Source organism: Natrix helvetica, assembly GCF_964273705.1.
Source record: "Natrix helvetica genome assembly, chromosome: 1".
Lineage (NCBI taxonomy): Eukaryota > Metazoa > Chordata > Lepidosauria > Squamata > Natricidae > Natrix > Natrix helvetica.
Window position 1 is genome coordinate 303,744,520 of NC_138548.1, and position 243,793 is coordinate 303,988,312.

Below are 243,793 nucleotides of genomic sequence, written 5' to 3' on the forward strand. Positions count from 1 at the left end.
CGAGCGCAGGAGAACACCTGATTTGGTAGTAAAGAAATTGGCAACCCACCTCTGATCGGGACCTCAAAAACTTACCTTTCTCAGAATTAGAACTGTGGGCCCTTAGTCTACAAATAAAATAAGATTTTTAACATTCATTTCACAGCAGCATAAAAACTTGATCTACTTTATGTTGAGATTAGGTTGGCTAGCTAGGTTTTTCAAGAAAAGCTCATAATTAATTGTCAAGTTTGTTATTGTTCCCTAAGCGAATTTCTTGCATTCCCTCTCAGCAGGCAAATAGGATTTTCAGGCAAATGCATTCCATATTACAGACAGCAAGTGAAGGAACTTGTAGTGTGGTAGCAAGACCTGCAGTGACTATATTGACTGTTTATTCACTCATAAATTTACAAAAGGATAAAGAAAAAAGGATAAAGCAGTATTAAAATATTTCTTTTCAATACCATCATTAGTGGGTTTTAGTTCAAAAGCTGGGCTTCTGAGCAACTACATTTTCTTCCAATAAATACAGCTCGGACCAAATGTCTGTATTTAAATATTCTTTAACTCTACACTCCTTTCCATCCTAACTACTCTTCTATTCACATGAATGTTGCAATTTAAAACCAGTTTTGGTTTATATATTAGCCAAACTGTAACACTTTCATGTTATCCATAAATCTCTCATGGAGGTGGATTTAAAAATGTATGACCGTGGGTGCAAAATGCCTTGATAACTGCAGCAAATATTGTGAAATATGCAGAACTATATTGAACTTCAGTAAATGATCTGACATAAATTAAAAATGCCCACAATGCTCCTAACCCTCCAAATTACATTTTTATATAACTACATAGTATCATGTACAGCTAATCTTTGAGTCACCTACAACTCTGTGACTCCAATAATTCATTTATACTCAGAATTGCAACAGAATGGAAGATCATAACTGCTCATCAAAGATGTGAATTTCAATGTAGGTTTCCTCCTTATTGACCCACCTACATGGTCATATCAATCAAGTTATATTGCAACATTGCGGATGGCCCAACGCTGCAAACATTTCTTTTTGAGCCTGCTAAAAAGTCACCTGGGCCTTTTTGTTCCCTCTGAGCTCTTTGTTCCCTCCACAGAAGAACACAGGAGTTTAACTGCTGCCCATCTTTGTCCTGAGTTCCCTGGCTTGCAATACAAATCAGTGGAACTGTCAAGTGTCCAGCAGTGCCCAGCTGTCTCCATAGAAACCAGCAGGAGGTCTGGCCTTCTGCTACTTCAATGCTTCCATTTTGTTGCCAAGGCAAAAGACTGGTGTGGCACATACATTTTGCTCTCCTTTTTCTTTAAATATGGCATAGATAAAACTTCAGCCAAGTGCATTTGCAGCTTCAAAGCAATTACATTTATTGAGTGGCTTTAAAATGCTTAAACCTCCTTTCAGCTAAAATCTTGAGAGTGGTTACAGAATAATCACCATTATTTTTCACAGCAGTTCTCGGTTATTATAAGTAGTCAAAACCTGGGGGGAAATGTCAAAATTAGGTTTTACAGGTCAGAAATTCCAAATGGAAACTGTTTTGTCACACAATAGCTTTCAACAGGACTCCACTGACTTTTGTGCAAAAAGAAAAAAAGGCTAACTGTTCAAAATCTTTGGCCATATTTTCCTCTCCTCGTAGTCTGCCATTTGCAAGCTAATCATACTAATGTCATCAAAGTCTTTCAAAGCTGGCTGAACTCCCCAATCAGATCAGCAGCTGTCATTTCTATTTGTTCAAATGTCAAGCATTAGTTTAGTAGCTCCATAGAGGGAGGCTGATTTTTCAAAGATGTTGGAACACCATGTTCTTCTTGTCCGGAAATTAGTTCCTCCGTTTGCTGTCGCCGATTTTGCTAAGCCAGCCAGCTCCATTAACCTTTGCTGTTTAGCTCTACCCTAGAGAAGCATAACCTTTTTTTTCCATACCCAACAATCACAGTTAGTTTTGGGATACCATGCTGGGAGTCAAATTACAACAAGGAGGTAGACTTAGAAAAAATAATAAGTAGAACCATACCAAAAACTAAATTTGTAAATGCAGTCAGAATGCTACATACTTTATATGTTTAAAACTTTCCCCCTTATATTAGAAATACACTTTTTCTAGCAACTTTTGATGGCTCTGCAGGATTTGTATCTGAGCCATATAATCCTAAAGCAAAAGGAGTCCTCTACTCCAGCCTAAGGATTGTATTAAATGACACACTGAACCACCAGCTGATCAGTCTTACCATAATTGCACTGCATAGACCAATTCTATGCATTTAAGGTGTCTTATGTAATCAGAAAATTGAGAAAACTATGGTTAAGTAAGCTAGTGGGTATCTCTTGCCAAGCAAGCAGGAAGTAAAACTACAGGCAAATGCCAAATTTAAACTGAATGCTTTGACAAAGAGATAAGACTTCATGTAAATTTTGTCTTTTTCTTGTTCTCTCATTTGTGTATACACTACTTATCATTGTCTGCTTTTGATTAGAACAGTAAGAAAAAATAAGATAGAATCAAAAACTTTTTTACTCAATCGATAATGAACCATACAGATGTCCTCTAGGTATAAAGAATATATATACAATTGTTTGATCGTATATGTTTAGGAACAGGTGCAATAAAAATACAGGAGTACCTATTTGGTGACTGAACAATCTGGACAGATATACCTAGATAAATATAGTCCTATCCTTAAGAAAGCTCTACATAACAAGAGCTATCTCTACCTGGACAAAGGTCAAAAACAAATTAAATTCCTATCTATGAATGCAGATAAAGTTCCTGTCCCATAATCTGCCTTTTAACTAACCAGAGCACCTCTTATTTTGATTAACAATCCATTAGTTTTTCTTCATCTAGCCTATTACTGATATCACACAGTTTTGGAATTTGAAAATTGATGAAAAATGCTCACTAACATAAAAATAAATCCTGATCATTTATAGCCATTTCCTTTACTCTTTGTTGCAAACTATACTCTACCAATATTCTTATTTATTGTTGACCTTGCTGCATCCTTATTTCTTTCAGCAATTATTTTTGAAGAAGCAAATTTCAGGTAAGAAAACACTCTGAATTTACTCATGTGTCACAGGGAGCAAATGCTGAGGAAAAACTTGATATATTTTTTTACCATTCCACTTTGAATGCTGTATTGCTACAAAAACAATCCATTTAGCAACAGTGAACACCCAGCACCGTAGGAGAAGGATTGGGAGTGGGGGAGAACATAATCACTGTCTTCCAATGCTTGATGTGGTGTCACAGAGAAGAGGGGCTTGACTTATTCACTAGGGTATCAGAGGCCAGGACAAGAAGTAATGGATGGAATCTTGTTAAAGAGAGATCCCGCCTAGGACAAATTTTCTGACAATGAGAACAATTAATCAATAGCTTGACACACTACCACCACTACCTGGAGTTATGAGTGCTCCATCACTGGAAATTTTCAAATATTGACTGGACACCCATTTGACCAGGATGGTATAAGGTCACTTGCTCGACCAGAAGATTGGACTATAAGATGTCCAAGGTCCCTTCCAACCTATGATTCTATGTTCTATGAAGAAGTTGTAGGGTAGACAAACAAAGCAAAGCATAAAGAAAGGAACAATCAAATAGATATCAGCGTACATGCTCCATTTCTGTTAAAAACACAGTGAATGAGGCATAGATGTGCAAACATACTGGATTAGTCGGAACTGACTGCTCAGAGATTAAAGTAAAATACGCTTGGTATATTTCAACAGACAACATAAATTTTGGCTTAGCAATACAGCTATTCTGGCTGGCTTCCATATGCAAGTCCGCTGGCAAATACAGGGAGCTTATCATATTAGAGAGAGCAGCAAGAACAAAGACTTGTACGCAATAACACCAACCCCAAATTTTCCCTCAATCGACAGGCAAAATATAGAAGGCACATTTTGTACAGAAAAAGAGAAAAGGAACAGCACAAAAATTTCTTTATGTAACTACTTTGGTTACATAAAGGTGTCAAGTCATCCAGAGGATCCTCAAAGCAAGGATTTGTTCTGGATTCCCTAACATAAACGACTTGGAAACATTTCTATAAAAGGTGACCTCCAAGGATTGCAGTCAAAGTGACAAGACTGGTTGGAATCAGTGATCAGGTAAATTGAACATGGGATCACAACTTTTAACCAGTATGCCTCAGATAATAGTATACTGGATCCTTTTCAGTAAGGTTTCAGACCTGGATATGGGACTCAAGCAGCATTAATCATATTTTTGGATAACGTCTGGGGTGAGCAGGATAGGGCTAGTGCATCCTTCCTTGTTCTTCTTGATCTCTCAGTGATGCTATCTACCATTGGGTCTTTCTGGAACAGCTGCTGAAGGTTGGAGGTGTGTGACAATGAATTATGCTGGTTTTTCTCCTTGTTTCAGGTTCAGTTCCAATCCATATAGAGATGCTCAGCAACTGCATTGGTTGCTAATATGCTTCTAGTTTCAGTTCAAGCAATGGTAATTACATATAAATCTTTTATGGTATGGGGCAGTGGTGGGTTCCTACCGGTTCGCACCGGATCGCGCGAACCGGTTGAAGACCGAACCCGGAAGTAACCGGACCCGGAAGTAACCGGGAACCGGCACCGGTCCTGTCACTTTATCCCCCTTGCCATCCCAACGGAGCTCGCTCGCTCCCCCGCCCGTCCGCACTAAGCTAGCTAGCCCAGCTAGCCGCTCGTTGATTGGCTGGAGTTCAGCCAATCAGTGAGCGGGCTGGAGGCGACCCGTTTAAAAGCGGGTTGTCCTCCATTTCAAAACTCCCTTCTCTTCGCTGGGAGCTTGCTGCTTCCTTCAGGTAAGCAACTAAGCGCGAGGGGGGGCGGGAGGCTAGCTTCGGCGAGGAAAGGCCTCTAGGCCTTCCCTCGCTGAAGCGGCGGGCTAGCGTGGGCCGTGCGGGCGGTGGGCAGCTAGCTTCACCCAGGAAAGGCCTCTGGGCCTTTCCGGGACGAAGCGCCGGGGTCGCGTGGAACGCGCGGCCGCCGGGAAGCTAGCTTCGCCCGGGAAAGGCCTCTGGGCCTTTCCGGGACGAAGCGCCGGCGTCGCATGGAACGCGCGGCCGCCGGGAAGCTAGCTTCGCCCGGGAAAGGCAGCTGGGCCTTTCCGGGACGAAGCGCCGGCGTCGCGTGGAACGCGCGCCCGCCGGGAAGCTAGCTTCGCCCGGGAAAGGCCGCTGGGCCTTTCCGGGACGAAGCGCCGGCGTCGCGTGGAACGCGCGCCCGCCGGGAAGCTAGCTTCGCCCGGGAAAGGCCGCTGGGCCTTTCCGGGACGAAGCGCCGGCGTCGCATGGAACGCGCGGCCGCCAGGAAGCTAGCTTCGCTGAGGAAAGGCTCTTGGGCCTTTCCGCGATGAAGCACCGGGCTGGCGTGGGCGGCAAGCCTCTGCGAGGCTAGGCCAAAAGCCCCCCACCCTCCCCTCTCCAGCCTCGCCTGGCTGGCTAAGCCCTAAGCAGTCTTAAACAGTCTTACCTGTCCTCCTGCCTCTCTGCCTGTCTGCTGCCTGTTGCAGCATCGGAGAGCTGCTGATTCTGCCTGCTGGTAAGTAACCTGGTTTTTTTTCTTTTACTTTTTTAATGTATTTTAAAATAATATTTTATTTATTGTGCATAGAATTTTTTTAAATAATTTTACTTAAAAGTATTGAGTATAGAATATTTTAAAATGGTTTACTTCAATTTATTGTGTATGGATTCTTTTTTTAAATTGTCTCAGACTATTTTAAAAAAGATTCTATCCAAAATAAATTAAAATAAACCATTTTAAAATATTCTATACTCAATACTTTAAAATGTATTGTGTATAGAATTGTTTTAAATTGTTTTATTGTAATTTATTGTGTATTGAATGTTTTTAATGCTTTCATTTTAAATTATTGTGTGTGGAATAGTTTGAAATGGTTACAGTATAAATTATTGCTGGTGGAATAATGGTTACAGTTGGTACAATATCTTAAAATAGTTATAGTATAAATTATTGCTGGTGGAATACTTAACAATGGTTTTTAAGGATTTTTATTTATTTATAGAATATCTTTTTTAAATTATTGTTTGGGAATTTTTATGTTTTAATTGTTTATAAAATATATTTACTACAAGAAATGTTATTCCTTTTTGCAAATGTTTTCTTTGTGGTGCAATATGTTGCTTAAAAGTGTTCAGACCAGGTTTATATATCTCAAAGTGGGTGCTTTTCTATGGGCAGGCCAGGTTTGCCACATTTAATGTGTTTCACCCTGGTTGTTTAGGTAATTCTGAGGTGGTTGCTGGTTCTGTGAGCTTCCTGGCACTGTCCTTTATAATTTCCCACAATGCCTTGATGGTTTTTATTCCAGTGGCTTTGTCTTTCCTGTCCTTAGGGTTAGGGGGGAAAAACACTGGTTTCATTTGCAGTCTTGGGGGGGGGGGGGACAAAAAGGAGAAAGAGGGAGGAGGTGGGGGAAAGTGGGATCCTTGCTGCTTTCTGAGCTTGGTGGTTTTTTTACAGACATTTCACTACCAAACTAGGTAACATCATCAGTGCTAGATGGGGTTGTGGGGAAAGGAGGAGGAGGAGAAGTCGAAGGACAAAAAGGAAAAAGATAAGGAAGGAGAGGACTGTGGGGTCCTTTGGTGTTCTCTGAACTTGGTGGTTTTTAATTATTTTTAGGGAATTTTTATTTATTTATTGTTTATAGAAAGTTTATTACAAGAAATGTTATTCCTTCTTGCAAATGTTTTATTTGTGATGCAATATGTTGCTTTTAAGTGTACAGGTTGGTGTATGGTATGTGTCTCAAGGTGGCTTCTTTTCTATGGGCAGGCCAGGTTGGTGCAAGGCAGCTTTGCCAGATTTTGTGTGTTTCTGTGTGATACCTGGTTGTTTATGTAATTGTGATGTGGTTGCTGGTTCTGTGAGCTTCCAGGCACTGTCCTTTATAATTTCCCACAATGCCTTGATGGTTTTGATTCCAGTGGCTTTGTCTTTCCTGTTCTTAGGGTTAGGGAAAAAAACTGGTTTCATCTGCAGTCTTTTGGGGGGAAATTGTTTGTGTGTGTGTGTGTGTGTTTTCCTGGCACTGTCATAGTTTGTGTTTGTGGGTATGTAATGTCCCGCAGTTATCTACACATTAATAATGATCAAGTGCTAATAATATTTCCTTATACATTTTAGTGACCTTTCCTTTCATAATTGGTGTTTTCTTTCATACTTTTAGATTTCTAATTGCTGTTTCTGTTAGTTAGCAATTGATAAAACAAATTCCACGTGAAAAGTATTCAAAGCCTTCTTGGTTTTAATTGTCAATTTATTCATTCTTGCACATTCTAATATTTATTCATTTTCATATCTTTGTTTTTTCCACTGTTGTGCAAACACAATTCCAACAGCTGTTAACATGTGTAAAATTAAATATGTATTTATTCCCTTTGAAATACAAGTAGTAAGTAGTAAGCTACTTACCTTCTGTAAGTAGCTCTTTTATTGTTTTGTGTACTTATTTTAATCTTATTTAAGTAGTAAGTGCACAAAATAATAAATTTCCTTTTTTATATTTTCTTTTTGTAGATCATTCATTGGAGCAAAAAATTCAGTGACATTGTCTTGGCCACTCCCATCCGGTCACATGACTGCCAAGCCACTCCCACCCGGTCACATGGCCGGCAAGCCACTCCCACCCGGTCACATGGCTGGCAAGCCACTCCCACCAGGTCACATGGCTGGCAAGCCACTCCCACAAAGGAAGCCACACCCACAGAGTAGGTTCCAAAAAATTTTGAAACCCACCACTGGTATGGGGCCAGATTATTTGAGGGATTGCCTCTCTCCTGCTACATCTACCTGTCCCATCAGAGTCTGCTCTGTTAAGGAGTATCATCTTATGAAGTCCAGAAAGAGCTTCTTTTCTGTCTGAATAGACTGTAACTTTGCCACTGATAGTTTAATGGTTTTTAACTTGATTTTAAATATGGTTTTATGACCTGCGGTGGTGCAGTTGTTAGAGTGCAGTATTGCAGGCTACTTCTGCTAACTGCTGGCTGCCTGCAATTTGGCAGATCGAATCTCACCAGGCTCAAGGTTGACTCAGCCTTCCATCCATCTGAGGTGGGTAAAATGAGGACCCAAATTGTTGGGGGCAATATGCTGACTTTGTAAACCGCTTAGCTTTAAAGCAGGGTAAAGGAGTAAATACGTCTAAGTGCTATTGCTATTACTTAATTAACTTTTTCTTAGTTATCAGACTACTGAGGTTTGCAGATAAAAAAACTTTAAAATCCATTCAAAAGAAAGTTTAAAAGTCAGAGTTAAAAAGATAAAGGGAACATCCTTAATCCACCAACCATTCCCAGTGGAGGAATATCTGATTCCAATTGACAGAGCCAGGTCTTAACACCCTTCTGCAAGGCCATGTTTTTAAACTGCTATGAGCCCTAAGAGACACATCTATGAGATGGGCAGCTATATAAATTAAATACAGAAATAAAATACTTTTAAGTGTAGATAAATTTGCAAAGTTATCTTACCCATTTTTGTGCATGCTGTCAAGGAATACACCATCCAGTTATCCAACATTTCTAACTGTTTAGAGCAGTGCTTTTTGTGAACAAGCCTTAATATCCTGAATTCTACAAGGATTTAATAGGAAGTTTCATATTTATGGTTCAGAAGGAAGATTTAAAAAGGAAGAAATACATTTTAAACTCACTAAATAATGACATCATTGAATGCTTTAGGATATATCAGTGATGGCGAACCTATGGCACGCGTGCCACAGGTGGCACGCGGAGCCATTTGTCAGGGCACGCGAGGCGCTGCCCTGTCAGCTGAATTCACTTTTTTAAAAACCATTTTTCGCCCTCCCCAGGCTCCATAGGAGCCTGGGGAGGGCGAAAAGAGCCTCCCCCGCCCCCCCCGGAGGCCCTCCGGAGGCTTCAGGGACCGTCCAGAGGCTTCCCTGAAGCCTTCGGAACGCTTAAAACGACCCTCCGAGTAAACTGGAAGTGACTTCCGGTTTGTTTGGAGGGTCGTTTTAAGCGTTCCGAAGGCTTCAGGGACCATGTGGAGGCTTCCCTGATGCCTTCGGAGCGCTTAAAACAACCCTCCGAGCAAACTGGAAGTCACTTCCGGTTTGCTCGGAGGGTGGTTTTAAGCGTTCCGAAGGCTTCAGGGAAGCCTCCGGACAGTCCCTGAAGCCTCCGGGGGGCAGGGGAGGCTCTTTTCGCCCTCCCCAGGCTCCTATAAAGCCTCTGGAGCCTGGGGAGGGCGAAAAAAGCATGTAAAAATGGGGGGGCGTGTTGTGCACGCATGCGCATTGGGGGGGTTGCGCATTGCATTATGGGTGCGGCACGCCCGCACACGACCCCCCTGCGCTCCCCCCCCCCTTGTGGCACGCGAACCAAAAAAGGTTCGCCATCGCTGGGATATATGTTGTTTGGCAAGCAGCTTTGTTTTATTTTTTTAAATTAGGACATCTTTCTTTGACAGATGAAAACAGCATCAAGAAATTTTGGCTCCAAGAAGCTTAATGTTTCTTTTCCCAATCTTCATTTTTCTAAACAGGCCTGTTCAGTCCAGTTGCTAGGAAACATATTTGCTTCACATGATCTCTGTTCTTCACAGACTTCAAGGGAAAAATTTTGCTGACAAGAATACAGCATTTTTTCTTACTACCCTGTATCTTTCAGAACACATTAAACCTTACATTTTCTTGCTTAACCAAGGCATGCTTCTGGGCTGGGCTCTGAGAAAGACCATTTTGAAAAAGAAGTCATTGAATAAGACAGCATTGATCTGAATATTTAAAGAGCAAGTGTGCTTCTGTGCTTTCCATTGCTCAATTGAGATAAAGTGTTATATATGGCAGCAAGGGAATTCATTTTCTTCTCAGCTTTTGCTATTTGAAATCCATATTTGTCAAATTAAAAAATAGCGATATTAGCACTAGCACCAGCGCTTAGACTTATATACCGCTTCACAGTGCTTTACAGCCCTCTCTAAGTGGTTTACAGAGTCAGCCTATTTCCCCCAACAATCTGGGTCCTCATTTTACCCACCTCGGAAGGATGGAAGGCTGAGTCAACCTTGAGCCTGTTGAGATTCCATCTGCCAAACTGCTGGCAGTCGGTGATCAGCAGAAGTAGCCTGTAGTACTGCACTCTAACCACTGTGCCACCACGGTTCTTTATTACTCCAAAAGACCTTTTATTTCTCTGCCATCTTAAGAAAGGGTATATGTCAGGAATACCTCAGCAATTATTGTTCCTAGCAAATTGAAAACCATTCGGGCTTTTTCAGTCTTTTTCTCCTTTAGAGAGGGTATATTCAGAAGGTGAAGGTGGCAGATCTCCTATATGGAATCCTGTGAAAGAAAAAAGGCAAACGTATGGTACAATCTGATCTGGAAAATCCTCATAACCTAATTTGATCTCTGTCAAATACTAAGTGTTTCTTATACCCTAGGAGAGCACTGGTTGGAAAGCCTACCAACCTTTTATTGTTTGTCACATCTCAGATTATGGCAGGGAGGATTGAGGGGGAAGAGGGAAAGACTATTTTATTTCTTCACTTCTACCATGCGACATAGTACAAATCTGATGTTAAAATCTGATTCTGGGAATAAAGAAGAGCTGTTTGATACTTTGATTCTTCCCCATTCTGCTGAACTCATTCAACCAACTCATCTAACCATTGTTTCAACATGCTTGTAAGTTGAACAGCTGGTCATTTGTTTGTTTTTTTCAGTAGGAAACAAATATACTGAAACAGTGTTAAGGATGAACACTGTCTGGTTACTCAAATTTGTATGCCTCTTATTCCCAAGATTGTGATATCCCTGTAGTCAGGTGAAGGGAATGGTTACTCAAATTTGTATGCCTCTTATTCCCAAGATTGTGATATCCCTGTAGTCAGGTGAAGGGAATGGTTACTCAAATTTGTATGCCTCTTATTCCCAAGATTGTGATATCCCTGTAGTCAGGTGAAGGGAATGGTGACTGACTCAGGGGAACCACTGAGGGATATAAAGATGAAGAGACATGGGTGAAGTAAAAATGCCTCTCAGTTTGGGAGGGAAATCAAACTTCTATGCTTTATGGGGTAGTCATTTAGTGCAATGCAGCCTCCTTACTGATAAAATTAGGGGAATTAAGTCAATCTTTTTTCCTACTCATTTTCAAGGGATCTAGCTAGCATTCCCATGTATAATATTGTTGAATTTTTGTTCTCCCTGTATTTAATTTTTTGTACTTCTTCCACTTTCTTTCCTCACCCACAAAAGTATTCATTAAGAAGGGCAAAACAGAGCAGAACGTCCGTTCAAAGCCTAGTGATAGTGCTAGGATCTGTCAGTTTAAAAGCATTAAGGGAAAAAAATATAGTATGTGCCAGATTTTATATGTCTGTGTGTTTTATACTGAATCTCTAAACTTTAAGAGTTTCAAACTCTTGACAGTCAAGAATTTCTGACTATCAAAAAAGGGTTGTTTTACTGTTTCGCCTGTCCATGTTTTGGTCATAATTCATTTTAATTGCAAAAAGAGAAGAACAAGCCAAATGCTGTATATATTCAAGCCAATATTATTATAATAATCTGAATGGTACAGATGCCAAGGACATTCAGCTTAAATGAAACTAGAATTTACTGAATGCTTTAAAGGTATAATTTAACATGGCAAAACATTGTTTGCAGGTCACATGTGAGCATCAAACCAAGATTATTACAATGCAGAATGTTGAAAAATAATTTCATTTCATTTCTAATTATAGAGAAATCTATCAGAGGTATACATAATAAAAGAACATTAACCCATGTTGTAAACTAATGTGTTTTAGTCTTTCTACAAAAATAAACACAAGTGACCATTTTCTGGGAAACATACATATTTTATTCCTTTATTCCTTCACTGGATTTTTACTTGATCCAACAAGACTTTCTGTAATTTAGCAAATACTTTGAAATATCCATGATATAATAATAGTTCAAAAATAAAAAGTATAATAGCATTCATTAAAGCAGTCATAACACATAAAAAAACTGAACTAAGGGATAAACTGAAGATAATACCTCATAATGCATAGGTTCTTCAAAATAAGTCAATTTCATCAGTTTCTGAAAAGCAAATAAATGGGAATTGATCAAACCTCTGAGAGAAGGATATTCTGCTTCCACAAGTATAGATGTAGAAGTATAGCCTCCATCCATTTTTCTCCCAGGACATATACATCAAGCAAATCAAAAAATAGTTGAAGAAGTTCTGGAACAGTCAGAGTTTCAAACTGCATAGGATTCTAAGGATCAAAATTAATTGCACTCCATTAATTCTCACCATACCTGTAGCATCAGCCTTAACTTTTATCCCTCATGGGAAATAAGAGTATTCAGCCATGGAGAGTTTTACTCACAGCACATTACGCCGCCCTGAGTCCTTTTGGAGAAGGGCGGCATATAAATCCAAATAAACCTAAACCTAAACCTAAACCACAGCTTCACAATATTGTCTATTATGTTTTAATTTTAAAAGCCTTCATATCTCTCAGCAGCAAAGTACAGCCTGCCCCCATGATGGCAAACCTATGGCATGCATGCCACAGGTGGTACACCGAACCATTTCTTAGGGCACATGAGAAATTGCCCTGTCAGCTCCAGTGTGCATGCTGACCAACTGATTTGACCTTCATTTTCAGCTGTTTTTTGCCCTCTGGAGGCTTCCCTGAAGGCGAAAAACAGCCGAACACGCAAACTGGAACTCAGAAAATGGGCCATTTCCAGCCTCCGGAGGGTCCCCAGGGGTGCAGGAGAGGCCATTTTTGCCCTTCCCAGGCTCCAAGAAAGCCATGAGCTCATGTGCAGGGCACCGGGGGGGGGGGTAATGCATGAGTGCACAGGGGTCATGGCACAGAGGGTATGGGGTGGGCATGCAAGTGCAAGTGATAGCATGCACGCTCGTGCTTTTGGCACCTGAGGTGAAAAAGGTTTTCCATCACTGGCCTACCCAAACTGCCCAAGACCTCAGTCCATGATAATGTCAGTGTTCAGTTGCATGCAAAAACTGTACGCTCAATTGTATGATGAATGAATTTTTAAAAATATATCTCTTTTAAAGACACCAAAAGTAAGATTAGATCCCCAATTAAATTAGGAAAGTCTTTTTACATTTAAGTTTCTTTAAATCATCTAAAATAAAATTGAAATTCAGTTGGACTCTGATGGATTTTATAGTAGTATATAAAAGCACCTTGTTATTCAGTGTTAATTTCCTTTAGACCATGGGTGTCAAACCCGCGGTGTCACGTTGCCTCTGCATGATGTTTCGTGATATTTTTTTCCCTTCACAGAGCTGGGGTAGGCATGACCTTCCCTAGACACATCCAGCCTGCGGGCCACCAGTTTGACACCCCTGCTTTAGACTGTGGTCCCAAGTGTTGGAAATTTTCCAGTTTAGTTTGCACCTAATATACTCATCCTTCCTATATTAATATGAACATCCTGGGAATATTTATTATCAAGCCAAAATAGATAGCATCTATGTTAAACATTGGGGAAAAAGTATGTATTAACACGTAGCATCCTAATGTAAAGGAATGTGATTTTGTTTGCTATAAGTTTTACTAGATATTTTCCTCTAATTATTGCATGTGTCTTGCGGTTCACAGTTTAAGAGATGCATTCATGGAAATGGTTTGGGAGAGGAAAAGAAAGCAAGATGTCTGCACAAAATATGATCAAATCCAGCCTAGATAATTTGATGGAAATTCTGCTGCCAGATGTCATTGAAGCCACAGCAGCAGGTATCTCAGCAAAGCTGTTATGCTTCTCTGATTTCTTTTAATTCTGCAAGATGTCAGAAGAATTACTATTCTCTCATGGGTTTAACTCATTTGATTCCTAGACAGGAAGGAAAATATGCCTACACAGTATTCCAGCTGCCTAAAATGAAGCCTCCCATATAATGGGTGCTAAATGCTCTTGTGCATTCAACAGGGTTTTTTTTCTAATTATATGAAGTTCTCTTAGGCTGACTGGTTGTGTTGCAGTGGCACATAACGAATAGGAAGCAAGCAATTTTGCAGCCTTTTTAGATCTCATTAAGAGCACTGGGTTGTCTGTACTAAGAAATGGTAATAAAAAGAAAAAGCATTGGTGCCTGTAAAACAAATGGGTCATTGTGCTCTCCTATCTACTAAAAGTGTTTATGGGCTTATAGAACATTGCAATACTGTAGAACATTTCTCAGCAGGTTCTGAATAAAACCAATTAGGAGGGAACTGATTGGTCTACTGGTGTTGCATTGCTTGTTTGTCCATTGACACAAACTGATCTGTTGGTGGACTAAAAAAGAGATTGTCCTTTGCAAGAGAAGCAGCCCCAGAAGCTGTTCTCTCTTTCTAGTAGAAAAGACCTATCTGTGGAAAGAGTCATGACCATTTATTATTTAGTGTACACCTAAAATCTGGGCTGCAAATATCTCAACTACCATACCATTAGATGAGAGGAAAACTTTTTTTTTTCAAAAATCTTTTTGCTGCTCCCTTGGAAAGAAAGGCCAAGTATTAATCTCTTTGTCATGATGTCTACTTTTTATCTTATTTTAATATTATGTAACAATAGAGAGATAAGTGGATTAGGAAATTGCAAACATTTTTTGGGTAGTGCAAAATTGAATTTTTTTTAAAAAAACTGAGAAATCATGCATAACAGATACAGCAACCTCTAAAGGTTTAATATTTCCCAGGGATATGTTGGTTTTGGCAAAGAATCCTGATAAGATTCTTTCCCCACATATCATTTAGCTCCTGAATTTTTCATTCAGAATCTACTGAAAAGCTTTATTTTTCCAATTTTCTCTAGATTGACCTTAAGAGTCACTTCGACTGTTTACAGTAATTGTAAATACATAAATATAACCCCCCAAAATTTAGTAACAAATATTAATATTGTTAGAGAACAAATAAAAGAGTGCTTAAAGATTATAAAAATAGCATTAAAATGTTACATATTGATACAAAAAAATATTTTTGCAATAACATTTTGATTTTGTCATTAATGTAGTAATGTACTTATTTCTTTAAAAAAATAGTCTTTTTCATGCTGCTGAGAGAACACTGTAATAATATAATTTATACTGCAATGTGAAAATGATTTGCCTCAGTTTTTCTGATCAGATCAGTTCACTATCCACCTTGCTCTCTGAAACACAAATCATATACCAGAGAAGGTAATTAAAATAACAGATATGTTAAAACAAACAGATATGTTTGTTTTCTTTGGCAAACAAAGGAATTCAGCTGGAAAACATTAGTTTGAAGATTTGAATGTTTTAGGCTCTGGTTTTGTAGTTTCACAGGTTATCCTGCTTTGTACATAAAGGTCTGGGATTGTTTTCCTGACATCTGTAAAGAGTCCTGTGAAGGAAAAACATTTTACCTAAAATTATGGGAATCTACTATTAACCAGGATAGGCAGGTAATGATGAGGTAGATAGACCAGTGTTGGGAGTATACTCCTAGTGTTGGGTAGGCAACATATATCTATATACAATAACAAATGGTCGTTGTTGCTTTAAATGGGTGAATGTACTTACCAGCTGTAATTAACTCTACAATAAGAGGGAGTCGGGAAAGCTCACTCTCTCTCTCTCTGCTTGTCCTATGCTTGATAACTACTTGCTCGCTTGATGACTGGAACGTGAACTGCGACTCAACGTTCTTTCTCTCTAGCTGTACATTCTGCTGCGCTATTTTCTGCCCCCCAACGGAGATACCCCAAACAACCAGAATTCTGACTGACTGACTAGAGCTATATATTTAATTATAGTTGGTAAATACTGGTTGATAAAGAAAAGTCTAATAATTAAACCAAAATTCATATGGTTAATATTTTTTGGTCCCTCAAGCTCTAGTTAGTATTTGCGTAATACGTTATAGGCCACACTTCTGACTAGCTGGAGAATTCTGGCAAGGGGGTGGGGTTGAAGTCATGTTTGAAAACTGACAAAGTTGAGAAACACTGGACTAGACTGAGATGTCAAAAAATGCCCCAGGAAGTGATGTCAAACTACTTCTGTACTGCTGCTAAGGTACAAAAGATACAAGAATCCATGTTATTCCCACTTTGATACAATACAATACAATACAATACAATACAATACAATACAATAGTAGAGTTGGAAGGGACCTTGGAGGTTTTCTAGTCCAACCCCCTGCTTAGGCAGGAAACCCTATTTCACCTCAGACAAATGGCTATCCAACATTTTCTTAAAGACCTCCAGTGTTGGGGCATTCACAACTTCTGGAGGCAACTTCTGTTCCACTGATTAATTGTTCTAACTGTCAGGAAGTTTCTCCTCAGTTCTAAGTTGCTTCTCTCCTTGATTAGTTTCCACCCATTGCTTCTTGTCCTGCCTTCAGGGGCTTTGGAGAATAGCTTGACTCCCTCTTCTTTGGGGCAGCCCCTGAGATATCGGAACACTGCTATCATGTCTCCCCTAGTCCTTCTTTCTCTTAAGCTAAACATACCCAGTTCCTGCAACCGTTCTTCATATGTTTTAGTCTCCAGTCCCCTAATCATCTTTGTTGCTCTTCTCTGCACTCTTTCTAGAGTCTCCACATCTTTTTTATATCATGGCGACCAGAACTGAATGCAGTATTCCAAGTGTGGCCTTACCAAGGCATTATAAAGTGGTATTAACACTTCACGTGATCTTGATTCTATCCCTCTGTTGATGCAGCCTAGGACTGCGTTGGCTTTTTTGGCAGCTGCTGCACACTGCTGGCTCATATTTAAATGGTTGTCCACTAGGATGGATGATGATGTATTTACCTTCTTATCTGCATAAATACAGTACATACAAAATAATTTTGCAGTATGTGGGATTAATAATTTACAGGAGGCTATTCCTATATGAAGAAAAACCTTGATAAGTGCTACTTGGGTTCTGGCTATTGAAAATGGTTGATTGGCAGTTCTTGCTTAGTAGCAGTGAACCTTATGATTTTTTCTTGAGGGAGTATCCTATTGTCTATTTAAGTTACAGTAAAGAGATGTAAGAGAGATAGTCCCTCATTTGGTAAGGACAGACTAGATCAGAGAGAGAGTCAGTCTTTCCTCTTTAGGAGGGAAGTGTCTGTCCCACTAGCTCAAATATGATAATGTGTTCCAAAGACTCAATCCCGGCATATTTCAAGGAAAACTCTCTTCTTTGGGAGACTGCGAATAATAGAAATGACATCATTACAATGAATACATTGAACAATAGCTGTAAATGAAACACATCAACACAAATCAAACAATGTAATCTGTACAAAAACGAACCAAATATCAAAAAGTCTTTTTTTTTTAAAAAAAAAAAAGGTAGCTTTAATGAATCCATCTGTATCTAAACAGTAAGTGATTAGCACAGCCTTTCAATATACAGAGGCACATCAAAATGAAAACCAAAATATCACATTCATTCTCATGCAGCACTACTAGCAATCAATGTGCTTGCCTAATATGAATCTTTGGTTTTGATACAGAAAATAATTGAAAAAGACAGGTGGACAAATTGATTGTAAATTCAATTTCCTTTCATTTTCAAAAGAAAGTGAACAATGTGACATACTTTTGCATGAAGAAAAATGGTAAATGTTTGGAATTTAATTGAAATGTATGGTATCAATATGCATCAGTTATTGGAGAGATGATTTTAAAATGCCAGAATACCTGCATCTCTGGATAGGGATATAAATTAACTGTATATATTACAGATCCTAGGGATAGCAATGTAAGATTGTTGTTTCCATGAGATGTGGTGGAATGAATGCCAGGTAACAGTTGGGCTACAATCAGAACCACCTCTTTGAAATATCAAGGGACTTCAGGGTATCTCAACGTTTTTAATCCATCATACAAAACTATGAGGTTCTTTGTTAAAATGCCTCTATAATAGTATTTCTTGTGGGGTTATCAAATGATAGAGGTCCAATTCAACCGAAGCAATTATATGAGGATTTGATTGGTATTTCAGAGACAACACTCCAATAGTGAAGGGGGTCCCAAGGAAACCTAAACTTTACTTAATAAAAAATAATTTTAGTAAATATAATTAGCTTTACTATAATGATTCCCTGTGTAATCAACTTAGAATATTGAGACATGTATTAAGAAGTAAGACTCGGGTAAATATGTATAGGATTACAACCAGGGTGTCTGCAGGATATGGTCAATACATCTACCACAATATTCAGAGTTCTGCCCATTGTCAAATAAAAACAGGTAGAGCTTTGATCATACCATTACAGCTGCCACATTTCTTTTAACTGTTCCCTGCAGCTATCCAACTGCAACCTTACATGACCTGTGGTTAGAATGCAGAATTGCAGGCTAACTCTCCCTACAGCTGGGAGTTCAATCCTGACCAGCTCAAAGTTGACTCAGCCTTCAATCCTTCAGAGATGGTAAAATAAGGACCAAATTGTTGGGGGCAATATGCTGACATTTGTAAACCACTCAGAGAGCACTGAAAAGCATTATGAATGGTATATAAATCTAAGAGCTATTTCTATTGCTTACAAGTCTTTTCAACTTAGTAAAATTTTCCCCTGAAGTTCTCATTGGATTATTATGCATGTCCATTGTCTTGAACATGAGCCATTTTTATGAACATAGGGTAGGGAGTAAGAAACACATCTTTTCTACAACTGATTTGATTACTTCTGCCTTTGTGGAGGATCACCAAGCACTACCCATAATAAAAGATATCTATTATCACAAAGGGATAAACAGTCCAACCTATCAAAAACAGCACCACAAAAATCAGATTAGGAACACAAGTTGAAATAGGGAAGAAAATGATAAGTGAGCATCTGTCTATCCTAGACGAGTTCAAATCACCAGGACCGGATGGATTACACCCGAGGGTTCTGAAGGTACTGGCAGACGAGATCTCAGAACCACTGAACTATATCTTTCAGAGATCCTAGAGCACCGGGGAACTACTAGAGAACTGGAAAAGAGCTGATGTGGTTCCCATCTTCAAAAAAGGGAAAAAAACAGATCCAGGAAACTACAGACCTATCAGTCTGACCTCAATATCAAGAAAGATTCTGGAAAAGATAATCAAGCAACAAATTAGCAAACACCTAGAAGCAAACAAAGTAATAGCCAAAAGCCAACATGGGTTTGTCAAAAACAGATCATGCCAGACTAATCTTATTGCATTCTTTGACAAAGTGACAAAATTAGTGGACCAGAGGAATGTCGTCGATATAGTTTACTTGGACTTCAGTAAGGCATTTGTTAAGGTAGACCATAACCTACTACTAGATAAAGTAGAAGAATGTGGGTTAGACAGCATCACCACCAGATGGATTCGTAACTGGCTGACCAACCGCACTCAACGTGTAGTCCTCAATGGAACTGCATCTACATGGAGGGAGGTATGCAGTGGAGTACCACAAGGCTCTGTTTTGGGCCCAGTACTCTTCAACATCTTCATCAATGATTTGGATGAGGGAATAAATGGGGAACATATCAAATTTGCAGATGACACCAAGCTGGCAGGAATATCCAACACTCCAGAAGATAAGCTTAAGATACAGAAAGATCTTGACAAACTTGAACATTGGGCACTATCTAACAATATGAAATTCAATGGTGAAAAGAGTAAGGTTCTACATTTAGGCAACAAAAACGAAATGCACAGGTACAGTATAGGTGGTACCTTGCTCAACAGTAGTAATTGTGAAAGGGATCTTGGAGTCCTAGTGGACAACCATTTAAATATGAGCCAGCAGTGTGCAGCAGCAGCTGCCAGTTCTAGGCTGCATCAACAGAGGGATAGAATCAAGATCACGTGAAGTGTTAATACCACTTTATAATGCCTTGGTAAGGCCACACTTGGAATACTGCATTCAGTTCTGGTCGCCACGATGTAAAAAAGATGTGGAGACTCTAGAAAGAGTGCAGAGAAGAGCAACAAAGATGATTAGGGGACTGGAGACTAAAACATATGAAGAACGGTTGCAGGAACTAGGTATGTCTAGCTTAAGAGAAAGAAGGACTAGGGGAGACATGATGGCATTGTTCCAATATCTCAGGGGTTGCCACAAAGAAGAGGGAGTCAAGCTATTCTCCAAGGCACCTGAGGACAGAACAAGAAGCAATGGGTGGAAACTAATCAAGGAGAGAAGCAACTTAGAACTGAGGAGAAACTTCCTGACAGTTAGAACAATTAATCAGTGGAACAGCTTGCCTTCACAAGTTGTGAATGCCCCAACACTGGAAGTCTTTAAGAAGATGTTGGATAGACATTTGTCTGAAACGGTATAGGGTTTCCTGCCTAGGCAGGGGGTTGGACTAGAAGACCTCCAAGGTCCCTTCCAACTCTGCTATTGTATTGTATTATTGTATTGTATTGTATTGTATTGTATCATAGAAAGCAATTAAGGCACCAGTCTAGGAAACAAACAACCATGAGTTCAAGGCCAAAGTCTTATGGGTGACTCTGAGCTAATCACTTTTTCTCAGCGCTAGGAAAACAGCAATAGCAAGTCATTTCTGAAATATTGCCAAGAAAACTGCAGTGCTAGTCTAGGCCAGTGTTGGTGAACCTTTTCAGCACAGAGTGCCGAAAAGGGACCGTACGCGCATGTGCAGGGAAGCACCAGAAACCAGAAGAGCAGTTCCCCAGTGTGCATGTGCATGCCAGGAAGGTGAGCTTGCAGTTTTTGGCTCACATGTGCACCAGCCAGCTGGTCTTCGCACGTCCATGCGCATGCCAGAAACTGCAAGCTCAGCTTCCTGGCACACACATGCACCAGGGATCTGCCCTTCCAGTTTTCAGCACTCCTGCACACCCGAAGACCAGGTGGCGCACATAGCACAGTGGTTTTCTCTGAAAGAGGCATTAAATTCTCAATAGAAAAAACCAACTTTGATTACAAATAGTTACCCATTCACTCTTACTTTATATTTTGGGGTTCGATCTCATTTATATTTAGTGTATGACCCAACCACTTCAATATATATTTTTCATATCAACCACTCACTTATGTATTTAGACTACATTCACTCATCTTGTCTCTGCTTCTTGTTTTGGGAGACATACTATACCTCATTCTCCTGCATTAAGCACTGCAGGTAATTCTCACCTTATGACCACAATTGAGCCCAAAATTTCTGTTGCTAAATGAAACATTTGTTAAGTGAGTTTTGCCTCATTTTATGACTTTTCGTGCCACAATTGTTAAGTGAATCACTGCAGTTGTTAAGTTAGTAGCATGGTTGCTAAGTGAATCTGGCTTCCCCACTCATTTTGCTTGTCAGAATGTTGCAAACGGTGATCACATGACCCCGGGACACTGCAAGCATCATAAGTCTGAGTCAGTTGCCAAGCATCTGAATTTTGATCACCATGACCATGGGCATGCTGCAATAGTCATAAGTGTGAACAACAGTCATAAGTCAATTTTTTCAGTGCTGTTGTATCTCTGAAAGGTCACTGAACTGTTGTAAGTCTAGGACTACCTGTATTTTATGCCTCTCCTGATATACTCTTCTGATATTTCTCAAAGTGGGCAGAATCATACTCTTCTACCCAGCTAAACATTCATTCTTTGAGAAAGCCACGTACTGTCCACTATATTTCTACCAACACTTGCATATTTTAAAAAGTTCTTAAATTTATCTTATTTGTTCTAGGATTCAGTGGGGATTTTTGCCATTTATGTATAATTTGCAATAATTAAATAGATTTAGAACACAAATGCCTGTGTCTTTAGTTTTCAGATTCATATTCCTCATGTATCACAGTTTATCTAACTTACTCAAGCCAAACATAAATGGAGATCGAAAGAGTGCCTGTTCCAGGAAGATAAATGATGTTTGAGTCTCCATGGGGGGGGGGACCCATTATTCATCCAAGATATCAAAAATGGAGGTAAAAATCAACTTTTTCAAATTCCATCTGCATCTCTCAGCTATGCATGCGTTCTCTTTAGATAGCCTGTCTCCCTTCCCACCTTTTCATATGACATCCAACCATTCACCTTCACTGCTGATTGGCCAGGAAGAATATGATGTGACCAATATCCTTGATGCAAACATTCATCATGGGCAACTGCAAGAATTCATAAACAAAGACTATAGAAATGAATCCTGTGGGTTCAATATTTCTATCTCCAATACCTTGACAATTGCACATCACTAACATCTGGTATTCTTAAAAACACAAAGCTAGAAGACACTCCAACACTAATCTTTTGTTTTTTTTACAGAAAGTTGTACAATGACATTATGTAAAATGTTAGTTGTCAAGTAAGACCATTTCTGAAGTACATTGCCCAGGACTATTGCTTTGAACTCTTTCAGGAAGAGGATAAAGATTATTATAAAGCTCTGAAACCATCTAAATAAGGTATGCAAGAATTCACTTTTTTCTAGTTACCACTTGCCTATGCAGAGTAATCTTGCAGGTGGAAGAGAGGAAACAAAGACAATTGCAGCCTCTGCTCCCTTTTTCATATTGTCACATTTTGAAAAGGAAAGCATGCTGTTCCCTCCAAAATATATGTTTTCCTTCACCTATTAATCTGGAGACCAAAATGGAGTGAGCAATCAGCTGTAGATTCAACAAACTGTATTACCCTAAATGAGCTCCATTGTATTCCAGTCTTGTATCTATCTTGATTGCTTAGATGGAGTTGTGCAGATGAATTCATTTAACCTTTTGCTTGGATTAACTGTTTGCCTGCCAAAGGTAGATCTTACCTGCTTCCTAATTTTAATATGGCCTTCAATGAACAAATGAAGGCACATCCCCTGATTGATCAGTATGGCTTCTTCTGGTGAATGGCCACTGACAAATAAGTTATCTTAGCAGTTTCAGATTTTTCCCCGCAGAAGAAGTACAGGGGTGTGGGTTTGTAGAAATGCAACCTTCCATCAAATGTCCCAGTCTGATCAGCACAAATTACCTAAACTTAACATGGTGGCTCAGACTTTCGAAGCCAATTTATATCCAGGAGAGCAAGACAAGCTCATGATTCAGGCCACAGTATGGGACTGAGATGGCATTCATTTAACTCTTGGATGATTTCTGGTGCGAATGGGAGGGGGTGGCATATTCATCATTGCACTTCCTGACCCTTCAGTGGCATTTGATGCTATCAATCATAATATCCTTCTGGATCAGCTTTGGTGGCTGGGCTGGGCAATACTTCATTTTGTTATCCTAGGTTTCCCAATTCTTATTACAGAACTAGAGAAAGAAACTGTATTGGCTTTAGAATAGTATAACAGAGTTGGAAGGGACCTTGGAGGTATTCTAGTCCAACCCCCTGCTTAGACAGGAAACCCTACACCACTTCATACAAATGGTTATCCAACATCTTCTTAAAAACGTCCAGTATTGGAGCATTCAAGTTGGAGGCAAGTTGTTCCACTGATTAATTGTTCTGACTGTCAGGAAATTTCTCCTTAGTTCTAGCTTGCTTCCCTCCTTGATTAGTTTCCACCCATTATTTCTTGTTTTACCCTCAGGAGATTGGAGAATAGCTTGACTCCCTCTTCTTTGTGGCGGCCCCTGAGATATTGGAACACTGCTATTATGTCATGGCTAGTCTTTCTTTTCATCAAACTAGACATACCTAGTTCCTGCAACAGTTCTTCCTATGTTTTAGCCTCCAGTTCCCTAATCATCTGTTTACAATGTCAAGACCTTCCATCTGAGTAATATAAAGGTAGTGCATTAGTATATATTTATATCCCCCTTTAGTATTTTTACAAGTAACTCAAGACTGTGAACAATTGCACCATGCCTTCCTCCTCCTACTTTCCTCACAATAACAACCCTGTGAGGTGAGTTAGATTGAGACAGAGTGACTGGCTAAAGGTGACCCAGATAGCTTTCATGGCTAAGGAAGGACTAGAACTCAAAATCTCCAGCTTTCTAGGCTGGTGTTTTAACCAATAGACCAAATGTCTAGAGTAGTGGTCCCCAACCTTTTGGGCACCAGGGACTGGTTTGTGGAGAAAAGTTTTTCTGTGGACTCGAGGGAGTGTGGTTTTTTGTGCTACTTGCATCCCGTGGATGGGCTTCACTTGTTTCTATGGCCCAGCTGCTGGAACACTATGGACCAGTGTTGGTCCACAAACTGAGGTTGGGGATCCCTGGTCTACAGTATATAACGCAAGTGTGGACCATTCAGTTTACTTTCATGTGTGATTGGATGGTTTGTTTTGATTTTAAAGGAAACAGCCAACATTTGGCGGGGGAGGGGGGAAGGGACATTTTCATGCAAACATGTTTCTTACCTATCACAGTTTATGTGAATGAAACAGTTTTTACTGGCTTGATGAAAATTCAGATGCAGGAAACTCAGCAGTTATTGATAAATTCTCTTCTTCATTTGGCTTACACATAGAAGCCAGTACCCTATTTAGTGCTTTTTTTATGTTTCTTCTTTGCCTTCCTCTTTTTCACAAGAAGAGGCAATGTTCAATAAAACTCTGGGGTTATTCTGTGATATTTTGCTTTAGTAGTTCCCCAACATGTTTATTTTGTTAAATCATATTACTGACATTTGATACTGAAAAAGCAGGAAGCAGAACTTCCATATAACCAATCTTGGCAGAAAAATCAGCTGTTCATCAGCAGGAGGAAAAGAATTACCAGCTGTTCAGCATGCCATCTTGGGTGAATTTCCACTGAGACTGAGAATCATTTTCCTAAAACTTAATGGTTATTTAGAGGGTACCTAGAAAGTTAATCTCTTATCTCAGTCTTCCAAACCAAGTGCTTTCCAGATGCATTGGGACTACATTTTCTTAAAAGCCTAAAACGAAAGACTATTGTGTTTTTCAGTTTTGGAAGTTTTAATTAATTGTTTTAATTAAGTTCTAACTATCTGGATGATATAAGATCTGAGAAGACATACTGTAACGCAAATCCATTTGTGATGTTATCCCAACCTTTGATGAAACAGTACATTTGAACCTCATTTATCTTGGCTTTAAAATAGTAAGCTTTTCAAAACACTGGGGACTGCAGGCAAATGCATATTTGTTATTTGTTCAATATGTTGGGAGCCAGCTTCTGATACGATTTGGCATATTTTACTTTGTGCGACTTCTATATGCAAATACCTGCAAATGCATATTTGTTATTTGTTCAATATGTTGGGAGCCAGCTTCTGATACGATTTGGCATATTTTATTTTGTGCAACTTCTATATGCAAATACCTGCAAAGCTGCCCATGAAAGAAAGCATTTTGCGAAAGAAAGCATTTTATAAAATTCAAATTGACAATTCAATCAATTTGCTAAATAAATCCACTATTTTGTTCCCTACTATATTCAAGTGTTTTCATTTTGTTGTTGTGCACTGAAGACCAAATGTCTATTGCTTCTACTAACAAACATAAGTGGAACTATTTATCCTGTTAGACTGGTGTAGGCTTTTAGGGCTGTCAGAAAATGCAAGCTCTAGTAGTGAAAGTCAACGAGCATGGTGAAAAATGGGACTAAGATTTTACATAACGAAGACCAAACTAATGACAATGTATAACAACCAGTCCTAGAATTGATAGAAAAATTGACAATTGAAAATATAGATAATGTTTGCCTCTTAGAATTAACTATCAATAGTAAAGGAACAAGCAATCAAGAAATACACCAGAAATTGGTACTCATTATATAGCCATGAAGCAAGGGTGGGTTGCTGCCGGTGTTACTGTGGTTTGCTGTGTGTGCGTGCCGCACATTGCTTGCGTATGTGGTGTTACCTATAAATTGTTCTGCGCATGCACAGAACATTATAAAATGACTAAACAACCTGCTGGCAAAGGCATGGGTGACCAGAGAACTGATTCGGGGATATAGCGAGCTTGTCACAATTTCCACTACAGTTTGTAAAGGCATGCTAGTAAGTTGATTTGGTATACGGCTGTGATGGTGAACATTTGGCATGGGTGCCACAGGTGGCACGCAGAGCCCTCTCTGTGGGCACGCAAGCCATCACCCTAGCTCAGCTCCACTATGCATGCCCACATGCCTCCCACCGGCCAGCTGATTTTCACATCTCTGCTGCGCATGCGCGGGGGCAGAGTTCATGTGGGAGATGGGTGTGCATGTGCAGGGGGAGCAGGTGGGATACAGCGCCCTCCAGCCCATTTTATGGTCCCAGGAGGTTGCAGGGAGGCCTACTAGGCCCAAAACAGGGGACAGGGGTGTCACATGCATGTGTGCAGGGTGAGGGGCACATGGGGGTTGTCGTATACGCATTGCATTATGTATGTGGGCATGCATGCATGCACGCTTTCAGCACACAACAACAAAAAGGTTAGCCATCACTGGTGCAAGTGTCTCAAATTCTGTTACCTTTCTCAAAGCCTATCCTTATTTTTTAAGATTGCTTTTTATTTTTCCAGTTATTTGCAGATACATAAACCATGGTAAGTTCTTTCCTTCAATTGGACAGCTCTCTGTGTGCCTTTAATTTAATGTGTTTTCTGAAACTCAATGTTTCATATCAATATATGTAATAAATGTTTTTAACATTTTAGATTTGAATATGCTGGCTGGGGAGTTCTAGGAGTTGAAGTTCACATACTGTATCTTTAAGTTGCCAAGGTTGAGAAGCTTTTGTGTGCTGGGAGCTATCCAAGGTCCTGGAACATTCTTCCTCCTCATTACCTGACTTTAAAGCATCAAATCAATCATTCTACATGGTCAGCCCAAGAAACAACACAGGTCCATTCTTGTATGCTATTATTGCTTATCTGCTTCAGGATCATACCTATCTGTTTTCCCAAGATGTTAGTTTAGCTGCCACCATAAGCACGACACAAAAAGTATTGATCTGTTGCCTATTTAAATAATATTCTTTCACTTGGCTAAAAATATTAATACAAGCTAGTGCTAACTTTTTACAAAGATCATTTGCCCAAAGCAACTCCCCTTATAAGTATTCCAAAATGCTAACTGGTACATATTATGGAATGCAGCTTTTCATATTGCAACTGTGAATCACCATGACTGAAGGTGTGAATGCTCCTTTTCTACATAAAAAAATAGTAATGACCTAGTGTGCTAGTTACCTGTGTAATGAGCATTTTTGGCTACCTTCCATTATGTGAGCCTTCAACTACAATCAGGTGTAACATAGATTTAACTTTGATTAATTTAAATCTGACTAGAAATTAAGATGACAGGTTTTAAAATATTTTGAATTATAACATTTCCCTGAAAAATGTGACAAAATATGAGGCAAGCATCATGAATTGCTGATAAAATAAAGTTGCATTATAGTCAGTTTTTGTTAACTATGGTTATGATCATTAAGATGTAATGTTTAATTCCAGGGAACATGAATATCGTTTATTAGCACTAAATAATTGGACAAAAATGGAAACTTACTGTATCTGAAAATAGTTCATTAATAGTTTAGTTTAATCTGAATGCTGTTGTTGATTGATTGAACCTGAAACTAATAAATGTACTGTGCAATGTGAAAAAGGCTCCTGTACTGTTAAGATCTATGGATTCCATGAAGCAATTGTTGTTATTAGTTGTGAAGTCATGTCCGACCCATCGCAACTGCATGGACAACATTTCTCCAGGCTATCCTATCCTCTATCATCCTCTGGAGTCCATTTAAGCTCATGCCTACTGCTTCAGTGATTCATCCAGTCACTTCATTCACTGTTGTCCCCTTCTTCTTTTGCCCTCAGTCTTCCCTAGCATTAGGCTCTTCTCCAATGAGTCCTTCCTTCTCATTAGGTGGTCAAAGTATTTGAGTTTTATCTTCAGGATCTGGCCATCTAAAGATCAGTCAGGGTTGATCTCCTCTAGAACTGACTAGTTTGATCACCAGTTCAAGGGACTTGCAGGAGTCTTCTCCAGCACCATAGTTCAAAGGCCTCAATTCTTTGGCGTGTAGCTTTTCTTATAGTCCAACTTTCACATCCATACATTGCACCTGGAAAAACCATACCCTTGACTATACACACTTGTGTTGGTAGGGCAATGTCTCTGCTTTTTAGTATGCTGTCTAGATTTGCCATAGCTTTCCTCCCCAGGACCAAGCGTCTTTTAATTTCTTGTCTGTAGTTCCAATCTGTGGTGACGTTGGAGCCCAGGAAAATAAAATCTGTCACTACCTTCATTTCTTCCCCATCTATTTGCCAGGAATTGAGAGGGCTGGATGCCATGATCTTAGTTTTCTTAATGTTGAGTTTCAAGCCAACTTTTGCCCTCTCTTCCTTAACCCGCATGAAAAGGCTCTTTAGTTCCTCTTCACTTTCTGCCATTAGAGAAGCAATACAATAGGTAAAATACAGTATTTCCCCTTTTACGTACCTTCCATTAGGTGCATCAAACAGATGCCTATTGGCTAATAAATATTTTTTTCAAATGACTTCTAATCCAAAACCTTATCTAAATTAGAATTTATTCAGACTGCAATTGAGAATAAAGAATAATGAATAATCCTTACAAATGAATATAACAAAGAAAAACAATGCAATAAATATGAAGAAAAGCCATACCTCAGCATATACTTGCAAATTGCCTGTCAACACTGATGAAGAAAAAAATACTATTGGTACACCAGGAATAGACCCGTAAACAAAAGAACAGTGATACCAAATGGCAGTTGGTAGAAAATTAGAAATGTCAAACTTCAATGTGTTTTTTAATTTTCATTAAGAAGAAACACAAAAAATGCTTCAGACCAAACATCTCTAGCAACAAGATGGGATGTTATGAAAGCTGTTATAAGAAACAAATACATAAACCAAATGAGCATCATTTTTTTTTAAAAAACCAGACTATCTAGATGACAACTGCATTACATATAGTGACTAAGAATGCATGAGCAAACTATAATAGTAAATGATCAGTCAATACACATAGGCAATTGGGGATATAAAGCAAAATTGTGTTACACACAACAGAAAGTGAAAAAAATCAACACAACTCTTATTTTTCTAAAATAAAAATGCTATGAATTTGATAACAAACATTCAAACCTGTGTGCAAATTTGCTTTAAAAAGTAAAAAAAAAAGTGCAATAAAAATACTGCACACCAATGCTAAATATATTAATAAAAATTGCTGCTTTTTAATTTAAAAAAAACCCTATGTACTCTATAACCAAACAACATAAACAAATTAGCAGATATTTAGATAAGTTAAATTTGCCCATATTATCCATGTAGAACATCATGATTCTTTTTTTTTTCAGAATCAGAAGAAACCAAGCCCCTGCAATAACTCACTCAGCTTATTAGCCTTTTTAAACTATAGGCTGGATTTGCATGTTAAGTTAAATCTTGGTTTATCTTCCTAACAGAAACTCATGATGGTTTGCACATAATAGGGTGCAGAACATGGTTAGATTTAAATGTTTACGTATAAATCATATTATGTCAATAAACAAATAAATCACTTTTGGATAAATATGGTGTAGGGAGTCTGAATATAAGCTATGACGTTATACCTTAGCTAGCTGACTACAGTTTCTTGATAAGGTTATCAAGAAAAGGCTTTTTCCACTTCTTATACTCTTACTGCTTTAGTAATACTTAGAAATAGAGAAGAAAAATGTCTTCTTCTTGTTCAATGATTTTATTATTCCAAAGAGGAAGCACTCTTTAAGACACTCAGTGATTCTGTCATTTTTACCTTTTGACGTAACTATCCTGGAATTCTAGATTAAATTAGAGCCACAGTGGCATAGTGCTTAGAGTGCAGTACTGCAGGCTACTTCTGCTGATCACCAGCTGCCAGCAGTTTGGGAGATCGAATCTCACCAGGCTCAACATTGACTTGGCCTTCCATCCTTCTGAGGTGGGTAAAATGAGAACCCAGATTGCTGGGGGAAATATGCTGACTCTGTAAACCTCTTAGGGAGGGCTGGTAAAGCACTGTGAAGCAGTATATAAATCTAAGTGCTATTGCTATTGCTAAATCTCTAGCTGTGTCTCCATGCTGGCTTTGCCAAGACTCCTGCATTACTTTGCACATGCACTCAGCTAAATTTCCTTTAATCTTCTCTACTGCCTTTTACTAGATCTCTGTTTTCCATTAATATTCTGTAAGGTCTCACAAATAAAGTAAATCAAATAAAGAAATGATAAATAGCTTTGGTTTGACAGAAGAGAAAAAACTAATAGTGTTTCTCAACTAGATTCCATAAACTGGGTAGAAAATTGTAATAAATAAGCAAGAGCCGTTCTTCAAAAGTTGATGCTTCTCAACCATTCTTTGACCTTGAATCTCTCTGGGAATGTTGGCCACATCTTGCTCGCCTCTTGTTTCTTGCAATAAAATACGATGCCAAAGTGTTTAGAAGTAACAAAATCATACAGAATTCAAGGAGCAATTAGATACATCTGTTGAGAGCTTTCCATTCCTTTGTGAGTGTTAAATAGGAAAACTCCAGTTGCTATTTGCTAGGCTACAGCTCTTGTTCCATTTTTAATGTTGCCAAGTGAACTCTCAAAAATTAGACATTATTGTAGAAAGTGGTACTTAATGAGTGAATGTCATTTAGAATATTCAGTGCTCTGTTACTACTACCCAGTTTTAAGCCCTAAATATTCCACTAATAGATTCCAGAAATATGAAGGATTGGTTGCAAAGAAAATAGGTCTATGTTACAGCTGTTTTTGCAGCTGTCATAAGCCTCATATACCCAAGCCATGGCAGTGATTGATAGCAAAATAATGCTGCCAATACATTTTTATGTCAGACTAATGCCTACTGCATATTAGTTGTTTTTGGAACAATTGTTCAATGAATTGCCCTTCAGCAAAATTCCTATGGACTAATATATTGGACCATGGATGCATGTTCCGGGGAATGCTCATATTCTATGAGAAAAATGTTGTTGAAACATTTCCCTATTTTAAAATAAACCAACAGCAATATGTCAATATTTTTGAAATATCTAATCAAAATTGACATTTATTTATTTATTTTTACATTTCTACACTGCCTCTCTCACCTAAATGATTCTGGGGGCTTACAATAAACCATTAAAAAGTGGTATAAATGCATAAATGAAAACAAAGATAAAATGGAGTTAAGATCAGAGGTGGTATTCAGCAGGTTCTGACCAATTACTGGAAATTTTGAGTAGGTTGGAGAATCAGTAAATACCACCTCTGACTGGCCACGCCCCCATCTATTCTCGGCCTCCTGAATCCCAGATGATCAAGAGGGAATGGAGATTTTGCAGTAACCTTCCCCTGGAGTGGGGAGGGAATTGAGATTTTACAGTATCCTTCTCCTGCCATGCTCACCAAGCCATGCCACGCCAACCAAAGCATACCACGCCAAGAAAACCATGCCATGCCCAGCAAGCCATGCCTGCAGAACCAGTAGTAAAAAATTTTGAATCCCACCACTGGTTAAGATCAAACTTAACATTAATTAATACAGATTTTAAAAGGCGTAGGGAACACCCTCAGGATATCAACCACTCTTAGAGTTGCACATCACCCTTTGAACCTCATACTAATTAGCAGAGCCAAGTCTTAACACTCTTTCAGAAAGTCAGAAGAGTGGTTGGGGACCTGCCTCACTTCTGGGGATAAGAATGTTCCAAACAGCTGGGCAACACCAGAGAAGCTCTCCTCCTGCATCCCACCAGCTGAAATTCCTCAACTGATGAGATTCACAACATACCCTGGTGGTGCAGTGGTTAAAGTGCAGTATTGCAGGCAAACTCTGCCCATAGCCTGAGGTTCAATTCTGATGGGACTAACTCAGCCTTCCATCCTTCAGAGGTTGATACAATGAGGACCCAGATTGTTCGGCTCAATATATAAAACATTGTAAACCACCCAGAGAATGCTGTAAAGCACTATGGGACAGTAAGATAAAGGTAAAGGTTCCCCTCACACATAAGCGCTACTCATTCCCAACTCTAGGGGGTGGTGGTCATCTCTGTTTTAAAGCCGAAGAGCCAGCGCTGTCTGAAGATGTCTCTGTGGTCATGTGGCCGGCATGACTAAACCCCAAAGGCACACTGAAAGCTGTTACCTTCCCACCAAAGGTGGTCCCTATTTTTCTACTTGCATTTTTACATGCTTTCAAACTGCTAGGTTGACAGAAGCTTGGACAAGTAACGGGAGCTCACTCCATTATGTGGCACTAGGGGTTCGAACTGCCAGATTGACCACCTTTCTGATTTGCAAGCTCAGCATCTTAGCCACTGAGTCACCACATCCCTGTATGGGGCAGTATATAACCCTAAATGTTATTGCTGTTGCAATACCATTCCTGCCTGACAGGATGGAACAGGACAATGATACATTGTCCAATTTCCAATGTTAATTGATAATGATACAGTTCCTCCAGTAAGCTGGTTGCATGCCATGAAGGACCTTAAAAGTGATAACCAGCACCATGCAGTGCAGCTCATGTAGCAGAGGTATTACATGCACAACTTGAAAGATTCCCAAAACTGGTCATGCCACCACAATCTTCACCATTTTTAACTTCCAGATACTTTACATGGGTAACCCCATTGCAGTATTCCATATGCGAAATAACCAGGGTGTGAGTAACTGAAAAAAGGGCTTCTCGATCCAAGAGCACAACATGAACTTGAGTAAAGACCCTCCTAGTCATGACTGGAATGACTCCAGAGTACCCACCAAATTAAATACCTGGTCTGTCTGAGAGAGTGCCACCCCATCCAAGATACAGAAGACCCTCCTATCTATAGCCACTCTGTCTTACCAGGGTTTAGTTGAAGCCTACATTTCTCCAGCCAGACACTGTAAAAGTATATCCACAGCATCACTTACTTCATATATACCTGTGTATCATCAGTATCCTGGCAATGGGTAATCTCACCCAGAGGCTTAATGTAGATACTGAAAAGGAACACAAAAACACCAAGACATGCAGCACCCCACAAAAAAGCATCATGGGCTGGATCTCTCTCTCCCTATTAACCAGGTGGGTTGGTCCCGGTTTGGCCCAGATCGGCCAAACCAGTAGTAGCAGTCTCAGGAGGCTCCACTTATCCATATGCACAGAAGCATCGTGTGTGTGTGAGAGAGAGAGAGAGAGAGCAAACCAGTATTAAAAAATTTGGAAACCCACCATTGCTATCAACACTGATTAGGACTAGTTCAAGAGGAAGGATGATAATTTCCAAATAGGGTCTGTTTTTATATTTTACAGTATATGTTCATTATGGTTCTTAGACAAACAACTATACTGTGTCTACATTTCTGTTGACACAGCAGCTTAATGCTGCTTATTAATTATGTAATAAAATAATGTTTATTTTCATGCTGGCAGGACTAGTCCATTTCATACAGCTACTGTATATTAACCGGTTTATAGACTACGAAGCATAAGGTTAGCACGGATAATGTTGGCATTCTTGAATGACAGAGGTTTTAATAACTCTAATGTTAAAACACATAATTATTCATCCATGCTGCAACTATGCAAATAAATTGATTCTGAAATAAATGATGTCAACAGCACTTAATGGCTGCTGCTATTATTTCTTTCTTCTCAGAATAGAGACTGGAAATGTTGCAATAAAACCTGAAGACTTTAATCATAAACAGCTTCAGTGAGAAGAAAAACACAAAACAATAAAGTAGAAATAAGATGTAATAGCATTTTAGTTCTTTGGTCTTTGGTTCCCTGTTTACTTAGTGAAGAAAATTCTGCCATTATTGCTAATTTCATTAGTGTGGATACCTTAAGATGCTACCAGCATCTCAAATCATGTGCTTGGGATAGTAGTTTTGATTATGAATTGTTATTATTAAATTTTAATTCTATCTATTTATATAATTCAAGGCAGTGCATATTTTCCCCACAACAACATTGCTCTGAGGTGAGTTGGGCTAAGAGATTTCATGCCTAAGACATTCCAGAATTCATATAGTTTCTAGACCAGAAACCTAGCCACTACAAAATATTGGTTATTAATTAGTAAATGAACTAAAATAAATCTGCACAATTTGCCATCTAATAAGTAGGAAATTATATATGAAACATCTTTGTGGCAGTGAAAGCTAATATTCTTTTGGCTTCATTCATTTTCTTATTGTCCTTAATATGACCAGCCATAAACCTTCCCTTTATTTGTCTTGTGTTAATGGAATGTTATACCTTTGTGATGATTCTGCCAACAGAGGATCAGGAGTAGGCCTGAGCAGTCAACAATAATTATGTCCTTATGGCTGATCAACCTCTTAGGTCAAACTTTCCTTTAAATGCTATGTGGAAATCCAGTCATCAGAGGAACAAAGCATGTCTCCCCCCAATAAGGATATGATCAGTAATTATTCTTCCTTGACATAACAAGTCCATCTCTCTACAATAGCAAATGGATCGTTTTTAATTTTTTTGAGTCTGTCTGCATCACAAATCAGCACACATTAGGCAATTTTCTGCATTATTAGTAGGCTTCTCTGTCTCTTTTCCTCAGCCTTGCTAATACTGTCTTAAAAGAGGTCAGAGGGAAAAATTCAAAAATGGTGGTGTAACCCTCAAAAATATTGAGTGAAAATTGACAGGGTCACTATCCTCAAGAGACTCTGTGCTGTTTTCAGCCTATTTTTCTGAAAAAAATAAAGCAAACACAAGTTTCATTTGTTGCCATATTAGAGCTTCTAGATAAATTGTGTCTCAAGTCATGTCCTGAATATCAATGTGGCTGGTATTGAATTAGTTTGCTATTGCATACTGAATCACAAACTGTAAGTCTCAAAACTCAGTTCCTACTGAGATGAGGATAGGTTGTACAGATCTGCTCAAGGGACATGATGGAAGCAAGAAAAAGACTGGAAGAGTAATCTCACCTCAAATGGTAAGTGTGTCCAATGGAGAAAGTTAAATGAGTCCTGCCATATTTCTTTCTTTCTTTTATTTACTTATTTGTCAAAAAGTACAAGGAAACAAGTATCAGTATAGACATAGACATGGACAGATGAAAAAATGGCACAAATAAATGGATATAAATAAGCAAAACATAGCCATAAACACATAAAAAGAGTACATATAAATGGGGACAGTAGGACAGGGACGGTAGGCATGCTGGTGCGTTTATGCACACCCTCTACTAATTTTGTGTCACATGAATAGATGTTGATCAAATTCCTATTCAGATTCCTATTAGTATGGGACCAACATTTCTTTCATATCACAACCTGCAGGACAGAGGAGGTCGGGGGAAGAGGAATCACTCAATTTTTAATAGAATAGAATTATAGGGCTCCCTGGTAGTTTCAGAAGATGAAGTAAGTGCTAAAATTACAGTATGAATTCTATCAGATCAAGTAACAATCTGTGTGACTCAAAACTTGTTTTTTTTCTAAGCAACTGTGACGCAAATAGTAAATTACAGGAGAAAGAAACAGTACCTTTGTATGACGAGATTTTTTAAAGGTGTTTTTAAAAACAAACGAAAACAACTGGGTATATCATTTTGCATCCACAGCTGAATTGAAGGACAGTTATTTCTGTCTGAGATTCACTTCAGTATGACGTTTTTATTGTATTCTTATTTTATTTAAATTTTATTGTATCGTGTTATTTAATTATAAGAAAATTTTGTTCTCCTTCCTGCTGGAAATAGAAACTTTGAATTGTTTTCAGAAAAATCTCTGCAAAACAAACATCTTCCGCATTGGAGGTTGGAGACTGGGCGAAGATTGCCCAGGAAGGTTGGTCCAGCCTCTTCATTTGTCTCTATTTGGAACAATGGCCATGTCTTCCCTTTTATTTAGTTTTCCAGCTGACTCAGCTCTGTATTTCTTATTGTTCCACACATCCATGCTGTGTATAATTGTCCAACATTCTTCCCCTACTACACATATAAACACAATGCCAGCACTGGTCATTTATTTTCTGATTTGATTCTTTCTCACCCAGCATAAAGAATGTCCAATAGAAACCACTCTGCCTGTGTTTGAAATACTGCTTCTGAAACAGCATTGTTCAAGCAAGGCTGAGTATATAACATAATTAAAAAGGAAAAGCTATCAGCTCAGATCAGATCAGCATTCAGAGGATTTATAGCTGAGCCTGACTTGAAGAATGAACCAAGAATTAAGACAGGGTAGAACCAAAGCTTTCTAGTTTGGTCCTGAAAGCATACTATATCTAAGTGACTTAATATCTATTACCTACAGCGTATGCAGACAGTGCTTGCTGTATACCTATTTTTGATGAGCAATTATATTTGGACATCATATGATAATTGCAAATATAAGATTGGGAATGCTCTGGAAGGAAGACCCAAAGGTACTTTTCAGGAGGCAACTGGACTTTCTTGGTTGTTGTTTTTCTTGGAAGACGTTTCACTTCTGACCCAAGAAGCTTCTCCATCTTTGACAGGATAGCCCACTAACCTGTCAGAGCTGAAAAAGCTTCTTGGATGAGAAGCGAAACATCTTCAAAGAAAAAACAAGAAAGTCCAGTTGCTTCCTGAAAAAGCACCTTTGGGGTAACCAAGACCTGAATGACTGAAAATCTTTACCAACTTCTGGAAGGAAGAACTGCTCCAAATCTCTACTCCTAGAGAGTGGCATTACTAGGGACTACCTCGACAGAATCCATTGCTACTCTCTGTTTTGGAGCAGTATTGTCCCTAAGATCAGACTGGCCTCAGCCTAATGAAGATTTAGAAAAGCCACAAAAGTCTTTGAAGGCTGATATTTCTTGCCACTTACATTACTTGAAATTATGTTAGAACAGAACAGAAGAAAACAGAATAACAGAGTTCTTCTAGTCCAACCCCCTGCTCAGGCTGGAATCCCTATATAGTTTTAGACAAATGGTTGTCCAATCTCTTCTTTAAAATTTCCATTGTTGGAGCATTCACACAACTTTGGGAGGAAAGTTGTTATACTAGTTGATAGTTCTCACCGTTAGGAAAAATTTTTCTTATTTCTATGTTGCTCCTCTCCTTGATTAGTTTCCATCCATTGCTTCTTGTCCTGCCTTCAGGTGCTTTGGAGAATAGCTTGACTCCCTCTTCTTGTTGTGTTTATTGTTGTGATCTTGGAAGCCTAAGCTGCTCAGAGATGAATATTACCGAAGGGACATACAATCCTAAATAATATCAGGATAATGAAGCTTTGTGATTATTTGCTGTATCACAAATAAATGATGGAGCAAAAAGGCACAAAAATAATCAGATCCAAAAGAACTTCACTGAGATAAAGACATTGCTATTTACTCAAGATTCTTGTAAATGTTAAACACATAAAAAATAATTGAGACCAACCATTTGAAGATGTTTTGCCAAGAGCAGTAATAGAATTGTTCAAAAGAAGTATTCAATAAATTGAAACGTTGATTCAGTTTCGTTGGTATCTTTAGTGATTCACATATTAAAAGGAATTGATGAAACCTGGCAAATTATTGAGGGTGACTGAATTGGAAAAGATGAGCATGGTTTTAAAATTGGAGAGAGAAATATCAATAACCTGTACTATGTTGATGACATGACTCTAATAGCTGAAAATGCAGATGATCTGCAGGCTCTAGTAATCAAGTCAAGGGGCATAATGGGGGAAAAAAGATCAAATATAAAGAAGACCAAAATAATGACAATGTGTTTGGCTGTCAATCTTAGAAGTAACAGTGGAGATTTTTGAAGTGATAGATAGCTTCTGCCTTTTAGGCTCAATCATCAACAATAAAGAACAAGCAACAGTATGCCACAGACTGGCACAAAGTAGGAGACCAATGAATGCATTCAAAAAGATCTTCAAAAGATGGTATCTCTATACCTACAAAGATCAGAATACCGCAAGCTATGATATTCCCTGTGATCCATGGAATAAAAAGTTGGTCTTTGAAGAAACTGGATAGAAAAGATATTTGCACTTTTGAACTGTGTTCAGATTCATTATGCAAAGAGCTAACTCCCTTAAGAAGTCTATAATGCTAGGGAAAGTGGAAGAAAAGAAAGACAGAGAATGGCCAGCCATAAAGTGCAATGTCCTCTTGGCAAACTTGAAAAGCCAGGCTTGAGATAGATTGTCCAAGGTTGTTGAAAGTTGAAATCAATATGATGAAACATAATGAGGAGCCATCATAAAACTTAGTTGTAGAATCTGACTTATTTCGCATGCAGCAGTGAGCCCCAGAATTGGAAAATGAATATAAATTGGCGGTGAAAGCATAATTGTTCTTCTTTTTACTCTAAAGCTCTGTCAATCACTTTCTAAAAGAATAAAAAGAAATGAGCAAGAATTTTGATTATTTTCCATCAATAAGTTTTCTAAGCCACAATATTCTTTTTTAATAATGGAAATGAAAATAGCCAAGGTCAAATTAAATTTAAATGAATCTATCCAGGAAAGGATGTTGAAAAGCTTTGAATCATACCTATTATAAAATTACAAGTGGATGATATTTATCAGCTAAATGACAGGGGACAGAAAAATTCCACTGTATGCCGGGGAGCTATTAAACTTGTGTGAATATTTATTTTGTGAATAATCTTAGAAGAAATATAAAAATACAATCTTGGGAAAATTCAGTTTCTTCCTATAAAAGGCAGAAGATAAGTTAAGATTTATCCTACAAATATGAAAGTAAGTGAATTTAATAAAATCAATGAATAATTAGCCCGCAAAGAAAGGGATCTGATCACATGATCATGGCTGCCATCTTGAATTCTTTGACACAGACACACCGATTGCTATCCCTGCTTATAAGTATCTATCATAGCAATCTGAGAATAGGCTGAAAAATAAAAACTTATAGCTCAAGTTCTTTGCTGCTCAGAGGGCAACGCTTTTGAAACAAAAAAATAAAACAAACATTACAAATGAAGGCAAATATACATATCCCAGAATATCATTAAGATCCAATCCCAGGGATTAAGATCCCAGGATAATGATAAAATCCAATCTGGGTTGGTCACTGGGACTAGAGGTTTACTCGTTTACAGTAAACCTCTGGTCCCAGTGACCAATCCAGATTGGAACTTGCAAAATTCTTGGAGATTAGATATGAAATACTAATTGTTAAAAAATAAACACTTTTTATAGTATTAGTTGATCTCTCCAGTTATTAGGTCCATCAGGCGCCTGGGCGGAACTATCTAATTGGTTCCGCCTCCCTGCGGCAAGGGGTAGAAGTATGGAAGTCAAACCTAAGGAGGAAATTATCAGACCATGACAAGGGTTGAATAGAAATATCCCCTAAATCTAGATCATTCATCCACTGCCCAGAGACAAAAATCAGGTCGAGCGTGTGTCCCCCATTATGGGTGGGGTCTTGAATTAACTGAGTTAGGTCCATAGCTGTCATGTAAGCCATGAACTCCCGAGCTGACTCGGATGTCTCGCCAATGGAAGGCAGATTGAAATCCCCCAGGACCATGAGCCTGGGGAAATCAACTGCCAATCCGGCTAATACATCCAGCAGCTCCGGCAGGGCCGATGAAACATAGCAGGGAGACAGGTATGTAACAAAAAGGCCCACCTGAGCTCCAAGGCCCCACTTCACACAGAGGGACTCACACCCGCCTATCTGAGGCACAGTGACCTCCTGAGGTCTGAGACTTTTCCTGATAACCACTGCCACCACCACCCTGCCCCTGCCCTGGGCTCTCAGCTGGTGAAACGCCTGGAAGCCTGGTGGGCATAATTCAATGAGGGGTACACCCCTCTCATGGCCCAACCAGGTATCCGTAATGTATGGAGGTCATTACGGAATAATGAATACCACCATGATATAAATATTTACCCCAGGTTTAAAATATGCACATAGACCAAATTATTTGTTTACTATAGATGTATCTGCTTATGGTGAAATGGGGCAGTGGGATGTTGTTTAAAAAGATTGCTAAAGCTAGAGAAAATGATCAACATTTTAAATAGAATCATATTGTGTAGGCTTTGGGGATTTTTTTTTTGCCAGATGAATACTGAATATCTAATATTCCCTCATAAATGGGAATATTATGTAAAACTCAATAAATACTTTTGCTTTCTCTCAAGTTTGTTTCAATGGAATGAACAAAGATGTAATTCAGTATGCCCCTTACAATTTATTCCCTTCCCTCTCTAGATTTGCATTTGGGAAAGATGAATCTACATTATAGCCACCATCATATGAAGTAATCTTGAGGTAGGTGTTTGACACCTGATTGCAGCCTAATTTTGTGGGATTTTGTAAACCTCGTGTGCTATTTACTGATTAGATAACATAAAGGAACACTGTGATTTGCAGAGTATGCCTCTTCATTAAATTAGGTCATCATTAAAAATCCGAATATATTGTGATTCACATTTTTAAAAAAACATTTTGGGTTACAGCAAATGCTTCTCAGTTAAATAGAGAAGGAAGGATTTTTCAAAACTGATTGCAACATGTTAACAATTCTGAACTCAGCAAAATATGGCCAGCTTCTTTAAGGTATATGAATGTAAATCACTTTGCAGTACCAATGACCTTTAGTACTTACTACGAATTTTAAACTCAAAAACAATTCTCTATCATGGATAAATCAGCAAAAAAGCATAGTACAGTTATTTTTAGTACAATCAGTGAAACATCAAAATGCTTAGAGGCAAGGTCATATCTCTTCAAAGAGCATAATTTGTATTCAATTAAACAATGTGGTCTTTATTCCCTGAGTAAAGAGTGCCATCACATGGCAAGTCTTTAAAGCAACCGAAATGGATGAATAGCACAAAATGGATTAATAGACCTTAATTTTTGCTTTGCTTGTATAAAAATGTTAAGAAGATTAATCTTCTCCAGCATCCTCTGCTGAAAACTTAGAATTGCTTATATTAGCACAATATTTTCCTGAAGATTTACCACACATCAGAGTTAAATGAGCAAGAAGAATGGAAAATGCAAGAAAAAAACCTGCTTTAAAAACGTCTGAATTTAAATGCAAAGCTGTTACATTTATATCTACATAACAGAACAGAATAGCAGAGTTGGAAGGGACCTTGGAGGTCTTCTAGCCTAGGCAGGAAATCCTGCATTACTTCAGACAAATGGTTATCCAATCTCATCGTAAAAACTTCCAGTGTTGACCCTTATATGACTTGTGGACTTCAACATGAGCATGACTGGCTCAGGAATTCTGGGGATTGAAGTCCACAAGTCATAAAAAGGGCATTGTTCGCCATCCCTGATTTACAGTCTGAGCAGTGACCTCATTCGACCTAAACTTGTAGGCCAGTTCCCTTGTGCTTTTCATAATCACCATCCTAGAGAACACAGAAAGGAGAAATGGAAAGAATATATGTGCAACTTTTCTATGGGTAACAGCAAGGATATCAAAAATATAGGGACGCAAAACCTCAGTGCAATAGCTAAAAGGCAAATAGAGAATGTTTCATCCTCTTCTGATAGTGGGGAAATTTAAGAATATTTTCTTGGAAGCTCTAACAGCTATAGAAATAAATGCTGTACTTGCTGAAAATGTTAATTGATGCAGGATGAACTGACACAGAAATAATACATTTCCCTGGAGGATTCCTAAAATAATTTGGAATAATACAAAGGCAAACAATATGCTTCACAAGCAACTCTTTATTACCACTTTGGCTCTCCCCTCCCAAACACATCTAGAAATACTGCTGAAATTTGATATGCCAAACTGGCAATTTTTAGTGATTCAATGTTTGGTCTTCTATTCTAGATCTGAATTCAGCAGGAGGCATTTTCAAGAGAATATGCTTCCATTTGCTGAAAAAAACATTATTAGGTAGTGTTATGGAAAATTGGGTTAACTCAGAGAACTTATAAATTATAATACTTATTTCCTACTGTCTCATCAGATAGATATGGGACATGCCTTCCAGATCTACAGCATAGCAATAAAAGCATCCTGCCAACTAGGGTGTGTGGTTTTGTGCACTACACTAGATCCTGTGCATGCACAAATGACTCTTTACTGACTTGCACAGCCCGGTTCCTAACAGTCCAAGGACGGTACTGGTCCACAACCTGGGGGTTAGGAACCCCTGTTCCAATATATTTATAATTAATTATTAGCAAAGTCTTCCATGGCAATCATTTTATGGGAGGGACTATAATGTTCACAAAATTCAAAAACTCCCTCTGACAATAAAATATTGGTGGCTCCTTTTCTCACCAGATGTCTATTATTTATTTGCTGATGTGTAAATCAAAAACAGGTGTTCTATCTGGGGAAAAAAGCATTTGATATAAATGCTTTCATTTGATGCTTTCATTTAATATAAAACTTAAGCTTAATGATACCTCAATGAGCACATAAATTAGACTTTTGTATTTTTTTAAAAAATAATGATCCTTTCATTTCTTTTTCAATTTACAAGCATACATGATTTGTCACAGTTTCAAGTTCATTTATATAGAAAGTCGTTGCTTTCTTCGATGGGCCTCCATTTGATCCTTATCAAATTATATGGGGAACTGACAACATGAGATAATCACTTTGTATTCTTTTCCAGAAATGTCAGCTAAAATGTGTCCCTTGAAAATTCAACATTGTGGTTTACTTCATTCAAACAACATAGAGTTTTGGGTTTAGTCCGTAGCTGACATTGGCTGATCTTAAAAAAGCTATCAGGTCAGACCTGGTTTGAACTTGGAAACGAGTCAATTAGAGAATTCAGAATTTGTAGGCTAAATTGGAAAGTTGAGAGAGAAAAAAACACACACAGAAGTTGGTAATGGCAAATCATTTTTGTATTGTTTGTCAAGAAAATGATAGGGTCCTGTTCATGTAGTCATCAGGACCAAGAATCTAGGGCAGCATGGAGGAAAGGGAAAAATCTACAAGATGGCAGGCACGGTATCATTATCTAAACATCACCTTTTTTAGTATCTACAGAAATATTGCACACATATACAAAATGAGCATGTCTTGGCTTGTGATGCCAAATAGCATCTTGCAGGTGCTATCATTTGATAGAATAACTTTATTGCCACTTTTAATGTACACTAATCAGCAAACATTAAAATGCAATTTCATTGCAAAGGGTCACCACCTCCAATATACACTACATAAACATGACAAAATCAATAAATATACAATTATGCATATACCATATCAGTGGTGGTATTTAGCTGGTTTGGACCTGTTCAGTGGAATGGTAGTGGCGACCTGTAGGTGAGCCTACCCCCGCCCACCCATCATGGATCTAGTCACGTTTTCTAAGCTGCGTGCATGTGTGCAAGCCATGTGTGTGAGCAAAGTACTTGCGCAAAAGGCCATGCACATACATGGAAGGTGCACGCTCACAGTTTTGGTGCATGGCCATCCAGTGTTAAAATTATGTGAAACCTACCTCTGAACTACATGTATTATATAACACATAGAAACAACACAGTCTAGTCTGGATGTATACTTGTACATGGAGAGAAAAATGAATCTTGCGAGTTTACCAGATGGATGGCATAAGGAACAAAGCTGGCAGAAATACTTTGAATCCTCCTTCCAGAGGGGAGCAACAGAAACAGACCATAAAGTGGGTGTGTAGGGTCTCTGACAGTGCTTTGAGCTCTAGTACTTATAAGTATCCTGAATGACAGGAAATGAGCTTCCTATAATCTTCTCAGTTGTCCTTAACACTCTCTGTATGGACTTCCTTTCTGAGGCACTGCTATCACCAAATCAAACAGTGACACAGTTTGTTAAAACACTCTCAATGTTGCCTCTGTAAAAAGTTATCAGGACAGAAGAAGAAAGATATACACTAGTCTGCACATTTCACTAAGGATGACATGTGGAGAAGCCAGTTCAGATTGTCAGTTATCTGTACCCCCCAGATACTTAAGACTGTTGACTACCTCTATAGCTGCATCCTTGATACTGAGTGGAGTATAACCATGCCAGCTCTTTCTAAAATCTACAATGATCTCCTTTGATTTATTAACATTTAGAGCCAGATTACGTTTATTGCACCTGTCCAACAGAGCCTTTACCACTTCCCCATAAGCATCAATTCAATTCAAAGTAATGATTACATTTCCTTTTGTCTGACAAACAGTCTTGGGTATTCATTTTCACAAAGACACAATCACCACTGTACTTATAGAAGATAATATCTATAGCTCATGGTTGAAGTGTGGAGTCGTTGGTGCACTCTGATCTTGGTGTACAGTTACTGTACAGGCCAACAACTTCACATTTACATCAATATCCATAGGCAAGAGTTGATTTGTGAGTGCATTTCTGCCTAAGTGTGCTCAAGAAATGTTGGGATTACATTTTAAAAAGCTAACAACTAATATTGAGAAGCATACAATCTGGAACATAATCCAGTCATTTGCATTTAAATGAATATCTTTGCTTTCCCCAATGTGATGCTCCCAAATGTTTTGGATTCCAAATCTCATTATTCTGAAAACTACTAATGCTGGCTACAGCCGTTGGGAACTGTAGCTCAAAAAAATTGAAAGAAGCTCTAAATCAACACATATTATGATGGTGTTGCATATTATGGCATATTTTAATAATCTGGGCTACCACATGATGTCACTGTTGCTTTACAGCTGTTCACCTGATAAACAATTCATTTTGAAACTGTTAATGCCATAATCATTCCAAGTTGTAAACAAGAAAGGTTCTTAATGTGGTATAGGAAGTTATCACCCAGCCCTCTCCCAGAAAAATGAAATATCCTAGGAAATATTGAAAAGGCAGAATATTTATCTGGATGTGAAAAGAAACATGTTTCAAAAAGACAAGGTATCTCTCCCTGCAGCTTCCTGCCCACACCTTAATGAGCCATTAAAGCCTGAGCCAGTCCCTTTACATAATAAAAGAGTTCTCCCCTTCAGCTCCAGGGGGATGGAATAAAGGCATGATAATATAAGCCTTTACTCAACTGACCACATGGCATCTGAACTCAACCAAACCTGGATTCAAAACTCAGCCTAGAGGGTTATAAAAAGCCCTGCAAGCCCTTCTTCGCCCCTTCCCTTTCCTTCTCTTCTTCTCCACCAACATTGAAGCATGTGATCACCTTTTCTGTTCAGGACTCAAGCCATGTGGTCCTGTCCACCATTAAAACCATCTTTCCAAGCAGCCTCCATGTCTCCAGTGTCTTTTTCCCCACTTGCTTTTTGGCGAAGGTTGTAGAGAGTGTGGTGGCACAACAGTTCCCACGCCACTTGGAGGAAATTGATTATCTGGACCCGCGCCAGTCCGGTTTCTGGCCCGGCCATAGCACGGAGACGGCTCTGGTTGCGTTGGTAGATGATCTCTGGAGGGCCAGAGATGGGGGTTGCTCCTCCATCTTGGTCCTATTAGACCTCTCGGCGGCTTTTGATACCATCGACCATGGTATCCTATTGCATTAACTGGAGGGGCTGGGGGTGAGGGGCACGGTTTTGCAGTGGTTCTCCTCCTACCTCTCTGGCCGAGCGCAATTTGTGTTAGCAGGGGGGCAGAGGTCGACCCTGAGGCCGCTCACTTGTGGGGTGCCGCAGGGGTCGGTCCTCTCGCCTCTCCTGTTCAACACATACATGAAGCCGCTGGGCAAGATCATTCGTGGGTTTGGGGTAGATTACCATCTGTACGCGGATGACACCCAGCTGTACATCCCTACCCCGAACCACCCCAACGATGCCGTCGAAGTGATGTCCCGGTGTCTGGAAGCCGTACGGATCTGGATGGGAAGTAACAGACTCAAGCTCAACCCGTCCAAGACGGAGAGGCTGTGGCTACCGGCACCCTGGTTCAACCAGTTGACTCCATCACTGGCCATTGGGGGCGAACATCTGGCCCCCGTGGATCGGGTACACAATCTAGGCATCCTCTTAGATGCCCGGCTGTCAATGGATGACCATGTGACAGCCGTGGCAAGGGGGGCGTTTCACCAGGTTCGCCTGGTGCGCCAGTTGCGTCCCCTATTGGACCGGAACGCCCTCCGCACAGTCACCCATGCGCTTGTGATGTCCCGGCTGGACTACTGTAACGCTCTCTACATGGGGCTCCCCTTGAGATGCACCCGAAGGCTGCAGTTGGTTCAGAATGCAGCCGCGCGGGCAGTTTCGGGAGTCACTAGGTACTCCCACGTAACACCTCTCCTGCGCGGGCTGCACTGGCTACCTGTGGCTTTTCGGGTGCGTTTCAAGGTGTTGATTATCATCTTTAAAGCGCTCCATGGCACAGGACCTAGATATCTGCGGGATCGTATCCTGCCCCATACATCCCTTCGGCCGATCCGCTCACACAGAGAGGCACTCTTCCGGGTGCCGTCCACGAGGCTATGCCAGCGGGCGACGCCCAGGGGAAGGGCCTTCTCTGTGATGGGCCCGACCCTCTGGAATGACCTTCCCCCTGATATTAGAACAACTACAGATCTCCGCTCCTTCCGTAAGAAGCTTAAAACCCACCTGTTCAATTTGGCAGGCCTGGCCTAATCCCAGCTTACCCACCTCAAGTCTGCATTTTTAAATCTTATGGGTTGGTTTTAGGCCGAGTTTTAACTTTTATCAATTTGTACAGGGTTTCAATGGTTTAATTAGATTTTAAGGGTATTTATTCTATGTATATGGTTTTTATGTGCCTGTACACCGCCCCGAGTCCCTTCGGGGAGAGGGGGCGGTCTAGAAATTAAATAAAATTGAAAATTGAAACTTGGAGCCGAACCCAGAAGGACATTTCTTCCGACAGCGGGAATCCATGAGGGGGGGGGAATTATCCTGTATCATAGCAGAATGACTAATAATAGAAAATTGTGAGACATTAATTAATAATAAATAAATATATTTTGCAGAGCAACCCTCCTTTCTTCAGATTCTATTAAACTCCAAAAAATATTTTTATTTGATTAACTAAAACAGGATAATCTACTCTTCACTATTGTCTGTGTCAAAGTAGTGATATAATTTCTTATTTATATTCACATGTCCCTCCGTGTGAATATCCCCTTGTCATGGAAGAGAGGTTTGTGTGTTCTCTTAAGGTTGAGAGCTGTGCTGCAAGTATACCACCAGAAAGGTCACCCAAGGCAGACAGGTCTCAACTGAGAAGCCAGGCTAAGAGTATCTACAAACCCATTAACTATGATGTGACAACAGAAAAACAACCTGTACTGAATGAGTCATTACTGGGTTAACAAACACCATGGCAGCTGCTGTCCTTAGACAGCTATTGAAAAGTGAGTTACAGGGTTGGAGGAAGACCTAGCAACCAACTCCGCAAAAAAATAAGGTGCCCAACAATAGGACAACAGGAATCCCAGTTTCTGAGGCATCCAGTAATGTAAGCAAATGTCTGGGTTGTTCAGAAATACATCGGATAGCTACATGAAATGCCAGAGGAATGGGTTAGGGTAAATTAGATATTATCAGATGAGAGATGATTAGATTGGAAATTGATCTTCTTTGTGTCAGTGAGGTACACTGGTTGGACAATGGCTATTTCCAGACTGAGGATTTCACTGTCTATTATTCAGGACATGATACCAGGAAAACAAATGGAGTGACATTTATTATAAGCAAGAAAATTGCCAGAATAGTGGAAAACTTTCTTAACTGTTAATACCTGAATTATGACCATCAGAATTCATGCCAAGCCCCTCAACATCACAGTTATCCAAGTCTACACCCCAATGTCTGCTACAACAGAGCCTGAAATAGAGGGCTTCAATGCTATGGCCCAAGAAACTCTGAAACACGAGCCCGAAAAAGAGATTGTTTACATTCTGAGTGACTTCAATGCAAAAGTTGGCAACGAAGTCGAGACAGGCATCACTGGTAATTTTGGACTAGGTGACAGCAATGATGCAGGTGAGCGTTTGGTATGAATTTGCCAAGAAAACCAAATTAGGATCATGAACACATAGTTCAAACAGCACAAACACCCCTTATACACTTGAATATCACCAAATGGACTTTGTGGTAATCAGGCTTGGCCAAGCTGTAGAAGTTAAGGATTTAAGTGGTTGTGGAATAAGCAGTAATACCCATTATCATGAATAGGCAAGTGATGTACAGTAAGATAGATTAAAAGGTGGGAGTGAAATGCAGACTAACCCAAGCAATTAGTTGAATGAAATTTACAAATGCCATGATTGAGTAAGGTGGACTCAATGCTGCTTTGTGGTCAAGTGGATTTGTTTGTTTGCTTGTCTGCTTTTCTACAATAGTAGAGTTGGAAGGGACCTTGGAGGTCTTCTAGTCCAACCCCCTGCCTAGGCAGGAAACCCTATACTGTTTCAGACAAATAGCTATCCAACATCTTCTTAAAGACTTCCAGTGTTGGGGCATTCACAACTTCTGGAGGCAAGCTGTTCCACTGATTAATTGTTCTCACTGTCAGGAAATTTCTCCTCAGTTCTAAGTTGCTTCTCTCCTTGATTAGTTTCCACCCATTGCTTCTTGTTCTACCCTCAGGTGCTTTGGAGAATAGTTTGACTCCCTCTTCTTTGTGGCAACCTCTGAGATATTGGAATAATGCTATCATGTCTCCCCTAGTCCTTCTTTCTCTTAAGCTAAACATACCCAGTTCCTGCAACCGTTCTTCATATGTTTTAGTCTCCAGTCCCCTAATCATCTTTGTTGCTCTTCTCTGCACTCTTTCTAGAGTCTCCACATCTTTTTTACATCGTGGCGACCAGAACTGAATGCAGTATTCCAAGTGTGGCCTTACCAAGGCATTATAAAGTGGTATTAACACTTCACGTGATCTTGATTCTATCCCTCTGTTGATGCAGCCTAGAACTGTGTTGGCTTTTTTGGCAGCTGCTGCACACTGCTGGCTCATATTTAAATGGTTGTCCACTAGGACTCCAAGATCCCTTTCACAGTTACTACTACTGAGTAAGGTATCACCTATACTGTACCTGTGCATTCCGTTTTTGTTGCCTAAATGTAGAACCTTACTCTTTTCACCATTGAATTTCATTTTATTAGATAGTGCCCAATGTTCAAGTTTGTCAAGATCCTTCTGTATCTTAAGCCTATCTTCTGGAGTGTTGGCTATTCCTGCCAGCTTGGTATCATCTGCAAATTTGATGAGTTCCCCATTTATTCCCTCATCCAAATCATTGATGAAGATGTTGAAGAGTACTGGGCCTAAAACAGAGCCTTGGGGTACTCCACTGCATACTTCCCTCCATGTAGATGCAGTTCCATTGAGAACTACACGTTGAGTGCGGTTGGTCAGCCAGTTACCAATCCATCTGGTGGTGATGCTGTCTAACCCACATTCTTCTACTTTATCTAGTAGTAGGTTATGGTCTACCTTATCAAAAGCCTTACTGAAGTCCAAGTAAACTATATCAACGGCATTCCTCTGGTCCACTAATTTTGTCACATTATCAAAGAATGCAATAAGATTAGTCTGGCATGATCTGTTTTTGACAAATCCATGTTGGCTTTTGGCTATTACTTTGTTTGCTTCTAGGTGTTCGCAAATTCGTTGCTTGATTATTTTTTCCAGAATCTTTCCTGGTATTGAGGTTAGGCTGATAGGTCTGTAGTTTCTGGGCTTATAGCTCCTTGCAGTCAGAACTGATTCTGAGTGTCATATAATAGGGCTACTATTAATACTAGACCATTTATTCCTAATTTCAAAATATGCATAAATATTATAAACTGCCATAATCAGCACAGCAATATAAGATAATCTAATAGTAATATATAATAATAGTAATTGTCTTCATACAGTGGCATTGCTTTATATGGAAATGTGTATATGGAAAACATATTTTGTTCACAACAAAACAAAACCCTTTAAACAGACAGTAAATGTAGTTCTTATACATGATACTATTTGTGCTTGTATTTTATTCTCCACAATAGGGTCTAACGTTTTAAAAAAACAACAACAATAAAGCAGCACTAAATTCTTTCCACTGCAAACCTAGCCATATTACTAGGAAGTAGATCCATTGGCTTTACAGAATTTTACATCCAAGTGTAAATGGGATCACAACATATTTTCAAATATTCCTCTGAGAAATTGGGTGAGAAAAAATAACTGAGTTTGTAATGGAGGTTATCGTCTCTTACTAAGTAACCAGGAAAAGGTGAGGGAACACTTCTTTGTGTCAAGATAATGGGCTACATAGAAATTGTTGTGATTCAGCACACATTTTGTTTCATCTCTGAAGTAACTGTTAGAACTGTAAATTCTCATTCTGCCATGAAAAGCCATGGGAAAATCAGAGCAGTTCATTTGTCACAGATTGATTGCTTACTAGACCAGATTTCTTTTTTCTTTTTTTTAGAGAGACATGAAATTTTTAGGGTTCTTAGTTTGAGCACTACATAACAAAGAACTGATAAAAAAATATTTCTGTTTAAATGTGTGTTGAATTTCTGAGAGATAACACAAGGTATCTCTTAGTACTTTCTTGGCACTGTAAAATGTTCAGCTCTATCCAGTTGCTCCGACTCTACCCGAATTAAGGGATTACAGGGTTATAAAAGGGAAGTTTTCTTAGCTCTGTTAAAGTTCATAGAAAATCTATAAAGCAAAAATAATCTGTTAGTTTAATTTTTTTCAATGAACTATGACAGGGGTATGAAACTCAAGGCCTGGGGGCTGGATCCGACCCACAGGGTGCTTAGATCTGGCCCGCAGGACTGCCCTGAAAACAGCAAATGACCAGCCTGCAGTGCTTCTGCCAGAGAAAATGGGCTGGTGAGTTCCATTTTCAGCTGCAATGGCCTCCTGCAACCGTCTGCCAGCAAAAATGGAGCTTGGAAGGGCTGCCCTTCCGATCTCTGTTTTCGCTGGCAGAGGGTAGCAGGAAGCTGTTGCACCACAGGCACGCCCGACACAAGTGATGTTGAACTGGCCATGCCCACGCTAGCCAAGCCCACTCTGTCCCCCTTAGGTCAAAAACAACCCTGATGAGTCCCTCAATGAAATTGAGTTTAACATCCCTGAACTATGACATTAACTTGATTACATTTAGATAAATTACTACAAATATTCAGCAGTATATTTTTAAGTTCCTTTAGATATAGACTTCTGTTCTGAGTCCCCTCCGTCCGGCAATGAACGCCAACACAGCTTGGCTGTTTGCCACTTTTTAATCACAAAGATTACAACTCTGTTGGCTGCAAGCCCAGGCAAGAATTACATACAAGAATAGTTGGCAGCAACCCAAATCAAACAGAATAGACCAGACAGAAGATCCTCAATACTGTTATGAGTGGTTGATTCCTGCAAAACCTTCCTCCCCAAAGTCCCGTCTTATATATGCTCTTGAGAGAGGCTACGCCCCAACCACCTGAGCTTCATTATCTTTTATGAGCTTGTTTCCGGAGCAGCTGTTGCCTTCGTTTCTCCGCCGTCTCTGCCGGGCGTCAGAGACAAACTCCCTCTGATCTTTCCCACTGCTCCATGCCTCAGGCGCCTCCTGGTGGCCAACCAGCCTCTCCGGTCCCTGCTCTGCATCTGAACCCTGCCCAGGGTCCTCCACCTCCTCCATAAATGACTCCCAGGGTTCATCGCTATCTGAGTCGCTCAGCAGCCACAAAGGATCCTGCTGGGTCACAACAGACTTTTATGAGCTTTTGCCCACTGACTGAGTTAAAATGCTATTGACTAATCCTTACTAATTATTGACTCATTCAATAGTAGTGTAAGTGTGTGAGATCCATTACATTTCACCACCCTCTATGTAGGTGATATAGATATGGATCTATATCTATCCTTGAGTTACTACCCATTACTGGGTCACCTGACTTTGCTTTCAACATAGAGGGTGATGAAATGTAATGGATCTCACACACTTACACTATTATTCAATGTTATAGGCTAAGGATGAAAATTCATCAGTAATACCAGTACAATTAAGAATAACATAAGCTGGCTCAGTCATGGACTGGAGATGAAATAAAGGCAGCATCATAAAGGCCCAATGCAAGGTGCCGAGGTATATTTGTGGGGAGAGAGTCTGTATTTAAGAAAGTAATTGATATGTTAGACCATAGCACCATGCTATTCTGCAGTAAACAAGCATTAAAATGCAGATTTCTCAGAATTTTAAATGGAATAAAGAGAAGCCAGAAATAACATGATTTTCTTTCAGGACTCGAAGGCTAACTAATTTGAAAAATTATGTAATATAATTGCAGTTCACAATCTCCTTAGATTAAGTCTAAATTAATTTCACTCTGTTCCTCTAAGGAAATCAACCATACACTGTAATAAATGGCCTGCAGAGCATCTCTCTATGTACCCAAGCCCCAAACTGTTGCAGAGTAAGTGTGGGGGAAATTCACGCAAATTGCCCTATTTATGTGATTGCATTTTACAAGCATTTAGTGATTAGACAAAATGGATACCAAACATATTAATGAGACAATGAATTTTGCCACCTCAGAACTTCCCTCTTAAAATACTCTAATATATTTTAGTAGTAAAAAGTATTGAAGCAAAGCTCAAATCCTGTATGTGTCATGTAAATAGAATATATAAGAGGTTTTTTTTAAAAAAGGAGAAACCCCATTAAATTCACTCCATATTGAAATAGTCTGGAAGCCCAATGTTCTTCTCCTTGTCCCAAACTAAAGCCCTCACGTATACAATAAGAATCCAAGAGATTGGCCAGTTTGTTGGTCACAGATTGGTTGCTAGCTAGGTTAAATTACATCGTATTTTATATATACAACTGAAGGTGACAAACATACCTAATACTCGGAGACGACTTCCGGTCCCCGAGGGCGATGGACGTGCGCGTCCACTGCTCGCTCTTTCGGTAGGCTCCCCTTAAGTTTGGGGGGAGCACAGGGTGCCTTGGAGGGGCGCCCTGACTTAGGGGCGGCTTGCTGGGATCCCCTGGAACGGCAGCAGCCGCAGGAGGGTCTCCAGCTTTGCCCCAGGAGCCAGGAAGCGTGGGGGGTGCGCAGCGGCGCTGCATGCTGCCGCGCATCTTCGCCGAGCGGACCCTGGAAGGAAATGATTAATTAGAAGGATACATCTGAAGTGTGGTGAGGTGGGAAGTCTCCCCAAGTCTTTTACTGTTTTATTCAATTAATGAACTGCAGTTTTCTTAGAACTTTGTTTCAACCTCTGGAAGAGTTAAGATTGGAGGGGGGGAATTTCCACCCCCCTCGGAAAAGCGGCACTTGCAAAATCTCTCCCTCTCATAGGAGAGAGAGAGAGTTTAAAAACTTACTTTCACTTCCTCTAAACAATGGAAGAATAAAATTTTGACCACAATTGCGAGTGAAAGGATGGTTGAACTGACTCTTCCTTAAACTATTTATGGGAACTTTGGACTTGTTGTTTCCTGACCACCTGTAAAGGCTGAGCCAAGATGGCCAACTTCCTCCTTCTTCTTTGTCTTTATGAATGAGATTCCTCCCTTGGAAGATTTTATGGCTCTGAACTAGTCTCCACCCCAGAGATCTCCAGGAGCCTCTCTAAATACGCTTTTCCCTTGGATTTGGAATATTTTGATTCACCTATTTGATCTGGTGCTGTATTAGAAGATTTATTCTCTCTTGGATTTGCCTGCCTTGTGATGTCTACCGGCTGTGCTTCCCCACAGGCGCCATTTCTTTGCACAGATTAATAACTATCTCTGAGCTTCATGATAGGTCCAAAAAAATTACTGCCTGGCAAGGCCTCATCGGCTCCTATATCTTCTACGTCTAGTCCGATTACTCAGCAGTCCCAACTGGGGTCATTTCTACAACCTAAAGCCCCTGAAGAGAGTACAAAGGACTTATCTATTCACCAGATGCTTCAATCTATCTTAAAGGGACAGGACGAAATGAAAAAACAACTGCAGGACTTAAATGAACAGCTCAGAGAAACACAACAACAAGCCACACGAAATGAACAGAGAATAGGTGTACTGGAGGAGGGTGCGGTTGGGATGAGGGACGAGGTTAAGACAATCCAAAAGGGGAATGTAGAATTTGAAAATCACATGATAAAAATGGAATTTGAAAGGATGTCTTTTTTCCTTAGGTTCCAAAACTTGCCAGAAGTTGAGAACAAAGATCTTAAGGAAATTATGACCACAATACTAGCAGAATACATTAATAGAGATAAACAACAGCTCTAGTGGGATATTGACTTGATTTATAGGATTAATTCAGCATATGCAAGAACACACAATGTTCCAAGGGAAGTTCATGTTAAATTTCTTAGAATGACTACAAGAGATGAGGTTCTAGGAGCTCAAAGGGGAGGACCACTAAAATATAAAGATAAAGAAATAACCATTCTTAAACAGATTCCAAAGAAAGTAAGAGATAAGAGGAAGAAATATTACTCTTTAGCAAAAAAAAAAATATAATAAAGGGGTCTGGTTCAGGTGGTTATTACCAGAAGGCATGTTGATTTTCTGGGAGGGCAGCAGAATTAGAATTAACACAGTTGTGGAGGCGGAGGCTTTCACTAAAAAACATAATGCTCTCCTAAATGAAATGGGGGATGGTACACAAGAGATGAGGGAGGGAGGGGCTGAGGTTCTGCCAGTTGACGGAGGGGAGGATGCAACAACTAGAAGACTCAGGTCACAAAAGTGATTTGAAACATTATTGCAATTGTTGTTATAATGTACCTTTACGGAAGTGATACAAAAAAAATGATTGAAATATATTGATGACTTAGTGTTAAACTTAAAACTGCTAATATCTATTCAAATGTTGGTGTTTTTCTATTCTTGTCTGTAAAAGTTGTGAGACTTGGGGGGACTGCTCTCCCCCACATGATGTAGCTGTCAAAAAAATTTATACCCCTTTTAACCCTTTTTCCCTGAAAACAAATTGTAAAAACCAATAAAACTTGTTTTTAAAAAAACAAAAAACATACCTAATACTCCATCCTGTGAATGAACTGGACTGAGAGACAGTGAGTCGCTCAAAGTCTCTCAGATAGTTTTTCATGACTAAAACAGTAGTACAGCATTCCCAGTCTTCTTATTTCTAGTCAGAAAATAACCACTACACAAAACTATATCTCTTTTATTATGTTATATTTAGAGAGACTCGGATTTTTCAGAGTTGTTAAAATTTGAGCTCTCTGTAACAAAGAATTGAAAGAAAATATTTCAACCTTGACTTGTGTTGAATTTCTGAGAAACAATGCAGGATACGTCTTAGTATCCTCTTGGCATTGTAAAAGAAAAAGAAATCTGCTTGCTGTTAACAATCAACAAAACATCTGGAAAACCCCAGTGTTGATCATTCCTTCTTGTACAGTTGGATCAAGTTAGAAATATATCTCTAAATAAAGGTAGAACAGTAGCTGGCTTTATTTATTTATTTTTTTTCTGTTCATTTTGAAACTTCACTCACAAACAACAGTATACCCAGTTCTACATTTCTTGACAAAATTGCCACTTTGTGGCAATAATATAAATATAGCTTCCTGAGAATTTTTTTTTTTGCTCCAATCAGCTATTTTACTCAGAAGAAACAAGCCTCAAGGGTCCTTCTTATAAGCAGCTGCTGTTTCTGATAACTCTTTGCAAATATATCCAGAAAAGAGTTTAATTGGTATTACTGTTTCACATCTCAAAGACAGTTTGGTAATGGTAAATTTTCCATTTCCTTGGTCTAAGGTTTTTTTAACATGGTTCAAAAGCTGTATAAAAGAAATACTTATTTATTAGTAAAATCAATATTTTTATAAGAAATACTTATAAAAGAAATACCACTATACAAGTCATGTTTTTTTGATGAATCTCAATTTCATCTTTTTGAGATTATCCTGAATTTATTAGTACATGATAGTAACATATGTGTTTATGTTGGCTACATTATGAGAAATAAAAATTGGAATATTTGCTGAGCCCAGAAGTCCCAAACATCTGTATTCTGTATTCAGATTAGTGCAAGCACGTTCACTACTCACATACCTTGATGTTTATTGAACATCTGCAATAATCAAAAGAATTAACTAGAAGAGTGGGTCAAAAAGATAAGTAAAAGCAGAAGAAATAGGAACAGGCAACAATATCTATTTCTATGAAAAGGCATTGAACCACTGGAATCAATATTGTGATTAATTAGCATGGTCAATCCCAAAGGGAGCACTTCTGATTATTTTGGTTTTAACTCTTTAATGTAGGAGAATAGAGACAGAAAGTAGGATAGCAAATCTTCTATTTTTCATAATGAAAGAAACAATTCAGCAGATGAAGTATCCAGCAAGATTGTTGAAATACAAGATATGCACAGTCAGGGACATCTGACGAAGTAGATTAAAATGGGCAAGAAGGCATCTTGTAGATTTTGTTCACTGCGACACTAGTGGAAAAACAAAAGTTCCACTGTCCTTTTGCCAAGAAAGCAGGAAAAAGAGAACATCTAGCAATGAATTTTAAAGATCTAGTTAGCATCTACATTGTTGCTGCATTATCCCGATCGGCTTTTGATTCAAACATAATATTACTAGACTTCTTATAATTCTGTAACATAATCCCTCTCTTATTAGCCTCATTTAAATATCCAGGTCCTTTTCAGTTGTGTTATTTGTCTTAGATTAAATGTTTCACACTTCTCCTGACTTGATTTCTATCATATGCAGCTTATTATGACAGGATAAAAATATGTACATTTAATTTGGGCATAGATATTGCAGCATAATTTCAGCATCAATTGTGCTCCTAACATCTGTATCCATTTTATATCTCTTGGGAAGATGGATAATAAAAACACATTAGATTTAACTAATAAGAATGAGTGATATTTTTTTAAAATGGCTTTTTAAAATGTCCTTAACTGAGTGGTACTCCTGGTGATGGCCTGGATTAGCTTCTGAAGTTTTTGGCAAGATTCTTAAGGTTGAGAGAGAATGATTGGCCCAAAGTCGGCCAGCTGACTGTGTACCTAATGCAGGTCTAGAACTCACCAAATTTCTAGCTATGTGTTTTAACCATTATACCAAATTGGCTCTCCTATCTAGTCTAGAAAAGAGAAGGACCAAGAAGGACATGATAACGTTGTTCCAATATTTGAGGATTTGTCTCAGAGAGGACAGAGTCAATGTATTTCCCAAAGCACATGAAGACCAGACAAGGAATAATGGATGGAAACTGAACAAGGAGAGATTCAACCTGGAAATAAGGATAAATTTTCTGACAGTGAGAGGAATCAACCAATGGAACAGCTTGCCTTCAGAAGTCGTGGGAGCTTCATCACTGGAAGCTTTCAAGAAGAGACTGGACTGCTATCTGTCAGAAATGATGTAGGGTTTCCTGCTTCGGTGGGGGATTGTACTAGATGACCTACAAGGTCCCTTCCAACTCTGTTAATCTGTTAATCTTTTAATTAACTGCATTTAATTTATTCACTTATCTGCTTTATTCATCTATCAATTGAAATCTAAATTTTCTATTATTTTTCATTTCTCCCTGTACTATCAGAATGTGGTCCACAGTGTTCCATTTGAAAGCTAAGTTGAACTGGATCTTATTTTAACTTTTAAGAGAGCCAATGACATAGAGAAGATCCGCCTATTCCATAGACATTATGTCCTCGTGTTCTCCTTTGTCTCTCTAGTGATAATGTATTCAACTATTGTGGAGAAGACAGATGTCTTGACCAAGTACTGCACCTATGAAAAAAATCCATAAATCCCCATTTTGACCTATATACTCGTGAAAAAATAAAATCAAGATTAACATTATTGATACATCTGAGAATGTTTGTGATGTTTGAACCAAAAGCATTACTATCAACTGTAGATTAACAGCCTTATAGATTGTATTGTAGATATATCATGGTTTGTCTGTAATGAAACTTGTGATTTCCGTGGAAAAGCAGTGTTTAATACCAAATTTGTTAGATGTATTCATTTTTCTGTTCTTTGTCCTAATGATGCAGCTTTTATTTTAAGATTCAAAAATTCCTAAGAGTTGGAATTAGCACTAGTGAAATCAAAATCAGTTTTCAGAAGACTAAAGCAATAGTTTTGCCAAAAAAAATCAAAGGAAGCTGAGTTGTATAACAGAACTGCAGGAGACTGAACAAATAGGTTTTAAAGGTCTTTGGGGTAATATTTCAGAATTTGGGGGTCATGAATGCATTTGTGAACTTTGTGGTACTACAGGCTCAAAGAAAATTTTCAGTAGTTTAAAAATTCTTCTGCACAAAATGTCCAGAATATAATCCAGAAACTCTGAAACTATTTGGTGTCAGAGATTTAGTTCAGTTTGGTTTAGTTTACTTTATTGTCATTGTACCTCGTACAACAAAATTAAATGCCATCTTCAGTGTACATTATAGCTATAAAAATAAAACACAAACACACATCCTTCACATTCTATACTTTTGAATTGAAAACCCCTGATATTGCATTAATATTATACTATACAGTAGAATTCAATATGATTACTGCCCCGGGATAGAAGCTGTTTTTCAGCCTATTTGTCCTTGTTTTTATTATCCTGTACTGTCTGCCAGATGGTAAAAGTTCAAAGAAAGGGTGCCCAGGATGAGATGGATCTTTAAGAATATTTTGAACGTTTTGAACTTTCTTAAGGCAGCGGGAGCTATAAAGCTCTTCCAGAGAGGGCAACCAATGTTCCTCTAGGCAATGATGTTAACCCTCTGGAGCACTGCTCTATCTGCCACTGTGCAACTGGAAAATCATACACAGTTGTAGTAAGTTAAAATATTATCTATGTGCAGCGGTAGAAGGTCACCAGCAGTTTTTCATTCAGTTGTTGTTTCCCGAGAAGTCTCAGGTAGTATAATCTCTGCTGGACCCTTTTGACCAGTGCTGCAATGTGAGTGCCCCAGGTCAGGTCCTCTTTTATGCTAACACCCAGAAACTTAAAACTGGCCACTTGGTCCACTTGGTCTCCATTGATATGCAAGAGCTGGATGTCTGCTCTGTTCCTTCTATAGCCCACTATAAGCTCCTTGGTCTTATTAATGTTAAGGACCAAACTATTCTCTCCACACCATTAGAGCAACTGGTCCACCTCATCTTGATAGGCAAATTCATCCCTACCCCCAGAGATGAGTCCCACCACTGTTGTATCATCTGCAAATTTAGTAATAGTATGAGTGGAATGCAGTCATGCACATAAAGAGTATAGAGTAAGGGACTCAACATGAAACCCTATGGTGTACCAGTTTTAAGAGCAAGGGCTGAAGAGATATGATTAGCTCTGAGAGCAGCCAGACAGGAAACACATCATCCAAAGGCAGATTGAATAATAAAGTCCAGGATCCAGAAGTTTAGACACTGGTCTATGTGGAAGTAGTGTTAAATGCAGAGCTAAAATCTACAAAAAGCATCCTTCACATAGCCTTCTCCCACTGTTCCAAATGAATCAGAGCAGTGTGAAGAGTGATGGCTATAGAATCCTCTGTAGATCTAGTCCTTCTGTATGCAAACTGGTGTTTATCAAATGTATATGGAAGACCAGAAACTAATTCCTCAAGGCACTTCATGCCAGCAAACTAATTCCTCAAGGCACTTCATGATGATAGGAGTGAGTGCCACTGGTCTTTAATCATTGAGGTTATTGATAGGGAACCTCTTTGGCAGTGGAACAATGGTGGAAGCCTTCAAACATTATGGAATAGTGCTGGGATAAAGACTGATTGAGGGTCCTGGTAAAGACTCCAGCCAACTGACCAGCACAGTCTTTAAGCACTCAGCCAGAGATACCATCAGGACCGGCAGCTCCATTTAGCTCCATTGTTCTGTAATTTGTAGAGAACCTCAAAAATGGCCCTTGATCCAACTGCAGTGAAATGCAAATAAGGTCAATAAGAGATTTTAGCCCATAAATATATATCCAGTGCAGCCCTGAGATTAGAGATTGCTAATCTGAAGGCTAAATTAAGAACATGGTTGTTAATATTTAACTATTAAATGCCATTATTTTCCCCACCCTTTAATAACTCTTTTACTGTCTGACTACTTTATGATCTCAAGCACTTGGGAGAAAATTCTTATTATTTGTCCTGTTTGTAGTTTTTGGTATGTTTAATCATTTACTCAACTAATAACATAATCAGAGAAAGATGTTTAGATAGTGAAGACGTCGGGGAAAATAAAACTAGTTTGATCCCAAGAATATGTTAGAGAACCAAATAGATGGCTGCTAGCTATGTTTCAAAATCTTCACAGCCAAGTTTGCTATAAATGCTCAGTAGTTTTGTTTAAGAAACATAATAACGTTCCTAAGGCTTACTGAACCTTCTCTGGAACTCCAGCATTTTCCGTGTAATGTTGCATCATTTCTTTTATAATAATAAGAGAAACAGCTTTGTTCCTCTTTTGTTATTACAGGAAACAGATCAATCTGACTACTATTAATTTTATTTTATGAGATTAAAAGTTTATTGCACATCATGTTGCAAACTTTGCATAGTTGTTCTGAATATCCATAGACAACTAAGCTCAGTTTCTTTGAGTAAAATGTTCAGATGGACCTTTAGACCGTTTTGTAAGGTTCCAAGAATTTAAATGCTACATTAGCCACAAACATAATAGAACTCAGAACAAAGAATAATAGGATTGGAAGGGATTTTGGAGATGTATGTGCATGTGTTGGTATATATGTATTAAGGTGACCAACCGTCCTCCTTTAGGGAGGACAGTCCTTCTTTTGTAAGTTTTTTCCTCCCTCGAAAAGTATCCTCCTACATGTCCTCCTTTTCGATATTTGAAGGCTAATCTGTTGCGCGTTATGTGACGTATTTGTATTTGACATGACAATTCGTCAAGGCTCGGTATAGTGCAGTATAAGATGCGATTATGAGACGCATGCACTCCGCATGGGAGACCTTGAGAGAGAGCGTCGCGTGCAAGTGGCTTTGTTTACTTCTTACCGAAACACAGCATGGCACATACACACGCAGTAGACTGAGATTGAATGTTGATACTCTAGCTGCAGCACTTGCCGTAAAATTCAATATGAAGGATATTTCTTGTTCAGATATTTCCAATATATTGTTAGAAGATGATGCATTGACAAAAATATTAATTCAATGGAAAAGTACTCATTTAAATAATAATTAACAGACATGTAAGCATAATTACAATATAAAATGTTACAAATGTTTTTATTATGCATATATCATATTTTAGTGTATTATTGTTGCAATGAATAAAATATTTCTTTTATTTACGATATTTTTTCCCTATTTATTTGTCCTCCTTTTCATTGTAAATAAGTTGGTCACCTTATATGTATATGTGTATGTGTGTGTATAAGTGTATGTATGTATGTATGTATGTATGTATGTGTATGTATGAATGAATGAATGTATGTGTATATAAATAGACAGACAGACAGACACAGATAGACACAGACACAGACAAAGACAAAGACACAGACACAGACACACACTCATGTATGTATGTATGTATGTATGTATGTGTGTGTGTTACAACCCCTGGTATGCCTAAATATGGGAGGAAGGTCACTACTCCCTCTTTCTGTCCTTCAGCTTATCACAGAAGACCATGCAGGCAGAAAACCATATTTTTATTTTTAATGTTGCCTTTTTATATTTGTGTTGTGTTTCAAATACAATACAAATATAAAAAGGCAACATTAAAAATAAAAATATGGTTTTCTGCCTGCCTGGTCTTCTGTGATAAGCCGAAGGACAGAAAGAGGGAGTAGTGACCTTCCTCCCATATTTAGGCATACCAGGGGTTGTAACACAAATACATACCTATTTCCCTGGCTCAACTGATAAGGAGGCGATCCTATGGCTTAATGGCTAAGACTCCTGCCTATGATATAAACAGCCCAGGTTCAAATCCCAGTAAGGGTATGGCTAGCTGATGAGAGCTTATTAGCTCAAAATAGATCTATACTAGTCTCCCTTTATTTATTTATCAGTACAAATACAACACAAATATAAAAAGGCAACATTAAAAATAAAAATATGGTTTTCTGCCTGCATGGTCTTCTGTGATAAGCCGAAGGACAGAAAGAGGGAGTAGTGACCTTCCTCCCATATTTAGGCATACCAGGGGTTGTAACCACAAATACATACCTATTTCCCTGGCTCAACTGATAAGGAGGTGATCCTGTGGCTTAGTGGCTAAGACTCCTGCCTAAGATATGGCTAGCTGATTATATATATATAATGCATGATCTGAGCTGCCGTTTTTCTATAAATATAGGGCGGGGTGTGTGGAATGTTGGCTTTGTTGCTTTAAACAGATTGGTTGGCTGTGTTGTTACATTTTGATTGGTTGATGGAATTGATGTTTGGTGAGGGTGATTGGTGATGGTGTCCTGTGTTGTTCTGGGTCCTGTGTCGGTTTTTGTGGCTGGGACTCGTTTGTTGACTAGGGCTAGTTTCCAGATGTCTGGTAGGTGGGAGGTATCATCATGTTTATTCATGTTGTAGGGTTGTTTCTCTACTTCGATGGCTTCCATAATTATTCTCTTGTTGAAGTGTTCAGTTTTAGAGAGTAATTTGGTTCCTTCAAAATCAATTTCATGTCCTGTTGCTTTAAGGTGCTGGAAAAGGGAGGAAGTTTTTTCTTCTTTTCTGACTGCGTTCTTGTGTTCTGGGATGCATGCATTTATTATCCTATTAGTTTGTCCAATGTATGTGGCTGGGCAGATTTTGCATGGTATTTCATAGACTCCTTGGTTTGCTAGATGGATCTTGTCTTTGAGGTTTCTTAAGATGTTGGCTATTTTTTGATCAGTGCCGAAGACTGTCTTGATATTGTGTTTGTGGAAAATTTTGCTGATTTTATCTGTAGTGCCTTTGATGTAAGGGAGGAGGGCGATGCCGATGTCCTGTTCTGTGTCTCGGTTCTTGGGGGGTGTCTCCTTTTGGATTAGGTTAGTAATTGTGTTTCTTTGGAATCCATTGGAGATTAATACGTTTGTGAGGGTGTGTAATTCAGTTTTCAGGTGGTCATTGTCAGCTAGGCATTTTGTTCTTGAGATAAGGGTCTTGGCTACGGAGTTGATCTGTGCAGGGTGGTGATGGGATTGTGCGTTTAAGTAGTGGTTGGTGTATGTTTTTTTCTGGTAAATGGCGTGTCCTAGGAGCCATTGGGTTTTTTGTAGATTAGGACGTCCAGAAAGGGAAGTTGATTGTTCACTTCTATTTTCATAGAAAACTGTATTTACTATGGCTAATTAAATGCCCAATCCCATCGCCACCCTGCACAGATCAACTCCATAGTCAAGACCCTTATACAATGTTAATCAATTTGGCCATTGCACGCATGATAGGCCCATCCAGCCACCTCCCACCTGTAATTAGCTTTGTTGTTTCTACATAAGGTATGTTAATTCATGCTCCTATTCCTTTCTCCTTTATTTAACATAACTTAGGCTGTTCCTCCCCAGGAAATAACGTTGAGCTGTCCGATGTTGATTTAACAGCATTCTCTCTGGCTTCCTCCCACACCTCTTCCCTCTTCTTCTGTCTCGCAGGCACATCTGATATATTAACCAGCTTGTTGTTTTCAATGTGATCTTGTAATTGGCCCAGCTCCTTCCTCATTGTTCATATCTATTATAGCTTGAGGTAATTCTGCCGGACTCCTCGGCATTCAACCTGGGCTGGCTATGTCTTCGTAGTGCATATCTGCATGTCCAAAGGGGTGTGTGTGCTGTCGATCTCCACTCCCAGATAGAGGTTGGTCTCTGCTTATCCTGCTGGATCTTTCCTGGTGCCTCAATGCCTGATTAGCGGGTAGCAGGTCGATGTGTCTATTGATGGAGTTATTGTCAGAAAACCAGGCTTCTTTCAGTAGGCATCCCCTTTTGTTACATAGTGAGCAACAACTTCTGCCTCTTGAAAGTTGAATGTATGATTGTGCTCTTTCATGTGTGTCCAGGTATGAGAGCGCTGTTCTTTGTGGCAGACATCCAGTTCATGTTCATGCATTCTAGAATGCAGCCGCTTAGCTGTTTCACACCTACATATGTACTTGCACAATTGTTGCAATTAATGCGGTAAACCACTGAGGATGCCTCTTTTTTGGGTAATGCTTCTTTTGGGCACATTACTCTCATTCTCAGTGTTTGATCTGGTTTATGCGCCACCTTGACCCCGTGCGTTGAGAGGATGCATGCAGCAGTTTCGTATATCCCTCGTATATATGGGAGCTCCTTCCACATGGATGTTCCATTTTCTCCCTCAATGGGCTGTCGGGCCCTTGGTGTGATACACCATCAGATAAAGTCTATGGAATAGCCATTGAGCATGCAGATCTAATAAAGATGTGCCCGCTCCTTTGCTTTGGCTGTCCATGTGCTGCAGTGGATGTCTATCCTATTGAACAATGCCTGGATGCAGCTAACTGTATGTGCAGTGGGGTGATTGTTCTTGTTATGTAAAATGTGTTCGTGATTTTTCAGTACACACCTGTGTCAAGGTTCCCATCAGAATTGCGGCTGACTAGCACATCTAGGAAGGCCAGCTTCTTATTGGCCTCCTCCTCCATCTTAAATTGAATATCTGGATATATGGCATTGAGGATTCCCATGAATCTGGTCTTGTCTTGTTTTTTGATAATGGCAAACGTGTCATTGAAATAACATGCCCAAAACCTGGGCTTATAGATTTTCATTGCCTCATATTCCAACCTCTGGAGGACCGCTTCCGTGATCACTCCCGAGATTGGGAATCCCATAGGTGTACCCTTTATCTGTTCATATCTTTGGCCATCAAATATAAAATAGGTTTGTGTGTGTGTGTGTGTGTGTGTGTGTGTGTGTATTGCTCCTGGAAGCACCAAGCCGGAAGCACCAGCCTGAAGATGATGAATGAGACTTCATCAAAATGTCGTGAAGATACTTCCAATTCTACGCGGGAGAAAACCCAAACAACCAAAGACGTGTATGTATGTATGTATGTATGTATGTATGTATGTATGTATGTATATATGTATTTGTGTTACAACCCCTGATATGCCTAAATATGGGAGGAAGGTCACTACTCCCTCTTTCTGTCCTTCGGCTTATAAGCCGAAGGACAGAAAGAGGGAGTAGTGACCTTCCTCCCATATTTAGGCATACCAGGGGTTGTAACACAAATACATACCTATTTCCCTGGCTCAATTGATAAGGAAGTGAGCCCGTGGCTTAGTGGCTAAAACTTCTGCCTAAGATATATACAGCCCGGATTCAAATCCCAGTAAGGGTATGGCTAGCTGATGAGAGCTAATTAGCTCGAAATAGATCTATACTAGTCTCCCTTTATTTATTTATCAGTACAAATACAACACACACACACACACACACACACACATGTGTGTGTGTGTGTATACATACATACATACATACATACATACATACATACATACATACAGTGGGGCAAAAAAGTATTTAGTCAACCACCAATTGTGCAAGTTCTCCCACTTAAAAAGATGAGAGAGGCCTGTAATTGGCATCATAGGTAGACCTCAACTGTGAGAGACAAAATGTAAAAAAAAAAGACCAAACAATCACATTGGCTGATTTGGAAATAATTTATTTGCTGGGTGGATTTTGTCCAGAACCAAACGCCTAGCCGACAAAACTGAATTACACAAACTCACAAATGTATTAATCTCCAATGGATTCCAAAGAAAAACAATCACCAACCTAATCCAAAAGGAGACTCCCCCAAAAAACCAAGATATAGAACAGGACCATAGAATAGAATAGAATAGAATATTTATTTCTAAGCCGCGCCCTCTCCCGAAGGACTCGGGGCGGCGTACAATAAAACAAATAAAATACAAAGTACAATACAATACAATACAAATCTGGACAGGACATACATATAACAAGGACGTATATAAAACGTATACAAAACGTATACAAGGAGGAGGTAGGCTAATAGCTAAAAAACAATTAAACAATTAACAATTAAAACAATTAAAAAGTCACAATATTTAAAAACCCCGATAAATAAATTCTATTGAATTACATTAATAAAAAAACCCGTCAGGAGCGATATAGTTGGATCATGGTTGAGCCAGGCCAGCTACTTGGAATAGGTGGGTCTTGAGCTTAACTCTGAAGGAACGGAGGTCGGACGTCGTCCTAATATCCGGAGGGAGGTCATTCCACAGGGCTGGGCCCGCCACAGAGAAGGCTCTACTCCTAGGCGCTGCCCCTCGACACTGTCTGGTGGACGGCACCTGGAGGAGTCCCTCTCTGTGCGAGCGAATTGGTCGCAGGGATGTATGGGGCAGAATACGATCCCGCAAGTAACTAGGTCCTGAGCCATGGAGCGCTTTAAAGATCGTAATCAAGACCTTGAAACGCACCCGATAGACCACAGGAAGCCAGTGCAGCTCGCGCAGGAGAGGTGTCACATGGGAGTACTTCGTACTCCCCATAATCACCCGCGCGGCCGCATTCTGGACCATTCTGGCATCGCCCTCCTCCCTTACATCAAAGGCACCACAGATAAAATCAGCAAAATTCTCCACAAGCACAATATCAGGACAGCCTTCACCACTGATCAAAAAATAGCCAACATCTTAAGAAACCCCAAAGACAAAATCCAGCTAGAAAACCAAGGAGTCTACGAAATACCATGCAAAATCTGCCCAGCAATATACATAGGACAAACAAACAGGAGAATAAATGCACGCATCACAGAACACAAAAACGCAGTAAGAAAAAAAGAAAAAACTTCTTCCCTTTTCCAGCACCTTAAAGCTACAGGACATGAAATCAACTTTGAAGGAGCCAGGTTAATCTCCAAAACAGAACACCTCCACAAGAGAATAATCATGGAAGCCATCGAAATAGAGAAACACCCCCACAGCATGAACAAACGTGATGATACCTCCCGCCTACCAAACATCTGGAAACCAGCCCTAGCCAACAAACGAACACCACCCACCACCCAAGCCGTTATAGTACAAAACAACAATGCACACGCAGCCTGCACCAATCAGCACCAATCTACCAATCATGATACAACCACACAACCAATCATTACACTTACTGAAACAAAGCCAGCACCCCATCCCCTCCCACCAAGACTTACAGAAAGACGGCAGCTCCGTTCCCATTTTAAGCCCACATTTTGAGCCCACGCTTGAAGATGGCAGGTGCGATCCTGCTGAAACGTTGCAAAGACAATCTCAACTTTACACGGGAAAAGACCCGAATACAACAAAACCAGCATACCTACACCCGTGAAAATCTACGAAAACATATATATATATGTGTGTGTGTGTGTGTGTGTGTGTGTGTGTGTGTGTGCGTGTGTTGTATTTGTGCTGATAAATAAATAAAGGGAGACTAGTATGGATCCATTTCAAGCTATTTAGCTCTCATCAGCTAGCCATACCCTTACTGGGATTCGAACCAGGGCTGTATTGCATATTAGACCGATGTAATTGCCACTAAGCCACAGGCTCTCCTCCTTTATCAGCTAAGCCAGGGAAATAGGTATGTATTTGTGGGTATGGCTAGCTGATGAGAGCTAAATAGCTTGAAATGGATCCATACTAGTCTCCCTTTATTTATTTATCAGCACAAATACAACACAAATATAAAAAGGCAACATTAAAAATAAAAACATGGGTTTCTGCCTGGATGGTTTTCTGTGATGAGATGAATGACAGAAAGAGGGAGTAGTGAGCTCCCTCGCATATTTGGGCATACCAGGGGTTGTAACACAAACACATACATATGTATGTATGTATGTATGTATGTACGTACATACGTACATACATACATACATACATACATACATACATATGTATTTGTGTTACAACCCCTGGTATAAAATAAAGTCTCCCTTTATTTATTTATCAGCACAAAAACAATATACAATATATATACATACATACACATACACATACACACACACAAACATATAGATAGATAGATAGATAGATAGATAGATAGATAGATAGATAGATAGATAGATAGATAGATAGATAGATAGATAGATAGATATAGATATAGATATGATTGAAATAAACATATTTTTTCTTTTCAGCATTAGATTTGTCAGGATAAAGGATTAATTAGTTGCAAACCTCAGTGGATGCATTTATTTAACACTCTTTTTATAATCATACAAAGCTCTCTTTTATTATATTCAGTTGATTATTCTCATATTATATAATATCTTGCATTATACTATTACAACTGAGAGGCCACATTACCCTGAAAAAAATAGCATCTGGTAATTATTAGAGAAATCTATTGTAAGAGTGAATACTTTGGTGGTCAAATTAATGGATTCTTTTTTTTTTTTTTTTTATAAATGTTTATTTATTTTTCTTTAAAAAGACAAGACAACACATAAGGTACAAGAGCAGGGAAGTAAAAAAAAACACATTTTCATCAAGCATGTCGTTTGGTTACAAGTTTTTGTGCGATGGTTTTTACAATTAAGAATGCGTTCACTAATTATCCATTAAATATAGTTAAATATTTCCTTGAGCATTGCATGTTCAAGTTACCATAGTATTCTTTCTTTTATGACAACCCTTATTTCTTTATCTCTACAATTATGTACTAGGTAGCAATAGGTCTTTATAAAATTGTATCACCATTCTCTCAAAGATAAAAGTGGAGATTAAGTCAAAGAAAAAAAGAAACTCATTACTTCATATAAGACATTTCTATTTTCCATTAATCTTAAAGTTTCCAATCATCCTCAACTCCAAATTTAATTTCCCATTATTATTTATCAATCCATGTAGTCATTAAATATTTTAATCTATATTCACATCCATTGTTCATTACATCATCATTATTCCATTTTATATTATAAAATAGTCACCAGCCATAATCATACCTAACAATTTAAATCATCTCACTCTTATATATTAAATACATTATTATTCTTATCTCGTATAAGTAAATGGTCTATTTCATAATAAAGGCTTAATATGTATAGAAAGAGAAAAAAAAAAGAGAGAAAAAAGAGAGAGATTTTTTCAAAACATTAAGTATAACTTTCTATTATTATTACATATAAGATAGGGTAAAGAAAAAGAAAAGATTCACTTCCAAGTTTTTTTATCCAACCATTGATAAAACAAGTCCCATACTTTATAAAATTGCTCATCCTCTAATTCTCTAATTTCAAATGTAAGTTTACTCATTTCTGCACAGTTCATTATCTTCCGAACAATTTCCTCCTCTGTTGGTACTTTCTCATTTTTCCAGTATTTAGCAAATACAATTCTAGCAGCTGTTAAGACATTTATGATCAAATATTTCAAGTCTTTATTGTATGTTTCTGGTATTATTCCCAATAAGAAAAGTTCTGGTTTCAAGTCTATATGTTTATGTATCATTTTCTCCAGCCACATGTGTATTTTAGTCCAGTATCTCTTAGCTTCAGGACAAGTCCACCACATGTGGTAATATGTGCCCGGTGTATGTTGACATTTCCAGCATTTTTCAGACTTATTCTTCGACATTCTTGCTATTCTCGATGGGGATAAATGCCACCTATAAAACATCTTATACAAATTTTCTTTATATGCAGTTGACATTGTCATTTTATAATTTTGAGTCCACAATTTTTGCCATTTTTCTAAATTAATCCCATGTCCAAAGTTTTTTCCCCAGGCTAACATAGTTCCTTTCACTTGTTCTTCATATAGTTTCACCTCTAATAAATAATCATAAAATTTTTTAATTAATTTTTCATCGTTACCTGTTAAAATTTTATCTAATTCAGTCAGTTTATCATAAAAACCCTCATTTTTTCGATCTTCATTGTATCTAGAATGTATTTGCACATATGAGTACCAATTGAGTTCAATACCTTCTTGTTTCAATTCTTGTATAGATTTAAGTTCACCCTCTGCATTCAATAATTCAGCATATCTAACTGCTTCTTCCCTTTTAAATATTATTGGATATGAAAAGGCTTCAATAGTTGATATCCAGACTGGAATTTTCAAGTAGTGCGACCTCTTAACCTTCTGCCAGTTTAATAACAGAGCCTCTCTTATAGAATGGTCTCTAAAGTAACCATGTTTTTTAGTTCCTTTATACCATAAGTATGCATGCCATCCCAACAGCAAGTCATGACCTTCTAGATTCAAAAGCCTATCATTTCTTAGCATTATCCATTCCTTGATCCACATCAGACTAGCTGCCTGATAGTATAACTCCCAATCAGGTAAACCCCACCCTCCCCTTGATTTGGAATCTTGTAACAATTTACATTTTATTCTTGCTTTTTTCCCTTGCCATATAAATTTCAACACTATTTTATTTAATTCTTCAAAATATCCTTTCCCCAACTTAATTGGAATAGTCTGGAACAGGTATAACAGTCTAGGTAAGATATTCATTTTAATTGTTGCGATTCTACCAATCATTGATAATTGAAGATTCTTCCATTTCGCCAAGTCTGTTACAATTTGTTGCTTCAATTTAATATAATTATCTTCTTTGAGAGTGCTGCACTTGGCTGTTAGGTGAATCCCCAAATATTTAACTTTATTTGTGATTTGCATTTCCAAATTTTCCGCCAATTCTTCTTTTTGTTTTCGGGATATATTTTTTGTTAAAATCTTTGTTTTGTCTTTGTTTATTTTTAAACCTGCAACTTTTCCATACGCCTCGATTTCTCCTATCAGTTTAGGTGCAGATTGAAATGGCTCCTCAAGAATGAAGACTAAGTCGTCAGCAAATGCTTGCAACTTGTATTCTTCCTTTTTAATGGTCATTCCCTTTATTTCTTCCTCTTCTCTAATCTTTCTATTTAGTACTTCTAATGTTAAAACAAAAAGCAGTGGTGATGGATTCTTAACAGTATTATCATGAATTGCTCATATGAGTACAAATTATCTTGGGGAAAGAAGAGGAACACATGCAGGCATGAGATGAATGCTGTTCATATATGTATGTAGCCTGTTAAATCCCTCTGAAATTTATGGGACAAGATACAGTTGCTTTAATCAGCGCTGGCCCAGAGGTGGGTGGATTGGTCATTTGCCCAATACACCCATGGAGAGGCAGATGCTGTTTAACAGAATTCTCAGTTTGTATTTATATGACTTGGAAAACAAGAATCAAGCAAATACAGGGAGACGGCTGAACAGAATTTAAGACAATGGAAGTAAATGGAGGTGCTGGCTGTATGAGCTTTATTGTTTGATTTCTGTGTATCCTCCTACTTTCAATTAAAAGAAATTCAAATATTATGACCATTTTAGAGTATTGTTGCACTTTACATCAATGTTTGGATCGCAATCAATGCCTTGGAATACAATTCAAAACTATTTTTAATTGATTGTTTATGTGCCATCAAGACTTTATTGACTCTTAGCAACCACATGCATTTTTGTCCATGGAGAATCATGTGGTTTTTATTTTATTTTATTAATGACTTGGGAGAAGGAGTTGAAGAGACAATCAAGAAGACATAAAACTAGGAAAGAGGTACTTATATATAAAAGAGAAAATATTAAAAACAATATCCACACATTGAACTGTGGACATCAGTGGCTTAGAAAATAGAATAGAATAGAACAGAACAGAATAGAATAAAATTCTTTATTGGCCAAGGCACCTCAGCATCTTTGCAACTGAGTTCATTGATCTTGTTGCTGGTTGTTCTCTTCTTCCATTTCCCCCCAGCTTTAGAGCCTTCTCCAGAGATCTGGGTATTTATATAGTGTATCTGAAATGGGACACATTATGTAATGTGTCCAATTCAAACCTGGTCATTTGTGCCTCAAGCAAGAAGTCTTAGTTAACATAAACTCCTAGGAAGGTGACCTTTTTCCCCACAGAGTAGATTCTTCGTGATAACATTTAACATGCCAGCTGGTCCCTCCATCATTATTTAGTTCTTCCTGACCTTTCTTGGAAGGTAGAGCTTAATGCAGATCTGGGTATTTTAGGGCTCTTTGGCTGTTTTGCCTGCTTGAGGTCAATTGGGAATTAAAAATCAAATGCAAATAAGTGTGCTGCAGCGGGTAGGGGAAAACACAAAGTCACATCCAGCTCTGTGCAATTGCCACATTGTGCTTTGGATGGCTGGCCGCCACAAGAGGGCAAGGAGAGAAAATGCTTTTTTGCACTTGCGCAGAGCTCGCCCCTTACATGGAGTAGTCTGAAAAGTTGAGGTGATGGAGTTTGGGGAAATAAAATCAAATTACATTGACCCTCCACAAAACTTTCAGTTTCTCATGTGACTCCGTGGGAAAATTAATTATCTACCCCTGGCTTAATGGATCCATTTGAGACATAAAACCTCCATTGTTCGCTACTCGCGCAGACACTGCTATGTTTTTAGCTAATTTAGTTTTAGAAAGTAGCCCTATTACATTAATCAATATCTAATGGATATTAGTTTGCAATAAGATAACCTTTATTGTCATTTTTTTACCGGCACACATTAAAAATGAAATTATGTGGCTGCTCTCAAAATAAAGTATATATCTACCCATACACGTACATAATGGCAGGCCAAAGATCCAAAAGGAATATGGCTGTTATTTGGAAACCTGACACATAATACACATACAGTATACACGTGCTATATATATACATTTATATACCTACACCCAGATAGATAGATAGATAGATAGATAGATAGATAGAGAGAGAGAGAGAGAGAGAGAGAGAGAGAGAGAGAGAGAGAGAGAGAGAGAGAGATGAGAGAGAGAGAGAGAGAAATAGAGAGATAGAGATAGAGATATTTCCACCCCTAGGTCATTTTTAATTGTCAATTTTAGTTTTTAAACTATTAATGTCATTGGGGTTTTAACCTTTTTCAGTATTGTAATTATTTATTTATTTTTTACCTCCTCTGTATGACACTGTGCTGACTGTTGCTTGTGTACGTCGCCCCGAGTCCCTGTGGGGAGAGGGGGCGACTAATAAGTTAAATAAATAAATAAATAAATAAATAAATAAATAAATAAATAAATAAATAAATAAATAAATAAATAAATAAATAAATAAATAAATAAATAAATAAATAGAGAAAGAGATAGAGATAGAGATAGATAGAGATAGAGATAGAGATAGAGATAGATAGAGATAGAGATAGAGATAGAGATAGGAAGGGAGGGAGGGAGAGAGAGAGGGAGGGAGGGGAGAGAAATATAGATATCAATCATTGTCCATTTTGAATACATAGCAGAAAGAGGAAACTTAGGAGTTCACATGGTTGATATTGTATGGAAAAAAGCTGTGGCTGAATCTAGGTGTTCTGCTTGAGATACCGCAAAACCTCCTCCCAGAAAGTAACAAGGGAAACAGGTCATGAAGAGGATGGGTAGTATTCCAGATAATACTATGGAGCCTGCTTAAGCGTTGCTTATGTGCTATGGCCTGGATAGAAGAAAGTGAATAACAATAATCTTTTCTGCTATCCTCATCACTCTCTGCACCGTCTTCCTGTCAAAAGCAGTAAAACGTTAGCAGCCAACTTCTTTTTCGGTTCTGCACATGCACAGAACAAATTTTATTGGATTGTACATGCGCGTGCAGCATGCATCGAGCACCCTTGGGGCACACATCAAGTGCGTCCACGAGTGAACCGGCAGTAGTGGCTGCTGAAACACACCCCTGCTGCACACTCAGAACTTGATGTTGCTAACCACCTCCACAGGTGAATCATTAATACACAGAGGTGTGTGATTATAACTGTGTTTTCTGAAATACACAATGATCTTTTTTAGTTTTTCCTACATTTAAGACGAGGCTGTTTTTATTATACAAGTTTACCAAACCCTCTACCTCCTTATGGTAAGCATCCTTGTTGTCCCTCTGAATAAGGCCCACAACTGTTGTATCATCTGCATACTTCACAATATAGTTGCACAACAGGGTCAACAGTGGTCTAAGGACCCGGCCCTGAGAAGAACATGTGTTCAAGAAAATGGTGTTAGAAATATTAATCCCAACTCTCACATACTGGAGCCTTTCAACACTGAAATGTCTTTTAGCCAGTCATTTTGCATCAGTAGTTTTGATTTAGTAAACAGAATGAAATTTAAGAATGTACTTAAAACATACTTTGCACTGTCTTTTATCTTTACTAATCATTTGGTAGCATTTTTGTCTGAACATACATTCATTGGAGGCCTCTCTCTCTCTCCCTCTCTCTCTCTCTCTCTCTCTCTCTCACACACACACACACACACACACACACACACAAACACATGTGCGCGCGCACACACACACACACACCTATTTTTCAGCTCTGCATATACTGGAACTGATTGTGAACCTTGATTGAATGGTAAAACAGCAATTTCTGTCTTCAAATTGCCACCTCTCCACCCCTCGTTTGCATGATTATGCAAGTGCAAGATTCCTAAGTAATCATAAATGTTTATGGAATATCTTCCACGCTGAAAAAGACTACACATGTTGGAAGGACTCTTTCTCACAATAAACAAATAGAGATTAGTGGCCAGAATGGAAGATAAAAGTAAAACATAGATGGCCGTTGAAAATTGGCAGCATTTAGCCAATCCTGACCAATTTTTTAAAAACTGGACCTGCTTGGTGCTTGAACGGGAGAAAACTTAGAAATCGCAGGACTAGAGGCTAGATTGGAAAGTTGGAAAAAAATTCCCCAAACACAATGGTAATGACTTTTAATTCTGCAAAATAAATTACAGGCACATATTTACCTAGCCATTCAAAGCAGAATTTGGTTCAAAGGAGTCTTTATTTAAAATATAAATTACTGTAAAGAGATCATGTCAGAGCAATATCAAACCCAAGCTGGGGACAATCTGGGAGTAATCTTGTTAAAGGGGCCCGAAGTATAAGGCAAATCCTCTGCTAATACGTGAACGGCTGCGAGGGAGACTAAGCCAGGCAAATCTGAGCATGAACCTGGAGAAGTGGAGCTGAATTCAGAGATCCAGCACTTGACCTTTCTTCTTCTTGTGCCATATCCGTCATTGGACGTTGGCAATCATGTTGGCGGTCATCCACAGCTGCATGAAAAGGTGCTGCTGAGTTTTGTCCAAATGAGTCCCTTAGATTTTGAAGTCATGATGTTCTTCTTCTGCCTGGACCTCGTTTGCCTTCAATCTTTCCCTGGAGGATTAAGTGAAGTATGCCGTATTTTTTCCAAGTGTCGCATCACATGTCCGAAATATTCTAACTTTCACTTTTTTATGGTTTTGATGATTTCCCTTGGCTTTCCCAGGCAGTTTATCACTTCCTCATTTGTGATTTTGTCAACCCAGATTATACATAACAGGCACCTATAAATCCACATTTTAAATGTATTTCTTCTCTTCAAGTGACTTTCTGTCAGAGACCAACTCTCCACTCCCTAGAGCAGGATAGAAAAGACGTAACATCTGACAAGCCTGATTTTCAATCTTAGGCTTATGTAGTGACTTGATCCTGGGCTCATTTGAAAGAGCCTCTCTGCCAGGCAGGCTGTTTTGTTGTGGAGTTGAAAGGAACTTGGTTCTTAATTTAGGATCAAAGGGAAGTGATCATACATAGCATGATCAAGTGTACATGAATCAATTAAATTTTCTTTAAAAATCCATCATGCAGCATGTACAGTAGATTCTCATATGCCATCCTCATGGGAATAAAAATGCCTCTATAATTTGAAATATGGAAGGAGTTACCAAAACCATGGACAGCATGACATTTTTGTGTTATGTGTGCTGAAAAGTATATTCATTTTGTTTTGATCTTTATTCTAACTCTACTGGATGCTACTGACTCCCAGTTATTAGCAAAGTTGTTATACTTCCTTTAAATGTGGTTTCTTTTGTTCCGTCTGTTTTTTTTCCTTCAGCATTTTACCCTCTCATTTTAAAGTTTAATCACAAAATGAGTTTTCCAGGGGGATGAGAGCCCACAGGATGTTCAGAGACACTTAGCATGAAGATCAGCATTTGAGTCCGGCAAGAGGGAACAAGAAGTTCAATTGCAATGGAGAAAAACAAGTACTTAGGCTTGTTAATCGTTTGGGCAAAATCATTATTCGTGACAAACATATTCGGAAAGAGGATAACCTCTTGGCTGCATAATTAGCATTGATAATGATCTTCATTGATCTCTCCCATTTCTGAAATAAGTAGAGCTGCCTCCTCATCTTATTACATTGCTGCTTGATGAAATAGTAGAGAATGGATATAGTTCAACATTTACAAAAGAAATGCTGGAACACAACAATATTTCTTTCTCCTTTTTTCTTATTGCTAGATATTCTTTATTCTTTATTCATAATTCTTAGGAGAACTGCCTCTCAACAGGATTGACCTGCATTGCATTCTTATTGTTAAAAAATGTCAGCTATAACCCCTTTCGGGAGAAGGGGCGGTCTATAAATACGAATAATAAATAAAATAATAAATAAACCCCGAATGCAAGAAAAAAGAAATTGCTTAAATCAAAATGGAGAATAGGATTGAAATGAATGACGGCCAAGAGATGGAATGCAGATAGAAAGTATAGACAGTATTTGAATAGCTTTCAAAATTGTATTTTTCCCAGAAGTACTTTATTTGGATAACCATAAAATTTAAGGATTACAGATATGAGGTATATGCTGTATAAATATTATTGTTAATATTTCCTAAATCATCAAAGGTTAATTATTGATTAGCATTATCCAGTTATCAATTATTGTTTAAATCTCATTTATTATTAAATTTATATTTTGTTTTTATTTTGCCCTGAGATGTTAATTGAACCTAAAATCTAAGGGACTCATTTGGACAAAACTCAGCAGCACCTTTTCATGCAGCTGTGGATGACCGCCAACTGGCCATCACACCAGTTTAAAGATCTCTAATATAATTCTGCACTTTACTTTTAGTAATATTCCAATTGAATCTGCATGCCTTGTACATTTTCTAGCCAGAGAACGTTCAGTTTTCCGCAAACCAGTATATTTTAACTCAAATAAATTAGAAATTAGACTGTGTGAAATTAGACTTTAAGTGTAGCTCAGGCAACAGGATTCCATGAGCAGCAGTTCATCTTAAATTATGGCCAACAGTTTCTGTTTATATATTCTAAATCCTGGAATACTATATAACCAACACATTTCACTGGGATATATCAATCTCTCTGCCTTACAATTTCATTGTGTGTATGTTTGTGTGTGTGTATTTGTGTATCTATATATAGATATATATGACATATATTGTATATGTGTATGTATGTATATGTATAAATGAATGGATGGATGGATGGATGGATGGATGGATGGATGGATGGATGGATGAATGAATGAATGAATGAATGAATGAATGAATGAATGAATGAATGAATGAATGAATGAATGGGTAAATATGCTGTGAAGCATCAGCCTTAAACATAACTTGTATTTCTAATAATGCCCTTGAGAAAGGATGTTCTGGGAAAATAAAATGAAGAAATGCAGTGGGGAGCTTTTTTTATCTTCTAATATATTAATAATTGATTATTATCAAAGGCCTCCATGGCAATCATTTTACAGGAATTCACAACTCCCATAATATTCACAACATTCAAAATGTGCCCCTGACATCAAAAACTTGGGTCACTTTTTCAACAGATGCCTATTTTTTATTTGCTGACATGTAAATCCAGATCTTTCAGTACTCTATTTGAAAAAAAGCATTTAATATAAAACTTAAGTTTAATGAAACAATTATCATATAAATTAAATGTTTTTATTTTTAAAAAGTTATGATCCTTTCATTTCCTTTTCAATTTGCAAGCACACATGATTTTCCAGTTTCAAGTAACCCATTTTCATAGAAAGTCATCACTTTCTTTGATGGTTTTCCATTTGATCCTTATCAAATTATATGGGGAACTGAAATGTTTCTACTGATAGTTAATCCTAGAGGAGGGAGAGGAATGAAGGCATGAGATCATTCAAAGTGTAGCCACACAATAAATTCAGCAATTACTTTCCCCAAATATTGTCAACAATCTATTCAGATAATCTCTTTTAATTCTTCTAGGCAGGCTTTGTCTTGGAAAAGATACTCAAATTAAATAAATACGTGGAGATTGGAAATAGTTGCTGATTCACCATAAAAAGATTATACATGTTTGATTTAAAGAAAACTATAAAATGATGCATTCCCTGTACTTGTTTTACACATTTTTTCCTTGCAGAAAATTATGATTGATCCAGCAGAAATACTGATATTCATAAATAAAGGAGAACATGGTTAATCTCCTTCGAGATATAGATGAAACATGTGTTTCGTTTGATTTCCCTACATTCGTAAATATCTACAGATTTTGTTTAAAATGTAATACCATGAAAATATTTTACTGGGAAGTAGGACTATTTTCAGTGTGTCCTAACCAATATAAAATCTAGAAAAGGATCCAGAAAATAACATAGTACTATCTGGAAAATGAAGGGAAGTCTATATAGAAAATTTATAATAAAAGAAGTAATGCTTCCCTCCCCCCTTATGGCTATCCAGTTCTTTTAACTTTTGTCTGAAAAGATATTTTGAATTGAATTTGGATTTTGAGAAGACTTATTATTGGATACATAATTCCTGTGGCAGAATAGGGAGAGATCTCTATTTTTCTTTTAATATGTACTTGAAAAAGCAACTCCGTTTGCGATTGTTCGTGCTAATTATCTACAATATTATTTCTTTAAGTATGGTTCTGAGTTCATAATATTCTCTGCCTCTTATCTCTTCTTTCCTTCCCTTACTTGTCTTTTGTCCCATTTTGCTGATTAACTGTTTTTCATCTTTTCCTGATGTTTATCAAAAGACCAATCACTTTTGCTCAGATATGGATATTTGGATTGACTGGGATTGTGTTGGATTCCAAGTTAAAAATAGAATTACCCACATAAATTTCTAATGTTCATAAACCCTGGTTGACTAGCAGTACAGTATTTACAAAAATGTTCCAATATACTTTAAAATTATTCCTAAAATCAAATAATTAAAGTCTCTGCAAGACAAAGATAGTTTTACAGATTTTAATTAAATGATGTGATTATGTGTCATCAAGATGATGTCAGTTCCCAACAGTGGTGGGAGAATTTCTCCAGGATGATCAGCCTGATCCTTGTGTCAGACCTGTAGTTATATTCTTTTTAGGATCTTTGGCCTGCCACACTTTCTTATAATTTTCTATGCTGTTTCAATAGTGTAGTAGTTGGGAGGGAGGAATTGAAAGGAGTAGGATTGTAGAATGGATTGTTGACATTCTTTTGTAGAAGCCAAGGTCATCTTTTGTCTTCGCATCTCGACACCTGGCCGGAAGAAGATCGGTGTACATGCCAGCGTGGAAGATGATGATTGGAACATGTGATGGATTTGTGGGTGTGGGGAGAGATCATGAACTTTCAACTGGGTGAACTTACAGGATGTAATTCAGAGTTGAAATTTTCCATAGCCGTGCTAAATTGCCTGCGGAATAAATTGGACCTTAAAGGATGTTTTGCCTTGGACAATGATTTATTTCTGCATGGTATTTAGAACCCTAACACCTTGAGATCTTCCAAGAATGACTCAATTGCTGCTGTAATCACATCCACCCACCTGGTTGTTCTTTTCTTCCCACCCATATTTCCCAAAATTTAACAAGTTGACAATGGGGACCAAATGCATCTTCCATTGCTTAGTGAAACAGAGATGGCCTCTTAGGAAAAAATAAATAAACCAATCTGTGATAGTTGACTTATCATTTAGCTGGGTACCCATTCTTTCCTAAAGGCCAACATGCCAAGTACCCTTACTTCCTTTTCCAGCCTTGAGGTCATGATTTGGCTTAAATAAGGATTGATATGCAATTTATAATTGATATGTAATCCTTTGAAAATACTGAAAGTCGATTATTTGACTCACCAAAGTGCTTTACCCTTCTATATTGGTGAAAAACAGTAGGGAGCCTATGAAAATAAAAAGTCATGGACGTGAATCCAAATGGCTAAATTAAATCAATAATTCAGCAATAACTGCAGCCACAACACCTTATTCTTTGTGTAAACTAAAAAAAAAAATTACTGGAAAGGGATGTCTGACTGTCCTCAGGCAACGTGTGTCTTCTTGTAAGGAAAGAGCTGGCATACTTCCAAGAACGATTTTTTTGACAGTGGAAAAATTATAAACTTGGAATAGAGGAAAGCTATGCGTTTAGGGATGACCACCCTCTGACAGCCTATTAGAGATTGTTGCTGTATCTGAAAGCATATTCCATTTGAAGGGTTTTGCCTTCATCCAACTTAATGAAGAAGGAGGAAGATTAGGGGACAGTATAAATTACTTATCCATATTTACCGTGCAGGAGACAAATCACATTTCCATAGCCTTCCTATAAAGTTGAGAGGTATTATTCAATAATTATAATGAAATCAAAAAAAGATTGTTCTTGTGACTCTGAATTAATTTACATAGTCTGGGCTATAGTCCAGTAGCATTTTACGATGATATTTTGTAATGTTAAAGATGTAATTTGATTTTTTTTCTTCTATTATCAGGATAATTTGAAATCATTATATGATGCCTAGTGAATCTGCTTTATAAAACCAGTTAAATACAAGAAGTGAATACCTGTATTAAATGCAGTGTTGCCTAACCACCATAAGTCAGCAAGAATAGTGCATCTGCCTTTTTATTTTTGCCATTGTTATATGACTTTTAGAGCTGATGAAAATTGAGCAAGCGCTATACAAAAGTGTTCGCTGAAATATCCCTCTTTGAAAATGTATTCATTAAAACAAATAATTAGGTTCTAAGCTCATCGGTTTTAATTATGCTCTCATGGTGTTCTGTTTTACAGTGTAATTAATATACTGCATGTATCTAGAGTGAATTGAAGAAAGCATTTATATGTTGGTGGAGCTTTAGTTACCTGGATAGCAGAAAGTAAGAGCTAGAGTTCCAAAAGTGGTTTTCAAGAAGCAATTGGTTTTTCTTGTTTTTCTTTGAAGACATTTTGCCTCTCATCTAAGAAGCTTATTCAACCTAAGCTATTTTGGATGAAATAAAAAAAAGAAGTAGAATTAAAGAAATTTCTAGAAAAGATAAGTATTTCTCAACAGATTAACCTTTTACAATGAAGATTATCTGTTAACAATAAAGGAAATGGAAATAAAAATGAATAATGCAAAGCAAAAAAACTTTTGAGTTTACAAAATAAACCAGGAAAGTGGATAGCTATGAATTACAAAAAGAAAAGAAGATTTTATTTTTTATTTTTAGCAGAGTTGGAAGGGACCTTGGAGGTCTTCTAGTGCAACCCCCTGCCTAGGCAGGAAACCCTATACCATTTCAGACAAATGGTTATCCAACATCTTCTTAAAGACTTCCAGTGTTGGGACATTCACAACTTCTGGAGGCAAGCTGTTCCACTGATTAATTGTTCTAACTGTTAGGAAATTTCTCCTCAGTTCTAAGTTGTTTCCACCCATTGCTTCTTGTTCTACCCTCAGGTGCCTTGGAGAATAGTTTGACTCCCTCTTCTTTGTGGCAACCCCTGAGATATTGGAACACTGCTATCATGTCTCCCCTAGTCCTTCTTTCTATTAAACTAGACATACCCAGTTCCTGCAACCGTACCTCATATGTTTTAGTCTCCAGTCCCCTAATCATATTTGTTGCTCTTCTCTGCACTCTTTCTAGAATCTCCACATCTTTTTTACATGGTGGCGACCAAAACTGAATGCAGTATTCCAAGTGTGGCCTTACCAAGACATTATAAAGTGGTATTAACACTTCACGTGATCTTGATTCTATCCCTCTGCTTATGTAGCCTAGAACTGTGTTGGCTTTTTTGGCAGCTGCTGCACACTGCTGGCTCATATTTAAATGGTTGTCCACTAGGATTGCAAGATCCCTTTGACAGTTACTACTGTTGAGCAAGGTACCACCTATTCTGTACCTGTGCATGATTTTGAAATTATACATGTGGTGGGCAGAAATGCCTTGAGGGTTCCTGGCACTATGTTTCAAGTAAATCTCAAGACATCAATTTCACTTAAATTTGTTCTATGAAACACTAAGCAAACTAAATGATCTATGACAAGATCCAAAGTCCCCAGTGGCTTGAGAAATCTGAGGACTGCAATTGCAATTTATCTGGAGAAAATCAAATAGGAGAAAGCTAATCTAGAAAAATCCATCCCATTCTTGGTTCTTTCAAAATATTAGCTTTCAAAATCACCCTTATTTCCTTATGTTCTTTTCCTATTACTTGCATGTCAGTCCCATTAGAGCCCTTAATTTAACTATGTACTATTTGCATTCTCGAACTCTTATTAAACAAGATGAAATGAAATTGCGGTTGTTTTCATTTTTGCGTATCTTGAAATGCAGAAAATACATATGGTGAGAGGGTGTGTGTGAAATCTTCTAAACAATACATATGGGAAGAGAGAAGTTCCAAAATTGAGAGTGAAGAAGAGAGAGAAGAAATGTTTGGTTTGGACCAAAAAGTAAGGTAAGAGAAGTGTTTCTGTCAATGAAGAAACACACTGTTGACAAACTCTAAAGCTCATATAAAAGAAGTCCAAAACATTAGTATGGGAATATCCTTTAGGACCTCCTCTTGACTTAATCTCACAACACTGAAATTACAGACTGATTTTGGAGTTGAGTCAGTGACAACTGCTCTTCAGTACTATCCAACAAATAACATGATGGAAACTGAAGACAGCAAGTCTATAAAGCTTTCCTAAAAGCTTGTAACCATCCAGGCATGTCAGATCCCAGTTGGATTTGGGGTGTGATATAGATATTGGCTTATTGCCTAGTAGCTGTGGAACTGGCTCTCTCTAGTGCTTTCTGCCTGACCCATAAGATGTGGGAGAATTGGCTTGCTCAAGATCCCATCTGGAAAATAGTACTATTTTACAGGAACTTGGGGTGGATCTACTCTGCTGCTACAACTGCCAACCAGAACAGCATTCTCCAGAAAGTCTGCATGGCCCTAACTCTGATGTGCTTTCAGGAAAAAAATGAAGAAAGAAAGAAAGAAAGAAAGAAAGAAAGAAAGAAAGAAAGAAAGAAAGAAGAAAAAATTAAAAATTTTCTGCGCATGGGCAGAACTCAAAACCAAGATGGTGGCAGCGGCGGTGACAGGGGAACTGGTTCAGGGGCACGGCAGGCCTGAGTTGCTGCCGGTTCCAGCACCCCAGGCCACTATACCACTACCAGTTCGGCCGAACTGGTAGGAGCCACCTCTGGGCTAAAGGATAGGTTGATTTGAGTTCTGATGTTAATTTTATATTGTTTTGTAAGAGATCATGTGGTTTTCCGATATGTCAATAATGCTATTGTTTGTTATTATTGTCTCCTTTTTAAAATTCTAATAATGTATATGTTATAAACTTCCTAGCTATAATTAAAGCAATCTTGATGTTTGGTAAAACAAATAAATAATCCATTCCAAAGAAATGGAGCCACTGCAAAAAAGGTCCCATTAAGGGTCAATTTAACAATTTAAGATAGTTGTGTATGAAGAACTTTTGTAGATAAATCTTTGGATAATTTAAAAACAAACTAAGACTTTAAAATCTAAAAATGTTTTCCTTAAAATCCATCAATGAACAATTTACTTTCTGTAGTATAGGTGTTATATCATCTGACTATCGCACTCCGCCATATTCAGATAGTGTGAACTGAAGCAAATCCAGGTTTGGGGTAAGGAAATAAAATGAAACACCCAATGCTTTAAAAAAAGGATGTTTATGCATAGAGATTGATATAAAAATAATTGGCAATTCCAGAAGATCTGCCTAGTTTTGCCTGTCTTTGGCGAAATTAATATTAAAGTTGTTGTGCAACATCATATTTCCTGATGCCTTTTTACAGTATTTATATTTCTAATTCCTTTTGTGCTGGGAGGCCATTCAATTATAGTTATTCCACTGTAATTTTTACTCTTCCTATTTCTTAAATGAGTACTTAGTCTGACACCAGATGTGCTTAATCTTATAACTGTAAATTTGATGAAGTCAGGAAACACAAAGTAAAGCTAAGAAGAGAAGAGTAACTTCATAAATATTATATGCCAGATGGAAGTACGGTTTCACTCCTGCTTTGTAAAAGCGGATGCAGTTAGCTAAACTACTTGGAAAATACATGCTGTTCAAAACAAATATATTTAGGATCTATTAACCCGCATTAGAAATAAATAAATAAAACAAAAGTATTATTGGGAACCTGCAGGTAAATTTATGGTAATAAAAGGTGTGGGAGAATTTTCAGATATAGCATTCACTCCGGTAGCCCTTAATGTTGAATGTTGAAGCCCTTGAATCCCATAGAAGTGATTGCGAACAACAGTTTTTCTTGTTTAAACCTGCTACTGACAAAAATATTCCAGTCCCTACATATAAAGCAAATGATGATGCCTCTGAAAGAGTTTTCTGAGGATCTTTTTCAAATGCATATATTTATAAAAAGTCAATCATCTTTTCTATGGAAACTTATTCAATGATGACAATGATATATTTATTTTGTAAACAGCCCATAGTTTAGAAATACAGCAAATAGCCTTCAAAACAGAACTTCACCCTCCACATTGGCTAGGTAGCACACTTCTGTAGCACTAAGACCACTGTTCCCTCTAAGATGCGCGGCTGCGCGGCCGCGCAGGTGGCAAGAAAACACCACGCAGCAGTTTCCAACTGCCGCGCGGTGATTTCTACTGTCACAGGCGCCGGAGGCTGGGGAGGTCCTTTGCAGATGGCTAGAACTGGCCGCCCGCAAAGGACCTCCCCAGACTTGTTTTGGTGAGCGCGGGGTGACTGACGCTAGTTCACCAAAGCAAGCCCGAGGAGGTCCTTTGTGGGCGGCAAATCCTAGCTGCTTGCGCCTGGTGCTGTGGCTAAAGTAAAGCCCCAAAGCCCCTGCCGCTACCGGAATATCTGCTGCCGCCTCCTCCTCCTCTAACAGCACCACCACATTTGCTGCCCGATGCTGCGGCAGAGGTGAAGCTGCCAAAGCTCCCGCCGGCGCCCCCACCCATGGCAGCGGCGCCTCCCCCTCTGTTTGGAGCACCTTAGCTGAGCCCCGCATTATCCCTGCTGGCCCCTCCTCCTCTGCTGTGCTTTTGAGGAGCCATGAGGCCGCGGGAGCCAGTAGGAAGGCGGCGGAGGGGGCGGGAGCAGGGGAAAAAGGCCTCATGGCTTCTCAAAAGCATGGCGGTGGAGGAGAAGGCAGCAGGGGTAACGCGGTGCCCAGCTCAGGTGCTCCTCCGAGTGGAGGGGGACGCGCCCCCGCCGCTGCCACGGGCGGGGGCGCCAGCGGGAGCTTTGGCAGCTTCACTCCAAATGTGGTGGTGCTGTTGGAGGAGGAGGAGGAGGAGACAGCTGTTATTCTGGTGGCGGCAAGGGCTCATCGGCATCTTCAGCAGCAGCCCTGCCCCCTGTGAAAAAAACCAACGATGGAGCAGATCCACGCAGATGACGTCGCTGCAACATGACTGGAGGAAGAATTCTGGGAATTGAAGTCCACAAGTCTTCAAGCTGTCAGGTTTGAAGATCCTGTGTTTTTTTCTAAAGGGTTAGGGGTGCAAGGGTCTTGCAACTTGACAGCTTTAAGACTTGCATGCTTCAATGCCAGAGTTCCTGAGCCAACATGACTGGAGGAGGAATTCTGGGAGTTGAAGTCCACAAGTCTTAAAGCTGTCAAGTTTGAAGACCCCTTGGGTTTTTTTTCCCTAAAGGGTTAGGGATGCAAGGATCTTGTAACTTGACAGCTTCAAGACTTGCGTGCTTCAAATGCCAGAGTTTCTGATCCAACATTTTGGTTGCTAAGCAGGAAGCGTTGTTAAGTGATACTATATAACACTTTTAATTAAGCGGGTACCTTGAATAAACATAACTTTGAGTTTCAAATAATACTGATTTTGTTGTTGTCTTAGGTGACACCTGTGAAAAAAATTCAGGTGCTGCTCAGGCATAAAAATGTGCCGCTCAAACACTATACTTTTCTGCTCACACTGAAAAAAAATTAGAGGGAACATTGACTAAGACCCTCAAGAGCACCTAGGAGTTTCAAAAAAAATTTACTACCGGTTCTGTGGTCGTGACTTGGTGGGCATGTCAGGGGAAGGATACTGTAAAATCTCCATTCCTCCCTACTCCAGGAGAATGTTACTGCAAAATCCCCATTCCATTCTGATCAGCTGGGACTCGGGAAGCAGCAAATAGATGGGGGCAGGGCCAGTCAGAGGTGATATTTACCGGTTCTCCGGACTACTCAACATTTACTCTACTGGTTCTCCAGAACTAGTCAGAACCTGCTGAATACCACCTCTGGTTTAAAGAAGTTGAGAAACACTGCTCCTTATAATATGTCTTCAATAGGTTTACATAAACTTAACAGTATGTAAATCACCCAATGCCTACTAACAGAGAGATTCATTCCATTTGCATCCATTCTGAGTCACACAAAATTATTTGTTCAGATATTATTTAATAGAACATGTTATGTATGCAACAAAAATATGCATTAATGAGTGGAAAGAACAATGTTTACTAATATATAAGATTCATGATATTGTATCATACTCTAATTCCTAATATTATAAGTTTCTTTTAAGCCTTTATTTCTTCCAAATATGCTTCCCTATTCAGCTTTCACTGCCTTAATTTTTTTATTATTATTTTTTTGCAGGGGCAAAATACAATCAAGTAAAATTTCAGAAAAATCACCACATTTACATACCCTCTTAAAGGTATGTTCTTAAATCTGTTTAATACTGTGCTTCAGTTAAAGCAGAGCAGATATTTTTCACTTCTAATTTTCCACATGCTGCATTGGATGTAGAAGCTAAAATATTCAATCTAAAATAAAAAGAAAAGCATCCCCAGAGATCAGAATTGCCTGAAATTCTGCTAATATTTTTTCTGTGCATATAAATTACCTTTATAGGTTTAGGTATTGTGAGATCAATTTTCAATCTCTTAAAGGAAAAAAAAAAAAGAAAATCAGGGGTGAATTTGAGATTATGCCCACTAACAAGGAACAAGACAAAAGCTTAGTCAGCAATCCTGTTTGCATGAGCTACAGCAGCACCCAGAGCCACTAAATTTTGAATTCCCTAAATAGCTTTAATTTAGCAAGCATTTTCAATTTGTCAACTTCCCTATTCTTGCATCTGTTCCTTGAGATTCGACTTCTGCTTAATTCAGCTACAGAAGCTGTTCTTTATACTTGTGCTTCTTTGCGCCATATCATTGGTTTTTGGTAAGCTGAAAACAATTTATTTCTACTGCTCGGTCAGATTAACTCTTTCAGGGTTTGCCTGACCAATACAAGCATCCCAGGTCCCTTCAATTAAACAATGTGATCCATCAGGATCTTTCTTTGTCCCAGTATCTGCCCTTTGGAATGAGGTGCCACTGATCTCTGTAGCTCCCACTCTATTGGCATTTTGGAACACCTTGTCTCCCAAGCCTTGGGTAAGGTTGGGGCCCATCAGATATGTTTGAAGATGTGAGTGCTGCTCATCAGACTGGCCATCTGTTTTAGATCTTTTTTTCCTTTTCTTCTTCCTTTGTTATTATAATGTACTCTTTGTATCATGCACATAGTTTAGTTTTATTACACAATACACTGCCTCAAGTCAGGTTCGAGTGGGTGATGTCTAAATTAAATAACTTAAATTAAATTTAGAACTATGTAAACATTTTTACTGTAAAGTAAATTAACATATTCACAATTTGGATGAGAAGAAATAACTAAATAATTTCACCATCCTGACTCAGTGAACCATATCTGATATGTTTTCCAATTCATATCCAGCTTTTCTTCAAAAGTTGTTTTTAACTTTTACAAGGAGAGAAAATTGGTTATTCATTTGACATGATTTTAAGAGAGAAACTTGGGTATGGGTATTCTTAAATCCAACATTAAAGAATGATCATTTGGTGCAATTGTTTGTTATTGTGTTTTATTTTATTTCTGGGATAATAAATTTGTTTAGGGACAGGTTGCAAACATAAATTCAGGGGTATTTGTTTCATTTACTTATTTAGGATTGTAGTGTAACATCCTGATTCTTTTATACATGGAAACTTACCACATATAATGGCTTTCCCCTATATTTCATTTCAATTTTATTAGACTTAAATAGAATATAGGAAGCAACAGGAAGCAAAGGGTAGGGGGGAAATGCAGGAAGTTAGGCTGTATGTTTCACCATACAGAATACCACAAAGCAAGGAATGAACACATACACACCCACACCCACAAATGTATACCCACACATTTATGTCTCTCATTCTTTTAGATTTGGGACAGTGTTTTGTTAGAGCTATTGCCATTTATTTTGGTTGTTAGGCCATTCTCCTTTTGTTACAGTGGCAGAAAAACTAGAAACAATTGCTTATTTTCCACTACACAGAGAGATTGCTTTCTGTCTGGTTTTGTTTTCATTCTCAAACGGCATATCCTTCAGAGGATTGATGAACCCAGTCAAATGTTGTATAATCTTTCACACAATAGCCTTGTAATCCATTTGTCAGCATCTAGGCAAATCTGGACATCTCCCCGTTCCTTAATTTGTTGTTGTTGTACATAATTTTCCTCTCCTCATGCTGTTTGTTCCAGATGCCCTGCTGGCTTCTGAAATTGATTCAAAGCTGCAAAATATAAGGGAAGAGGCTCATCATGAAAGTAGCTTCATTTCGGACGGAAGCAGATTTTCCATTTTGCTCAGTTCAGACAAATCCCCTGAGACATCTCTGTTCATTTTGGACTCTCTACAGCAGATTTCTTCCTTTTTCTTCAAGTGAAGAAGATGAGAAGCTTTTTAGCTTTTATCTGGAAATAAAAAAGAAGAAACAAAAATATTTCCCTTATAGATCTGTGGAAGAAGAACAGTAGTAATGAATAGCAAGTTTGGCTGGTGCTAAAGAGGAAACAATAGTTGTCTCCTTCCTTTTAAATTCCTCAAAGTTCAGGAATAAGGCCTGACTTTTAACTATCTTTGTATTTCTAAAAAAAAAATTCTACACTGAGATTGTAAGTTTATTAAGTTAAGTGTACTAAAGACCTGTTTTGTCCCAGTAATGTTTTGGAAGTTAAGCTTAAGATCTGTGGATAAAAGACCTTGAAGGAACTGAGAAAAAGAAAAATGTACCAGAAAGGTTGAATGTCTTGAATCATCTAACCTCAGTTACTCTGTCTGTCTGTCTGTCTGTCTGTCTGTCTGTCTATCTATCTATCTATCTATCTATCTATCTATCTATCTATCTATCTATCTATCTATTCATAGATTTTCACAGGTGTAGGAATGCTGGTCTTGTTGTATTTGGGTCTTTTCCCGTGTAAGATTGAGATTGTCCTGGCAACGTTTCGGCAAGGTCCCACTTGCTATCTTCAGGCTGGTGTTTTCAGCTTCATGCTTGTGGGAGTAAGGCGTGGTCAGAGCTGTCGTCTTTCTATAAATCTTGGTGGGGGCGTGTGGAGTGCTGGCTTTGTTGCTGTAAGTGGGTTGATTGGCTGAATCCAAACACAAACCCAACTCTGGCTTAGATATGTTGATGACATTTTCGTGATTTGGCCACATGAGAAAGAAAAATTGGACAACTTCCTCACACATCTCAACAGCCTACACCTCAAAATACAATTCACTATGGAAATAGAAGCAAACAACCAACTTCCCTTTCTGGATGTCCTAATCTACAAAAAAATCAATGGCTCCCTAGGACACATCATCTACCAGAAAAAAACACACACCAACTGCTACTTAAACACACAATCCCATCACCACCCTGCACAGATCAACTCTGTAGCCAAGACCTTCATCTCCAGAACTAAACGCCTAGCTGACAAAGACCACCTGAAAACTGAATTACACACTCTCACAAATGTATTAATCTCCAACAGATTCCAAAGAAAAACAATTACCAACCTAATCCAAAGAAAACTCCACCCAAGAACCAAGACACAGAACAGGACAACGGCATCGCCCTCCTCCCTTACATCAAAGGCATGACAGATAAAATCAGCAAAATTCTCCACAAGCACAATATCACGACAGCCTTCAGCACTGACCAAAAAATAGCCAACATCTTAAGAAACCCCAAAGACAAAATCCAGCTAGAAAACCAAGGAGTCTACAAAATACCATGCAAAATCTGTCCTGCCACATACATTGGACAAACTAATAGGAGAATAAATGCACGCATCGCAAAACACAAGAACGCAGTCAGAAAAGAAGAAAAAACTTCATCCCTTTTCCAGCACTTTAAAGCAACAGGACATGAAATTGATTTTGAAGGAACCAAATTAATCTCCAAACAGAACACTTCAACAAGAGAATAATTATGGAAGCCATTGAAATAGAGAAACATCCCCACAACATGAATAAACATGACGATACCTCCTGCATACCAGACATCTGGAAACTAGCCCTAATCAACAAACGAACCCCACCCGCCACCCAGGTCATTACAACACAAAAGAACAACGGACACACAGCCAGCACCTCAGCCACACAGGATGATACAAAACACCCACCAATCTACAAACATCAACTCCATCTACCAATCAGGATGCAACTACACAGCCAATCAACCCACTTACAGCAACAAAGCCAGCACTCCACACACACACACCAAGATTTATAGAAAGACGACAGCTCCGACCACGCCTTACTCACACAAGCACGAAGCCAAAAACACCAGCCTAAAGATGGCGAGTGGGACCTCGCCGAAACATTGCCAAGACAATCTCAATCTTACAAGAGAAAAGACCCAAATACAACAAGACCAGCATAGATAGATAGATAGATAGATAGATAGATAGATAGATAGATAGATAGATAGATAGATAGATATAGATATAGATATAGATATAGATATAGATATAGATATAGATATAGATATAGATATAGATATAGATATAGATATAGATATAGATATAGATATAGATATAGATATAGATATATAGTATTTGTGCTGATAAATAAATAAAGGGAGACTAGTATAGATCTATTTCAACCTATTTAGGTCTCATAAGCTAGCCATACCTTTACTGGGACTCGAACCAGGGCTGTATTGCATATTAGGCCGATGTAATTGCCACTAAGCCACAGGCTCTCTTCCTTATCAGCTAGGCCAGGGAAATAGATATGTATTTGTGTTACAATCCCTGGTATGCGTAAATATGAGAAGGAGCTCACTACTCCCCCTTTCTGTATGAAAAGCGTGTTGTCCAAGTACAATTAGATTTGAATGACAGAGACAATAAGCGTAATATAGATAGATAGATAGATAGATAGATAGATAGATAGATAGATAGATAGATAGATAGATAGATAGATAGACAGACAGACAGACAGACAGACAGACAGACAGACAGACAATAAGCACATAGCAATGGTAGCATTGTCTTATACAGACTAAAAATCTTTCATTATATAATTAATCATTCTCTCAATCTTTTTAATTTCTAACCTCTGTTTCTAATAGTTAGTCATTTATAAAACAAATCCCATGTTAAAAAGCATTGTGTTTCTTCCTCCTGCTTTATTTTTAATGTTAATCTATCCATACTGCACATTCTAATATTTTTAATAACATTTTCATTTGAAGGTATCTTTAATTATTTTTGTACTTCTAATACACTAAATAAACAAAGTGTGTATGTATGTGTGTGTATGTATGTGATAGGTACTCTGAAACATGTTCAACATTTAATTAATTTATATCATTGTACCAGAATGTCATAATATATCAGTGTAGTATATGTGCAATCAATAATTGCAATTATTGTATTGTAATTCATAAATTGTAATTTTGTCAATACATCAAAGTGCTGTCCAAGGTTTTTTCTGATAAGGCACCCATTTTCCAATAACCACTCAGACCACCACAGCCAGTTTTTGCCTTGATTTTTTAAGATCATTTTTCGGATCTTAATACTTTCTGATCTTCACCAATTCTTTGTATTTTATTTTACTTTCCCTTCGCATTGCCACATCAATTATTCCCACTTTCTCCTTCAACCACAGTTAAATATGACATGTGCCAATACTTTATCAATTTATATTTTGAATAATATTTTATCCTTCATTTTCAATCCTTTTTAAACTATATTTAGCAGAATAACAGATTTGGAATGGACCTTGAAGGTCTTCCCGTCAAACCTCCTAGTCCAGTGATGGCAAACCTATGGTATGAGTTCACCTTTTTAAAAGCTATTTTTTGCCTTCCCCAGGCTCCAGAGGCTTTATAGGAGCCTGGGGAGGGCAAAAAGAGCCTCCCCACCCCCCCTCGGAGGCTTCAGGAACCGTCCGGAGGCTTCGCTGACCCCTTCAGAGTGCTTAAAACCGCCCTCCGAGCAAACCGGAAGTGACTTCCGGGTTGCTCGGAGGGTCGTTTTAAGCGCTCCGAAGGCTTCAGGGACCGTCCGGAGGCTTCCCTGACGCCTTCGGAGCGCTTAAAACGACCGTCCAAGCAACCCGGAAGTCACTCTGGTTTGCTCGGAGGGTGGTTTTAAGCATTCCGAAGGCATCAGGGAAGCCTCCGGACGGTCCCTGAAGCCTCCGGAGGGCCTTGGGGGGGCGGGGGGACTCTTTTCGCCCTTCCCAGGCTCCTATAAAGCCTCTGAAGCCTGGGGAGGGTGAAAAAAGCATGTAAAAATGGGGGTGTGCATGCGTTGTGCACGCATGCGCATTGGGGATCGCGCGTTGCATTATGGGTGCGGCACGCCTGTACATGACCCCCCCGCTCCCCCCGCACTTGTGGCACGCGAGCCAAAAAAGGTTCGCCATCGCTGTCCTAGTCAGATAGGAAACTATATACCATTTTAGACAAATGGTTGTCCAATCTCTTCTTTAAAAATCCAGTGTTAGAACACCCACCCTTCTGAAGGCAAGTGATTCCACTGATTAACTGTTCTAACTGTCATGGTTGTCTCCCATCCATTCTTCTTGTCCTGCCTTCAGGTATTTGGAGAATAGGTTGACTGCCTCTTCTTTGTGGCAGCCCCTTAGATATTGGAACACTGCTATTATGTTACCCCTAGTCTTTCTTTTCCTTAAACTAGAGATATCCAATTCCTGCAACTGTTCTTCATATGTTTTAGACTCCAGTCCATAATCATTTTTGTTGGTCTCCTCTTCTCTTTCTAGAGTCTCAACATCTTTTTTATATCATGGTGACCACAACTGGATGCAGCATTCCAAGTTTTATATATTCCCACAACTTTTTTATACTGGCAAATGATAATTTCTACAGACATTCCAGTGAAGCCTTTTCATGACTGTATTATGTCATTGTATTATACCGGTATAATACATGCAAACTTCTTGCATGAGCTTAGTATATGCTTTATAGTTTCTTCTGCTTTTTTTCACAATCTGCCGTTTAAATTATGTGATTGTTTTTCAATTCAAGAAATTGACTGTGTATTGCTTTTCCAGTTTCTGTTCATGTTTTCATTACCCTGTTTCTCCCAAAATAAGACCTCCCCAGATAGTAAGCCCAATCAGACTTTTGAGCACATGCATTAAAATAAGCCCTACCCTGAAAATAAGCCCTCCCTGAAAATATTGCAACATAGCAGCAGCCATGAGGTGACCACACTCGTCGCCTCCTGCACCTCAAAAATAATAAGACCTCCCAGAAAATAAGGCCAAGTGCTTATTTCAGGGGTCAAAAGAAAATAAGACCCTGACTTATTTTCGGGGAAATACGGTATTTTATTTTGATAGTCATGTTTTGTTTCCTGTGCATTCAATAAGTTCCAGTTTGTAACTTGCATTCATGACATTCATTCTTGACTATTTTTTTACATAATACATGCTTTCTTCTTTGACAGTTTGTTTGACTTGAAGTAAACCTCTATCTCCATTTTTGCTGGGCAGATACGTATAATCTATCTATATCACTACAGGAATTTAATGTATCATGAATAGTCGTGAGTTTTCTTGCCTTTTGGTCCAAACTGTCGAGATCAGTTTATGTCCAGTTAATAGTTCCAGCAGTGTATCATATAACAGTTATGGGTATTATTGGCTTTGATGGCGTTTCTATTAATTTTTTTCTTTAACAGTTTTTTCACTCTTTGCATGTATTTTTTACTAATTACATTTTTAACATATCCATGCTTAATGTTATTCAATTGTAAAATGCCCAGATACTTCTAGGCTTCATCCAGATGGTTCCTGATGGTTTGGCCATTTGGTATTTCATTTCCTTTAGTCTTCATAACTTTACTGAGTTTTATTGCTACTTTAACACATTTCTCCAGGTACCACTCTTTATGGTAAAATCCTTACAGTATTTGTCAATGACTGGATTTCAATTTCTGATATTTCATAGTTTTAGATCACCCATATGTGGTATTTTATTTACATTTTTTGCTGTTTGATAGCAAAGATTTGTTTTCTTCAAAATTACTGAAAGTGGGATCATACCGATGACAAATAATAAAAGTAAGAGTGAGTCATCCTGGGTAAGATGGTCCTCCTAATATTGACACACCCATATTTTTCATTTCCAATTCTGTTTTCCACTGCTTATTTGGTTTTTTCTTCTATAAACTTTCTAATGTTTTTGCAGACATCAGTTGATTCCAAACATTTGATGACCCAACTATGAATAAAACACCCTTTTATAAATCAATACTCTATGTAAATTAGTTTTTCAGCTTTGAAATTTTCCAAAACCATTTTATCAATCAGAAACAATTTCTGGGTGGGTTGCTGCCAGCATTACTGTTGGTTCAGTGCACGTGCAATTTTGCTCGTGCCTGATGTGTGCTCCATGCACATCCACAGTTGCCCATTAATAGGCCTGTGCATGCGAAGAACATTAGAAAATGGGGGGAAAAAATGTGGCGCCAACTGGGGAACCGGTTCGGAGACATGGCAGGCCTGAGTAACTGCCGGTTCTGGCAATCTAGGCCATTAAACCACTACCGGTTCAACCGAACCAGTCCGAACCGGTAGGAACCCACCTCTGATTTGTTCCTCCGCTTTTCCTTTTATATACAATACAATACAATACAATAGTAGAGTTGGAAGGGACCTTGGAGGTCTTCTAGTCCAACCCCCTGCCTAGGCAGGAAACCCTATACCGTTTCAGACAGATGGCTATCCAACATCTTCTTAAAGACTTCCAGTGTTGGGGCATTCACAACTTCTGGACGCAAGCTGTTCCACTGATTAATTGTTCTAACTGTCAGGAAGTTTCTCCTCAGTTCTAAGTTGCTTCTCTCCTTGATTAGTTTCCACCCATTGCTTCTTGTTCTACCCTCGGGTGCCTTGGAGTATAGTTTGACTCTCTCTTCTTTGTGGCAACCCCTGAGATATTGGAACACTGCTATCATGTCTCCCCTAGTCCTTCTTTCTCTTAAACTAAACATACCCAGTTCCTGCAACCATTCTTCAATAAATCATTTGGATCAGCTTTATAAATAAATACCCTTAATCAGTGACGTGCGATGAGGTTTATGGCTGGTGAGGCTGGTGACGTCATCAGGAAGGCGGGGAATGGGACCACGTGTGCAGGAGGCTGAGGCTGCTTCAGCCTCCCTCCTGCACATGTGGTTCCATTCTCTGCCAAGGATTTCCTGGGTCCCCATCCTAACCGAAGATTAATCAAATCTGACCCCCCTTTAGTTTTCTTGGAATCAGCCATGGCCTTCTAAGTGCTATGTTCAATATCGCATCACAAAATAATAATTGTAAAAAACATACATCTGCTTTTCTCTCTGTCACTTTCAGCAGCGCAATTCTTAACAAGGCGCCAGCCATGACTCGGTTTCCAGGGTCCTTTCTCGAGCGAGCTGGCAGGGAAATGGTAGCCGCCAGTCCGAAAAGTCCATCGCACTTTCCACTTTTGCGAGCAGCTTCCCATAAACCCGCCATTGCTCAGTGCGAGGAAGGGAGCCGCTCGCGCATGAGCATTCGCCCTGGAACCATGAGCTCCAGCGTCAGAACCCGACAGAAGGCGGGGAATGGGACCACATGTGCAGGAGGGAGGCTGAGGCTAGAGGAGCCTCCTGCACCTCCCTCCTGCACACATGGTCCCATTCCCCGAGGCTCCTCAGCACCTTTTCCCTTTTTTTTCTTTTCATGATGAGAGCGGTGAGGATCTGCTTCCCCTGCCTCCCCTGACCGCACGTCCCTGCCCTTAATCCTGCAAAGATTTATATATGGTTATTTTCTTTCAAACAGACATTTACAATGCAATACAATGCAATACAATAGTAGAGTTGGAAGGGACCTTGGAGGTCTTCTAGTCCAACCCGCTGCCTAGAAATATCATTTCTGTTCTACTGAAATAATGTTATTTTCTTCCAAATTATTTGGGATGTTGTCTGCTATTATGCCTATGAGTAATTTAAACATTTTGGGAAGCATGCTATCTGTCTATAGTTTCCTGGCATTGTCTCTTTTTGATGCCTTTTTAAATTATAGATTTTTGCCAGTTATTCACCAAACACTGCTGTCTTCCATATGCAACATTAAGTTATTTAGGTATTTAATGTAAACTAGTCATATATTTGAACCAAAAGTCATGCAATTGATCTTTTCCAGGTGATGTTCAGTGCTTAATTCTTTTCACTCAATTTTTAATCCTTTGTGCTGTTCTTCCATTTGGTTTTTACTAAATTCATCCTCACATTATCTTCTCCATTCAGAATTTTTATTTTAATCTTTTTGAGTTTCCCATAAATCTTTCCAAAACCAGATAGTTTTATTTTTGGTTTTCCATTCTTGGAATTTCTATTGTGATTTATACTTTGGTAGAATGACTCTGGTCTGACTGATGCAGCTAATTTTGCTTAAATTAGATGATTCATGCTTCATGGCATTCAATTTTCCCAGTTATTGTTGCTATGATTTCCAAAGCTTCTGCATTATTTCTGGTCCTGAGCCAATATTTTTTTTATGAGGCTTGTCTTAGTCCTTACTTTCTTCCATTTTTGTTCCTAAATGTTTTTTTTTTAAATTATTTGCATTTTATCTTTATTTATCTTGGCCTCCAGATTGATCTTCCAGTGGCTGGTTTTCTACTTTCAACACTCAGTTCTTCTGCAATCACTACTGCTGTAATGTAGGCAAGTTTATTAGTCTGTTCAATAAAGGTTATTTCAATCCTTGCAAGCATCTTATTCACATACTTATAGGTGACAGGTGTATGTTTTTGTATGCTATTTTCAGTGCTGGAAGTCTTTGTCCTTCTATGGATAACTGTATTAAATTGAAAAAGTGGCATATAAATTTATTTGATTATTACAGGTAGTCCTCAACTTATGATCACAATGGAGTCCAAAATGTATGTTGTTAAGTGAGACATTTGTTAAGTGAGTTGCCCCCATTTTACAACCTTTCTTGGCAGAGTTTTTAAGTGAATCGCTGCAGTTGATAAGTTACTAACCCAATTGTTACGTGAATCTGGCTACCCCATTGACTTTCTTTGTCAGAAGGTCACAAAAAATGGCCACATGAGCCTGGGACACTGCAACCATTATAAATATGAACCAGTTACCAAGCATCTGAGTTTTGATCACATGATTGTGGAGATGCTGTAAAGGTTGTAACTTTGAAAAATTGTCATAAGTCTATTTTTGCAGCAACATTGTAACTTTGAAAGGTGACTAAATGAACTGTTGTAAGTCTAGGACTACCTGTATTATGGTTGATTACAGTGTTAGCCAGATTTTTAGACTGAAGTTGGCACCTTTGTCTACTTATTGATCCTTTCCGAAGGACCAGGTATAAGCAGATATAATGTTTAACAATATTAAAAGCATTGTTGCAGAATGTAAGCTGTTCCAAGTAAAGCTGCCTTTTGCAATTGACTGATGATACAATACAATACAATACAATACAATAGTAGAGTTGGAAGGGACCTTGGAGGTCTTCTAGTCCAACCCCCTGCCTAGGCAGGAAACCCTATACCGTTTCAGACAAATAGCTATCCAACATCTTCTTAAAGACTTCCAGTGTTGGGGCATTCACAACTTCTGGAGGCAAGCTGTTCAACTGATTAATTGTTCTCACTGTCAGGAAATTTCTCCTCAGTTCTAAGTTGCTTCTCTCCTTGATTAGTTTCCACCCATTGCTTCTTGTTCTACCCTCAGGTGCTTTGGAGAATAGTTTGACTCCCTCTTCTTTGTGGCAACCTCTGAGATATTGGAATAATGCTATCATGTCTCCCCTAGTCCTTCTTTCTCTTAAGCTAAACATACCCAGTTCCTGCAACCGTTCTTCATATGTTTTAGTCTCCAGTCCCCTAATCATCTTTGTTGCTCTTCTCTGCACTCTTTCTAGAGTCTCCACATCTTTTTTACATCGTGGCGACCAGAACTGAATGCAGTATTCCAAGTGTGGCCTTACCAAGGCATTATAAAGTGGTATTAACACTTCACGTGATCTTGATTCTATCCCTCTGTTGATGCAGCCTAGAACTGTGTTGGCTTTTTTGGCAGCTGCTGCACACTGCTGGCTCATATTTAAATGGTTGTCCACTAGGACTCCAAGATCCCTTTCACAGTTACTACTACTGAGTAAGGTATCACCTATACTGTACCTGTGCATTCCGTTTTTGTTGCCTAAATGTAGAACCTTACTCTTTTCACCATTGAATTTCATTTTATTAGATAGTGCCCAATGTTCAAGTTTTGAGTTTTGATGTTCAAGTGGTGCTCCAGTTGTTTTGAGATTTCATCCAAGGTGCCTATTATTATTTGTATTCTCTTTACTTTACTTTCTTTTGCAACAGTCATTCTACTTCTATTTGCATTTATTTCCTTATTTTCTGTGATTGTTTCTCTTCTCTTCTGCTGTCTCCAGGTATCACAATATCTGCTGTCCAGACTTTTTCTTTGTTTCTTATCAACGGTTGCTGGGGAATTTATTCAAGATGGAAAATGAACACCGGGAGGTCATATTTATTGAATAAGGTCTATTCCTCAAAACAACTTGACATATTTTATAATGAGGCATCCGCGCCCCATATTCCTTTTTCATCTTTTGATGCATCTGTTTCTGTTTTGTCTCAATAATACATAGAGTGTACATAGAAATGAAGCAATCAATATTAATGAAGCTGATGAAGTTATTTTAGTTTCCTAATCTTTAAATTAAAAACATTTTTATTGGGTGGTAAATGAATAGCTAGAGATGACAAATCTTGCTAATAATAGTAAGCTTAAATCTTACAAGAATGATGAATGTTATACATGTTTTGCTTTTACTAACATTTGTTACTGGAGAAAAATGATCTCTCTGTCTTATTAGTCTGAACAAGATCTGTCTTCTTGTAATATGAGGCCAAGAAAGCCAACACATTATTTGGAACCAAATCATATTGACTTAGTAAGAAATCTAGGGATGGTTTCATTCAAAGAAGAGAGGAAATAAAAACCAAAAACTGAATCTTGTTAAATATATGAAATATGTGTTCTTTTCAAAATTCTTCTTACTTATCAAGTTGTATCCAGAATTATCCATTGCAAAAAGCTGTAGCTACTGATGGCCATATACTGTGTAAATGTTCTTATGACCAATGTCATTATACGTATGTGGGGATGTCATACCAATTAATTTATTACAATAGGAGATCAGGGCATCACAACATTTGAGAAGCCCTTCCTTATGGTATAATTAATTTAGGAATTGATTTACATAAATGATAGAGAAAAAATTCATCAAACAGCCAATTTCTTATATAAGAGCTTCTATTAGTTATTCTTCAGCTTATCCTTAAACTCAAAATATAGCAGGGCAGCAGCCAAATTTTCTTCGGAAATTCTATATTACTTGCCCATCATAATACAGTGTATATTATAAATAAACTTATGGATGGAAAAAAAGCAAAAGATAGAGTAGCATTCATTATAACTTTATGTGAAAATTGTCATATGTGAACCGAATCAAAATGTTGAAGGGATGTAAGTTGTTTATTCGAAAGAGGAAGAGCTGTACTTAAAGACACATTGAAACAATAAATTTTACTGTACACCTATTGCCAATGGTTTCACAGTTAGGAGAGAATACATTGTCCCAAAGGTGCTTTTTTCAAGAAACAACTGGACTTTCTTGTTTTTCTTTGAAGATGTTTCACTTTTCATCTAAGAAGCTTATTCAGCTCTAATAATAATAATAATAATTTATTAGATTTCTAGACCGCCCCCTCTCCCCGGAGGGACTCGGGGCGGTGTACAGGAATAAATTTTAAAACCATACAAACAATCGTATACACAGCTAAAAATCAGATTAAACAACCCCTGTACGAATTTATAAAAATTAAAAACAGACCATAAAACCAATCATAAAAATTTAGAAATAAAACTGAGGTGGGAAAGGTGGAATTAGGCCAAGCCGGCTAGCTGGAACAGGTGGGTTTTAAGTTTCTGACGGAAGGAGCGGAGATCCGTAGTCATTCTAATGTCGGGGGGAGGTCATTCCAGAGGGTCGGGCCCATCACAGAGAAGGCCCTTCCCCTAGGCGTCGCCCGCTGGCACAGCCTAGTGGACAGCACCCGGAGGAGTCCCTCTCTGTGTGAGCGAATCGGCCGAAGGGATGTATGGAGCAGGATACGATCCTGCAAATAACTAGGTCCTGTGCCATAGAGCACCTTAAATATGATGGTCAACACCTTGAAACGCACCCGAAAAGCCACAGGCAGCCAGTGTAGCCCAGGCAGGAGAGGTGTTATGTGGGAGTAACTAAAGACTCCCAAGACTGCCCGCGTGGCCGCATTCTGAACCAGCTGCAGCCTTCGGGTGCATCTCAAGGGGAGCCCCATGTAGAGAGCGTTGCAGTAGTCTAGCCTGGACGTCACAAGCGCATGAGTGACTGTGCGAAGGGCGCTCCGGTCCAATAGGGGACGCAATTGGCGCACCAGGCGGACCTGGTGGAACCCCCCCTGGCCATGGCTGTCACATGGTCATCCATGGACAGCCGGGTATCCAGAAGGACGCCCAAATTGCGTACCTGATCCACGGGGGCCAGACGTTCACCCCCAATGGCCAGTGATGGAGTGACAAAGCTCAGGAGGATCTTCAGCCAACACAACATACATGCACACTTCAAACCCAAGAACACACTAAGGCAGATGTTCATCCACTCCAACTAGACACAAACTGAGCAATGTGGTTTATGCAGTACAAAGCAACCACTTCATAAACACATGGCACAACATAGGAGAACAAACTCATCTGGCCAAGATTCAGCAGTCCATCTGTATTTAAAAGACAAAGGCCACTCTTTTAAAGCAAAATCCATATTTTGGACAGAGAAGATCTCTGGTTTGAAAGCGGGGTCAAAGAGGCCATCTAGGTTAAAATTGAAGAGCCCTCTCTCAACAGAAGGGGGGTGGGTGGGATACGACATCATCTATCCCCAATCTACAACACAGTCCTTCCAACAGTTCCAAGAAGACTCCACACCCATTTGCACTACTCAGGTGACGCCAATGACACAGATAAACTTCCAGGCAATCTCCAGGATTCTCTAAAAGAATGCAAATGACCAGCTGTCTGCAAGGACTATAAATCTTTCCATTCCACACCATCCAATCAGACCTGAAGAAGCTTCTTGGGTGAAAAGGGAAACGTCTTCCAAGAAAAACAAGACAGTCCAGTTGCCTCTTGAAAAAGCACCTTTGGGACAACTATGACCGGGATGACTTAAAATCTCCATAGTCAGAGAGAATACATTATATTTAAAACACTATAATTGAATACAGTGTATGTAGTCATTATATCTGGAGACCTGTTCAGTTGTCTTTTTTTTTCTTTAGCATAATTTCATAAGAATGACACAGAAGCAGTTTTGATTTAGGGTTGTTGTTTTTTGTTTGGGTTTGTGTGTGTGTTTGTACTAATTTCCAGGGTGTGGTGAGCTGCTTTCCAAATTTGCTTTCCAAATCTAGCTAAACCAACTCTTTCATCCCCTTCTCTCTCAAACATTGATCCAAGAGAAACACTTCTGCTTCTTTTCCTCAAAAAGGCAAACACAAACACACAGGCACATACACATCCCCAGACGCATCAATCTCCATTAGATGTGGCCACCTTCGGAGAATTAAATCAAGTCGCCAACGTGTAGATTGTCTGTTAAGTGTTAAGAGGGGCATGAAAATACTTCAGCGTGCTGGGAGAGAGGACGAGGCCCTCGCAGAACAAATTTTTATTTCCTTGAGGGCTGAGGTCAGTTCATCCAAAAAGAGAGGGATGGTAGAAAGGGGCGATGAGCTCATTTAGATGAAGCGTGGGTGTCGGGGTGGCCGGGAAAGGAAGGCGGGGGTTAATCAACGCCGAAGGTGGTCAGAGATGGAAGAACTGCTCCTCCTCGGAGTGCGCAGGCACGTCAGGAGCCCCTGCCCTCAAACCACGCCGCTCTCCCACTTCGGAAAAGCAGCTTGTAGTTATTCAGCGGCTCTCCCTCCTCAAGCAAAGCCAAGGATCGCTTTATTGAGAGCATTTGGGGCCATCTCCCTCTGGCTCAATTTCAGAGGTGAGGCTCCGAGAGGCACTTCGAAGAAAACTTTTCCTCCCTTGGAGGCGGTTGGGGTGCGGGGCGAGAGCAGCCCCGCCGCCAGCTAGCGCACCTCCGGGCGGACTGAGGTAGCCTTCCCCGTCAGCTAAAGACGAGCCCTCCAGATACATCAGACGAGACTTGAGGAGGGGGGATGCCTCGCTCAGGGCGGCGGGATTCTCGGTCTCCCTCCGCTCCTAAGATACCGAGTGAGCAGGACCGACGCGTAGCTCCCCCTTGACTTGGCGCCTGGCAAGTCCCTCCGTCTGTTCTTCTCAACTCTGGGGAGCTTCTGCAAACCCTTTGCGTCACCCCAGGTCATCCCAGCGACTTCTGCCTCAGTGCCAGGTGGGTACGTAAGCTTGGCAGGTCGAGGAGAGTCTAGGCTACTGGGGAGCCCAGCTCAGTCTATGAACGATGGGTAGCTATCGGATAAATCATCCGTCCCTTTTGAGGGAACTGGCAATTCGTTCGGGCTGGAGATGATCAGATCTCAATTAATTAAATGAGCCAGAATTGCAGTAGAGTCACCGTTCGCTCACTTATGACCAAAAGCTACCGATGAGAAACTTCATTATGCAGGCAGTAATCCAAACTCATCCAAACTCATTTTCCCCATGGACTCAATGAAATTTACTCTTAGTATCCTATGGATTGAACTTTGAGGCTTTCTTTCCTGATAACATTTGATATTGGCTCCTCCAAAGTTTAGGTAGAATGAATCTCTTTGTAGTAACCCTAATAGGAGTCTGAAAATCTGCTATTTAGGTTTGAGGTTATAAATTTTTGTTTTCATTTTCAGTGCATGTATCTCCTTTTGTGTCACTGCTGAAGTACAATTCAGCAGTCGGTATAGTCTGTATTATTTTGCGGTTTACTTAGACAGAGGACCAGCCTGGGAAAATTATGGATTAGTGAAACAATACACAGTAACATATTTACCTCATCTGATGCCTCAGTATCTCAATTTGTTAAGTTTCGTTAAGGGAGGGGTAATTGTGCTGATCAAAATTGTGCCGTATCAGTATTTTATCCAATATAACAATTTAAAACCCCTGCTTTCCCATTACATCCCTTTATTCAATAATGACTGTGAAGAAACAGTTCTGAAAATAATGTTTAGGGATGTAAGAAATTGCAAGTTACTAAACTACCAATCTATCCTATTTTGTCTTGCATTCTGTTAGAGCTTGTGTTATTGAGGAATTTCTTGTACAGTTTCTTCTCTATGGGTACTCCACAGCCTAGCATAATATATTGTAAAATATAACCTAAAGTGTCTGAGTACCCACCCAGGTCTTCTGTGACTCCAAGTCTAAGCAAGTTTACAATATGACTTACAGTGGAAAGTATTTCTTTTCTGATCTCTGAACAAATTTTTTTTCAGATGTAACATATGTTGAAATGGAAGCTAGAAATTGTTTTTCATATTAATTTATCATGTACTAAAATCTGTGAATATCCAAGACTAGGTAATGGTAGTGGAAAAAATTATTCTTAATGTGTAGAATGTCTTTATTTCATGTAAAATGTAATTCTGGTATGATAATCCAATTCAGTGGAAATCACAATAATTACATTATGAACAAACATAATTACTCATGAAAAAGCAATTTAATTTTGTCCAGGAAAAAAAATGCAACAAAATGGTGCATTAGCTGCTTTTATACTTTCCTAAAAATTATTAAACAGGGAATAGCAAGGGAAAGTTGGTTTGCTGGGTGGTGAGGGGGATGCAAAGGGGATGAATAGTGAATTTTCTTTTTCATCATTAGATCTGCCATTATTTGGGTTTTTTCTACACTCTGAGAAAATGGCTGCAGGTTTTTATAGCAAACAAGTCTTCTTTCATATGCAAAATCACAGGTTCGAATGCTACTCATATGTATTTTTATGGCGTGGTTCCAGGTTACATATAGGACAAACTCTTCCCACTAGAACTAGTCCAACTGCTATAATCATATCAGGTTAAGTAACTGAATTCCAGGATGTGAAGTGGTTGACACCTGAAGCAATTATTTTTCAGTGGCAGTGCCAACATTCTGGAAGGTCTCCCTATCTTCTGGAAGTGGCTGGAAACAGGGTTTTTTCTGGAGGGCATTTGCAATGTGGTGTGGGTTGCTCTGCTTACATTCTTTTATTATAAATATACCAACCATAGACTAAACAGGGTGCTAAACAGGCACCATAATGCTGCTACATTTCCCTTTCTCATCCTCCCCGATAAATACACATTGCATGTAATTACTTTAGATAACTCTATGCATGATTGGGATTACTCCTTAATTGGAGAGTCAGAAATACTGTAAGTTCTGTGTACATCTGAGATGCTACACAGATGTATATAATGGAACATAAAGTGTTTGCAAGGTGCTACTATTATAGCCATGCTTTTGGACATAATAATTAGAGAAAGAATATTATAGAAACATTTTTGTTTCACTACTTATTTTTAATTACAGGATTTTATAAAACAGTAGCCTTGAATCCCTATTTCACTATTTATGTTGATAACATTGGCTGTGACACTGTGTTAATAGTGTTCCACTTTTTGATTTGTTTAATCATACATTTTCCAAATTAAGTTTGGAAGACAAATCAATTATGGAAAATATGAAATATATTTGAGCTAACCAAATTGAGGCATCGCTATAACAAAATGGACTTTCTCTTTTAGTGCTGGCCAATTACTCTGCTAGCTGACATTTAATTGGCTTACAGCTACACTTCTTGTGAGCGATAAGTTTTGGTGGACTGTTCTAGTTAAAGTGTTTATTGCTTTGGCAATGAATAACTGTACACTAAAACAAATGTTGGATAAACTAATAATGTAAAATCTATGTACAGTCCAACTTAGCACTCTAGTATTTGTATAAGATACTCAAAAGAAACACATTCTCCATCTGAACATTTGCAGAGGAACACAAGCAGATCACAATTCAGTTCAATCCAATACTCTTTTCTTCTCTTCAGAAAGTAGATCAAGCAAAGGCAGCAGAAGTGAGTGGGTTGAGAGCAGGAGTCCATTAAAATAACAACATACAGGTGTCAGCTGCTGTTCCTGCTGAAAAATGAATGATTCTAGCACATGAGGCATGAACAGGAGAAATAGTGGTACAGTTCAGTTTTTGGATCTGTTCTACTTGTATATTGGGCATTACAGATTGCAGTTGCTTTTTTCTTCTTCTCAGTGACATTTTTTTTCTAATGTTGGACGTAAAACAAGCTTAACAACAGCTATACCCTTGAATTTTTGCATCTGAGCCTCCTAGGTCCAGTAATGAACTTGGAAAAGTCTGGCATGATAGTTACAATACTAAGACTTGTATGTTTCCTCAGTCTCTCTAGGAAGCTTACAACACCAGTAAATATAACAAAACATAGCTATCAACAAAACTTCCACAATAAAAACAATAGTGCCCTTTGCTCACTACCAGGAAATAAAATAAAGTCATAATTAATTATCTCTCTTTTAAGTGCCCAAACCATTTATGGATAAACAGTGGTTAACAGGGAAGGGATTATCATTGCCAGGAGACAAGCTGTTGTGGAGATGGGAAACAATACACAGAAAATGCTCAATTCCAAGGCTCCAGCAAGTTTATTTCCTGATGAGTGGGGACCCACAATATGTCTTCTGTGCAAGACTGCATTGGGCAGCAAATTTTGTTTGGAATAAATGGTCTGAAAGATAGATGCATCCCAAACCATATATTTTATAAATACTATATATAGGTTCCAAGCAACATATCTGAACTCTATTTAGAAGCTAGCCCACAGCCAATACAGTTCAGCAACAGAGATCTTGCAGGTCTCTAATGTTATCAGGTGGACAACTGCATTTGGTACCAACTATAGCTTCTGATTTTTTTAAGGGGCAAATTCATGTGGTCCCTCTGTAAAAAGATTAGGGCATGCATGAGTGTTGTTAGTGTCTCTCACTCTAGAAAAGGTAGCCATTGCCACACCAACCAATCCTGGGCAAAAGTTCTGCCATGACTTTGATATGTTCTTCAGGTGGAGCATAGATTGAAAAAACTCCAATTTTTTCTTTGGGAAAAATGCTGTCCATCCTTTGCCAAAGATGGAAATGTCCTGGAATCATTTGTCTTCCAAATCAACAGCCATTCCTTCTTGTCAGTTTTAAGCCTTAGCTTATTCCTCTCAAAACAGATTCTCACAAGCCCCCCAAATTTCCACTGCACCTTCTGCTGAGCAAGCCATGGGGATGTGCTACTGGGTATCATAAGCAATTTCCAGTGATTTCATGTACATATTGAGCAATATGGGGGCGATTGCTGAGCCCTGTACTATAGAACCAAGGGTTATGCGCCTGTCATGCTCCATTCAAATATATTTCCCTGGTCAGGAAAGAGGGAACCATTGTGAAACTATTGCCAGCAGTCCAGCAGGATATATAACTTCCATGGTAAACATACAAGACACACACACACACACACACACACACACACACACACGATGCATAGGATAGGACTACATGTTAGCTAGAGGCATCAAGGAAAATAAATTATATAGTTCAAATTAACTGATTCAATGTAAAATGTCTGATATTTCCAGGAAATAAAAAAATGTGAATACTTCGTCCATTCAGGAAGAAGCTCTAAATTACTGGAGTCTCCAGTTTAGAAGGCAAGACAAAAACGTTAACAGTTTTATTTTTACTATACTTCCAAATTACCCCAGAAAACAGCTCAGAAAACTACAGAAAGAAAGGGAAATGATTTTTCAGGTTGCTGGGGGAAGAGGTAGGGATAGATTTGACTGGTAAACCACCTTCCTTTCACTACCAGGAGTGTTTTGTGATTGAAAACACATACAGTACATAAATGCCTACAACCCTGTGAATTTAGTATCCAAGCCACTGTGCCTATCATAAAATAAGATGTCAGATTAGCTCCAGATGTTATAATTCACAGTAACTAAATTGCTAATTCTGATGGATTGTGCAAATCTTTACATACTTATTGGGAAGAGGAAAAACAGTCCCAGGTAAGTGTCCATAGGATTACAACTCTCACTTCAAAAATAATTTTTATCCTCTTAACCAAGGAAAACGTATATGGTACATAACACCTTCTAAAAGCAGATCCTAGCTCTTTCAATGCAGATATTACTAAATTAGAGATGCACTGAATTATAATTGCTTAGATTCATTATTTCAGCATAACTTGGGAAGCAGACTCTTACAGGCATGGCTCTTTCAGCAAATGTTTGACCAATGGTGCTATTAGAGCTCACCAATCACCAAACAAATGCACAAAAGGGTGACATATCATTGACTCAATAATGTACAACCGTGTTTCCCCCAAAATAATTATTTCTTTTGACCCCCAAAATAAGAACTTGTTCTTATTTTTGGGAAAGTTTTATTATTTTTGAGGTGCGGGAGGTGGCGAGCGTGGTCACCTCATGGCTGCTGCTGTGTTGCAATATTTTCAGGAAGGGCCTATTTTAGCACATGCGCCAAAAACCCGGCTGTGCTTAATATCCGGGGAGGTCTTATTTTCAGGAAACAGGATAACTTATACAGAACATTTAACCAAAGAAAAAGTGGTAATAGGAATCTAAGGGGGAAATTAGCATGTAATAATGGAATTGCTAGCTTTTAAGAAAAACTAAAAGTTGGGGGCATTAAAAATGGATTTTAATAAATTCAGAGCAGAGATAAAAAAGTGACTAGAGGAGTTAATGGAAAAAGAAGGTGACAATGAAGAGGAATTTTCTAAAATACCAATTGTAAACAATTCTGGAGGGAGGGAGGAGAGGAAGAAATTGGAGACAGCAAAAAATGTAGCTATATAAAAAGTGATGTTTGACAAATAAAAAAGTATGCATAGAATGCATATGGAAAATGATTAGAGGTCTCTGTCAGAAAAGATATAGCATAGGCAGCCCAAAATTCTGGCGCTGGTGTCAGGAAAGTGAACTCAGAATGAGCCAAGATTAACAAAAGATGTTAAAAAAATAAATGTTTCCTTAGATACATTCAAAATAAAAGGGAAATAAAGAAGGAGAAATTCTAAGAGAGAAGGCATAGCTATTCAAGCAATATTTGGTTCAGTGTTCTGATTCACCCAAAACATGGTCCATCAGGAAATTATAAAAACCAGGATGACGATACAAGACTGAAATTTGAGAGTTATAGAAGCATAATTAGGAATATCTATTTACTCTGAATGAGTTTAAATCTCCAGAACTAGAAGAATTGTATTTTAAGCTTGTGAAACAACTTCTGATGCCCTGAATGATTAAGGGGAGATGATTAGGGGAGACATGATAGCAGTGTTCCAATATGTCAGGGGTTGCTACAAAGAAGAGGAAGTCAAACTATTTTCCAAGGCACCTGAGGGTAGAACAAGAAGCAATGGGTGGAAACTAATCAAGGAGAGAAGCAACTTAGAACTGAGGAGAAACTTCCTGACAGTTAGAACAATTAATCAGTGGAACAGCTTGCCTCCAGAAGTTGTGAATGCCCCAACACTGGAAGTCTTTAAGAAGATGTTGGATAGCCATTTGTCCCAAACAGTATAGGGTTTCCTGCCTAGGCAGGGAGTTGGACTAGAAGACCTCCAATGTCCCTTCCAACTCTGCTATTGTATTGCATTGTAAGTATTATTACTGTTATTAAGAAATCTTGAAGAATTGGTGAAGTGCCAAAGAGAACAAATATTGCCCCTAATTTCAAAAAAGAGAAAAAGAAAGATTCAGCAATTTGCAGACTAATGAGGCTGACATCAGCGTCATTAGTCTTTTTGGGAGGGAAGAGTCTAAGTAATTCATACAGAGATCAATCTGTAAGAACATTGAACAAATGCAGTAATTACCAGAAATCAGCATGAATTTATCAAAAACAAATCTTACAAGACTATTTTACTTCCTTTTCCGACACCAGATTTCCCCTTTCCCCTTTCTCACTCCTCACCTGCTTTTAAAATAATAACAGAAAAAGAGAAAAAACAAAGGGTGAAAAATACGATTATTTTAAATATATATATAGCTTAAAAATAAGTGCAAATATACAACAGAAAAAATTAGAATAGAGTATAATTTTTCATTACAACAGAAAACAGTTAAAATTATATGTAATGCAAAATAATACAAAAGTATTTAATACAGAGTTCACGCACATGTGTGTGTATGTGTAGTTGTACAGTATTTATTGTATAACTATCATGCTTTTTTAAACCTACTGTATTTTGTATAAGCGAGTCCCATGTTTCATTAAACTTAGCCAAATGAAATCTACATCAGTAGGCAATGTGCTCAGAAGTAGCAAGCATAATCAGGTCTTCAGTCCATTGAGTAAATAGGGCTAGATATTTATCTTTCCCATGTTGCAGTATAGTTCTTTTGGCTATAGTAAGGGCGTGGAGAATCCATTTACATTGCCCAGTTGTCAAATTCCTTGTATTAACTATGTAATTCAAGAGAATATCTACACTAAGGAAAAGGCTTGCTTATTCAAATCACTGTTCTGAATTCTACATCCTTCTTTTGTCAGCCAGACGACAAGCAAGTAGGTGTTAAGTATGTCCTGCTTTAGCATAGAAGAAGGACAAAGTCGCTCAGATCCGGAGCGGATGGGCCCCCTTCAGTGGACCAGGGGAGCCGTCAACAGTGAGTCTTGTGAGACCATTCTGGGAGGAGTTTGATTCTGTTGCCCCCGGAAAACACATATTTTCGATGGTCTTAGGAACCGAGACACCAATTTTATGGTTGGGGGTCACCACAACATGAGGAACTGTATTAAAGGGTTAGGGCATTGGGAAGGTTGAGAACCACTGGTCTAGATATTTTTCTTTTCAACACTGTTTGAGTGAATGTTGACCAGAATGTAGTCCAGTGATGGCTAACCTTTTTGTTGCTGCCCCTGACCCCCATACATGCGTGCCTCGATGTGAACCCTACCCCTGTGCATATGTGCATGACCCCATGACCCCTGCCCCTCCATGCATGCCCGCATGATCCCACGCATTCACGCACAACCCCCTGCCCCCCGCCCCCACACATGCACCTATGCACCCTGCCCCCCAAGCATGCACACGTGTCTCCCGTATGTGCCCCCCCCCACGCAGACCCGAAAACCAGCTGGCCAGTGGTAGGCACGTGTAAATGCGTGGTGGAGCTGAGCTGGGGTGACACCTAATGTTCCCACAGAGAGGGCTCTGCGTGCCACCTGCGCACATGCCATAGGTTTGCCATCACAGATGTTGACTCTTGTATATAAGATCAGTAATTAATTGTATTTATGGAAAAGAGAACATATTTGCACAACTGAGTTTACATGGTGTACATAGGCTTGGAAATGCAACTCCCACATACTATTCAGGTAGATAACTTTTTTTTTTACTCTCATGAGCTATTTCCATCTATTTGAAGAACCTTTAAAATCAATATGATTAGTACTCGTTGCAATGAAAACTCTTAAGTTATACCAGTCTCTATGGGCACGCTTATTTCTAATCCCTGCAATTTTCTTAGCAAGTTCTTTGAGAAGTGGTTTGTCCTTCCATTCTTCCTAGAGCTGAGAGAGTGGCTCTGACTTTGTGCCAAGGTGGGACTAGAACCTGGTTTGTAAGCTGATGCCTTAACCACTAGCAGCTGGCTTGCTTGTCGATCAGAAAAGTCCGTAGTTTGGCGGTTCGAATCCCTAGCACCATGTAACGCAGTGACCCGTTGCTTGTCCCAGCTTCTGCCAACCTAGCAGTTTGAAAGCACATAAAAATGGAAGTAGCAAAATAGGGATCATCTTTGGTGGGAAGGTAACAGTGTTCCGTGCACCTTCGGCATTTAGTTATGCCAGCCTCATGACCACGAAGACATCTTCAGACAGCGCTGGCTCTTCGGCTTTGAAACGTAGATCACCGCCTAGAGTCAGGAACAACTAGCACAGTGATGGCGAACTTATGAAATCACTTCCGGTTTGCTCGGAGGGTGGTTTTAAGCACTCCGAAGGCATCAGGGAAGCCTCCGGATGGTCCCTGAAGCCTCCGGAGGGCCTCCAGGGGGGCAGGAGAGGCTCTTTTCGCCCTCCCCAGGCTCCTATAAAGCCTCTGGAGCCTGGGGAGGGCAAAAAAAGCATGTAAAAATGGGGGGCGCTTTGTGCGCGCGTGCGCACTGGGGGAATCGCGCGTTGCATTATGGGTGCAGCACGCCCGCACACGACCCCCCCGCGCTCCCCCCACTTGTGGCATGCGAGCCAAAAAAGGTTCGCTATCGCTGAACTAGCACATATGTTTACCTTTTACCTTTTACAGTATCTCTTATTTTCTACCAGAAAGCTATACTAATTCACTTCATGATATAAGACACTGCTAGGAAAGAAGACCATAAGTAGGCCATTCTAATCCCTGGTGTGCTGCAAAACTTTCTGGTTTGAAGTCTGTTTAGCAGAATATGTGGCCCTCCACAGCATTCTTTGCTTCATGATATGAGTCTACTCAACTCTGATAAATATTCTGCTGACTTAGAAAATTCGTCATGCTTTGGAATAAGAGTTGGCATAAGAAATGTAGTAAAATGTATGCATCATGTTGATGCTGCAACAGACATCAATTAACTGGGCACCAGTGGATACATTCAGCACACTCATGGTGGTAGGGAGAACTTTTCTGATATTACAGATTTACTTCATTTACTATTGTAATGATGGAAAACATTCTGTACACTGCAGCTCCTGTCAGGAAGTAAGCTGCTATCACTCCTTGATAATTTACAATATAAACTATAGACCTGTGATGGCGAACCTATGGCACGTGTGCCACAGTTGGCATGTGGAGCCATTTATGAGGGCACGCAAGGCATTGCCCTGTCAGCTCCACTGATTTCTGCCACGATTTCTTCCCTGAAGCCTCCGGAGGGTGAAAAACAGCTCAATACACAAACCGGAAGTTGGAAAATGGGCCGTTTCTGTCCTCTGGAGGACCTCCAGGGCGGGGCATTTTTTTCCTCCCCAGGCTCCTTGAAAACCTCTGGAGGGCAAAAAACGGGTCCACCATGCCATTGCACGGCAAAAGTGGGGGGGGGGGAGCTGGGGGGGTCACGCACGCATGCGTGGGGGAAGAGCGCATAGAATTATGGGTGTGGGCATGCGCGTGCACAACCCTCCCCCTCCCCTTGCTTTATTTCCCAACTTTCTTCTATAGATATTGTTTATTCTGCATTTTTTAATTTTATTATCAGCATACGTAAATTGCGTTAGTTTAAGGAGATGAAACTTGATAAAGACAAACTAGCAGATCAAGCCACTGGTCACATTTAACACCTGTTTAATGTGGCAAAGAAGTGGTTAAGCACTTCTAAATGAATTGCATTCCAGGGTTTCTCGTGTTCATTTTTCTCAGGCTTTGATGGTGTGAGTATCAGTATCTCTCACATCATGTACTGCAGCTGATAGCTGTCATATTTCAGGTTGTGATTCCTTTTAAATAACATGATAAATTTATTAATAGGAAAAAAATCTTTATCCTTGAGAATAAATCCATTACAAACTCTTCCTTTGTAATGTGAGCTTTGTGTTCAGATGTTAAGCATTTCACCCTGGATCTTCAGTAAAGAATTTATTTATAGAACAAACACCAAATGATAAATATAATACAGTGAATACATCAAATACATGCTGCTTCATTCATGCTTTGCTCTAGCTTGAATTATTTTGATCACAACTCTTCTGATCTTGGAATTCTGCCTATGACGCTTCCTGTCCTGAGCCTCTGTTCCTGCCTCTCTTCCTTTTCCTTGCCTTAGGAAGACATATTCTCTAAAGCACCTGAGAGCAACATAAGGAATAACAGATGGAGAATTATCAAAATCACCGCAGAATTATCACCGCCCCGAGTCCCTTTCGGGAGAGGGGGCGGTCTATAAATATGAATAATAAATAAATAAAATAAAAAGAGATCCAATCTAGAATTAAGAGAAATTTCCAGTCAGTGAGAACAATTAAGCAATGGAACAGCTTGCCTGCAAATATTGTGGATGCTCCATCAGTGGAGATTAGATCAAGGGATTGGACTAGAAGATCTCCAAGGTCCCTTCCAACCAGGGTGGATAAAAATCGATGATTTTTAAAATAAAAATAAAAATAAATTGATTTTTTTTATTTAAATTGGATTTTTATCAAATTTATTCTAATAAAATGTTTTTGGAGTAAAAATCTATCTAAAGATAGTTTTCTATTTAAGATACATTAATAATTTATTTTATTCAGCATGAAATGGAGCGTAGTTATGTAGCACGAGGCTGTATATTCTGCAATATTGGGACTGTCGGTGAGTCAACGGTGGGTCAGAGGAGGAGCCGCTGCGGGACAGAGATTACAGTTGCTCTTCAAAAATTATAATTTAAACCGAGTTGATTTAAATCAAGTTTTCTTACTAGTGATTTAAATCATGATTTAAATCGACCTGTTTCCAACAGAAATTCTGTTATGAACCTGCTGTTTTTTTTTCTTGACCGCATATTAGCAGGCCCTCAACAGCAGTATAGCATTTAGGAAAGCAGTTACAGTTGCTTTAATGGTACTGCAGCGGCAAAGACTTTTTTTATATGTAATCAAATCCACATGTATAAACACACGTTTGTAGGTGCCCAGCATCGTTCATAAGAAAACCTAAGCACCATAGTTCTCTAATCCAAACAATGCACCTTTACTACATGATACGAGAGTTCACAGTGTCCCTGATTATGAAAATGTTTTGTTTGCATCTTCGGAATGTGATTAGGAATAGATGTTTTGGATCAATTATTCTAAAAGGGATCTACAGTACTACCCCCTATGAGAGTAATGGCGAACCTTTTTGGCACTGAGTGCCCAAACTAGACTGTGTCTGCCTGCCTGTGAGTGTGTGCGCGCCGGAGCACGGGAAATCTGAAGACCAGATGGCCGGTGTGTGCATGCCTATTTTGGGGGCATTTTCAGGTTGTTTTGGGGGCTAAAATGGCCCTCAAAATGACCAGAAAACGGCCTGGAAAATGGCCTATTTAGGGGATGTTTTTTAGGCTGTCTTCTGGTGCTCTGGCGCCTGCAAAGACCAGCTGGCTGGCATGCATGTGCGCGCCGGAAACCATAAGAGAAGCTGGTGATGACACACATGCCCAGAGAGAGGGCTCTGCATGCCACCTCTGGAATGTGTGCCATAGGTTCGCTGTCACGGCCCTATGACCTTGTCCTAACTGGATTTAGGTCATATATCCATACTAAAATCAATCTCAATCTCAGTCTCTCTCTCTCTCTCTCTCCCCCTCCCTTCCTCTTCCTCTTTCAATCCTGCCTTTTAAAATATATTTTGATCAACTCATGTCAGTGAACATGTCTCATATTCTTATCAGCACCCTCCTATTTTGGGGTAGAAGTAGAAAAGAACATGATTGCTTTATCCTCGCAGCTATCAGAAGATGAGAAAGTATCTATTTTGTTACCTACGTAAAAGTGCTTTGCTGTAGAACCAGGTGCTACTTACAAGTATATTTACTTTCTGGACCTTAGATTTAAAATGATCACAGTTCTGGAAATACTCAGGCCCAGCACCCTCTCCTTTGAATGGAGACTAAGAGGAAAGCTTCCACTTGGCTCAGGAACTGGTAGTTTAAACTTCTGATGAATACCATATGGCTTGGAAGGCTCCGGACGCAAGATATTTGGATAAGAGATTTGGAGGCAGGCTCCTACTATGTAATATTTTTGCAATATTTATTCTTGACTTCACTCTCACTTTTATTTCTTTAGCTGTAAAAACTTCAAGAAACATCAGTAGTGAAATATTTGTTTTAATTTTCAGATTAATCAAAGAAACAAAAGAAGCTGACCCAACAGTTCACCAGACAAGACCGAACTCTGAAGACTTTTTGGGGGGTGTTTTTTCATCAAATTTGAGTCAAAGGATGTGTCTGGTGGACAGAAGCACAGACAGGAATTCTACAGGGGTCCAACCTGTCTTAGGACTATTCTTGGGAACCATCTCACTGATTACAGTGGTTATGAATATTTTGGTCCTATATGCGGTGAAAACAGAAAAGAAACTACAGACAGTTGGCAATCTTTATATTGTCAGTCTTTCATGTGCAGATGTGATAGTTGGTGCAGCTGTGATGCCACTAAACATTGTGTACTTGTTGAAGGATAAGTGGATTCTGACTAGAAAAGCTTGCCTGTTTTGGCTTTCAATGGATTATGTAGCCAGCACAGCTTCTATATTCAGCCTTTTCATACTGTGTGTAGATCGCTACCGTTCAGTCCAACAGCCTTTAAAATATCTCAAGTACAGGACCAAAACTAGAGCCTCGGTCATGATTTCAATAGCTTGGCTGCTGTCTTTCCTGTGGGTGATTCCAATACTTGGCTGGCGAAAATTCACAGATCACAGTGATATGACAATTCATAACAGAACGTATGATGAAAACATATGTGAAACAGATTTTTGTAGGACCACGTGGTTTAAAGTCTTGACAGCCACAATCAACTTCTACGTGCCATCGTTGCTGATGTTATGGTTCTATGCAAACATTTACAGGGCTGTCTGTAAGCATTATCAGCATCGGCAGCTGATAAATGGATCCTACAGATGTAACTGTAATGACGTTAGTGTGCATAATGGAAAGATACAGGAAATGCAAAAGATTTGTTCCCAAAGTTCCAATAAAGACAGAGGATTTTCTTTCAGCGCAAATGATAGCTTCAAGCAAAACAAAATGAGAGAAGCTAACCTTCCATTAAGCAGCTTTGTTAAAACGTCGAAGGATTTTCCTAAAGGAAGTGACCATGAAGTAATAAAGCTTAACTGTTTCCCTCTAGCTATAATTCAGAAAGATACTGAGTTAGGCAATAGAAAGGGAAAATATGCCTGTGTCAGTAACAGTACTGAAAATATAAAAAATCCTATCTCCCAATTAGGCAAAATATCACATAGGCAGAGTTTTGTGGGAGGATCATTGCCTACAATTCACTCAGATCCCTCCCTAGAGCAAAATTCTTATACTGAGCAACATTTTCCTCAGACGTATTCTAACAGAAGAGATCCCCTCAGTCTCTGTTACCTGAAAGAGACATGGGGAAAGCTACGTACTCAGTCTGTTTGCCAGAGACAAAAGCTGCATGTAAACAGGGACAGAAAGGCTGCCAAACAGTTAGGTGTTATAATGGCAGTTTTTATGCTATGTTGGATACCATATTTTGTATTGTTTATGGTCATGGCCTTTTGTGAAATATGTTATAACCGTCCATTCCACATGTTTACAATTTGGCTTGGCTATGTGAATTCTACATTAAATCCATTTATATACCCACTCTGTAACGAAAACTTCAAAAAGGCTTTCAAAAAGATATTTCATATTAAAACTTAACTTATTGCATTAAAACATTATAATGGGGACAGATCAGCAGGTTTATATGGGAAGGAGGAAATCTGGTATTATTTAAATCTTGTTTTTAAAAAAGGTAAACAATGTGTGTCTTAAAAGAGTTGTTTTTCTGTTCCTAGTGGTTTGTGGTCTTTTTAATAGTAGATTTGATAGTTTAAAATGAGATTGAGCTAGAATGAAATATATTGCTATTTAACATGTCTTTTAAATGCTAACTTTCATATTTGATCATTCTAATCAGAGTTAAATTTACCACAGCCATTTTTTTCAAATGTATATACCATGTGTTATAATAATAATAATAATAAATAATAATAAATTTTATTTGATTAGCCGCAACCCTCTCCCGAAGGACTCGGGGCGGCGTACAATCAGAAGGATAAAATACACATAGGACACACATACATACGAAAAAAGGACAATTTCATTTGTGCGTGGAGGAGAGTAGACTTGTAAGTGAAAGAGAATAAACACAGCTAAAAACACAATTAAAACACAGTTTAAAATCCCCTAAATAAAATTGCTAAATTAAAAACCCCTCAGGAGCGAACAAAGTCATGGTTGAGCCAGGCCAGATATTTGAAAAAGGTGGGTCTTGAGCTTAACACGGAAGGAGCGGAGGTCAGTAGTGGTCCTAATATCCGGGGGGAGGTCATTCCACAGGGCTGGGCCCGCCACAGAGAAGGCTCTGCTCCTAGGCGCCGCCCCATGGCATTGTCTAGTGGACGGCACCTGGAGAAGTCCCTCTCTGTGCGAGCGAATAGGTCGTAGGGATGTGTGGGGCAGAATACGATCCCGCAGGTAACTAGGTCCTGAGCCATGGAGCGCTTTAAAGATCGTAATCAAGACCTTGAAACACACTCGATAGACCACAGGAAGCCAGTGCAGCTCGCGCAGGTGTGGTGTCACATGGGAGTACCTGGTGCTCCCCATAATCACCCGCGCGGCCGCATTCTGGACCAACTGTAGTCTCCGAGTGCATTTCAAGGGAAGCCCCATGTAGAGAGCGTTACAGTAGTCCAGGCGAGACGTCACCAGCGCATGGGTGACTGTGCGTAGGGCGTCCCGGTCCAATAGGGGGCGCAATTGGCGCACCAGGCGAACCTGATGGAACGCCCCCCTGGCCACGGCTGTCACATGTTCATCCATGGACAGCCTGGCATCCAGGAGGACGCCCAAATTGCGCGCCCGCTCCACGGGGGCGAGTTGGATGCCCCCAATGGCCAGAGATGGAATTATCTGGTTGAACCGGGGAGCCGGAACCCACAGCCACTCCGTCTTGGAAGGGTTGAGCCTGAGTCGGTTGTCATCCATCCAGACCCGTACGGCTTCCACACACCGGGACATCACTTCGACGGCCTCGTTGGGGTGGTTCGGGGTGGAAATGTACAGCTGAGTATCATCAGCGTACAGATGGTATCCCACCCCAAAACCACGGATGATCTCACCCAGCGGCTTCATGTATGTGTTGAACAGGAGTGGCGAGAGGACCGACCCCTGTGGCACCCCACAGATAAGGGGGCTTAGGGTCGACCTCTGCTCTCCTGCCAACACACGTTGCGTCCTGCCGGAGAGGTAGGAGCCGAACCACCGCAAGACGGTGCCCCGGATCCCCAACCCCTCCAGTCGGTGCAACAGGATACCATGGTCGATGGTATCAAAAGCCGCCGAGAGGTCTAATAGGACCAGGATAGAGGAACAGCCCCTATCTCTGGCCCTCCAGAGATCATCTACCAATGCGACCAAGGCCGTCTCTGTGCTGTGCCCAGGGCGAAAGCCGGACTGGCGCGGGTCTAGATAATCATTCTCCTCCAGATGTCGTGGGAACTGAGAAGCCACCACACTCTCCACAACCTTCGCCAAAAAGGGAAGGTTGGAGACAGGACGATAATTGACCAGCTCCATAGGGTCCAGGGAAGGCTTCTTGAGCAAGGGTCTCACCACCGCCTCTTTCAAGGCGGCCGGGAGAGACCCCTCACCCAACGAAGCATTCACTAGGTCCAGGAGCCAGTCGCGTGTAACCTCCCAGGATGCCAGTACAAGCCAGGAGGGACACGGGTCCAACAAACATGTGGTAGGTCGCAGTCGCCCACGCAATCTGTCCAAATCCTCGATGACAACCAAGTCAAACTCCTCCCAAAAAGGTTTCTCAAGACTCGCCACTGGCGTCTCGACTGGGCCACTGAAGGGGACCCAATCCTTCCGGATTTGAGCGACTTTATCCTGCAGATATTTCCCAAACTCCTCTGCCCTGCCCTGTAAAGGGGCCTCCCGTGGCCTCTGAAACAGAAGAGAGCGGGACACCCGAAACAGGGCGGCAGGGCGGTTCTCTGCGGATGCAATGAGAGCAGCACAATATTGACGTTTGGCCGTTCTCAATGCCACTAGGTACGTCCTTAAATGGGCTCGTACCTGTGCTCGGTCAAGTTCGGATCGGGAGGATCTCCAACGACTCTCTAGGCATCTCTTGCGGCGCTTCATCACCCTTAGCTCCTCGGTAAACCAAGGAGCCAGGGTGGATCGTTGCCGCCGGAGAGGCCGCAAAGGCGCCACCCGGTTCAAGGCCCCGGTAGTCGCATTATTCCACGCGGCCACCAGGTCCTCTACCTGAGGGCGGGTCAGGGCTGCAGGAGGTGGCCCAAGCTCCGTCTGGAACCTGTCTGGTTCCATCAAGCGCCTGGGGCGGAACCATCTAGTGCTCTCCGGTTCCGCCTCCCCGCAGCGAGGGGTAGGACCAGGGAAGTCAAGACGGAGGAGTGAGTGATCTGACCATGACAGAGGAGTGATGGTTAAATTCACTCCTCCCAGATCACTCAACCACTGGCGAGAGACAAAAACAAGGTCCAAGGTGTGACCTCCCTCGTGTGTCGGGCCCTGAATCATTTGAGTCAGGTCCATGGCTATCATGGAAGCCATGAACTCCCGAGCCCCCTCTGATGCTTCTCCCACCGACGGCAGGTTAAAATCCCCCATCACTAAAAGTTTGGGGGTCTCAACCGCCACCGATGAGATCAGCTCGAGGAGCTCAGGCAGGGTCGCTGATGTATGGCGGGGAGCCAGGTATACTATCAGCAAACCCATCTGCCTCCTAGGGCCCCATTTCACAACAAGGGATTCACATCCGGACGTCTGTAGCACAGTGGACTCCCTCGGCTCTAAATCCTCCCGGATAATCACTGCTACCCCACCGCCCCTTCCCCGGGCCCGGGGCTGGTGAAATGCTTGGTAACCTGGTGGGCACATTTCCACGAGGGGTAACCCTCCCTCGTGGCCCAACCTGGTTTCCGTTATTCCCGCGAGGTCCGGCTCCCCCTCCAAAATCAGATCGTGAATGAGGGGGGCCTTATTGACAACGGACCTCGCATTGCATAACAGCAGCCTCAGGCCCTGGGCCTGCAGATCCTGACCACCTAGAACGCGGGGGTTGGTACAAGCGACCGGGTGTAACCAGCACCCACGGTCTCCCAACCGACTACGGGTTGTTAATCTGTCCTCGTATCTGCCCCTCCCTACGACTGTTGGGATCAAGAAGCCCTGTATGGGAATGATATCCTCTCCCCCCTCCTCCTCTCTGCTCCTTCTGCTCAAGACCACGCCTGGTGACCTGGCTCCGTCATCGCTCCTGATCTGGCCCACCCCCCCCCCAACCCCTGAACCCCTAAAAGAATTTAAAAAACATTTCACTAAAAACCCCCTAAGTCTCCGCTTCCTAGTAGTCTTTGTGTTCCCAAATCTCCAGGGGTTTCAAAAGAACACTTATATCTAGTTTAATTTTTCTCCAGAAAAATTATTCACCAGAAATTTAAACTTTTAATAATATTTAATAATAAAACTAGTGGAATTTTATTTACCAACAAATCGGAAACCGACAGCAGATATCCTAGTCAGGAAATTCGTTGTCCCTTTATTATGAAAGAGAAGCAATCTTATTCATATGTATTTTCAGTTTAGCTCTGATTTATGGTAAACACAAAATCTCATTCCGCCTCCACTTTTGGTTGCTTCATGTAGATGCCATTTTCTGTGCAACAATATAGGACTACTTTGCCAAAGCATTTTTCTGGTTGTTGTTTTTTACCTGTAGACTGGCTATTTTCTGATGCAAGTAGTCTTCAACTTACAACCAAAATTGAGCCCCAAATTTCTGTTGCTAGTGAGATATTTGTTAAGTGAGTTTGACCCATTTTATGACCTTTTTTTGCCAACTGTTAAGGGAACCACTGCAGTTGTTAAGTTAGTAATATGGTTGTTAATTAATCTGGCTTCCCCATTCACTTTGCTTGTCAGAAGGCTGCAAAAAGTAATAACATGACTCCAGGACACTGCAACCATCATAAATACGAGTTACTTGCGAAGTGACTGAATTTTGATCACTTGACCTTGGGTATGCTGCAAGTCATATGCGTGAAAATGGGCATAAGTTACTTTTTTCTGTGCTATTGTAACTTCAAATGGTCACTAAACGAATTGTAGGTCGAGAACTAACTGTTGTGTTCTTGACCAATGCTAATTATGAATAATAATTATCTTTTAGAAGAACAATTAGAACAATAGCTTTTTCAAGTTCAGCCAAGCTAGATGTTGCCTATCGTTTTACTTTGCCTCCTAAGAAGCTTCCATTGTTCCTTCTAAACCAATGTTTACCACATGGGGGAAATTTGATTTTTAATGCGTGCAATTTGAACCTTGTTTAAACCAAGTTAATAGCTTTTTAGGCTTCCCCTGCATGAGTAGAGTTCACTTTTTGAATAAAGTAAGAATTATATGTCACTGGGGGGAGGAGGAATCAGGATTTTAGAGATGCTTAGGTGGGGCAAGGCCAAAAAAGGTTGGGAACCACTGTTCTAAACATTCAGCCTCTTCAACAGAATCCAGGATGACGTCCTATTTTTAAAAAAAAAAACCACCAGCATTTTCAAGCTATTATTGATGCATTTTGCCTACCTAAAACACAAACAGCCAGAATGACAGGCTTGCTCTGGGACAAAATGATCAACAAGGGATGTAGAAGGGAATTGTTGCTCAACTTTCTATCTAAGCATGCACTGGGAAATATTTCATCCTCTTCATGATTTGGCCATTTTGGAACTCAGTACTTTTTTAATCCCCCCCCCCCCCCTTCAATTTGAATGTCATTCTCTTCAGCTCAGTTTTCAGAAAATAAATCATGCTGGAAAAAATAGATAAATTTCCCCTAAGAAATAATAAAAAGCTAATAGCCAGCATACACAACAGTGTTTAATTTGTTTCAATAAGATCTAGAACAACAAACTTTTGTGTCTTGGAATGAGATGTCCGTCTTTAGAAAATCCATATAATAGCACATTCATAAAATCTAGAGTTGGATGCACTCTTTGTCCTGGGTAATCAGCATTCCTCATATATTATAAAACTAGTGGACTGTGTACCATAAAGTTGCTATGTCTGAAATGCTTTTTTTTGTTCTTGTTACATATAATCGTGCACACTTAAAATGTAATTCTTTATCAGTTAGAAATCTGAAAATCTGATTCCCAAACTGGATTTCAGTGTTTGTGAAAGGAAGTTTAACATTTAATAAGAACAATTTTCAATGAACATTTTTTTAAAAACCCAGTATAATTAATAAAAAAATAATTTAATATTAACTTTGGGTATCTTTTTTCAAACATCATGATATATTTTCCACCTGTTAGAGAAGCTTTTTAAAGAAAGACTTTCAACTATGTTACAAAATCTCAGAAAACTCAATAGTACTTAATATTGTAGTATAATACTGTAAACCAGTATGAACCATTGGCAGGATGGAAAACATTTGCTTGAAATGGGTATAAGCTCCATGAGGTATGAGTTCCTAGTTTTTGAGAATATCAATTTAAGGCAAACAATATTTACATATTCTTGAAATGGTATCTTGTGCCACGCCTTATCTTTTTGTTTGCTACCACCTTCCAAAGAACTGATAAATAAAAATAATAAATGTATGGTTTTTCACTGCAACCACCATTGTATGATGCTCTAAACTCTGTTTTTACTGATAAAATGGTATCAGATGGCAGGCCAAATTAGGCCCAAAATGTTTTATCTCTAGAGAATGATAGCTAATTTGAGAAAGGACTTTCCTTTCTCAAATTAGCTATCATTCTCTAGAGAGAAACCATTTTTTGAGCCTAGTTTGGTTTTAATTCTTGATATTTTATTGGCAAATATAGTGTTTTATTACTTTCTCTTATTAGTTGAAGATTATTTTTTCTTCAAATAGGAGTATGCCCCAAATTGTGTTTTGTTTTAACTCAAAGCAAATGCTTTGTGTTCTGGAACTTCACCAATCTATTCCAGATGAATCACAATTTGGCAGAAATAAAAATTGGATCATTGTTATTGCACTGAATTTCTGCTGAAACAAAAATTGCAGGAATGCTTGAGCAGGTTTGTGCAGTAAGCAGGATAAAATTGGCTCACACTGTCCCCTCAGCAGTTCCCAGTGTAGCAGATTTTACTACCCTGATCTTCTCAGCGCTGTCTTTCCTTTCCTCCCTCATGTGCTCTCAGCCACCACCAAGCATGTGTTTATGTGTGTGTGTATCAGGGAAGGGTTGCTGCTCCAAGTGCATGCACAGTTGCCCGTAAATAGGCCTGCACATGTGCAGAACATTAAAAAATGCAAAAAAAAAAATGCTGCGGCGACCGGGAAACTGGTTTGGAGGCGTGGCCAGCCTGGTGACTGCCAGTTCTGTGATTCAAGCCAACATTCCACTACCAGTTCGGCCGAATTGACCCGAACCGGTAGCAACACACCTCTGGTGTGTATCTATGTATGCACACACACGCATCCTAGCCTACCAGGATGTTAATTCTTTTATGGTCACAATGAAGTTTATGAACAAACCAATATTAAATCATCATACTTATTACAAGGCACACTCTACATGGTTCTTTGTCCAAGTAATTCTGTCAGCACCATGTATACCTATTGGGGGAAGACATTAAAACCAGAGAAAATAGGTGTCTTTGGGGATAAGGTCCACCTTAGTTGAAATAATAATTTACTCATCTGAAAAGATAGATCTGCAACTTGGGGTGCTCCCAGATCCTTATTTTTACTGGATCCAGAGTATATGAAACCTTTGAAGAATAACATTTAACAATTAAGTGCCACTTGTGACTCTTCACGAGCTGGTTGAATCTGGCAAGTTCCTCACATTTTGGATAGCTGCCATCTTTATTCCTGAAATTTGGAAAAATGTCTAGAATTTGTAAGTAAAACCTGCAGTCACTAGACTGCTGATACAGATCAGTATAACTTTGTAGTAGGAATTATTTACACAGCTACCTTATTTTAAAGTTCTAAATAGTTTACAGGCTATCCGAAGCATTAAAGTTCATCTTTGTTTGGCTATTAGGTTCTGATGGCGAAATCTTTCTAAGGATGCACTACTGACCCACCTTGTTCCCACCTTATAAAATGCATAGTTGACCTCTTGCCAGATGTGGCATTTAGGGAAAAAATAAGCTAATCTTTTTTTATTAGGCCTTTAATTACTAGGCAATTTTAGTTTGAATTTTAATTTGTTTTTAAGCTTCTTATAGTCAAGTTTGTAAAAAAATGTGGGCTAGAAATTGAGTCAAATAAAAATATTAACTTACCAGTCCTCTTCCCTGTTTCAAACTGTCTCACCTAATGAAGCAATCAAAAGTGTATTTTTTGTGTGGGCAAAAATATAAGCCCAGCCCCAAAATAAACTCCCTGGAAACCCCCCCCCCCTCCGGCCAGGCAGAGCACCGTTCATCGACATAGCGGTATCCTGAAGGCGTCAAGCCGCAGGAGCCGGGGTGGGAGAAAGGTGCTCACATTGCTTGGCGCCTTCGGGATACCACTAGATTGGGGAGTGGCATTCTGCCTGGCTGGAAAGGGGAGTTGCCAGGTGGCTGCTCCCTTGCAAACTGGCTCCTGAAAAGCCGGGCACAGCCTCAGGGGCGAAGCAGCCATGTGGTGACCCAGTTCACGAGCAACCGTCCGGCAACCCTCCTCTCCAGCCGGGCACAGCGCCATTCACTGACCTAGGAGGTATCACTAAGGCGCCAAGCAACATGGCACTCTGCCCGCTCCCCAGCTTCCGCGGCTTGGCACATTAGGGATACCCGCTAGGTCAGTACATGGAGCTCTGCCTGGCTGGAGAAGGGGGTTGTGCCTGCTGAAGGCAGATCAGGCGCTCGCACAACCCCTTTCTCCAGCCGGGCAGAGCTCCATGCACTGACCTAGGGGGTATCCCTAATGTGCCAAGCCGCGGGAGCTGAGGAGTGGGCAGAGCGCCACGTGGCTTGGCTCCTTAGTGATATCCCTTAGGTCAGTGAATGGCGCTCTGCCCGGCTGGAGACGGGGGTTGCTGGGCGGTTGCTCGTGAGCTTGGTCACCTTATGGCTGCTTGAGGCTGTGCCCGGCTCTTCGGGAGCCAGTTCGCAAGGGAGCAGCCGCCCAGCAACCCTCCCCTATAATAAACCCAAGGCCATATTTTGTAAGTAAAAAGAAAATAACACCCTGTCATATTTTCAGGGTAACACAGTAAAAAGTCACACATTCATTATATAATAAGATATAATCATGGTTTAATCACAATTAAATCCAAGTGATGTCCTGAGCACAGCTCAACAATGAAGTTCCTGAGCTCTCCCATAGCTTAACTGACAAGACGTTAAATTCAGTAAGTGCTGAAAACTAAAGTCAAGTATGTTAGTGAAAGAGTTGACATGATCTCTAGAAAAAAACTTCTGTGGTGCCCCCCACCTTTTCTTGGTATCTTAACCAGGTACCCATTAGTGGTTAATCCAGGACTGAGTATAATGTATAATGATCATGGTTAATTTACATGCAAATTTGAATCGTATGAAAGCTATGATTAATTTCTTTAAAAGTCATAACTGTTAAAATCAAAAACACATGTAGAATGTCATAAATGAGATGTTTCTTTTATAAGTCAATGGGATATATGATCTGTCTTTTGAATATTTTAAGATATTAATACGATTGTGTATAAAAACAATTGTAATGTTAAAACCATTAAAAAGAATGTTAAAATATGCCTGACACATGATCTTGACTATGTTCAAAATGGTCTTGCTGCCTTCATGAGAAAGCAAATAGATGTTATAATCCCTAATCCTGATTAACACCTAAAATTGCCAAGTTCATAAAATTTGATTACAAGGATGATACTAGAATTATAATCCCCAGATTTTTTTTTATTTCAAAAGTAATCATTCGGCTTTGATCTTAGAGTCAGTCCTTAATTGCTTTAGTAGCAAAACCACAGAAAGGAGTAGGAATTGGCAGAGTAGGAGTAGGAATTATATTCTTATGCTCTTCATTCAAATTAAATTTAGGGTTAAGATGCTAGAACTCTGTCAGGAGTAGCCTCACTGCTTGAATTCATTTCTGTGATTGTTTAAAATGATTTCCAGTGAAGCTTATTTATTATTCTGGGTATTTTTAATAATAATAATAATAATAATAATAATAATAATAATAATAATAATAATAATAATAATAATAATAATAATAATAATAATAATAATAATTTTATTTGATTAGCCGCAACCCTCTCCCGAAGGACTCGGGGCGGCGTACAATCAAAACAAATAAAAATACACATAAGACAAACATATATACAAAAAGAACAGAGACATATACATATGTGCATGGAGGAGAGTTGACTTATAAGTGAAAGACAATTAAAAACACAATTTAAAATCCCCTTAAATAAAATTACTAAATTAAAAAACCCATCAGGAGCGATACGAAGTTATGATTGAGCCAGGCCAGCTATTTGGAAAAGGTGGGTCTTGAGCTTGACACGGAAGGAGCGGAGGTCAGTAGTGGTCCTAATATCCGGGGGGAGGTCATTCCACAGGGCTGGGCCCGCCACAGAGAAGGCTCTGCTCCTAGGCGCCGCCCCATGGCACTGTCTAGTGGACGGCACCTGGAGAAGTCCCTCTCTGTGCGAGCGGATGGGTCGTAGGGATGCATGGGGCAGAATACGATCCCGCAGGTAACTAGGTCCTGAGCCATGGAGCGCTTTAAAGATCGTAATCAAGACCTTGAAACGCACTCGATAGACCACAGGAAGCCAGTGCAGCTCGCGCAGGAGAGGTATCACATGGGAGTACTTGGTACTCCCCATAATCACCCGCGCGGCCACATTCTGGACCAACTGCAGTCTCCGAGTGCATTTCAAGGGAAGCCCCATGTAGAGAGCGTTACAGTAGTCCAGGCGAGACGTCACCAGCGCATGGGTGACTGTGCGTAGGGCGTCCCGGTCCAATAGGGGGCGCAATTGGCGCACCAGGCGAACCTGGTGGAACGCCCCCCTGGCCACGGCTGTCACATGTTCATCCATGGACAGCCTGGCATCTAGGAGGACGCCCAAATTGCGCGCCCGCTCCACGGGGGCGAGTTGAATGCCCCCAATGGCCAGAGATGGAATTATCTGGTTGAACCGGGGAGCCGGAACCCACAGCCACTCCGTCTTGGAAGGGTTGAGCCTGAGTCGGTTGTCATCCATCCAGATCCGTACGGCTTCCACACACCGGGACATCACTTTGACGGCCTCGTTGGGGTGGTTCGGGGTGGAAATGTACAGCTGAGTATCATCAGCGTACAGATGATATCCCACCCCGAAACCACGGATGATCTCACCCAGCGGCTTCATGTATGTGTTGAACAGGAGTGGCGAGAGGACCGACCCCTGTGGCACCCCACAAGTAAGCGGGCATAGGGTCGACCTCTGCTCCCCTGCCAACACACGTTGCGTCCGGCCAGAGAGGTAGGAGCCGAACCACTGCAAAACGGTGCCCCGGACCCCCAACCCCTCCAGTCGGCGCAACAGGATACCATGGTCGATGGTATCAAAAGCCGCCGAGAGGTCTAATAGGACCAGGATAGAGGAACAGCCCCTATCTCTGGCCCTCCAGAGATCATCTACCAACGCGACCAAGGCCGTCTCTGTGCTGTGCCCAGGGCGAAAGCCGGACTGGCGCGGGTCTAGATAATCATTCTCCTCCAGATGTCGTGGAAACTGAGAAGCCACCACACTCTCTACAACCTTCGCCAAAAAGGGAAGGTTGGAGACAGGACGATAATTGGCCAGCTCCGTAGGGTCCAGGGAAGGCTTCTTGAGCAAGGGTCTCACCACCGCCTCTTTCAAGGCGGCCGGGAGAGACCCCTCACCCAACGAAGCGTTCACTAGGCCCAGGAGCCAGTCGCGTGTAACCTCCCAGGATGCCAGTACAAGCCAGGAGGAACACGGGTCCAGTAAACATGTGGTAGGTCGCAGTCGTCCACGCAATCTGTCCAAATCCTCGATGACAACCAAGTCAAACTCCTCCCAAAAAGGTTTCTCAAGACTCGCCACTGGCGTCTCGACTGGGCCACTGAAGGGGACCCAATCCTTCTGGATTTGAGCGACTTTATCCTGCAGATATTTCCCAAACTCCTCTGCCCTACCCTGTAGAGGGGCCTCCCGCGGCCTCTGAAACAGAAGGGAGCGGGACACCCGAAACAGGGCGGCAGGGCGGTTCTCTGCGGATGCAATGAGAGCGGCACAATATTGACGTTTGGCCGTTCTCAATGCCACTAGGTACGTCCTTAAATGGGCTCGTACCTGTGCTCGGTCAAATTCGGATTGGGAGGATCTCCAACGACTCTCTAGGCATCTCTTGTGGCGCTTCATCACCCTTAGCTCCTCGGTAAACCAAGGAGCCAGGGTGGATCGTTGCCGCCGGAGAGGCCGCAAAGGCGCCACCCGGTTCAAGGCCCCGGTAGTCGCATTATTCCACGTGGCCACCAGGTCCTCTACCCGAGGGCGGGTCAGGGCTGCAGGAGGTGGCCCAAGCTCCGTCTGGAACCTGTCTGGTTCCATCAAGCGCCTGGGGCGGAACCATCTAGTGTTTTCCGGTTCCGCCTCCCCGCAGCGAGGGGTAGCACCAGGGAAGTCAAGTCGGAGGAGTGAGTGATCTGACCATGACAGAGGAGTGATGGTTAAATTCACTCCTCCCAGATCACTCAACCACTGGCGAGAGACAAAAACAATGTCCAAGGTGTGACCTCCCTCGTGTGTCGGGCCTTGAATCATTTGAGTCAGGTCCATGGCTATCATGGAAGCCATGAACTCCCAAACCCCCTCTGATGCTTCTCCCACCGACGGCAGGTTAAAATCCCCCATCACTAGAAGTTTGGGGGTCTCAACCGCCACCGATGAGATCAGCTCGAGGAGCTCAGGCAGGGTCGCTGATGTATGGCGGGGAGCCAGGTATACTATCAGCAGGCCCAACTGCCTCCCAGGGCCCCATTTCACAACAAGGGATTCACATCCGGACATCTGTGGCACAGTGGACTCCCTCGGCTCTAAGTCCTCCCGGATAATCACTGCTACCCCACCGCCCCTTCCCCGGGCCCGGGGCTGGTGAAATGCTTGGTAACCTGGTGGGCACATTTCCACGAGGGGTAACCCTCCCTCGTGGCCCAACCAGGTTTCCTTTATTCCCGCGAGGTCCGGCTCCCCCTCCAAAATTAGATCATGAATGAGGGGTCCTTATTGACAACGGACCTCGCATTGCATAACAACAGCCTCAGGCCCTGGGCCTGCAGATCCTGACCACCTAGAACACGGGGGTTGGTACAAGTGACCGGGTGTAACCAGCACCCACGATCTCCCAACCGACTGCGAGTTGTTAATCTGTCCTCGTATCTGCCCCTCCCTATGACTGTTGGAATCAAGGAGCCCTGTATAGGAATGATATCCTCTCCCCCCTCCTCCTCTCTGCTCCTTCTGCTCAAGACCCCACCTGGTGACCTGGCTCTGTCATCGCTCCTGATCTGACCCACCCACCCCTCAACCCCTAAACCCCTAAAAGAATTTAAAAAACATTTAACTAAAAAACCCCTAAGTCTCCGCTTCCTCCACCTCTCGGGATTAATGAATCCGTCATCAAGGTGGGCCCTTGAAAGGGCGGAGGGCCACACCTGCGAGAGGGGGCACTCCCGCAGTAGGATTAGGTCTAGCCTAGCCTACCCTTTTGTACACAAAAGGGAAAATGAGTATATTTTACATTTCACATTGGATGATACAAGAGTTTTAAAATGATAGTTGTAATGAAGTGCAACAACAGAAAAGGAGACACTGGATATGAAGTATAATATTTCAAAATGAAGAACTGTACATAAACTGTATATCGATATTGAATATCAAATCTGAAGAGTCGTATCATGAATCAGTACCTCCTCATACATAGTGTACATAACATTGTCTACCAAGAATAGAATGACTGAGAATCGTTATACCATATAAAAAGATATCAGTTTGTCTGTAAGAATTCCAAAACCCATATTAATGCGGGCCATGTTACAGGTCAGAAAACTGTTTACAAGGTTTTGAATCCTTTAGTAGTTGCTATGCTATAGGATGAACAAAGAGAAAAGTGGGAGGACAGCCTGAATGACACCAACGCCAAATATATAGCATTTGATAAATAGATGGAATATAAGTGATATTTTACAATTGTCATAGTTGGGGGATGACTTCCGGCAGCCGAAGGTGACAGATCCGCGCGTCCGCCTTTTCGCTGCTCTGATGGGCTCCCCTGAAGTCTAGGGGGAGCACAGGGTGCCTTGGAGTGGCGCCCTGCCATAGGGGCGGCTTGCTGGGACCCCCTGGAATGGTGGCAGCCATGGGGGGGTCTCCAGCTTTGCCCTAGGAACCGGGGAGCGCGCGGAATGCCACCGCGCGCTTCGCCGAACGCAGCCTGGAAGGAAACAATTAATTGGAACGAAACAGCTGAAGAGCGGTAAAGCAAGGGGTCTCCCCAGGTCTTTTACTATCCTTACTCTATTGACTGTTCTGCAGTTTTCGTTTTGGGACTTTGTTTCAACTTCTGGAGGAGTTTAGATTGGAGGGGGGGAAATTCCACCCCCCTTGGAAAAGCGGCACTTGAAAAATCTCTCCCTTTTATAGGGCAGAGAGAAAGTTTGAAATCTACTTTCACTTCCCTTAAATAATGGGGGAATTTTTTTTTTCTTGACTACAATTGCGAGAGAAAGGATGGCTGAACTGATTCTTCTCTATCTATGGGAACTTTGACTTTGTTGTTTCCTGACCACCTGTACTGGCTGAGCCACTATGGCCAACTTCCTCCTTTTTCTTTGTCTTCATGAATGAGACTCCTCCCTTGGAAAACTTTATGGCTTTCAATTAATTTCCACCCCAGAGATCTCCAGGAGCCTCTTCAAGTACGTTTTTCCCTGGATTTGGAATATTCTGACCCACCTATTTGCTCTAGTTCTGTACTAGAAGACTTATTCTCCTTTGGACTTGTTTGTTTGGTGATCCCTACCGGCTGTGCTCTCCCATAGATGCCATCTCTTTGTACAGAACAATAACTATCTCTGAGCCTCATGATGGGTCCAAAGAAATTACCGCCTGGTAAGGCCTCATCGGCCCCAACATCTTCTACATCCAGCCCCACTCACCAGTCACAACTGGGATCTTTTTTACAACCTAAAGCCTCTGAAGAGAGTGCAAATGACTTGTCTACTCATCAGATGCTTCAAATCATCTTAAAGGGACAGGACGAAATTAAAAAACAACTGCAGGACTTAAATGAACAGCTCAGAGAGACGAACCAGCAAACCATATGGAATGAACAGAGGATAGGTGTGCTGGAGGAGGGGGCGGTTGGGATGAGAGACAAGATGAAGACAATCCAAAGGGGGAATGTAGAATTTGGAAATCAGATGTTAAAAATGGAATTTGAAAGGATGTCTTTTTTTCTTAGGTTCCAAAACTTGCCAGAAGTTGAGAACGAAGATCTTAAGGAGATTATGACCACAATACTAGCAGAATATATTAATAGAGATAAACAACAGCTTTGGTGGGACATTGATCTGATCTATAGGGTTAATTCAGCCTATGAAAGAACACACAATGTTCCAAGGGAAGTTCATGTTAAATTTCTTAGAAAAACTACAAGAGATGAGGTTCTAGGAGCTCAAAGGGGAGGACCATTAAAATATAAAGACAAAGAAATAACCATTCTTAAACAGATCCCAAAGAAAGTAAGAGATAATAGAAGGAAATATTCCTTCTTAGCAAAAAAAATATACAATAATGGGGTTTAGTTCAGGTGGCTGTTTCCAGAAGGCATGTTGATTTTTTGGGAGGGCAGCAGAATTAGAATCAACACAGTAGTGGGAGCAGAGGCTTTCACTAAAAAACACAGTGCTGTCTTAGGTGAAATGGGGGATGTTACACAAGAAACAAAGGAGGGAGGGGCTGAGGCTCAGCCGGTGGACGGGAGGGAGGACGCAACAACTAGAAGACTCAGATCACAAAAGTGATTTGAAACACTATTGCAATTGTTGTTGCAATGTACCTTTACGGAAGTGATACAAAACAAATGATTGAAATATACTGATGATTTTGGGTTAAACTCAAAACTGCTAATACTTATGTAAATGTTGATATTTTTCTATCTTCGTTTGTAAAAGTTGCAAGACCTGGGGGGGCTTCTTCCCCCCGCACGATGTAGCTGTCAAAATGTTTTATAACCCTATAACCCCTTTTCCTTGTAAAATTTTCAAAACTAATAAAAATTTGAACAATAAAAAAAAATTGTCATAGTTGGCTCTACATAGAATAGGGATTGTTTCAACAACTTGGACTTTTTTTTGGACCTCCATGATGAAGGGAACAACCAACCAACCAACCAATATATAAATAAAGACAATTTATTTATTCAAAACTGTCTAATAAGATAACAGAGATGCTGCTAAAGTATGAATGCACTGCTAGCAGAAGTCTTTCCAGAGACAGAAGATCCAACTGTGCACTAAAAGTTTCAACTACACGCCACAGAGTGATTATTTATAATGCTAACTGGACGATAAGAAATCATAAGATATTACCATAGTCCTTTCCGGGGAAAAGAAGTCACTCCATTGGCTGACCCTCCAAAGTAGCATAGAAGAACCTTGACTTTTTCAGATAAACATGGGTCAGTATGTTTTATATATGTATATGCTTCCCAGTTGGTGGGATGAGAACAATCATAGTTTGGTTTATAAAGTAGTCTCTAAATTAGAAGTCCTAATTTACATACAATAGTATGAACATGTATGAGTTGGACTTCAGCACCAAATATGCCAAAACTGACCAACATGTCCCTATCCCTTAGCAATGAATGCTGCATATGGCCTGCTCCTGATAGCATAGTCTACGCTTTCTCCCAAATCATTAAAAATGTATATTGAAAGTACGGAGTGATATAATCTGGATTATTTAATGCATTTGAAAGTCGATTAGTGATAGTTATATGTTTTAGTGACTAGATAATGGAAAAAAATCAGGGATCAGTTTTGCAAAAAGTGTGTAACATTCTGAGTATATGTGATCCCAAAGAAAAAAGTAATTATTCTAGATGGCACAAATAAAAGGATGCAGAAAAATACTTTCTCTGTCTACCATGAATCTGGGCAACTGAGGCTTGCGTAGACTAGCATACATTAATGTAGATTTTCATGGCTCTTATTTGTTACATACTGTTGGGATTCAGGATTTGGTGAACGCAGTCTAAGCAGCTGATTTCCTGATGTTTTGTCAGCAACTCTGGCTGGCATCTTAGGAGACAACATGGTCTGTCAAATGTGTGCCTTGAAGTCTACTTGCCCAAAGGTAAACTAACTTACCAGTCATACCATGGCACATACAGTGTCCCCTGGTTAATTGGAAGCCATAATGGTGATCAATTTGGGTATATTTTGTGCAATATGCAACAAGCAGAACTAAAGCCCAGTTTGACCCTAACCATGCTCATGTTGCAACGCTATGTAAAGTAAGAACTCAAATCTAAGGATTACTTCATAACTGAACAAGTTTGTCTACTAAAACAAATATCACGTTCCTGGAAATGTGTTGTATAAGCAAAATTTAGCCCCAAATTATGAAGGGATGTGTAAGTACAGCAAGAATTTTATGTGCATGTCAGTATGCACTGATGATCGGTATGCACTGATGATGCTACCTAATTTGGTAATGAAACTACTGCAAGAAAACAACCAAGCTTAGAGAGCACCAGGAACCCCCCAGTTCAACCCTGACTTAAAAATATTTTTTTCTACCAAAACTAACTACAAGGATCTAAATGATGCTACTTACAACATGCAACAGAAGTCAGGATGAAAGTGCATACATAAAATATAATGATCCATGTCATCATTTTTGCAGTGCTGTTACAACTTTGGTCACTAAATAAATTGTTGTAACTCAAAGACTACTTGTTTCCTTCTGTATCATCAACACACAATGCTCTGACACATTAATTCAATGTTTCTATCTGCACGCACTGCACACATTTGTTGTAGCAACTGTCAGGTTATCAAATAGGATTGGTGACCAGGGGACTCCCTGCTCCCATTTCATTGCTGAAATTCTGAGATGGTTGTTTTTTTTAAAGGTGAATTTGACAAGCATTGCCAGTTTTCACTTCCTAAATGATTTAAAGGTAAAATTATGTATTTCCCCCCCATTGGAGCAGCAACAGAGAGGGCTGATGCAAAATGATGAAAACCACATATCCTCAATGACTAACCTACAGAAAGGAGAATGACTGGATCTTGCTTTCCCAGTACGTGTGTGTGTGTGTGTGTGTGTGTTAAAAGGAATCTATCAATTGGGGTCTGTGATAAATACTGTCTGGACAAAGATCTGGGCTGTCGTCAAATTGAAGAATGGACTTAAATTCAGACAGCAATTATTTCTTCTCCAGCCAACTAAGCACAGGATACAAGCCCCTTGAGTCTATATAGTACAGAACAGTTATTAATCACATTTTTAGATTGCTCCATATCCATCAATGCGATATATCCAAAACAATGTGATATATTTCCATTTTTCTCAACCATTTCAAAATCAAAACAAAAGCAAAATGAAACAAAAGTTGTTTCATTTTTGCAACTCTGTTATATATCAGTTTAGTCACTGAATTGAAGCAATGCCACCTTATCTCAAACTAAGACATCGTTGTCACTATGTATTTATGGTGGAGATTACAAGCCTCTGAGCGCTGAATCCGTATTACAATGAGAATTTTCCAGACTCTTCCAATTAAATCAGTACAATTAAATCAGTACATGAGATAGAATATCTTGAATATTTGTGAGCCAAGTGAATACTTGTGGAGCAAAGCCATATATGTCTATGCAACCCAATATCTCTGGAATTAATCAGATTTATCTGTAAATTAAGCCAGGATTTGTGTTTTGAAATTAAAAGCCTTTGCCACTTATGCCAGTCCTCCTCCGCTAATTACACTGGCCTTTGTGATATGAAATCGCAGGCTTCTGGGAGTTTCAAAGTTTGAATACTTCCTAACAGTGAAGGCAATTAACCAGTGGAACAGCTTGCCTTCAGACATTGTGGGTCCTTCATCACTGGAGGTCTGTAGAGATTCTCAGTCATCCAGGTTGTGGTTGCCCAAAGGTGCTGTTTCAAGAGGCAACTGGACTTTCTTGTTTTTCTTTTGAAGACGTTTCAGCTTCTCAGTTCTGGCAGGATAGGGTAAGGGTTTATATTCCTTCCTTCCCCAACAATTGCAGATTATACAGGAACCAGGACCACTACTCAGATGACCCTGAGGACACAGAAAAACCTCCAAGGACTTCAAGGATCTTCTAAAACAGGGGTCCATGCCCCACAGGGGGGCAATTTGATTTTTAATGGTGGCAATTTGAACCTTGTTTAAACCAAGTTAATGGCCTTTTAGGCTTCCTCTGCCTGAGCACTTTACTTTTTGAGTAAAGTAAGAATTATATGTGGGGGGAGGGGGGTCAGGATTTTAAAGATGCTTAGGTGGGGCATCGCCAAAGAAAGGTTTGGAACCCCTGGTTTAAAAGAATGCAAATGACCAGCTGTCTGCAAGGAATTTAAATCCTTCCATTCCCCACCATCCTGTCTGAGCTGAAGAAGCTTGAACGTCTTCAAAAGAAAAAAAACAAGAAAGTCCAGGTGCCTCCTAAAAAAATTCATCACTGGAGGTTTTAAAGAAGAGATTGGACAATCATTTGTCCAGAATAGGGTGTCCTGTTTCAGCAGGGGGCTCGACTAGAAGACCACTAAGGTCTTTTCCAGCTCTATTCTCATTCTATTCTGCTACTTAAAAGAAGCCCAACTCCGCGAACGGAGCGTCCCCGTCCGCCCATCCGAGCTACGATCCACGATAAGCCCACTCTGGCCTCTCCGTTTATCAATTTACCGGCCATTCCCCCCCCCCCACCCCCCAGCATCTTTCCTGCCGTCCCCGGGCGGGAAGCTCCGCCCCGCGTCCTCCTGACTCTGCTGCGCGCGATGCCTCCTCCACCGCCTGCTCCTCCCCTTCCTGCTTACACGCGAAAAGGCTGTTGCTGCCGCTGGAGCCGACGCGCATTTCTCGGGATACTTTTCCTTCCCGGGCGGAGTTGGGGAGAGCTAACCGGCGGTTTCCGGGAAAACTGGGAGGCAGCCCGGCCCTGGCTTTCAGTGGTAGCTGCCGATGACAAATGATGGCCAGCGGCGGCGGTGGTGAATCGCGACACCCCGCGGAGGGTGGGCGTCCCAATCTGCAGTTTGTCCCCTTCAGTAGCGCGCTGGACGCAGGTTTCTGGCATGAGCTCACTCAGAAAAAACTCAATGAATACAAACTGGACGAGTCTCCGAAACCGATCAGAGGCTATTACTATAATGGCAAGTAGACCGTAAAACACTTTTCCTTCGTGGAGGGGGTTCGAGAGAGACGTCCTGCTGTGTGAACTGGGAGAGTTCAGGTTAGGTTCAGCCTGACGCTGGCACGTCTTTCCAATTCCCGGTGAACTCCGTGGCACTTGATATCCGAGTAAACAAGCCTGGCTGGCTTTTCTTACCGCAAGTTAACCTTTCATCCGTATCCACTATACTGAATATTGGCCGTGGATATGTATCCCTGCCTAGCAGCTTCTGGGTTGCTTAAAAGATCTGTTCGTTGGACGTTCACTTGAGTGGGCACTACTGGTCGGGGATAAGAAGATTACCACTTGCCCGATATAGCTGGGACACTGTTCCCATGACCGTCTGAAAGGCTACCCTTAACATAAAAGGCCAGAGGTTAAAGAACATAAGAGAACTAGTTTCAACACTCCCAAGTAGTTTACTTAAACACGTATAGATTATGATTCAGTTGATGGGTATCTCTTGGAACACCACCTTCCATGATTAGTTGTATAAGTTATGTATTGCAGCAAGAATATTATGAAGTAGGTCATATGAGAGGCTCTGTCATAATCGGTTCTCTCCAAGCCAAAGAGCTAGATTGCTCAAGAAGAAGGTTAATGTTGAAGATAAATTTTCTTACTGAAATTTGCTGTTGCCCCTTGATGCACAAGAATAACAAAAACTAAAACATTATGCTTCCCCCATGCCTTCCAAAAAGGAGTTAAAACAAAAGGCTTCCCAATTTTTCTGTTGTCCTCTGTTATGTGGCTGTGTTTTGTAAGGGAGGGAGGGGGAAAATGGAGGAAAAGTTTGTGCAAACAGAATAAGTCAGACATTTTTCTCACATTGTCCTTTGTACAACGCTTCCTGTTATGAAATGGAGAAACAGTTATGAAACTACCACATGGGAAAAGGACATCTGGGCTATTCACTCATTGACCAAGAATATGACAGATTATCATAAATCTGTCTTCATTATATAGCGAGGTCCTGGATTGTATAATTGTCAGTATTTTTAAAAACCTGTTTATTTTTTCCTCCCTCTACTAGGAGATCCTCCTGGAATGCCAGCACGTTTAACCCTTGAATTTAGTGCTTTTGATACGTGAGTAATAAATCCTTTATCTTGAGTCTTGAAATAGTTATTAGGATACAGAGGCTGATTCTTAGCATTGCAATCATTAGGCTATAAATCAAGATTTGTGTATTAGAATCATGACTCTGTGAGGGCAGTGCTTCAGAATGCCACCACAAATGTCTACTTTATTCTAGTGAGGAGGTATAGAAATGAATATACACAATACACACATTGGGCGAGCTTTGTTTAAATGAACCAAGGATCACCAGCAGTTTTCACTTATTGTTCGGGACAAACAGGATTTCTACTTAGCATAATCATTGCAATGGTTGTTTCTATTCCATGAGTTGATAGAGACAGATAGAAGAACTGTAGCTATATTAGGTTGGGCCTATGTTTGGAGTGATGCCAGTTAATGAGACACTGAACGCACAATCTCTCTAAAGGAAGCTTTCGCTTTGCTATACAGCAGCTCATGAATAGCTTATAACAATTTGTTTTGGATCTTGTGGTGAGGATCAGGTCTCTGTACATTTTAACCACTAGGGGAATAAATCAGTAGTGTACAATTGCTTCCAAAGGCCAGTCTGATAACACTAAAGAACCTGGAGACTTTTAAGAACTGGGGAAAAAGAATATGAAGGAGCAATCCTCAAAAGAAGCCTAAAGTCTTGTGGTTGAAAACTGGGACAGATCCAGAAGGAAAAATATAAACCACATGAAAGCTTGACTTGGGCTAGATTGATACAATTCAGCAGGTTTTTGGGGGGCAGGAGCATGGGATGTTGGCCATTATCTTTTTCCAGATGTCTTTCCACTTCCCAATCCTTCCAAAGCCCTGGGATTCCATGGTTCCCTTAATCCAGCTAGGCCCAACTCTGCTTAGCTTTTGCATCCAGGTGCTGCCACTTACTGAAGAAAAGGGTACTTAAGTGAATAACAGAACTATAGGAGAAAGCTAAAGCTTACGTGAGGGAGAGATAAGGATTGGTAAGCAGAATAAAGGAGTAAATAACGGAGTTTGAAGAACAATATTTTTGTTACAAGATGTTGCAATTTTTAGCATAACATGATCATTCATGTGTCAGGTAAGCAGGCTTGACTGAACCCGTGCTTATAGCAAATGTGGAGTTTTAGAGGCTAAGCTCCATTGCACAGATAAAATATTTGCTGTTTATTTGCAAAAGACTCACAGGTCTGTTTTCCTGCTTAGGGTGAAGTAATGGTTCTACGGAACAGAAACTTAGTGGTCAAGGCTATGCATGTTACTCTGTTCAGGGTCCTAATTGTCTTCCTTTTTACACTCTCCATCAATCCAATGCCTGTCACCTTTTCTTTTGTAGACAAAGTGCACGCAAAGGCACAATACAACGGTTGAAACTGATGTTGACAGTATATATTACACAGTATACATGGGATGATTTATGTTACTGTCCAAAATATCTTTTAAAATTTCATTCTTACTTTTAAACTGTTGGTAAAGTATGTGCTAACTACCAATGATTTTGATTTGTAAAGACTACAGTAAATGCCATATACATTTTAAGATTGTTTCTTTTCCCTCCAGGAATGGCCCAACACCAGCACATTGTTGCCCTGCTGTTGGAATGTTGTATAACACCAATACTTTGGAATCTTTCAAATCCTGTGATAAAAAGCTTCTCCTTGAACAAGCAGCAACTGAGGTAAGGTAAACCCCAAACCTGAGGCATGGATGAAAAACAATGCATCATTATTTTGTGAACAATACAGTTCTGCTGAATTGAATAAAATGTATCCCCCAAATTCATATGCATTGTATTTCAAACTTTGATGTCACTTATTTCAAGAAAGGAGTGCTTATATTTCAGCATAAAATTGTCTAATTTATTATTTGGAAGGTCCTATTTTATTGCAGATCAAACAATGAACAGGTACTGTATTCCAGCGTTTATTGAACTTTTTTTTCAGACTGCAGAATTTGTAAGCTAAAATATAAAATTCCTGGAACCCCCAATCGGGAAGTAAAGCTGTAATGAAAAGTTGTGCTTGGATGAACCCCTTCCCTTAATTCCTTGTGGAATTCCATATAACAGTGTTTGAGAAATACAGAGATTACAATTACAATTTTGTGAATGAATAAATAATCAACAAGCAAGGAGAGGAGGACAAGATGAAGGCTTTTCTTTAAAAGAAAAAGCAAAACTAATCAGTCATGCATGAAGACTAGCTTTTTAAATCCAGTTTAACTCCAGAAACATCAACTTTAGTTTTGCTGGCTATTGCTGGCACTTCAGCAATATGTCATAAAATATAGAATGCTACAGATGTTCATTTGAGACGCGGCTCTTAGACTGAGCTCTGAATTTTTAAATGCGCAATTCCAAAATTTCATTAACTCATTACATGCTGCTTAGTTTTGGGCTTCTCAGCTGCAGCATTGACTAGACGTTGTGCATTAATATTTGAAACTACTTAAAAAACAGAAGGCAGCATTTTTAAAACTATGATATTCAAATGTATATAATTGTTTTAGAGGACTGTAAATAAGACCAATCATTTATTTGTTTCTCAGGAAGCTTTCCAAGTGTTCAGTTTATTTGGATAGCCTTCTGTCTACAAAATATGTTTGTTGGTGGTGGGCTTGTCCTCCTTTGGATAAATTTTTGTGTAAATCAGATGGATTGCTTAATGTGATTTGATAATGGTGAGATCAGTGGAATCTTTGTGTTTATTCAATATTTGCCACTTTATAATTATACTTGCACACTAGTTTACACTGAAGATTAAGCCAAATTAAATTTTGTTGCAATAAGTATATATACAATAACTAGCATATTTTGTTCAACAGCCATGAAATTAGTCACTAATATCCTGGATGATTCTATTTTTTTTCTCTTCCCATAGATATGGGATGCAATAACAACGGGGGATGCCATTAAAAATCCTGTTTTATTGAACAAATTTCTTCTCTTAACATTTGCCGTAAGTTAAACTGTACGAAAAAAGATGCCAAATGCTCCATAGTTATAAACAATGCTAATACTGTTATCACTGTATCCTAGTTAATGGATCATGCATCAGCCATCCACAAAGTCCAATCTATTTTCAAAATACATTTCAGGTTGTTTTTGTTTAACAACCCTAATTGGGATAAGCAACACTGCTGCTGAGTGAAACAGCTTCTAAGTGGAAAATCTCTTGACTAGGTCTGTGCTTCCCACCTGGAAATAAACAGAACTAGTCAGTTTCACATCTTTGACTTTTGTTTGCCTCTTAGTCACTTTTCTGCCCTTTGGAATATTTGAGTGCCTACTTTCTGTCTTGTACACATCAGAAGCAATGTGACCATATTACAGGTATGCAAACAGGTTATTTTTTGAAATCCCATTCTCTCCAATCTCTCTGCAAGAGTGAAGGGCAGAAAAAAAGCAATTTATTTTTGTAGGCAATCTCTCTTCTCTCAATACAATACAATACAATACAATACAATACAATACAATAGTAGAGTTGGAAGGGACCTTGGAGGGCTTCTAGTCCAACCCCCTGCCTAGGCAGGAAACCCTATACCGTTTCAGACAAATGGCTATCCAACATCTTCTTAAAGACTTCCAGTGTTGGGGCATTCACAACTTCTGGAGGCAAGCTGTTCCACTGATTAATTGTTCTAACTGTCAGGAAATTTCTCCTCAGTTCTAAGTTGCTTCTCTCCTTGATTAGTTTCCACCCATTGCTTCTTGTTCTACCCTCAGGTGCCTTGGAGAATAGTTTGACTCCCTCTTCTTTGTGGCAACCCCTGAGATATTGGAACACTGCTATCATGTCTCCCCTAGTCCTTCTTTCTCTTAAGCTAAACATACCCAGTTCCTGCAACCGTTCTTCATATGTTTTAGTCTCCAGTCCCCTAATCATCTTTGTTGCTCTTCTCTGCACTCTTTCTAGAGTCTCCACATCTTTTTTACATTGTGGCGACCAGAACTGAATGCAGTATTCCAAGTGTGGCCTTACCAAGGCATTATAAAGTGGTATTAACACTTCACGTGATCTTGATTCTATCCCTCTGTTGATGCAGCCTAGGACTGTGTTGGCTTTTTTGGCAGCTGCTGCACACTGCTGGCTCATATTTAAATGGTTGTCCACTAGGACTCCAAGATCCCTTTCACAGTTACTACTACTGAGCAAGGTACCACCTATACTGTACCTGTGCATTCCATTTTTGTTGCCTAAATGTAGAACCTTACTCTTTTCACCATTGAATTTCATTTTATTAGATAGTGCCCAATGTTCAAGTTTGTCAAGATCCTTCTGTATCTTAAGCCTATCTTCTGGAGTGTTGGCTATTCCTGCCAGCTTGGTGTCATCTGCAAATTTGATGAGTTCCCCATTTATTCCCTCATCCAAATCATTGATGAAGATGTTGAAGAGTACTGGGCCTAAAACAGAGCCTTGGGGTACTCCACTGCATACTTCCCTCCATGTAGATGCAGTTCCATTGAGGACTACACGTTGAGTGCGGTTGGTCAGCCAGTTACGTATCCATCTGGTGGTGATGCTGTCTAACCCACATTCTTCTACTTTATCTAGTAGTAGGTTATGGTCTACCTTATCAAAAGCCTTACTGAAGTCCAAGTAAACTATATCAATGGCATTCCTCTGGTCCACTAATTTTGTCACATTATCAAAGAATGCAATAAGATTAGTCTGGCATGATCTGTTTTTGACAAATCCATGTTGGCTTTTGGCTATTACTTTGTTTGCTTCTAGGTGTTCGCAAACTCGTTGCTTGATTATTTTTTCCAGAATCTTTCCTGGTATTGAGGTCAGGCTGATAGGTCTGTAGTTTCCTGGATCTAATTTTTTCCCTTTTTTGAAGATGGGAACCACATCAGCTCTTTTCAATGATCACATTGCTTTCAATGTACAGATGAGAAAATGACTTACTCTCTTGAAATCTCTTTTTCTCCAATCTCTCTGCTCTGCAAGGGAAGGGGAGAAATGAAATAATACAAAGGTCTCGTACAGGACACTGTACTGATCATAATAGTGATCAAATGACCGATAGATGTTATGAAAGTCATAAATGGGCTGTAAAAGTATTTGTTGTAACTTTGAACCGTTGCTTAATGAATGTTTGGTAAATGAGGACTATTGTATACCATTTCTCACACTATTGTATTGAATAGTATTTTTCAAATGGGGAGTAAGGGAGAGAATATGCTTGCATAAGAAAAAAAATGTGCATGTCATGGGTGGTATGCCATTCTGAAGATTAAAGGCATGTAATAAATGACAGTCCAGTTCTGCAATTACAGAAGAATATTCACATGGCTGTCTCACAAGCCATGTGAACATTTTAAAGAGATGGTGAAAAGATGTGCAAGGCTGAGAACTCCATAAAAAGCCTAGAATATGAACCAATCTCTTGAGATCCTATTGAAGTATTTGGATTCATTCAGGATGATGGTTAACCCTTGCTCAAGAAGCCTTCCCTGGACCCTACGGAGCTGGCCAATTATCGTCCTGTCTCCAACCTTCCCTTTTTGGCGAAGGTTGTAGAGAGTGTGGTGGCTTCTCAGTTCCCACGACATCTGGAGGAGAATGATTATCTAGACCCGCGCCAGTCCGGCTTTCGCCCCGGGCACAGTACAGAGACGGCCTTGGTCGCGTTGGTGGATGATCTCTGGAGGGCCAGAGATAGGGGTTGTTCCTCTATCCTGGTCCTATTAGACCTCTCGGCGGCTTTTGATACCATCGACCATGGTATCCTGTTGCACCGACTGGAGGGGTTGGGGGTCCGGGGCACCGTTTTGCGGTGGTTCGGCTCCTACCTCTCTGGCCGGACGCAACGTGTGTTGGCAGGGGAGCAGAGGTCGACCCTAAGCCCCCTTACTTGTGGGGTGCCACAGGGGTCGGTCCTCTCGCCACTCCTGTTCAACACATACATGAAGCCGCTGGGTGAGATCATCCGTGGTTTTGGGGTGGAATATCATCTGTACGCTGATGATACTCAGCTGTACATTTCCACCCCGAACCACCCCAACGAGGCCGTCAAAGTGATGTCCTGGTGTGTGGAAGCCGTACGGGTCTGGATGGATGACAACTGACTCAAGCTCAACCCTTCCAAGACGGAGTGGCTGTGGGTTCCGGCCCCCCGGTTCAACCAGTTAATCCCATCTCTGGCCATTGGGGGCATTCAACTCGCCCCCGTGGAGCGGGCGTGCAATTTGGGCGTCCTCCTGGATGCCAGGCTGTCCATGGATGACCATGTGACAGCCGTGGCCAGGGGGGCGTTCCACCAGGTTCACCTGGTGCGCCAATTGCGCCCCCTATTGGACCGGGACGCCCTACGCACAGTCACCCATGCGCTGATGACGTCTCGCCTGGACTACTGTAACGCTCTCTACATGGGGCTTCCCTTGAAATGCACTCGGAGACTGCAGTTGGTCCAGAATGCGGCCGCGCGGGTGATTATGGGGAGTACTAAGTACTCCCATGTGACACCTCTCCTGCGCGAGCTGCACTGGCTTCCTGTGGTCTATCGGGTGCGTTTCAAGGTCTTGATTACGATCTTTAAAGCGCTCCATGGCTCAGGACCTAGTTACCTGCGGGATCGTATTCTGCCCCATACATCCCTACGACCCATCCGCTCGCACAGAGAGGGACTTCTCCAGGTGCCGTCCACCAGACAGTGCCATGGGGCGGCGCCTAGGAGCAGAGCCTTCTCTGTGGCGGGCCCAGCCCTGTGAAATGACCTCCCCCCGGATATTAGGACCACTACTGACCTCCGCTCCTTCCGTGTAAAGCTCAAGACCCACCTATTCCAAATAGCCGGCCTGGCTCAATCATAACTTCATAACGCTCCTGATGGGTTTTTTAATTCAGTAATTTTATTTAATGGGATTTTAAATTGTGTTTTTTAATTTGTTTTTCACTTATGAGTCTACCTCCTCCATGCACATGTATATGTCTTTGTTCTTTATGTATGTATGTTTGTCTTTATCTGTATTTTATCTGTTTTTGATTGTACGCCGCCCCGAGTCCTTCGGGAGAGGGTTGCGGCTAATCAAATAAAAGTATTATTATTATTATTATTATTAAGAAGCTGGGAGTCATTTCTGATGTTGAAAGAAGTCTATTTTCCTTTGATTCAAAGTGTAAGAAATTCGATCAAATTACTCTTTCCAGGTTAATACCAAGTTCTGAAGTATTTATATAATTTCTCCCCTAGGATCTAAAAAGATACCGTTTCTATTACTGGTTTTGTTATCCTGCATTGTATGTCCCAGACGGTATCCCTTTGGTTAAACAGCCAGTGCCTCTGAATGCAAAGTTCTCTCCAGCTCAGGTAATTGAAAACATTACACAGATGTAGTAGCCTAGCACACATAGTACTTTTCATAAGATAGAACATAAAATAATGTATTACATCATTACTAAGCGCAAACGCGGTAAATAGTGCTTTATGAATTTTTATATCCACCTCTGCCTGGATGAAATGGGGAATCAGTTTTCGAAACTCTCTTCATTACCTCAGTGACTGACAGGGTTAAATGGGTACTTAGAAAAGCTTTTTTCAGGAGAGATATCTTCATTATAAGTCTGTATCCTAACAAAATTTGCTACACAAACACTTCTCATCTACTTCAGTGAACTGTTATTTCTGGCTGTTTTTTTCCTGGAAGAAATGTTTAACAGAAATTGTGGTCTTTGTCCCCATTGGGGGTTGTAGGCATAATCTTTTTTTATCACAGGGTCTTGTGAGATTTTTATTGCTATTTGTTTTTCATGTTCTTTGTTTTTGCTCTGTTGCTCATAAAGTTAGGGTGTAAAGGTATAAAATGGGTTTCTCTCCCTAAATTCAGTAGAGTTGAAATTTGTAAAATTCTTAATAGCTCCGAATGTCACTGTTAGCCTGATCAAAGTTTCCTTGAATTGGTAGCAGCTGACCTGACCCATAAAGAAAACAGTCATTTAGTTTATCGTAGTCTTAGACCTGTACAAGACGTAAGTGCCTATACATCTGGTCATGACCATAATTCGTTCCATAACTTTGGTCACAACCCGATTTGGTCGTGACCCGAAAGCTAAGCAAAATTAATGCAATGGCCACATAAGGCTGCTGTTTTTTGGCGCTTACAAAAAAATGGTGCGGAAGGGGAAATCCACTGCGGCAGTGTTTGCCACCGAAGTATGTGTTTGTGACCGGATTCAAAACTTTTGTGAATTTTTTGGTCGGAACCCGATTTGGTTGTGGTCAGAAGCGCTCATGACCAAAGGTTCTGTTGTACCTCAAGATGCCGGTATATATAATTAAAGATAAAATTAAAATACATCTGTTAAACAACCTGACCAGATGTGAGTAAGAGCCAAAAGGAATAGTCTATCTCTAAGCTATAAATGTGATAGTATCTAAAATTGCATAAAATTAGAAAGCAGTAGCTGGACATAGACCAAGTTTGAGTGATCAGGTAAACTCTTGAGTTATAAAGAAGACTTTTTCTCTTCCCTGTTTTTGGTGTTGGCAACCCACTGTGCATTCCGTGGTATCTCAAGAGCTGCCGACATTTCAGAGGAGTAGAAGCCTGTACTCATGGCACAGTTCTTTTTTTTTATTCAATCCTAACTCTACAAAATCATTTCCAGTGTGAAAATAGGATTTTCTCTCACAAGGCTTGTAAATCTGAAGAACGACCTATTTGACCATTTGCAGGGATTTGATAACACACATCTAATACAACGGTTCTGCAGAATTTTAAGTTCTTGAAAAAGGTCAATGTTACTCAGTGCTACAAGCAGCAAGTAATTTCTGGTGGCAGTTCAATATCTGGGATAATATAAATTAGATAATATAATTGGTGATTAATAATTGGGACTGCAGATTGGTCTCTCGACCTTCTTAAGCGCCACAGGAGGCTAGTTGCTTACTTGACCTCACTACGCAAGGCAGGGCTGATTTTTTTCTCTCTTCCATTTTGGGTGGGAACCAGCTCTAGAAGAAATATTTGTTTTCTCATTCTTAAATTCCCCACTCCAGCTTTTTTTTAAAAAACCCTCTGGTTGCCATTTTTAAAAGGGTTTGGGATTCTTTAAAGGGTAAAGATAGTTGTGGATGGCATCTCACCTCAATCTTAAATAAAATAAATGTTAAAAACCTTCCAAAATTTACCAATGTCATTCATCCTAGGCTGCAAATTCAGCTTGAGTATGATAAAAATTGAACAGGAGTTGGGAAGAGCATAAGTGGTTGGTATAAGGAAAATGAGATGGCATAAGATCTTTTAGCCTTTTTTGGAAAAAAATACTCTTGGCTTCAAGCTATATGATTCACATCATGGGCTCCAGACTTGGAGCTCTTCTTGACAACAAATTATGGCTTCCCTTCCCTCCCTTCAGAGTAATAGAAATGGAAATGAGGAAAATGGCCTGCCTCTTGCCCTGTAACTAGATGCTGTAAAATGCATTGGGTAAATGGAGGTGGGCCGGTTTTATAGCCTGCTTCCAAGGGCTTTTCTAAAATTGGAGTACCCATAGTTCCAGGTGAGCAGCTCACAAACTTCTTGTTTGTATCTGCTTCTAGACCAGGGCTGTCAAACTCCCCGGCTGGATGTGTCCCACGCTGGCCACGCCCAGTTTAGCAAAGGGGAAAAAACTCCCTATACGTCACGTGATGCCGCCCTGATGACATGAGTTTGACACCCCTGTTCTAGACAGTCTGGATAGTTAAACTCTGTTCACTCTCCTCAGTACTTATTAGATGAATAAGGTAGACCTAAATGAGAAACAGATACCATTCAGACCTAAAGATACTCCTGTTAGTAGTAACCAATTTTGCAAATGTGAATATGCTTCCCTTGCTTGCCTTATTTATCTTCATGAGAATTAAGAAGAGGGAAAGTGCCTGAGGTGTTTTCATAACCCACTTTCTTGGCCTGCTCTTAAGCATTGTTTATCTGATTATTACTTTGGTAGTGGTTCTTCCCTCTGTCCATCAAGGCCACCCTCTTTAGTCATCACAGCGCTGGAAATCCTCTCCTACATGGAATATAAGATGCAAAATACTGCTACAGTTTGCTAATTAGGTTTGGCATATTGGAAGATGCAGATGCTCTCCTGGGAGCTGAACTTTGGCAACATCTGAAAGAATGAATGTTATGAGCCCTCTGCGGTGCTGCTTCATTTGCCTTAACTTACTCTGTAGCTTTAAGGCCTGTTTCCTGTGTAAGGCCAATATCAGCTCTGATATTGATATTAATAAGCCCACCAGGGGAGTCGGTGGTCTTGATGTATCCCAACTGCTTCTTGCTCTTCAAACATTTTCATCTTAATGATTTTTTTAAAAAAATGCTTTACATTGGCTTTTGTTTTTTTTTATTCTGAGCTGTAATGAGTGTTATTTTCTTTTGCATTTTTTTTTGCTGATTAGTTTTCCTTTTTCAATTAATCTCTTTTTAAAATTATTACTAGTAGTTTAAGTTGATTTTTAGCCTTTCTGAGTTCTCTAAGTGAACAAATACAGGAATATTTTAGTGTAAAGGAAACTGAGTTGATTGTCTCTCGTCTTTTTTTAGACTGAAGCCCTCCAGAATTCATATGATCAACTTTGCCAGAAAGAAGGTCTTACAGCCCTGCCTTATTTTTTAATTAAATGCCATGAAGATTCAGTCCACGTATCCTTACTTAGGAACTGGGATGACTTTTTTTCTGATCAACGGGAGAAGGTAAAAAAAAATACACAGATGAGCAAAATACAGAGCACTGAAATTAACATTCCCATAATTTCTAGAGCATTCCATTCTTAATGAGGGGATAGAGGAAAGAGAGTAAAATTGGGTGGATATTTGAAAAAGGAGTCTGTAAGAAGTTATGATTTTGAAAATAAAAGACTTCGCTGAAGTCTGAATTTATTGTTCTTGGGTTTTAGGTTTTAGCTCTGAAAGTCAAATGTGGATACTTTGGATTTATTGGGTTTTAGCTTTCTAATCACAAATATACTGCCTAAAGATTGATTGGAAGGGTTTTAGGCAATGCAGAAAAGGATGAATGGGTTATGTGACCATATCACTTAGAATTTCCTCAGGCCTATTTCACAAACGGATAATTAGTTACAAATAAAAACATGGAATTTGTGCCATTCTCTGGATTTTTGCTAGGGTTGATTTGCTTGCTTGGAAATGTACGATGTGGTTACTGGGTAATAAGTGAAGAAATTGTTCTATTCACTTAATTTGGGTCTTCTGTAGATTAATACTCTAGTCTGGTTTATCTATACACACATAAAATTAGCAACCTTTGGACTATCAGTATTAACATATAATAGTCTTACGTTTGTTTTTCCCTTCGCAGGTGACATTTGGTGTTTATGACCCCTGTAATTTCATCCAATATCCAGGATGGCCACTGAGAAATATGTTGATCCTTGCAGCGCACAGATGGTATTTATTATTAGGTGAAGCCTTGAACATGGTTTTTCCATGGTTGCAATCCTAAACATGCACTGTGAAGTTAATCGCACTAAATTTGGTAGAGCTTATTTTTCAGTATAGGATTAGGCAGCATCTATTACAGTATAAATATTATAGTTTACCCCAATCCTAAAGGACTCTGGGATGGGAAACAGCAAAGTCCCAGAAATATGCATTAAAATCATATAAATGATAATAACAATTTCAAATATATTTTTAAAAAACTGGTGCATAAAAAGTGGCATTTGTGTAAGCTAAGTATTAAATGCCCTTTGGGGGGGGGGGGGAAATGTTTGATTTGTTTTTTGAAAGTATCTTAGAGTAGCAACTATCCAAACCTCTGGGGCCAGTGTGCTTTTTGTAAACAAAAGCCAATACTGAGCTACACAATCCTCTCTACACAATCCCTAGTTCATGTTCTGGTTTGCCTTAATGACTCATCTAAAGTAGATCAAAGCTTCGGCAGAATTTAAATAAGGACCTTAGTTACCATCAGAAACTGGCTTATGCTAGGCACTTACCATTTAAGGAAGAAATTTTCTCAGAATCCATGTTTGCCTGGTCAATTCCTAAGTATTTGCTGTTCCAAAAGTTCTTGCTGTGTAATGACCCGCACAACATGTTGGTTAAATGAATAGATTGTAAGGTAACAATCTAATTTCACTGAACAATTAATTTTTGTTTTTGCTTTCCTGAAACACTTTTGGTGATTATAATAGACCCCTTCAAACTGAACACAAATATAATGTTAGAATAACTGTATCACATTGGAATCTTAAGAAATATGATACTATATTTTATTGACTGTAATGCATTTAATCACATGTGATTAAAAGTGCATTCAGTTTTGGTCGCCACGATGTAAAAAAGATGTGGAGACTTTAGAAAGAGTGCAGAGAAGAGCAACAAAGATGATTAGGGGACTGGAGGCTAAAACATATGAAGAACAGTTGCAGGAACTGGGTATGTCTAGTTCAATGAAAAGAAGGACTAGGGGAGACATGATAGCAGTCTTCCAATATCTTAGGGGTTGCCACAAAGAAGAGGGAGTCAAACTATTCTCCAAGGCACCTGAGGGTAGGACAAGAAGCAATGGTTGTAAACTAATCAAGGAGAGAAGCAACTTAGAACTGAGAAGAAATTTCCTGACAGAACAATTAATCAGTGGAACAGCTTGGCTCCAGAAGTTGTGAATGCTCCAATACTGGAAGTTTTTAAGAAGATGTTGGATAACCATTTGTCTGAAATGGTGTAGGGTTTCCTGTCTAGGCAGGGGGTTGGACTAGAAGACCTCCAAGGTCCCTAGATGTTTCTAATACCCTGAATGAGTTCCAGCATTGATGGATTCTAGTTGCCCTGATACTGTTTTTCCATTACGGTGATGTCCTGGTGAAACTTTTCACCATGTTCGTTACTGACCAGAACTAGATTTTTTGGGAAAGAAGTCCCAAGTGTGAATTTGGAATATAAATCTGTGACATGTTGCACTTCATGGTCTTGTATGCTGAACAAGTTGTCAACCAATTGAATGTGGTTGCCAAGAAAAAAATCTCAAGGACATCCTTAAATGTTTTCCTGACCATTTTCTCTGGCCCCACTAACATATCTTTGAACCACTTATTACTGATGACATATCTGATCTGTGGACCAAGAGAAATGCCTTCCTTAATCATGGCATCATGGATTCTTGGAAACATATGATTGAATGACAAAACCTTCACTTTCCTTGGTCACTGCTTTCACACACACACACACACACACACACACACACACACACACAAAGTTAGTCTGAGGTTTATGTGAAATGGAGGCAAAAATATCTTTGTTGGGTCAACAAGTGGCTCAAGTGCTGTGCTTTTCTACCCTGGAACCAAATTCTTCAGAGTGGTCATTTATTTTTAATATAACATGACTCTCCTGCATGGCTATCCCATTCGTATATGTAACAACAGTAATTGGTATATTCAAGCTGCATTTCAAGCAGCAGAGCCACTACTTTTTATATCTCCACAGATATTTCAGATGTACTTAGTGTATTGGATCTGCTTCAACAACAGTTCCATGTTTTCATATGTTTCTTTTGTGCACCATAGCCAACAAGCTGAAGGGTCATTATGTAAAAATAGGAAATCTCTATAAAATGGAATGTGATATGTTAAAATTACGGGTTATTTTCATGATTAGCAGCCAAACGTATATAAAATACACTCAAAAGTTTTCAGGAAACAAAATCATTGTTGTCTAGTAGTCTTCAACTTATGACCAAAATTGATCCCAAAATTTATGTTGCTAAGACAGGAATTTGTTAAGTGAGTTCTGTCCCATTTTACGACCTTTTTTGGCACATTTGTTAAGTGAATCACTACAGTTGTTAGGTTGTTATCATGGTTCTAAACCCATTCTGGCTTCCTCATTGACTTTGCTTGTCAGAAGGTCGCAAAAGGGGATCACATGACCCTGGGACAGCGCAACCATCGTAAATATGAATCAGTTGCCAAGTGTCTGAATTTTGATCACATGTCTGTAGCAGTGGTGGGTTTCAATTGTTTTTACTACCAGTTCACTCGTGCTTCTGTGCATGTGGAGACGCGTCCGGGCAGGAGGGTGGAGCCTCCCGCTGACGCCACTACCAGATAGAGGGTGAACCGCCAGAAACCCACCTCTGGTCTGTAGGGACGCTGCAATGGATGTAAGTACGAAAAACGATCAGAAGTCACTCTTTTCAGTGCTATTGTAACTTCGAACATTCACTAAACGAGCTGTTGTAAGTCAACGACTACCTGCATTTGTTTTCCTCAGATAAGCTGAATAAATTTTGAGATAGCAAATGAGTTTGAAATTGCTGAGTTGTGTGACTATTGAAACATACTGTTTTTTTGAAAGTTGTTCTGATATCACGTTAAGAGAATTGCCTGTAATTTTCCTGGGGTACTGGAGCTACTACTTTTACAGAATTGTCGCTCCTGACAGGGGAGGCGTCCTTCAGACTGTTGAAGTGCTCTGCTTCCGAGACCGGACCATGCAGGGAGCCAGAGACATTTCCCACAGCATTCTTTTTGAAGTAAAGCTTCCACAGCTGACAAGCAGTTCAGGTAACCCTTCTGAAAGATAAATGTTTTATGATGGATTTTCTTGCTGTTTGTGGAGTGTGATAGGCGGGGTTGTTTGGTAATTCCTGAAGAGAGAAGAAATAAAAGTGCTTCTATTTCTGTAAATAGAGGCCTGCTTCAGTCTTAGTTAGTAAAACAACTTTATAAAGATGTTTTACTAACGAAGAAAGATCCATTTCATCTTATGCCAATTTTGAGTTTTCTCTGTTCCTGCCAGTTGTCTATGCTTCTATTGTCATCATAGGCTCCAGAATTGGAGCTCTTAATCATGAGTCTTAATCAGTAATTCAACGATTGACAATGTGTTTAATTACTAAAACATTTCTAGCTTCAAATTCATAATTCTGTTTGATTTAATAATTACGTCTTTTGTTATGCTACGTTGTCCAAAAAAGGCAATGTGCTGCTTATTGACTTCCATCTGAACTCATCGTTTAGCTCTGTATGCTTCAAGAATACAATTAAGTAGTACTTATGTTGTCAATATATAATCTATTTTATGACCAAGATAATTATTACGTTATGCTAACTGTTACATGTAACATTCAAAAGATCCTAGATCTAAATTAGTCTGTCCTTCGACGTGCATTTGCCCATCCTGTCTGATTATCATATAAAATCTTGGAGAATAACTTCAAAGGTGTGGCTGATGGTGAAATACAAGATTACTTCTTCCAAAATGGCTTCATTTGAGTAGGCTTTCCATTTTTCTACATTAATTTTTCTGTGTACGTTTTTCTTCTTTTGGTGTTTTCCTAATGCAGGGGTGTCAAACTCAAGGTGTGTGGGCCAAATACGGCCCGTGGGCCTGCCTTAGAAATAATGAAGAGTGGCCTGCGGTGCCTCTGCCAGTGAAAACGGAGCTCGGCAGTTTTCATTGGCGGAGTGCTGCAGGAGGCTTTCGTGGCTGGAAACAGAACCTCAATGAGTGACTTCGAGCTGGCTACACTTACGCTGGCCATGCCCCCACCCCCTGAGGTCAAAACCAACCCTGATGCGGCCCTCAATGAAATGAGTTTGACACCCCTATCCTAATGTGTCAGTATTGGGTATGTTTTTGCCTCATTTAAAAGAGATGTCAGTTATAGACCTCTGTGTGTGTGCATGTGTGCATACGTTCAAGACAGTCTTGACTTCTTGTGACTGGTCAAACCTCAGCAGTTTTCTTGTCGGATGACAGCCCAGCCCACTGAACGTAATTGCCTTGCCCGCTGTGGCAAAGTTATCCAATTGAACAAACTTCCAGCAGCTTCTTTGGATTGGATGGATTGATGCAACTTTGATGACAATTTCAGTAATTACTCCAATAACTCATGTTTGTATTATCAATAACTTGTAGTTATGTAGGATCAGGTTGTTTTTTCTCCCTCCTCTTAGAAAACAGATGCTTTTAAAAACAATTCGTCTCTCGTTCAACAGATTGTCCCAAAGCTGTTGGATGGGAAAAAAATCAAAAGGGATGTATGGGCCCAAGGATGGTGAATTTAAGCGAATGCATGGACCCCAAAAGGTATATATCATTATGTCCTGATAAAATTAGTTTGCAGTCTAAATGATGCACTATTGGAAGTATGGATACATCATATTGGTAAATAGAAAATTAATTCATAATTTCCTTTTGTTTTGGAGCATTTTCCCCAGTCATCTGTTTAGAGTGTTATATACAAATGTATCTTGTCTTTTTATGTACACTGAGAGCAAATGCACCAAAGACCTTGTGTGTCCAATCACACTTGGCCAATAAAGAATTCTATTCTATTTATGTCTTGTTCAGAAATAAAGTCAGGTGAAATGTGAATAAAAATTTAAATGTCATATTAGATACTTGGGGTCTTATTTAAAAACAGTTGTTTTTTTTAAAAAATGTGCTCATTCTCTTGTTTCTGTTAGGATAGTGTTGTAGAAAAAGACCCTACATTGAGGGAAAATGTTACAAATAATATTATGTGACAGTGCATATACTTTCATGTATACATCTGCTTAGAAAAACTAGCTATGAATTTGACAGCTAATCTCATTGTAGTGCACTGGTGTAATATTAATACTTTGGCATGAACCTTTAAAAATGCAGAGGAATTAGTAACTATGGATTCCTTAATTGATAATATTCCTTTGAGTAGGTCTTTTGATTAATACATAGCCCTTATACTTTGAATTTTTACTTTTAAGAGGAAGTATTTGCCTGGGGTCCTGAATACCAATATGAATAATTATTATTTAGCTGGGTGTGTTAAAGTAAATTATGCATTCAGTTGTTCTATTTGGAGATAAAACTTCATTTAATATAACTTTTTTTTTTAATTTCAATATTCAGGCTAGCAGAGTCATCTGTGGATCTTAACCTTAAATTGATGTGCTGGCGGTTAGTACCTACTCTTGATCTGGATAAAGTTGTATCTGCAAAATGTCTTCTTCTTGGAGCTGGTACATTGGGTTGCACTGTAGCCAGAACTCTGATGGCAAGTACTAAAGATAATCTGATGTTCTTAATATTTCTCAATTGGAAGGAACTCTAATGTTTTTAATATTTCCCTAATTTGAAGGAAAAAACTGTGTCTGTAAGCTGATGTTTCTCTAGTGTACTAAATTGTATGACTTAGTGCTTAAATAAAGCATCAGAATGAGAGAAATATAACACACTAGAACAGTTGTATAAATGTATTCTTTTTTTAAATAATGTTTTTTATTTTTTATTTTCAAAACAAACACAACACGTACTTCTTTATATACTGTAGAAAGTGTATCAGTTGGTTACAAAAAGGCTTTCGTGCATCTCTTCCACAGTCAACAAACACAATTCATATTAACTCAAGTATTTTAACTTAGATATTTATACATGTTACCATCATCATACCTCCACTTTCATTTGGCTATAATTGTTTAAACGTCCATCATCATAAAATATACCAAGATTTAATACATAACCACATACTGGCATTTCATTTACTATTTCTAAAATCCTCCAATAACACCGAATTCTTATGTCCTATTCTAGCTAAACATCCACAGTATTTAATAACAAAGTTTTCTAATCCTCCTCTCCAAACCACTGTTTACAATTTATATCCAGTTTCCTTATGTTGTACCCATACCTGTATATATGTTGTTACTATTATGCCTCCTTTATTTAACTCTATCTTACATCATAACATTTTCCCCCTAATAATCAAGATTTAACTGTATCTAACTTACTTATTTTTTATTAACCTTTATATATAATCCAAAAGAATTTCTAATCTTCCTTTCATGGGTACCATTCAATATTCATATTCCATTATTACTTATCATAACACTACACATTGTATACATTATTATCATCAATTATTTATTTAACTATATCTATTGTCACTAAATTTCACTAAGTTTAACTAGTTTTAAATTATACTCTTCCATCTATCAACCTGTATCTTTCCAGTAGCAAAACAGTCTCATATCTTCTGCCATTTATGGTGTCAGCCCTCTAATCATCTCCTTAATCAACTTTGTATGGACTCCTCTTAGCAACTCCTTGCTTGTAAAATCTCTCATGTAATTTCGATGCCCTTCTTCTGTTTCCTTAATCATCTTATCTTTGATTGTCGGTAGTGTTATCAATGATATTGCTAATAAAATTTCTCTCTTTAAATCCATAAATTCTTTTGTTTTTTCTTCTGTATCTTGCAATCTGGGGTAGATTTCCCCTCCATTTAATTCCTCTTTCAGTATTCCACTCTTTCCATTTTCAGAGACAAACCAATCACCATAAATATCAGCAATTTTAATTTCTTTATATTCATTTTCCTCTTCGATTTTTAGGATTTTAACCACCACTTTTTCCACTTGATAAACATCTCCAACTTCATCATATTTTGCTGTTAGATGTTCTAAGTTTCCAACTTCTTCTCTATCCTTCATATGTGTTTGATAATTTCTGTATTTCTGAGAATATATTTTGCAGACTTAAAGTTTCTTTCTGCTGTTGAAATTGTGCCATTATCTTCAGCTAACAAACACTGCTGCTCTAGCTTGGAAGGTTAACAAGCTTAAGCATAGATTCACAATAACGCTTTATTTTCACTTTTCTCTGGTTAAAGATATACTTCAAAGGGATATCTGTATGCTTTTCTTTTGATCACTCTTTATAAACAAGCAGTGAGACCTTGGAGTGCCAAGTCAGGATAATCAGTGAGAAAAGTAAGAGTGTTTCGTTTCCAATACACAAACCTCCAGCCTCCAAGTAGCAGTGTTATTGTTGAAATTTTCTTTGTTTCTTTTTGTATCTTTTTTGTATTTCAAGTTTTAAAAAAAGTCAGATTCTTGAATGAGTTAGAAGAACACCCACAGTAATGAAAGAGGAGAATTTTAGTCCATAGGTTACAAAGAATAATAAAAGAAAAAAAAATAGAAGAAAACTTAATCCATTTGTTTTAAAAGGCTTGCATAAATTCCATCCATGAAGATAGCATTTAAAAAGTAAGATAACCCACTGTCCAAAACCATTCCAAATTTAATTCTGCCGCTTATTTTTTCTGCTCTCCAATTTAAATTAATTTTAAGTTTTTTATAGGCAGTCTCTTTTAAAACGGTAAAAATTCCTCACCAGCTGGAAACACTTTCTCTTTCCGTATCCCTTCGTTTTGGAGCCGCTCCGACTTCATCAGCCTAATGGCTGGATTTTTTGTCGCCGGCTTGAAGAACTTCTCTCGGATCGATCAGGGACTTTGTAATGTCCTTGAGATCAGCAAGACATATTCTTCTTGTTCACCGTCTCTGCGAGACGGTTTAGGTCCGTTTTGACCACCCAGCGGCAAAAGTATCGACGGCGATCTCAGAGCATTGAGATCGCACATCGCCTCGTCGCGACATTGGCTCCTCCTCCAAGTATAAATGTATTCTTGTTATTGTCATTCTGCTACTTTATTTTATATCATAATATAATTTTTACAGTTGCAATATCATTCTACTTGCAAATTTTAGTGAGACAGAGTTAGCTATTATTTTTAATATGTATTTTGTAGTTTTCTATAAAACTATGGTTCACCATTCTCATTTTTTTTCATTTTAAATCTTACAGTCTTAATGATATTGGTATCATGACTTTAGTATGATACTGTATAGCATAATATAGGTAGCCCTCCACTTACGACCACAATTGAGCCCAAAATTTCCACGCTAAGCAGGACAGTTGTTAAGTGAGTTTTGCTCGATTTTGCAACCTTTCTTGCCATATTTAAGTGAATCGCTACAGTTGTTAAATTGTTAACATGGCTATTTAGTGATTCTGGCTTTTCCATTGACTTTGTTTGTTAGAAGTTTGCAAAAAGTGATTATATGACCCCAGGACACTACAACTTGACAACCAGTTGCCAAGTGTCTGAATTTTTGATCAACTGATGATGGGCATGCTGCCATGGTCGTAAATGTGAAAAATGGTCATAAGTCACTTTTTTCAGTGCCATTGTAACTTTAGATGGTTACTAATCAAATGATTGAAAATTGAGGACTACCTGTAATTTTAATGATATTGGCAGCATAATTTTAAAATGTAAGTAACCTACATTTTTCACATACTATATAGGTTGTGCTTCTATCACAATGGATGGTTATGATTTTATCATTGGATGTCTATGGAGATTCTCAGTCATCCAGGTCATGGTTGTCCCAAAAGTGCTTTTTCAAGAGGCAACTGGACTTTCTGGTTTTTCTTTGAAGACGTTTTGCTTCTCATCCAAGATACTTCTTGGAGCAAAATGTCTTCAAAGAAAAACCAGAAAGTCCAGTTGCCTCTTGAAAAAGCACCTCTGAGTCAACCATGACCTGGATGACGGAGAATCTCCGTAGTTTATCATTGAATGTTATGGTGGTGTTTTGGTTGATGACCAGGATAAAAATAAAAGACACACTTAATTCTGTGTTGTTTTGTTTGCAGTAGATTTTTAGCAAATCGATTTTGACAATATGAAAGTAAATTCCTTTCAGAGTCTCCAACAATTGAAAGAAGTGCCCTGAAATCCATCTGGTCTCCTTTTATCTTTTTTTTTTTTTGGTTCATACAGTCATTGTCAAAGCAATATAACTGCAGTTTTACCTTGTCTGCTGTCATAGTACGACTTACTTGTGGGGCTGGCACAACGTGCGCTAAGTTCTCATGGTGCAATACTACTGGGTGTATGTTAGCAGGATTCACCAGGTTAGGGATTTTGTTTTCTTTTTCGCTGTGAATTGTATTGTGTTAGAGGGGTGCACGAAGGAAGACTCAGCCAATCTGATTGAACACATGTTGTACTCTGACAATGAAGGTTTGAAATTGTTTGAAATTGAAATAACTGCAGTTTTACCTCGTCTGCTGTCATGCCATTAAAAGCAAATATTACATGAGAAGTCTTCAATCGGGAGGCTACAAACAATGCTGATATCAATAGGCCAGATAGATGAAAAAAGGAATTATGATTAATTTGGCCAGTTGTGTTTCAGATACTCCTTAGCAGCATATAAATGATACAATGAGGAAGGCAGCATGACAACATATTCTCCTTCACAGCTGATATCCTGCTCTCTTACTCTGATTCTCAGTCCTGGGAATAGCCAGTGTTGAGTAAATTACAATTTTTTTCAGTATTTAAGTGATTAGTTATGTTGGGTGCCTTTTTCTTCAGGGATGGGGAGTCAGGAAGATTACATTTGTGGACAATGCAAATATCTCTTATTCAAACCCTGTGCGTCAACCACTCTATGAATTTGAAGATTGCCTTGAGGGTGGAAAGTCCAAAGCAGTTGCAGCAGCAGAGAGACTTCAAAAAATATTCCCTGGAGTGGTGAGTAAATGAATATGATTTAATGCTCAAACCTCATATGTGCTTGAACCAAAGCCAAAGATTACTCTTATGTTTGTTCTTCAAAAAAGAACTAAACCACAAGAAATAATTGCTGTGCTTTAATGACTGACAGATTTTTACAGTAAAGAGAAACTGCATTTAAAGTTGCATTTTGCAAACCCAAAACAAAAAGGAGGTGTAGAAGCAGATTTATTTTGGAACTAGTGATAAATCAGCTGTTTACCTTTTTGCTCAAGGATGAGACAAAGTACACATGAAAGAATAATGATGACGATACTAACAAAAAGAAGAACAATGATGTTCTCCATTTAACGTCTGAGACCAAGTAAGAATTAACACAGACCAGTAAAATAAAATGATACAGGTACATGCATCTGATAAAAATAAAATGAAATAAAACAAAAATGAAAAAATAATATAGTAGGAAATGTCAATAATTGTGCAGAACTAAGCTGCAATCTTGCAAGGATTGCTTGTAAAAAATCAGTTGAACATCAACATTTTTGCTAGCAAACAAAACTTTTGGGGAAATTGGTTATTCCATAATGGAGGAGAAAGATGAAGATGGCAAAAGGACGACTTTATACACCACCCTTTCCATTTTCTTTGTATTCACTTCTTGATAATGTTACTTTTCTTGATGTAATCAGTTTATCAGAGTAATATAAGGTAAATTATTACCTCCTTTTTCTACTTACGACAGCTATACGTAGGTTAATAATGCTTTGGTTTGGATGCTTCACAAGGTAGATGCTGCTCAATTCACTAGTACAGTTCATGCATACATCTTGCAATTAAAATGCGTAGAGTAAAATGTTGCTAATTTTGAAGAAAGCTGATGTGTGCTGTACATCAAAAGTATCTAACCTTGGCAACTTTAAGATCTGTGGACTTCGATTCCCAGAATTCCCCAGCCAGCCATGCTGGAGTTAAAATCCGCAGGTCTTAAAGTTGTCAAGTTTGGACATCCCTGCTGTACAAGGAGCATGAATGGGAGGGAGTTCCTGCAAGGAAATTTCCTGTCCTTATCTCCTCCGTGCAGGAGGAGGTTTTATCAAAGAGTTAAGCTGAGAGGCAGGAGCTGCAAAAGGAAGGTGAACTTGGGAAATCATGCAGCAAAGGAAGCTGTAGAAATAGAAGCCTGAATCTTTGAATGCTTTGGTGATATAGATTGAAAGGGCCGTGCAGAGTTTGGTTTCCAGAATTCCTTTTCAATGAGCATCTTCCACAAATGCCAGTTGAGTGTAAACATCTTGGCTTAATGAAAACATGACATCATTTCATGCTACTGTCAGATTGTTGTATTGACTGAATTTGGAAACTTTTTTCTTCTGCCATCTGTTGGCCAGGAAGCTTCAGGGCTTCTGAGCTGTGTATTCTATGTGTTCTTCAACAATTCTGGGCTGTGTTTCAGATCGTGTCATCTCTCTCTTTAATATACTGTCTGTTTTAGCATCAGAACATTAAACTGTTTTAGTTTCTGAAATAATATGCCATGTTACATTTGCACATGCAGTTCATATCAAATAAATAATTGGAAATGCCTGTTTATATATGCCTTTTTAAAATATTATTTTTCAGGAAATCACATTTTCACCATATTTTTGCCGCTATTCTACTTTGGCTATAAAAATAAGCGGGAAAGCTATGTATTTTCTACGGCTATAGTTTTCCTTCGAGGTTCTCTTAAGTTGAATCCAGAAAAAAGTGATACTATTAATTCAAGCTTTTGGGGTTGGTAGTACCCACTTCTGTATTGCTATATGAAATCATCCTTCCTTGTTTTCTTTTTGGACTTGATTGGCAATTATTAAGTAGAAATATCTCTTTTTTGCTTCAATACTTCATTAGTGTTACTTGCAGGAAGTGGGAAGTTCTCCATATATCTTCATGGGGAAGGCAGATGAATCTGAAATCATTTTAGTTTCTGTAGTAGGTATATGCTGGATGATGAACTACCTTGCAGACCATTCAAAATGACTGCAGAGGGGAAGGGAGGGAGGGATAGATACCTGTGGTACTAGCATGCTTATTGTCTGCACAATCCAACATTAACACACCTTTCCTGTAGCTATAATTCCTATTGTACAAGGGGAAAAGGTGATACCCTTATAATGGGGTCTGTATTATAGGACAGCAGTATCTGGGCAGATTAACAATAAGCTGGAAGAACTGAAGCCTTTAAAGTGAATAGAAATGTTTATATTATGAGAGGTTTGTTTGTTTTGGCAAGGCACAGTCAATTGTGCATTATCTCTTCATAAGGCAGGTGTGCAGCTCAAGGAACAGATACAATTCAATTTTTCCATTAGTATAAGACCTCAAGTATTGTTTCTGTTTCTTTTTCCAAAAAGTGACCTCTATTTCCGTTTATACAGTCTGTTTAACCAATGCCTTAGTCTGCTACAACTGGAGTGTTTTCTGTAATTAGAACAGCTGCTTAAGATTGAACTGAGCATGACTCAGACTCAACAATGATTCTAAATGTGGCTGGAGATAACACTTATTTTTTCAATTATATGCAATAATTATTCTGCCTTAAAACAAAAAAAAAAAAGAGTGGGATGGAAAGAGTTTCGAGGGTGCTGCATATTTTTGTCTTGGCCGTCAAAAGCCTTTTGCTTGCCTTGTGATGAGTCTGTGTATCCTTCTCCTTTGTTGTGTTTCTTTTAGAAGGCTGAAGGTTTTAACATGAGCATCCCAATGCCAGGTCACCCTGTGAATTTTTCTGAAATGACCTTGCAGCAAGCGCAAAAGGATGTGGCTCAGCTGGAAAAGCTGATTGATGGTCATGATGTCATCTTTTTGCTAATGGACACCAGGGAAAGTCGATGGCTTCCTGCTGTCATCTCAGCCAGCAAGAGAAAGGTATCGCATGTACATTTCCCACAGGCAGTACTAAAACGGGAGGGGTTGGGTTGACAATGATTTTTTGAAAACATTTTCACTAAGTGTACTGAACAGTGTTTTTCAATCTTGGCAACTTGAAATTGTAGGGCAGGGGTGTCAAACTGGTGGCCCATGGGCAGTATGCGTCACGGCCACCCCAACTCTGCAAAGGGGGGAAAAAGTCGAGAAACGTCACATGACACTGCGAGCTTGACATCCGTGATGTAGGGATTCCACTAACAAACTTCTTCAGTCAGCATACTGACCAGGGAATTCTGGGAGTTGAAGTCCACGCATCATCTAAGTCAGGGGTGTCCAAACTTGACAACTTTAAGACTTGTGGACTTCAACTCCCAGAATTCCCCAGCCACCTGGCTGGGGAATTCTGGGAGTTGAAGTCCACAAGTCTTAAAGTTGCCAAGTTTGGACACCCCTGATCTAAGTGGTTAAGGAGGAAAAACACTGTTATAGAGTTTATTTTTTTATATTTACTGGCATACAGTGTTCTTCATTGTAGTTAGACCGAAGATTAGGTTGATGAATTTAAGACAAGTAAATGAGGGATGAGGTTGAAAACCTTAATTCAATTTTCCTACTTCCATGTATTTTGAAAGTTTAAAAAGAATGATTGAAAATGCTATTTTTTGATGGCTTTTTCAGAAAGGCTATTAATACTTTTTGAATATTTTGGAAAAAAAATATTGTTTTAATATTTTTAAAATTATTTTGTCATTGCCCTAATAAATATTTGTAAAGTATATGAATCCCATTTAGCAATAAATATGGAATCACTTCATAATTTCAACACTGAAATGCATATTCTGCTATTCTAGGTTACTGGTAACTGCTTTTCAGCAGTTCCTCCTACCTGAACTGTAAATAGTTACAGAGCCATGGAATAGTAAAGTAAGAAGAGGCCTTGAAATTTTGTAATCCAACCCCTGCTCAGGGGAGGAATCCTCAAACCATCCAGACAAATGACTGCCCAACCTTTGTTTGAAAATCTCTAATAATGGAGAGCTCAGCATTCCAGATATCAGGCAGTTCCATTGCTTAATGTTTCTTACAGTCAAGAATTTTCTTATTTTGAATTTGGGCCTTTCTTTCTATAGCTTCCACTACTACTCATTCTAGCAGACCCATAATAAAGATATTCCCATGGAGGAAGTTTATACTCATAATCTAACTAAATCTGATTGATGGTCAGTTTAGTATTTAGATTTATCAAGTATTGGCATTCTAACTTGGTTGTGGGTGTTTTTAAGTTGAAACGGAGAATGAAAATGTTTTAACTACATTATATATACTAAAACAGTACTAATTTTCTAATGATACTTGTCCTTTCCCCATATATTATGCAACCTTTTCAAAACTACACTAACGGATGAGGGAATCTTCCAAAGTAGATTTGGTGAACACATGATAAAGAGCTATCTGACTTGAAAGATAAGCTTTACTTATGTAATCTTGGCTGCTCATTTTTATTTTTTAACATTTTGCTTACTGTATATGCTCTAATTTGAACATCACTTTCTTTGCTTTTCAATATTTGCACAGCTGGTCATCAATGCTGCTTTGGGATTTGACACATTTGTCGTGATGAGACATGGGCTAAAGAAACCAAAGAATCATGAAATTGGAGATTCTCCATGCAATAATTCTTCTGGCTCAGTCGATCTTTTAGGATCATCACTTTTTTCAAATATTCCTGGCTCTAAACTTGGTTGCTACTTCTGCAATGATGTAGTTGCACCAGGAGATGTAAGTAGAGCTTAAGCAAATTGATAGGACTGTTCTTTGATTATTTTTTTCTCCTTCTCTGTATTAGTATAATAGTGAGAAAAATCTGATTGTTTTTTTCCACTACAGGAAGACTTCTAGTGATATGGTTCAGAGGTGACTTAAAAAGAGCCACCCCTAAAGAGGTGACAGATCTTAAAGATGAACTCAGAGCTGTACAACAACATATAACAGAAAACAAACAAAGAATTGGGGTGTTGGAGGAGGGGGCAGCTGGATTGGGGGAAGAGATTAAGGCAGTCCGGAAGGGAAATTTAGAATTGGAAAATTTCATGGCAAAAATAGAACTTGAAAGAATGTCCTTTTTTCTCAGATTCCAGAACCTACCAGAGACAGAAAATGAAGATCTTAAGGATATTATTAGTACAATTTTAGCAGAATATATTAAGAGAAATAAAGAACAGTTGTGGTGGGATATGGATCTCGTTTACAGGATTAATTCAGCATATGCTAGAACACACAATGTTCCAAGGGAGGTACATGTTAAGTTTCTTAGGAGGACCACGAGGGATGAGGTGCTAGGGGCCCATAGGGAGGGACCATTAAAATATAAAGAAATTACCATTCTTAAGCAAATTCTGAAAAAAATAAGGGAAAAAAGGTATCAAAGAAATTATACAATAAAGGAGTTTGGTTTAGATGGTTGCCAGAGGGAATGTTGATTTTTTGGGAGGGAAATAGAATTAGAATTAATACAGTGGAGGAGGCTGAAGCCTTCATTAAAAAACGTAGTTCTCTCTTAGAGGACGAAAATGGGGGAGGTGGTGAAAAAGGTAGTAATGTGCAAGATATGAAGGAGGGGGGGCTGTGGCTCCATCTGGGGACAGGGAGGATGAAGCAATATCGAAAAGGCTCTGGTCACAAAAATTAATATATTTGAAATATTATGATAAGTGTTGATATACTAGAAAGTGACAAAGAGATGATTCAACACATGGTTGATAAAACAAGATTCCGTTTATGCTTATGTTTTATATGTTGTTTTTAACATTGTAAAAATTGTGAGATTTGGTGGGATTTCTACCACTAGCATGGGAGCTGCCAAAATTTTCTTTGTACCCTTTTTACCTTTCCCTATAAATGTTTAAAAACCAATAAAATTCTTTTTTTTAAAAAAAAAAGAGCCACCCCTGCCAGCCTCCTTAATGCCACCATAAGGACAAAGAAAAGTATTCTAGAAAGCTGCATATATCTAAAGAAAGAAAGGGATTGGAGCCTTTTAGCAATTCCAACTCTTCTGTAGAGTACTGTTGATTCCTAAAATCTTCTCTAGAAAGTGGAGGACCCTTTTCCCAGTTCCATTGTGAAGTGCTATCTTGTCAGAAGAAGGAAGAGGACTAGATTCTGCTTTTTGGCATCAGTGCTTTTTTTCCTGAAAGACAAAGAGGCACCAGGATTTAAGAGTAGGGAATGGGATTACTGGTGCTCTCTGAGCTTGCTTGATTTCTGGTAGATGTTTCATTACCCAAACTAAGTAATATCATCAGTCTGTTTGGGTAATGAAATGTCAGTTTGGGTAATGGGATGTCTGGAAGAAGACAAGCAAGTTCAAAGAGCACCAAGGTTCTCTCATGTCAACTCTGAGCTACGAATATTCTCCTTTATTAGTGGGATTATTAGCAGGTAATTGGAAAGAGAACCGAAAATCACTTTTATTTTTAAGAAAAGTTGTAGAGGAAAAAAAAAACCTAATGTGTCGTCTTCCTTTGCAGTCCACCAGGGATCGGACATTGGATCAACAGTGTACGGTCAGTCGACCAGGATTAGCCATGATAGCAGGAGCACTTGCTGTCGAATTAATGGTATCCATTTTGCAACATCCAGAAGGGTAAGCCATCATTGTGGAAAAGAAAGTAATATTTTAGAATGTTTATTTTATTGCACCGGTTCTTTTTAGGGAACATTGCCGTTCTGAAGTTCAGTCAAATAATATTGATTTGGATTTTATTCCACATTTTACTTAAGTCAAAACTTGATGAATGCCAAGCTCTTTTGTACAAAAAGTTACATCTCTTTCTCTCCTCCTCCATTTTGTTAGAGGCTATGCAGTTGCAAGCAGTAGTGATGACAGAATGAATGAACCTCCCACTTCTCTTGGGCTTGTTCCTCATCAGGTTAGTAAATTGGAAAGTAGTACAACTGCGAAATTATTCCTGAAATCAACTGGCTTTATAAACCCCTGCAATGGGCAGCCCTCTAGTAGTAAAAGAGTAGAGAAATGGTTGAAAAACTATAGACATTGTGATTCATGACTTCAGGTTAAGAGTTCAGAATGACATAAATTGAGAAGGGAAATCAATTTAAATTTAAGAACACCTAGAGGTATATTCCAAAGGTTAGTCATTAAATAGAGGTCAGCTTTGTACTAAGGTCACAAATAATGGATAGGCATTTGAAAATACCCGTTTCCCTTTAGTTTTGTCTCAGAGACCAGTTTCTAATTTCATTCTAAACCAAAGCTTGATAAGGAGCCCTTTTCCTGTTGCTTTTGGAATATATTTTCAAAAATAAGCCAGTTTCAAAGCTCAGTTAAGGCTAGCTTGGTTACAATATTTAACTGTGCTTTTTCACTGATAGGAAACTTAAAATATCCTGGTTTGTTTTTTCACTAGCAGAAAAATATAGAGTCAGAGGCACAGCGAGCATTTGAAGTTCCAACAGCCCCCCCTTTCCCATTGTTGCTTGGCAACATAGCCACATTTACAGCTATTTGCCATGTCCCACAATCACATGACCACATTTTTGGTCATTATGGGGAGGACTAGATACTCCCCTGTAACACCTCTCCTGCGCGAGCTGCACTGGCTTCCTGTAGTCTACCGAGTGCGTTTCAAGGTTTTGATTATGATCTTTAAAGCGCTTCATGGCACAGGGCCTAGTTACATGCAGGATCGCATCCTGCCCCATACATCCCTACGACCAATCCGCTCACACAGAGAAGGACTCCTTCGGGTGCCGTCCGCCAAACAGTGCCGGGGGGCGACACCCAGGAGCAGAGCCTTCTCTGTGACGGGCCCAGCCCTGTGGAATGACCTCCCCCATGACATCAGGACTACTTCCGATCTCCGCTCCTTCCGTGTACAGCTGAAGACCCACCTCTTTCAATTATCTGGCCTGGCTCAACCGTAAACTTTTCTTACTCCTCCTGACAGTTCTTTTAAATTTTAAAAACCTTAAATTTTAAATTGTGTTTTACAATTGGGGTATTTTTTAATGGTGACTTTTAATTGTCCAATGTGATGAAATTTGTTACCTCCTCCGTGTATGTATGTCCTGTATATATGTATGTTTATGTGTTGTATATGTTTTATATGCTCCACTGTACGCCGCCCCGAGTCCTGCCTGGAAAGGGAGCGGCTAATAAATTTAAATTTATTATTTTATTATTATTATTTTGCTGAAAACCAGCATTTACTTCCGGTTTTCAGCCAAACTGCCCCCATAGTGAAATATTGGTTCGCTTAACGACTGCTGTAAAAATGGACGTAAAATCAGGTGAGGTACATGACCAACCTACTTTATAACCATCACAACTTATGACCACAATGCCAGACTCCATTGTAGTTGTAACTCAAGGGCTACCTGTATTTAATAGTGAATTCTTCCTCCTGCATCATCAAGCACATTGCTTATTCACATCCTACTCCTCTTGATGTTTGAAAGCATGATTGGTTTACTTCAGAACTTTGTGGGAATTTTAATTGTTTTTTTTTTACTTAATTATTTTACTCAACAACGTGAGTTGTTGTTTAATTGTGTTGTTAACGTTTTGAAAATGACGTTTTTGCTTTGTTGCACAAGGAAATGAAGTGAAATTAGTCCTGATGCTCTTCCCCTTGTAAGAAAAATTCTGAGCAGTAAAATTAATGTCATTTTTGTTGCAAAAATCACTTGCAAAATGAAGTTTAATTGCATTACAAAAATCTCATCCTGTATAGTCACTCCTCCCCCCCCACACACACACACATTTGTGTCAACAACTGGTTTCCTGTTAGCTAAGAAGATGTAATGCTATCCAAGTTCTCTTTGTAGATAACATATCTGTTTAGGATTAATGCCGGGGGTGGGGACAGGATGGAGGAATGGATAGTTTTTGGTTCAGAACTTTTTGTTTTTCTTGCTTGTATGAATTAAGAGAAATAGAGATGGTGCACAATAATCTGATTAACTCTCAATTTTCTCTCTCTTCTTCATTCATAACTATATTTTATTCTTATTGTTTAAAAGTCTCCTGTTGTGCCTCAGAATCTTACTATTTGAATGCTCAGCAAGTGTCCAATTTAAATACAAATGCATAGCGCCATTTTAAAAAAAACCACTTCCCTATTCTTTAACATTTCCTAATATTTTTATTTTTGCGAGTTGTTTTTGGCGCAGTTATTTTGCATTCTTTGATTGTCACAGCAGGATCTTCTCTGTCACACAGTGGCTGCCATGCTCTCCCACTAAGGAAAGCAGGAAAAAGACAGCCTACCTTACTTAAGCAATCTGAGATTCTAAATAAATTGATGGTATGTTTATTATTAGCAAGTTACAATCCTTGATGTGCTTAGGAGGAAGTAAGCCATGTATAACTTAGTTGGGGTTATTTTTGAGCAAGCATAATATCACTGTTTGATCATTGTCAGAGGGCTTTATCCCTATCTAAGTATCAATTTTGGCTTACATAGGATCCTGGGCTAAAATGTGTTTGACTGAGTTGTGTAACTCAGTTCGTTGTATGTTCCAAACCAATGCCTTTAGTTATTCTTGGCACCCAACATGTATTTAGCCTGGACACAAACCTGGTGTCATATGATCACTATTGGAGATGTTCCCAGCCACCGTCTGACAAGCAATCAATAAGGGAAGCCAGAATCACTGCAATGATTTGCTTAATGATCTTGTAAAAAAGAGAGGGAGGGGGAGTCCTAAAATTGGATGCAACTTACTTAACCACCGGATCACTTAATGACAGACATTCGAATCCCAATTGTGTTTGTAGGTCAAGGACTAATTAGATGGCTACTACCTCGCATGGTTGCTGCTGTGGGCAATATACAGTATATTCCTAAAATCAAAAGAAGGTCCAAATTGTAATTAAATCCAACAGTACCAACAAGAGCAGTGCCAAAATCAGCATAGCAATAACTCCGAGAAATGCTGTAGAAATACTGTACAGAATTAATGAGTCTTCATAGTTTATAGGGGAAGTAAGAATAAAATTGAAAGATCCACAGAAGTCAAACCATAAAAGTTGAGATGGTGATCACAATCATATGATTAAACTCCTGATTCTTTTTTGCAAGCCCTGCAAGGTGGGGGGTGGGGGCAGAGCTTGGATCACATATTTATGGCCACTTTTTGACACCTCTCCCCCACAATGTGGTTACCGAGGAGAAAGGATTTGCTTGATTGATGCTTCTATTTTACCCATTCAGACCGGACTGAAAAAGATTAAATCCTTTATTAGGCGACAATATTATATCACCATATAAAATTGGAGGACTTGCAACTGATAGGTCTGTAATATTCAGAATTGGCTAGTTTTGAACAGCAGGAAAATAAGCTTCCTTTTTCTCTGAGAATTAACCAAGTGGGTACATAGAAACAATATTTTCCCTTAGTGCTCCTTCACTCCCTTTCTGCAAGAGGTTTATACTCCAGGTGGTGCTGTGTGTCTGTCTACAGAGAAATCACACTACATGCAATCATCCGACCTGAATAACCATGCCCTCAGTTTCTGTAGAAAGGGCCTGTTTTCATTATCAGATCTGTACATGTTGTCTGCATTTTCTGAATAACATGGGACTTGAGAAATTTAGCCAGGGCAACATGGCTGATTTCAAAATTCTGCTATACACCCCTTGTCTTGACAGATCCGAGGTTTTTTATCAAGATTTGATAATGTTCTTCCTGTCAGTCTGGCGTTTGACAAGTGTACTGCCTGTTCACCCAAGGTAAGTTTTGTATCTGTATACCTGCTCTCTCCTGCTCTCTCCCTCTCCCTCTCTCTCCCTCTCCTTCTCCCTCTCCCTCTCTCTCAGAATACAAATGTTCTGTAACAAGCAATTATTTTTATCCTTTCCTGTGTGCTTGTTTCTGCATACAAACTTTAGAGGTTTAGATGATGATTTTGAGATGTGAATTTCCTGTCAGTTCCTCAGACATGAATACTCATATCTCCTTTTTAGCAAATATAATTTTAGATATTTTTGGTTCAAATACTAAAATTCCAATGCAATGTATAGGGGACTGGAGAGTAAAACATATGAAGAATGGTTGCAGGAACTGGGTATGTTTAGCTTAAGAGAAAGAAGGACTAGGGGAGACATGATAGCAGTGTTCCAATATCTCAGGGGTGGCCACAAAGAAGAGGGAGTCAAACTATTCTCCAAGGCCCCTGAGGGTAGAACAAGAAGCAATGAGTGGAAACTAATCAAGGAGAGAAGCAACTTAGAACTGTTCCTGACAGTTAGAACAATTAATCAGTGGAACAGCTTGCCTCCAGAAGTTGTGAATGCCCCAACACTGGAAGTCTTTAAGAAGATGTTGGATAGCTATTTGTCTGAAACGGTATAGGGTTTCCTGCCTAGGCAGGGGGTTGGACTAGAAGACCTCCAAGGTCCCTTCCAACTCTGCACTGTATTGTATTGTATCGGCCAGCAAGTGTGAAATGATTATATCGGTACAGAGTGTCCTGAAAGATATCGTCTTTCATCACTTCTAAGTTTTATGCGGAATAAAATAATTCTGCTGCTGTCACTCACAAGTTCCCTGAAAATGGGTTCCAGCACGAGTCCAAAAGCTCAGACAAAGCCTGTGGTCCCAGTGACCGACCCAGATTGGATCCTGATTTAATGTTTTCAGAGAAATATTTGACATACTCAACACAATCTGTGTTTCAGATTTTTCAAAGTATCCATGGTGACAAAATCTCATTCCAAACTTAGATGCCCTGTGTGAACCGATTATGCCTCCTCTGACTTAAAGTCCCACTTGATAATATATGTTCCTCTTCCCCTTTCCTTCAGTTGTCTGGTATTGCTTGTAATTAAAAACAGTTGTTATTTTGTGGATAGATTACTGCGCTTCCATGTTAGTGGGTATTCAACTGGGCCAAAAGTATCACTCGGGTAAAGGTAGGCATGAGTAGAAAGAATCCAACTCCATAGCATTTTTCTTTCTTACTTGCTGATGAAAGAAGGAGTGGTCATGTGGACTCCTTCTCATCAACTACAGGTAGTCCTCGAGTTATAACCATTTGTTTATTGACCATTCAAAGTTACAACAGCCCTGAAAAAGGAACATTTTTCACACTTATGACCATTGCAGCATCCCCATAGTCATATGAACAAAACTGGATTGTATTTATGACGGTTGCACTATTCATGAGATCATTGTTGCAATCTTCTGACAAGCAAAGTCCGTGGGGAAACCAGATTCATTTAACAACCATATTACTAACTTAACAACTGTAGTGATTTGCTTATTATCTGTGGCAAAAAAGGTTATACAATCAAGCAAAGCTCACTTAACAACTGTCTTGCCTACCAGCAGAAATGTTGAACTCAATTGTCAAGGATTACCTCTGCCAGTTTCTGTTCTGATTGAAACAACAATGTTGACAGGCTCATTTCAGATTTATCCAACCATCAATTTAAATGAAATTCAGTTCAATGTTGATCCAACTCATTTTTCTTCCTAAAGTGAAATCAAAATCCCCCTCTTCCCACCAAGTTAGAATGAGCACAGAGTCTCCTTTTGAGTGTCCATTTTTACCTTGACATATTTTCTAACCTTTATCACACATAGGAAGGGAGCTTCATATACTGGTTAGAGATAGTGTTCTGTATTTCATTTCAGCAACATAGATTTATCATATTTGTTCACATTTGTATTTTAATTGTGGTTTGGTTAGTCTTTGAAAACAGTAACAACAAAACCAATCACCCTCTCTACTTGATTTTAATCTTTTGTTTTTAGCGTGTGGGGTGTCCACAGAGAAAACATTGACAGTTTATTAAAACCCTTTGTATCATATTAGGTAAGTATGTCAGCTGGGAACCAAATAGTTTAATATAATTTTACTGCATCTATGAACACATACTACTCTGAAAATTAATTGTCCTTAAGATAAATTATACATCGTAACTTAGAGGGGCTTAAGGTAGGCTAGAAGAAATTTAGTTTCCATTCTTCTGCAACCATAATAAAATTTATATGAATACACTACAGATTGATTTCCTTTATAGGTTTTACACAATTTAATAGATCCTGAAGAAATCACATAAAATACATCCAATGAAGACATTCAAGTTAATTGGTTAGAGTTTGAATTTTTCCATAGAAAAGCTCCACTCATCTTCTAAAAATTCCTCTGGTGAAATGTTTTGTAGATCAAAGAACAGCAGGATTAGAAGTGAGAATTAGGTAGGTAAAAAAAAACCCATAGATTTAAGTTCAGTTGAAATGTAATTATATTTTACTACTTTCAATATGTTTACTTCCCATTGTGACATATTATGAATATAGTTTGGGGTCAACCTGGGGATGTAGCATACACATTGGTAAAAGCAAAATTTAGGCACAGGGCACTGTTTCAAAGGGGTAAATGCCTGAATATCTATGGATAGTTGAAAGAATTTTTAATAGTGATGGAGGATGATACTTAACTCAATTATATCAGGAAGGGGACTATGATCCAATTCCTATCTTGCAAAGTTATAAATACAGTTTCCTTTTTGTACTGATGGTAAAGGGTGGGTAGAGAAATTAAGGGAGAAGACAGCAGTGGTCTTCATCTCCAGGAGGTAACATGGCTGGATATCACTTTCTGAAGAACAACAGTTGCAAAGAACTTTGGGCAGCTTAGCCTGTTTTTAAGCTTGTGTTAGGTGTGTTAATCATTCATTGGCCAGTGAGGAAAACAGCCTTCTAAAATGGTCTTTGGTCTGATATAACAGGACCCTTGAGATTTGTTGTTATTTTCCCAGATTATTCTGCTCTATGGAGTGTCATGCTCATTGTGCCCTAATTTTCAAACATACTGATTACAAATGTAGTGTAAGTACTTTTGTGTACACATAGCTAAAAAAAAAGATCAGGTATTCCTGATTTTCACTTGTATGTCATCATCCATGGCATGAACATTTTTTTTATGTATGGTAGAAACATTGGGAAGGAGGGGCAGAGAGAAGTCATTTTTGTTCTTATTACTGTGGTGTTTTTAAAAGAGTTCTGTTTTATATAAATAAGTTTTTTTTAAAAAATAAAATATGAGCTTTGACAGCTACATTACTCCATAGTGATCACTTTTCATGTGGTAATAATATTAAATTACTTTTATGCTGAAAAGGTTGGCTGAGGGATACATGTATTTTCTTACAGTAGAAACATAACATTTATTTACAGGGCCCGCTTCAGTTTGTAGCATAAAATCTGTACTGTTTCAAAGCATTGAGATTTCTGATACAAACAACGATAAATTAAGTGGTCTGTTTATCTGGATTCTCTGTAGGGTCCCTCCACCCCACCTCATCCCTGTAATGCATTTGTCACAGTTTCACCCTAATTTTGTCCTATATTTATGCCTGAAAAGTTTTTAGTCTTTGAAACTAGATGTCAAGTTTCAAACTTCTCTGAGCAGATGAGTTTCTAACCTTTGTAGGGATCCATTCGAGGAATTCAGAAATGGCTCCTGTAAGAAACCAAGTTCTTAATTTTGGTTTGACAGCAGCCTTCCATGGATTCAATTTGTTAGAAAGAACTGGATCCCATAGCTGCTGAACCTCATTAACATACAAGAAAGACTTTGAGAAGTGGACTAGTGAAAAGACAGCATGCAGTTTCATCTAGTATCATGTATTTAATTATAGGGAATGGTTTGTCAGTCTCAATTTACCCTTACAGGAACATAGAAAGTAAACAGGTGGCCTCTCTTGGCCCTTGGCAAGCTGCCTACCCACCTGGGAAGCCAACATTTTTACAAAGCTACAGTTTCTAGCATCATATTTATTTGTAAAGATGCCTTTATGGTTCATGTAGTTCTGATAGACATATTTTGTACACACAGAAATCTGGATGGCTGCAAACGTGTTAGTTTTTCATTAAAGTTCCAAACACTTGGCTGTCTCTTGGCCATTCTTTGGCCAAGAGACTATGTGATATGATTTTATGAGAGTAATTTATTTATTTAAAACATTTATATAGCCACCCATTTTATATTGAACTCTGGACAGCTCCCAATCAACCATTAAAAGCAAGAGATTGGCTATAATAACAAAACATTGCAAAACTGCCTATGCTGTAGCTCCTTTTCCACACTAAATGCTCAAGTGAATTAGGAAGGTGTCAGCCACTGTCAAATACTATATTTTTTTCTCAGAAAAAAAATTCAGCCCCTTTTGTCTGGGTAACAATTTTTGCATACTTTCATCAGAGTCATCTTTCTTACTGTCTGTAAGTGGCATGGCCCATTTCTTTCTTAAGAAATAAGCTCAACTTCCCAGATAGAGTAAGGGTAGTAGAAACCATTCTAGGCTAAAAAGAGCGCGTAACAAGCACCCTCACTTATACATGACTACTCTGTGTTCAATGTGCGTTCTTTGACTGGACACACCAGACTCAGCAGCCGCTTTCTGAAGGCTCTCATAGTCACATCTTAAAATGCCTAATGCATTTTATCCCTGGCATGGCCCAATCCACTTTCTCCACACCCCATTAATCTTTAGATGCTAGAAGAAATGCTAGGTCACCTGAGATTGCCAATTCATTGATACACATTCAAAGAAGTGTTAGCCTTTTTATCGGCCTTGGTAATTATTTTGTCTCTTTGGATTTATATTGGTATGTCTCATTCTGGTTTCCTATTGGTAATTAGGATTTCCAACCAAGAATCCCCCCTAGAAAGTACTTCAGAAATTCTGCAGAGACTACCGTATTTTTCAGAATATAAGGCGCACCCAAATATAAGACGCACCAAGAGGCAAATAAAAAAAAAGTTTTTGCACTATGCAGACCTCCCAAAAATGGCCCGTTTTTTTTTAAAGGGCATGAATAGCCTTTAGGCTTGTAGAGTGCTCCTAGGGGGTGCCCCCCCCAACAAGCAAAAAAACGGCCCGTTTTTTGCAAAAACAGGCCCTTTTTTTCCAAAATAAACAGCATGCATAGCCTTTAGGACACATAGAGTGCTCCTTGGGGCTGGGGGGGTGTTCATTTCTGCCCTCCCCAGCCCCCAGGAGCACTCTGAAAGCCTCCTAAAGGCTATGCATGGCCATTTTGGTGAAGGGGGTGGGGTTTCTGGAGGCAAAAAAATGCTGTATTCAGTGTATAAGACACACCCAGATTTCCAGCCTCTTTTTTGTGGTAAAAAGGTGCATCTTATACTCCAAAAAATGTGGTACTTACTTGTATTGTCCTTTCAGATGCTGTCTTAGTCCAAACCTCAAATTTCATTACATATAAAAAAATTAACCTTTCTTTCCTCACAAAAATTTCTTAGTAGGAATGTCTCCCTTTTTGTTTGCCGTTTTTGGACAGCAGCAGCATTTCCCCTTTCCCTTTCACCTGTAAGTCAACAATTGAAATGACTTCATTGTTCTTTTTATAAAGCTGATGCTTTTGTTGTTGGCATCCAAACATATTTGGAGCTGCTGTTTTAATACAGGTTTGTAATTATATTCACCTTCATTTGCGTCACCCACCCAGAGCAGAAAAAATGTTCCATCCAAAACTCAGCTTCTTATCAAAATTCTTCTGGCTCTAAAGTAAAGACTGCTTTATATAAAGTAATAAAGACAGGGCAAAATCTAATGAATAAAGGACAATTCTGTACATGTGCTTTTTTAAAGTGGTTTATAAAAGTAAATGGAGTTGAAAGACATATATTTCATCCAAGGTAGGCCAGTGTTTCAGATGCCTAAGGATTAAAGTGAATACTAAACATTCTGATTTTAAATGTTCTCTCCTATTTCTCAGGGTGGGAGGAGAAGGAAGAAAAGAGGCAGGGAGGGCAGATATATTTTGTTTTTTAAAATGACAGTGAAAAACCATTAGTTAAGCATCTTTTAAAAGTTAAAAGTTTAACAGGATGTTTGCCAGCAAAAGCCCTTTGCTCTTATTTTGGGAAGATTCCTTTTTTTTATACTTCGGTGCTCAGTTTCAAGGGTCTAGCTCTTCAAGGGTCCAGCAGAAATTGGCCATATTTATTGAATTGGTTCAGCAATGCAGAACTCACTTTCAGAAATAGAGGCCATTTTAATACTTCTTAACCCCACCAAAATATTCTTATTGGTCTGAATGCCAATTTGCTCCCGCAAACGGTAATTTCTCACACCAGATATGACTGTATTTCCGAAAATATCTTCCTGAAGAGATTTAGGGAGCTGCAAAGAGAAAGGGAAGTCAGAGAAACCTCCATCTATAAATATAGTACACAACAAGACTTTAGATCTAAGCTGTTGGTAAGTAAGTGCAATTAATAATTGGAAGAATTCTAGATTTCCTTTTAGCTTGTCAGCAGATGTTCAACTTGCTGGCAGTCTTCAGAAGACATCCTATATAAGACCTGCTTTCTCTTTGTCCCTCCTTCAGTACTCCCCAAATAATGAGAATCTGTTTTTTTGTCTTTTGAGATTCACAGTGGTGCCAGTGTTACCTAAGTAGGGCAGATGCAATAAATCTTCTTGCCCTTTCTGCTGTACAATGTACATTGTTTTTTTCATGGAAATTTTGGTTTTGTATATATTTTTTAATAATAATTCTTCCTACAGTCTGATCCAGTAGTGGGTTGCAGGTCGTATGCCCTGGTATGGGCATACCGGTGCCTGCCGGGAGCACCGGGTACCGTTCTGGTACGGTGCTCCGAAGGACCCACCTGCCCGCCCAAGCTCCTTACCTGTATTTGAGCTCTTCGGGGCTTCCACGCATGCACACGGAGCTTACGGCGCCTGTGCGATGCTCCGCCGAGAGCTGGAGCATCGTGGAGGTGTCGTGGAGTTAAGGACGCATGCACGCATGTGCCCGCATGCTGCGTGAGTGCATGTGGGAGATACCGGGCCCCATTGCAACCGGTACAGTACAATCCGGAACCCACCACTGTTCTGATCACACACACACACACACACACACACACACACACAAACAAGCAGGAAGATTTCCTTACTGCACAATAGCACAGATTTTGCTGCCACTTACAAGGGATTTGAGTTTTGTGACATCTCAGCATAATTTGCAGCTGCTCGGAATAGCTGTGTTAGGAAGGTTGTGGAGCTGCTGTATCTAGCAGTGTTGGCTTGTATTTTGCTTGATTTTCTATCATCACTGCTTGTTAGGTATTGTTTCCTCCCACAGTTCTACAAATGTAGCCAATATATATAGATAGATGTCAATGTAGCTATAGATATGTAAGAGGAATGCTTTTTTGGGGGGGATGAAAGGAACTTCATTAATTCATTTATATAAAATCAGATTGCACTTTTGTAGATATTCAAGCTTCGGCCAGCTTGGTGGTAATGATACTGAAATTTTGAAAATAGTAGGTCAAAAAAATGTAGATGTGACCTTGCTTAGGACTCTTTGGATATTAACATAAAAAGGTAAAGACAACATAGAATCAGTTGATTTTTTCCCTTTATCTTCTATACCCCCAAAGTGGGATTTCCTCTCTTTTTCTAGTTATAATTCTTCTCTAAATTATTGAGTTAAATCACAAAAAATATACTATTACTTGTCTTGCAGACATATGTAAGTTGTAAACAATGATTTTCTTGTTAAAAATTAATGATCTGAGCACTAGCTTTCCAAAGCCTGAAAGTTAACACTTTTTCTCCAACTTTAATTAAAGAGAATTAGATTACATGTTCATAACAATGTGATGCTTTAAATATTCCAAAAAAGGTTTATCAAAGGAACTATACTTGTGGCTTTAAAAAGAAGAAAGGGAAAGAAGGGGATTTATTTTCTTCTCTCTATGCTTCAAAGTTTTTCTAAGAAAGCCCTCAGTGACAAATTGCTTCATAGTTATGTGGAAAGGAAGGTACAGGAGAAAGCCAAATGAATCAAACTCTCCACCCAGGTTTTTAACCCTGGTAATCTATATCTCTGTATACTTGCCAATAATATAACTGACTATCTAATTCACACATCTGAAAGCTTTTAAAAACCTCAGAACATAAAAGATTTTTTTTAAAGAACAGCATTAGTAATTTAAGTTCTCAAAGGCAAAAATGTGTTACTCATTTACTCAACACAGGATTCTCAATTTAAGAGGTTTTCTAAAAAAGCAGCCTTCCATTTCCCAAGACTACAACACACAATGGCATGAATGTATAAATATGCAGCTCTTTTGAGCAGAAATTGATTTTTACAGAGAAGTTGAGAATAGCTGTGAAGTTGATGAGACTTTTCTTTGTAAAAGGATGTTCTGAACATAAGGGGTTATTCTATTGTGGTTGTACATCTATATTGATTCTGTCATTTATCCTTTTATAACAGTCAGTTTTTATATAATTATAGTTTTATAATAGTTACAGTGCTAATCAGTTACATTGCAGAGTTGATGTAATGTTCTAATTTTCTCTTCTGTCTGGTTTGACACACAAAGCTATGTGACAGCTTTAAAGTGAACAGTGCAAGGAGAGGATAAACACTGTCTTAAACCATTAAAGCTGAAGTTGTCATTAAATCTTAATTGGCTTTTATTGTAAGTTTCTTTCTGAATATGGACTTTTGTTTCTTAACTGAAGGCACTCAAGGACTTCCCAATATGATCCTTTCTTCAGTTCAAAAGTTCACAAAAAGATGGCTGCATTTACAGTATAGAGGTGTTTTTTATACAGGTAATCCTTTACTTGCAACAATTCATTTAGTGAGTATTCGAGGTCACAGTGGCACTGGAAAAAGTGACTTATGACAATTTTTCACACTTACAACCATTGTAGAATCCCCATGGTCACGTGATTTACATTTGTATATTTAACAACTGGCTCATATTTATGACATTTGTAGTGTCCCGGAGTCGTGTGATCCCCTTTTGTGACATTTTGACAAGCAAAGTCAATGGGAAGCCAGATTCACTTAACAACCATGTTGGTAATTTAACCTCTGCAGTAATTCACTGAACAAAAGTGGCAAGAAAAGTCATAAAATGGGGCAAAACTCACTTAACAATTTTCTCACTTAACAATATGAATTTTTGGGCTCCATTGTGGTCATAAGCTGAGGACTACCTGTATTCATAAAATGTCTATTAAAAATCCAACTACATACTATTTTAATGAGCAGCATCAGCAAAAGAAGTTTGAAGGTCTGCTTTTTTTAATGTTTATTTATATTCCACCTGTAAATAGCTCCAGGTGCCAAAGATGCATACCGTGTTTCCCCAAAAATACGACAGGGTCTTATATTTTTTGACCCACGAAATATGGTCTTGGGCTTATTAAAGGGGGAGGGCTTATTATTTTTCAGGTGCAGGAAGCAGCAAGCCCACCAGCCCCACCCTCTCCATCCCACCATCTGCTTGCCTGCGGCCACAATGACCCAAGTTTTCCTTGCATCCTGGACTTCGCCTGTCCTGCTTGCTGGCCGCGGAACAGCTGACTCTGCTGCTCTGGCCTCGCGGAGAGGGGGGGCTCTTCCTGGCAGAACGAACAAATACACACACACACCTTCCCCCTCCAAGGGAGCGGCATCCCTTCACTAACTTGCTTTCCAGCTTCATTCTCCGTTCCACGTGCAGGACAAGAAAAGTAGACTGTGTGCCTATGTAAAAAAAATACCAGAAAATACCTTCCAAGTTCTCGCAAAAGAAAAAAATATCTCGCGAAGTTGGGAGTAAACTAACAAACTACTTTTCTTGCCCTGCACGTGGCAGTGGAGAATGGAGCAGGAAAGCAGGTTAGTGGAGGGATGTGGCTGCCTTGGCGGGGGGGGGGGGGGGGGTAAGGGATCTCTCTCTCTCACACACACTCACACACCATCCTCTCCTTGGCAGCTCTCCACAGACGCAGAGAAGGCTTCGGATAGAGCATTTGGGGGATGTGCGTCTGCGCTGAAATCCCAAGGAAAGAACGATTGCCAGGAAAAGGGGTGGTGGGGATTTTGCCTCTTATCCTATGTCAGCGATGGCAACCTTTTTTGGCTCGCGTGCCACAAGTGGGGGGAGTGCAGGGGGGTCGTGTGCGGGCATGCCGCATCCATAATGTAACGCATGACCCCCCGTGCGCATGCACGAACAACGCACGACCCCCCCATTTTACATGCTTTTTCGCCCTCCCCAGGCTCCAGAGGCTTTATAGGAGCCTGGGGAGGGCGAAAAGAGCCTCCCCCACCCCCCCAGAGACCCTCCGGAGACTTCAAGGACCGTCCGGACGGTCCCTGAAGCCTTCGGAATGCTTAAAACGACCCTCCAAGCAAAACGGAAGTGACTTCCGGTTTGATCGGAGGGTCGTTTTAAGTGCTCCGAAGGTGTCAGGGAAGCCTCTGGACGATCCCTGAAGCCTTCAGAACGCTTAAAACGACCCTCCGAGCAAACCGGAAGTGACTTCCAGGTTGCTTGGAGGGTCGTTTTAAGCTCTCCGAAGGCATCAGGGAAGCCTCCGGACGGTCCCTGAAGCCTTCGGAACGCTTAAAACCACCCTCCGAGCAAACCGGAAGTGACTTCCGGTTTGCTCGGAGGGTGGTTTTAAGCGTTCCAAAGGCTTCAGGGAAGCCTCCGGACAGTCCCTGAAGCCTCGGGGGGGGGGCTTCAGGGACTGTCCGGAGGCCTATAAAGCCTCTGGAGCCTGGGGAAGACGAAAAATAGCTTTTAAAAAGGTGAACTCAGCTGGCCAGCACGCGCATGCACACTGGCCAGCTGACAGGGCAGCGTCTCACGTGCCCTGACAAATGGCTCCGCGTGCCACTTTTGGCACACGTGCCATAGGTTCGCCATCACTGTCCTATGTGCTGAGCTTCAGAACAGGGTAAGAGGAAGGAAAATCTCCCCTCCCCATTTTCAAGCCGTTCGCAAAAATGACTCATTCCGAGCCTTCAATCCTGCAATATGCTGAAGGCTCAAAATGGAATGTTTTTGCAAACCGTTTCAAAATATGGAGGGGGATATTCCTGCCTTTCCCCCTGTTCTGAAGGTCACAGACTGACAAAATCTTCCCTCCCGCATGCCTTCAATCCTGGATAATGTGAAGGCTTGGAATGGGGAGGGGGGATTTCGTCTCTTACGTATTCTGTTCTCAGTCTGTGCTGACCTTCAGAACAATGGGAGAGGCAGGAATATCTCCCTCCCCATTTTCAAACCGTTCGCAAAAACGCCCCATTTCGAGCCTTCAATGTGAATATGCAGGTGAGAAGCTCCTACCTCCTGTAGGCATTAAAATCCATACTCTTGGGACATTGGAAGAAGCCCTGCGAGGAGACGCTGCTGCCGAAGTGCAGGAAATCTCTCCCCACCACCAACCTGTAGATCGTCCTTTCAAAGAGGAGTTTCACCAGGATGAAGAGGTGGCTGAAGGCGGCGTTTGTGTCACCTTCATCCTGGTGAAACTCCTCTTTGAAAGGACGATTTGCAGGTGGGGGGGGATTTCCTGCACTTCGGCAGCAGCGTCTCCTCGCAGGGCTTCTTCCGATGTCCCAACAGTATGGATTTTAATGCCTTCTTTTCCTGTTCCGTGGACGGAATTGCGAGCTGTGACTGTCACCGTTAGGCAAGGAGGGCATGAGGCATTTGGGTTGTGTTGCTTGGGCTCCGGCTTCTTTTGCAGCAGTGATTGGCTGCAAAAGCGACCGGCATTTGCTGTAGGTAGAGGCCTGAGTGGCACCCGCGAATCAGCTGTTTTGTGAACGGAGCGGCCCAACTGATCCGATTAAGGGGCCAAGAAGCCCCGAGGTGACCGGGGAAGGGAAGGGCTGCCCCCTCTTCTAGTTAAATCCACCCCTTCACTAGGGCTTATTTTAGGGGGAGGGTTTATATTTTTGCCCACTGCGAAAATCTGGCATGGCCTTAGTTTCAGGACATGTCGTATTTTGGGGGAAACACTGTAATACTATTACCACCTCCTGTTTTTCACACAATAGCAACCCTATGAGGTGAGTTGGGCTGAGAGTGACTGACCCAACTAGCTTTCATGCCTAAAGTGAGATTAGAACTCACACTCTCCCTGTTACTAGCCTCGTACCTTAACCACAAAACCACTGGCTCTGTTTCGGAACATTTATTTTCTAACTTTTTCTGATTTGGGTTATATCACAGGCGGATGAATCTATTTAAATGTTTCCTTACATTCATGGTCTCCTTACTATTTGAAATAAATAGTGTTGAATGAAAATATTTTGTGGTATTACTATATACATAAAGATGCCATTTGACTTGTTAAAAGTATAGCAAGCTTCAAGGCTATAATTATCTCAGTTATGGAACAATCTTCTCAAAATTATTTTCCTTTAGCCATCTTATTTGAACCGGATAAACCTCAAGCATGCTTTGAGGTAGTCTGTTGGAGAAGGAAGATTCTCTATTTTAACATCTATGTCTTTGAATTTGGAATAGCTGCCGATTATATCTATTATATGTTTATATAATTTTATGGTTTTATTTTCTAAATGTTTATAAATAGTTCACTATAATGCTGAGCAACAGTATGCAACAGTATGAATAAAAATCTATGATTTCTTTTAAAAAAATTGGATTTTTAAATTTAAATCAGATTTTTTTATCAAATTTATTTTAATGAAATGCTTTTGGAGTAAAAATCTATCTAATGGTAGTTTTTTATTCAAGGTACAATAATAATTTAGTTTATTCAGCATGAAATGGAGCTTAGTCCATGAGGCTGTATATTCTGCAATATTGGGATGTTTCTGTCACTTTCTTTATGACAGCATTTTGTATTTATTTTATCTCAGTATAATAAGCATTTACATTTGTTTATTGTAAGCTATTGTAGTAGGACTCAACTGGCCAATCAGAGGCCCACCTGCCGTGCCCAGTCACCTGACTCCTGAGAACCAATAAGGGAATAGGAGGTTCTGTCAGGGTTCGATGGAAAGTATCGATATGGCATTTGTTAGAGAATTGGCTGGAATCTGGGAGGAAGGAGTGGCCTCCTTAGAAATTGAGGGGCTTGGTTAGAATTGTGTGAAGGGCTTTTTAAATTTTATTTTATCATTTTACCCTGTGTGTTGTATGAAGAATCCTATTTAGCTACAAGATACTGGCTACCAATTATTATTTTTTGTTTCCCCTTTGGTGTTTAGCAAAATTTCCTCTTCAATCCTCTCCTGTGGAAAGGAGAAACTACTTTATAGGGAAAGGCTGGGGGCAGCAGGGAGACCTATTTTTTCTAGTCACTGTTCACTCACAGGTGCGTTTACCTCATAACTGAAGTACTTAGAGGTGGGTCTGATTCAACCCTAAGGGCACACATTTCCTTTATTGCAGCTTCAAAGGGCTTTCTACCAAACCCATGCAAATAAAACCATAAATTTGCAATTAGTTAACTTCAGACACATAATAGATAAATTCCAAGTTAATATATATTTTAAAGGAACAATTATGACTCAAATTAAGGATTCATAGCTTGTCAATTATTCAGCCTCCCTGTGCTGGTTTTGCAACCCTGAGCTCATGGATGGATGGATGGATATAGCCATCCACCCATCTATCCATCCATCCATACATACACACACACAAACACACACACACACACACACACACAAACACACACACTGCAGTCCCTATAAAGTTCTCTTTATTTTTCATAGCATAAGCAACATTTATGATCATTTATATAGATCTGAATGGGATAAGTATTTATGGAGAAAAACTGTGTGTCCTGCCTTGAAATTCACGAAGGAGGAAAAGAGTTATAAATTTTAGAAAACTCTGCTAGGTAGCAACTATTAGATTAGCTAGAAAAGCTAAGCAGCTTCAAACCTAGCTAAATGTTAGCCAGATGGTAACAAGGCTGCAGGCTAGTCAGGATAGTCAAAAAGCGTTCTGGAAGAACTCCCATATTACTGCCTTGAAAAGTACATGTCCATGTTGTCACTAAGGATGAAACCACTTGAAAAAGACATTACTTATGAAATACTATTAAATAAAGCGTACAAACATTTGTATATGATTATAGTTAATTTACTTATAAAAAGAATAGCCTGATGTTCATTAAAAATAACCTTAAAGCAGGATATAGCAATAGAGACCAATGAAACAATATGAAATAGCTCCAATTAAAGGAATCAGCCAAGAACAACAACTGTAATATATTAAATGCTGCAGATTGAGGTCAATCATAAGAGTTCTTCTCTTTTTCAGTTCTGTTGAATGGCAAGATACCTGCGCTCTTATTGTAATTGTCAATAATTTTGGCGTGTTTATTTGAATATGAGGTAAAAAGTTTATTTGAATATGAGGTAAAAAGTTTGCTTAAAATTATTTTAAAAAACCTGTCTCTTGATGCAATGAATGCAGAATGGCTGTAAATAATTTTTAGATTGCTGTGAAATTGTATAAGATAGCACAATTAACTGTAGAATTACTTCTGCAAAATGTGATGGTGACACTAAGTTAACAGGTGGCATCAGAGGTGGGTTTCCTCCGATTTGGCCCGGATTGGGTGAACCAGTAGCGGCAGTGGCGGGAGGCTCGCATGTGCAGAAGCATTGCATGTGCGCGCATGAGCAAACCAGTAGTAAAAAAAATGGAAACCCATCACTGGGTGGCATGTCATATGCATGGATAGTTAGGTTATTGAATTGCTCTCCCCTACATGTCACCCAGGTGTCCCAAATTGTCTCTGGACAGCCTTGTTAGGTATGTAGGGGGGAGGGAGGGAAAATAGAATCCTCCAATGAGATAGTTCTCTTGACGGCAAGATATTGTGGAATATGTTGCCTGTATGTTGGTGTATGGATCTCTTTTTCATTGATTAACTTTGAAGTATATCTCTACCTGTTGTGATCCAAAAACCTTTTGCTCTCTCAGGATTTCTCCATCAGTTTGGCACATTACATGTTGTTCTTGCTTACTGATTGAGGTTGTGATAGCACTAAATGAGAGTTTCTTACAACATTTCCTCAAATTTCCAGCCATCATGGTGTTCCTAGAGTAATGTGATTACATCCACCCTGGACTTCCTATGCTCATGCTGCACAGTCTATCTCTAGGCCTTGCTATGGTTGTGCTGTGCTGTCTGTCCCCTGGCCTTCCTGTGTTTGTAACCCACCATGCTGTCCATTCTCCGATCTCTCTCTCCACTCATTTGCAGCTTGCACTGCACTCCCCAGGCCTTCCTGACTTCACGCATGGCCTGCACTGGACCTCCAGGACCTCTTCCACTCCCCAGGCCTTCCTGACTTCAAGCATGGCCTGCACTGGACCTCCAGGACCTCTTCCACTCCCCACTACTCTGTAGTACCTCCCTGATCCTCACCTTGAATTCCTATCATTTCCCATTTAACAAACCACATGTCTTGAGCTTACAACAGCTCTCAGGATGGTCAATAAGTGATGTGGTTATATAACATCACACATTTTAGTGACAGCAATCTGGTCCCAATTGCCACCATAACCTGAGGATTACCTGTGTATTCTGCTACATTATTGCCTGTGGATTTTTATACCGATTCTTATCATTTAGTGTTTTATTTTCACAGTTCTTTATTGGATTTCCATAACTTGATTTTTTTTCCCTATGGAAGTGTAAGCCAATAATTTTCTGCCACCATTGCAAAGCTTGCTTCCACTTTCACAAAAAACTGCTACATTTTTAAATGTTGGAAGAAAGTAACAGAGATGTTCTGGGCTTGAAGATAAGGCTGCCAAGAATGCACCACTAAATATAAGTTTTATTCCACTCCCAGGCATGTGGCAGAATCCAGCATCTTTCATAAAGACTGGTTTCGCTTCAGTTTTCTATCTATCTTTGCTCCATAGGCTCATTGCAGTCCTTCAATGGGCTGCATCCCTTGTATTCTGTTTGACCAAGGCTATTTTGTGGGTAGTTTACAGACGTATTTGGTTGCATGCCCTGCGAGCAGTAGCAAAGGTAGCTAAATGTCAATCTTTGTGGGCATTCTATTTCAATGAAAATGTAAAATGTCTTCATAAGATTATTGTATTATTCAATACTGAATTTGTGTAATGGTTGAATTGGTGAGACGAGAGCTCCTGATTATCATAGAAGAGGAAGCCATTTTACAAATATGATGGCTGAGAAAAAAGAAGTTTTGGGGGTTTAAAAGGCAGCGTGTGGGGTTGGGTGGGAAGACGTATGCTATTAGACACAGAAGTTCTTAACAGGTGATCCTTTGCAGTAAAATTAATCAGCTAACCTTTTAGAGTTTCCATGGGAGTTCTGAGCTAAGAGAGAGTTATCCAATTATGCCTAGTATGAAATCTTGACAATTTGATATGTGGATGGAGTTCAAGATTAAAATTGGAAATGTGAATAGTGTTTGAACATTTAGAAAGTAACTGCATGTAGAGCAGTTTGCGATAACAAAATGCATTCTTGAATTTAAAAAATCACACGTATTCACACCAAAAAATATAAGGGGAGATGTAGATGTGTAATTTGGGTCAATAGGCTTAGAGGTTGCCCCAGTCTGCCACCATTGCCATCTCCCCCTGTGGTATTTTACACGCATAATCCCTTTAGATCAGGGGTGTCAAAGTCAAGGCCCGCGGGCCAGATCCTTTTGTGGCTAGGGAGTATTATTTTAAGAATTACTTTTGACTCATAGAGCATGACCAGTGATGATATCACCATTGGGGTAAGGCTAAAATTTTAGACCTCTTTTTTTGGGGGGGGCACATTGGAAGATTCAGAGAAGATTCAGTACCAAGTAAGTGTTTTAGGTATAGCAGAGGCTTTAATTGTTACTATACTCAACTGAAAAGGTTTTCTCTCTCTCTCCAAACAATGACTTTTAATGTTTGAAGAATATATTAATAGAGGCAAATGTATTTTCATGTCTCATTTTCCTTTGGGCATGAGGTGGGTGGTTGCTGTTATTCTGAATAAATATCGTGTTAGAAGGAAATAATAAGAATTATGACTCTGATAATTATATTTTGATGCCAGACTTCAACAGCCTGGACTCGAATATCTTGGGGAATGTGAATTACCCAATCCTGGCCTAAAACCAGGCATTTGGCTCTGCTATACATGCCAAAAAGCCATCCCAGTTAATTTACTACTACTGCAGCAAACAAGTAATAATCAGAAGAAAAGTTAGACTGCCTAATTCTAGAGAATCCTCAAGCGAGGACTTGGATCGTTTGCAGTTTTCTGGAATGATTGGCCATTTTTGAGAATTGCTCAGTAATCTTCAGCATGCGCCAATGTGTTTGGTAATCCATATGTATGCCCTGAGGTCTCATATGACTGTATTTTTCAAATGAGGTATTGAATGGTGCAGCTACTTTGTATTGTGATTTTTAAAATTGTAGCTTTTGAACCCTTCCACACTTTACCAGCTTTCCCAAGTATACTGTCTAAGACATATAATAGAATTCATGAGTAGAATAGCCATTGCTGTAAGTTTTTAGATTAATACAAAATTATTTTTTGTTGGTTGGCTGGTTCTTTGTGCCGCCAATCTCATCCAGAGGCGACTGAATGGCTTACAAACATTAAAACCAGAAACATTAAATGATAAAACAATAATAACAATAATCATAGTTATGCCAAATATTTATCATTAAAAGATCATGTAGGAGCAAGGAGCAAGAAGACCATGAGTGGAGGTGAGATCTTATCTCAATCTACTAGCCATCTCCAGAGTGATACCACACATTGAGGCCCCAGGCCTGCTGGCAGAAGTCTTCAGGCCCTTATGAAGGTCAGGAGGGTTGGTGCAGATCTCACCTCAGGGTTTATGATGCTCCAAAGGACAGGAACCATGGCAGAGGAGGCTCTTCTCCTGGACCCCACGTGCCAGAATTCCTTGGCTGATAGGGTCCGTGGCATGCGCTCTATCGTATGGGTAGGGTGAGATGGTTCCTCAGATACCCATGTCAGACAGGGCTTTAAAACTAATAACCAGCATCTTGAATTGCTCCCAGGAGCAAACTGGCAACCATTACAGCTTGCAGATCAGCGATGTAACATGGGGCAGTCTGGGGGAAAGGGGTCTCAAGAACTATTTCAGCTGTCATATTCCACATCAGTTGTAGCTGCCAAATTATCTTCAAAGGTAGCCCCATGTAGAACACATTGCATTAGTTCCAGAATGAAATGACTAGGGCTTAAGTGATTGAGTGCAGGGACTCCTTATCCAGGAAAGGACACAACTGCCACATAACATGAAGTTCTACAAAGGCTCTCCTGGCCACAACTGCCACCTTATCTTCAGTCAGGAGTAGAGAGTCCAGGAAAATTCCCACGTTGTGCACAGAGTCTGTCTGGGGTGGTGCAACCCCGTCCAGAACTGTTAAGAGTCCTGTATCTCAGAGCTCCATGCACTCAAATCCATTCAGTCTTACCAGCTGAAGCTTGTGGCCCTCCATCCAGGCCCCCATAGTCTGCAGGCACTTTGGGATGGGCAGCATCAGCATCCCTTGGGTCACTGGAGTGGAGTTATAAAATTGGGTATCATTGGGACATTGATGATACCTCAACCCCTGGTGGTACATAGTCTCACCCACAGCTTCATGTAGATATTTAAATGCAGTGGAGAAAGTACTGAGCCCTACAGCATACCCACAGAGGACTGCCTATGGGCTGGATCTCCCACATCCTAGTAACGCTGATTAGGACCAACCTTGGAAAAAGGAGCCAAATCAGTGGAAAAGTGTGCCTCCCATCCCCCGTAGCTGTCCCCAAAGGGTGCCATCGTTGATGGTACTGAAGGCCACTGAGAGGTCAAGAAGAGCAAGAATGGCTGCACTACCCCTATCTTACTCTCGCCAAAGATCATCAACAATCGCGACCAAAGCTATTTCCATCCCAAAACAGCCTGAATCCTAACTGAAAAGAATCCAGGTAATCCATTTCATCCAGGACCCCCTGAAACTGAAACTGCCAGGCAACCACTTTTCCTACTACATTCCCTAGAAAGGGAATATGAGAGACTGGATAAAAGTTGTCCAGGCAAGGTGACTTTTTAAGCAGAAGGCAAACAAAGGCCTCTTTAAAAGGCCCCGGGAACATCTCCTGCAGTGAGTAATTAATCACTGCTTTAACCACTCTGACAGTTGCCATCTTGGAGACTTTCACCAACCAGGAGGGACAGAAATCAATAAGCAATTGTACTGACAGCATTGAGGGCCCATACACTTCATGTGGTCCAACTTGATTGAACTGATTTGCACCGCATTCTAATTGGGAACGAATCCAAGTGATTCGTCAGGTGTTGAGCAAATTCCTCTGAACATGAATATCAAAACCCTCCTGACCTAGGAAGGATTAAGTGATCCAGAACAGGATTGCTGGGCAACATTCTGCGGATGCAATAAAGATGGAAAAATAGTAAAGTTTTGCCACTCTTACTGCCACAAGATAAGCCTTGATAGCGACTCTTAAGTCATGTCAGGTTGGAGTCATCTCTCATTTTCCTGCAGTGGTCCTGTAGACGTCTTGTTAACCCTTTTCAGAACCCAAAAACTAGTCCATGAATCACTGGGAGGGTTAGGAGCAATGGGTCAAGAAACACTACACAGCATAAACCTGTCCAAATCCTCAGCCACCCTCTAGTTTCAGGACACCACCAGGAATTTGGCAGGACCATGCAGCATGGCCCCTGGGATAGCCCCAATTTTCTCTGAAATCTACTTGGGGCCATCAGTTGCCGGGGCAGACTGCACAAATTTGTCTGGTCTCCCTGCAGAGGGGGGCAGCATAAGAGAATCTGAAGGACAGAAGGGTGTGATCTTCCCCCATGACTGGGGGAAATGGACACATTCCCCCCCTCAGGGCCTGTTCCCATTGCCCTAACAAGAAGATCATATTCGGTTTGTGGCCACTGTCCTGGATCGGACCTGCGATAATCTTGGATAGACCCATAGCTGCCAAAGTAGCCATAACTCCTGAGCGGCTTCCAAGTCCAACTTGCAGAAATATAATTATAAACTTTTACCTGTTGCTAGGATGCAGTGGCATGCTTTAGCAAGTTAGAATCGTCTATGATGCCATATTGTAGTTTGTTTGCCTTTGAACATTGTCAGGTGCAAAGAATCAGGATCATGCATTAAATTCCAGTTAAGCTGATTTATTTACCAAGCCTTTACAAAAGAATCTAGTAAAACGTTCAGTACTAAATTGGCACTACAATAGACAAGAGTTAATGGAATTCAGGAGGGACTAGATTTGGGCTGCTCGTTGGAACGTAGTGACTCTAGACTAATTCCTCTCTTGACTCCAACTCCAAACTCTGCCTCTCCCTCTCCTACATGTGTAGAGTAATATGTACTTGCAATACATGATTTATATTTGAATGTGTATGAATCAGGCTTCTTCAACATATCACAATTAAATCACACCATGGTAAAGTGATTTGTGAGCCCATTCAACAACTGCTTGTCATTATCTTCACATAAAACCAAGCTGAAATAGATCACATTTTTAATTAAATTAGAATGTTTGTTAGCAATTGGTTCCTATTTGTTATGGTTGAATAATTCTTCTGCCTTGATTGGCTGTAATTCTGGTTCTCATACTTTGGCTTATCTATTCTATGATGAATGGAGAGAAAAATATAAGGGCATGATGTCTTTGCCATGATTATGATGAAAATAATAAACAATGCACTGGGTCCCAAGCCTGGAAAGGTTGAGTAAAAGCAAAATTCTTGCCTAAGGGCTGTATTTTCTTAATCTATCCACCGTGGATGGCATGAATCTCCTTTTTTTTCCATAGGAATAATGAATTGAATGCCCATGCCAGGAAATGGAGCCAGCATATGGCTCTCTCGGGAACACAGCAAGCCAGAATGACACAAATGAATGATATTTGAAACATATAAAGTGTTTTGCATTCCAAAAGTGGAAATGAGATAGAGAGAAGTGTCAATTAGTTTTCAGAACATGCCATACAGTAGGCAGCTGTTTTTGGTTGACATCAATCACAGCACGGAAGTAATCTGCCTTACCTCTCAGCCAGGAATTGACATTTCAGAGCATTTTTGTAGGCATCAGGAATCAGCAAAATACGTTAACTATTGCTGCAGATTCTCTTATACATGTCAACAATTCCTGCTTTCTTAGAAATTAATATTAATATTATATTTTATTAATATATTAATAACAATAAGTTTTCATAGCTACATCTTCTGAGAGCATTTTCTTGTATTCATCAGTTGTTTTTATTTAAGATAGTAATTACAGGAAAATGAGACTGTTCTAAATCCTCATGCTAGAGAAATACAGCCAAAAATGATGCCATTGCTTGCTTTTGGTCTGTAAGTATCCGAGTATTTCAACACAAACCCATCCTCTTTCCCTCCCATTTTCCTGTTTGTACCTGGCAAACTGTTTATTTTATAAGCTTTAATTTTGTATTGCTATTATTATTGATTGTGTGCACATTTGCAACTATAATAAATACTGATGCAAGTCAGGTCTGATAAATATTTGACTAGGGGGAATATAGTTAGTGTGATTCTTTAATGAAATGCCAAGTGAATATAACTATTGTGAAAATAGCTATATATACATCTTTGGTATGTTCAGTTGGAGGGGTTCGTACATTGCTCTAATGTGATTTGTTTTTTTGTATGATTGATTATCTGAAATACTGTCATTTTTATATAGCATCCTTCTGACCAGATTTTTATACATGGAAAAAGGCAATCAAAGTTGTTTTCAGCCATGCTGCTCAAGAGGAAGAGCCATTGTTTTCAGCTAAACTGGATTTACAACCGTATTGTGTGAATAGCTTGTTTGACAAAAACAAGCCTTGTTTGGGCATAGCATATAAGTGCAGGCAATGTGCTGTGAGCAAACGACTCTTGTCTGTACTAATTGCTGTAATTATTAGGTAATGTTACTAGTTAATAAATAACCTGTATTTTGTGTAGCTGGAATCATAGTTCAATTGCAAACCTCAGTGAAGTCTACTGATAATTTTATAGGCTGCTCTTGAAAATTATAGAAATCTTTAGTGTTTTATTCATAATTGTACAATTATTAACAGTAGCATATTTGTAACATCAGAGTCTTTATTATTCACACACACACAAATACGTGGCCTTGTTTGGAACCTTCTAGGACTTAGGAGGCTCATTATTCAACAATGTCATGTGACTAAGCACAACTCTCAACAAACTCCTTCAATTAATTTTTAGTGGCCATTAGTGATTTGCCTGTTTTTTTTTTTTTTTTGCATACTTCGTTTAATCTTATTTCAGCTTCCTTCAAATCTCTTTACAGTTCATGAAGACATATTGTCTTCCATTCATGTGATGGAGGACCAAGTTATGTCCCTAAGATTATATTTCACTTCTGGAGCAAACTTTCTTCTCAGATAGGCAAATATGATTGCTTTTTTAAAAAAAAAAAAACCTTGGTGAAAGACACAGTAATTGTCATGCCCCCACTAAGAGGTCCATTGCATTCATTCTACTCGTTCTACTTATTTTCAAGTCGATCTCCAGGAGTAAGCTTTTAGAGTGGCAACTTTTGAAGTTATTATATATTTGTTGTTTTCTTCCAAGCCTCCTACTACGTCCTACATACCAAATTGTCTGGCTGCTCTCCTGCCTCTGAATTTTCCAACTCAGAGAGGGTTCTCAGATTTCAGCTGCCCCATTGTTGGCACTGAGGAAATTGCTCTAATAACCCTATACTGTTTGAGTCCAACTAGGTCAAAAAGAAAAATAGTTCCAAATTGTGTGACATTTATTTTATTGCCTACTGCCCAACATTGTTTCTATACTTCAGTAAAAATATTTTTTCTCCATACAACAGAGCTTTTAGTTTATTTGAGTACAGTGTTCAAACTTCATAAAAGAGACTATATTTTTCATATCAAATAATGCTGCCTAGATACTTTTATAGATATTGACATGAATATCTATCTATCTATCTATCTATCTATCTATCTATCTATCTATCTATCTATCTATCATCATATTCATTTGAAATTTTATGGAAAATCCATACCTGAACATTATATTTCTGATGTTGTAATCTGCTATTCCTTCAGAAGGGGTCTGTTCCTTTAGTCTACTAATGAGTAAGATGGCAAATCCATTGTGGTCTTGATTTTCAGTAGTCTACTCAAATGTAGCAGGATAGTGCTATCGTTGGCAATCTTAATTACAATGCTTTCAGTCCACCACTGCATCTGATGTGTGAAGCATCATAGCACATGAACAAACTCAAGTGTCTCAACTTTTGAAGGTATCCGGTGCTTCCCAAGGCAGTCTTAATGCCAGTCTGCCCAGATTTTTTCAGACAGTTCTGTGGGAGTCTGCTCCATAAACAAAATCCATCCCTCTTTTGCACTTTACTTTGTAGATCTCTGTTGGCTGTGGCTGTCATTCATCTTCATCCTGACAATTTGTATAGGTATAGAAGGGTGTGCTCAAGGATGTTTTTATAGTTATAGAAGGATGTACCATTCTAGGCAAATGGTATACCTTTCTTTCTTTATGGCATTTAACAGATTCTGTGACAAGCATAAGTACACATGGCTTTGGAAGCAGTAAGACTGCAACAGCAGTTCTAGGTTGTGGTCTTGTAGTATATAAAAATTGATGCAGAATTTATTTTATTTACTGAATTTGTACATTGCATTTCAAAATAGGTAGCTGTCTTTCATAAGGTGGCTGGGAGTAAAAAAAATATACACTTAATTAAGCGGGTACCTTGAATAAACATAACTGAGTTTCAAATAACACTGATTTTGTTATTGTCTTGGGTGACATCTGTGAAAAAAATTCAGCTGCTCACTGCTCAGGTCTGAAAATGTGCCGCTCAAACACTATACTTTTCCGCGCACACTGAAAAAAAATTAGAGGGAACATTGATAAGACACTCGGGTTGCCCAATTTATTCTTGCTAAACATTCCTCAAAGAGTTTTCAATTTAGTGCAGTCATAAATTACAAGACTCATAAACTGTCTAGAATGGTCCCAGGTGAGACAGGCAGCAAATACTCTTATCAAATAAATAAATAATGATGGAGAGACATTTGTTCTTATTCTAATATTCATTTCTTGGATCTTTGAAAATGAAAGTTAACTTTTCCTAAGTTCCTTACCTTAATTCCCCCCTAAAAGTCTTTGTTGCTTGGAATGTATGCGCACAATCTTTTTAATAATCACTCTCAAGGCTTTTCTAAAGGCAAATGTTTTCATGAAGGCCTAATTTACATTGTCCCTCGTAATTTTCTTGTTTCTGCCAAAATTAAACTTAATCTTCCTCCCTCTGTGTGTGTGTGTGTATCTGTGTGTGTCTGTCTGCAGATAAGAGCAGTCTGTTCTATCTTTGGAAGAGCACTTCTGGCTCTGCTCTGAGGAGAAATGTATGGTAGTGATAATACTACTTTGATTGTATTTTGCTTGTCCTGGAAGGAGTAGTAAGCAGTAGTTTGTTATCGAACAGGCTCTGTACCCATCATGAGAAATCCTTGGTGAAAGGGGCTGCTCTGGGAAAAAAATGACCAGATATAATAAGAGCATAGCAAAAGAATATTAAAAGAGACCAGCCTTATATTAGGCTTATTATATGCTTTTTAAGAAATGTCTATCAATTGTGAAAATTAACATAAAACAGAGAATAAATATCACAATTAAGTCAGCATTAGCCACGTCCTGATTCATCTTGTACTTTTTACATATTTATTTTTGTAACGCCACAAGAAAATGAATATACCCTGCTAGCAATTGCAGATAAGAAAATGTACAGTACAACATTACTGTAACATTTTCTTAATTCAATATTTACATTTCGTTTCACTCTGCTTTAGAATATTTCAGTAGCAATTCATACAGATAAATAACTATTAACTTATTTGTGTTTACTTGGTTTTGTTGTCTCTTTATTCTTGCTATGAATATATATGATTAGAACCTCTAATGCAGCGAAGGCGAACCTTTTTTGGCTCGCGTGCCACAAGTGGGGGGAGCGCAGGGAGGTCGTGTGCGGGCGTGCCACACCCATAATGCAATGCACGACCCCCCCAGTGTGCATGTGCGCACAATGCGTGACCCCCCCATTTTTACATGCTTTTTTCGCCCTCCCCAGGCTCTAGAGGCTTTATAGGAGCCTGGGGAGGGCGAAAAGAGCCTCCCCCGCCCCCCCGGAGGCCCTCCGAAGGCTTCAGGGACCGTCCAGAGGCTTCCCTGACACCTTCGGAGCGCTTAAAATGACCCTCCGAGCAAACCGGAAGTGACTTCCGGTTTGTTTGGAGGGTTGTTTTAAGCATTCCGAAGTGACTTACGGTTTGCTCGGAGGGTCGTTTTAAGCGCTTCAAAGGCGTCAGGGAAGCCTCCGGACGGTCTCTGAAGTCTTTGGAATGCTTAAAACGACCCTCCGAGCAAACCGGAAGTCACTTTTTTTTAATGAATGGTTTCTGTTAAAGGGAAAATTCCTCATAATTCATGATTTTAGCAATGCCAGACCTAAAGAAACAGGCAAGCAAAGATTGTTATTGTCCAAACTGCTAGTTATCTTGAAATGAATAACCACCAAAATATGACTGAATGTTAATGTAGTGATCATATTCAAAGAATGTGAATGTGTTTTGTTTAAGCTGAAGTGAAAAATCTTGGAATTCATACCATCGTTCATTTAAATGGTATAAAAGAGAACTTCCATGTTTCTGTTAGCAGAAACACAAATATTTGCGGAAACTGCAATTTCTTACTTTGTAAATTTATATTAAGAGTCATATTCAAAAACTCTGATTGTTGTGCTTTCTTTTGGCAGGTCCTTGACCAGTATGAAAGAGAAGGCTTTAATTTCCTAGCAAAGGTTTTTAATTCTTCGCATTCGTTCTTAGAAGATCTTACAGGCCTGACTTTGTTGCATCAGGAGACCCAAGCTGCTGAGGTAAGGTTTCTTCAAACAAAAGAAAATAAGAGTAAGATTTATAACAACAAGTTATTGCTGTTCAGCTTCATTAATTAATAACAATTTAGGGTGGGTTTTTTTTACTGATTAATATTTTCACATAATTTGGATGAATCAGATTAATGCAGCAGTTAAAACTCATTTTTCCTTAGAACTCCATCAGATTATTAAACCATATATCCACCGCCCACAGTGGATTCAGTTCACTATTATTTTAAAGCTAAATAGCAAACGGTTTCTATTTAATTCTGCATATATGGAGTCATCTATCTATAACGTCACTAGGACTTGAAAACAACTATATGGCAAATATTCAATGAGTCAATCAATATGGGAGTGAATATAAGGTATGACTGAAGGAAAAATTTGCTGGTGATTTTTCTGGTGCCACTATTATGGTAAAATGGGGCATTTTAATTATTAGCTACTATCAAAATAATTGTTATAGGATAAAACAGCATTATATTTTTGTTTTCAGGTTTGTAAATGCTAGTTTATTTTAGGAACTGACAATATATTACCTATCCTATTTAAATATATCAGCCACCAAACTCCAATGGACTCTGTATATTACAAGTTTGTAACTCCAGAAATTTGTGTCTTCATAACTTACCTTATGTCCTTTCATCTATGTCCATCAGTGTACATAGTACAATGTTGTTGTCAAACATCCAGAGAAGAATAGATGCATGATGGAGACATATTATTTTTGCAGGGAAAATACTAATTTTTCATGTTTTTATCTCAAAGGCATCATGTTACCTTTTTGTGTGTGCACTGCCCTCCCCCACTACACATTCCATGTATTCCAAGTGCACAATGTAAGTAATAACTCAGCTAGTGTGGCACACTCAGTATTACCTTTACTTAATCAAGGTGTATCTTAAGTGCATTAACTTTGTAACAGCTGTCTGTATAAGGGGGGAAAATCATGTTATTTAGTCGTGTTCCCTTATTCACAAAATGAATAATTGATAGATCAAATATATTGTTTTTATGAAGTTATTAAATATGATTACATAAAAATTACTATCTACCCTGTATTATTTTCGGATGATCCTAATCTTGACCTTAATCTGTCAGGTAGGAATATACAGATTCAACTCTTGATACATTTATTTTCAACCTATGCAAAACATAAAAATGGATCCTCAAATATCCTGAGAAACATTCTGAAGTAGTTTGGAAGTTCCTGTGCTTTCTTGGCTTCTTTCCATTATGTGGCACATGAGAAAAGCCAATGTTGATTAATTTAAGCCATGATATCAGTGTCTCTGATACTATGCAAAATAGAGGTACACTGTTTCCTTCATGTCCTTCTCAGGAACTTAGTAAAATTATATGGTGGGCGGATTTTGGAAACAGGTAGATGTCCACCAATTCCTGAACCAAAATGCTGGGTGAGCTGTTTAGAGTGTTTGGAATATTGAATGATTACAGATTGGTCCTAGTTGGCAGTGTGTTCTTTCTTCTTTGTTATTGGTTCTGTTTTGGTATTAGCCATTGAGTCTCAATTTGTGAACTGGGCACCCATATAAATTAAGTAAATTAATAACAAAGAATATCTACAGACCATTACTTTTCAGTTCTTATGTGAATGCTGTTCTTCGACTAGTAAACTACCTGGCATTTCTCAAGAGTAATTTTTTTGGGAGGACTTGCAGGATTCAAAAATCCTAACAGCTACCTAAAGTTATCAAGTCCTAATTTCAACTGTAAATAGCTTTTAGGTCTCTCATAGTTTATTATTAGACCCTGAATGTGGCCTTGGTATAGACCAAAATAAAATATACTTTTTCTTTTTCTGATCTGTTTTGGTAAAGTTATTTTCACTGAGGTTTCACATTTCTGTTACAGGAAATTGGTTTGGAGTAAAGACCAGAGAGCCATTATTAGAGTGCATTTTTTCTCCTCAAAACATGGGTAGCTGCTGTTTTTTTTCCACAGTCTTATGACTCATGAACGCCTGGCTATTTAGTTTTAAAATCTGTCCTGTAAGAAGCATTGCCTTCTCTGAAAGAGAATCTGTCTTTTTATTCATCTAAATGTGAGGGAGAGTCTGAAGTCAATTCCATTTATAACTAGTAGTACAACATTATGGTTAGTTTGAATGGTTAAGATCATTGGTTAGTATTGAATATTTGTATCCTGTATGTCTCCTTCCTCCCTCTCTCCCTTTATTCATTAATTCTTTCATTCCTTCAAAATTATATGTGTCAGGATTTACACTAAGCATTAGTAAATATTGTAACACTCTAGTTAACATGCTGAGATGTAGTGGGATCACTTAACTAAATAAAAATAACTGAATATGAATTAGACAGTCTAAACATTGAATTGAAATATTGTAAAAGGGAATAAGAGGCTGAAAATCTGGCTGTGTTTTATATATTGAATACAGCATTTTTTGCCTACTGAAACCTCGCCCCATTCACCAAAATGATCATGCATAGCCTTTAGGAGGCTTTCAGAGTGCTCCTGGAGAGGACTTCCGGTTCCGGCGGCTACGGCGACAGGCAAGCCTTTGCCTGCTCCCGCTCTCCCGGTGGGCTTCCCCCGCTTCTGGGGGGGCACAGGACGCCCCGGAGAGGCGTCCTGCCGAGGGAACGGCTCGCGGAGGGTCCTGGCGTCGGCGTCGGCTGGCGGGGGCTTCTCCGCTTCGTTCTAGGCATCGGGGAGCAGTTTTGGAGGGCGCGCGTGCGTCTCGCTCCATGCCGATCGGAGAACGCACTCTTGAACGAAGCAGCGGCAGTATGGTGAGAGGCTTCCTTTCTTCATTCCCTCTCTTTTGAATTGATGGACTTTTCAGCACTTTTAAAAAGTTAAACTTTCGGATCCTTGCTAGAGGTGTGGCTAGAGGGAGGGGGATTTCCCCCCCTCCCTTGGACAAGCGGCTTGAGAAGATTTTGCTTTCACCCCCAGGGGAAGGAGGAGGGGGGAGAGCCAACTAATGATGCCTCACCCCCATAAAAGTGACTTTCATTGGACTTAGCTCCAGAACTTATGGGTGAACTGAGAACTTTCTGAACTTTTAAAATTTTATTATGCCTCTGAGCCCAAAGCTGGCAGGGCAAGATGGCACACTTCCGTTGTCTTCATGAACTGTGAAACCTGACTCCACCTTTAAAATTCAGGCTTCCGGTCTTTGTCACCCAGAGGAACCTCTTGTGGATTGTTATTTTTTGAACTCTTTGGAGAAAAAACTTTCATCTATCGCTAGAGTGACTAAAGAAACTCCCACCTGTCTGGATCCTCTGCCTTCTGAATTCGCCTGCCTGCTCTACTTCTCCAGCTGCCCAGTTTCTACTTTGACTGATCTCCTTGCTTCATAAACCATGTCTCCAAAAAGACCACCTCCTGGAAAGCCTGGCTTTGCTACTTCTGCCCCAACGTCTGCAACGTCTAGTCCAGCTACACAGTCAAAGATAACAGAACTGATGCAACCCAAGACTACAGAGATAGACTTTCAACAAATGCTTCAACAAATTTTACAGGGCCAGGAGGAAATTAAGAAACAGTTAAGGGAAATGAAAGATGAAATTAAAGAGAATCAAGCCCAAATCTTTAAGAACTCACAGAGACTGGACCTTGTGGAGGGTGGGGTGGCGGAGGCGAAAGGGGGGGTAGAGGCTTTACAGAAGGGGAACAAAGAACTTGACATCCAACAAATGAAAACAGAGTTTGAGAGAATGTCCTTTTATCTTAGATTTCAAAATGTAATAGAAGCAGATGGGGAAAATATAAGGGACATTATGACTAATATTTTAGCTGAATATATACACAAAGATAAACAGCAGATGGAATGGGAGATAGACCTAGCCTATAGAGTGAATTCAGCATATGCCAGAACACATAATGTACCCAGGGAGGTTCATATTAAATTCCTTAGGAAAACCACAAGAGATGAAATTCTGGGTGTACAAAGGGGGCAAACACTGACATACCACGACAGGGAGATAACCATTCTGAAGCAGATTCCCCAAAAAATTAGGGAAAAAAGAAAAAGCTATTCGCAATTGGCGAATAAATTATACCAGAAGGGGGTGTGGTTTAGATGGTTGATGCCTGAAGGTATGCTGATATTCTGGGAGGAGACAAGAATTAGAATCAATACACCCATAGAGGCACAGGCCTTTATGGAAAAAAATAAAGCGAACCTAGAAAAAACAGAAGACACTACAACGGTCATACAGGACACGGGAGGGGCCGGAGCTCTGCCAGCGGGGGGTGAAGGGGCAACACCAAGAAAGCTCAGATCACAAAAATAAATAAGAAAACCACAATGTTATAAACAGACCGAAAGTAATATTGAATTTACAACTAGACTATATATTATAACTATATAAACTGATTGAAAATTATTTTTTCTAGAATTAATATGCTGATTTTTTATGATTATGTATTAAGGTTTGATATTTTGATGTAACCCAGGAGTCTGGAGGGAGGGGGCGTCTGCCACACTTGCAACTGCCAAAATTTGTAACCATTCCACCTACCCTTTTCCGCATAAATGTTTTAAAAAAACAAATAAAACTTCTTGAAAAAAAAAAAGAGTGCTCCTGGAGACTGGGGAGGGCAGAAATGAGCGAAAACAGGCCGCTTTTTGCTTAATGTTGCCCCCACCCCATCCCACAGGAGCACTCTACAAGTCTCCTAAAGGCTATTTATGCCCTTTTTAAAAAAAAAAAAAACACGAGCTCGTTTTTGCAAAAAAATGCGCCATTTTGGGGAGCTCTGCAGAGTGCAAAAACTTTTTTTTTAATTTGCCTCTTCAAAATCTTGGTGTATCTTATACTCCAGTGCATCTTATACTCCAAACAATACAGTATGTATGAGGTACCTATTAGTGTTATTGTTTGTAGTTGAGCTTTAATAGGTTATCCCAATATCCAGCAACCCAAATTTTATGTCTTTCTGATATTGTACTTGAAGTTCCACTAATAATTGATACCCAAATCAACAGATTTTTCCATTTTGCATTTTTTGTAGGATTATACTGTATTCCTTTCCCATTCCCTGTCTTCAATATATCTCCTGGGGTAGCTACATCAATAACCCAAACATGGTTCTTTTCAGGGAGAGTAATGCCTGGTGTATTACGTCCCAAGTATTGATCAGTCTAACTTTTAAAATTCCATACAAATTTTGTTTTATCATTTTCAGTGACTCTGTGATTTCATGTTTCCAATAATTCATACTGTTTTTAAATAATACCTTTTACATAAATAGCAGAGTAATATCTTCCCAATATTTTCCTCATGCATTATTATCCTTCAGAACTGTCCTATTTGTTTCCCCCTGCCTCAGTATTTTGCTCCACAGTCTGAAAGAGGCTTACTGAAGTTGGGTCTAGTGTTAAATTTTTAATTTGACTGTCCTATGTTGCCAGCATCTCCCCACCCATTTTTAGCATCTACTGCTTCTCAAGTGACTCTTATATATTTATATATATATATATTTAGAACTGCAGTTCTTTTTCATATCATAACAAAGGTAAATGTTATTAAAAGTAATGTATTTCCTGGGAAACCTGGAAAAACAAATAATTGAGAAGTATCAGACTAAACAAAGAAAAGAGATCTCTTTGAATTGTAGTGCTGGGGAAAACATAAAATTCCTTGGACTGTAAAAACAAATAATTGAGTACTACATGAAGTAAAATCAAGCTGCTCTCTGGAAGTACTAATAATGAAGTTAAAACCTAGATATTTTGGACACATAATAAGATGGCAACTGTCCTGATGACCAAGGAGAGGAGTTTGATTCATGGAAAAAATAAGACAATTGAAAAAGAGATTGATAAAAGTCAAGGTGGCTAGATGCTGTCCATGATACAAGCACAGCCTAACTCAAAGAAGCAATTATTGTGCTGATGGAAATTTCATGGTGAAATTATATTCAGTCACTGAAGAATCAGAAGTGCATAAATTTTAGTTCAGTAAAAGTTAGTTTAGTAAGAACAAAGATTTCGCAAAACCTATAAATATGATTTGTGACAAAACTATTATGGAATTCTATGGTCAAAAATCCCAATTTTCTACTTTGAGGCAGATTCTTCTGTAAGACTTCCATGACTAGCAGATCTAGCATACAAGGGCAGAAAATGGCTGCTGGGTGAATATAAATACAGTATTTACTATTATAATTAAACATGTTTCACAGAAAATTTAAAGGCATGTATGTTACTACAAACCTGTATTTTTTCACAGGCTGTAAGATATTAGAGAAGACTGGCTATAGGCAAGTTAACAGTTCTGAGGGAACCAACAATTCACCAGCCAGTTAAAACCAGAGTCGGAAACTAGGTTATATTTCACTCACAAAGTTCAGGCTCAAGTCAGAGTATCAAAGACCATATTCCTGTCTACTCTTGGGACTCTGGACCAATGCCAAACTTTGGGAAAACTGAAACCTACCACCTAAACTTGGTAGGAAAAGACTAGATAGAAGGATCCATTTTGCTCAATGAGGTGAATTTATCAGTGCTCCTTTTCTCTGTCCCTTGTGATCTTTGTTTGCTCCTTCTGTTTGCAGATTAACAGTTCTTAGTTTTGGACTATTTCATGTAACTTGATTTGTAACTGATACTCATAAACAGATAATTTATCTGCAGGCAACATCAATAAAACTTTATAGTTGCTGGTATTCTTTTGGCACTAAGATCATTTTAACAAGACCATCTTTTATGTTCATATAAGCAACCTTTTAAAATAAATCTCATTCAAATCAGTTGCAAAAGCATTTCCTTAAAATATATTTTCCATGTTGCTTGTTGTTCTTTACAGCAGGTTCCATTGCAGTAAATTATAAATAGCTTGTTCAAGACACTTTCTGTTAATAGCTTAAAAGAGTAAGAATTGCAACAACAAGTAAGAATTACAACATTTTTTTGCTGTAATTAAACACATAAATTATAGAACAGTTTATCAACACACAAATGAATAATTCTATGGTATATAAGCCCCTGTAGGTCTTTGGGATTGGAAGAGAAAGTCATAGTTTCATTTGTACAAATTACTTCCAGATGTAGATTTCATAAACTCATAACATCATTTCTATGAATTATTCAAAGCAACTCTGCATCTTGTACATTGAGTTTTTAAAATATTAATTCTATATGAATAACATTTGGTGTTTAAAGTTGTTTTCTATTCATACAAGATTAATTATGACACTAAGAGTATTTTAATTATTCACATCAGACCATGAAGAACGTATGTATGTATGTACCATAAGTATTCCCATTGTGTATGTACTTAACCTGACAGTACTTTTCTGGTACTTCATTGTGTGATACTATTATGATTTGGTTGTCCTCTGCATTGTGTTTTCCTCCTATTCTCAAGACAGGAGGAAAGTAAGATATTTGAGGAATCACTTTTCCTGTTCCTTCCTCTTGCTATTCCTTATAAAAAAGGCTAACAAAGTTGTTATTTTTCTTCACAATCATGACTGTATTGTGAGGGTATCCCTACTATAAACAGAAACAATTAACTTTGTTGAGGCAGAGAGAGTTTGTGAATGAGTCTTTGAAATAAATATTCATATACTAAAATACATATATATTTACCATGTTCAATAATATGCTGTTCATAGCATACATTTGTAAGCTCTGTTACTAGTTACTTAATACTTTTATTGATACAATATTTGCATTTCTCACTGATATAATTGAGTTTAAATGTGAGACAAAAATTTCTACTGAATCAGTGTTCAGGATAATGAAAGTAGCAAATCATTTCGCAAAATCCATTAATGATAAACAAATTCCCCAAGAGGCAGAATGGAGCAAGCCTCAGATTACACAAGAAGAATGTGGCTGGTTAATTTACAAATGTATCACAGATCATCATCAGATGTAAAAGTTCCCTGCAAGTGGTAGCCACTGCAATGGGAGAAGTAAGGAAGCTGGGAGTGGTGTGAAAATGACAATTTTTAAAGTGATGAGTAGCTTGGACCTACAGATAAACTGGTAAGAATGACCATAAAAGTAACATAAATATCTTCAATTTAGCTTCATCATGGAAAAATAAGTTCTGTCCTATGAACTACTTTCAGTAATTTGATATTTCAGATGACAATACCTTTATTCTTGTTCTTCAAATTATTGGCTTGGTAGAAATTAGTCTGTTCTGTCTGTGTGGAACCTCTAGGGAGAGCCTATTTAGTTTGTGGTCAGTACAGCTAAGTTGAGCAATTCTCTTGGACAACTATTGCACTGAAATAAAACAAGACTGTAGAAACTATGATTATAAAGTTAAAAGATGGAGAACAAGCCAACCACCAGACCATGGCAAATGTTTGGAAGCCAAATGGAACAAAGCCAGCTAACAATGCAAAGCATAAGTTGTTTGAAAAGTGAAATGAGTACTATTTGATAGGACATTTATAAATGGAACTTGTTTTAAAAGACAGAGATGAGGAGGAAAAACTAAATAAGTGTAGAAGCAAAGCTTTCCTGCATGGACTTATTCTACCTTTTCTTGTTATAATAATAATTACAGCTTGCTCAATTTTTTTTCAATATCCATATAAATCTTGCATCATTTTTTCAGCCTCATTGTGACTTTTTTTGGCTGTAAAAAAATTAAGAGTCGGCAAATGTCTACCTTAAACTTTTATCAGATAACATGTTGAATTAGGAATATTCAGTATGCAAATCAAATGTTATGGAATCATGGAGTTGCAAAAAGTGATTTAGACCACAAAATCCAACAAGAATCTAAGCTAAATCATTTCTGGGACATAGCTATCCAATCTCCCATAGAATACGTCGTACAGAAAGGAGCCTACATGTTTGATTCTGTTTTGTTCTATAGAATACAGGTTATATACATACAGCTTCTTTCCTATATTGTTAGAGCTCTTTTCTAAAGGGTGACCTATAGAGTTTAACTATTTAACATCACTTGTGAAGAATATTAATAGGGCAGATAGGAGACATTTACAACATCAAATTATAGGTGTTTGTCAACATAGCAGTCAGACACAATGCCTGTGTTGTGTATTTAGTTTACAACCATTTTCCTATGATTAAAGATCAGGATATTCTACTGCAGAGGTGTCAAACTCTATTTCATTGAGGGCTACATCAGGGTTGTGTTTGACCTCTGGAGGGCGTGGCCAGGAGGCATGGCCAGCTTGACATCACTCATGTCGGGGAGGCCTGTGATGACCCAAGTGCTTTGCCTGCGACAGCCTTCTGCAACCCTCTGCCAGCAAAAACAGAGCTCTGTTTTTGATGGCAGAGGCACCGCGCCCCATTCCTTTGTTGCTCCCGAGCAGCCCCAGGAACCAGATCTATGCACCCTACAGGCCTTGAGTTTGACATCCCTGTTCTACTGTGTTATTACTGAGTAAGGAAATCACCAGAGGAACTGTTCCAGAAAAAGGAAACTGCTGCTGCAACTCCTATACTTGTAAATCCATACTTGCCATTGACTACTGCATTTAGAAAGCCCTTTTCATGTGACAATTTAAGCCATACTGAAGTAAATAATGGCAAACTGGAAAGCATGAATGTTTTTGGATCAAAGAGACTCCTACCAGCAAATAATTTCTTATGTTCAATATTTCTTCAAGTAAAAGGTGAGGGGGGAGTGGATTCCAGTAATTGCTGACCAGGAAGCCTAACATAACAAACCAGGTAATATGCAACAGTCAGTGCTATGATTGCTAAAAGTTATGTGGTTTTGTCAATAATAGTTCAGATACATGCTGTCTTCTTTGACAAATACACTAGAAGACATGGAGAATGTTGAGTGTATAATATATCTTAGTTTCATCAAAGTGTTGGATAGATTCCATTTGACATTCTTATTATAATGTTAAAATGTAGTTTGAATGGTACTAAAATAATGGATCCACAACTGGCTGACTAACAGGGATCTGACTTGATTATTCAACATTTTTATTAATAGTCTGGATAACAGAACTGATGAGTTGCTTATCAAACTTGCATGATGTACAAAACTGGAAGGTCTGGCCATCAACTAGGATGACAATGAAATTGCAGTCTAATCTGGTCAATTAGAAATCTGGGGTGAGAGGGAAAATATCTGCAATAGAGAGCAATGTTGTTTATTACATTAGGAGGGGAAATACAGTTGCTAGGAGATCTAATGTAATTTAAAAAGGAACTGTATCAATAATATGTTAAGTCTCTATTTTCTTACACATTGCAATAGGTTGGAATGATTGTCTTGTGATCTCTTCCTGATCCACAATTCTGTGTTTCTGTCTAGTTCGATACTTTATTTTCTATCATGGCCAAGCAGATGCCCCAAGGAAGTTCACAAAGGGACATGAATTCAGTGCTCATTCCCATTGCTTTTCAATGCTTTGTACTTAAGGTCATGCTGCCAATATGCCTAGACACAAACTTGTCTCCAGGAGCCATGGATAGTCCTATTCTGCACTAATATCCTTTTAAACTTGGTGTGGTAGCAAATTGTATTATTTAACTAAAAACGAACCTTTGACAGAGTTTTGTAATTTCATTAATCTCCTATTATATAGTTTTCCCTTTCCAGGAGCAGTTGTTTCCAGATACTCCCCCCCCCCCAAAAAAAAAAAAACCCCACATACATTCTTGTCCTGCAATCAGATTTTTAAAAAAAGACAGGTTACATTACATGGAAGGGAAACTACTATTTGTTTTCAGCTGCTCGTTGATGATAAAAACCTTTCTGGCCTGGAGAAGAAATGTAAGAGTCAGGTGGAAAACCCCAGAAAACTATTTTTAGTCTTTAAGGTGGAGGTTCCAATACCTCTCTGTCATGATTCAAGGGAGTATAATAAATTGAAAACTTTTTTTTAGAGAAACTAAATGTTCACCAGGAAAATATATAATAATCAGGACACTTAACCCGCTCTATGCTATCACTGGCCAAGAAGTTCTATTCTTGAAAATGCTTATCTTTACCGCCCACATACTGTTTCACATATTATATTCTTACATAAGTATTGTTAATTTAAAAAGCAGTTTGAGGATTAGCATGATTTTGCTGATACAACCAAAAATGTTTCCATATTTTTTTCATATTTTAAATGCCTGGCAGTTTTTATGTTTTCAAAATAAGTCAATAAGTTAATAGTAATTAATGCTTTCAACCTTAAATTATACTCAAACATTGCAATATTTGTTTACGTAAAATAAGATAGTTTTAACAAAGATTTGCAAGGCTTAAATAGAGGGTTCAATAGAGTAATATATTACACGGAAACTATGTTTCTTTCTACTGAAAATATAGCCACTCCTCATTTAGCAACAGCTTGCAAAGTGATTAAAAAATCATTTTCCAAGTAATATGCACACATATAACTACAGGTAAAAAACGAAAAATTAGAATATCGTGCAAAAGTTCATTTATTTCAGTAATGCAACTTAAAAGGTGAAACTAATATATGAGATAGACTCATTACATGCAAAGCAAGATAGTTCAAGCCGTGATTTGTCATAATTGTGATGATTATGGCATACAGCTCATGAAAACCCCAAATCCACTATCTCAGAAAATTAGAATATTACATGCAATCAATAAAACAAGAATTGTACATAGAACAATATCGAACCTCTGAAAAGTATAAGCATGCATATGTACTCAGTACTTGGTTTGGGCCCCTTGTGCAGCAATTACTGCCTCAATCTAGCGTGGCATGGAAGCTATCAGCCTGTGTCACTGCTGAGGTGTTATGAAAGACCAGGATGCTTCAATAGTGGCCTCCAGCTCTTCTGCATTATTCGGGCCCAGGTCTCTCATCTTTCTCTTGGCAATGCCCCATAGATTCTCTATGGGGTTCAGGTCAGGCGAGTTTGCTGTCCAATCAAGCACAGTAATCCCACGGTCATTGAACCAGGTTTTGGTGCTTTTGGCAGTGTGGGCAGGTGCCAAGTCCTGCTGGAAAATGAAGTCAGCATCCCCATAAAGCTCATCTGCGGAAGGAAGCATGAAGTGCTCCAAAATCTCCTGGTAGACAGCTGCGTTGACCCTGGACTTAATGAAGCATAGTGGACCAACACCAGCAGATGACATGGTTCCCCAAATCAACACAGACTGGAAACTTCACACTGGACTTCATGCATCTTGCAGTGTGTGCCTCTCCATTCTTCCTCTATACTCTGGGTCCTTGGTTTTCAAATGAGATGCAAAAGTTGCTCTCATCACAAAAGAGGACTTTGGACCACTGAGCAACAGGACTTTGGACCATGCCACGCTGCATTGAGGCAGTAATTGCTGCAAAAGGGACCCACACCAAGTACTGAGTACATATGCATGCTTATGCTTTTCAGAGGTCCGATATTGTTTTATGTACAATCCTTGTTTTATTGATTGCATGTAATATTCTAATTTTCTGAGATGATGGATTTGGGGTTTTCATGAGCTGTACGCCATAATCATCACAATTATGACAAATGACGGCTTGAACTATCTTGCTTTGCATGTAATGAGTCTTATCTCATATATTAGTTTCACCTTTTAAGTTGCATTACTGAAATAAATGAACTTTTGCATGATATTCTAATTTTTCGAGTTTCACCTGTAAGTTTCATGTGCCTAACAACCAAGCATGCCAGAATGAGAGTAATGTTGGTAAAGCTGTATCAGAGAAAGTTACCTGAAACACCAGCAACAACCAGCTGCATCCTCCCCACTCTCTCCCTCCCTCCCTCTCCTCTTCTCCTCCTCCGTCCCTCCTACTCTGCAACCATTTCATCCAAAATAAAATAACATATGAACTCTAGTTACTTACGGCTCTTAGAAATCTGCATGTGTTTGATTCTGGAAATTCTCATTCCATGTAAAGCCAGTGTAGCTCTGTTTTTCCATTTCTTTGAGAAACAAAAGTGTCCACCAAAAGTGTCTTCCCTTACTATTTATATATCTTACATCATACTAGAACAGTGGTTCTCATCCTGTGGGTTGGGACTCCTTTGGGGGTCGAATGACCCTTTCACAGGGGTCGCCTAAGACCATCGGAAAACACATATTTTCGATGGTCTTAGGAACCGAGACTCCAATTTTATGGTTGGGGGTCACCACAATATGAGGAACTGTATTAAAGGGTTACGGCATTGGGAAGGTTGAGAACCACTGTACTAGAGGAAGAAGGGGTTAATCCAAATGACATGGGTACACTGCTTAGCCCATGAAAATTGCTGCTATTTACAAGAAGTTATACTGTATCTCTTGATTAAAAATAAACTATCAAGCCATTTTTTCCAGGTTGTGAGTATAGTTGTGAGTTGAGATAGGTGCTATACTTCAGAACAGCAATAATCAGGAGTTTTTTAAATAATACTTCAGTGGTAGAGCAGTATTCATAAATACTAGAGTGAATCATGGGAGGGGGAGGTGTCAAGTGACATAGAAAACAGATTTGAACTGTACACAGGAAGAACATGTATTAAAAACAGATTCCCCCCCAAAAATTTATTCGTAATTAAATGATTTTTTTAAAAAAACTTGCAATTATGTGGGGTTATTTGGGTTACCTACTTTGTGGCTGTTCAGATGTACTGTGGTAAATTACCTCTAACCATTAGTATGATGTGAATTGGAGTCCATCAGCACATGTAGGACTTTAAGCTTTGCCATGCTTAGAGTATTGTTATTGTTGTTAGTCACGAAGTCATGTCCAATCCATCGCAACCCTATGGACAATGTTCTTCCAGGCCTTCCTGTCCTCTACCAAATCCCGAGTCCACTTAATCTCATGCCCACTGCTTCAGTGACTCAATCCAGCCACCTCATTCTCTGTTGTCCTATTCTTCTTTTGCCCTCAATTTTTCCCAGCATTAGACTCTTCTTCAGTGAGCTTCCTTCTTATTAGGTGGCCAAAATATTTGAGTTTCATCTTCAGGATCTGGCCTTCTAAAGAGCAATCAGGGTTGATCTCCTGACCGGTTTGATGCTTTGCAGTCCAAGGGACTCTTAGGAGTGTTCTCCAGCACCACAGTTCAAAGGCCTCAATTCTTTGGCGCTCAGAGTATAAGGTAAAGGTAAAGGTTCCCCTCACACGTGTGTTAGTCGTTTCTGACTCTAGAGGGCGGTGTTCATCTCCGTTTCAAAGCCGAAGAGCCAGCGCTGTCTGAAGACATCTCTTTGATCATGTGGCCAGCATGACTAAATGCCGAAGGTACACGGAACGCTGTTATCTTCCCACCAAGGTGGTCCCTATTTTTCTACTTGCATTTTTATGTGCTTTCGAACTGCTAGGTTGGCAGAAGAGCTTAGAGAATAGGACATAATAAATTAAGGGTTGGTTTTAAATGTTTCACTGCTTGATGAAAGTAAATAAAAATCAATTTCATAGAGATTGCTGATTCAATATCGATGCTGCAAATTTTAAAATACTAGAACACTAATTACATCAAGGTCTTATCCCATGTTTGCTGTGGTCCAGAGGGGGAAAAGCCAACTCAGGCTCCACTCTAGCAAAATTCAAGTTTCTGTGGATGTTGAGGCTATCTGGGTCTGGGATTTCTTTGCATAATTATTTTTTATTATTATTATTATTATTATTATTATTATTATTATTATTATTATTATTATTATTATTATTATTATTATTATTATTCGATTGTATCACAGCGGCCAGTTGTTTCGCCGGATTTGGCATTAATTACTAGTCAGGCCCCACCCAGGGGCCTAGGACGTCGTAACGTATTTTCGTAATATGTGTGCGGATCCAAGCAGTGCAGCCTTTTGCATTTGACTGAGGGTGATTTTGTCAATTTTTAACTGTTTTAAATGTAATTCCAGTGCTTTTAGAATAGCACCCAGTGTGCCAATTACCACTGGAATTACCACTGCTGGTTTGTGCCATAATCGTTGAATTTCGGTTTTTAAGTCCTGGTATGTTGCGATTTTTTCATATTCCTTCTCGGCGACCCTGCTATCACCTGGTATTGCGATGTCTATGATTGTAACCTTATTTTTCTCAACCAGTGTGATGTCTGGTGTATTATGTGCCAGTATTTTATCCATTTGTATGCGAAAATCCCACAAGATCTTGACCATCTGATCCTCGATGACTTTTTCAGGCTTATGTTCCCACCAGTTTGTTGCTGTTTTAATATTATAATTTTTGCACAAATTCCAGTGGATCATTTGTGCCGCATTTTATAGTCAGTCTGCGCGATTTTTTTACAGCAGCTGAGTATGTGGTCAACAGTTTCATCAGCCTCTTTGCAAAGTCTACATTTGGCATCATCAGAGGATTTTTTGATTTTGGCCTTAATGGCATTTGTGCGGATAGCTTGTTCTTGCGCAGCCAGGATTAGTGACTCTGTTTCTTTCTTTAATGTACCTGCTGTTAACCATAACCAAGTTTTTTCACTGTCCACTTTATCTTTTATTTTTTCCAGAAATTGGCCATGCAATGCTTTGTTCTGCCAACTCTCCATTCTTAATTTTATCACAACTTTTCTGTATTCTTGTTTCGTCTGTTGGGCCCTCAATAGATTTTTGTTCTTTACTTCGATTAATAGATGTTCTTGACTTTCTTTTAAATATTCAGCCAGTGCATGTTTTTCTTCTTCAACTATTTGCTTCACTTGTAATAATCCTCTGCTACTGATTTTCAGGGCAGGTATCTATCAGTGTCACCGCGTGGATGTAAACTGTAGTGCATTGTCATTAGTTTCCTGGTTTTTCGGTCCAAAATGTCCAAATCAGCTTGTGTCCAGTTAACTATACCAGCTGTGTATCTTATAACTGGTATTGCCCAGGTATTTATGGCCTTGATTGTATTTCCACCATTTAATTTAGATTTCAAAATTTTCCTAACTCTGTTGGTGTACTCTCTCCTGACAATAGTTTTTACTTCTCCATGTTTGATTTTATCCAACTGCAGAATGCCTAAGTATTTGTAGGCTTCATTTTTGTTGCATTTAATTAGTTGGCCATTGGGCATTTCAATTCCCTCACACACAGTGATTTTGCCCCTTTTTTATGGATACAGTGGCGCATTTTTCCATGCCAAACTGCATTGAAATATTGGTGCTGAATACTCAGACTGTGTTTGTCAGTGATTGAATTTCTATTTCTGACTTACCATAGAGTTTCAAATCATCCATATATAATAAATGCGAAATTTTTTCAGCTTCTTTGGCTGTTTGGTAGCCTAATTTCATTATTTTTAAGATTACCAATAGCGGGATCATCACGATGATAAAGAGAAGAGGTGAAAGTGAATCACCCTGGAAAATTCCTCGCTTGATATTAACCATTCCGTAGTTCTCATTCCCTACTGCCAACTCAGTTCTCCATTGTTTCATCGCCTTTTCAGTGAAGGATGTAATATTTTTGCTAATGCCAGTTGTTTCTAAGCATTTTATGATCCAACTATGTGGCAATGAGTCAAATGCCTTTTTATAATCAATCCAGACCATATTCAATTTCGTTTTTCTTTTCTTACAACTTTCTAATATCATTTTATCAATCAGGAGCTGATCTTTTGTGCCCCTGCTCCTTCTTTTATTGCCTTTTTGCTCTACTGGCAACATGTTTGTTGTTGTTGTTGTTGTTGTTGTTGTTGTTGTTGTTGTTATTATTATTATTATTATTATTATTATTATTATTATTATTATTATTATTATTATATAGATGTTCACTCCAATTCTGTATGAGTTCACATTAACCCCAGCCTTTCCATGAATAAATGTTGTCTGATGGGATCCTGGAAGTGAATCCTCTGAGACATTATCTCCTCAAAACCATCATCTCCTCAAAAACATTATCAAACATTCAAACAGCTCCCATTCAAGCAGTTCTCTTTTAGACAAGTCCTAAAGACTTGGATCTTTCCCCAGGCTTTGAGTCAGAGTGAGTGAGTGGCTCCTTTGAGAATGGGTTGTGTTGGGAGATTATGAGGCTATAGGATTTATCATCAAATAGTTTTCAATTTTTATTTTTGTATGGCTTCATAAATATGAGGTATGAATAAATCAGTAAATATTGACTGTTGTAATTACTTTGGACAGTATCATGCCCTCTCTAGAAAAGATGACTTGTGATTTGGTGGTCCTCCTGAATATCTTGGATCCAGCTCAAACAGCGGGCAGAAGCCCTGGAAATCAAAGCCTTTGCCCAACTTTGGTTGCTGCATTTGGAGCAGAATTACCTGCAGTCATTGACTTGATCACTACCTGATGTTCTAGGCTACCTTCAGAAATAACTTGGAAGAGGCAAATGCACCAAAACACAGCGTCAGGCATGATATCACTAGGCCATTCTGTGTAGTCTCGAATACCACCACTTGTAACACCAGTTTTAACATTGGTTGCCAGTAACCTTCCAGGTACAGTTCAAAATCCTGGTTTCTAAAGTTTTGCAGGAGAATACTGTGATATATCAGGCAAAGCCTCATCAGAATTGAATCTGTCCATCTGGCTCTAGTAAGTATCTGCTGGGAACAACCCCCCGCCAAAAAAGTATGGGGAACTGGGTAGGTTGGAATAGGTAGCAGTCTGCGTTGTAGCCCACATTCTTTTGAACCCTCTCCCTCAGGAGGTAAATACAACTTCTCCTCTTGTTAGTTTTCTCAAAACAACTAACAGTTGTTTGAGTTTGATAAGTGAGTGTGTGAGTGATATGGCTTATTGTAGGAATTTCAGAAATTTTCAGTTGTTTAGCACAATGGAAAAGTCACCAAATAATGTGTTCATCTAATCTTTTGAATTAACGTTGTCAGAGGAGGCAATTTCTAGCTTGCAAATAATTGTATATATCAACAGGAGTATATTATGATCCTCCTATCTTTGTATTTAAGTTGACAATCTTAAATTTTTAAAGATTTAATGATTATTGTATAGTTAAGTAAATGAACATTTTTGGATGCAGTTCTTAACTTTGCCACAGAGCATTACCACTTTCTCTTTTCTTTTGTTAAGTTTCTTCATTTTTGGAAAAGCTACATTCTTCTGATTCCAATTTTCTAAATGGTCCACAATTCTGATTTTCCTGCCAACAGTTTTATTTCACATGTGGTTAATGCCAGTATTCTCTGCTCACATATGTGAAATGCATTTGGCCCACGGTACATAAGAGATGGGAATGTAAGAATTTACTTTTCTTAATTCATACATTGCATTTTTTATATTCAACATTAAGTTGAAAATCTCCTACAACAGAATGGCTTTTCAAGTGATGCTTTAAATATGTCATCTTTCAAAACTTTTATAAATTGTTCAAAACATAGAACCATATCAAGTCAATATAAAGGGAAGTTACGAGTAGAAAACAGCAAAAAAAAACCTTGGATATTCTAGATTTACTTAACAGCCACATGGTTTTCTTAAAGACCATATAATTAGCTTAATGACCATAATTGCTCACTTTACAACCATTGTAAAATGGTAACCATTGTAAAATCAGATCAAATCATATGGTGATCCATTTAACAACCACAATGATTTAGAACCAAAATTCCTGGCTCATGTCATGCCTCCCTCGGGTCCCAATTTGGAAGAGGGGGAGGAGTTGGAACTGGGACCATCCAATGGGGATAACATTGTCCTCTTGGAGCTAATTGGGAGGAGAGACGCCTTCAGGAGTGGATCAGTTGCAGAGGATCAGTGAAGATGACAGGCTCCAGACCATCTCTGATGAGAATCAGCTGCCTACCTTGCTCCATGAGTGTGGAGAGTGGAGTAGAGGGAAGCACGGAGGAGGTCAGCAAGGTTGCTCATGAGGAAGCAACCCTGCACCTTCTCACAAGGAACACTTGGGGAAGGGTGGTAAAACCATATTTTGCGGAAAGATGTGTTTATTGGGAACACCTGTTTGCTTCAATGTACACCTTCCTGGCTTTTGTGAATACTGTCTTGTGAATCTTGGATCGTGTTTCTTGGATCTGAAGTTTAGACTTCATTTGTGGACTTTGGATTTGGCTCCCTTACTTTGGACTGTTGGACTGTGCTTTGGTTTTTGGAACCTGGACTTGTGTTATGGACTTGGTACTTGTGGGTATTGCAACTTCCCTCTTGGCCTCATGGGTTGGCTAGGACTTATTTCATGGAACCAGGGAATTCAGACTGAGGTAAAACTGAGGGCTGGGGTGAGCTTCACCAGCATCATTGATGGGACATTGCCACTGTGTTAAGTGTGTAATAAACAGACTGTATTTAACCTCAGCCTAGCCAGCATGACTTGGATCAGAACAATTCAATTCTTGTCATAAACTGAGGATTACTTGTACATGAAGTAATTACTCCTCCTCCTCAAGGAACTGAAGAATTCTAATATATTTCTAAATAAAAAGGTAAAAAGTATTTTAGTCCTCGATTTAATAAATCCCATTTAAGATCCGGATCTTTTCCTGTTTTCCTGCCTGGTGGTTCATAGCTGCCATAAATGACTTTCTAGTATTGTCCCTTAGCAGTCAAGGATATCTTTTGGAGATTTAGAATAGCTCATCTCACCATACTTTGTATTTCCAGAGATGTATCAATATACTGCCTTATGCACTGAAGTGCTGGTTCTAGTCCATCTCTTAAAATGTAGAATTTGGAAGCAGATTTGGAAACCACTGCATCTATTAATATTAGTGGCTTTAGGCTACCAGGAGTTAAAATTAACTCAAGAATACATTCATTTCAAAAAGCTGTTCTGTTTTGCCTTCAGAGAGAATGTCTCCAAAGTCAACTAATGCATTTCCAAGGCTGAAATTAAACAGACCTATTCTGTAAGTGGCTATGACGGTAAGGGATGGAATTTGGCATGAACTTAAAAGAGCAGATAGCATAAGTGTGATAAGTGGTGTACAACTTTGCTTGCTCATTAACATTTTCAAAGAATTTCTGATTCAAATACTTTTAGGGATGAAGAATATATTTTGTCTAGGAAGCACATTCATTTTGGAAAGATAGCCGTGGCACATTTATTTGTCTGAAAAAAATTGTTCAGATCTTATTTTGTAATCCTAATATAATAAAAGCATCTGGATTGTTTCAGTAGTAATGAAAAGTTGAATATATTTTAAATATATACAATTGATAAGCAGATGGACCACAAGTGAGAGTGACTTGATTACTATAGAGCTATCTGGTGAGACACTTATCTTTAATACAGAAATTGGTCACTTATTAAGATTTAATGTAGTTTGGTTTTCCTGCATATGATTTCTTTCTTTTAAAAATGACTTTATGTTAAATGGCCAAGGATAAAGAAAAAGATGAAAGATACAAAGGGGAAAAAAGCAGAAATAAGTATGGAATTGAATGGACAGCATATATGAGAAAGATGAAAATAATGAAAGATGATTTTTGCTTGGAAGATGGGAAATCAATATAAAATTCAGGTTAACAGGAAACTTCTGATTGCATATAATATTAAGATTTTTATTTGAAACATTTAAAAAGGGGGAAAGTAATGTCATATTCTGTCTCTGCTTTATGAACTAATAATACCTTTCCATTACTTATTTATGGTATTTATAGGGCTGCCCAACTCAAATTATGTGACTCTTTGACTATGTCAAAAACAAGCAGTAGAAAGAACCAGCTAACCCTCTAAAAAGACCCAATGTGTAAAATATAAAATGCTGATCAAACACAATAATCTATTGTTTGTGGTATGAAATATTGTATATATTTATATTCTGCCCTGGTATAAAGCATTGTATTTCAATTTGACTAAAAATATTATACTTTTTTATGTTGAACTTAGAAATTAAAAGTGTAATTACAGGACAATTTGTATTAGCTTTGAAATGCAGAAGCATTGGATAAAATTAGAATCTGGAATTTTACTAACTTTTCTGTAAATTGCAGTAAATAGTTATGTTTGAGCAGATGTTGAGAGTCTAGAAAGAGTGCAGAGAAGAGCAACAAAGATGATTAGGGGATTGGAGGCTAAAACATATAAAGAACGGTTGCAGGAACTGGGTATGTCTAGTTTAATGAAAAGAAGAACTAGGAATGACATGATAGCAGTGTTCCAATATCTCAGAGGTTGCCACAAAAAAGAGTAGGTTAATCTATTCTCCAAAGGATCTAGAGGCAGGACAAGAAGCAATGGGTTGAAACTAATCAAGGAGAGAAGCAACTTAGAACTAAGGAAAATTTATTGACAGTTAGAGCAATTAATCAGTGGAACAACTTGCCTCCAGAAGTTGTAAATGCTCCAACACTGGAAGTTTTTAAGAAGAGATTGGATAACCATTTGTCTGAAATGGTATAGGATTTCCTGCCTAAGCAGTGGGTTGGACTAGAAGACCTCCAATGTCCCTTCCAACTCTGTTATTCTATTCCATTCCAACTCTGCTATTGTATTGTATTGTATTGTATTAAAAGGATATTGTCAGGAAATAGATTACACCCCAATACTAGTGTCTTCACTACACCCTTCTAAAAAAATCACCCTTGTCCAAAATTGATTCGAAATGCTTAAAGACCAAAAGATGCTTGATATGTTACATTTTTATATTTTTTCTATAAAATTATTGAAGTACTTTGAGTCTCAGTCCTTGGCACTTCCAAAGAGCACAATAAAGATTTTTATGACAAGAAAAACAGATGTTGTTGGCCAAATCCTCTTTTTATCCATAAACTGTTAGCAAGTTTAATATTTTATTTCTTTCCCTTGCCTAAAAGGAGAAAGTAAGCTTAAAATCTAGAAATGTTTTTCTTGCACATTTCCTTTGTACAGAGATTTTTAATTAAATATGTTTAAATTATTGATATTTGGATCAGAAATTCACATTCCCTGGTCCTGAAATCTTGTTCTTTTCCCTTACATTTTGTTCACAGTTTGGCCTTTACTTTAATTAAATTAAATAACATCTCAGGGAGTGATTTTAATTTAATTATGCATTGCAAAAAGAAACAGCTCATATGTCTGCTCTTTAGTCTTTCTTTTATTAGTTTCCCATTTCAAGTCTTGAAATGGCTGCACCATGATTCAATTCTGATTAAAACAATGTTTTAGAGGGGAAAAAATCTTATAAGGCAATTTTCCTTAAAGTGACTGATTAAAAAGACAGCATAGAAATCATTTGAAGATACTTCTATAGTTGTGTTCTGTAAAAGATGGGTGAGATCCAAAGTCAGAAATAAGTGTTAAAACAAGTCGAAGACTTTCCATCTCTTCTTTTTATATATCTCACTATGTATATGCAGGGAACGCGGTGACTAAGATGCTGAGCTTGTCGATCAGAAGGTTGGCAATTCAGCAGTTCGAATCCCTAGCGCCTTGTAATAGAGTGAGCTCCCGTTAATTGTCCCAGCTTCTGCCAACCTAGCAGTTCAAAAGCATGTAAAAATGCAAGTAGAAAAATAGGGTCCACTTTGGTGGGAAGGTAACAGCGCTCTGTCCACCTTCGGCATTTAATCATGCCAGCCACACGACCACAGAGGGTCAAAGACTAGGGATACTAAAGACTTTCGCTGCATCCCTTAAAAGGTATGAATCAAAACTGACTTGCCATTTCCAAAATAACAAATGTATGTTTTTTATAACAGTTTGTATACTCTTAAACAACTGTCTAAACGAAAATGTCAAAGTATCCTCTCTGGGAATGGATATTAACAATTTAAACACTGTTTTGCAAAAGTCATCTTAATCGGGATCAATTTAATCCTTGTAAGGCAAGATTTAATACTTACACAACTTCATGTCTCTACTTTCACAGTCAGCCTGACTAAGGATGGCTGGGTCCTGTGATTCCATCAATGGAATTCTACTCTTAAAATATTCTTAGTTGAAGGGAGGAGAGTTTTTGTTGTTGATGATGCTTTCTGAACTCTGCTTCTTTTGGATAATACTTGTTTACAGAAGCATGAGAGGCAAGGTAGCATTGGGACTTTCAGAGGAAGGAAGAACTCATAAAAAGGTTCTCTGCCTCTTTTGCCAAGGGAGCCCCCTGATAGATTAAAGCCTGTCTCATAAGGAGAGAGTCTCAATTTTGGAAGGGGAATTTATGTACAAATCTGTTAAAATAAAGCCATAAGCTGAAATATGTTTACATTTTTAATTAAGGTATGGTATTATCTTGTATTATGTTCAGAAAAGCATCAATAACTCCTTGTTAATAACTTACTAAACAGTTCAAAGTAACTAATACAATATATTTAAAAGCAATTTAAATTGCCTGTTTTAAATGACTAGATAGAAAATGAACATTCATGGAGATCCAGTTAAACACTACTACATCTGGTACAACTTCTGTTCAAACATCGAACATTGATTCAGCATTTTGGTCCCTCCAAGTGAGTCAAGCAACACCCTGATTCAGGAAACAACACCCTCCATTGTTCCCAAGCCATTATTTGCATGAGCTAATCTGATTTAAAAGTTGCAGCCTGTCGGTATTATTCCCTTCTGCTGGAGAGGTATAATTTCAGACTCATAAGTTCATATGAACAGTTATTATTTATAATCTGAAATATGCCTTCTTCAGCCTGGTGTGGCATTCAATTCTGTATTTCTTCTCTGATTGACAGGGTGCATCTTTATTCTGGAGTTGCTTAATATAATATTAATATATATGCCAAAATAGTTTTGATTAATATTTAAAGGAGTTACATTAGGAGTTACATAGGTTTCTTCCCCCCCCTCCCCTGCTTAACTTGAAATGAGTTGGAAATGAGAAAAAAATTCCTATCTTTCCTGCTATTAACTTTTAAAAATATTTTTTTGCGTTTAGAGAAAGGAAGTATATTGTTTGAATATTAGAATTCATTTATTAATCTATATAAACTAGTAATGATGCCCCACAACATCATACACTTTTAACATTTTTATGTGATTGTTATAGTATAAAATTATATTATATATTTTATATGTGGCCCAAGACAATTCTTCTTCATTCAGTCCAGCCCAGGAAAGCCAAAAGATTGGACACCCATAATCTATACCATCACATGATGGGTAGCATATAAGTTTTACTTTTTAAAAAATGAACACTTTTATACTCTAACATATTAATATCTGCCTGATCAAATTCAGAAACGTGTAGTTCAGATGTTATAAAGTCACATTTATGTAAAGTTAAGACAGTGGATATCTGTTGGAAGATCCAATATGTTGATTAAGTAAGATTTTAAAAGATTGTGATTTGAAAGACAATATCTTCAAGGGACATGCTTTGTGGCAATATAGGAGAAAACACAATGCAAACATTCCAGTATGGAGTTCATCTTTACTTATCTCTCAACTGTTTGTTTTTAAAATTACTTTAATATTTTAAAGTTTATTATATTGGTATGTTTAGTTCCTATTTAAGTGATTTAATTTAATTTAATTACTTCCTAACTAATTCTGTTAATTCCTGTTTTTAAAAATCCTGTTTGGGAATTATGATTAATAATGAAAAGTCTGTTTAGAAAATGTAAAACTAAATATGAGTAACTTATATAATACTGAAATCTAATTTAGCCAATGCAGTGAGCTTGGAAGTTCCTGACTGAAATTTCAGTTGAAAAAGACAAATTCAGCATCTGATCTTATCCAAGTCATTGTTTTTTCTTCCAACAATCTCTTTCCCATTCAGTTTTGGAAATAATATAATACTAATATAAGTGCTACCGGATTTTAGATAAAAATTTAGATTACATTTCCTGACTTTCATTAATTACTTGTAAGAAATTGTATGAATTTGAGCAGAAAGAATGGTTCTCAAAATGGATTCGGATTGAAACATCATCTTTAACTTTTATTTTAAAAATATAAAAATATATATTTATTTTATATTTTAACTTTTTAAAATTTGTTTTATAAAAATCTTGTACTTTTTGTATGTTGTTTTTAAAAAGCCTAATGTATAATGAAATAGTAACATTAGATAGTATATGTTGTATAAAAGAGTAGTTGTAATTTGAAGTTGTATGTTTTTAAAATAAGTTATTTCAAAAGAAATATTTCTTTCCAACTGTTGAAGTACGGATGCAGGTATTTTGTCACTGTCTCAATAGAACTAACAAGGATTGTGTTTGCATTCTATGATATAATCTGGGACGATGGAAATCAAAAACTTGGCAAATAAAGCCATACATAATTCAATCATTGAGATCTAAGAAATAGAGCTTATAAGAAAGATATAACTTTAATTCTCCACAAACATGTTCCAACAGGACTTATGAGAATATTAAAACTGCAAGCTGACCCACACCCATTGAAACATCTGCCAAGGCAGTGAAGTATAATTTATGAATTATTTTTAGCTCTATGTTTTTCTGTTAGACCAAAATTAAATGGGAAATATGTAAGTTATAATATTTTAATGAAATTATTGTAGCAGGTTTGACTCGACTGTATTAAAATTATTTATTTAAGTTACTGGTACGACTCAAACTACATAATGGCAATTACAGTAACAGATAGGATTTTCTCCCTTTTATGCTGTTCCAGCTAAAACAATTAAAATGTTATTCTAAAATACAAACTTTTACATTATACATTCCAGTTTTTTCATACCAAAGGACAAAAAGAGCCCTGAAAAAGTGCTTTAGCAAAACTGACATTTAAGTAGGCATTTCTAATTATTTAGCACAGGTTATCTGACGTTGTTCACTTCAAAGGAGGAAAGATTTGGTTTAGGGGTAAAGTTAGTGTTCTGTAGGGAGAACGAGGCAGACAGGAACTGAGGCAAGGCAGGTTGAAGCTAACACAACTTTTATTAACAGTTTAACACGGCAAAATGTAAGGCAAACCTCGAACCGGCAAACAGCAACATTTGACAGCTGACAGCCCTTTTTATACTAGAGCTGTCAGATGCTGAACCAATAGAATGGCTGCATTCTCTGTGTGACTGGATGACTGATGAGGAAAATATAGACAGTTATTGGACCTGCTTTCTTTTCACTTGCTAACCAAATGAGGGAAAAAAGATACTACTTCACCTTCCAGTGAGAAAACATTGCGCTGAACTTGCCTTGTAATTATTGCCAAAGCAATAATGATTAAATCAAGCTAAAATATTAAAAAGGTAAGGGAAAAATAGACTGAGATGAGATAAGCCTCTGCTTTGATTGGCTAAAATAGTTTCTGTTCACACATGTCCAGTACTTACAGCCGAGTTCTCTTTATCGCCAAAAGCATTTTCTCATGTTGATACTGGAGCGCAACAACTCTGACTTTAAAATGTATGAAGAAACTACTTTTATCATTTCTAATATGTAGCCTGAAGCCAAAACAGACACAGCAATATTAAAGCACTCGGTTCAGAAAGAAATTCCTACCACTCAGCCTTTGGGGATATGACTTCAATAACGAATATTGAAGCAATTCATTCTTGTTATGACAACTGTTGATCTTCCAGCAATTGTTTAAGCTGAAGTCTTAGGCTAGTCACCCAATAGTCATCTGTCCAACCATCCTTCCATCATAAGTTCATTTGTTCACTTAATACCCATATCCTAAGGTTTTGATCTTGTTCTGATTTTTTTTAAATAGCCTTTATACACTACATGCTGTTACAGTACCTTACAAAAACTTGAGAGAATATTTTGGACTAAAGAACTGATAATTACTCTCTTGCATAAACTTTCCTACGTAAATGAGAAGATGTATTTAACAGATTCTGCTGGTGGAACACCATGATTTTCATTACAATTTTTTTCTTATTTTTATTTTTTGCTTGGGGGGGGAGGGCTTAAAACCATTTAAGGATTTTTTAAAGATAGATCCATATCCACTGTTCCAATAGAGTTATGTATGTATATAATGTGATCCAATGGTGTAATTTTACGGACTTACCTTGTGGCATTAAGAGTGGCCACACGCAGACATTGCGCCACTCTTATTGCGTCCGCCGATAACCGCCCTGCTGCCCTGTTTCGGGTGAGCCGCTCTCTCTTATCACAGAGGACGCGGGAAGCCCCTTTACAGGGCAGAGCAGAGGAGTTTGGGGAATATCTGCAGGACAAAATCGCTCAGATCCGGAGCGGATGGGCCCCCTTCAGTGGACCAGAGGAGCCGCCAACAGTGAGTCTTGTGAGACCATTCTGGGAGGAGTTTGATTCTCTTGCCCCCGAGGATTTGGATAGGTTGCGTGGACGGCTGAGACCGACCACATGTTTAATGGACCCGTGTCCCTCCTGGTTGGTACTGGCATCCTGGGAAGTGACACAAGGCTGGCTACTGGGCTTGGTGAACGCCTCTTTGAGCGAGGGGTCCTTACCTGCCGCCTTGAAAGAGGCGGTGGTGAGGCCCTTACTCAAGAGGCCTTCCCTTGACCCGATGGAGCTAGCTAATTATCGTCCAGTCTCCAACCTTCCCTTTTTGGCGAAGGTTGTAGAGAATGTGGTGGCACAGCAGTTTCCACGACACCTTGAGGAATCCGAATATCTAGACCCACGCCAGTCCGGCTTCCGGCCCGGACACAGCACAGAGACGGCCTTGGTCGCATTGGTCGATGATCTCTGGAGGGCCAGAGATTGGGGTTGTTCCTCTATCCTGGTCCTATTAGATCTCTCGGCGGCTTTTGATACCATCGACCATGGTATCCTATTGCGCCGGCTGGGGGGGATGGGAGTTGGAGGCACCGTTCTGCGGTGGTTCGGCTCCTACCTCTCTGACCGGACGCAATGTGTGTTGGCAGGGGGGCAGAGGTCGACCCTGAGGTCACTCACCTGTGGGGTGCCTCAGGGGTCGGTCCTCTCGCCCCTTCTGTTCAATGCATATGTGAAGCCGCTGGGGGAGATCATCCGTGGGTTTGGGGTGGAGTATCATCTGTACGCTGATGATACGCAGCTGTACATTTCCACCCCAGACCACCCCAACGAGGCTGTCGAGGTGATGACCCGGTGTTTGGAAGCCGTCAGGGTCTGGATGGGGGACAACAGACTCAAGCTCAACCCCTCCAAGACTGAGTGGCTGTGGCTACCGGCACCCCGGTTCAGTCAGTTGATTCCATCACTGACCATAGGGGGCGAGCAATTGCCCCCTGTGGAATGGGCGCGCAATATGGGCGTCCTCCTAGATGCCTGGCTGTCAATGGATGACCATGTGGCAGCCGTGGCAAGGGGGGCGTTCCACCAGGTTCGCCTGGTGCGCCAATTGCGCCCCCTACTGGACTGGGATGCCTTACGCACGGTCACTCATGCACTGGCGATGTCTCGGCTGGACTACTGCAATGCCCTCTACATGGGGCTTCCCTTGGGACGCGCTCGAAGACTGCAGCTAGTCCAGAACACAGCCGCGCGGGCTATTATGGGGAGTACTAGGTACTCCCACGTGACACCGCTCCTGCGCGAGCTGCACTGGCTGCCTGTGGTCTTTCGGGTGCGTTTCAAGGTGTTAATTACTATCTTTAAAGCGCTCCATGGCTCAGGACCTAGGTACTTGCGGGATCTCATCCTACCACACACTTCCATGCGACCGATTCGCTCTCACAGGGAAGGACTCCTCCGGGTGCCGTCCACAAAGCAATGCCTCCCCCCCGATATCAGAACCACCACCGACTTCCGCTCCTTTCGACAAAAACTGAAGACTCACCTGTTCCGTTTAGCCGGCCTGGCCCATTTATAGTTTTGTTCTGCCTCCTGGCAGATATTTTAATTGGGTATTTTTAGGGTATTTAAATATTGCTTTTAACTACTTTGCTTCAGATATGTACAGTTTCTTATTGCCTCCTCTTTTGTGTTTGTATTTTCTATTTATTGATGTGTTTTTATTTGACTGTACACCGCCCCGAGTCCCTTTGGGGAGAGGGGGCGGTATAAAAATCTAAATAAAAGTAAAGTAAAGTAAAGTAATGCAATGGTGAAATTGCAAGATATTTCACCTGAACCAAATATTGTGATCTTTTTCGGCTGTGATTTTTTTTATAAAAGTTTTTTTTAAATTTTCAAAACAAACACAACACATTCTTTACATACTGTAGAAAGTGTATCGGTTACAAAAAGGCTTACGTGCATCTCTTCCATAGTCAACAAACATAATTCATATTAACTCAAGTATTTTAACTCAGATATTTATACATATTACCATGATCGTACCTCCATTTTCATTTGACTATAATTGTTTAAACATCCTTCATCATAAAATATACCAAGATTTAATACATAACCACATACTGGCATTTCATTTACTATTTCTAAAATCCTCCAATAACACTGAATCCTTATGTCCTATTCTAGCTAAACATCCATAATATTTAATAACAAAGTTTTCTAATCCTTCTTTCCAAATCACTGTTTACAATTTACATCCAATTTCCTTATGTTGTACCCATACCTATATATACATTGTTATCATTGTCCCTCCTTTATTTAACTATATCCTGTATCATAACATTTCCCCCCTAATATTCAAGACTTAACTGTATCTAACTTAGTTCTTTTTTTTATTAACCTTTATATATAATCCAAAAGGATTTCTAATCTTCCTTTCATGGGTACCATTCAATATTCATATCCAATTATTACTTATCATAACACTATACATTGTGTACATTATTATCATTATCAATTATTTATTTAACTATATCTATTGTCACTAAATTTCACTAAGTTTAACTGGTTTTAAATTATACTCTTCCATCTGTCAACCTGTATCTTTCCAGTAAAAAAGCATTATCATAACTTCTGCCATTTGTGGTGTCAGTCCTCTAATCATCTCCTTAATCAACTTTGTATGGACGACTCTTAGCAACTCTTTGCTTATAAAATCTCTCATGTAATTTCGATGCCCTTCTTCTGTTTTCTTAATCAGTTTATCTTTGATTGTCGGTAGTGTTATCAATTATATTGCTAATAAAATTTCTTTCTTTAAATCCATACATTCTTTTGTTTTTTCTTCTATATCTTGCTATCTAGGGTAGATTTTCCCTCCATTTAATTCCTCTTCCACGCTTTCCATTTTCAGAGACAAACCAATCACCATAAATATCAGCAATTTTAATTTCCTTTTATTCATTTTCCTCTTCGATTTAGGATTTTAACCTCCACTTTTTCCATTTGATAAACATCTTCAACTTCTTCATCATATTTTGTTGTTAGATGCACTAAGTTTTCCAACTTTTTCTCTATCCTCTCACGTGAATTTGATAATTTCTGTATTTCTGAGAATATCTTTTGCAGACTTAAAACTTCTTTCTGCTGTTGAAATTGTGCCATTATCTCCAGCTAACAAACACTGCTGGTCAAGCTTAGAAGGTTTTAACAAGATTAAGCATAGATTCACAATAACATTTCATTTTCACCTTTCTCTGGTTAAAGATATACTTCAAGGGGACATCTGTATGCTTTTATTCTTACCACTCTCTATAAACAAGCAGTAAGACCTTGAAGTGCCAAGCCAGAATAATCAGTGAAAAAAAATAAAAGTGTTTCGTTTCCAATACACAAACCTCCAGTCTCTGAGTAGCAGTGTTATTGTTGCAATATTGCAATTTTCTTTGTTTCTTTTTGTATCTTTTTTGTATTTTAAGTTTTTAAAAAAGTCCGGTTCTTGAATGAGTTAGAAAAACACCCACAATAATGAAAGAGGAGAAATTTAGTCCATAGGTTACAAAGAATAGTAACAGGGGGAAAAATCGAAGAAGAAAACTTGATCCATTCGTTTTAAAAGGCTTGCATAAATTCTATCCATGGGGATGGCATTTAAAAAGTAAGATAACCCACTGTCCAAAACTATTCCAAATTTAATTCTGCCGCTTATTTTTTCTGCTCTCCAATTTAAATTAATTTTAAGTTTTTTATAGGCAGTCTCTTTTAAAACAGTAAAAATTTCTCACCAGCTGGAAACACTGCTGTGATGTTGTTGTTGTTAGTTGCACAGTTGTGTCCGACTCATCGCAACCCCATGGGCAACGTTCCTTCAGGCCTTCCTGTCCTCTACCATCCTCTGGAATCCATTTAAGGTCACGCCTACTGCTTCAGTGACTCCATCCAGCCTTCTCATTCTCTGTCGTCCCCTTCTTCTTTTGCCCTCAATCTTTTCCAGCATTAGGCTCTTCTCCAGTGAGTCCTTCCTTCTCATTAGGTGGCCAAAGTATTTGAGTTTCATCTTCAGGATCTGACCTTCTAAAGAGCAGTCGTTGATCTCCTCTAGGACTGACAGGTTTGATCTCCTTGCAGTCCAAGAGACTCGCAGGAGTCTTTTCAGTTATGATAGGAACCTTTCTTTAATAATGTAATTATTGCTCATTCAAAACAATCTTTTATTAAAATGATAAATATATAATCCATGTTAATATAGGCTGTTCAGTCTCTGTGCTTAATGGAGCATGCCCTAAAATATCTTTTTGCTAGTTTAGATGCCAAGAATCAAATTAAATGCCTCTTTAAATCTTTGGCTGTAAATGAAACGTTGCTACCATTGAGTCTCTGGAGATAGGTTTTTGTGTTCTGTCATGGCTTAGAATCCTATAAAAAGTCTAGACCTCTGCAAGTATAAATTCTTCCTATATGGAAGATCCTAGAAAAAAAGTTCTATTGTGTGTGTTGTTGTTTTTGTGATGTTGTCAATGTTTTTAAAGACTAGGGGAGATACTTTTTTTCGTAGAAGTAATAATTACATAACAAGTAAAATCTGCAACAAATTATTATTTTTTTACCTGCTGAGAGGACTCCAGGCAGTTTGAAAAAGATCCATGATGTATTTTCTTTGTGATTGAATTAACAACTCTTTCTTGTACCTCTGAGATTTAGCATGAAATGCAACATTCCACTATATGATTTAGGAGGATCACATTGTATGGCGATATAACTCTTTGTTTTTTTCAATATCTGATTTGAAGTTTTCATTGATAAGCTTTTTTATAAATCAACTCCAGAGAAAATTGTTTTCATACAGAGTTTAATCTCTGAAGTATTTCAAGAGAAATGTAAACCTAAGTGTAGATCAGGCATGTCAAAAGTCCAGCCCGGAAGCCAATTGTAACCCATTTTCAAATTTCGAGTGGCCCACAGCCTCTTTTGCCCACCGGCTCAGCCTGTCACTCATCCCCGCTGGCCGGCATTTTTTCCTTCACTGCACATTAATGTTAATGGTTCACAGAATGTCAGGCTGAATGATCGGCCCACACATTTTCATCTCACTAAATCTGGCCCTCCTTGCAAAAAGTTTGGACACCCTGGTGTGTAGCTAGTACAAGCTGGTAGAGTAGTTTATAGAATCTATAATGTACTTTTAATTCATTGTGTTCGTCCCAATATTGAATATTAAGCTAGGCGAGTGATACATTGCAATATATACAATACAATACAATACAATACAATACAATACAATACAATAGTAGAGTTGGAAGGGACCTTGGAGGCCTTCTAGTCCAACCCCCTGCCTAGGCAGGAAACCCTATACTGTTTCAGACAGATGGCTATCCAACATCTTCTTAAAGACTTCCAGTGTTGGGGCATTCACAACTTCTGGAGGCAAGCTGTTCCACTGATTAATTGTTCTAACTGTCAGGAAATTTCTCCTCAGTTCTAAGTTGCTTCTCTCCTTGATTAGTTTCCACCCATTGCTTCTTGTTCTACCCTCAGGTGCCTTGGATAATAGTTTGACTCCCTCTTCTTTGTGGCAACCCCTGAGATATTGGAACACTGCTATCATGTCTCCCCTAGTCCTTCTTTCTCTTAAGCTAGACATACCCAGTTCCTGCAACCGTTCATCATATGTTTTAGCCTCCTGTCCCCTAATCATCTTTGTTGCTCTTCTCTGCACTCTTTCTAGAGTCTCCACATCTTTTTTACATCGTGGCGACCAGAACTGAATGCAGTATTCCAAGTGTGGCCTTACCAAGGCATTATAAAGTGGTATTAACACTTCACGTGATCTTGATTCTATCCCTCTGTTGATGCAGCCTAGAACTGTGTTGGCTTTTTTGGCAGCTGCTGCACACTGCTGGCTCATGTTTAAATGGTTGTCCACTAGAACTCCAAGATCCCTCTCACAGTTACTACTATTGAGCACGGTACCAGCTATACTGTACCTGTGCATTCCGTTTTTGTTGCCTAAATATGGGACACTTGCTCTTACTACAGTGTGGATAACCATGCTGATGGAACATTTTACAGTAGCTGCCAAAAGTGTAAACCACTAGTATCAGTTTATATTAGAGATGAGACTGAGAGTGCTCAAATTCATCTTGCAGATAAATTGATTTAAATCTCTTAATATTTTCCAAGGAAAATTTAAGTATTCAGTTGACAACCTCATAAATTTTAGAAATTTAAGTCTTTGAACTTAATTATTTTGACTTTCAATATCAGATGTGCAATAAAAAGGTAAAGGTTTTTCTCTATCCAACTCTAATAAGTGGTATTCATCTTTGTTTCTTAGACGAGGGAGGCATCATTGTCTGAAGACTCTTTCCATGGTCATGTGGCCAGCATGGGTATATGTCAAAGGCACACAAAATGCTGTTCCCTTCCCACCAAAGTGGTATCTATTTATCTACTCACATTTGCATGCTTTCGAACTGCTTGATAGGCAGGAGCTGGGACAAATAATGGGAGTTCACCCCATCACGTTGCGCTTGGGTCTTGAACCTGAGCTGTCAGTTTTCCAACTGACAAAGTTCAGCATCTTTAACAGCTGAGCCATCACACCATATTAATGTTTTAGTTTACTTTATTGCCATTGTACCACGTACAACAAAATTAAATATATGCAATAAGGCATGTTAAATTGGACATTTTTTTATTTAAAATTTTGTTTCCACCATAATTAGAAAACACTTACATGCTGGGAATATTAGTATAACTTTTTTTGTGTGGGATCCCTTTGCAATGTGTAATATTAAATCACAACTATGTCCATATGTCAGAGTTATTTGCAAGAAAACTACCTCATAGAAACATAATAAATTATTACAGAGAAGCAGACTTTTGTACTCACTGGGGAACACTGGTTGCCAAACTGTACTCAATGTTGCAATTGATGTTCTCCATATCAAATCTTCATTAAGTAAGCTATGTTTTGCTTAGAAACTGATTTTTATTCCATCAGTTGGAAATACTTTTTCTCAATGGATTTGTATAGCCAGAAGCTTCACTAACTTCAGGAGGAAAACATGCAATAAAATTCCTGACTATAAATCAGTTTTTTATATTATATTCTCAGGAATATAATTTTTACTTTTTTTCTATTTTTTTTCTTTTTAGTCTGTTGAGACAAGGTTTCTAGATAGTGAAAGAGAGAATGGATTTTAACCAATGCCGTAATATTTTAGAGTTATACTTTTTTTCTTATACAGATAAGCCTTGTTGCAGTTAAATTTTCGATACCACAATTACAATTGAATTTCCTAGCTATGCATTTTATATTTTTCTTTGATAACATTTCACCCATGAGGCAAAATATTTCCAGTATCTGTTTACTTTTATTATTTATACAATGAGTGTATTTGTTATTAAAACAGATGTTTTATGGAATGTAATCTTATCACCTTGGGAACCTTGGCTTACCTAGAATTATTGAGATATCGTTATTGTTTCCAGTGTCTTCAAGTCATTGCGGAGCTTGTAGATGCATGATTCTGCCTGTGGTAAACCAAGCCTGTCCAGAGCTCATAAACACCTGCTTTACTTTTGCCTCATGCTTCATTTTTCAAGTGGTCTCCTGGCTGCCATAATCTTGATAATTTTTCCTCTTCCTGGAGAAAAACCTCAGAGTGATTTATAGCTCTTTTAGCCATGATCTGGCATGGGTACTTGATAGATCAGTGCAAATTATCTGTTGGGTATTAATTGCCCAACACACTAAGGAACTATTTCCTTAGCCCACTTGCTCTCTGTGATTTTACAGGAAAGGTATAAATAATAAAGCACTCCTTTTTCAAAGAGAATCTGCCCATGTGACCTAGAGGAAACTGAAATTCTAGCTCAGATATTTCTTGGCTGTCTTTTCTATAGCAACTTATGCCTTACCCTTAAAAGTACACTTATTAATAGTAGGTTTACTTATTCTAAAGTGACCTCATTTGCTGCTTATTATTGAATAAAAACCCTAACATCTCTTGGAGAATTGCAAAATATATATCGGATGGGAAGCTCAGCCTTATACCTATTCCATGGGCTGCCAATACGTATTTCACTCCGTACTGCTTTATCCTGCACCTCTTATCTATATTGGTAGACTGGGGGACATCACATATATGTCTGGATGGGGGCGCTTGGTGATCTGGGAGCAAATGCCCGTAGCGCTACCTGCAACATTTTTGTCATATCTGCAACCTATTAGTTGGACTATTTCTGGACAAAGTTTAGGTATATTCAACAAATAAATGCATCATTCCTTTACTCTTGCTGTTTTCCCCTGTGTATGGGAGAACTGTAATGGCATTTCTCTAACCATCAGAACCAAATACATCTTCTCATATCTGTTAAATAAGTTACACAACCACTGTATAAATAAGCCACACTGGTCTTCCATTAATTCATGTACTTCAGCCATTTATTACCCTGGCATTCCTAGTCCCATTCTTCTGTATGCTATAGTTATCACCAAATTGCTCTGTAGATACTGACTTTTGCTGTGCCTTATGGCTTTGGTTAGTGGATGCTTTTAGATAACACCTTTTAACAAGAGAAGTTGTGAATTAGGTTTCAGCCAACTTAGTCATAAGTATTTTACATGTATTATTCCTACTCATGGAAGTGCAGCACTAATTAGCTTGAGCACATTACGGCCGGTACACTACAAGTACAACTGAAACTAATTTTACTCAAGTCATGCTCCCTCTAGTTTGAGTCTCTAATATGAGTATCTTGCCAGGCAATGTACTGTTGCCTGCATCCCATCAATCTAAAGGACACTGACAAACCCTGAGTGTTACTTTCTACAGTTATACCTTTTATTGTTACTGTGTTTTATATTGAGTGGGATGCAGTGTTGAGCTTTGATTGTGTCAGATTTGATTATGTGTTTTCAGGACTAATTAAGAAAAACAGTGAAACCCAAAGTAAAATTTGGTTCTTTAATAGAGTGGAGTTCCAGAGCCAAAGTTTTACCATGTACTTCGTTTTCCAGTTGCTTGCTTAGATATCCTTGGCAAAATATCAGGAGTCTGGTTTCTCAACCAGACTCTAATTCTAACCTTATATCAGTTCCCAGGAAGGACCTATTAAAAGATAGAAACAGAATAACAGAACACACTAGTTGTTACCTATAGCTTCTAATTCAAATATAGTATTAATAAGCTGCCCTCATACAAAAAAAAAAGTGCATTACATTTTTCCAGATACTGGATGGCAGTGCATATAGACAACTACCCAACCTGAGCAGATTCTTCCAAACCATAATAAAAATGAAATGATGCCAGTATGAGAACCACACTCTACAAGCAAACTCAGATGTTTACTCCCCCCGCCCCAATCTATACTAACACAGGATCTGACATAACACACAAAAGGTGTTAGAGGTGTCTTTGCATGTTTTTCATCCAATGTAATATAAGCCATCATCTGCCAGGAATTTAAAAAACCTCCTTTTTTACAACCCTTAATTTGGGGTAGAGTTAGGATGACTGAATGGAGCTGAGCGTTTATTGACCAGATGCTCTTCCTGACGCCACACGGAGTTCACAATAGATTTTTTTTTTTCTGGGAGAGAAAAATCTGCTATCTAGAATTGAACTCTCAACCTTCCCAATGGAAGGCGAGCTTTTTCATCATTAGGCTACCCTGCCATTGAGTCATCTGCCAACAATGACTCTCTGATTTCTAGCTAGAACATATAGGACAAACTTTAGGCTAAAGTATTAATAGACACAAGTTTAACCTGTGGATTCAGAATAAAGGCAAAACAATTTCAGCTTTCCAGGACATTCCATAGTGTGCTTACTATACTAACTGTTCTAGAAAAGTGGGACTTTAACAGCACCATCAAGTAAGAAATCAATATTTCAGCAAAAACAATAGTTTTTTTTAAAAATACATTATACTTTTTAATTAATAAGTTACTTGTAATCTGTTTCAACAAAAGTGTGTATAGTCAAGGCTATGGTTTTCCAGATGCAATGTATGGCTGTGAAAGTTGGACCATAAGAAAGTCTGAGCGCCAACGAATGGAGGCCTTTGAACTATGGTGCTGGAGAAGACTCCTGCGAGTCCCTTGGACTGCAAGGCGATCAAACCAGTCAGTAGAGGAGATCAACCCTGACTGCTCTTTAGAAGGCTAGATCCTGAAGATGAAACTCAAATACCTTGGCCACCTAATGAGAAGGAAGGACTCACTGGAGAAGAGCCTAATGCTGGGGAAAAGTGAGGGGAAAAGAAGAAGGGACGGCAGATAATAAGGTGGCTGGATGGAGTAACTGAGGCAGTCAGCATGAGCTTAAATGGATTCCAGAGGATGGTAGAAGACAGGGAGGCATGGAGGAACATTGTCCATGGGGTCACGATGGGTCAGACACAACTTCGCAACTAACAACAACAACAATCTGTTTCACATAAGGTTCCCCTCATTTACGACCTCATACAAGAGAGTAGAGCGGACCTGGCATGCGTTACGGAGACCTGGTTGGGCCATGAGGGGGGTGTTCGCCTTAGTGAATTATGCCCACAAGGCTTCCGGGCATTTCACCAGCCGAGAGCCCCGGGCAGGGGCGGGGGTGGTGGCAGTGGTTATTAGGGAAAGTCTCAGACCTCAGGAGGTCACTGTGCCTCAGATAGGTGGGTGTGAGTCCCTTTTTGTGAAATGGGGCCTTGGAGTTCAGGTGAGCCTTTTTGTTAACCTGTTTCCCTGCTACGTTTCATCGGCCCTGCCGTAGCTGCTGAATGTGCTAGTCGGATTGACGGTTGATTTCCCCAGACTTATGATCCTGGGGGATTTCAATCTGCCTTCCATTGGCGAGACATCTGAGTCAGCCTGGGAGTTCATGGCTTCCATGATGGCTATGGACCTAACTCAGTTAATTCAAGACCCCACCCATAACAGGGGACACATGCTCAACCTGATTTTTGTCTCTGGGCAGTGGATGAATGATCTAGATTTAGGGGATATTTCTATCCAACCCTTGTCATGGTCTGATCATTTGCTCATCAGGCTTGACTTCCATACTGCTACCCCTCGCTGCAGGGAGGCGGAACCAACTATATGGTTCCGCTTCAGGCGCCTGATGGACCCTGAAAGGTTCCTGATGGACCTTGGGACTTTTCCCTAATCCCTTGCTCACAACTCGACCGAAGCCCTAGTGGAAGCCTGGGATAGGGCGGCCACTGGGGCCTTGTATCGTGTTGTGCCTTTGCGGCTTCTGACCCAGTGTCGATCCCGGGTAGCTCCCTGGTTTACCGAGGAGCTCCGGGAGATGAAACGCTGGAAGAGACGCCTAGAGAATATTTGGAGAGCCAATCAGTCCGAATCTGATTGAACACTGGTAAGAATTCATATTAAATCCTACTTAGTGGAGATAAAAGTGGCAAAATGGCAACATTTTTTCGCTCTTATTGCGTCCGCAGATAACTGCCCAGCCGCCCTATTTAGGGTGACCCGCTCCTTACTTAACCAAGGAACTGGGAAAGACTCCTTGCAGGGTAGGGCTGAAGAATTTGTTCAGTATCTGCAGGATAAAATCGCTCAGATCGGGGCAGGCTTAGACTCTGACTGGGTAGATTCGGGCGAGTCGACAGGGATGAATCTTGTGGAGACTATCTGGCATGAGTTTGACCCTGTGACCCCGAGGGCATGGACAGGATTATGGGGAGACTCAGTGCTGCCACTTGTGTGCTGGACCTGTGTCCCTCTTAGTTAGTTTCGGCTTCCCGGGAGGTGACATGAGGCTGGTTCCAGGCGATTGCCAACGCTTCATTGAGAGAGAGGTTGTTTCCCACCACTTTGAAGGAGGCGGTGGTGAGGCCCCTCCTTAAGAAGCCTTCCCTGGACCCAGCTTCTTTAGCCAACTATCGTCCGGTCTCCAACCTTCGCTTTGTCGAGAATGTGGTAGCACGTCAGCTTCCCCAGTACCTGGATGAAGCTGCCTACCTGGATCCGTTTCAGTCGGGTTTCAGGCCCGGGTACAGCACGGAGACGGCATTGGTCGCGTTGGTTGATGATCTCTGGCGGGCCCGGGACAGTGGCTGCTCCTCTGTTCTGGTCCTATTAGACCTCTCAGCGGTTTTCGATACCATTGACCATGATATCCTACTGCGACAACTCGGGGGGTTGGGAGTGGGGGGCACCGTTTTACGGTGGTTCTCCTACCTGTCGGATCGGTCGCAGTTCGTGTTGACTGGAGGACAGGAATCGACACCAAGGCATGTCACTTGTGGTGTGCCCCAGGGGTCGGTTTTCTCACCCCTCCTGTTCAACATATATATGAAACCACTGGGTGAGATCATCCGTGGTTTTGGGGGTACGGTATCATCAATATGCTGATGATACCCAACTTTTCATCTCTACCACAAACCACCCAAACAATGCCCTCAACATGATGTCCCGATTCCTGGAGCCTATGTGGATCTGGATGGGGAGGAACAGGCTCAAGCTCAATCCCTCCAAGACTGAGTGGCTGTGGTTTCCGTCATCCCTATTTGTGCATCTTGTTCCATCTTTGATGATAGGGGATACATTTTAGCCCCCTCAGAGAGGGCCTGCAATCTGGGAGTCCTCCTGGATACGCGGCTTAGTTTAGAAGAACACCTGACAGCCGTGACCAGGGGGGCCTTTTACCAGGTTCGCCTGGTACGTCAGTTGCACCCCTTCCTGGATCGGGATGCTCTGTGCACAGTCACTCATGCCCTTATCCTTTCTCGCCTGGACTACTGCAACGCTCTCTACATGGGGCTGCCCTTGAAGAGCACCCAGAGGCTTCAGCTGGTCCAGAATGTGGCTGTGCGAGTTATCATGGGGGTTCCCAGGTGCTCCCATGTCACACCCCTTTTAGACGGCCTGCACTGGTTGCCGGTTGTTTTCCGGGTGCGATTCAAGGTACTAATTTTGACCTTTAAAGCACTCCAAGGCTTAGGCCCAGGGTACTTGCGAGACCACCTACTGCCACCAGTAGCCTCCCACCGTCCAGTGCAATCCCACAGAGTTGGCCTCCTCAGGGTGCCATCGGCCAGACAGTGTTGGCTAGCGACCCCCAGGGGGAGAGCCTTCTCTGTGGGAGCGCCTTCCCTCTGGAATGAGCTGCCCCCGGAGCTTCGCATAATCCCCGACCTCCGGTCCTTCCAACATGCCCTAAAAAGTTGGCTTTTCCAGCAAGCTGGCCTGGCCTTAACAGAATAAAATAAATGATTAATTTAATTGTTAATTTTTATCTAATTTTTAAATTTTTATTGTTAATATTAATTGGGTTTGTTGTTGGATACTTTATTTAATTTCCTTTTTAACTTTTGTAATATGTGTTTTTTTAAATGCTGTACGCCGCCCTGAGTCTTTTGGGAGAAGGGCGTCATATAAATCCAATAAACAAACAAACAAACACATGTAACCTCCATTTGCATAACCAACCTATTTTCCACTTTCTATTTCCCCACCAATCCCACCAATTTAAATCATGCATCAGTCCAACTACTCCATGCATCTGATGAAGTGAGCTGCAGCTCACAAAGTTCTGAGCCTTTTAATTAAATACGTTAGTTAGCAAGTTCTACCAGACTTGAAAGGTCTTACTATTATAGACCAACACAACTGTCCTTCTATAATATCCGTAAATGGGTATCTTTGGCAGGGCAATTTCTTTTCTGTCCTACGATGTATGTTAAGTTTCTGAACGCTATTTTCATGGTGAGAATCCCAAGGAAGATGAGAAGAACTCTTTGTTCCAGGGAGCTGTGTTTCCCCGCAGTCGCTCCCATGCTTTTCTCAGGATTTTCGTAATTTTCTTCCCAAGCATAGAAAGCAGTGAGTGGTAATCATTACAGTAGCTTTTTCATGACTTCTGGTACATTCCTGCCTCCCTGTCTAGTTTGGAAAGGGCAGGTAGATGCCTCATAACATATGTTAAGTAAATAATATTAATTAGAATAGCTCCTGTTTTCTTGTTTCTGTTGATTTGTATTCAGATAAGTAAACTAATAATCTTAAGTCTTAGAGACTAATTGTTGGGCAATATTAGCATGTCCAATAGTTCTAAGACATTATTCTGAACATTCAGTTCTTTTTTTTAAATAAGAGTTGTGAACATTCATAAAAAGAAGAGCCAAATACTTAGACTTTGTTTAAAGCAGACTTATTAATGTTGTTATAGAAAGAATTCATTTTACAGCTTTGTAACATAATCCCATTTGGGAAACACACTAGATATATTTTATGCCTTCTCTATTCGAATTACAAATGATAGTTTCTCATATTATCACTCACTCTTGGATTATGTATGTTATTTCTTTGGTCTCTGTTGATCCCATAAAATGAATATCATTGCAGTTGTATAATAGCTTTAAAAGATCAAAGAAAGTTCCATATGGAGAGGCAGGGTTGAGAACCAAAGCAAGCTGTTTTACTTGTAAGAAACTGGAAACTGTTAAATTCACATCACCTCTATAATTATGTGGCATATGTGATAATCTCACATGTGTTGCTAAAGAAATCTTTTGGGCTGTTTGATCCTTTAGATACCAATCCCTTTAATTCTTTTGATGAGTTCTTTTGAAATATCCTGCTTGCCATCCACCTTGAAAATATGATTTAAACATCTCATCTGCTTTGTTACCCTGACACAACAAACTTTGTTATGATGCATATTAACTCATCTTCATAGTTTACTTCAAAATCATAGCCTTTGATATGAATAAGACATTCTTCAAAAGTCAAGTAGGTAACTTGGAATGAAAGTATTTATCTGCTGTTAGAGTTACAGCCCCAATTGTAGGCATGTTTATGGTCAATTTAGCTACAGTTATAAATTGACGTGTGGAATTGGTAGCTTTAATTCCATAGAATAATGAAAATTAAGAATTCAGTCTAAGATCCTTCTCTGGTTAGTTTAAAGAGCAATACATGGATTATTTCTCATGGGTTATGAGAGATCTATTTGTCTTTGAGACATATTGCAAATTTTCAAAATCTCTCAAGAATAATATTTGATAGGAATATTTCCTTCAACTGTTGTACCGGCATAATACAATGTTCCACAAGTTTATTCACATCATGTGGGTGTCTATTGGGTACTTATGAAATCCTTTGTGAGTTTATACAGCTTCGTAAAAAACAAATCAAAGCAAGTAATAAGAATGCTCTCCTTCCTCTAGCAGGACATAACTATTTTCTTACTAATCCTTCCCTACAGAAAAGCAACCAAGTGGAAAATCCATTCTGTTTAAGTGCAGTATCTAGACTGGTAATTTTATGTGCTTTCTAAATAAAATTTTGGTAAATTGATTATTACCGTCAATTCTTCTTACGTTTAGTTTGACCATAAGTAGTATTAAGCAGGTTTTTCCCCTCCTCTAGTTGTGTTGTGATGTACATGGTATTTACCCATGCTTGTGTTTACTGAAGAACCAAGTTCTAAATTTTAACTGGAAGCTTGTGGCTGAAGTGGAAGCACTTGTATAGAGGACTTATGAAGTCATTTCCAGAGCAGCTGCTGATTGCAAGAGTTATATTCAGGGAGCTGTTGATTTTCCATGGTGGGTAGGATCACTGCTTCCTGATAAGTAAGCAGCGACTGAACAGAAGGCAGGCAGTTTTTAGAGAGCAAGTAAATTTAGCAAGCAAACAGGAATTTGAGACTGCAGGTAGAGGAGAGTCACTAACAAATTTTCCTGAGCCAGTGGTGTCTATTTGGGTAACCAGAGAGCCTGAGAAAGAAAGAAGAAGAAATAAAAGACTTTCTATGAAAACCAATGGACAGGAACCAGTGTTTGTGATTTTCAGTGCTTATGCCATGTTTGGGTTTCTGCCTAAAAAGATCTTGCATGCATTTACAAAAATACAGAGTTGTGGTAACTCTTGTGACATTTTTCAGCTTATGACAATGACAAAGACTTATCAAAGTCTTAACCAAGAAATGAAACATTATAGTAGGAACGGTCCTGGAAAAATAGCTGTCCATAAAGTAAACAAAGAAACAAGTCAAATGGACACAGATGGAAGCCTGAAGTAAGCTATTGTATACCACTAGACCTCAGAAACAAGACTTTAGTGTGGGGAAAAAGGCATAATAGAACTGGAAGTGGTAAGTGCCTGAAAGAGGTAGGGAGTTGCAGCTGTTGGCTGTAAAAAGGGGGGAAAGAAGCTGGTGACTTACTACTATGAGGATTCTAAAAAATGTGTACTCATGTGTCAGCTCATGTGGTCTGTGAGGAACACCAAGTATCATAAAGCCTGCTAACAACTATCCTTCATGTGAGAACAGTTCATCCTGCAAAGAATTGCTAAAAGTTCTTATAAATAAATCATTCCACTTCCATTAAATGTGAAAGCTTTCTACATCTGTAAGGCAGCAAATATGGCCTAGACCTGCAAATAAGATTTTACAGATGAGAACAATTAATGGAAATATATCTTTAAGGAATTGTTACAAATTATGCAAAGGAGACCCTAAAAGTACTAGAAATAAAAACACATTTTGTGACAGGATTACTTCCATGGAAATGAGATAAAAGAAAGAGTAATACCAGTAATACCAAAGATTTTGATTTGTTTTGGTTTGGTTTGTAAAATCAACTCATGTTCAAAAAGCTTATTTTCTACTTATTGTGGTTGACATGTATGAAAAATGCTGTGAACTGGAATGGGAAAAAGAGAACTCACTGGACACCATTTGTATAATAATACTTATAAAATAGAGGCACCAGCATACAGAGAAAGAAGGGAAAGGGAGAGAAAGTCTTCAAGATGATGGTAAAAGCAGGTGGGAAGATAACTTGCCATTAATCAATTCCTGTTGAAAGCCAAGTTGAGGAAAAGACAAGTGTGAATGCCTGATCTAGGTCTTGCTGTTTATTCAGTGTCTAGAGAATAAAGAGAAGTTTTCCTGTTCCCACTTTCTCAATTCTTCAGACTTTATTTTGATGAAAGAATGCATTCTTCCTTCCCTATCAGAATGTTTTGTTAAAAGATGGTTTACTGCTTCAGTGGTTTCTGAATCCAAATGTTTAACTAATTCCCACCAGCTCTTTGGTGTGGCTTTATTTTTTATTTTTTTAAAAAAAAACATATACTTAGTATTATGGAAATAAGATTATGCCATGCCCATGTCATAGCCACTTCCAGCTAAGCAATTAAAGTTAGATCTTGATTCTGAGTTTTGGAAATGTCAGTAAGAAAAAAAGGTGAAGGAATTTGTTTTTAGAGCTTCTAGTTTTGCACTCAACTATTTACCTTTTCGATGGTGTACTTGGTTACATTCAAATTTCAATAATATAAGAACTACCGCAGTGTTGCTTAACATGAGAGAAATAGATTTTAGGTTAATTGTTCACCATTTCTTTTTAGCATTGAGAAGTTCGGACATGATTGCTCTACCTTTTGTTTTTTGTTTTTTAAAAAGAATTGTTCATAAATTGAAATCAGTGTAAATTTTTAATTTTTAATTCCACTTTTAATATTGTTATAAATAACTCAAGGTGGCAAACATATCTAATACTCCTCCCTCCTCCTATTTCCCCCGAAACAACAATCCTGTGAGGTGAGTTGGGTTGAGAGAGAGAGATTGGCCCAAAGTCACCTAACCGGCTTTCATTCCAAAGGCAGGACTAGAACTCACAGTTTCCTCGTTTTTGGTCTGGTACCTTAACTACTAAATCAAACATGACATATTATATCAGCCATTACATACATTATATCAGACATATTCGGTTAGTTATCCCTGTTTCCTAAAGGATAAATGCTACAAAATATTGATGGGAAAAAGGTTTCATAAGCAATGTCCTTTTGTCAGGTGTTTTTTTCTGAGAGCTGTTACAAAATTGCCTTCCTTTTGATTCTTTAGGTCCTTGTTTGCTTGTGTACTTCCCTTTTAATAATTCTTTTCAGGTGCTTTTGCAACCAGTAAGAGGTGAAAAGTAGCATTGTTCCACATTTTAAAAGTCCATTCACTTACAATTCTTTTATAGCGCTGGATAAATAGAAACTGAGGTGGGAAGGAGATTTTTTTCCCTTTGTGTAAAAAAAGTACTTAAATCTTTGCGAGAGCGGATGTGTGTTTCTGAAGTGGAAAGATAACCCTTCTCTCTACTTCAATATGTTAGAGACAGACACAGATCTGAGATATAAATAAGTGGATGCAAATCTAATTCCCTTGGGCTTGGCTTAATGTCCTATAGGATGGAAGGCTGGGGCCGCCTCTTACAGCATTCTCTGGATCACTTCTTTGTCCCATCTCTTGCTTTGGAATAGCGAGCATAGTAATTCCTTCTTCCACCATCTATCTTTCAAGGGGCATGTCACATCTCTACATCAGCTGTGTAAAGTACAGTGTCTAGAGGATTCAATCCTTTCTCTCTGAGAAGCCAATTTCAAAAGAAATAAACAGCAGCACAGTTCATTTTTTCCAAAAAAAGGTAAAAAGTACTTTCCTTTAACTTTAAATATCCAAATGCCAAACAGTCAGTGCTGAAGAAAATAAAATACAGAACCGCCTAGTCTACCATACAGTTGGCAAATTCAGATTTTAAAGAACTTAAAAGAAAACCCAAAGCTCCAGAGATCAGTGTATGATTGATATGTTTTTGATTTTCCCATGACTACATTTGAATTGCTGTTATAAAGTGCAATATATCTGCACATATAAAAGGCTATGGTATAATTTCATCATTTCCAAATAGAATAGATTTAACCAATTTTAGATTATTACGATTTGGCTTCAGAATGTGATACTCTATTTTTGGGGTGGAGATCCAGAGGATTAAGAGGAACTTCATTGTTTAGAAAGGGAACAGAATTCTAGTTTGTGCCATTGTTCTTTCTGAACTATTACTGTGTACAGCCTTATGCTAGACCCTGTGCCTTATCTTAGTTCTCTGAAGCATCTTTCCAAAGATGTAGAGGAAAGAAAGAAAAAACTGTAAAATTCAACTCTTTCTCACCTCAAACCTAAAAAATCATCCTGTATGAAATTTCATTTTTTTAAAAAAATATTTTAAAACAACATTTGTACTAATGTTTTATATGATTGCTGATCTTAGGATATAAATATCCAATCCAGTGTTCTAAAAAGAAAAAGAAAATGCTTATTTAAGACCAGTCTTTGAAACATAAATATTTTGACATAAATACATGTGATGCAATATAAAGGTGTTAATACATGTATGGTACTGGGCAAATGATTACTTTTGATTTATTTCTTTAAAAAAACATTTGAGTTTGTGATGTGTATTTTTTTTTAATTACAATATAGCCCAAAGTGATTACATTAGTGTAACAGGTAAGTTTTTATTTTACAAAATATATAGTTTTGGCAATAATTTCTGCAAAACCAGAGCATATATTTAAAATTTATGTTGTTAACGATTATACCATATGAATAACAACAAAGTTAAATTAATGAGTGAAAATTTTCTTTTTTTTTCTTACAGATTTGGGATATAAGTGATGATGAAACACTCTGAAAATCTAATGGGTGAAGTAAAAGACGACCAACAAGCCAACTTATTTTAGGGTTCTGTGGATGTATTTTTATCAGTCATTTAATGATTGCTTCCTTAAATTTATTGCAAACATATTCAGTCTACATCTTTGATCAAGATGGCATACTGTGACAGTTTCAAAGCAAACATACTGTGGTTGCTCCTCTTTTTATTGTGTTCCTGATGCACACATAGTTAATTGTAAGACTGCTCAAATTAAAAGTACATATTGTTTCTAAATGCAGCTTATATATATTTTTTCCTTAGTACATATCTTTGTATCTCTCACCAACCCGCCCCCAATTGGAATGTTTCTTTTAAGTACATTTGAAAAACATTTTACAGTGTTTTAGGGACTTGCCATTATTGTATAAGATTGAAAACTGAACCATAAATAGTAACCTACACAGAGGGAATAAATGAAACCAAGAAGGCCAGATGTTTTGGGATACAAAAAGACACTGGTTCTTTTTTTTTCTTGATTACTGTCTGTACAAGAGACAGGTAGAAGTTCTATCTTCTCCCCTCAATTCAGTTATCTCCATCCACCCTTCTCTCAAAAATCAGGAACTCTGAATGAAATAAGCTACAGCGTAGACAAGCAAGTACATTCCATTAACTTCACTGCATGAACAGCAATTTAGATCAAAGCTGCCATACTATTTCATAGACCAGGGGTGTCCAAACTTGGGAACTTTAAGACTTGTGGACTTCAACTCCCAGAATTCCCCAGCCAGCATGGCTGGCTGGGGAATTCTGGAAGTTGAAGTCCACAAGTCTTAAAGTTCCCAAGTTTGGACACCCCTGTCATAGACCCACCTTTTCCTTTTTTGCAAATGATTAGTAGTTTATATACCTGTAAAATAAGGAAATGAAATTCTAACTCACATTAAAAGTGTATCCTGAACAACGATTCAGTTGTTCTTCTAAGTAATTAATGTAGCAAATATTTTTGCTTTACTACAGTGACAAATCTGTTTTTGCTTGAAGACACAGAATGCTAGCTAGTAGAAACTGTGGGCATTGTTAGCTTCATTGGGTTTAGAAGAAAGCCTGCCTTTTCACCCACTTCTTTATAAGCAGCAATGCAATGCAATCTGTCAATTTTTTTTTCATTTTAGGAAATACTACACTAGTCTCTATCCAGAGCAGTAGCTCTATATACTACTAGCATCTGTTGACTTAGCTTTCATCTAAAAAGAACTCCCAGTGACATAAAATACCTAGACAAGGAGACCAAATATCTCATATTCTTCAACCTTGTATCACTTCCCCTTTTATAAATTATAATCACAATTCTGCGGAGAGGTTCAGAATATGAAATTCATGATTTATTTTTTTTAGTTTTAATGGTACAAGTTGGTCATTTAAATCTATGTTATTCAGTTTATAATGTCTACTGTTTACGTTTATAATAAAAACAGTTTATAATGTCTACTGTTTACTGATGCAGCATTTAGTAAGGAGCCTAGCTTCTGTACAATATTTCCAGTATTGTTGTTCACTGGCTAAATTTCTTCATTCTAGGTTTGAAAAAGGCATGATTTTAAAGAAAGCTCAGTTTTGTATAGTTAACCATTCTAGTAACATAAACATTAATGGCTATTTTTCAATTGAAGTATGAAATGCTTGTAATATAAATTAAATAACTATCTAGCGATTTTCAGGCTCGTTTTATTTTTTTTTAAATCATTCTGGGGAAAATCAGGACTTTACTGCTTGCTATTAGTCACCCCATACAGACGTCATTTGGAGATAGTGAGCAGGAAGCTGTGTTTTGAAATTTTACAGGCTTGGTTTGTTGAGAATCAAAAACAGCTTGGTGTCTCCCAGGAATACTATCCAATGAAATGTCTGTCTTGATTCTTGGATTAACAACTTTCAATTTGTCA

At 39.1% G+C, this 243,793-nt stretch overlaps 2 protein-coding genes across 2 annotated transcripts; both read left to right on the forward strand.

Moving 5' to 3' along the window:
* Positions 1-102,518: 102,518 nt before the first annotated feature.
* HRH1 (histamine receptor H1) lies at positions 102,519-116,782 on the forward strand. Its single transcript, XM_081937269.1, has 2 exons — positions 102,519-102,591; positions 115,044-116,782. The coding sequence occupies exon 2, from the start codon at positions 115,147-115,149 to the stop codon at positions 116,602-116,604; it is 1,458 nt and encodes a 485-aa protein (XP_081793395.1). The 5' UTR covers positions 102,519-102,591; positions 115,044-115,146; the 3' UTR covers positions 116,605-116,782.
* A 19,259-nt stretch (positions 116,783-136,041) lies between these two features.
* Positions 136,042-243,580, forward strand: ATG7 (autophagy related 7). The gene is made up of 18 exons (XM_081934904.1): positions 136,042-136,367; positions 137,421-137,475; positions 139,016-139,133; positions 140,335-140,412; positions 144,656-144,772; positions 147,996-148,145; positions 148,771-148,859; positions 151,860-151,981; positions 153,419-153,509; positions 154,314-154,458; positions 158,635-158,793; positions 161,488-161,682; positions 163,261-163,464; positions 165,216-165,331; positions 165,542-165,617; positions 169,362-169,442; positions 195,353-195,475; positions 241,851-243,580. The coding sequence occupies exons 1-18, from the start codon at positions 136,184-136,186 to the stop codon at positions 241,881-241,883; spliced, it is 2,136 nt and encodes a 711-aa protein (XP_081791030.1). The 5' UTR covers positions 136,042-136,183; the 3' UTR covers positions 241,884-243,580.
* Positions 243,581-243,793: the final 213 nt, after the last annotated feature.

Excerpts from the sequence above, each read along its gene's own strand:
- HRH1 (XM_081937269.1), top strand. The coding sequence starts at position 115,147 with ATGTGTCTGGTGGACAGAAGCACAGACAGGAATTCTACAGGGGTCCAA.
- ATG7 (XM_081934904.1), top strand. The coding sequence starts at position 136,184 with ATGATGGCCAGCGGCGGCGGTGGTGAATCGCGACACCCCGCGGAGGGT. Across the intron at positions 154,459-158,634 it reads CTGTAGCCAGAACTCTGATG|GGATGGGGAGTCAGGAAGAT; the intron begins GCAAGTACTAAA and ends CTTTTTCTTCAG. Across the intron at positions 165,332-165,541 it reads ATTTTGCAACATCCAGAAGG|AGGCTATGCAGTTGCAAGCA; the intron begins GTAAGCCATCAT and ends CCATTTTGTTAG.